General features: G+C 37.5%; 13 protein-coding genes across 18 annotated transcripts; 8 read left to right on the top strand and 5 right to left on the bottom strand.

Annotated features, from left to right (window-relative positions):
* Window positions 1–362: 362 nt before the first annotated feature.
* Window positions 363–6,011, top strand: LOC311284069 (uncharacterized protein; the record flags this gene model as incomplete). The annotated part of the gene is made up of 6 exons (XM_084398900.1): window positions 363–669; window positions 830–1,093; window positions 1,208–1,298; window positions 2,019–2,100; window positions 4,924–5,179; window positions 5,974–6,011. Exons 1-6 carry the CDS (start codon window positions 552–554, stop codon window positions 6,009–6,011), a joined length of 849 nt encoding a protein of 282 aa, XP_084255026.1. The 5' UTR covers window positions 363–551.
* Window positions 6,012–19,344: 13,333 nt separating this feature from the next.
* Window positions 19,345–25,025, top strand: LOC311284280 (B-cell receptor CD22-like). 2 transcript variants are annotated; one of them, XM_084399256.1, is made up of 8 exons: window positions 19,345–19,389; window positions 20,089–20,180; window positions 20,296–20,694; window positions 22,388–22,705; window positions 22,867–23,130; window positions 23,216–23,306; window positions 23,398–23,440; window positions 24,666–25,025. In XM_084399256.1, exons 2-8 carry the CDS (start codon window positions 20,093–20,095, stop codon window positions 24,888–24,890), a joined length of 1,428 nt encoding a protein of 475 aa, XP_084255382.1. In that variant the 5' UTR covers window positions 19,345–19,389; window positions 20,089–20,092; the 3' UTR covers window positions 24,891–25,025. The 2 variants fall into 2 exon arrangements, with proteins under 2 accessions (XP_084255382.1, XP_084255381.1); XM_084399255.1 differs by lacking the exon at window positions 19,345–19,389 and having other exon boundaries at window positions 20,045–20,180.
* A 5,236-nt stretch (window positions 25,026–30,261) lies between these two features.
* Window positions 30,262–41,660, bottom strand: pck2 (phosphoenolpyruvate carboxykinase 2 (mitochondrial)). The gene is made up of 11 exons (XM_084399151.1): window positions 41,417–41,660; window positions 40,858–41,019; window positions 37,053–37,268; window positions 36,296–36,480; window positions 35,405–35,611; window positions 34,743–34,930; window positions 34,398–34,560; window positions 33,885–34,100; window positions 31,677–31,814; window positions 31,472–31,567; window positions 30,262–31,327 (listed from the first exon to the last, which is right to left on the bottom strand). Exons 2-11 carry the CDS (start codon window positions 40,887–40,889, stop codon window positions 30,858–30,860), a joined length of 1,911 nt encoding a protein of 636 aa, XP_084255277.1. The 5' UTR covers window positions 40,890–41,019; window positions 41,417–41,660; the 3' UTR covers window positions 30,262–30,857.
* A 4,241-nt stretch (window positions 41,661–45,901) lies between these two features.
* psme1 (proteasome activator subunit 1) lies at window positions 45,902–56,133 on the top strand. The gene is made up of 11 exons (XM_084398849.1): window positions 45,902–46,238; window positions 46,414–46,446; window positions 47,614–47,676; window positions 47,756–47,857; window positions 48,284–48,338; window positions 48,961–49,058; window positions 49,297–49,365; window positions 55,390–55,457; window positions 55,569–55,623; window positions 55,710–55,796; window positions 55,890–56,133. The coding sequence occupies exons 1-11, from the start codon at window positions 46,200–46,202 to the stop codon at window positions 55,974–55,976; spliced, it is 756 nt and encodes a 251-aa protein (XP_084254975.1). The 5' UTR covers window positions 45,902–46,199; the 3' UTR covers window positions 55,977–56,133.
* Window positions 56,134–57,294: 1,161 nt separating this feature from the next.
* On the bottom strand, window positions 57,295–59,340 carry fitm1 (fat storage inducing transmembrane protein 1; the record flags this gene model as incomplete). Its single annotated transcript, XM_084398848.1, has 2 exons — window positions 57,295–57,973; window positions 59,075–59,340. The coding sequence occupies 2 exons, from the start codon at window positions 59,338–59,340 to the stop codon at window positions 57,313–57,315; spliced, it is 927 nt and encodes a 308-aa protein (XP_084254974.1). The 3' UTR covers window positions 57,295–57,312.
* Window positions 59,341–70,858: 11,518 nt separating this feature from the next.
* Window positions 70,859–82,164, bottom strand: dcaf11 (ddb1 and cul4 associated factor 11). The gene is made up of 15 exons (XM_084399441.1): window positions 81,931–82,164; window positions 80,663–80,849; window positions 80,389–80,516; window positions 79,683–79,801; window positions 79,369–79,433; window positions 78,972–79,072; window positions 78,034–78,180; window positions 77,886–77,940; window positions 74,688–74,756; window positions 74,359–74,416; window positions 73,715–73,900; window positions 72,772–72,925; window positions 72,498–72,650; window positions 72,301–72,407; window positions 70,859–71,754 (listed from the first exon to the last, which is right to left on the bottom strand). The coding sequence occupies exons 2-15, from the start codon at window positions 80,836–80,838 to the stop codon at window positions 71,647–71,649; spliced, it is 1,626 nt and encodes a 541-aa protein (XP_084255567.1). The 5' UTR covers window positions 80,839–80,849; window positions 81,931–82,164; the 3' UTR covers window positions 70,859–71,646.
* Window positions 82,165–83,286: 1,122 nt separating this feature from the next.
* eloca (elongin C paralog a) lies at window positions 83,287–85,131 on the top strand. 2 transcript variants are annotated; one of them, XM_084399253.1, is made up of 4 exons: window positions 83,287–83,414; window positions 84,159–84,186; window positions 84,400–84,546; window positions 84,684–85,131. In XM_084399253.1, the coding sequence occupies exons 2-4, from the start codon at window positions 84,183–84,185 to the stop codon at window positions 84,872–84,874; spliced, it is 342 nt and encodes a 113-aa protein (XP_084255379.1). In that variant the 5' UTR covers window positions 83,287–83,414; window positions 84,159–84,182; the 3' UTR covers window positions 84,875–85,131. The 2 variants fall into 2 exon arrangements, with proteins under 2 accessions (XP_084255379.1, XP_084255380.1); XM_084399254.1 differs by having other exon boundaries at window positions 83,328–83,414; window positions 84,403–84,546.
* Window positions 85,132–86,845: 1,714 nt separating this feature from the next.
* Window positions 86,846–103,230, top strand: ube2wb (ubiquitin conjugating enzyme E2 Wb). Of its 2 annotated transcripts, none has more exons than XM_084398273.1 (6): window positions 86,846–86,954; window positions 87,986–88,077; window positions 97,142–97,244; window positions 99,591–99,746; window positions 101,550–101,625; window positions 101,716–103,230. In XM_084398273.1, the coding sequence occupies exons 1-6, from the start codon at window positions 86,940–86,942 to the stop codon at window positions 101,727–101,729; spliced, it is 456 nt and encodes a 151-aa protein (XP_084254399.1). In that variant the 5' UTR covers window positions 86,846–86,939; the 3' UTR covers window positions 101,730–103,230. The 2 variants fall into 2 exon arrangements, with proteins under 2 accessions (XP_084254399.1, XP_084254400.1); XM_084398274.1 differs by having other exon boundaries at window positions 86,953–87,138.
* A 4,356-nt stretch (window positions 103,231–107,586) lies between these two features.
* Window positions 107,587–228,219, top strand: stau2 (staufen double-stranded RNA binding protein 2). 2 transcript variants are annotated; one of them, XM_084398630.1, is made up of 15 exons: window positions 107,587–107,854; window positions 114,490–114,697; window positions 116,766–116,896; window positions 119,721–119,880; window positions 120,806–120,941; window positions 148,595–148,754; window positions 158,063–158,170; window positions 165,781–165,993; window positions 167,412–167,549; window positions 171,430–171,561; window positions 173,359–173,416; window positions 182,136–182,431; window positions 193,394–193,507; window positions 222,164–222,270; window positions 227,898–228,219. In XM_084398630.1, exons 2-15 carry the CDS (start codon window positions 114,499–114,501, stop codon window positions 227,989–227,991), a joined length of 2,046 nt encoding a protein of 681 aa, XP_084254756.1. In that variant the 5' UTR covers window positions 107,587–107,854; window positions 114,490–114,498; the 3' UTR covers window positions 227,992–228,219. The 2 variants fall into 2 exon arrangements, with proteins under 2 accessions (XP_084254756.1, XP_084254757.1); XM_084398631.1 differs by having other exon boundaries at window positions 107,600–107,854; window positions 222,164–222,252.
* Window positions 228,220–234,356: 6,137 nt separating this feature from the next.
* rdh10a (retinol dehydrogenase 10a) lies at window positions 234,357–247,128 on the bottom strand. Its single transcript, XM_084399201.1, has 6 exons — window positions 246,377–247,128; window positions 245,025–245,260; window positions 237,574–237,672; window positions 236,243–236,388; window positions 235,786–235,917; window positions 234,357–235,692 (listed from the first exon to the last, which is right to left on the bottom strand). Exons 1-6 carry the CDS (start codon window positions 246,663–246,665, stop codon window positions 235,569–235,571), a joined length of 1,026 nt encoding a protein of 341 aa, XP_084255327.1. The 5' UTR covers window positions 246,666–247,128; the 3' UTR covers window positions 234,357–235,568.
* A 2,368-nt stretch (window positions 247,129–249,496) lies between these two features.
* cUnh8orf89 (chromosome Un C8orf89 homolog) lies at window positions 249,497–254,881 on the top strand. 2 transcript variants are annotated; one of them, XM_084399381.1, is made up of 7 exons: window positions 249,497–249,884; window positions 250,068–250,107; window positions 250,700–250,809; window positions 251,201–251,336; window positions 251,417–251,512; window positions 251,635–251,690; window positions 253,280–254,881. In XM_084399381.1, exons 1-7 carry the CDS (start codon window positions 249,839–249,841, stop codon window positions 253,408–253,410), a joined length of 615 nt encoding a protein of 204 aa, XP_084255507.1. In that variant the 5' UTR covers window positions 249,497–249,838; the 3' UTR covers window positions 253,411–254,881. The 2 variants fall into 2 exon arrangements, with proteins under 2 accessions (XP_084255507.1, XP_084255506.1); XM_084399380.1 differs by having other exon boundaries at window positions 249,559–249,884; window positions 253,306–254,881.
* A 7,870-nt stretch (window positions 254,882–262,751) lies between these two features.
* Window positions 262,752–274,385, top strand: sbspon (somatomedin B and thrombospondin type 1 domain containing). Its single transcript, XM_084399346.1, has 5 exons — window positions 262,752–263,370; window positions 268,004–268,198; window positions 270,945–271,020; window positions 271,379–271,555; window positions 273,130–274,385. The coding sequence occupies exons 1-5, from the start codon at window positions 263,055–263,057 to the stop codon at window positions 273,245–273,247; spliced, it is 882 nt and encodes a 293-aa protein (XP_084255472.1). The 5' UTR covers window positions 262,752–263,054; the 3' UTR covers window positions 273,248–274,385.
* Window positions 273,369–283,575, bottom strand: terf1 (telomeric repeat binding factor (NIMA-interacting) 1). Its single transcript, XM_084399347.1, has 10 exons — window positions 283,315–283,575; window positions 283,070–283,171; window positions 281,152–281,276; window positions 277,845–277,931; window positions 277,612–277,761; window positions 277,128–277,237; window positions 276,813–276,851; window positions 274,741–274,838; window positions 274,215–274,285; window positions 273,369–273,899 (listed from the first exon to the last, which is right to left on the bottom strand). The coding sequence occupies exons 1-10, from the start codon at window positions 283,490–283,492 to the stop codon at window positions 273,738–273,740; spliced, it is 1,122 nt and encodes a 373-aa protein (XP_084255473.1). The 5' UTR covers window positions 283,493–283,575; the 3' UTR covers window positions 273,369–273,737.
* Window positions 283,576–288,358: the final 4,783 nt, after the last annotated feature.

The raw sequence follows: 288,358 nt of genomic DNA, 5'->3' as shown, positions 1-288,358 counted from the left end.
AATGACTGGAAACCTCAGTGAGAGGAACTGCACAACTGTCTTCTATAACATCATGATGAATCATTCAGATCTTTACTACTTCAGACTGGAAATGGAGCCAAATGTGTTCAGAGTATAACGTTTAACCCTAATACAGATAATTCAGTAAAGACTGTGAGGATCACTGTCAAAGGTAAACGTCATCTCTATTGTCTTTAACATACAGGTTATTTCCTTCACTTGTAAGTCACTTGATAAATTTAATAAATGAATACATTCACCGGTAAATGTAAATATTATTTACATAATTAACAAACATCACTAAGAACAGCTTTTTAATGATGAGCTACAATTATTTATTTCTGTAGATTGATTCACCACAACCTCCTGAACTTAAACCCACTGATCTGAAAGAAGTGATGGAGAACACAACAGTCAGTCTGAGCTGCTCTGCTGAAGCCCCCTGCCCCAAACAACCTCCTACAATATCCTGGTCCAACATCCCTGAATCTGCCCACATTACAACACAGATACAGTAGAATCCTGATAAAACCCAGTCAGTGTTTTCACACATGACCTTCAAAGCTTCATACATGGATCACAGAAAGAACATCTCCTGCACTGTTACATATCCAAGAAAAACATCTAAAGACTCAACTGTGGAGACCACCGTGATGCTACAAGTCCAGTGTAAGAGATTAGACTGCTTATTTCCTTTAACATAGCCCTGTGTGTACTTAAACGCACAAAGTGCTGCTTAAACAGTATTTGGTGTTTAGCTTCCTAGAAATGTCTAATGCACAGGTGTTTTAATGCTTTTCCTATTTATGTGCTTGTGTTTCTGTCAAAGTTTCTCCAAAAGAAACTCGCATCACCGTCGATCCATCTGCTTCAGTCTCTGTTAACACTAATGTGACTTTGACCTGCAAAAGCAAAGCCAGTCCATCAAGAGAAATGAACTACACCTGGTACAAACATGGACAGGAGACTCCAATAGCTCAGGGAAAGCAGATTACCTTCACTGGATCTCAAAATAATGCAGGATGGTATTCCTGCACTGCACAGAATAAACTTGGAAAACAGTCATCATCAGAGATCCAGCTCACAGTTGAAGGTGAGTTAACACAGTCTACATGTAAAGAACAAGGTCATTTACAGATTTAAGGCAATGAAGATTATACTGAAATACAACATTCTGGTGGAATTACAAGTGTTTCACATCCTATAGGACAAGATGGACACTTTATGCCTCTGATTGCTGGTTGTGTGGGAGGAATCGTGGCAGTTCTCACGCTCTCTGCTCTTGGGTTTTGTGCAAGGTAAATTAAGTAACACTTTCAGTTACTTAATCATCGCTGATGTCATTTTGAAAGAGCCAGTTTTAAGATGTACTCAGCATTGTGCTTGTTAGTTTAAGCCTCATTCACTGTTATGAGAGTTGCTAGTGTTTGACTTCATACAGTGATCAGATCAGCTATTAAAGCACTTCTGTTTAAGCAGCACTTTGTGCATTTAAGTACACACAGGGCTATGTTAAAGGAAGTAAGCCGTCTAATCACTTACACAGGACTTGTAGCATCACGGTGGTCTCCACAGTTGAGTCTTTAGATGTTTTTCTTGGATATGTAGCAGTGCAGGAGATGTTCTTTCTGTGATCCATGTATGAAGCTTTGAAGGTCATGTGTGAAAACACTGACTGGGTTTTATCAGGTTTCTCCTGTAACTGTGTTGTAATGTGGGCAGATTCAGGGATGTTGGACAAGGATATTGTAGGAGGTTGTTTGGGGCAGGGGGCTTCAGCAGAGCAGCTCAGACTTACTGTTGTGTTCTCCATCACTTCTTTCAGATCAGTGGGTTTAAGGATGAGAGGTTGTGGTGAATCTACAGAAATAAATGATTGTAGCTCATCATTAAGAAGCTGTTCTTAGTGATGTTTGTTAATTATGTAAATAATATTTACATTTAAATGTATTCATTTATTAAATTTATCAAGTCACTTACACTTGATCAGTTTTCAGTTTATTAATTTCCTCTCACAGGACCAGGATAAAGACACACAAGGGAGACATTGTTGGAGACAAAGATTCCTTGCATCAGGTTTGTGAACTTCCTCAAACACCAGTCAGTTCACACCACAGCACAAACAACCACAAAACCATTTGTATCATTGTCATTGCTATAAAGCAGATGCTCTCAATTCTGGTCCTGCACATTCTGTATGCCTCTCTTAATAATATTTTTCTAATACACATAATAGAACTATATTCAATTTATTTTCAAATTAAATCGCATAGTTCAGTCATGAAACTCTAGATGGTGCAGGCTGATAGGTCCTTTACATGCAATTTCTAGAAAACACATAATTTACTACAGTAGCACAAACTGATTGGCCTTGAGCTTGATAGCTTGCTCAACATTTAAATTGTCTGGTATACACCTTATTTTGCAAGGCGGAAGTAAGCTATTTCCTGTGAATGTACAAGACTTCTAATTCATAAATAGCTAGAAGAATAACAAAGTGCAGTAAACAGTAACTTTTTTATTCATATATAGCATGTCTATGTATCTATTAGCAGTAGCAAGTCCATACTCTACAGCAGCAGCAGCGTGCTTAGCAGTTCTAGTCAGTTAAAACCAAATACATTAACATAGTCATATCCATTAACTATTCCTAGAGTTGTCATGTTTGAAATGCTGGTATATATACACCAAATGTTTTTGTTTTAATTTTTAGGCACAGGATGAAACTATTGACATCTCTGATGATTATAGTGTGTGTGAGTTCATGACTCAGACTGACCACAATAGCCTCCTCAGACCCGAGCTTTGGTTTGGCGTGCATTTTAGATTTCTTCTAGCTTTTTGGGGTTAGGAGGGGACCAATATATATAATAACCAGATATTATCTTTGAACATGAAGCACTTTTTGAAAAAAATGATGTCCACATATGTGGACACTGGGTCTGAATTCACAGAAAAAAAATCAATACACCATTGTGTAACAAAGTGCAAATCTCTTTTATTTACAGCCTGTGCCTGAACATTTTTCGTTGTTACTCTTGTATAACTTCTGAACATACATACATACATCCAGGGCCGGATTGGGACTCATTTTCAGCCCTGGAGTTTCATGCCTTAGACCGGCCCACTTTAGTTCCCGACTGACTATTAAAATAGTGTAATTAAACCCTCAGTGTATAAGGCCCAATCTTTCAAGGGCTATCTGGCACTTCCCCCAATATGGAAGCTTGTTTCCGCCACAAAATAAAAATAAATAAATGATAATTGCGACTTTTTATCTCACAATTGCGAGTTTACATCTCGCAATTCTGACTTTATTTCTCAGAATTGCGAGATACAAAGTCAGAATTGCGTGAAATAAAGTCACAATTGCGTGTTATAAAGTCAGAATTCTGACTTTTTTCTCGCAATTGCGACTTTATATCACGCAATTCTGACTTTATAACACGCAATTGCGAGTTTATATCTCGCAATTCTGACATATTTTCTCAGAATTGTGAGATATAAACTCACAATTGTGAGATATACAGTAAATTCCTATTCTAAGGGGGAAAAAAGACGGACTTTTTTTTTTTTCTCAGAATAGTTTATCTCACAATTCTGACTTTATAACACGCAATTGTGACTTTATTTCACGCAATTCTGAATTTATATCTCGCAATTCTGACTTTATAACACGCAATTGCGACTTTATTTCACGCAATTCTGACTTTGTATCTCGCAATTCTGAGAAATAAAGTCAGAATTGCGAGATGTAAACTCGCAATTGTGAGATAAAAAGTCGCAATTATCATTTTTTTATTTTGTGGCGGAAACAAGCTTCCATAAACATCTGACTGTGTTAAATAGGAATCCATGATTGTAATAAAGTTATTCTCATTATTATGCAATAGGCTATTGCTCTACCTGCTCTTCTCTCTCATCTCCATCTTCTCGTTCTTCTTCTCTCAGTCTCTTTATCTTTACCTGTAAATCTCCCCTTCCTGAAGATGAGCTTAGATTGATACAGTCTTTGTAAAGTGATTATTTATGTCGGTCGTTTAAAATTTCTATCGTAAAACAGCCGTTTAGTTTAGCCACGCACCTTATCTCGTGAAGCGTCGCGTTGGGATTCGCACGCGGCCGCGGCTCACGCTTCTGTGAACTTAAATCCCGCTTGCTTTGATCGGTCATCTCAAACATTTTGCCATTGCCGACGAGCGGTGTTTGAGTGCTGAAGCAGCTCAGATGATGAGGTCGGTTATCGTCGCGATATAGGCTATTATCCATGTTTTGTATCTCTTATTTTTTGTTCACACATCTCTAACAAAGTGACTTTATTTTTATTTTTTTTGTGGGGCTGCGATAAAATAATAATAAAATAAATAGTGGGGCTGCGCTATGACTGGAGCCATAAGGAAAGCATTCAACCCAGTGCCATGACAACACCGGCCCTCCTGGCCAATAAAACAGACCGGCCCACCGGGAATTTTCCCGGTGCTCCCGATTAGCCAATCCGGGCCTGCATACATCTTCCGCTTATCTGGGGCCAGGTCGCGGGGGCAGCAGTCTAAGCAGAGATGCCCAGACTTCCCTCTCTCTAGACACTTCGTCCGGCTCTTCCAGGGGGACACCGAGGCGTTCCCAGGCCAGCCGGGAGACATAGTCTCTCCAGCGTGTCCTAGGTCTTCCCCGGGGTCTCCTCCCGGTGGGACGTGCCCGGAACACCTTCCCGGGAAGGCGTCCAGGAGGCATCCGGAACAGATGCCCGAGCCACCTCAGCTGGCCCCTCTCGATGTGGAGGAGCAGCGGCTCTACTCTGAGCTCCTCCGGAGTGACCGAGCTTCTCACCCTATCTCTATGGGATCGCCCAGCCACCCTGCAGAGTAAGCTCATTTCGGCCACTTGTATCCGGGATCTTGTCTTTTCGGTCATGACCCACAGCTCAGCCCAGGTGAGTTGGAAAATTTATCCGGGGCCCCACCCTGGAGCCAGGCCCGGGGTGGGGCTCGTATGAGAGCGCCTGGTGGCCAGGCCTCCCCCATGGTGTCCGGCCGGGCTCAGCCCGAAGAAGCGACGTGGGGCTGCCCTCCCATGGGCTCACCACCCGTAGGTGGGACTGTAAGGGGCCGGTGCTTAGAGGATCGGGCGGCAGTCGAAGGCGGGGGCTTCGACGACCTGATCCCTGGACCCTGGAGGGGTGCTGGAAAGCGCTCTGACTGGGGACTCCATCGTTCTACTTGGGGACTTCAACGCCCACGTGGGCAGCGACAGTGACACCTGGAGGGGTGTGATTGGGAGGAACGGCCCCCCTGATCTGAACCCGAGCGGGCTAGTTACAGCTTGTCCATAACGAACACCATGTTCAAGCATAAGGGTGTCCATCAGTGCACGTGGCACCAGGACACCCTAGGCCGGAAGTCGATGATCGACTTTGTGACTTTGTGGACGTTTCATCTGGCCTCTGGGTGTATATCTTGGACACTCGGTGAAGAGAGGGGCGGAGCTGTCAACTGATCACCACTTCTGAACATTGATATGGAAAAACAAAATTTATATCCAAATAAAAAACATATCCAAAAAAAAAAAAAAAATTTGCTTTCTTTTTTGTAACACTCCAAAACTTCAATATCTCCAAACAAGGAATGTTATTTTTATTTGTGTGTGTGTGCACGCTCGATCGCAGTGAGCAAGAATGTGTGTGTGTGTGCGCGCACGCGATCGTGAATGGGCAAGAGAGAGTGTCTGTGTGTGCGTATGGCGCTCGAAATGTTCCGTTCGGCGACGAGACTGACTAGCACGACAGATAACACACGTGTATACGTGCGTGTACGTCTCCATTTGTTTTATATGGAGACGTACACGCAAATATCACGTCACGTAGACACGTCAATAACGTGTAGCTGTTGATCTTTACAGACGTGACGGCGGCGTCACGTTAGAATTTAACGTGTGGATTACGTCTGCACGTCTGCCCGTCTTAACGTCTGATAGTCTGCACGTCTGAACGTCTGCCCGTCTGCACGTCTTAACGTCTGTACGTCTGTACGTCTGCACGTCTTAACGTCTGCACGTCTGCCCGCCTTATTTTCCTTATTTTCTCATAGGCTACATTTAGGCTACTGTTATAGACATTATAGATAATCTTATTTTGGCAGTTTACTAAGGGCTACATTGGATTTATTTATTTATATAATGATGAATGTCTGTTAAGTATGCATTTTGTATCCCAATGATAGATAAAAGTATATTGTCATGTATACGATGAGAGACAAATAAAATGGGCTAGTAAAATTCAGAAAAAGTGGTTCATATATTTGTTTGTTTAAGATTTGTTAAAGCCCTGCAGCAGCTGGTCTGCATGCCTCAAGTTCATTCATAGATGCTGCATTTAGTAGGCTATTAATTAACCATCTGAAACCACTTTAAAACGTATTGGATTTTAAACTAAAATTAATTATCATAGTTCTGATTGCTGGTTACTGCTATACTTATTCTGAACAGGTCATTAATCATTCAATTTAAAATAGTTTAACATAAATATACTATTTAATAGAGCTACACTACAGTTTTTATAAAGCCTAGCACTCTATTAAATGTAACCTAGTCATACTGCAAATTTTTTTGCTACTATGTTAAGAGCATACAAATATATCACCCAACTCAGGCAAAACAATTGACAGCCCTGATAAATAAAGTAAAAGGCTTAATGCATCTTGTTTTCACCTGCAGGAAAAACAAACACTTAAAACAAAAATGACAGTAAATGACCACTAAAGTCAGTAGGTGGCAGCAGAGGGACACTTATCTGCTCATTAGCCATGTCCACTCCTTGATATACTTGTAAGAAGTTTCAGTAAGTCTTGGGTCATTTATTCCTGTACATTAAGGGCTCAATGCATTAACAATTTCTGAAAGGAGCAATGTTCGCTATAGTATACATTTGCTTTTGTAAAATATTTCCAGTGCTTTAAATGTCTTACAGATTTGTATGGGTTCTGCATGCATCTTTAGAAGTTATTCCACAAGATAAATATTAAGTAAAATGTATGACTGAATGATTTTTTTTAAATGGATTTTTATGTCAAAACGAAGAGTTTGTAATGTCATTTGTAGCATTTTTTAATAACAGAATAATAGACTTAAATAGTCAGAGTATGACTGCTTTATTCTATGGTATTGTCTGCATGCTGGTCCTATTCCTGTCATGAAATACCCATACCTTTACTCTGCTCTTAAGCACACACAATAATCATAAATGCTACACTAAATCTTTAAATCCTGGGAAATAAAGTTTGTTACATAAATAAGAATTACAGTAAAAAGCATTCACTTAACAATTTTGCAGTTAATGAAGTCCATGTTATACAATATGCTCAGTATTTTGTGTTCAGTATTTTCAGATTTAAACTATATGGTTTATATATATATATACGATTTATATTTATATTCTTTATATCACAATGACATACATATAAACACATCAGGGTTTCCGTTGTAATTCCGTTGAAATGTCCGACAAAATTAAATCTCTCCGGTCAAATTGTCCGATTAAAATTGCCTAATAGGCCTAATCCCGCCCCCCTAACACAATCTGAATTTGAGAATAAGCCTAAAATGTATAAAGCAAAAATACACCGACCTTTGGCTATGTTATAAAGGAACAGGCTCTGCCGTTTTAAAGTTATTAAACATTATTACATGGCTTGGTTGAACTCCAATGTGGAATGCGGTCTGTTATTTCTTGATATCAGACCGCTGAAGCACTAGCGGCGCCAGGACTTTGTTTAGGTGGGCCTCCAGAAAACTGGATGGGCCAGTTAAAATAAGCCAACAAATAAATAAGAACGGTTTCCCCTTCATCTCCGTTTCAGCGCTTTACTGGGCACTGAGGACAGCGACTCAGTAGCCAACCTGAATTGAATGCGTAATTACCATAGGTAAAAAAAATAACAAAAATAAAAAAACTTAAACAGGATTTTTTTGTTACTTTTTTAATACAATTACAATTTTATTTAATTTATTGTTTAATAAAATTATAGGCCTATTATTTTTAGTTTATTAACAGCAACAACAGCTGTTGACGATCCATCTCCATAGTGAACGCGCCTATAGAGAAATGCACATGATTACATAATCAGAGCGTAGCCTATTTCTTTTAGTTTTAAATTGTTAAAAAGACATTTCAAGCTTTCTTATTTCATGTCTGTGAGGCATATGCTGAGTTTCGTTAAATTAGGATGAGATGCGCTCCAGTTCACGAGCAATGCAAGTGACCGCGCGGGCGCCTCCATGATTAGGCCTATCATCTGCTTTATTTCCAGGCAATCGGTTGATAAAAATTTTTTATTAAAATTAAGATACAATTTATACAAAACGAAATTCACTTCAGAAAAGTCTTTCTACAAAACCAAACTTAATTAAGTGGTCAAAATCATGTCTGACCCGCTCCATGTCTCTCGATATTGTGCTGTTCACTTTTCATAATCAACATAAATAAAAAAATAACATTAAAATATTTTAACAAATATTAAACTAAATGAGCTTAATGGCTACAACACTTATAGTATACCTAGACTCTCTATTTGTACAAATTGCTGCACATTCATTTTATTCTGAATTTTGCACACATAAGTTGAAAGGCATTTGTTTGTGCATGCATATAGCAAAACATATCTGCAACATTGATCAAGTTTCGCTGATAATTATGCGTGCATTTATTAATTATTATCTTAATGAATAATGAAACAAGGACGAAGCATATAAACTGCGTTGTTTGTTTAGAATGGAATGGATCGCAAATAGATCCGAATGAAACGAACCATAGAAAATGATTTTTTTTTCGTCTACTTGAAAGTTAGGCTAATAAACATGTTGCATTCGGCCTGATTATGTAATTTTTTTAAGTTACATAGCCTGCCTCCAGTTTTCCTCAACTTTACTAATTAAGTATCTTTGACCAGCATATATCATCAAAATGTCCGGAAAACGAAACCTCTGCCGGTCACTTGTTTTCTAGCGGAAACTCTGGTACACACACACACTGTATATATATGTGTGTGTGTTTGTGTGTTACATTCTCTATAAAGTATATTTACTGTATTAGCCTACTGTATGTAAAATGCAAGTGGAGTACGTATTACAGTATTACAGTACTGAAAATAATGTCTGATTACACACCTGTTCTGTGTACAAACGTTTGAATGATTGAAGACACTGTTGTTCTCTCAACATTCGGCTTTACCTTTTGACCCTCAGTCATTGTAAGGTCATGATTGATAACATTGTCTGCAATAGTGTCCTTATTTCATTAGAAACATGTCCACAATCTTGACCTCTTCCACTGTTTTGCCTCCGTACCCTTCTTCCACCACACATCATTACTCCTCTTCTTCCAGACTGTTGACCCTGTTTGTTTCTGTGTTGTTCTTCCATTATCTAAATGTGTGACATGGAGTTGTGCTGTCTATATATGCTTGTCAAATGAAGCTTCATGCACCTCTGAGCTATTTCAGAGACCTGGTTGATTTAATGCTTTACATTCCCCTTCATTAGTGAAATGCAAAATTTATAGCCAAGACACTGTCATTAAAATGTTAAAATGTAGCATGTCATGGGAACCAACAACAGCACATACATTAGGCTATACCCATATTTCTATTTATAAACGCAGCCACTTTAAATTCACATAATGTTTCACATCTGAGTAACAGAAATATAATGAAATATAGCCTATATATATATAATGAAAATGAATTGCCAACATGCCAAGAATATCAAAAAATACCAAGTAAAACACAAATTTGTAAATATTTGTTTGAATGTTTCTGTAATGAGCAGTTTTTAGAAAACCAGAATGCCTGTAAATAAACAATATATTAATGACTGCATTTCACACAAAAGTCAATGAAAATACAGTTCCAAACAGCGCCACAGAAGAACAATTGTCTAAAAGGAGTAGTTGTGTGGGTGTTAAAATATATATTTGTATTTTTGAAAGAATAAGTTGAACATCAACCAGTAATCTCAATAGAACAGGGTCTTGGCGCCATCTACCGGCAATTTTATATTGATATTTAGTAGTTTAATATTTATTTAGCCTCCATTCATTTCCGCATTTACAACTAGGTTTAAATGAGCTTGCTAGAAGTTCATACAACGATTTTTTTATAACATAGAATTTAAGAATATAATTAAGTAATGCATCCACTATAGAGCTTTATTATTATTATTATTATTGTAGCCTATAGCCTATTTCATATTCCCTCGTTTTTTATGTATCCAAACCTAAATAGTATTTTCTTAATATTCTTCGAGGATGTTAAAAGCTAGGCCTATGTTAAATAGCTATTAATGTGATTTTCTCTGCTGAAAATGACTTCATCTAATTTAATAATAGCTTTAATAGCTAAATGATCAAGTCTTCTAGCCCACACTGTTCGAACAGTGTCTCAAATAAGACAAGTCTATTCAATTCAATTCAATTCAAATTTAGCTGTAGCCTAGGGCTTTTCACAATATTGTTTCAAAACAGTTTTACAGAAAATGCATTTCAGAAATGTACATCGAAAAATACAGTTAGTAAGTTAGTCATTTATTAATCCATCATACAAGTAACTTAGCTGCATAAAAGTACGTGCGCTATTTTTAAATTAGCCAAGGCACGTTTTGCGTTCAGACGTGCAGACGTTAAGACGGGCAGACGTGCAGACGGGCAGACGTGTAGACGTTAAGACGGGCAGACGTTCTCCACACGCACGTTAACACGTCTTTAAGCTTGGTTAGGAAAGAAATGACTCAAAGTGAGCGCCATATGTGCGATCGCGAGTGATCAAGAGAGAGTGTGTGTGTGCGCGCGCACGCGATCGTGAATGGGCAAGAGAGAGTAGGCTTGTTTGAGATGCGCCTTGCCTCGCCTGAAATGTAGCCGAGAGTAGGCGGCTGCAGTGAGAGGAGGAGTGAAAAAAGCGCAGGCAAGCCGGACAGTTCTCTCTTCTCGTAGTGGATCTGACACCTGCGAGATCAAAGATGGATATCGCGGGATTCACGCTCGTGCACAGTGTTGCTAATAAACTGGATGTAATTCAATTTATGTTGCTTTTATATGAAAATAAATAAAATGAACAAGACACCCAAAGTACTTGTTATTTAATTCCATTCCAAATACATGTTTATCAATATTTTTTTTTTTAATACAGACATATGTGTTTTTATGTATTTATTTTTTATAAAAATTAATTTGCATAACCCATAGAAATCGCACTGTTAGATACGTTGGGAATATTCACACATAACGTATACACATAAAACATGATATCAGAGTTTTAAAATCAAACATTTTAAAAGAGAACAATAGGCCTACATCACGGTTGTTTAAACCAATGAACATTAAGCTGTGTCGTCAGCAAGTCGTTTCCCATCATGCTTTTGATCAGCGCAGTCGGTGGAGAGCAACTGCGCTCGACTGCAGAATCCGACAGGTGTGCCTTGCGCTCGCGAGAGATTTTTGACATACGTCAGCATGACATCAGAGCAAGGCGGACCGCACTCGGACACATTTCTAACCAGCATGCATCTCGCGCTGATCACCGGTGATCGATTCTGCGCAGATTTTGCTCATCTCAAACAAGCCTAGTGTCTGTGTGTGCGATCGCGAGTGATCAAGAGAGTGTGTGTGTGTGTGTGTGTGTGCGCGCGCACGCGATCGTGAATGGGCAAGAGAGAGTAGGCTTGTTTGAGATGAGCAAAATCTGCGCAGAACCGATCACCGGTGATCAGCGCGAGATGCATGCCGGTTAGAAATGTGTCCGAGTGCGGTCCGCCTTGCTCTGATGTCATGCTGACGTATGTCAAAAATCTCTCGCGAGCGCTAGGCGGAGGTGTCGGATTCTGCAGTCGAGCGCAGTTGCTCTTCACCGACTGCGCTGATCAAAAGCATGATGGGAAACGACTTGCTGACGACACAGCTTAATGCTCATTGGTTTAAACAACTGTGATGTATTTGTTCTCTTTTAAAATGTTTGATTTTAAAACTCTAATATCATGTTTTATGTGTATATGTTATGTGTGAATATTCCCAAACTATCTGACAGTGCGATCTCTTTGGGTTATGCAATTTAATTTGTATAAAAAAATAAAATAAATAAAAACACATATGTCTGTATTAAAGAAAAAAATATTGATAAACATGTATTTGGAATGGAATTAAATAACAAGTACTTTGGGTGTCTTGTTCATTTTATTTATTTTCATATAAAAGCAACAGAACTCGAATTACATCCAGTTTATTAGCAACACTGTGCACGAGCGTGAATCCCGCGATATCCATCTTTGATCTCGCAGGTGTCAGATCCACTGCGAGAAGAGAGAAGTGTCCGGCTTGCCTGCGCTTTTTTCACTCCTCCCCTCACTGCAGCCGCCTACTCTCGGCTACATTTCAGGCGAGGCAAGGCGCATCTCAAACAAGCCTAATGACATGAGCGCCGCGAAGTCAGTGGTAAACACTATGGCAAGCGATCGCGTTCAAAAGTCTTTAAACGAAACGCGTGAATTTTGACGCGTCAACACGCATCGTTTGTCCGTGTTCAGACGTCATGTTTATTCATGAACGATGTCGTAATGGTAAACTGTATGCACGTGCAAACATCAGACGTTATATTTGTTCATGAGGGATAATGCATTGGTACGTTGTGAGTGATGTCAGTCTTATGTCATGATTTGTCATGCCTTTTAAGTTGTTCGTTTAACGTTCTTTCCCAAGGTAGAAAAGTCAACAGCTCTAAGAATGGGTCTTTTATTTTAGCAAACTGCCAAAAAACCTTTTCAGACTGTGTGCAGCTGAACCAAGAAAAACTTAAGATTGCATGGAGCTGATAAGCATGAATGGCAGAAGAAAAAGACTGCAATTAAAAAACAAATCAAGAGAAAATTATTTTAATGCAAGCAATAAAAAACTGCACACATCAGCTGTGGAATAAAAGAAAAGAAATGCATGATCAACTAGATTAAGGCAAACTCCTGTCTTAATGTAAACCCTGTCCACCACCCCCAAAGGTTTCACAAAGTTATTCTTGCCACTGTAACTTATGGCTTCCTAAAGCCAGGTTTATGGGTAAATAAATGAATAATAATAAAAAATATATACCAGGGCTCAACATTTAAGCCTTTTCATTTGTCCTTCAGTCGGTCATTCACTTGTCCGAGTAAAAACATTTGTTAGAACAGGAAAAAAATTAGATTTTTTTGTGTGTTGTAAATATAATTTATTCCGAATCAGTATTCTCATCAGTTCAGTCAGCTTTAACATATATAAATCGGCATATTTATGATATTGTAACCTTTATAAAGGGCATTTTTCCCTAATCGTTTGCTTCATCTTTGATTTAAAATTCTTAAATTTGATCAATAAATTACAATAGAATAATAAGATGCTAAAGGGCTGTTACCAATCAAATAAACTGCATTAAATAATGTAATGAGATTATTTAAAATATTTTTTGAATATACAAATAAGAAATATTATTTATGCATAGAAATAATTTAAAAATAAACCGCCAGTAGGAGGCGGCAGGAGACCATCTTAATGAGTGAGTCATTGATGCAATGTGCATAAAGTTAAAATACTGAAACTAATAAAACAAGTTTTAAAAAAGAATGTTTCATTTAATTCAATTTTAGATGATGGAATATGCAGAAAGAATATAATTAAGCAGAAAGGTATATTGCTTTATAGCGTATTCATTTCGTGCATCATGTTTTTGAAAAGTAACTAGTAAAGTAACTAGTAAAGTAACTAATTACTTTTGAAAATAAGTAATCAGTAAAGTAACTGGATTACTTTCTTGGAGAAGTAATCAGTAACTAATTACTTTTTCCAAGTAACTTGACCAACACTGTATACTATACACACACATTTTTTAATTCACGATTAATACAAGACAGCGTTATAAACAAACTAAGCTGCAGTCAAAATAAATAAAATTACACCAACCTGCTAGAAGAGCTGGAGTCTGCGGTGCTTACTGTCATTGAACCTTCTCAGTATGGAGTCTTTCCATTCATGCCGAAATTTTCGAGTCAAGTCCCTTTCAAATGCCAGTTGCACTAAATGTGCCTTTCGCTGATGTAGCATGCTCCTTCGATTGTCCGTGAACACATTTTTTAGAGTAGAAAACGAGTTTTCGCACATAGCTGTAGAAGCTCCAAATGTCAGTGCACATTTCATTGCAGCGAGTACAGTAGGCATAGCTTCAAGGGTGGCATGATGTCGCTGGAGTATTTGTTTAACTGTCATCTTCTCGCCACTTGAAATCGATCCAGACAGTTCTTTACGCAGGAATTGTCGGGCCACAGCACATTCTGAATGAACCACTTCCGAATTAGTTAAGTTCAGCATGCGTTGAACGAGTTGCGCATCCAAGAAAGTGCTGTCATTCTGTGGATCAAAAGCTGAAAGTGCTTCAACTAACTTGCTGTTTTTTTCTCCGAAACGCTCAGAGATTTCTGCAAGCACCGCGTCCAAAGTACTGTAGTACAAACGTCGAAGCTCTTCTTCATTTCCCAAATCACCTTGAGCCTGGCCAATGCTCTCCTCCAGCAGATATTCTTGAAGGCCTTTGTTAATGGTGCGTTTTCGTTTGGAAGGTTTTGGCATTTCATTGTCGTCGGCCTTCTCCCACAGCTCTAAGAAGTCAGATTCACAGCGCAATTTCGCAAGGCATTCTGAAGCGCATGTAACTAATTTGACTGCACTCAGCAGGTCCATGTCCTCTGACTGCATCAGTTTGTTTGGAGCATCAAGCAGCTGGAGAATCTTATAGACCATATGGGCAATGAATTTAAAGCTCGTCTCTGATACTTCCTTAATCAGGCCAACTGCCTCCATGCGCACCTCTGTCTCGTATCTGCGATTGCCATTGATCTGTGCCAACAACTCAGTAATATCTTGAAAAGAATTCAGAATTGTTTTGACTGTTTGAAGATGCCCTGTCCACCGCTGTTCAAGTAGTCTCTTAAGCTGCTGCCCGCCGTACAAGACAGCGACGGTTGGCTTTTTAATGAATTTATAAAGCAAATTACACACATTAAAGAAGTCTTCAACCACAGGCTCAGTGGATATTGCATGAACGACTACAAGGTGGAGCTGATGATTGAAGCAATGCACGTACGGAATCACTCTTCCTAATTTTTCCTGCAAGATTTTCTGTACTCCTCCGTTTTTCCCAGACATAACGGAGGCCCCATCATACACCTGGCTCAATATTTTGGAAGTACTGAGCCCAGTCTTTTCAAGCTCTGCAATTACTGTGTTGGTCAGGGTTTGGGCATCCCCCTTCTCAGCTGTTGTCATGGAAAGAAGTCGCTCTGTGACTTGATAATTGTCCTTGACAAAGCGAACGATAATGGAAATATTTTCCACTCCGGTTGGGTCACGTGTCCCGTCTACTTTGATCGTGTACCATGAGTCTGCAACTTCTCTAACAATTTCTTCAGTCACCAGACTGCTCATGTTTGCAATAACGTCATTTTGAATGTCGTGAGAAGTGTACGTTGCATTGCGTGGAATTGTCTGTACAACACTCCTAAGCTCTGGGTCTTTGCGGAGGGTATATTCAAATAATGAAAGGAAAAGTCCACTCCCACCCTCTGTTAGACAATCAAATGCATCTGTGCTTCCCCTGAGCGGCAAATGATTTACTACAAGAAATTCAACCATGTCCACTATAGAGGAGAGATAGTAGCGATTCCTAGCTAACTGGTTAACGTTACTGTTAACTAGAGTGGAAATCTCCAGTCCACTTTCAGTCCGTTTTTCTCTCTCTTTCCAGAGCGCCATACTTGTCATATTATGTTCTTTTGACGCTGCATGTTTGTTTAGGCCTTTTCCCGCCTCTACTGCGTGCTTCCAATCACCGAAGCCCCTTACAGTGAAAGCAGAGTCTGATGATGAAATTAAGTGTTTTCTGCACGAAAAACAAAATGCAGCATCTGCTTCCACGGAGTATTCCAACCACTCCCGTGACGTAAACCACGACGCAACAAATGACCGTTGCTGGTTACCGCAAAGGCGAAGAGGATAACGTCTTAACTTCACCTGATTCGGTTTATCCTCACCAAGGTCGAGAGGCATTCTTGGGGGTTCAGACGTGCTCATTCCGGGGAACGAGAGCACACGAACAGTCGGTATTGGTGTCGTGTTGGCACCTGGTAAGTCTGCTGAGTTTCTGTTGGATGGTTGCAGTTGTTGTTGCATGGTCGCATCTGGAAAACTACAGGACCGACTTGTCATAAATTTTCGGATATCCATTTTTATATTCTGTTATGGTAGTCTTAACAAAGAATATACGTCTTAATCGATCATTCGATCTAGCCGTCACTGATTCTCGAGGTCGGACATCCGGGACTTGTGCTCCCATAATGCACTGCGCACGCATAGCAACCACGGCGAAGGGTAAAACAAACAAGCGCCCGCCATTAAGCAACACACGAAGCGGAAGACAAACGAGCACCTAACTCTTTTCCTTTGGTTGCAAATCATGCCGAAAAACTGTTGTGTTGTTGGTTGCAACAACAACAATCTCAACTATCAGATCTGTCACTTTTATTACGAAATTCAGACAACAAATAGCGTTTTGGCGCTTGTAAATGTGACGCGACCATAGACAGTAGATAAGGACGCGACAGATCCCTAGCGGCACGTGAACCAATCTTCTCTACTAGCTGACAGTAAATAAACACGAATGAACAATGTTGAAAGATACCGTACAACTTACCGAAATGTATATTTCATCATATCGACCAATCAATCAAACAAAGGGGTCAATAAAACAGCTGGAGAATGTCACATTGCATTTACCTCAGGAAATCCATTTGATGACCATAATATGGCTATGGCACGTAGTTGGCTAGAAAAAAAGAGCTATAGGGAGTATTTTGCTAAATATGAACAATACTGCCAGCTGATGGGGCTCTCTGTATCATGTTTTCAGCATTAGGCGAGTTGTTTTTTTCTTGAGAAAAATTAATGCCTATCTTGCGTAGCCTACCTAATATTTATCCAAATGAGTCAATATTAAATCAAATCCCAATAATTGAATTGAAATAATAAAAAAGCGTAACGTTAGCTAAGCTTACCAGAAATTGTGCCATGTAAACATTGTAACATGTTGTCACTAAACCTAATAAAATTCAGATTAGTTACTAAAATGTTTTGACAATCAAAATACACTTAATGTGATGCAATATATATATTTTTTTACAGACGCTAGGAGACTGTTGATAAGACATTTTGTAATAGAAGAAGATCTGTATTCATATAGCGCCTTTCACAGGTAGTTAGTCACAAATCGCTTAATTACATGAGTGTTTTATTACATTCACTTCTCACCACCAATATACATTCGCATACAAAGATCATTCATCATTAATACAAAGTAGTCCGTTAGTATCCATAATTGACATAGTCCACAGCAAAACTTCCGTGAATAGATACCTTTTTGATTTGCCTCGGGCTTTGCCATCGGTTTGTTTTACCCTTCGCGGCTTGTTGCTACGCAGGTCACATGATTTGTGACGCAACGCCGACCAAGAGAATGAATCACGCAATTGCAAGAAGCACACTGATAGGCTGCTTGGCCAATACAAATCTCCGCCTAGCCTACCACTTGTCTGGTGACGATCAAATTTAAAATGAAAGAATAAATTAATGTTTCGTTTTTAGAATATATATTTTTTAGAATTAGCATATTAATTCTAATTATATTTATCATATTATATTTATTTAAACAGTTAATTAAGTTTTTACGTTCTTGCCTGGCTTTGCTGGGGAGGGGGGCTTGAGATCATCGCAGGGGGGGCTAAGCCCCCCCAAGCCCCCCCTTGACGCCGGGCCTGGCAAGAGAGAGTGTTTGTGTGTGCGATCGCGAGTGATCAAGAGAGAGAGTGTGTGTGTGTGTGTGTGTGTGTGTGTGTGTGTACGCGCGCCACGAAGCTCAATGCAAGTTGTGCAACTACAAATTTTCATTTTTTTTTGCTAAAATTCTTATACAGTTTCATCGAAGTTAAGTCCCAATGTCCACATATGTGGACATCAAGTTTAGCAGCCTAGTAAATCTTTCCTGTTACAAAAGTTTGTCAAATGTGCATGCCATTTTAATCATACAACACTATTATGCATAACTTAACAAGAATCAACGATGAAATGTTATTACATTTTTTACCTTGTGGGCATTTTGGTCTGATGTGGCTGCGTGACATTTCGCCTCTGTTCTCCGCCATCTTGAAATTATTTATGTTACTTTTTTTTTTCTCCTGACACCACCAGACGGCAGTATAAGTGTCCATGTTTGTGAAAAACATGTTCCAGTTACACAGAATTAAGCTGCACACAGCCAAAAATGTGGTGTCCACGTATGTGGACACCGGGTCTGAGGAGGATAGAGAAAAAGACCAAACCGAAGAAGACAACCATGAAAGAGGTTCAGATGTAGTATATGCTCAGGTCCACATGATATGCAAAAAAACAAAAGCCATCAGTGTTGTGCCAGAGGACATTTATGCTCAGGTGAAAAAATAACAATAAATAAATTTCATCTCACAGCAAAAAAAGACAGTTTTATTTCTTTATGCTTATATATGCTAAGCTATATGTCTTCTCATGTGAACAAATATATTCCTCTTTTAGCTTTATATTTTCTGATGAATAAAAGTATATAATTAAAAACAATGAGTGACTGCATTTCTCTCTATTTTCATGGGGTGGGGTGTTCTGTTGTTGCATTTCTTTAAAGAAATTATACTTCCTAGTAGAGATGTGCTATATAAGCCTATTTTAGAAAGGCTTTGTTTTTTTAACTGTTAACGTCCTATTAGTTAAATCAGTCAGTTAATAATAGTTAATTCATAGTCAAAGAAGATAAAAAAAAAAAATGCATAACGGCCTACTTGTACAATTGGTTAACATAGGCTACTTCTGTGGTTTAAGACTGCTAGCTAAAAATAAACGAAGAGGAAAATCCTCTTACTGGAGAAATCATACAGATGTAAGCTATGTGGTAAGTTAGAACAGAGAGTAAGTTTTCACTATACTTTAGACTTTAGTCATGATTAAAAATGTGTTATTCAGTATGTTTATGTGAGGCTGCCTGACCTGTAGATGTTGCTAGCTAGCTAACATCGTAAGCATGTAGCAGTGGCACGTCGTCACTCTAAAAGTGCATGAAAAGTGCATTTGACAAAAATCTTTTACAAAGGCTTAGCCCCCTATATTTCCCAGAAAAAAACTTCCTGTTTGATGACATTACACTGGGGTGTTTTGCAATGTCACGTCATGAAACATGTTAAAAGGCTGTTGCCACAAAGAGGACAGTTTTAGGCACTTCTGCTTCTTATAAGTGAAACTACTTTTCTGAGGTAAGAATTTTTACAGATTTTAATCTTTTACCTCTCTTTCGCACACAATACATTTTTATGTTTTATGTGGGCTATAACTTGATCACCAACATGTTAATTATTTCACAGTTTAGCTACACATTATCTGTAAATAACAGAAACAGTGAGATCTGAGTTGCTATAATGGTGAGAGTTTGCAGTAGCTGACTGTGAGTTCCTGTGAGTTTTACTGAATCAAGTAACTGTTACAGGAAATTATCTAAAAAAAAAATAGTTTGTGACAATTAGGAAATTATTTGGTATAATTTGTTTTTTTGTATTTATGAAGTTAAGTGAATAAAAATCATTTATGTTTGTCTGTAGCTCAAATGTATCACTTTTGCTCATGTAACCAAATGCAGTCAGGCTGATGAGTCAGATCAAATATATACTTAATAAATTGTAATTTTGATGTTACGACATAAAGCATTTTTTTTTTAGCTTATTCAACATGAATAGTTACAGTGGATGAATAAAAGAAGTTAACAATCAATACAACAGAAAACATGTGTGAGTCTAGCAGTGAAAATATAGTAACTCATTGTTCTATATCATCAATCTAACAAATATAGTAGAGCAGTGAAGTTGTTAAATGTTCATTATGTATTTTATGTTGTATGTTGTATGTGTGATGAAGTGTACTGTGATGGTGTTGTGGACTAATTTGTCATTATTGTTGAGTCCAATGTCATCCTCGCCACAAACCCTGATGGCAGGAATCCAGATCACTTCCTTCATTTTCATCAGCTCTGTATTGATACATACTTGCTCAGGTAGGTAGATCTTTGTTGTCATTATGAATGAGGATGAGTTTTATTATAATGTGCATTGATAGAAATTTAAACCCAAATTCTCAAATCTCTAGCTTGACTAATGTGTTTTTTTCAGCTGATGGTGATATCTACTCTGCAGTGATGCCTGAGACAGTAACAGCTCTGACAGGCTCCTGTGTGCAGATTCCTTGTACATTCACCATCTCCAATTTTGAGGACAAACGTAACGAGGCAAAATATATGAATGGGATCTGGTTAAAAAATACATCAAAGTTTGCATATAAAGACAGTTTAATAGCTTTTAATAGCAGCAAAAACATCATAAGAGGATTTAGTGACATACAGATGACTGGAAATCTCAGTGAGAGGAACTGCACAACTGTCTTCTATAACATCATGATGAATCATTCAGATCTTTACTACTTCAGACTGGAAATGGAGCCAAATGTGTTCAGTGCAACGTTTAACCCTGAGACAGATAATTCAAGAAAGACTGTGAGGATCACTGTCAAAGGTAAATGTCATCTCCACTGAACAGACAATCTACATACCAAAGTGGAATTGTTTAACCTTTGAGAAGAATCATTATTTCTGACATGAAAATATTAGTTAATTACATAATTGGTAGCTGGTATACAATGATAATACATTTTTACACTTTACGATATGCACAAAAAACTGTGACTGAAACTATATCTTCTGTGTCTCAGTCTTATGGATGTTGTATTTTATAAACTAGCCCACACATTAATATAGATGGAAGATACTCACTGCATACGAAATTGCATACTGTCTGACTAGGTACTACATTTGAATTTACTTCCTGACCGTTTAAAAAGTATATTCTATATATTATGAATCTGGCTAGTATGAATTAAATTCAGACATTGTAATCCCTGTATATCTGCCATGTTGTTACTGTCAAATGACATACCAGCGTCAGTTGTGTCGCTTCACTACCATTCATAAATCCTCTCCTGTGGTCTCACGGGATAGTAAAGTGCCCATCGAATGCACACTTCAGAATCTCTAAGGAAGTAGTAGGTCAGTCATGGACTTTTTGCCTACTGTTTTTCAAATACTATGTATTCAGACATATCTAATCTTTAGATATGTCTTTCTAATCTTTTTGGCGTACTGTTTTTAGCATACTACATAGTAGGGAAATATTCGATTTCTGACGCAGCAACTGTTTTAAAATTTGGCAGCAGAACAAATTTCTGATCATATTTAACTACTTATGTTTGTATCATGTACTGTAAGAATGGCTTTACGAACAGAAAAACAAAAATGCATTCTGCTCATATTTCATGAAAAGGGCCAAGTAACCCTCTGGGCCCTATCTTACACCCGACGCAATGCAGCATCAAGCGCGACGCAAGTGTTTTTTGTTAGTTTCAGCCCGACACAGTTATCATTTTCATGTCCTGCGCCTCGTTGTTTAAATAGCAAATACATTTGCTCCCATTTGTGCGCCCATGAGCGTGCTGATCTGAAAACGAGGTGTGTTCTGGCGCATTGTTGGCGGGTTGCTATTTTGAGGCAACTGAAATAGACTGTGCCATTGACCAACTAAAACCTGGTCTAAAGTCAATGGTGCAGTATTTTTTTGTTATTTAAAGTGCGCATTAGTAAAATGCGCCTATAGGCGGGTCCACAACGCATGTACACTCTGCTTATTACATACAAAGAGACGTGCAGCAGCACAGAAACATGCCAAATAAAAATAAATAAAAGGATTACAATGTAAAATATTATTATTGTGTACATAAAGATATGGTGGAATCTGGCTTGTCCTGTAGATGGTCTGCTCACACGCTTAACCTCGCAAATCTGCAATGGCGCGAGTGCAACTGGCTTTTAAAGCAAATGGGAAATTGCACTCTGATTGTTTTTTTGTATGTTACACCCAAACACACCCATTACTCATTAAGAGAATAGGGATAACCCTTTTAGACCATGCGCCGGGTGCGCCGACCATTTTTCCCGTCGTGAAACTAAAGTGAATTTGGACACGCCCTAAGTGCACTTGTGCCGTGTGGTTTAGAAAATGCGCTTAGGTCGTTAAAATAGGGCCCTTTAAATCACCATTAACAACAACACAACACAAATGTACTAAACCACACCACAAGTGTGAAAACCCCACTCTCTAACATGACTATGCATTGCATGTATTCCTTAATGATGTCTACAATCATTTACCCTAGATTTACCACAACCTCCTGAACTTAAACCCACTGATCTGAAAGCAGTGATGGAGAACACAACAGTCAGTCTGAGCTGCTCAGCTGAAGCCCCCTGCCCCAAACAACCTCCTAAAATATCCTGGTCCAACATCCCTGAATCTGCCCACATTACAACACAGTTACAGGAGAAACCTAATAAAACCCAGTCAGTGTTTTCAAACATAACCTTCAAAGCTTCATACATGGATCACAGAAAGAACATCTCCTGCACTGCTACATATCCAAGAAAAACATCTAAAGACTCAACTGTGGAGACCACCGTGATGCTACAAGTCCTGTGTAAGAGATTAGACTGCTTACTTCCTTTAACATAGCCCTGTGTGTACTTAAACACACAAAGTGCTGCTTAAACAGTATTTGGTGTTTAGCTTCCTATAAATGTCTAATGCACAGGTGTTTTACATGCTTTCCCTATTTATGTGCTTGTGTTTCTGTCAAAGTTTCTCCAAAAGAAACTCACATCACCGTCGATCCATCTGCTTCAGTCTCTGTTAACACTAATGTAACTTTGACCTGCAAAAGCAAAGGCAGTCCATCAAGAGAAATGACCTACACCTGGTACAAACGTGGACAGGAGATGCCACTAGCTCAGGGAAAGAAGATTAGTTTAATCGTAACTCATAATAATACAGGATCGTACCTCTGCAATGCACAAAATAAACATGGAAACCAGTCATCAGCAGAGATCCAGCTCACAGTTGAAGGTAAATGAAGCATTGGCTTCGGATGTACTGGATTTATGAATACTGTTTAAAACACAATCCTGATTAACTCTCTGTTGTATTTTAGAGAGTGGATTCTCTCAGCGTGTGATATATGGTTGTACAGGAGGACTTTTGGCTTTTTTTCTGTTGTCTGCAGTATTTTTTTACTATATGAGGTAAGTGTATAATAATAGAAATATATATGTATATTAATTAATTAATTAAATTATTTAATTACTTGATTATTTCATTTATTTTTTACAACAGAACAAAGACATCAAGTCAGGCCCATGTCATAGGAAGAGATCAGGTGGGTTTTTTCTAAGAGTCCTACTAAAAGACATGAAACACTTCAATAAACAAGACATTAGCATTAAGTAACTTCCATTTTAAACAAATATTGTAAGTTGTTTTGTCCACAACAAAAATGTTCCAAACGAATCAACACAGAATTAACCTTTGCAATTGCAATTCGCAATTATAATTTTTTTTGGAATAAGTAATTACTTCACAATCGCATAAAAAAAATGTGTTTAGTATGAATGTTGTGAAAATGTCATTATCATGTGGCCTACCAGCGGCAGTTGTGCCGCTTCACTACCATTCATAAATCCTCTCCCATGGCCTGGATAGTAAAGTGTCCATCGAATGCACACTTCAGTCATCCGGGTACTTTTTGCCTACTCTTTTATGAGTACTGAGAATTCGGACATACTGTACTTCTTTTGTCACATAGTCTGTTTTTCGCCTACTGTATAGTAGGGTAGTATGCGATTTCAGATGCAGTCAAGTTATGGCGGCATCCGAAAACTGATAAATGCTGCTGGCATCAATGCACGTTCATTGCAAATTCAATGTTAGCTTCACTTCCTGTCTCCTGAGATCCCTTCATCTGATCTATTTTTGAAAGCAGCGTAGATGTATCCTTTGCTGCCTCTGATATCCCACAATCCTGTGCGTTCCATTTGGTGACAGTTGAGCTAGAAAAAGAAAGATGGCATCTGAAAGTTGCTGGTCAGTTTGTGTGTGAATGTACATTTTTGACCAATTTTTTCCGCTTCTGATGTCATTTCTAATGAGAAATTACAACTGTAGTTATTAAATATTTGTTTAGTTCTCATCAACACTCGCTCTATTTTGCTGTAGATCATTAAACTGCTACGCTGCCTCAGACGTCTGTCCGAAATCAGTTTCAGAAGGTACCTTTGTGCGCAAACGCTGTCTGCGGAGTCATTGCCTATTAAGGCAGCGAGGCAACATGTCAGCTGCCTAAGTTTTCAGATGCAGCCTATATGAATGATTAAGTTGAGTGAATGAATCAATGATTCACTCATTAAGACAGTCCCTTGTCGCCACCTATTGTTGTACTAATGTAATCTGCAGAAAGAGTCACTGAATGTTGTTAAAAGTAAATTGTTTTCTTCTAATCTTCTAAAGATTCACTCATTATTAGATCTTTTCAAACAACACTTAATTTGCAGAAAAATGAAAGTGATTTCAAAAATAATCATTTTAAAATGACTTCTTTTCCTCAGGCTACGGATAAAAACAGTGACATGGTGGCTGTCTATGCTAACAGTTCCATTGCGACCAGAAAGAAAAGTGAAAAGAAAGAAACTGATGATCTCCACTATGGAGAGATTGACTTCTCCAAACTCCAGACGGGCGACATGACAAGAGAACACTCAAACAATGGCCCACAGACAGAGTATGCTGAGATTCAAGTGGCAAGGAGAAACAACAAGAATCAAAAGTGTTGAGCAAATGGACAAACAAATGTAACATTGCCTAAGTATTGAAATAATACACTAGACCCCAGCATTTAAAAGGAATATAATTATTGGCCACCTATGATAATATGTATGATGGTTACTTATTTTATATAAAATATAAATATATATAAAATATTAAAATAATTCAGCTTTTTTTATCTTGTTAAACTATAGGTCACTGTGATTTTTTGCCATGTTCCTGGATATTTTGTTGACCCTGGAACAACATTCCTGTCTTAAAATTGAGTCTTAACCCTATCCTTACCCTTAAAACTAACCCTACCCATAACTTATCCCTAAAATCAGAGGGAAATGATAGGTGAATAACACTGATGTACTAACCCTAGTTGTAAGCCTAAACATGACATAAACTCTGAACTTGTCCCTCAAATCTGATTGGTTGATTGAAATGTTGTATATACACACATTCATACATACATTCACACATACACACACACACATACATACATACACACATATATATTTTTTGATGTGTATATGCTGTGTACTTTTTGTGGCCATTGGAGTTAATAAATGGTTGAGAATGTTTGAGAAATTAAGTTTTATCAATCATATTTTGGAAGGCTACTCCCTTTTCAGATTACCCTACACATTCAGTGTCAATTTATTTAAATTGCATTCGAATCAGAACACAATAATAAATATCCTCCTGATGCAATGTTAAAAAATCTCATCCAAACAACTGTTTCATTGAGATGGTGGGTAGAGCTAGATCATATCTCAGCCTTTACAAAACTTTAAAAGTTGTTGCAGGATGAGGAAATATTTGGACACTTCTGCTTTAAGGTCAGTTAAAACTCTTCTCAGATTCTGAAGGAACTACATTTGACTTTTTTCTCTCACTCACTATTTTTCTATCATTATTCACTATATTCTTATATGTAATTACCAGCTCATTTGTTTAAAGTTCATACAAAATCTTTACTGTGAGGTTTGTGTGGATTTATGGTGTGAGGAGATTCTAGTTAAAACTGATTTGTCACCTCATTAAATCATACAGCAAGTTTAATTACAACACAATGTACAATAACAGACAACTGTTCTTGACACAAATTCATATAATTGTAGTCAATGTTTTAATTTTTAACTAAATAGTGCAAAAAATACCAGCAAATAGTTACTAATAAAGAATAAATAAATATGTTCCAGGCGATGTCCATTGATTTGCCCATGATCTCAGAAAATTAAGTGCTTCTGAGTGACCAAAGGTAACAAAACCATACCCATGAAACGTTTCAGGTTATAAATATATCTATGGTTCCTTGAGAAGGGGAACGAGTTACTGCGTCTGAATTAAGACACTGTGAGGAACTCCATCAGCGTGACCGTGTCCATGTGACTGTGAGTATAACAGGGTGCCATGTAGTACATGACGTGTCACTCGAGTCTGAAGCCATGCTGAAGTGGTCTCATTGTTTCAGTGGAACCGACTGGACACGCGCGTTCATGAGACGTGCTGTCATAGTGACCGAGTCCAACTCCATCCCGAGAAAAGAGATGCTCCGCACTGGGGAGAGCTTGCTCTTTTCCCAGTTGACCTGAAGCCCTAAGCAGCTGAGGTGTCTGAGCACCAGGTCCCTGTGTGCACACTTTAAATCTAAGGCCCTGTTTATGCCTGGTATAAAGATGTGTTTTGGTTGATCGGATCACATGTGGACGACGCTAAATACAGGTGTAAATGGGGTCTAACATTTTGAGCTTATCCCATTTCTACCACTTCCAGAGGTAGTCGAAAACGCATTCAACTGGATTGCTTTTGTTAATGCTCACGTGGTCGAATGCGTTCGAACAGCCAACCTTCCTACTCCCCACCTACTGAACTAATGCATAAACATTATGGGAAGCGCACTATAGCCAGACGGGATTTTAAACTCTGTCGGCTGAAGACCCAAGTTTTGTCTGAAGACGAAAAACGTATCAAGCACAATGTTTTCTTACCATTCCTGATTTGTAAAACGTGGTCTTGCGGCTGTCAGAGCAGAAAGTGCCAGTTCATGTGTAGATTGCACAAGCTTATTTCATCCATTAGATCGAACGATCTGAAAAAGCATATACATTTACCTGCCCAGACCCTCCCTTCAAAGAAATCAGGACAGAAGTGGTCGAAAGTGGACAAAAGAGACGGATTAAAACACCAGGTGTAAACGGGGATGTGTCTCCCTCGTCAACTTGATCCGATCAACCAAACCGCATCTTAAACAGAGCCTGAGTGAGCTAGACAGTCATCAAGATAATTGAGATTCGAATGGGGCAAGGGCCGCCTCTGTGACACTCGTGACGTCACAGCACCATCACTTGACATCCTGTGTGATGTGTTGCACTCTTTAACAGCAAAACAAAAGGTTTTTACTGTAGTTGTTTTTGTTGTCCTCCTTCACAGTATGTTTTGCTAGTATATAAAAAAAAGAGTAATTCCGGTATTTGATGCTTACAATAACAGTGTTTTGTATAGGCTACTATATGATGTTTTATTAACACATTTCAGGTGGAGCACATTCAGATAATTAACCTAATTAAAACCAGAGGAGCACATTCAGTATCAACTCAATTAACAAGATAAGATGTATACATACACAGAAGACTTACTTCTGTTCCTTGACAGTTTTCCAGCAACACTCCACCCTCAGCAGCATAAATATTTTTTTATTAGAATATTGTATTATTTGCATAAGTGTGTTACACTTTGTACAGTATAAAATCATCTGTAAAAAAGTCCCCATAAAACATAAAAACACAACATTGCTTGGTCTTGTTGAAATTAGAGGACTGTTTGATTAAGTTTGCATAAGTATGTTTGTCAAAAACTGTAGACAGATGTATTTCGGTCGGCAAAATTACCTAATAATTGAATGAAGTATGAGTGACCCCTGCTGGTTGTTATGTATTTCAAATAGGCGGCTAAGACATGTGTGGAAGCCCGCAGTTACCGAACTTTTATTACTTTAAAAAATTATGCTTTAGGGTTCATATGTCGCGTCTTTTCAGGATGTTACAGGAACATTCTGTTGCTGTTTACAGTCAAGGACTATATTATTTCTACGGGAAGGATGGCATTTAATTATTTATATTGTAAAAAGTAATATAGGCCTAATACATAGTATTGTGTATAGGGGGAGACCGGGGACGGTTGTAACACGGGGTTAGTTGTAACACTACCAATTCCACCAATCAGGGATAAGATATGAGTTATGTGACAGTTTCAGTTTCCTCAGGCTTCCTTTACGATCGCACACGGAGGTTTTCAAGTCTGCGTTGCAATCTCTCCTGAAGCTACAGCAGAAAATCAAATTCTTAGGTAAAAAAGTAAACAAAAGTAAAAAAAAAAATAAGGTAATATTTTGTTTAGTACTTCTACCATTGTAGATAATGTTGTATGAGTTATATCAGGTCAAACTGTAGTTTCTATAGTAAAGAATGGTGTATCAACATCCTACTAATTTCAAAGCACCATGCTAATACAGCTAGTTAAACAATAGTGACAGTGGCGGGGTAGGTTGTAACACGTGTTTTGAAAGTGACCTTAATTTGTATTGGACCTTTTATGCAAACTCAATTTAATTTGTGAATGATAAACAACATATTTAAAATCAGGTCAAAGTTAAATAAATACCAACACATACACTGCAAAAAACGTTTTTCTTACTTAGTATTTTTGTCTTGTTTCCAGTCCAAATATGAAAAAATTCTTAAATCAAGATGCAGTTTGCCTATCAACTCGCGGTGGAATTCAACAAACCTGGGATGAGAAGAACACACAAAATATGCACATACACTCCCCATATTCACACATATTTTATTGTTGCAGCCATTCATTTAAAATAAAAATGTTGTTAATAAAAACCCTTAGTGTTTGTGCATTTTGTCTACCTGTTACAACTTACCCCAGTATGTGTTACAACCTACCCCAGTAGTGGGGTAGGTTGTAACAAAGGACCACCTTGTATTCATGATCATCTCACAAAGTCTGTGATATATTTGAAGAAATTTAAATTGTTGCCATTTGTAGTAGACAAATATGGGTACTTTGCCTAAAAGTTTCAGACGTGTAGCTAAAAAAAAAAAGGTAGTTTTAGGTGCTGAAGAAAAAAGTGTTACAACCGTCCCCGGTCTCCCCTACTTTAATACTTTAATATTCCTAATACTTATACTAATACTTTAATATTCGTATTGTGTGGTAACCGTTTTATATAACCGTTTATATACCGTAGTATTTATTTATATTCAGAGCAGGGCAGGGTGGACCCATGATTGGCTGTGTTGGAGGAGTTTGTGCTTCTGCTTTAGTGTTAGGTAAATTTAGCCTTGCTTTAATTGTATGATAGTGTAGGTCTGGGGGTTTTCAGCACACTTGCTACAGTAAAGCACAGACTTCTCTCTTTGCTGAGTGCATGGGTGAGTGCTATTACATTTTGTAGAGTACACTCGTCGTTAATAGCAAAACATACATAATTAGTATGGTTTTCCATCATTTCTATGCTCACAGCTCATATATTTTTATCAATTTGATCAACATTTTTTGGTAACACTTTAGTTTAGGGTCCAATTCTCACTATGAACTAGTTTATTAGCTTATTAGCATGCATATTACTAGGATATTGGCTGTTTATTAGTACTTATAAAGCACATATTAATGCCTCATTCTGCAGGACCATATTCTACAAGTACATCCCTTAAATCTTACCTTACCCAATACCTAAACTTAACAACTACCTTGCTAAGTATTAATAAGCATCAGTTAGGAGTTTATTGAGGCAAAAGTCATAGTTTATAGTTTTAAAACCAATTAAAAGGCCTTTTGGTATAATTGTAAAAATGTCCCCTTCAAGTCGTGGAACACATGTTTCTTTCGCTGTGAAATCTTGAATGATTTTTATAAACTGGACTGAAGCTTATGTTTACTTGATCATCTATACATCATTTTTTAGAGAAATCAATCCTGAGTATCAAATGTGATATTAAAAACTAGATGAACACAAGAAAAACTACATATCTATGATCATAAATGTAAGCATTTCAATTCTTTCTCAGACATATTATTGGGAGATTATTTATGTATTTCTATGCATTTTAGTCTGTTGTAATCTTAAGTAGCCTGTTATACTGTTATAAAATCTCATTGATTTTTACACAACCAGCTATCAGAATTTCATTTTACTTTTTGGCCATATAAATAACACATACAGAACAGACACTCTACAAGTGAGATTTATGGCATATTGTGTGAAGTATAAAACACTTATACTTAACACACAATATCATTCCATCTTTGTTTATAGTTAATGAAAGACAGTTTATTGCAACTGTTATGATATAAGAAAACTGACTGACGCACATAAAGTTTGTTTTAGAGTTGTATTTATTCAGTCAGCTCAGGTAAAAACATACATTCAAAGACTGAGACTCGTTGGTACTCTTTGGTCCAGATCCTTCAACCCCAGCTCTCCTGAATCACATCAATCATATTACACGAATAAAAGTAAAATTCTTTGGAAATAAAAATTCGCTTTTCAAAGGTAACCAATGATGATATTGGTGCTTTCCTTGAAGACATGTCTGATATTTCTGCTTAAAATGACTAGATAATCGGTACTCATAAACTAAATTTTTAAGATGTTGTGGTTTAAATTCATCATGTCACCTTGTTTGAACGAAGATAATCTAAAATGGCATTTTGGTAGATAGCGTGTAAACAGTAAATAGAGTTTTTAGCTTCTACTGTAAGATAAAATAAGGCACTGATGCCATCTAGTGAACTTTTTGGCATCTAGTGAACTTTTTGGTTTTGTGTATCTCAGATGCAGTGTCCACTGCAGTGCAACAGTCAGTCACATAAAAACAGTTACCTCCACCTCAACCCATCCTATTCCTCACATCTCCTCAACATCAATTGGTAATTTACATCAGGCACAGGTAATTTAATCAGGTAGTGTCTGTTCAATCCCTCACTCTCTCTTCCAGCGCCTTCAGCTCTCCTTCCACTTGTGCCGGTAGATCAGCGCCAACCTGCTGGGTGAAGTAGGTCCGAAGCTCCTGAGTTTCCTTCTGCCAGAAGGGTTTGGGCAGGTCAAAGAGGGCACCCATATCAATATTCCCACCCAGGCCTTCTGTGTTTATGGCACCGTTTTGTGGAATCCATCCCACAATGCTCTTGGTGGCAGCCTCGTCTTCACTGGTACGGCTGCAACGTTTGAAGATCCACTCGAGGACACGGGCGTTCTCTCCAAACCCTGGCCACAGGAAAGAGCCGGTCTTCTGATCTTTCCGGAACCAGTTGACGTGGAAGATCTTAGGGAGCTGGGTCGGGCCCTTGCGCGTCTCCATACTCAACCAGTGGGTCAGATAGTCACCGAAGTTGTAGCCGAAGAAAGGACGCATTGCGAAGGGGTCATGCATGATTACTTTACCTGAGGAAAATTAGCCATATATATTGTCATTTATGAAAAATAACAGTATTAGGTTTTTGTTCAGTTTGTCACAAAGTGCTTAGACTGTAGTGTACACGTTTGTGTTACCAACTATTTATCATAAGGAGAAATGAAAGTTTGTACCTTTATGTTCAGCAGCAGCTGTGGATTCAGATCTCATGGCTGCACCCACAAACACACCATGACGCCAGTTAAAGGACTCGTACACCAAAGGCACACCTGGGAAAATAGATAGGTACATTTTGAGATATAATGTACATCATATATACGTAGTTGTATGTAGTATAACAATATCTTGGTATAAAAGTTTTGATTCAGTGACACCCACCTTCTGGTCTTCTGCCACCAAATACAATAGCATCAATAGGGACGCCCTCATCACTCTCCCAGCGTGGGTCTATGATAGGGCACTGGCCAGCAGGGGCACAAAACCTGGAGTTCGGGTGAGCACACAGTGTAGAATCACCTGAGAAACAGAGAAAGAGCTATAAAAATTAAAAGTTGTATTTATATAATAATCCAACACTATCTCACGACCAATTCGTACGAATTCGTACGAATGATACAAAGTTGGCTAATTCGTACGAATTCGTACGACCTCACTCGTACGAATTTGTACGATTTGTCTAAACCCACGTGATGGGTTTAGGGGCGGGGTCAGGGGTAGGTCATTCGTATGAATTCATACGAATTGGGCAATTCGTAAAATATGTACGATTTGGCAAAAATTCGTACGAGTGAGGTCGTATGAATTCGTACGAATTAGCCACCTCGTAGAATTTGTACATTTTCCCGTGAGATCAGGTTAAATAATAATATAACTTTTTTATTTATTTTTTATTAGGCAAGGCAAGTTTATTTATATAGCACATTTCATACACTATGGCAATTCAAAGTGCTTTACATAGAAAGGAATAAAAATATAACACTATGGCAATTCAAAGTGCTTTGCATAGAAAATAAGCACAAAATAAAAGCAAGGGAAATTAAAACAGTTATAAAAGGAATTAAAAGAGATAAATGATACAGTTATAAAATTAATTAGAGTAAAATTAATTAAAGTAGTAAAAAGATGATACATAGAATAAACTTCTCATCTGGAAAAACACCAGTGTATCTTATTTTGCATATAGTTTTACTCTTACACTGTGTCTGTGGTGTTTATTCGGCACGCCTAAGATCTCCAATGCACCCGATATTTTCCTAAAATCGGACAGGAGGAGCTCTAGGACTGACCTCGGGTTCACTGCCCCATCAGTCCGCAGCCCCCCAAAAAAAACATTTGTTCGGAAGCTCTAGGAATGGAGTCGATCCAGTCCGCACCCCACAGAACTTCGAGTTTAACTGACACATCAAACTCACTACTCCACCTCAGACCCAGGTCATCAGCATTGTTCCATCATTCAATTTCTCCAATTAAGTGGTTTGTGTTTCTCTCTTTCCCAATTCTCAGTGCCATTTGAGTTCATGTATGTAGTCGGAAACCAGATTGAAAATTGTCAAAGTATCCATTTGAGATTAAGAATTTGTTCAGCTGATTGAAGACAACTTTTTCAATGATCTTGCCTATGAAAGGAAGATTTGAGATGGGTCTGTAATTGCTAAATATGTTGCTATAGAGAAGTGAGGAATTTACCACTTCTAGGAGATCTGCTTCTAAGCAGTTTAACACACTTTTGAAAAAGGAAGTGGGGATTGTGTCAAGGGCGCAATTAATAATTTTATTTATAAATTAGATTTATATATTAATTAATGTTTCCCTTAACTGTCAGTGGGACGATTGGCGCTTTTTTTATTGCCTTTTTTCCCTATCATTCGTATCATTCGAAAGCTTACACCCTCATCCTGTGAAAACCATTTTGAAATCAGACATTGTATAATTTTTGGAAACAGTACTTACATTTATTTTAGCGGGCTCCTCCCCCCTAGTGGGCGCTGTCATGTTTCATATCACTATTTTATAATCAAAACCTTTTCTAATCTTGACAAAACTCATATCGCTTGAAAGGTCTAGGATTCAACGTTCCTTATTTGGTGATTGTTTTGTGATAGAAGTGATATTGTGACAGACATTTATTCATTTGTGACAGGAGAACGAATAAATAAATTAAATGTAGGTGACACACGGTGGTTATTTTTGGTACAGAGCCTAAACAAAATCTTTTTATGATATCAACTTCAAATTTGGAACACAACTTGGTTAGATACGTGGCTTTGATTTCATAGCATAAATTGTTTTGTAATATATATATTCTGTATGAAATACAAAAATGTTAGTACAGTACATTTGTTTTATATTAAATTTAAACTTCTATAACCTTTTTACTTTTTTCATTTTTTGAAATGCTATATAATCTGATGAGTCTTCTTAGAAAAGAGACCAACCTTAGGTCTATTCCAAAGCATTCATGAAATACAACAATTTAAGTTTGGATAGCGCATTTTCAAGTCTATGCTCAAAAAGGGGGGTGACAGTAAAGGGGTTAGGGATTTTTAAATATTTTGTCAAAATGACTTTACTAATCAATGATCTTACCATATTTCCAAGATTTTCCATGCCAGTCTGTGAGTTTGATTCCAGGTGCAGGCGGATCCAGACCCTCCCACCAAACCCCGCCATCGCTGGTCTCTCCTACGTTAGTGAACACTGTGTTACTGCAGATGGTTGACATGGCATGAGGGTTGGTCTTTAGGGATGTCCCGGGGGCAACTCCAAAGAAACCATTCTCTGGATTAATAGCTCTGAGTTTACCTGGTGAAGAGAGTCAAAATGCACCACCGTTTGTATTGAAAACATCTATTTATAATCATAAACAACAGTATTCTCCTCAACAGATTCCTCACGTCATACAGCAAACCTGTTCCTGAGCAACTGTTATTTATAAAGTGTTAGCTGTGCCATGCAATTATTTCTATTTTAATTAGTTCGCTCTTTGCTGCCCAATAAACATGCTAAAATAAGAGTTATGGTATCATTTACTGGCTGTCCATAAACCCACACTTGTGTCAATAGTTGCATATGCTGTCTAGGACAAGTCATATTTCTCACCCTGACTGTCAAATTTCATCCAGGCGATGTCATCGCCCACACACTCCACCTTCCAGCCTGGCAGTGATGGTTTCATCATGGCCAAGTTAGTTTTCCCACAAGCACTCGGGAACGCAGCTGCAATGTACCGTTTTACACCCTGAGGATTTGTGATACCCAGAATCTGGAGGGAAGAGAAACAGGGACGAGTATCAACATCATGTTTTATAAATGAATACTCCAGCTAACTCCAGCTTATAAATGAATACTCCAGCTTATCAATACTTTATAAAGAGTAGTACAACAGTAAGATGCATTGTTGTAAACTCGCAAGCAAGAGCCAGGATTTTGTCTGATGTCCCATACCAGCATGTGTTCAGCCAACCAGCCTTCATCTTTGGCGATGCGTGACGCGATACGAAGAGCAAAGCACTTCTTTCCAAGGAGCGAGTTTCCACCGTAACCACTGCCGAAGGATAGGATCTGCCTGGTGTCTGGGAGATGTGAGATCAACACCTTCTCTGGGTTACAAGGCCAGCTGTTTACTAAAGGAGCTGTGCGGGAAGAACAGAGAAAGAGATATAGATAAGAAAAATATATATACATTACCATTCAAAAGTTTGGGGGAAGTAAGCTTTTTTTTTACCCCCTGGTTTCACAGACAAGGCTTAAGCTAGTCCCAGACTAAAATGCACGTTTGAGCTGTTTTAACTGAAAGCAACTTGCACTGACATACCTTAAAATATGTCATTGTATTGTCTCAAGATGCACACCAGTAATGCTTTTTTCTAAAAAAAAACAATTATAAAAGCTACTTAAATGTCCTAATTGAACTAAGGCCTAATCCTGGCTTAATCTAAACCCTGTCTGTGAAACCAGGCCTAATACTTTTAATCCACAAGGATACATTAAATTGATAATAATACTGGTTTTGTTCAGAAAATGCAACAAAAAAAGACACAATGGGTCATTTAAAAAAAGGGGAACTTTAGAGTTTCATTTGATGGATTGAAAAGCAGTTAAGGTACCTTTGAGTGGTAAAGGTCGGCCCACAGAGTGCTGGCAGCGCACAAACTCCGCCCCCTCTGCGAGTTTCTCCAGCACAGGCGTCCCCATGCGTGTCATGATGCCCATGCTAGCCACCACATATGGAGAATCTGTCACCTGAACACCAAACTTAGCAAGAGAAGAGTTCACAGGGCCCATACTGAAGGGGATCACATACATAGTGCGTCCTACAGAGGGATAGAAAGTAAGAAATATTCAGACTTTTACAGTTTCCTCCCAGCCTATCCTACATGATCATGTGTATTATTTGGAATTTAAAGGAACATTCCAGGTTAAATACGAATGAAGCTCTACTGATGGGATTCTGTGTATGAAATTTTAATTGTATGAATTTAAACCGCAAACATGCCTCCTTTCTATACTAGTCAAGATTATTATATATAATATTTATTTTTGCTTGATGTAATTTACACTGCACTATTGCTGTCCATGCAACAAAAACACAATTTGATTTAAGAGAGCTCTGGTTTGTGTACATTTACCATTGATCATGGCAGCAGTAATTAATTATATGATGATCAAATAATGGAGAAGAGCATTATAACCGGGCATATATCCAGGCACACAATATAGACGAGTGCACTTTTAGTATTTTAAAGAGCTGATTCAGATGCCTGGATCACTGTGGTGTCATTATTATTGCATGTTTTCATTGATTCTTGTCTCTGTCATTTTCAATAACTTATCAATACATTTTATAATATGATTTATTAATAATTATATATTCAAAGTCAGTAAAATAATTCTGTTATTTTTTTAAGACATTTTCCACAACTTTTATTGTTTTCTGGTGGCTGGATGAACTATTTAACAGGTTTCAGCAATTGATCAGTGATTTGAGTAACACACACCTGCCATGCAGCCAGGAAAGCGGTCCTCTCTGGCCTTCTGGAAGTCTCCCTCACTCATCCAGCTGCCCAGTTGGGACTTTGCACCTCCGGTGGGGATGGGGATAGTGTCCCTTTGGACCTTCGTGACGATCACTGTCTTACTCTCCACGCGAGCCACATCTTTAGGGTCAGTACGTGCCAGCCAGCTGCACACAGAAATGATTATGAATTAGTGGAAATTTAAATCAGGATTATGTCAGATTATTCATATTATCATCAGTACTTCTTAAAGTGCCCCTATTATGCTATTATAAAGGTTCTTCGTTTTGTTTTGGAGGTCTCCAACAATAGGTTTACATGCATTCAAGGTAAAAAAAAACACTTTTTAATGTTCTCATAATATACATTGCATCATTACCTCTTTTCTCACAGTGCCTGAAATAGTTAAAGAAAGGATCAGGTCTCTCTAAACCTCTCCTTTCTGAGAGCCTACTCTCCTCTGATTGGTCCGACAGCCCAGTCTGTTGTGATTGGTCTACTGCTTACAGCGCTTGTCAGAAACAAAACGGCATTTTCTCTGATTGGATATCTATCCGATCGCAAAAAGACCAGGTGTAAATGCCGATTTACATCCGATCACTCAAACCACATCAGGAGGTGGTCTGAGACGAAACTGGACCGGTGTAAATGCATCTGGTTATTGAAACCACATGTGTGATATCTTGAAAAGTATAATAGGTGCACTTTAAAATATATGATCAGCAAAAAAACAACTTACCAGTTTTCATATTTGCTGAGTTTCTTTACAATGCCCTCTTTCTCCAGGTTGGCCAGGATGTCTGCTGTCTCATCTGGTGTGCCTGTGACCACGTGCACTTTAGCAGGTTTACACTCAGCCACTGCTCCAGACACAAACTCAGCCACAGACGAGGGCAGAGAGGGGATGGAGGCGAGAGACCGCGCTCCCACTGAAGCTGTACTGATGGCATTTCGCCTACATGGACACATGCAAACATTAGTACATCAAATTAAATATTAATGGCATAAGCATGGATCAACCTACAAAACACTTCATTCTTGGTTAGTTTTACACATTTAACAAGCACACACACACACACACTATACAAAACAGAACATTATTATGACCAGTTAAGTGTTGATATACAATCCAGAAGGATTGTCAGTTTGTGCATTAGTGGAGGGAATTATTGAGTCATCTGAATCATTCACTCAACTGTTTTGTTCAAAACATTGATGACAGTCTGTATCTGAAATTTTCCATTCACTATTCCCAACATTACTGCACTATATATTTTACAGCATATCAAATGTAATAACACTGCATAATCTTCACTGTAGCAATGAAATATAGATTAATACTTAAAGTTAAAAAGTCATTCAGTCAAGAGCAGTGATTGATTTATTTCTTTGTCTTTGGTTAATTGATTAACATAACAAACACAGACAGCAGCAGGAATATTAGACTGCTGTCACGTTGAGACGAATGCACAGATCCATTATACTGATACTGTACAATGCATTGTCTTTCTCGACTGTTTACATTCACTTAAGACATAACCAACTATGTTTACTAGAATACTCACCAAGATGGGCATTTTTATATCATTTTGTGTGAATTTGTCCGTTCAAACGCAAGAAGAGCCTTTTCAATAATAACGAATGCAGTAAACATGAAAACTATTTGTGTGACAAACCTGTGTGTTTATGATTACTATGCAATTTGAAGCAGCATAATGGACTGTTTGTACAGCAAAAATAACTGGAAGACTTGCATTTTCAAGTCAAAAAGGTGAGTGCTCTTATGCTAAAAATAAGGTGACTAATACTCCAGATTCAGGTGGAACATTTCTAAACCCAACTCAATAAGGTGCTCTAAGCGATGTTGGGTGACGTCACTTCTTGTTGACGTTCGAAGTATTGTCAAACGAAACGGTGGCTAGCTCGACCCCTCCTCCTCATCCCGTCCCCTCCCCCTCCCTTCCGTGCTTCCTGAAACTGTCATGAACTTTTTCAAATGTAAATTCAGGACTTCGCACGTTCCTTTTCCCTCTTCTTTGCTATTTGTTCATCGGAACGTCGTCTCTTTAGTCGTGTGTCGGCCATATCAAAATTCAAGAGAATATAATTCTAACGTTAATCGTTGTCTAGGACATCTCTCTAGCTAACTTCCCTCTTCATGCGTCTCTCTCCTCCACTCCCCACACCCCCCTTCATGTGCACACGCACTAACCCCCACCCCCCAAATCATTCTTGTCGGTTATTGGCTGCAACACTGTTTGTTATGTTTCGTGGTCCAGGCTGGGCCAGTTTGTTTTTGTTGCCGTTTGTGGAGCCTGTGGTGTCTACAGAGACCACGTTTTTTTACAGTGTGTTCAGGGGACAGGCAGCTATCGGATAGTGAGGAGATGTTTGCTGTACGTGACAAAAAAATGTTGGCCTAAAAAACGTGTGACATCGCTTAGAGCACCTTTAAAGACTGTAGATAATGTATAAAAAAGATGAATATGTGATCCATGACATTTTTTAATTAATGACTGAACAACATTCATTTGAGCTGACAGTATGTCAGCAATATGAATATTGCATCATAACTGCTGGATGTACTTTAACACAGATCTTTGACCGAAACTGAAAGATAAGTGATTTAGAAGCTGCAAGACTAATTAGTGGTGTCCTTTGGAATGAAATACACTACATGTGCACAACTAGTCAAAAGTTTGCAAGGCTCAACCATTTATTTATTTATTATTACTATTTTGCTGACCCAGTCCAGTTCAGATTTTAATTAGTCCTTTTGGGGAAAAATATGTTTTATCAGTATCTAAAATAAAATGTAAAAAAAATAATAATTTACAGCAAATAATTTACTATGCTTTTAATTTACATTATTAAGTTAATCTCTTTGGTTCCCAAGGAACACACAAACTGATAAAAAGCATACCTTGAATGTCAATGCATCTAACAAATGCATAAATGTAAATTGGATAAAATGAAAAGAAACAGAAAATGGGGCAGAAGAGGACCATATTCTCTTTCAGTCTTTCAATTGCGTGTTTATATTTCACAATTCAGACTTTATAACTTGCAATTCTGATTTTTTTGGACCCACTTTATATAAAGTGTCTTTAACTACTATGTACTACTAACATTTAAACTAACCATTTTATACAATGCACTTATTGTGTACTTACATACATACCTTGCATGTACTTAAGGCTATTTTTAAAAAAATGCCTGCATGTAATTACAGTCACAGTTTTGACCCCCTTGTTTCCTCACTTTCATCAAACCACTCAGCTTTACACCATTAATTATCATAGGCAGTTACACACACCCCCATGTGAACCGACCAATCAGACGGCCTCCTTGGAATTCACTCCCCTCCCCTCCCCTCAGAGTCTGGTTAAACAGGGTAAGGGCCCTATACAAGCACACCATGTTCATTCATGAACACATAACACACGTACTAATGTCAGACATGTGAGCAATAGTAAAATGGGCCAAAATGGTGCTTTCTTTCTAAACCATATGCATACATCACGGCTATACCTCAAAGGCGTTTCAATGCAAAATAACCTGTTAAACAAGTTAGGAGGAGGATTTTTCACTGAAAACACACACATGTACGTCATTAACAATCAGTTCCTGTATCATGCATCTGCAGGGTAAAGTTTGGCTATATAGACTTTCACACTGAGCATATTTACTTGAAGTCCTGTGCTGATGTAATCGCTCATTCTGTTGAGAGATTGGCAGAGTAGATACAGATGCAATAAAATGGGATTTAGAAAACTTTTGTTTAACATCATTTTGGCTTTAAAAGAGATTTGATAGATCTCTAAATATTCCATATTACAATGGTACATATGACTCACAAATACTTGCTGTGACTTTGGACAAAGGTGATGGTATGATTGCTTATTCATAACCTGTTTTTCAGACTGTATACACACTGAGTCTCTAAACTCAAACGAAAAAAGCTAGTTATACGTGCTTTAGGTTATGTTTCAGCATTCCTGTACGTGACACACTCAACAACTCTAGTTTGAGATGTGCATAGTACACTATTACATGGTGAGATGTAATATGTGTCAAATGTCAGTATTTGGCAATAACAGACTCCATGATTTTGGATTATTATAATTTACTCTGTATTTCTACATATCTCTATCAAAGATTGTTCTGCATTTTAACAGGCTGTTGCAGTTTAGTAGACTCAAACAAAACAGGGAATTGACACTGCAATTGTGCAGGGTGTTAACAAATGTTCAGGTTCAGTTCAGGTTTAAGTATCTCAAAAGAAACTATAAAACAAGGATGTTTACCCAGGAAAGAGAAGGGTGTGATACAGTATACTGAGTATTTTAAGACTGCAGAAAATCATTAAAGTATACCCATACCTTTCATTTTGTAGCTTTCTGATCAACTACTAGCCTATATAAACCAGGTAATAGGCAATATTACCCCTATATACTCTAATATTATTATATATAATTATAAATTATTATAACAATATTATTACCTTGTTTTAAAGAGATTATTAATGACTAAAAGAGACTCACCTCCTTAGTACTCCAAGGAACAGGCAGGACATATTTCGTGTAAGTGAAATTGGTGGGGTAAACAATAAAATCAAAATAAAACGATATGAGAGGGGTGGCTTGTTCCTCTTCAGTCCTGTGCACCTCTCATATCAGAATGGAGGAGATAGTGATAATCCAGCTCTTGAGGTAGAGGAGAGTAAAGTAAGACCCTTGCACTGTAACACGTGTAACTTATCATCAGCTGATCCCACCCTCAGCCCAGATCCTGATCTAATAATGACGCTCTTCTCCCTACGAACCAGCCTGGGATGTTTCAATAATAAATAAAGCTTTGTGCTGACAAACTTCCTAGTCGATTAAAATATTTTATAAGTTTAATTTGTTACTATAAAAAGCGTGCGCTTCCAATAAAACACGGCAAAGTGGAAAAACTAGCTGTTGCATTTCAGTTAAAAAGCTCTAGATTGATGCTTCTGAGTCATTGAAGAGGTTTAAGGTTTAAGTCATTCAAATACAGTGAATCCCGAGGCTGACGCAAGCGCACACTGGTTCCTGTAACGAGTCCGCGAAGACTCACTGTGTTCCGCCCGGCGTCCCTGCTCAATCCCGGCTGCAAAACACAAAGTTGTGTAGAAGTGAATCTTCAAATCTTTCAAAGCTTCTTTATCGAGTTATGAAGTCACGTGAGCGTCGTCGGTATTTGCTTCGTGTCACGTCAGCAGATGTTGATTATAGTTGAGTGTTGTTCACGTTCAGTGAACAATGTAAGGCGGAAGCTTATTGGCTCCTTGTGACGTCGCTTCATTCATCATCACATCTGTGTTTATGTGGGGCTCGAGACACTCGCTGTATCTCACTGTAATGATATTTTCCTAATTTTGTAACCTGTAATTGAATTCTCAACTGTATTTACCCCAGGCATCGTTTTTTATTTTATAAATTATTTTATTAATATAAAAAGAGACATTTAAATGCAAGATGTAAATGTAAATATGAGGGAAAGCGTTTGTTTTTAGTTAACAATACATAAAAAGCAACATTACATTTAAAGAAATCAAGGAAGCTATAAACATTTAATGCTTTTTATAATTTTATTTTTTATTCTATATTTTGATTTTACTTATTTATCTTTTCTGTTTATCCTAATGTACCCCCTTTTTGTAAATCTTTAAATACAATAACTAATGTGATTCCATTTAAAAAACACTTCAATGATCATGTAGAGTAATTAGCTGGTAATTACTTTAAATAATATGGATATAAAAATGTGTCTTATAGACTACCTGTCTGTCTGATTCTTTTTGCATTCTGTTTAACTGTCAAATCGATTCATTTAACATAAAAGTTTTTTGTTATAAAATAATTCTGTTTATGTATATTTGTGTGTGTGTGTGTGTGTGTGTGTGTGTGTGTGTGTGTGTGTGTGTGTGTGTGTGTCCTTGTTTATAATACATTGTGGGGACCAAATGTCCCCATAAGAATACTAAAACCTGAGATCACCTACATTGTGGGGACCAGCCAGTGGTCCCCACTTTTCAAAAGGCTTATAAATCACACAGGATGAGTTGTTTTTAGAAAGTAAAAATGCAGAATGTTTCCTGTGATGGGTAGGTTTAGGGGTAGGGTTAGTGTAAGGGGACAGAATATACAGTTTGTACGGTATAAAAACCATTACGTCTATGGAGAGTCCCCACAAAGATAGTGAACCAGACATGAGTGTGTGTGTGTGTGTGTGTGTGTGTGTGTGTGTGTGTGTGTGTGTGTGTGTGTGTGTGTGTGTGTGTGTGTGTGTGTGTGTGTGTGTGTGTGTCTGTGTGTAATGATTCAGGTAGTCAGGAATAGTATTTTGGCCTTTAGTTAAATACTATTGTTATTTTTATTTCTTATGCATGATATTTGTATTTCTTATGCATGTTGTGATTATTTTATGATTATTTTAATTCCCTTTCTATGTAAAGCACTTTTTTACAATTACCATTGTGTATGAAATGTTCTATAAATAAACTTGCCTTGCCTTGCCTTGCACATACACACACACACACACACACACACACACACACATATATATATATATATATATTATACATTATTATATAAACAAAAACTTTTATGTTAGATGTGATTAATCGTGATTAATCAATTTGACAGCACTATTAACTATTAAAGAAGATTTTAACTTTTAATTTGGTTATGGACTCATTTAGCTCATTTATAAATCATTTCAGTGTTCAATATTAATTTTATTTCAGTATTTCAATATAGAATATTCAATATTTCATTGTTTAATACTATTGTTGAAATGATAAAAAAACAATAATAATATAATAAAACAACAATCAAATATTTTTTATAATTTTAATTGTGTGTATTTAGAATACATAAAATGCTAGCTATGGTAATTATAATTAGTCTTGTGAGATAATCCAAATGTGGTTGTTTTTTTTGTTTTTTTTTTTACTGCTGACAGACACAATACGTTTTCTGAGATGTGGTGGACATGTTCATGACGTCTTGACTTTTTTTTAGTGCACAAATCAGATGAACACTAATGAGAATGTAATTGTAAAGGGACACAAGTTTGAAAACTTTACAGTTTACACACAAAAATGACCTTGAGACAGCGATAGCAAAAATATTTCAGAACAGTGAAGTTGTTCAGAGAAAAACATGCATCATTTGTTTACAGACTGCCTTTTGGTTTTATATTTCATTATGTATACAACAATAACATTTTGACATTTTCGACAAGTGTCCAAATAAGTTTTGAAGCCATGAAGTGTTGCCACTCAGTGCACACGTGACGCACGAAACACAGCTACTGTATGTACTGCATGGTTAATTGCTTGCCAAGTCTTCAGTTCAATGACTTTGATCATTGAGACAGAGTGAGAACATGAGAGGGGACAGGAACACTATGAACAGGCTAAAGATCACAGTGTTTGTGTGTGTGAGAGAGAGAGGTAGATTAGAGGATAGTGGATAAAGATAAGCTGAAAAGCCATTGTGGTTAGACTTTAATCTGTGTGAAGTAACAGATCCACTGAAGCCCAAAAGTTCTCATTAAACACATCCAGAGTGAAGATGAATTTATTAAAATCATTCTGTCATATGCATTCTGGCAACACATTTCTTGCAAAAGCGGCTCACATGTCCAGAGATCTTGTACAGTTTGGGTTCAGATGGTGGTGAATCATTGTAACACACTTTTATTAGACTAAATGGGTACAATATTACATTAAAAAAAAACATTATGATAATGAATTCATTAAATGTCTGTGCTTGTGATAGCAAGGACCATTCTTACACTCATTCACAAACCCACACACACACACACAGACACACACACACTTTATTTTATGAGAAAAGAGAACTTTGCCCTTTGGACTGTGCAAAAACAAAAACATGCATTGCATGGGTCATTTTAAGCAATAATGATCCTATGAACTACTATGCAACTTGCAAATTGTCTTAACCCTAACAAAAGTAACATTGAATATATATTACTCAATTCAGTTTGACTTGATTAAGATTAAGGAGATGTGTTCAGTCCTTTGATATGCAAACTACGTTCTATTTAATCAGTGGATATCTGTGATGGAAGAGAGTACTTTTCAGTAGATGAGCGGAAAGTCAATGAATAAACAGTGTTTTGATGATTAAATCTAGTGGCCTGCACATAACTGCAGTCTACTTTTGTTTGTTTTTATGAGAGTGTACTCTATCTCTTTCCTTACAGTGTTGTCTCTGTCCTTTGTTGATATGAAAAGCAACTTAATAAATTAGGGAGTCTCTTACATACAAGGTTCTTTGTTGGCCTGCACAAAACGTTACTTCGTGGAAAAAGATTATTAGCATTATTTCGCACTATAAAAACAATGGTTCTTTTGAAAACTGCTCAGTGAAAGGTTCTTTTGGGAACTCCAAATGGTTCTTCTAACTATGGCATTACTGCGAAAACACCTATTTGGAAACTGATTTTTAAAGAGTTTTAAAAAGTCTTGCACAGACTGTTTTTCTTTGTCAGTTACAAATGATGTCTCCTATACCTTTGCACGACTTTTCCTGATCAGAAATTGATATACATGTTAAGCTTTTGCAGTTGTGGCTTACGATCAGGAATAATAATGCTGTTGGGTTCCTATGGCATTTTTTATTTACTCATATAGTGTAAAGATAAAATATATTTTACAAGTTTTTTTTAAACTTTCATTTTTTAAATATATGACCAAATGTAATTCATTATTCACGTTAAAGTCATGGGTTCAATTCCCAAGGAACTCACAAACTTGGATGTACAGTAGGTTGATGTAGTGTCTGCCAAACGAATAAGTGAAATGTAAATAAGTTGAATAATATTTATAGATTTTCATTCAAACCCTATCAGCACAAATAACTGAAATATAGGCTATCCCAAATATTTTTTTCATTACATTTGTTGTCATTTATTTTACATATATGTTTGTAAAATACATATACAGTAAAAAAACAACAACATATTTTACATATATTTTACAATATATTACATACAGTATACATAATTTTACATTATACTTTTTCTCATTTATTTTAAATATATTAGCAATATTTTGAATATTTTTTTCTATACTTTGAATACATAAAAAGGGTACACAATGTTTTTTTTAATATATATGTATATATTTTTATTTAAAAAAAATGTTTTTTAATATATCAGGATAAATAAATAACTGAAATAAATAAATTGAAATATAAGCCAAATAGATTTATCTTTGTCCTTTACAGTTATGTATGTATGTATGTATGTATTTACATATATTTCGTTTTTTCCTCATTTATTTTAAATATCGTATCGGTATTTTATTCTGGACGTTTTATATATTTTTTAAAATACATAATATATATGAAAAAATGGCATACATTCAGATGAAGGCATCGTAAAAATAAATATAATTCTCTTGCATTCCTCGTTGATCAGTCCAGTGTTTAAATAATATAATTATTATAATTATATATAATTTATTAAATATAAATATTATAAGTGACAGAACAAAAGCTGCAAGGGTACAAAACAACAGGACTTTTATTCTATTTGTCAAAGCAAAGCCTGTTTCCGTAACTCGCTGAAAGTTTTTTGGATTGTTGTTGCCCCCTTTCGGTGACATCAGGAATTATTCATTTAATGCTTAATTCACTTTCATTTTCATTCTTTGTGCTGACTAACTGCGACTTCTCGTCGTTTCGTCGAGAACAAGTGCATTTGATCTTCTCTTTTCAAACTAAACCCCACGTTACCCAGTGGGATAAGAAATTAAACGCGTTTGTGTGCAAACAGGTTCAATAAAGTTTTGCAATAGGACAAATCGGAACGATTATCTGCAATAATGACTTCCTTAGACATGAGCCCCGCATCTAAGAAACAGGTAAGCCGCCTATTATAGGCCCGAAACATAATTAAAAGTAATTTATGACTGTTTATTGAGCGAACAAATGAGGGAATTTGAGTTTAACCTGCATATAATCATCAGAATGTATTAATGAACGCGTGTTAAGTGTTGAAGTGGTAAGTTTGACAAACACTTCCTATCTACTTTGCAGGTGGATGGATTCTCCCAAAAAATCACCAAGGAGGTAATTATAAATACATTTAGTCAATTTCTTTCATCGAATTTACAGTTGTGACAGTTGTAACACTTTTTGCCATTTTTAGCTATACATCAAAAAACATACTGGAATAACCAATTTGTTAGCCTATATTATAAACTTCAATCTGTCAACTGCTGAAACAATGTATTTAAGTGGTTTTATGAAATATGTACAGGTTGCAAAATTGATTTGAATACTGTCTCCCAGTGTACAGGGACGGTTGTAACACATGTCAGGGACGGTTGTAACATGTCTAAAATATACATAATGAATCAATCATATACTCAAAATGGAAAATATTATTTATCAGTCATGTTATTGTGACTATTCATTTCATGTTTTTAAGTAATGATTACCTTTTTTTCATACTTAAAATGAATTATGAATATTTGTTTTATATAAAAAAAAGATAATTACCTTAAAATGTGATTTTTTGACATTTTACATTTAATTTGCAATGCACAGTGCACATTTTACTTTTAATTTGCACATTAAAGGGAAACTATGAAGTTTTTTTAGCTTGATTAGGCTAGTTTTTAAAATATAAATGACACTTGGTTGGTGATACTGGGACAGTTGTAACGGGGCGTTACAACCATCCCAGTATCACCAACCATGTTTTCATCTCATGTGAGCTAGCTTGACTGCTAGTTTGACACTTGTTAGCCATTTCTATTTTTAGCTTACAAAACAGTGATTCTACTAATACTTGTTTGAATTCATAGACATTTGATCTTATAACAGCATCCAAAAAAGTACATCAGAAAGAAAAGTAATTTTTTACCTCAAAAACAACCTTTTGTAGATAACTCCGTCAGGAAATTTCAAATGTGGTTCCCTTTTTGGCAAGAATGGAAGGAAACTAACTGAGCATGAGCACAGTGAGTGCACTCTAGGTTGTTTCTGATTGTAGGAATTCAAGGTGTTACGACCGTCCCCTGTTACAACTGTCCCTGGTCTCCCCTACCACAGTCATTTTAGTTTATGCTAAAATACCAGTTATTATAGAAAATTGTATTATGAAAAGAAATTAATCAACATGATAGAATGAATTCATGAAGCAGTTTGAAGGAGAGCCAATATTAATATATTATGATTTTACACTAGTAATATAGTGAAAGTTTGTTACATGTCAATGTTTCTTTTAAACAGGCTGAACAGTTGATCTCAAACGTCTTCCCTGAGAAAATTGCAGCGATGGATAACATATTACAGGTATGAGGTCATCCACCAGGTGCATCTTAAAAAATCAGACTCATTGAGTCATTGAGAATATTTCTTTTAATTTTTTTAGGGTTCCTGTAGTCTGAAGGATCTGTCTGTTGTGAGGGCTCCTCTGGACATCCCAATCCCAGACCCGGCTAAAGAGGAGCTTAAGAAGAAGAAGAAAGAGGAGGTCATTAAAACACATTATTTCTTATTAACAAGCCTAATTATTCACATTATTTCAATATGAAAAAAAATATATACCAGGACAAATAAATAACAAATGCATCCCAGATACATTTGATTTTTACATACATTTTTGCCTTATTCAAATATATATTAGGTAATATTTTAGACATTTTCTATATTTACAGACTGTACATAATATACATGAAAAATATCATACATTTAGATGAAGGCATCGTAAAAATGAATGACATTCACTTTCTATAATTCATCCAGTGACACTATTGTTCAGTTCAGTTGTTCAAAAATGACACTGATTATCCACATTAATGACTTTTTAAATCAATTTAATCACTGTATTAAATCACTTCAAGCTAATTTGTGGTTTAGTTTAAGTGACCTAGACTTTTATGACATTTTATTCACACAGAAAGAGGCCAAAGAGGGAAAGAAGAGTGGAGAGAAAGGAGAAGAAGAGGATGAAGGTAAATGTATTGATAGAATTTCGAAAACGAAACTGAAACTGTTAGTTGTTGGGTTCCATTTTCCCTGGATCTGAATTCCCCCAAATGCAAAATGACAATGTGTAATTCACAGCATGAACACAGACTGGCACTGTTGGACTGTTAATGTCATAGAAATTTTGCAGAACCTAAAGATTTTGAGATATGCACACTCTCTTGAGTAAATACATATTTTGAATAAGTAATTACTTCACAGCCGCTTATGAATATAATCCAGACGGTCTCCATTCGCCATGTTGTCATTATCATGTGACCTACAACGTCAGTTGCGTCGCTTCACCGCCATTCATAAATCCGCTCGTGTGGCCCTGTGGGATAGTGAGATGTCTATCGTATCGTATGCACACTTCAAAATCTTGTCAGAAGTAGTAGGTCATCCGGATACTTTTCGCCTTTGTTTTATGAGTACTGTGAATTTGGACATACTCCTTTTGTCACATACTGTTTTTTCGCCTGCTACATAGTAGGGAAGTGTGCGATTTCGGATGCAGCCAAAGTCTTCCATCCATCTCTATCCTTACAAACTGAAGTGGTGATTTGGAGAGCACAACTTTAACTAATGATATTATTTGTGAACTGAAAGGTCCTCCCTGTGGTCCCATCGCCTGCAATGAGACAGTAGAGAAACTCTTCAAGCTCATCAAGCCTGAGATTCAGATTCTAAAGGAGTGTCTTAACACGGTGAGGAAGTGATATCATGTGGTAGCTGTGCAGATCTGAACAGTTACATTTGTCAAAAAGTTAAACCCATCCAAAAAAAACAACTTTTTTGACGTATGTAATTGCTCAACTGGTTCTATAATACTTTAATTTATAGTTCATTTTATATTGCTAGTAGACTCTGCTGGCATCGAGACATTTAATAAAGCATTTTGGTAAATTTTTGTACATTTTGTAACATTGTGACACCTTTGTGCAGGTGTCAATGTGGATACAGCTACAGGTCCCCAGAATTGAAGATGGGAACAATTTTGGAGTTTCTGTACAGGTCAGTTAACCCTATATTGTGACAAAATAAAACAACATTTGTAAGTTTTGAATGTCTGCATATGTATAAGAGCTGTACAATATTGAAGAAAAATATGATAACTCGTTAAATAATGCTATGCGATATGATAATGCTTTAAGTGTGTAAAATCTATTTAAATTATATTTAAATAGGATTACAAACTTACAGCAATGTTTTACTGTAGCATTACATAAAAAGTCAGTGTCATTTTAACGTCAATGCAAACAAACAAACAAAAATACAATTCAAATACCACCATCTCTTTTATAATAGATAGTAATGGCAACCTGAAAACTTAACATCAAGAACATCCAGGTAAACACCTCGAACTAGGGTGGACAATTATTTTTCTTATTATACTTGGTTAAGAATAAGAACAAAGATGTAAATTACAAACAATAGGATTAACACAATAAAACAAAGATACAAATGACATAAACAGTGCTTTAAATTTTTTAAGGTCGGACTACGAGGTTTATTTAACATTAACATTCAAGTAAGAAATAAATTGAGAAATTGAATAAACAAATGCTGCATGAATTAAATACACACTGATTGTTGAGCAGTGAGTGATTTTCTCTTTGTCGTTTGTTGTTTGATTATCATTAATATTATCACAGACACTAGCAGGTTTATTATGCTGATGTCACTTTAAGAGCTGCACGGATCCAATATACAGTTAAACAATTTTTTTTCCCTCAACTGTTTACGTTCACTTAAGCCATAACCGATTGTGTTTATCTGAATGTTAGCCAAGACGGGCATTTAGACACAATTTTGTGTATATTTGGTCATATAAGCGAAGCAAAAGTGAACTGTATTCAGGATTGCGTGCTGTCAGAGAGCCGGCTTTCTGTGCACGCAAGTACAGCGTTGAGTTCTTTTCATTCAAGAAGAAGTGTTCAAGACCGTATTGCTCTTAATAACTTATTTTAAAGGGTTAGTTCATCCAAAAATGAAAATTTTGTCATTAATTCCTCACCCTCATGTCGTTCCAAACCTGTAAGATTTTCATTCATCTTCGGAACACAAATGAATATCTTTTTGATGAAATCTGAGAACTTTTTGTCCCTTCATTGACAGTCTATGCAACTGACACTTTGGCGCTTCAAAAAGTTCGTATGGCTGGATTTCCTGAAACCTTCTTAGCGCTACGTCGTTCTTAAGTTATACCTTAAGTTGTACCTTATCGTTAATACGTGTTTCTCGAAACGTTCTTATTTAAGTATACCTTCTGTAAGTCATACGTTCAGAAGGCTGGTCTAGACCAGTCTTAGCTTTACCTTACCTTGTGCAGTAAAGGCTTAGGAGTCTATTTAAAGGGAATGATTGTGGTGGGGAGTTTGGTAAAACTATGGCAGCGATACAGCAAATTTTTGTGCTATATCAAAGACGGCGCCATCCGCGGAGAGCTGTGAAAGCATACTGTCAGTTAAGCCCTATTCGGATGGTAATTGTTTCTCATGGGGTCGTAAGGTATTTTCAACATTGACAGGGGTTAGTCTGTGATTTTATTGCCGTCCAAATCCAGAATGTCAATGATTTCCTCCCACCACCTGCGTAAAAATCCCCGGCTGAATTACCTACTGTTGACAAACACCAAGGTCGTGTGGTGATTTAATTGCCATCCCGAATCCACATCTCTAAGTTTACAAGAAGAGATCACTTTAAAATTCACTGTTTAAATCCTATTTGATCACTGCCGAGCACCGTACGTACGATGTTCACTTTTATTACTGAAATGCTGGAAAGGATTTACAAGAACAATATTTCATCACAGCTCCACCTCAGCAAACTAGAAGGAGAAAGAGAAGAAAGCACATAAACAATTTTAAAATATGTAGGATAGGTTATTATAGGCAATTATAGTTTGGATTATTTTTTCATAATATCTCATGAGCCCTAATAAATACAATTTAAACTATTTCTGAAGTGCTTCTTTTATAAAGAACACCGCTTTCTCGCATAACGCAGTGAAGCAGCCCCTGCACGAGAGAATAATTGATTCTCGAGCCATCGATATCAACGGATTCAGCACCACTGCCACGGCAACACCTTGTAACATCGCATGCAAGAAGGTGTATCTTAAGCAACCTTCTAAGGTATAGTTTGGGGAACACACCTAGAAATGGTATACCTTTAGTTAAGTTATACCTTTAGAGTCTTCATAGCGCTTCATAGTCTTCATGCTATAAATTCATAGTGTGAATTTGAATTTGAAGAGACAACGTTATCGGGAAATCCAGCCCATAAAACTACTCCATATGAGTTGAGCGATTTAGTCAAAATTTTCGGAAGACACGATCGCTTTATATGATGACCAGTATTAATTCAGGCTTTTATTGACATATAAACATTGATCAGAGAACATAATCAGACGCTCAACCAAACCTTATTGACGCGTGAGAAAAAACCTCTTGTGGAAGCTCAAACGTGCTGCGTAACACGAGAATGAACCCCATTGGTTACTGTGGAAGCTCAAACGTGCTGCGTAACACGAGAATGAACCCCATTGGTTACTGTCGAAGCTCAAACGTGCTGCTTAACACGAGAATGAACCCCATTGGTTACTGTCGAAGCTCAAACGTGCTGCGTAACACGAGAATGAACCCCATTGGTTACTGTGGAAGCTCAAACGTGCTGCGTAACACGAGAATGAACCCCATTGGTTACTGTGGAAGCTCAAACGTGCTGCGTAACACGAGAATGAACCCCATTGGTTACTGTGGAAGCTCAAACGTGCTGCGTAACACGAGAATGAACCCCATTGGTTACTGTGGAAGCTCAAACGTGCTGCGTAACACGAGAATGAACCCCATTGGTTACTGTCGAAGCTCAAACGTGCTGCGTAACACGAGAATGAACCCCATTGGTTACTGTGGAAGCTCAAACGTGCCGCGTAACACGAGAATGAACCCCATTGGTTACTGTCGAAGCTCAAACGTGCTGCGTAACACGAGAATGAACCCCATTGGTTACTGTGGAAGCTCAAACGTGCTGCGTAACACGAGAATGAACCCCATTGGTTACTGTGGAAGCTCAAACGTGCTGCGCAACACGAGAATGAACCCCATTGGTTACTGTGGAAGCTCAAACGTGCTGCGTAACACGAGAATGAACCCCATTGGTTACTGTGGAAGCTCAAACGTGCTGCGTAACACGAGAATGAACCCCATTGGTTACTGTCGAAGCTCAAACGTGCTGCTTAACACGAGAATGAACCCCATTGGTTACTGTCGAAGCTCAAACGTGCTGCGTAACACGAGAATGAACCCCATTGGTTACTGTGGAAGCTCAAACGTGCTGCGTAACACGAGAATGAACCCCATTGGTTACTGTGGAAGCTCAAACGTGCCGCGTAACACGAGAATGAACCCCATTGGTTACTGTCGAAGCTCAAACGTGCTGCGTAACACGAGAATGAACCCCATTGGTTACTGTGGAAGCTCAAACGTGCTGCGTAACACGAGAATGAACCCCATTGGTTACTGTGGAAGCTCAAACGTGCTGCGCAACACGAGAATGAACCCCATTGGTTACTGTGGAAGCTCAAACGTGCTGCGTAACACGAGAATGAACCCCATTGGTTACTGTGGAAGCTCAAACGTGCTGCGTAACACGAGAATGAACCCCATTGGTTACTGTCGAAGCTCAAACGTGCTGCTTAACACGAGAATGAACCCCATTGGTTACTGTCGAAGCTCAAACGTGCTGCGTAACACGAGAATGAACCCCATTGGTTACTGTGGAAGCTCAAACGTGCTGCGTAACACGAGAATAAACCCCATTGGTTACTGTCGAAGCTCAAACGTGCTGCGTAACACGAGAATGAACCCCATTGGTTACTGTCGAAGCTCAAACGTGCTGCGTAACACGAGAATGAACCCCATTGGTTACTGTCGAAGCTCAAACGTGCTGCGTAACACGAGAATGAACCCCATTGGTTACTGTGGAAGCTCAAACGTGCCGCGTAACACGAGAATGAACCCCATTGGTTACTGTCGAAGCTCAAACGTGCTGCGTAACACGAGAATGAACCCCATTGGTTACTGTGGAAGCTCAAACGTGCCGCGTAACACGAGAATGAACCCCATTGGTTACTGTCGAAGCTCAAACGTGCTGCGTAACACGAGAATGAACCACATTGGTTACAGTGGAAGCTCAAATGTCATGCGTAACACGAGAATGAACCCCATTGGTTACTGTCGAAGCTCAAACGTGCTGCGCAACACGAGAATGAACCCCATTGGTTACTGTGGAAGCTCAAACGTGCTGCGTAACACGAGAATGAACCCCATTGGTTACTGTGGAAGCTCAAACGTGCTGCGTAACACGAGAATGAACCCCATTGGTTACTGCCGAAGCTCAAACGTGCTGCTTAACACGAGAATGAACCCCATTGGTTACTGTCGAAGCTCAAACGTGCTGCGTAACACGAGAATGAACCCCATTGGTTACTGTGGAAGCTCAAACGTGCTGCGTAACATGAGAATGAACCCCATTGGTTACTGTCGAAGCTCAAACGTGCTGCGTAACACGAGAATGAACCCCATTGGTTACTGTCGAAGCTCAAACGTGCTGCGTAACACGAGAATGAACCCCATTGGTTACTGTCGAAGCTCAAACGTGCTGCGTAACACGAGAATGAACCCCATTGGTTACTGTGGAAGCTCAAACGTGCCGCGTAACACGAGAATGAACCCCATTGGTTACTGTCGAAGCTCAAACGTGCTGCGTAACACGAGAATGAACCCCATTGGTTACTGTGGAAGCTCAAACGTGCTGCGTAACACGAGAATGAACCCCATTGGTTACTGTCGAAGCTCAAACGTGCTGCGTAACACGAGAATGAACCCCATTGGTTACTGTGGAAGCTCAAACGTGCTGCGTAACACGAGAATGAACCCCATTGGTTACTGTGGAAGCTCAAACGTGCTGCGTAACACGAGAATGAACCCCATTGGTTACTGTCGAAGCTCAAACGTGCTGCGTAACACGAGAATGAACCCCATTGGTTACTGTCGAAGCTCAAACGTGCTGCGTAACACGAGAATGAACCCCATTGGTTACTGTGGAAGCTCAAACGTGCTGCGTAACACGAGAATGAACCCCATTGGTTACTGTGGAAGCTCAAACGTGCTGCGTAACACGAGAATGAACCCCATTGGTTACTGTCGAAGCTCAAACGTGCTGCGTAACACGAGAATGAACCCCATTGGTTACTGTGGAAGCTCAAACGTGCTGCGTAACACGAGAATGAACCCCATTGGTTACTGTCGAAGCTCAAACGTGCTGCGTAACACGAGAATGAAGCCCATTGGTTACTGTGGAAGCTCAAACGTGCTGCGTAACACGAGAATGAACCCCATTGGTTACTGTGGAAGCTCAAACGTGCTGCGTAACACGAGAATGAACCCCATTGGTTACTGTCGAAGCTCAAACGTGCTGTGTAACACGAGAATGAACCCCATTGGTTACTGTGGAAGCTCAAACGTGCTGCGTAACACGAGAATGAACCCCATTGGTTACTGTCGAAGCTCAAACGTGCTGCGTAACACGAGAATGAACCCCATTGGTTACTGTGGAAGCTCAAACGTGCTGCGTAACACGAGAATGAACCCCATTGGTTACTGTCGAAGCTCAAACGTGCTGTGTAACACGAGAATGAACCCCATTGGTTACTGTGGAAGCTCAAACGTGCTGCGTAACACGAGAATGAACCCCATTGGTTACTGTGGAAGCTCAAACGTGCTGCGTAACACAAGAATGAACCTCATTGGTTCACATGTCAAGTGAAGTACACTACAAAAGTACATAAGAATCATGTGACACTGAAGACTGGAGTAATGATGCTGAAAATTCAGCTTTGCATCACAGGAACCTAAACATATTGTACTTGAACGGTGTTGATGAGGCGGTGGTACATAAGATAGAAAGGTTGTACTCATTTAATAATAGCATGTTGTGTGTGAAAAGTGAAAAAATGCAAAAATGTTCCGACAGGAAAAAGTTTTTGAACTGCTTACCAACACCCGCACCAAGATCGAGGGATTCCAGACACAGATTTCCAAGTAAGAGACCAGACAGCATCACAACCACAGTCAAACACTAACCTCATGATGTCTCTATTATAAATGCATTTTTAATGTGTCATATTTCTCACTGTGTTTGTGTTTACTCAGGTACTTCAGCGAGAGGGGAGACGCTGTAGCCAAGGCTTCCAAACAGCCACATGTGGTCAGTTTATTTTGTGTTAGATTTAGACATGTTTTCAAAAATCTTTGAGCTCCTGATAATTTGATTGTTTTGTTGCTTGGAAACAGGGAGATTTCAGGCAGCTTGTCCATGAACTGGATCAGCACCAGTACTGTGAGTTACGCATCGTAGCACTGGAGATTCGCAACACTTACGTAAGTTCAGTCTCAGCTTGCCCTGAACAAAACATCTCAGTTTTAGTGTAAGTTGGTGCTTTCGTGTGACTGATCCATTCTGTTCAAATCTAGGCCATGATGTATGATGTCATCGTCAAGAACTTTGACAAGATTAAGAAGCCCAGAGGAGACTTATCTTCAAAAGCGCTTATCTACTGAGAACTGCAGCCAACACACAAACACACACACATTTGCTGAAAAGTAAAACATGTAGTCTTGAGTTTCACATCCACAGTCACAGTACATTGGCTTGAGCTTCAATTACATCAACAGAATCAACTGTAGTAGTTTTGACTCAATAAAGAGTTCTGCTAAATGTGGCATCACTCATTTTTTCATTCATAATGTCAAATAAAACATTATTTAGATGTATTATCTTTACAGTTTGACAAAACAGGAAAATAACTATAAATAATTGTTTTATTTAAGTTAAAGAAATTCATATTTTTATTCAGCAAGGTTGCAGTAAATTAATCAAAATTTACAGCAATGACATTTATAAAGTTTTTAAAGATTTCAAATAAATGCTGTTCTTTTTAACTTTCTATTCATCAAAGATCCTGAAGTGTATCACGGTTTACACAAAAATATTAAAGAGAACACATTAATAATAATAAATGTTTTTGATTTCTGAAGGATCATGTGACTTTGAAGACTGGAGTAATAATGCTGAAAATTCAGCTTTGCATCACAGGAATAAAGTACATTTTAAAATATATTCAAATAGAAAGTTTTTTTTTTTTTTTTATAATATTTCACAGTATTACTCTTTTTACTGTATTTTTGATTAAACATAAAAACTTTTACATTAAAAACTTTGGTAACAATTTACAATAAGGTATTATTAATTAACATTAGTTAATGCAATAACCAACATTAACTAACAATGAGCAATACATTTGTTACAGTATTAGTCGGTTGACATTAGTTAATCAGAATACAACTGTTCATGTTTGCTGGACCACTAAATTAAATTAACAGATACAACTTTTGATTTAAAAATGTATTAGTTAATTTTGAAATTAACACACACACAAACACACAGTCAAACCAAAAATTATTCAGACACCAGAAATAATTTTTATAATTTTGTATTAGTGGGTGCAGGACACTATAGTTCATTTGTGTAAGTGAGGATAGCAAAATAAAGTAAACTATGACAGATTATATCCAAAAATTCTTCATAGTGGACTACCAGTAAAATACATAAAAATTTGGGACCAAAACATATTCAAACACTTTGACCTGACCATGTTTTGCTTAAGTGTTTTTTCTTTAATTTCTAATGCGACCTTTTTACACCACAGACTGAACAAAATTAAGCATTGCTTGGTAATCGGTCAACTGATTTGATAACTCTTGAGTTCTTGTCATTATTACCATTTTTTAAACTATAGTGAAGAAACTGTGATAATGTGAGAAATGTTGAAGGTGTCTGAATAAATATATATATATATATTATTTCTTATTTCCTTTACTTGCATTTACTGCAGTTTTACTCTTGATGTCCGAATGAATGCAAAGCTCTTGGTCTTCCAAGACAGCACCAGCCAGGCTTTAAAACATACCAGCCCTTATAAAGTCCCTTCCATCCCAGATACCCAAAAGCTCCCCCGACCAGCTGGGAAGGGAACTGTGGGAAGTGCGCTAGCAAGCAGAGAATCAGGAAGATCCAGAGACTCATCAACAACACACACAGCATGAAGAGAATCCTCAGTGGCGCTCCCGGAGGCTTTCCTAGAGCCATGCAGGGCCCAAAAACGGCTATTTCCTCAACAAGAATCAAACAACATAAACTTAGAATCAGGATTTCATCAGAAACCTCACATCCCTGCCACTGTAGCCCGGCCTTAAGGCAAGCTGCTTTACCCTTTTCCTCTCTCAGTAGTAATAAGGGGCCTGTATCAGAGCCCAGGAGCTCCCCGGGGTTCCTGCAAACTTCTGTGGTGCTTTGTAGTGGCTCAAAACAGGTTCCTGAGGCGTCCAGTAGGAAGGAGAGAAGACGACGGAACAGTGTCCACAGCGTCCCGGTCACAGCGAGCCGAGAGAGGTGACGGACTGAGTGAACGAGAGAGTTACTGATGCAGAATGACAGAAGAAAGACGAAAGAGCCACATAATATGCAGGTCCAGCCCCAGCATGAACGCAGGAATACCCTATGAGATCACAACAACCAGAATCAATGAGACATCTCAGAATACAAACATTACAAAGGAAATAAAAAATGGTTCATAAACTATAAAATATTAATTAATTAATTAACAAATAGTAAACTTGTAATAATAGTCAAATTTGCACTATAATAAAAGGGTATGGAATGAATGAAAAGAGACTGATGAAATCAGTAATCATCTTCCCAAATTTCCCCGAAAATAATTAGCTTAATTAAATATGTTATCAATAATTTGTGTGTGTGTGTGTGTTTATAAAATACTGTAAATTTAAAAGACCACTACAAAATTTGCAGTTTCTCTGTACTATTTTGAGTAAAATAAGCATTATAAACTATAAACTACTGACAACTTTTCTTCCAAATTTCAAATAAAAATATATAGTTGAACATTTCCAGAGCAGAAGGAAGCAGGTTTTCTTCCAAGATAAGCTTTGTACATAGCTTGAGCCATGCATCCTTCACAAAGACTCAAAGGATTGGATTTTCCTGCAGGACAATGATCCATGCAACACAACCTTGTTCTGTCACACATTTTCTTAAATAAATGATTCTTAAATAAATTTCACAAATGAAATTTGTGATTTACTGATTGTGAAAGTATTAAGAAAATAAACGTTTGCATTGCGGCTTTGATTTTTTATCATTTAATATAATTAATAGCTTCATAATATTAAATTTAATACACATTATTTAAATAAAAAAATATTAAAGCTTTTTAATTTCTACATATTCATTAATTTCAAGTTGTATAAGTGAATATTATGTGATGTATTATGAATAAACAATGAACAACATTTATAAAATTAACATTAACCAAAATGAATGCTAAAAAAGTGTTCTTTACTGATGATGCATAATTAATGTTAATAAACAAATAAATTCCAATAGGGTCCTCGCACAATCATAATCTAATCTTATTGTTAAGTGCTACTAATAATATTTACAACAAAAATATATATTTATTTTATTATAGAAGAACTAATGCATTTTTTATAAGATGAGCTGATGTAAATTAAAAGATAAATTTCACAATCTGCAATAAGGTCTCATAATTAAGGAATTTCTCAGTTAACTGAGATCTTGCCTGTACAGGTAGTGGTTCTTGTTGCCAAATATGCTGTACTTGGACACCCAGAGACTCAGAACAGGTCCAAACAGCACCAGCACAGAGAGGAGGCAGTGAAAATGCTGTCTGAATAACACATGACCAAGTATTCCAGCTGTGAGATCAGTGAACAGCACCAGAGCTGAGTGCAGAAGCTTGTTGGCAGAGTTATGGATCTTAGAAAGTATCTCCTTTAGTCCACAATGATCCATCTTGGTTTGCTCAGGGCAGTACTTCCAGTGCATGTCCAACAAATCCCATAACAGCACAAATTGAGAGAAAGACAGAAATGAGATTGTTCTACCATCTGTCAGCAGTGTTATTAGCTTCCCTTTTGTTTTCACAGCTGAGTTCAACCTGCTGGTTTTTGTCACACTTCTCATCATTTACCCCCACTCACTGAGTCCCTAACAACATCCCTAACAGCTCCTAACATTCCCATCTTATCAGCTTGTTGTACCCTTCACACGTGTGTGTGATATAAAGCAGTACAGCAGCATTCCCTTTGTGCTTTCAACTGTATTTAGCATCTGTAAGTGGGCTTTTTATTATGCATAATACAATTACGTGTCTGTGATTCAATAACAGGTTTTCTTTAAAAATGAAAACCTAATTTCTTTAATCTATAGTAATCCCACCGATCTGTCACCTCAGTTTCAGCCGTGGTCGGACCTTACTTTTCTACGGGCAGGTGTTCCCCTAGAACAAGTGTCCAGGCATGTTGTTGTCTCAACTCACGAGCTGGGGCGCTGCATGTGACGGATGTACAGCTGCGGGCTCCTGGACTGGACCTTGCTTGCATTGGCATATCAATTGCCTCGAGTTGCTAGCAGTACACCTGTACACCTGCTGCAGGGCAACATCATGTACTGGTCCGCACGGACAACACATTGCATGTCGCGTACATCAGCTGTCACGGTGATCTACACTCCTGTTGAATGTCGCAACTCACTCGCCATCTCCTCCTATTGAGTCAGAAGCAACTCAGGTTGCTTCATGCCATTCACATCTCTGGCAAGCTCAATCGTGTAGCCAATTTGCTTATGACAGCTCTTATCCCAGGGAGAGTGGACACTCCACCCCAAGGTGGTCCAGCTGATCTCAGAATGTTTCTTGGTTGCACAAGTGGACCTGTTTGCATCTCCAGAGACATACCACTGCCAGCTATTTTATTCCCGGACCCTCCCGGGGTCTACGCAAGTATGCACTTCCCCCAGTAAGCCTGCTCGCACAGACACTGTGCAAGGTCAGGGAAGACGAGGAGCAGGTCTTGATGGTTGCGCTTTACTGGCTCATCCGGACCTGGATTTCGGACCAGACGCTGGAGGATTACCCTGAGGTAGGACCTGCTTTCTCAGGGATGGGGCACCATATGGCACCTCCGTACAGACCTCTGGAACCTCCACGTGTGGTCTCTGGATGGGACGCGGAGCACTTAAGTGGCCTACCCCCAGCGGTAGTAGACACCATCACTTAAGTTAAGAGCCCCCTGTATGAGGCACGCTTACTCTTGAATTGGATTCTCTTTGTAGATTGGTGCTCTTCCCGCAGGGAAGACCCCCATAAATGCCAGATCAATATCGCGCTTTCCTTCCTACAAGATGGGTTGGAGCGAAGACTGTCTCCCTCCACCTTAAAAGTGTATGTTGTTTAATGTTCCCACCACTTCTTTCAGGGACCAGTAAGTGAACTTGCAAGCGCTGCCCCCGGAGGAGCCAGACCCTGGCCTTGCTCTGCTGTGTCCCGTTCGCGCTCTACATATACAGTATATGTGGACTGCACGCAGAACTAGGAGCTATGGAGGTCAGCAGAAGGGAAAGGCTGTCTCCAAACAGCGGTTGGCCCACTGGATAGTGGATACCATAGTCTTCTTGTGTAACACAGGTTAAATAAAGTTAATTATTTAATTTACACAATTTAGTTATATGATTTTCCCTTAATAAAAGTCGATAAGAGATTATTAAGATTAAGAATATTAAGAAAAATATGTGAATATATTCTAAAATAAATTCTCAGCGATCATCCAATGAGAGCTCTCTTGTCATTAACATCATGAGTGTCGACGAGCATGCGCGATGACACTGACAGAAGAGACGAGCTTGATTGAGAGGAGCAGACACAATCCAATCGTCGTGATCCATTTTATATATCTGAGGTTAAAATCTTTGAAAAAAGTATTGAGAAGTTGAGATATAGTTAATTTGATGCATTTTGACTGAATAGAGGAATAAATTATTATTGGTGGTGAGTCAGTATCACATAATTAATGATAATAAAAGACTAATACTTCATAATAGGATAGAATTACTGCTATTAAACATTAAATTAGTTGCTGTGGACTGATTATTTTCTTTAAAAATTGTATTTTGATCCGAGTGGTAATGTCTAAAGTGAACCGCATGGTCATTGTACATTGCAGTTCACTGACGCCATTTAACGATCACGCACGAGGTGCGCTGAGTGAGAGCGCATGGCCAATGCACATTGCAGTTCATCGACGCCATTTTACGATCACACGCGAGGTGCGCCTGAGTGAGAGCAAAAGAAAAAAATCGATCATAAAGGTAAATTAGTTAAGCAGTTCTGTGAAGAAAAAAGATATTTGTATGTACTAATATGTAATTACTTCAGTTTGAGTGGTCATAGTGAACCGCATGGTTATTATTTGTTCATTTCAGAGTTCAGCGTCACCATTGTTGGCTACGTGTCTGTATGAAAGAGAACTAGTGATTTAGAGGTAAACAAATGTTATTATATTAGTTCATGAAGAAATTGTAATTGTGTATTAGATGTTATTCTGGATCTTAGATGTGGAACTTATTTTGAAATGTACTTGATGAATGTTCTGGTCTGTGATCAGGCCAGGTTTTTTCTCTCCTTTGTTTTTTCTTTTTCTTTTCTTTTTCCTTCTTGATTCATGAAGATCTGCACGACCTCCTGTAAAATCCTGTAGACTGCGAGTTTGATGGCGAGCCAATCCAGTTTGTAGAAAAGAAGACATCGCGTGGTGGAGAGGAGGCTCGATATCCTTTCCTTGAGTTTCCACTGAAACTCATTGAAGCACGACAAATTCGACTTAAAGAACTGTTTCTTTTTCTTTTCTTCTTGAGGGTGTATGGTCAACTACCACCTAGAATTGAGAGACATTTAACTTTTCATGAGAGACACTTGAAATCCTTTTGAGAGAGAGATTATACTCTTGTGATATTTTGTCTATTTTATTTATTTTTCCTGAATGTTGAACTGACTATGTGGGTACATATTTGAAAACACCAATAAGAGTGCACTCGAGGTGGTAATTTGCACAGTCAGTTTTATTGTTTGTGTTTCTGTAATTTCTTTTCTTTTATTGACTTTCTACTTTTCTTCCAAATCAAATTGAATCAATTATATTTCTAAATTAATCTTGTGTCTGTCTGTTACTTCTTATGCTAACCCGCCGTCTCCATAGCGATCCCTAGTTCTTCTGACAGAATTCAAATATTATTCGTATTATAATAATAAAGTAAAAAGCTACTTTATTACTGCTGATAATCCAAACGAGTGCTACACTTGGCTATGGTATAGTCATTCCCAAGGAAAGCTGTGCTCGCTTAGACTGAGAGCTCATTTGGAGCATTTCTTCCTCCTGTGCTTTGGCTCACTGGTGCCTCTCTAGCAGACATATGTAGAGCTGCAGGCTGGGCAACACCTAACACATTCACAAGATTCTACAATCTCTGAGTTGAGCCGATTTCTTCCCGTGTGTTGGGTACAAGCAGGTAATAGGTGGTAAGATGGGTTGGGGTCTCGCTTGCAGCGCCCTTCCCCTCTAAGAATGGTTTACGAGCGCCTATTCTGCTCCTCAGGTGAGTTCCCCATCTGGTGAACCCTGGTGGAGTTCCTCTGGCATCCTCGGCAGATGTGGCGGAGGCATCCCAGGTCTAGTATTTGTGTATATGCCTGGCTGGTCAGCCCCTATATTAGACTAGATGCCCATTTGTTGCGATTCCCCTCTGGTGATCCCATATGTGTATTCTTCCACAGTACGGTTTCCCTATCTGCACATGTCTTTCCCTCAGCAGAGCCCACTCTGCTATCTCTGTAAAACGGTATTGACTCCCCCATAATATATGGGATCTACCACAGAGAACGTAGTATTGTCCTGAAGCTCAGTCCATATGTGTAACTCCACAAAGCTCGTACAAATTACCAATTCATCACCTAACGTAATGTCTTCCATTAAAAGGTAAAAACAAAGATAAAAATAATTGTTATATTGTTGACCTAACAGTTAAATAAGCTATAAGCCTATATAAAGGCACCACCAGAATCCTTCCACCCAGCACTACTCCAGTAAAATGTTTTCTTACCAGTAATTTGGTCAGGACACTCTTGTTCACTTCAACCTGGAGGAAAGAGCTGATTCCATTAGAGCTGATTCCATTAAATCTGATTGCCATTCCTTTGCTCACATTGATGCATTCTGAGCGCAAGTACACAGTGTTCTCTGCCTCTATGACAAGATGATGAATTGCACTGTTAAAGGGATTTGGTATGTAGGATTATTCAAAGGTTCAAAACCTGTTTGCATACAGCGCAAGAAATTTTCAGATAACAGTGATAATAACCTATAATAACCTTTAAAAACACGAATAACAAACGTCATAATAATATGGCATACCTTATAGAAATAAATATTTATGAATAGATATTTAGAGATTAACAGTTTTTCTGTACATTGTACACATTTTGTACAAATCCAGTGAAACGCACTAAATAAATGCACCAAAGAAGCTGCCAAGTATAGGTGTTTTTGTTTTTTTGTTTGTATACATAAGGTCCACTGATAAAAGTAAAGTATAAAAAAAGTCTTTGGACTTAAATCTGTCATTAAAAAAATTCTTTATCTGATGAAATTTTGGATGCAGAGTATTGTTGCAAGAAAATGTATACTGAAATAGTGAATCAGTTGTATTATATACCCATATATTGTGGAAAATAGGAATTACATATGTTGTTATATTGCTTTCCTTTGGCTTAGTGCGTGAATTTAATCAGTCTAGTGACAACAGATGAAAATTATCTGTTTATATAACACCAGTGCTAATTAATGTGTTTTGTCATTGACAAATAAATAAATACAGTTTTTATATATATACAGTGGGTACGGAAAATATTCAGACCCCCTTCAATTTTTCACTCTTTGTTATATTGCAGCCATTTGCTAAAATCATTTAAGTTCATTTTTTTTCTCATTATTGCACACACAGCACCCCACATTGACAGAAAAACACATAATTGTTGACATTTTTGCACATTAATTAAAAAAGAAAAACTGAAATATCACATAGTCCTAAGTATTCAGACCCTTTGCTGTGACACTCATATATTTAACTCAGGTGCTGTCCATTTCTTCTGATCATCCTTGAGATGGTTCTACACCTTCATTTGAGTCCAGATGTGTTTGATTATACTGATTGGACTTGATTAGGAAAGCCACACACCTGTCTATATAATACCTTACAGCTCACAGTGCATGTCAGAGCAAATGAGAATCATGAGGTCAAAGGAACTGCCTGAAGAGCTCAGAGACAGGATTGTGGCAAGGCACAGATTTGGCCAAGGTTACAAAAAAAAAATCTGCACTTAAGGTTCCTAAGAGCACAGTGGCCTCCATAATCCTTAAATAGAAGACGTTTGGGACGACCAGAACCCTTCCTAGAGCCAGCTGTTCGGCCAAACTGAGCTATCGGGAGAGAAGAGCCTTGGTGAGAGAGGTAAAGAAGAACCCAAAGATCACTGGCTGAGCTCCAGAGATGCAGTGGGGAGATGGGAGAAAGTTGTAGTAAGTCAACCATCACTGCAGCCATCCACCAGTCGGGGCTTTATGGCAGAGTGGCCCGACGGAAACCTCTCCTCAGTGCAAGACACATGAAAGCACACCTGAAGGACTCCAATATGGTGATAAATAAGATTCTCTGGTCTGATGAGACCAAGATAGAACATTTTGGCCTTAATTCTAAGCGGTATGTGTGGAGAAAACCAGGCACTGCTCATCACCTGTCCAATACAGTCTCAACAGTGAAGCATGGTGGTGGCAGCATCATGCTGTGGGGGTGTTTTTCAGCTGCAGGGACAGGACGACTGGTTGCAATCGAGGGAAAGATGAATGCGGCCAAGTATAAGGATATCCTGGACGAAAACCTTCTCCAGAGTGCTCTGGACCTCAGACTGGGCCGAAGGTTCACCTTCCAACAAGACAATGACCCTAAGCACACAGCTAAAATAACTAACGAAGGAGTGGCTTCACAACAACTCCGTGACTGTTCTTGAATGGCCCAGACAGAGTCCTGACTTAAACCCAATTGAGCATCTCTGGAGAGACCTGAAAATGGCCGTCCACCAACGTTTACCATCCAACCTGACAGAACTGGAGAGGATCTGCAAGGAGGAATGGCAGAGGATACCCAAATCCAGGTGTGAAAAACTTGTTGCATCTTTCCCAAAAAGACTCATGGCTATATTAGATCAAAAGGGTGCTTATACTAAATACTGAGCAAAGGGTCTGAATACTTAGGACCATGTGATATTTCAGTTTTTCTTTTTTAATAAATGTGCAAAAATGTCAACAATTCTGTGTTTTTCTGGCAATATGGGGTGCTGTGTGTACAATAATGAGGAAAAAAATTAACTTAAATGATTTTAGCAAATGGCTGCAATATAACAGAGTGAAAAATTTAAGGGGGTCTGAATACTTTCCGTACCCACTGTATGTGTGTGTATGTGTATATATATATATATATATATATATATATATATATATATATATATAATTTTTTTTCTTTTTTTCTTTCTTTTTTTATACATGCATTCATAACACGTACAAACACAATATAAATATAAAATATTTGAAATTACACAAAATTTAGCGAATATGCTGCATAAATAGTCAATTTGCTTTAAGCTGCGTGGATCCGACTGTTGGTCTTTGACTTTGATTGACATACGCTGCTTATTTTGTGGAGGTGACTGGTCCACACCTGCATTGTCCTGTTGAAGAAACAGACATAATTATGTAATGCTAACCAGATTTAATAAGTGATTCTTAAAGAAAATCTAAAGCCAAACTGCTTCTACAATTTCAGACTCTCTTACTCCAACAGGGCATGGGTGCTCCCTGGGGAAACCCAGGAGGTTGCTGTGGGGAACACGGTGGAACAAGTGTTCTCTGTGGGGTATTGGCAGGCACAGACACTCCCTTTGGAATTTTCTTCTGCTGCTCCCACTTTTCCCTCTGATGCCTAGGAATCCTGAGGCTTGCAGGTGACACAAACACTGGTGCATTTTGCAAATACTGCCTCAGCAGCTCCTTTCTCAGCAGCTCAGGGTTTTTAAGATTTCTGCAGTCGGAGATCTTGTCAATAATAGGTGCTCCCTGTGTGGAACAGACAGGCACTATCTTCAGAGAAGGGGCTAGAGGCTTCTGCTGCAGTTGCTCCCGTCTCAACAGCAGAGATGTTTAGTTTTTGCCTCTGTGAGATCTTGTCAGGCATGCGTGTTCCCTGCAGAAAAGCTTGAGGCTTCTGTTGCAGCAGCTCCTGCCTCAGTGGCTCAGGGATCTTTAGTTTTCGCCTATCTGCGATCTTGTCTGGAATGGGTGCTCCATGTGGGGAGCATGCGAGCACCTTTGAGGCAGCCCTAGGTGTCCTCTGTAGAGACTTGACAAGCTTGGACATTTCAAAAAAGGCTTTTTGCAAATGTTTTGTCAGATACTCAGGGATCTTGAGTTTTCCTCTTTGTTTGGACCCGATGTGCACAGGTGGTTCCTGGGGGGACTCAGCAGGCACAGGTGATATCTGTGGCTTTTTCTGCCTCCACTTTCTCCTCTGGTCCGAGTACTTTAGTGTTGCATCTGAGAAACCTGAGAGCTGGGCTTTCTCAGATGCATCACTGTAGACCAGGGATGAGGGGTGGTCCCCTTTTTTAGAACTGGCAGAGTTCTGCTGGGACCTGATGAGCAAACATTCTCACTGTGTGGATCTGGAGGGCACAGGTGCACCCTGTTTGGACCTGGCTGGCACAGGTGCTCCCTGTGTGGATCTGGCAGAAAAAGATGCTCCCTGCGTCGTCTTCTGCCTCCACTGCTTTGTGGTCTTCAGTGTAACATCTGAGAAGCCTGATTGCTGGGACTGAGCCTTCTCAGATGAAGACCAGGGATGTGGGGCATGAAGTATATACTGCCTCCACTGTTCCCCAACACTGGCCTGAGATGAGGTCCCCATACCCAGGCTCCTCAAATATCGGGCCTAAACTTCCATGATTGCCCACCACCGCCCCGCAGCAAGAGCCGTACTGAGCTAATCTGAGTGTTCAGCAGATGAGGACTGCTCTGCACTCTCAAAAATGGTGGGCATGGTTCACATACTGATATTGATGTTAAATTTGATGATGAAAGATGATCTAGAAGTGAACAATACTTTTTGCAATCTATATCTGTTAAATAACTATGAAAAAAAGAGAAAAGGAAGAGATGAGTAAACATACAGTATAAGAACCTGAAAGCTAAACTTCCATGATTGCCCACCACCGCCCCGCAGCAAGAGCCGTACTGAACTAATCTGAGAGTTCAGCAGATGAGGACTGCTCTGCACTCTCAAAAATGGTGGGCATGGTTCACATACTGATATTGATGTTAAATTTGATGATGAAAGATGATCTAGAAGTGAACAATACTTTTTGCAATCTATATCTGTTAAATAACTATGAAAAAAAGAGAAAAGGAAGAGATGAGTAAACATACAGTATAAGAACCTGAAAGCTAAACTTCCATGATTGCCCACCACCGCCCCGCAGCAAGAGCCGTACTGAACTAATCTGAGAGTTCAGCAGATGAGGACTGCTCTGCACTCTCAAAAATGGTGGGCATGGTTCACATACTGATATTGATGTTAAATTTGATGATGAAAGATGATCTAGAAGTGAACAATACTTTTTGCAATCTATATCTGTGAAATAACTATGAAAAAAAGAGAAAAGGAAGAGATGAGTAAACATACAGTATAAGAACCTGAAAGCTTGTTTTCTTAAGCCCAATGTATACTAATGTCGTCCGCACACTGCAATTTTTGTTATCTGAGGGTCCATGGACACCTGTGTGCAGCCCAATTTTTGTGTTTGCATGTGACAGTGCATGTACAATAATGCATACGAAGAATGAAGAATGCTGACACAACTCAGCGCTGCTTGTAGAGTATAAATAAGCAATTGTGCTGTGCATGTGTCGAACTTGTCCATCCCTTAATTTCTGTGCAGACACGACTGGGTGCGAGATGAAGCGGAAAGCAGAAAATAAAGTATACCTGGGCCTTTAGTTTTCGGAAAAAAAAAATATGAAAAAATTTAGGCTATACAGTGTATGCCCATTGGCGGTCCATCAGATGAGCCAAAGGTGGCTAAGAGAGTCATTAAAATGTATTCAAAAATCAATGAAACTGAAAAAGGTAAAAAACTCAGATGCACATAATGTAGAATTATTTATTTAAAAGTTAGGTTGCTATACAATGCTAAGATATATGTACAATATATGTGTACAATAACAATTTTCGGAAATATAACATTACGATGTCAAGAAATCAATTTCAATAGTACATTGGGTTTAATTTGCCATTTAATGAGATCTACTAGTGTATATTGTTAGTGGCGAGAATTTTGAATAAATATTGTAGCTTGTGTATTTTCATGGTCTAGTGGCAGAACTTTTGCCAAGCGTGTCAGAGGTTCTGGGTTCTAGTCCGCACTGGCGCACTCGCATGTTTTTTTTCCTAATCAAAACCGAATATGTTTATCAGTGGTTGTATATCAAGCAGGGACACGTTTGTGTGCATTTTGTTATTTTTGCATTTTGCAACACTATATCCATGCAACTAATAGCAGTAGAAACGAGCTCAGCAGCTTGATTTAAAAAAACAACACATTTCAGCGCTAGAACGCCTCTTATTTGACAAACGAAAAAACTGAATGCCCTGCTAGTTAACTGGAGATGTTTTATTTATTTGTATTAGGTACATCCGTCCCACGAGTTGTTTCAAAAAGTGGTGGCGACAGTATCGACCCTGACAAAAACCCATATTGCTCCTTGACGTATCAACATGGCCAGGTGGTATTTATAGCATAAGGGGGCGGGACGCTTTACATTCGTGAGACATTACATGAGAAGCTGAAGTCCGCGGTGACGTCATAAAAATCAGTGATCCATTTTAGAGGAAGTGTGGGACTGTAAGTTTTGAATGCTTATATCTCCTAAATGCGAATTTTGTCATTGGTTTGGAACACACCAGCTAACATATTCATACTAAAAGCTAAAAAACTTAAATCTTGATTTCAGGGGGCCTTTAAAGCAGGGCTATGCAGTTTCGGGAATTTCTTCGCTGTATTCTCGCTTTTTGCTCGCAGGTTTCTCTATAGAGCTTCCCCTACAGCTTCGGAATAGATATTTGACAACACTGTCGAAAAACTCGTTGGCGACTCTGATACCAGAGGCTATAGATCAACGACATCAAAGCAGATGGGACATTCTTTAAAACGTCTTCTTCATTTGGGTTCGAACAGCGTGAGGGAGCGCAATAATGACAGAATTTTAGTAGATTTTTTTGCCGTAAAGCAATTCGTTACATCGCGAGACCTGATATCACGCGGTACTTCCTGACGCTGAGGCCCGCCGGCCCAAAGTTGCAAGGGTGGTTTTTCGGCTCACAGGCGATTGGGGGGTGCGAGACGACCACCATTCAACCCCAAAAAAGTCATATATCTATTCCAATGACTCCAAAGCTGCTCGGTTAAGGTAAAAAAGTTACTTAGTTCCCCTTTAAGGGGCGGCTCCTTTAAGGCTTGCCAGTAAATGGCCACTGTTTGATTGGCTAACGTTATTGCATAATAAACGTCAACTCAAATCGGTATTGCACGCTAGTAAGTGTTTTGAAAACATTATCCATATAAAACTTGAAGCTGCTGTCAGATCCAATAATACAGCTGACTGCCTATAATCTTTCAACAAGAGTTTCTTTGCGAAATCTCAATTACACTGTGCCTCGTTTACAAAACAAAATGTTTCGAACAAACATATCCTCTGACGCGATGAGGGACGGCATTAAAATAAGCCATTCACTTGTTTCCAATGCTGGGATCCTTCTGATGTCTGTACCTAAATTTACAACTACATTACTAACTATTAAAACGCAGTATTTAGGAGTTTATTGAGGCAAAAGTTGTAGTTAATAGTTAGAATTGGACCCCAATCTAAAGTGTAACCCACCTCTTTTATGTCAAAAGACCAAGGCAATGGTCATGACCCCTTTAGTGTTTTTAAAAGAAGTCTCTTATGCTCACCAATGCTGCATTTATTTGAAACAGTAATACTGTGAAATTAATATATTTTTATATTAATATATTTTAAAATGTAAATGTATTTTCTGTAACTTTTGATGAATTTTACGGACTCCAAATGTTTGAACGGGATTGTATATGTTCACAGATCAAGTTTAGAAAAGAGCATGTTCTCTTAGCTTTACCTACTATCATTACAATATAGCAAACTCTTGTACAGACTATGTGAGACACTGTGGCAATGTGCGTACATAAAATCTGACCTTCCTATAAATTGTTTGAAAAATTATTTTGATTGCATGTAGGACATAAGAAATTGGCTTGAAATGCAACCCGACTGTATTGCTTGCAGCTGGCTGAAAATATTTGAGATATGATTTATAGTCCAAACAAACAAAGTTGTGCGCATAAGTTTAATTATTCTTGTAAAACAATTCTGAGTGTTTTAATGAATTCTAAATGCACTTGAATCATACACAAATCAAACCATTCTGTCAACAGAAACATATTTGCACACACGCTCCCACGCATAAAGAAACACACTCCCGCACCCATAAACCCACGACTACATTTCCACACACACACACACTTTTAACACACATCAGTTTTGACAAAGATTTTTTTTTTTACATTGTACTACAAAATCAAATCCTGGACATTAATAGCAATAAAATATCTTACAATATTTAGAATTATTCCCAGAATTCTTTGCACTTTTAGAAACATGTCCATTATGTCTAAATTATTTTGCTATATTACCGTACAGTAATTTTTCAAGCAAAGCAGTTGTTTTGTGCCTGTCTGAAATCATGCGTCCTTTATATCGGTGAAATTCACACAAAGTCTTTCACTAAAGCTTAAACCTGCAGTTAAAAGGTCACCTCCGAGCTGAAAAAGAGGTGTAACAGTAGGCGTAAAAGAGAAATCACAAAACGCCCTGTCCATTAATTAAATGTCAATGATTCTTTTAGCTTAAACACATTTGTATCATCTTTTTGTGCCGGTAGGGGGAGCAATGTGGAATCAAACAAACAACACTTGAAGATCCTGCCTGACACTATATCAATGTGATTTTACAAAATTCTCTGCACAAAATTAGTTGTCTTTTGTGATTTATTTCCCCCGTTTCTCTTTATTCCTCCATCATCGCATTCCCGCAGTGACGGCACCATCTACCTCTGATGTCATCAATATCCTTTTGTTTTCATCTCCACCACATCCACGTTCATCCTCTCTCTGTCTTTGTCCAGAGGGTGGTTCTGCGTGTGTTCCCACAAACGTATGGCGCCATCCCACTGAGCGAACATGAAAGAAAAGAGCGCCAATGAGTACAGTGTTCATGCACTTACATTTTTTTTGTATTTAGGGCTGTAACTAATGGTTATTCTGTGGATTAATCTAATGATTATTTTTGCGATTAATCTATTGATGATTTCTGATAGTCAATTAATCCTAAAATATCACTGTATCAATGATGGTGATGTCCATAACACCAGGAGGATTATTTATTAAATAAATGAGTCTTAAAGCGTTACTTCATCCGTCAGATATTTTAAACAACCAACAACAACTTTAAACGCTTTGTAACCGAGTGCAGAGAGTACGTCTGAGCCACACGCCTCGTGGCAGCTCCGGTGAATCTTCGGATCATTTCTTGGTCTCCTTGAGTAATTTACCCCTCATGATTATACAGTTCAGTGTGTCTCTTACATTACATGAACGTGGCACACAACTATTTGACGAGGCACACAACTTTTTGCATTCCAAGCAAATTGACATATTATTGCAATTGTCCACATGTCGTAACAGCCCTAATAGTATTAAACAGGGGTTTTACTTACAGAGCTGCTGACCATGTTGTTTTGATACGGGTGCCAGCTGACGTCCCTCACACATGCGTCATGATTGGACAATTTGCACTCGACGGATCCCGTCAACACATTGTAGACTAGAAAAAAGATGAAAGGAAGTGAAATTAAGCAGATTTGAATAATAATACGACTATTTCGCACTTTATGCATTTTTTTGATCAACTTACTGACGATTTTGCCTGTTGAACAGCCTGTGTAAATAAACTTCTGTCCAGTGCTGAATTCAGGGGAAAAGCGGCACCGAATAAGCGTGTGCAAAACCCCGTGACCCCTGTAGGTCATCACAGAGGTGTCACCGCTCAGTTTATGCCTCTTTAGTGCTGCAGGGCAACAAAATAACGAGTGTAAACAGGAGCTTTGTGTTTATGTGTACAATTAAGGTTGAAAATAAACCAGTTTGTCTAGCAGGTCTATTAAAGTTCCTCAAGCATGCTAACACACCTCTCTGAGGAACCTGCTGCCAGCGGTAGTCCCAGTTCTGTTGTGTGACAGCGAGTCGTGAGGCTGCAAGTCCTTCTTTGGGTGAAAACTTCCTCACATCCCACAGCTTAATGCTCTGATCTTTGGAGTTGCTGATCAAGTATCGAGCGTCGCCCTTCAGGACAACATATAAACGCTGCTTAAAAAGTGCTTGAAGGGAAGCAACTAATGTATTGCAATTATATTTAGAGGGCAATAGGGGATATTCTGCAACTGTATAAAAGGATTTGAAGCTTTTTGATAACAGTTCTGCTCTTTAACTGTTTAATAACAGTACCTTCATCTTGTTCACTGTGACATATATTATATGGCCAAAAGTATCTGGACACCCACTGTTTGTTTTTAAGCACCTGAGTGCAGCTGAAATAGTCAAAGCCATTAATTAGAAGTGTCCGCATATTATTGGCATGTAGTTTAAATAAATACTTCATATTAGGTAGCTACACAAAAGGCTTCTCTGATATTTTGAGTGTACGTTTATGGAGGACCAGGACCACTTAATAATACAAAACAGAAATCAATCAATCAGTGCATTCATTCAAAAAAAGAAAATGTAAATAATCACTTTTCTAAGTGACAAATACTGTTATATTATTAATAATTACATTAGTAATAATATTCATGTTTTAAAATTTAGTTAAAATGTATTAATAAATTAGTTGTTTTTTAAATACTATTTAAAAGTTGTTTAAATTAGTTTCATTATTATTCATTTTAAACATGAATGTCAATGTGAAAAGTGGTTTGTTTACTGTAGAACTGTAGAGCATATTGCACTGTGGTGATTTATTACAATACTTTAGCTATAATTCACACCAGTAAAAGAATTGTGTAGTGTGTTGATGTAATAACTGTATTGTAAATCACAGCGTCTTGACAATGACAGTATGGATTGCTATTATACTTTGCTGTGTATGAAGGTGATTCCATCTCTGTGTCCAGCCAGTTGACCCACAGGCTGTGGTCTGTCTTCTCTGAGTGTACGTCTGTCCCACACTTTACAAAGAGCATCATCACTGCCTGAGAACAGCAGCTGCGATGAACTGTCTGCAAATGCTACAGCATTCACATCATCCTCATGAGCGTCAATCTGAAAGACGAAGAGATAAAAAAAAATAAAGAAATACACGAGTCATTCTACAGAGGGCAATGTCTGGATAATGTTCTCAGTTAATCTATCATGCTTATCAATGATCACATTCAGTTTAGAGCGAAAGACCTTTGCTTTGATGCACTGAGACCGGGAAGCTGTAAAGATTATGCAAGGAATAAGATCACAGGATGGCTGAGATTTATAACAGATTGACAGTAGAGCTAACTTATTTTGATAAAGAAATAATGATCCATTAGAAGGTAAAAATCTTGCACATTAATCCAAGGAAATAAAGCTGTAATTCAGATGCCAATGGAAGAGAAAAAGTGACAAGTGCAGCAGGTGAAAACCTTTTTGATTTTTCATTACTGGTCACTTTTTAATAATTTAAATAATAATTTTATCTGTGGTGCAGGTTTTTTTCCTTCTACGACTTCACAACTTGTGAACCATACCTTTAGAGTTCTCTTGTTTTGTTCGCGATCAAACACATACAGGCAGCCATCGTTTGCACTGTTTGATAGAGATAAAGGTATTTCAGGAAGAGTAGAAGAGTATTTTAAACATACACTTTATTTTTTCCAGGTAAGGTAGGTAGTTATTATGCCTGTTTATAGATAGATAGATAGCTAGATAGATAAGACTTTGAATCTATATTGTTAAAAGCGCTATATAAATGAAGGTGACTTGAAGTCTCTACATGCATGAAAAAAGTATCCAGATATAAATAATAACGTTGAGTTATTAAAGGACAAGTATGAAGGCCATAGTATAAGATACTGACCCGCCTAAAATCTCTTTTCCATCTGTGGACGCTGTCAGTGAGAAAACACAGAACCTCCTTTCATCAGGACTGAAAGAAGAAAAGACTCCTGTCAGCATCAGCAACATTGAACATGAACAACTACAGTAATTTCTATGGCAGTTAAATATACCTGATAGGCTACAGTGGGGAGAACAAGTATTTGATACACTGCCGATTTTGCAGGTTTTCCTACTTACAAAGCATGTAGAGGTCTGTAATTTTTATCATAGGTACTAGGGCTGGGTGTTGACACAAATTTCACAATTCGATTCGATTTTGATTCACAAGCTTGCAATTCGATTCGATTCGATTTCGGTTCCGATTCGATTCGATTCAATATTGATTATTTTGGATATCAGGTACAATACATGGCAAATTTCAAATCTTTTTATTTATTTTTATAATAATAAAGTTATATGAAATGTAAACATTTAAATGGTGGCTGTCATAAAAACTTGCTAGATTCATTCAAACATGCATTAAATATTGAAGAACATTACAAATTATAATGAATATGTAATATGGTGCATATATTTAGCAAAATGCTCCTCTCTAGAGTTAATTTTTCTAGCTGACTGACGAGTTTATGGTCACTGGATATGGTTTTTCTGAGGTAAATGTGACATTACATGACATTGTTTACAAGCCGGTTTAATGACATCTTTCCACGGTTGAAACACTGATTGAGCGATTCCATGTGACATGATACAGATTTCGATAAGTTGTACTCTATCTTTTAATACACTTTCAGATGCTCATTCATGTTTATTTTGCGCTGTAACTGGTATTATTAAGGCGGAAGAGGAGATCATGTTGCTTCTCTTGAGCTGAGCTACGCCAGAGCGATCTCACGCCACAGCGCCAAAACGGTATTTATGTTTTGGAATTTCATAAGAAAATGGACGTAATTTGAAATCTGAGACTTTGTTTCATATCAATAGTAACAAAGCACAAAGATTATTGCGATTTACTGGATGGGATGTGCGCTACAATGTTCCATTCATTCATCAACTGAAAACAGGATGACTAATCGATTCTTGGGATTTAAGAATCGATATCGGTTCGTAAAAATGAGAATCGATTAAAATCGAGAAATTTTAACCAGCCCTAATAGGTACACTTCAACTGTGAGAGACGGAATCTAAAACAAAAATCCAGAAAATCACATTGTATGATTTTTAAATAATTTGTATTATTTGGAGTATTTCCAAATTTGAAGTGTTTGATCACCTACCAACCAGTAAGAATTCCGGCTCTCACAGACCTGTTAGTTTTTCTTTAAGAAGCCCTCCTGTTCTCCACTCATTACCTGTATTAACTGCACCTGTTTGAACTCGTTACCTGTATAAAAGACACCTGTCCACACACTCAATCAAACAGACTCCAACCTCTCCACAATGGCCAAGACCAGAGAGCTGTGTATGGACATCAGAGATAAAATTGTAGACCTGCACAAGGCTGGGATGGGCTACAGGACAATAGGCAAGCAGCTTGGTGAGAAGGCAACAACTGTTGGCGCAATTATTAGAAAATGGAAGAAGTTCAAGATGACGGTCAATCTCCCTCGATCACCTCGTGGGGCATCAATGATCATGAGGAAGGTGAGGGATCAGCCCAGAACTACACGGCAGGACCTGGTCAATGACCTGAAGAGAGCTGGGACCACAGTCTCAAAGAAAACCATTAGTAACACTATGCCGTCATGGATTAAAATCCTGCAGCGCACGCAAGGTCCCCCTGCTCAAGCCAGCGCATGTCCTGGCCCGTCTGAAGTTTGCCAATGACCATCTGGATGATCCAGAGGAGGAATGGGAGAAGGTCATGTGGTCTGATGAGACAAAAATAGAGCTTTTTGGTCTAAACTCCACTAAACGTGTTTGGAAGAAGAAGAAGGATGAGTACAACCCCAAGAACACCATCCAAACCGTGAAGCATGGAGGAGGAAACATCATTCTTTGGGGATGCTTTTCTGCAAAGCGGACAGGACGACTGCACCGTATTGAGGGGAGGATGGATGGGGCCATGTATCGCGAGATCTTGGCCAACAACCTCCTTCCCTCAGTAAGAGCATTGAAGATGGGTCGTGGCTGGGTCTTCCAGCATGACAACGACCCGAAACACACAGCCAGGGCAACTAAGGAGTGGCTCCGTAAGAAGCATCTCAAGGTCCTGGAGTGGCCTAGCCAGTCTCCAGACCTGAACCCAATAGAAAATCTTTGGAGGGAGCTGAAAGTCCGTATTGCCCAGCGACAGCCCCGAAACCTGAAGGATCTGGAGAAGGTCTGTATGGAGGAGTGGGCCAAAATCCCTGCTGCAGTGTGTGCAAACCTGGTCAAGAACTACAGGAAACGTATGATCTCTGTAATTGCAAACAAAGGTTTCTGTACCAAATATTAAGTTCTGCTTTTCTGATCAAATACTTAAGTCATGCAATAAAATGCAAATTAATTACTTAAAAATCATACAATGTGATTTTCTGGATTTTAGATTCCGTCACTCACAGTTGAAGAGTACCTATGATAAAAATGACAGACTGCTACATGCTTTGTAAGTGGGAAAACCTGCAAAATCGGCAGTGTATCAAAGACTTGTTCTTCCCACTGTATATTGAAACAAATACAAATATAAATCTCTGAACATAAGAACGTATTTCCATTCACACAGCTCTACCTTACTTGGGGATGAACAGAGCAAGACCAAACCTCTAAAAGCATAATATTACAATTATGACAGCATTATCACAGCATAGTCACTAAATGTCATGCAATGCAGAGAAGACGTCAAAATGGTTATGTGAATTTAATGGGAGAGGCAAAAAGACACGCTGGAAAAGTCATCCATTGGCATTATTAGCATATCTGAGTGGTGTTATGACACTTTAATTACAATTTAAATAAAGGAGGGTTGCTGTTCTTACATATCAAGAATCCATCGAGAATACCAGTTCTTAGTGCTATATTTTTATTATCCTGAAGTGTGTTATTTCTACAACACTTCCTTCAGATTTCACTTTGCCAGCGTGTTCAGTTTTGGTTAGCTCACATCACAGTCATGTGATGGTTGTTGTGATGAACGGTTATGGAAATCTGTTCTACTGTCTGTCACTCACATGAAGAGGAAGCGTACCGGTGATTACCTGAATTTTAATGCTATAATGTACTATGAGGAAACACTAACTTGAGGTCCAGAGCGGTGTGTGTTTCATTGTCTCCATCTACACTGCACACATGAACTAAAGAAAGAGAGAGCACAGACGCATGTGCATTAGAACAGTCAATGACAGCAGTGGCAACAAAACAGCTTAAGTGACCTGTCCCTGTCTTACTGTAGTCAGACCAACTGGAGTAAAGCACACAACGTGCATCAGGTGTAAAACACACATCCAGAATGCTCCAGCCCACGTCTCTGGCCTTCACTGTCTTCTTTAGAGCAAAACGACCCCTACTAGTATCATATAACCTGATATTCTGGTCTATAAAAACAGAGACAGAAAAAAGAGGTTATAAGACATGCACTATCATTCAAAAGTTTGGAGTCAGTAAGACTGTTTTTGAAAGAGGTCTCTTAGCCTGGGCCATCGTTTCAAAGTAGAAAACTAAACTAAAGAGACCGAACAACAACAACAAAATATCAGAGTCTGCAACATCAAAAGACATTGAAAAGGGATTATGAGATAGCCGCAATTTTAGTTTAAAAGAATACAAAGACATTTTATCAGTCGTTAGTTCTGGAGAAAAATAGCACAAAGACAAAGATTAAACTTTCTAGAGTGCATGTGTCGATCGCCTGCGTTCACAGCAATATTGGGAAATATTATTACTATTTAAAATAACTGTTTTCAATTTTAATATATTGTAAAATGTCATTTATTCCTGCAAAGCTAAATTTCAGCATCATCACTATTTCTTATTATTATCTAAGTTGAAAACAGTTGTGTTTCTTAAATATTTTGGAGGATTGTTCAGGATTATTTGATAAGTTTATATGAAATAGAAATCTTTTGTAACATTATAAATGTCTTTATTGTCATCAATTAATAACAATTTATGTTAATATCAATTTATTGCATCCTTTTTGAATACTGACCCCAAACTTTTGAATGGTAGTGTAAATAAACTCAAATTAAAGACATTTAAAAACATTTACACTACAGGACTTTAGTAGAGCTCTGTTATGCACTTGAACATGTCTGAGATGTGCATTTGGAAAATACTAAGCATAGAAAATAAACACTAATAACAAAGTCTTGAATTGCAGTTTCACCTTGGCATGCAGACAGGAACATGTTTCCCTCATCACTGTAGACTCCACAAAAAACTTTCTGCTGATACGTGTCCTTGTATACCACATGATTGGGCAAGAAACTATGAAGAAATAAATATGGATTACTACACGTTATGCAAAGACTGATGAGTTTTAGAAGCAGAAAGAATTTGAGAAATGTAAAACCATCTGTGCCAGTGTATCTCTGAGTATCTATGCCTGATTGCATAAAGCACCTTAAGTGTAATTTCCCCTTAAGATCGCCCTTAGGTTTCCCATACACTTAAGGGTGTTGCACTTAATAATCAACAATATTATTGACTCCGCTGACACTATTGAATAATATTTAAAATATGCACCACTATTGTTGAAGCATAGCGTTCATATTACCACTTACTGTGAGCGGATACGGCTGCACTCTCCATGAGAAAAACTTGACCCACGACAACGTCCCTGTTCCCGCTTTAGAAAGAAATACACAGGTAGATTATAGGAAATTGTACACTTCTGAACTCAACTATGCATATTTTTTGATAATTTGTGAAAATGTGAAAATATACATTTTCTGAATTCGTTATCAGAAAAATCACAAATCTGTAATAAGAAATAAAATAGCTGATAACTATAATAACTCAGACTCATTGTATTGTTAGTAGAAATATCCTGTAAATGAAAGATACACAAGTATAAACATCTATCTTAGTATCTTACCTCTGCCAGCATATTTGTGAAACTGTATTTGCCCTTTAAGCCTGAGGAAGCAGTGGCAAGCATGATCTGAGTGTGGATCTCACTGCGGTCCACTTCCTGTGTGTCTGGTTGGGCATCCACTGAGAGAGAATAAATAAGGCATAGTAAATTACCACAGAAGTGTGTATTCAATGGTATTCATGGCACCATTTCTCACTTTTATAGACTGAAAATTAGGCCAAAGAGGCTGTTGATTCTTTTAGATTCTTTTTTTTCTTATTCTTGATTATTTTAGATTCTTTATATTAATGGTTGAATATATCCTTGCAAACGATTCTCACTTTTCTAAATAACAACGAAGGCTGGAATGGAGTCTGTGCACACCGAGATTGACTGCTCAACATTTAAATAGTCCGGTTCGTTGCTTGCTGTTATATTGCTGTAAGTTCCTACAGAGTGCTATCAGAGTTCCTCTGAAACCCTCCACCTCCCCTAGCTCCACCTGCCTAGATCTGCCTAGCCATATTCAATAACATGCTTAAACTATTCCTATTCCTAATACCTTTAGCGTAAGCATGGGTTATATTAATATCGCTTTGTCCTGCTGTGGGACACTTCCTCAAGATTTAATTTTGTGCTTAATTTTCTCACAGTTTCCATACACTGAGCTAGTAGCAACTAATGGCTAATTGTAGAGGCAATTGTACATAGAGTGAATTATCCTCACCTGGAGGGTCATAGCGATGTCCTAACCGCCCATCCCAGGCCCCATCGCTGTCCTCATCAGAGTCTGAATATGACTGCACAAGCTGCAGGCCTGTCGCTCCACTTCCATGGACCAGGCGCACCTGGCCCCTATAGTAGAGAAAAAAAAAGGAACACTTTGAAATATCAATTTGAATAAAAAAAGAGGAACTGGTAGTGTTGCAAAACATGTACAAAACACAGCCGAGGCAAAGGTATCTCCAAATAAATGTCATGTGGGTTATGTATATATTTACCTCCGCAGTAGGTACGCCAGAACTTGCGCTAAGTCAACGTCCTCTTCTGATTCTGACTGTCTCTCTGCCTGTGTGCGACCCGTCTGGTTAGAATTCTGGTTGGGTTCGGGTTCTGACTGGTCTGGGTTGTTACCAGAGCCCCGACCGGACATCCCAGAACTGGACTGAGAGCCCATAGACTGCTTGTCTGGAAAAATGATTTATTCAGCCATAAGCAATACAGAAAGTCAAATTCATTACAAAGGCTAGAATTTCCTTAAAGACATTGAACACCAGTAATACAGTGAATAATATGACATACGCTCAAACAATAAAACATTTTCAGCATCATTACTTTTTAGTGTCACATGATTCTTCAGAAATCATTTTAATATGCTGATTTGCTGCTTAAGAAACATTTCTTATTATTATCAATGTTGAAAATGGCTGTGTTGCTTAATATTTTCGTGGAAACTGTGATACATTTTTCAGGACTCTTTGATGAATAGAAAGGTCAATAGAACAGCATTTGTTTTGAAGCAAAAAATCTTTTGCAACATTATAAATGTCATTACTGTCACTTTTGATCAATTTAATGCATCCTTGCTGAATAAACGTATTAATATATTTCTAAACAAAATTCTTACTGGACGATAGTGTACTTAAATGAGTGCCAAAAAAGATAGAAAGATGTACACTACATGACTTTAGAAAGTCTGAGATGTGGATTTGAAAAATACAAAGCATAGAAAAATATAATAAATAAATAAAAAACAAGATATATTATAAATAATGCTAGGATTTCCTTAAAGATATTGAACATCATATTTTAGTAATACTGCAAATAAGAGGACATACACCCAATATATACCTGTCTGTCCAAAAAGTTGTGATTAACATGTCACAATGCATAAATATATATCACGACAAAATGAACACTGATGTAGTGCATTTATTGTGGGGTGTGTCAGTATTTTTGTCTTGGGAAATGTTAACACTAAATAGGCGATTTAAATAAGGTAAACAAATGCTGGCATGCAGCTGACAAAAGTCCGTGATATAACTGACAGCCGACTATGCTAAAATGACAGGCTAGAATTAAAAACAGCAATTGTCATTGGGCGAACACTTCATATAGTGGTTGCATATTTACAAACTAAGAGCTTAAAAAAGCAAAATACATAAAAGCATCCTTATTACACTAAATATCCATCCAAAACAGCCTTTTGTTTATAAGTTAGCGCTCACGCTAGCATACTGTGAGCGACCTACAAAAGAGAGACACCTACCAATTTATTTGATAACAGCGCTTTGACAGCTCTTTTACTCCTTTGTTTTCTTCCTGCAAAACCTCGGTATATAACCACAAAATAGTGTTGTCAAAAATGAAGCTTGTAAACGTGGGAGTTCAGTATCCTGAGCGCTTCTATTTCCCTGAGTTGTTTTCAAGATTCTCCTGGTTCGTAACGCGCCATGTTGTTTACGGTCTCGAGACTCCTCTGGTCACATGACACACTCAGAGCAAACACAAAAATAATAGAAACAGTACATTGACATAAGTGAATGTTGGTCATTGACAGTGAAGCTGTGTATTTTGAAAATATTTATTTTCCAGCCACTAACCTTTAGCACTATACTACAAATAGGAAGAAATAGCAAATGTTTAGCTTTGTCATAATAAGTTCCCACAAAATCCAAATGTGCTATTCAGTGTCCTACTCAAAAATGTCAACTGCTACACTAAGCTATACTTGACAAAAAATTGCTAACTTTCTTAAACCACCATATTTGTAGCTTTAATATATAGGCCTACAAAACATCCTTCTGTATGTTCTATAGAATAATAATTAAAACAGATAAATTGTCAATTATTTAGGAAAAACAACATAGAACAGAAAGAAGTTTTAGCTGCCATAACTTAAACAGCCTAATTACCAAATAAGCATATCGAATCGGAATAGTTTTCCGACTACTATAAGCAGTCCAGAAACATGGATTGGCATCTGCATTTTTTGCCCTAGCATGGATAATGGGGACAGAAAAATAAATAAATAAAAATTGTTTTTGTGTGGGACATTTACGCCTATTTACTTATTGTCCAAAATATTCACTGAAATCCATACGGAAAAAACAACACCAAAAATACTATAAGCACAGTCATGAAAATGCGGTTTTAAATTATAACCAATACTGCTAAGTATGGAAGGAGAAATCATATCTAAATTTCTTATTTATATAGATTTTATATTAGGCTTATTTTTTTAAATGTATGTTAGTTGCTAAATCTGTTTCTAGTATAGGTACAATTTGCACCCTCTGCTGGCCCTTTTTTTTTTTTTTTTTTTAGATGTAGTAAGTTTCATTGACCTATAGTGTAATATATCTGTTTTTATTTGGATGGTATTATTTTTATGTAAAGGTTTAGGAATATTCAATACCGGTTTGTGTTGTTGACCTTTGTTCCTCAAGGTACCTACCTACCTAGCTAACTAACTAAATCTGCAGTGTGTGTGTTTGGACTTTTCTGAGCTTACCTTTGTTAGAACTACTTGTATCAATATATTAACAATACATCATTATTTCAAGTTATTTTAGTTCATTTCTAATGTTTCTGAAGATTATGCTAAATGAAATCTCAATTTTGAATTTCACACACCAAGGTTTAATTACACATAGGGGGACTTTTATTTATGAGGCACATTTTTGAACCGGAAGTGTTCAGTTGTTCTCAGCGCCTGTGTTTCTCAACTTGTTTTACTGTTTTACGTTCGTGGTAAGTGTGACAGTTGTACATTTATTACTCACAATATATATTTGTATTAATTGATCCACTCAGAGAAGAAACGATATGATATTACGATTTATCGTTTTAAAATTATTCGTTTAAAAAAAACCCTGCTATTTACTGTTGTGACCGTGACAATGTTCTCTTATGAGACTGTTTATAAAGAATAAGAACACATATGAAATGACCAAGTACAGCAAAAGAGAATAATTACATAAACTAGCCAATATTTTGGGAAGACTTTGAGGGTTTCTGGTTACGTTACTGTGCACACGTTAATAAGTAAAAAACAATAAGGTTTCATTTGTTAACATTAGTTAATGTATTAACTATTACGAACTAAGTATGCGCAATACATTTGTTTCTGTATCTGTTAGTGAAAAAAATAGTGCTGTTGTTCATCGTTTGTTTATGTTACTTCATATGTTTAACTTTTGATTTGAATAATATATTAGTAAATGTTGAAATTAACAAGGATTAATAAAGTGCAGTTCATTATTAGTTCATGTTAAGTAATGTAGTTAATTAATATGAACTAATGAAATCTTATTGTAAAGTGTTACCAAAAAAACGAATAAGGATTCAGCCTCGTCATCATATAATATCTCATCATTTTGTTTGAAATTCACAACTTTCTAGTTCTCTCTCCTTCTCATATGCTGACTAATAATAATTGATCCCTTAACCTATGCAATAATCCATAATCCTAATGTTTTGTTCTGTTGTTTGCAGGAATAACACAGTGCCTGTGAAACAATGGGTTTGTATTGGACTTTTATTTATTTGCAAATAGGAAACAGTAATATCTCGATCAGCTTGTGTGCTGTTTGCAGATGCTTTTAATGGTTGGATCCTCATCAATTCATTATTCATCCATTCATTCTTGTCAAAATGATCTGGTCTAAATTTGCTCATGTGCATGAGTCGGTCTAGCTTCCATTTCCCCCTAAAGTGTTCAAATAACATTTTCCAGCAGATATTGAAGAAAGGACTTTTGGTGGTTGTGAGGGCCCAGATGCCATGTATGTAAAGCTGATCTCTTCAGACGGGCAAGAGTTTATTGTGAAGCGAGAGCACGCGTTAACCTCTGGCACAATCAAGGCTATGCTGAGTGGACCTGGTGAGTATGGTTCAAAATCCTGCTGTGACGAAACAGCATTTGTTTATTGTGGATTTCTTCCATCACTCGATTTTTGTTGTTGTTGTGATATTTGATTAGGAGGAGGAAGTTCTAACATTTTGCATGTTTACTTCAAGGTCAGTTTGCTGAAAATGAAACCAATGAGGTGAACTTCCGGGAGATCCCGTCTCATGTTCTCTCCAAAGTTTGCATGTATTTTACCTATAAAGTGCGTTACACCAACAGCTCAACAGAAATCCCAGAATTCCCCATTGCTCCTGAGATTGCCTTGGAACTGCTCATGGCTGCAAACTTCCTGGACTGTTAGATAGGAATAGGAGTATGCGTTATGCTGTGACCGACATTCATGCTGTTTGGTTTCCATATATGTTCCGATGTTTTTTGAGTGTGTATTTATAAGTGTTTCGCTTTATTGATCAATTTAGTTTTTTGTTGTTGTTATGTTGTACTTTGAAATGACTAGATAGTTTGTTTTGTATGCAGAGTTTTTAAATGTCTTACATTCATTTTGTATTTGCAAGTCGTTTGCAGTCTCGCACAAGGAATAAACGTGGATGAACCAAATGTATCACTGTCACACCTATGTTTGTTTTGGCTGTGTCTTTCAGTTTTACAGCAGAAAAATTACAAAATGGCGTGCATAAGTGAACACAGGGTAAAGGAAATATCTTATAAATCTAAAGGTCTAAATAAATCTAATAAATTATATTTATGGGTCAATGACGTGACGGGTCATTTTTTTTGTCCAAAGGCCTTAATAATAGTAAAAAAAAACTAATATACAACATCCAAAGTATGTAAGGTAGTACAACTTATGTTTTAGGTTTTAATTATATTTTACTACATATAAAGGTATTTTAAAGATTTTGAAGTGTCAAAAGGTCATTCGGTAAAACCGATAGTAAATATTTAAATGGAATAATATTGTTTTTAATAACTAAAGGAACTACAATAATACAAATATAAAGCAGATAAGGCTCTTTTTTTTTACTTTTCTCCTTTCCCTGTGCAATGTTTTACTTGAATATGTTGGAGTGTTTAGAGTAGTCCAATAAATGATTACATTTATGAGATCAGTGATAATTTTATGTAATATTTCTTCTGTGGTACACACTATATACTATCTCAACATCAATGTCAAATCAGTTTTTAACTTTCAAAGCAGTGGTTAAACCGAACGATTTTTTTGGTGACAAATTTTTTCCATCTTGTAAAAAATGACAAAAAACAGTGTTAATTGATTGTACAAACCACAAAATCTTATTGTTAACACCTAGGTAAACTAAAAAATGGTTTCAAGTATAGTTATATCTCCATTCTATTTTTTTACACTTTTAAAAACCTTATTCGTCAATGACCCTTATATATACTTCAAATTATGGCATGATTGTAACATTAAAAGGATGTTGATAAAATAAAAAAAAGTCACCCAAAAATAAAAGAATGTTGAAAGTCGCTCCAAAGCCAGGTTACTGACTTTCTTCATTCACAGAATAATTAATTAGTAGACTTAATATGTATTAATAGATAATAATAATATTAATTAATATTTAATAAACAATTAAAAAGATACTTCACCAGAAATAACACAATCTATATCTTAAAAGTTGTTCCAAACCGATGGCTTTCTTCTGTAGCTAATGCATTAATAGACACTAATATTCATTAAAATGGAATATATATTTATTAATTATAACTATTCATAATAAATAAATAAATATTAATAATTAAAAGAATACTTTTTAAATCTGTATTTTGAAAATTGTTCCAAAATGTGGCCTCCTTTGCTCTGACATAATGTATATTTATATTTATCAAAAAATAATAGATGTGTATTAATTATAACTATTCATATCAATAAACAATTATGAATTAATTAATAATTAAAAATAGTTAAAAAAATGTTTATTGAAAGCAAGTAGTTCCAAACCTCTATGTTCCAAACCCATGTGACTTTCTTCTGTGACAGAATAATAAATTTATATTTATTAAAAATAACATATATTTATTAATTAAAACTATTCATAAGGAATAAATAAATGATTAATTAACTGATTAAAAAGAATACTAAAACCGAAAAAAAAAAAAAAAACTGTAGCCTATCTTGAAAGTCTGTCGAAAACCAGGTCGAAACCCATGTGACTTATAATGAATAACAGAATAATGAAACAATAGGTATTTATTATTTATTATCGCTATGATTATTTAACATGTAACTAGTATTAATTTATTAGAATAAAGAGACAATAAGGGGTAGATTTTGGACTATCATACAATCAGAGCGTGTTCTCAGAACAGAAGCTCTCGTGTGTCACGTGACGGTGACGTCAGGCCCTGCGTTACTGTGCGCCACTGATGCAGGGGGATCCATCATGGCGTCGATGCAGGTAAGATCACAGCTGACATCTAACCCTGTTTAATCTATCAATCACTTCTTGATCAGTTGTCGAGTGTGTCGTCTATGATAGTGTAAATGGTGTTTTTTTGGATACGCCTAATAAGGGGATCGAATATTGCTGTGTTGTTTCTGAAATCATAACTTGTCCTCCTCGCTGTTCCTGAGCTGCCAGGGTGAGAATTATCGGTGCTTTCAAAGCAACAGCTGGCGAGCAGGACTCACATAAACTCCTGATTTACCACAAACACAGTAGCAGCTAAATGTAATGAGTAGAATCAACGCGTTCTTTCTAGAACTTTCATGTGTCTGCTATTTTAATTGCTTGAAATCATGATATCAATATCTACTTATTTGTATCCAGCCTTGCAAGGTTATTTGTGACTGTGCAGGACATATTAAGTTATATTTTCATTCAACTTGACTTAATATTATTCAGTATCACTGTTTTATGTTGAATAGAATATTGGCAATTACAAAGAATAGGCAATGTTTGTTGCCACAGTTTTCAGTGGTTATTAGTGCTGTCAAATCGATGAATCGAATCTAACTTAAAAGTTTATATATATATATATATATATATATATATATATATATATATATATATACTCAAACACACATAATATATTTATAAACTTGTTTGATGAATTATAATAGTTTAAAAAATATATACTGTGTTGTTGCAATGCTCGAAATTCGAATTAGTGCTGTTAAATCGATTAATCGCATCTAATATAGATTTTGTTTACGTAATATTTGTGTGTATACGTGTATATATACACATATATTATATTTCAAAAACCTTTATGTTAGATGTGATTAATCGTATATGTCTATATGTAATAATATGTTCTTATGACTTAAATTGATTAATGTTTAATTTGAAGAGCTATTTTGGATTGATATATTCCTGGCATATTCTTTAGATTAAGGGGTTTTATTTAATTAAGAACCTCTGCTTTAGATTCTTTTTTTTCTTTCCTTTGTTTGTTCAATACTTTCTTTCTCTGTATTTCTCAACAGAAAAGGTTACAGAAAGAACTGCTAGCCTTGCAGAATGATCCACCCCCTGGAATGACCCTAAATGAGAAGAGCGTACAGAACACCATCACACAGTAAGGCCATCGCTTCCCGACTCTTTGTTTAATCTTATACCCATGTGTGTGATCACAATGCACTTATTAACAGGCTAGATTTCTCAAGCCGCCCTGTATCAGGGATCGTCATATTTAAAAGTGCAATATGACTCTTTGCATTACGCTATTGTTGTCTTGTCAGGCCTGGAAAACTCTCACCCATTGTGGGCATATTTTCTAAATTTTAAACAAAACATTTCCCATGTGGTGTCATTTGTAAGGCTGCTCTGCCCGATGTATAGTGATGTCTGCTCTGGCTAATCAAAAATTAAAGCTCGAGAGGGTAGTATTGCTGTAACAAACCTTATTGACCTCTTTTTGGCTTGTGCATGGTCGTATCCGTGTCTAGGAATATATAGCAGTCTTTTGAGAAAAACTGTCACGAGACAAAAAAGGTACATCACATAGTTCCAGAAATGATTACTTATCTGAATCTCAATATAACCAGTCTTGTGCACAGTGGTGCATCTATTTGGAAACGAGCTGACTTCACATACAGTATGTGTTTATATCTTTCTGTGCTGCAGTAGTGAGAATAAATGATTGACATAATTACTCGGTTTCAGAAAGCTAAACTTTGACAGCCAAGGGTTATAAATGTAATGTTTTCTTTTATGGAACTCTGGTCGGTATTACGGGAACATAGTGTGGGTTAGCCTAGCATTGTTATTCAGCCGTGTAGCCATGTCTTGGTTCGTGTCAAAGAAATGTCAGGTATGAGCTATAAGTTTAGCAGCTTGCCAAACGTGTTTGTCCTGACTAATTGGTGTAATTATTATGTTCATTGTTGTCCTTTTAAGTTTTTTGGAGGATGTTCTCTGTGATGTCGATTTGATTTTAGGGCAGTTGTGGTGGGTGATCGATCGGCTACAGATCGGTGTCGGCCGATAATCACGTTCTATGGGTGTATGCATCTCAATCAGCTCCCTAGTTCAGTAGTCAGGGCACTAATTAGGGCGTCGGCCATTAAAGGGCTGTCTCAATCGCAAAATCCTTCCAGTGCACTGGAACATTTCCTAAAAAAATCCCACAATGCATCTCAAAAACCAGGGAGCATTAATGCTCACTATGCTCCCTTAACGGAAATTACGTCACATTTCTGAAGCGTCAAATCTAAAACACACGAGCCAACTCAATAAATATAATGAAACGCAAAGTGTCCATGGTTAACCGATTAACCGATCAACCGTTAAAAATTGCGTAACCGAGTGAAACATTTTGCTCGGTTAAAGGGATACTCCACTTTTTTCGGAAATATGCTAATTTTACAACTCCCCCAGAGTTAAACAGATGAGTTTTACCGTTTTAGAATCCATTCAGCCGAACTCCGGGTCTGACGGTACCACTTTTAGCATAGCTTAGCATAGATCATTGATTCAGACGAGTCCAGTAGCATTTCTTTCAAAATGACCAAAGAGTTTCAATATTTTTCCTATTTAAAACTTGACTCTTCTGTAGTTAAACCGTGTACTAAGATCGACGGAAAATGAAAAGTTGCGATTTTCTAAGCCTATATGGCTAGGAACTACTCTCATTCCGGCGTAATAATCAAGGAACTGTGCGGCCGTAGCAGGCGTAGTGATATGACGCAGCGCCTAAAAATAGTCCCCAGCTCGGTAACTTCTTCCAACGTGACCGGGACTAAGTTTGTCTAACCTATTAGACCTATTTTCAGGCGCTGCGTCATATCACTACGCCTGCTGCACTCATGGTACGGCCGCACAGTTCCTTGATTATTACGCTGGAATGAGAGTAGTTCCTAGCCATATAGGCTTAGAAAATCGCAACTTTTCATTTTCCGTCGATCTTAGTACACGGTTTAACTACAGAAGAGTCAAGTTTTAAATAGGAAAAATATTGAAACTCTTTGGTCATTTTGAAAGAAATGCTACTGGACTCGTCTGAATCAATGATCTATGCTAAGCTATGCTAAAAGTGGTACCGTCAGACCCGGAGTTCGGCTGAATGGATTAGAAAACGGTAAAACTCATCTGTTTAACTCTGGGGGAGTTGTAAAATGAGCATATTTCCGAAAAAAGTGGAGTATCCCTTTAAGTGGCGTCAAGGCGTGCATTGAATTTAGTTGTAATACATTTTTGCACCACCAGAGACCGCTAGACCAGTTTTCTAATATGAAGCGGGCAAAGAAAGCGCGCGTCCGAGAGTGAAGGCTGTGCGCGAGCCAGAAACAAACATAGTATCCGCGCCACTGATCGCAGCACAATAATATCTGTCTGCAGAGCCACAGCTTTACCCCAGCAGTTTTACCCCGCGCATGCGCAGTTTCATCACAACAGTTTTACCCGCAGAGTCCGTTTACCGTTACATTAACCCATACAATTTGTATTATGCATTTCCTAAACATGTACTTGCTAATCAAACACTTTATATGAACAAACTACTAATCTATAAAACACAATCGGTCTTCAGACCTTTTACTATTGTGTTGATATGCGCGAGGGAGAGAGAGCAATGCAGCGCTCGTGTTGTTTGAAGGCGGTGAGAGTGCGCGCGCGCGCGGCCGGGGCTCTCTCACTGTTTGTTCTATGCGCCCTGTCCACTGATCTAAATAATTAGTTGTTACGACGACTTATTTGTTCCCTCGTTTTAATAAATCGTGGACACGTTGAACTAATTCCCTCCCTCATTTTGATTTAACGAATTACAACGTGGCCAAAAACAGTTTGATACTATTAATTAGTGAATGCTAAAGACCTATTTTTTGTGAATTGGTGAATATTCAGGTGAATTATTTCGTGGCCACGAATTAATAATAATTATTAAACTGTTTTTCTTACCTGTGAAGATTGCTCTTCAGTGAAGGCCGACTATTCTCGTACAGCTTTTTATTCCTTTTTTTTTGTGTGAATTGGTGAATATTCAGGTGAATTGTTTCGTGGCCACGAATTAATAATACCTCAGCACGATTTACAAGACCCTTCTCGATCGCAGTGGCAACGAGCACTTTGATCACTTGATTTAAAAAACAAAACATTTCAGCGCTAGATCGCCTAAAAAAAAAAAAAAAAAAAAAAAAAACGAACTAAATGAATGCTCTGCTAGTTAACTGGAGATGTTTTGTTTATTTGTATTGGTATTCGTGCCGCGAGATGTTTCAAAGTGGTGGGGACAATATCGACCTTAGAAAATAGTGGTGGGGTGGGGACATGTCCCACCCGCAAATTACGCCTATCTCGGGGTTGCGGCGCGCACACTATGGTTAACCGAGTATTAACCGCTAAGGGCCTCGGTTAACGGTTAATGAAAAACTTGAAACCGTGCAGCCCTAAACGCAATAGAAGATTTGTCGAAAAGAACAGGAATTATGGTGGACTCCAGGTTTATTCTTGCCTATTTCTTGGGGAAATCTTTTAATTCTGACATTTAAGACATTTAATTCTGAATAAAATGTAGCGTCACATTCTTTGACAAGCAAACATTTACTGCACTATCTAGATTTGAGTTTTGGTCAAATACATGCTATTTTCGCTGTGAATAAACATAAAATGTGCTTCAAATGGTTATTCATATTTGCATTACTTTAACGACACGACAAGGCGATGGAGCCGTTGTGGAAAAAACTAATAAATAATACCAGTCACGGCAGCAATCGTTCTCCCCTCTGCTATGTTTAAAGGTGCAGTATGTAATATTGACAGCTAGTGGTTGAAATGGGTACTGCATTACAAATTTAAATATTGGAGGGAAAATTGGAGTTTTTTCCCCGCCCCCTCCTCCTTAGACTCGATGCGGGTTGCCAGATTGAGGACACACAACAGGAGTGAGTACAATTGACAATGAAAGGTGAGGAGACTATCCACGTTTTATAATGTTTCCGTTCATAGATTTATTTTTTGAGCCAGTTCGTTTGCTGGCTTCCATAACTGCAATACGCTGTGTTTTTTCGCCTACTGGCAACCCGGGGGTGTCGAGATACTATTGGATAAATTGCCATTCTGACACAGAATGCACATTTCAAAGTAAAATAACTGGCTGTAGCTTTGTTTTTCAAGTCAAGTCATCTTCATTTATATAGCGCTTTTAACAATGTAGATTGTTTCAAAGCAGCTTTACAGAGATAAACGTATAATTTAAGGTAACAGAGATTGTTTTGGCTTTATAGCGGTTCTTTACTAAAGTTATTTTCCAGCTAAAGTTAGTTTTGATTGATTCGCTTACGTCGCAACAATCATTTGTTATTAAATTAGGGGCCGCTAAGACGACACCATTCTCTCTACACAGACTTTAAACGCGAACCTGTGATAAACGCTGATGGCGTTCACATGCGCATTAAGAATTGGTTCTATAGTTATGTGCGTTTGAATAAATGTGCGCAGGTTTGTAATTCCCTACAAACCAAGCCTAAACAAAGTACTGGTCTTTCCTTATAAATTTTGATACAGAATTTTATTTTGTCACTTCGGGGTAGGTACACGAAACGAATTTTCCCGACAACGCTTTATCTGTAGAGTGGTAAAGGGATCCTCCATAGGGAGAGACTAGTTGGCACTGCGTTGTCATCGGGTCCAGGCGAAGGTCCTTCGTTAGATCTGGATACGGCCTGGATCCGGCAGGTTGCGGGAAAACCTCGGGATAAACAAAGACACTAATATTAGCGTAGATGCCATTCTTCTTATGATGTAACGAGTACATCAGGATTTATGGGAAGTGTTCCCGGTTCCGGCTGACCTAATCTATGCAGCCTAACATTAAATTATAGAAGTCTATAATGTATTATGTGATTGCTAGGTCAAAGAGATGTGTCTTTAATCTAGCTTTGAACTGACAGAGTGTGTCTGCTTCCCGGACAATGTTAGGAAGACTGTTCCAAAGTTTTGGTGCTAAATAGGAAAAGGATCTACCGGCAGCAGTCGATTTTGATATTCTAGGTATTATTAACTGGCCGGAATTTTGAGATCACAATAGACATGGACTATAATGCGTTAAGAGCTCGCTCAAGTACTGCAGAGCTAAACCATTTAGTGCTTTGTAAGTAATCAGCAATATTTAAAAATGTATGCGATGTTTAATAGGCAGCCAATTTTTCAGAGAAACGAGTTTGTGAACTTAGCATGTCAAAAAATTACATACAGCACCTTTAAATAACAATAATAAACCTTATTTTATATAGCACCTTTTAAATGTTTTTTTTAATCAAAGCGCTTTACACAGAAAAGAGGTCAAAAGTAAATGCATAAATTACGAGAAATAGAAACATCAAAACAATAAACTAAACATACTGCAAACATACAATATACAAAATATACAATAACAAAATCACATATAAGCAAGTCTAAAAAAGTGAGTTTTAAGCAAGGATTCATGCAAGCATGTTTATTCTCATATGGAATAGAGTTCCAGAGTTTTCAAGCCCGGTCACCCATAGAGCGCAAGCGAGTTGAGGGAACAACTAGTCCTGGTCCCTGTCAAGATTCTAGCAGCTGATTTTTGGACATATTGCAATTTATTTAGGGTGTTTTTCAAGGCCCGTGCAAGCAAAGCATTTCAATAATCAATAGGGGAGAAAACAAATGTATTGATACATTTTTCTGCCACAGTAAATGATTACATGGGGCGCAATCTTGCAATATTTCTGAGATGAAAAAATTACGTTTTAACAGTGATCGAACATGAGGGACACATGTTAAGTGAGCGTCAAAAATCACCCTTATAAAGGGGTTTTTTTTTTTTTTTTTTTTTTTTTTTTACTCCGAGACAGAGCCATCAACATTAAGCATTAAAGATCTGGCTTTACGTAACTGGTGGGTTGAACCAATGATCATAACCTCTGTTTTATCTCTGTCAAGGCAAAGAAAATTGATTCATCCAAATTTTTTATCTCAGAAATGCAGTGTTCCAGAAAAATAACAGCCACATGATCACCCAGTTTTGAGTGAATGTAAATCTGGGTGTCCTCTGCATACAAGTGAATCTTAAGTCCAAGATATCTAAGGTGCTGACCAACAGGAAAAATATACATGTTAAAAAGTAATGGACTCAGAGTCGACCCCTGGGGAACACCAAATTTGACTGAGCTAATTTTGGACTTGTGTCCACCCATGACAACAAACTGCCTACTGTCTGAAAGATAAGACTAAAACCAGTTTAATGCAGTCTCAGAGATGCCAAACACAGATTCCATACGAGTGAGTAATCTGGAATGATCGACAGTGTCAAAAGCCGCACTGATGTCAAGAAGAATCAGAATTATCAGATAGCCCAAGTCCGCAGCAATTAACATCACTTATGCTGTTTTAGTGCTATGATATTTGCAAAACCCAGATTGAAGGGGCTCAAACTAATTATTTAGTGTAAGATGAGTATACAATTGGGATGGCACAGTTCACTCGAATTTTGGCTGAGAAGTGGAGATTAGAAATGGGACGATAATTATTGAAATTGTCCAAATCAACATCGTCTTTTTTGGTACAGGTGTAACGGCAGTCATTTTAAAAGCTGCTGGCACCACACCAGAGCGTAGAGAGTCGTTTAAAATACTCAAAACAACAGAGCTTACAGAGGCAAAACATGCTTTAAACGAGCAAGTTAGTACAGGATCAACTATTGAGGTGGCAGCCTTCATTTGTGAAACTACTTTGCCCAGAGAGATCAAATCAAGTGTGGAGAAGTTCTGAGAGCAGAATCAGCAGGGACAGAAGTAAATATTCATACAACTTTGAGCCTTATCAATCTTAGAGCTGAGAAAATCATCACCGAGATTAGCAACGGGTTTTTTGGAAGACCTGTTACCTTTAAGATGTCTGTTAATGAATAAGTCTGGGATTACTTTGATTATTAACAATTATCAGCTAAACATATTGGAACCTAACGGGTCCTTCCAAGCTTGGTGATGTACATTATGGCACTGCCAACTCTGGTATAAAAATGATTTCAGAGTTTCCCATTATTAAATACAACTTGAGAGGGGGGTTCATGTCCAATTTCCGACAGGCATTAAAACCCCTTAATCTAAAGAATATGCTAAAATATATCAGTCAGAAATAGCTTTTTAAATTAAAATTAAAAAGCCATATGAGATATATTATTAGGCTACTTTTCGAGCAATGGAATATCTCATTACAATATTTAAAAATGTGAACAATTTGTGTCCTTCATTATTTTTCAGATGTGGTCGCAGTATCAAAGTACATCGATATAAACGATTTTGTCCAATCCTAGGGGAAAACTTTGAAATTACGTTCCACACACAGAGAAGTTCGCTACACATTTGTACAGAATGGAAAGACCTGCACCAATCATTTTCGGGTACAATTACACCCCTCTATCTATAATAGCATCTTCTTTCATGTGAAGTAATGTTTCATGCAACTAAGGCAGAAATGTGAGCTCCTGTGCCGACGCAGCACTGATGGTCCAGGAATATTTTCACTTTGCCTCTGGAATGTTCTCACTCTTCTGAAAACAAACTGCTGTTGCTGATATGATAATGCCGTGGCAGGAAAATGGCATTGTGGATGTCACTTTATCTTTAAATGTATGCTTGTACTAGAGGGGTGTGCTTCTACTAAATTAACTTGTGATTCATTAATTAAATATGGTTAAATATGTTAATAATATATTTTTAAATGCATTTATATATTTATTTGTCAACATGAGAAATGATCTCATTATATAATGTAGTGCCTTTCTGTTCCCAGAAACTGAAGTTCATTCTTTTAACCAAATGTATATCGCCCTCTGTGCCAGATGTTTCCTCCAGTGATATCAGGCCTTGTATGCTAGTAATCTCAGTGTGAAATGCTTTAGAGTGAAGGACACACATGTGAGCTGTGAGCACATAGTGATATTATATCCCAGCGAGTCCCATGTGTCGAGTCAGGAAAATCACCTCCCTCTTTAGTTCTGTCTATTTTCACTCTCACTTAAATACCTTTGTTTCTAGGAAAGGACGGCTTGTTAAATTGCTCTCTATAAGTTTATGATAGCCAAAATGACTGAAAATTGACCTGAATATCCCAGAGTGACTTGGGTAAAGGGTTTTCTGCCAGAAAGAGCCATCATCTGTTTGACCTCTGACATAGTGGCGCTTCCCTTATTGTTTAGTTCTGGATATTTAATGGTTGTCTTGTCTTTCATTGCTCATTATTTTACAACTTCCTGTCTCTCTCTTTTTATGGCTGAAGTTATGGCTGGCAGTAGAGTAGTCTTTTCTTTTTTTTCTCTCTCTCTCAATAGTTTCTACTTTGTTTGCAATTTCCGATACGGATAACCAAATATAATGAATTCATTTTGCAATTTAAAAGTGATTTATCAAAGTGAGTGAGGTTTTCAATTTGTGAACATAGAGCAGGGTAGAGTACAAGGGAGAGGAAACAGTCAATGGTTGATCAGAGATGCATCATAAGAAGGGAGACAGATGGTATCAAATACAGCATTTTACATTACAGAATGTATGCCATGTGATACTGTAAACAGATTACCATGGTAGAGACTTGCACATTACTGTAACTCACCCTTATACAGGTCAACTGCAGTATAGATTCAGTCATGTGGCACAGTGAGAACATTAACTGTATTGCCAGCAAACTCTGTTCTAGCACAAAACCTCGTGACAGTTTCATAAATTCATCACACCTTTTGATAACACACTGAAAAGATACTATTACAAACATTATGGATGTTATGTTACGTAAGTTGGGTAATGGTATTTTCTAATGCGGCATATGTAGCCCGTATTACTGTAATTATTTCAGCAAAAAGTGTGATATGTATTTTGCTTTGTTTGCTATTAAATTAACTGATTGTTAAAAGTACTAAATTGAAAGAAGATCAGACTGTTGTGTTTTGGTGATTAAACCAAATGTTCTCATTACATATTGCTGTAATCTTGTGTTTGACACAATAGTTATGTGGACTGAAATGTGTGTAACTGTTATGAAAGCATGGGATCAGGTTTTGAAAGAATGACCAGCTGTGTTACAAGTGTAATCAGTTTGGATTTTTGTAGTAAGAGTTTTGAAAATGTACACCTAAAGTACCAAAGCGAATAAAAAAATAAATGTCTTTCTGTTTCTCTTTACAGATGGATTGTGGATATGGAAGGAGCATCTGGTACTCTTTATGAAGGGGAGAAATTTCAGCTTCTATTTAAATTTAGTGGTCGTTATCCCTTTGACTCGCCTCAGGTAATTCAAAATATTTTTTATTAACTTTATTTAAGTCTAAATAAAGTGTATTTAATATGGTCAAAATATATATTTTTAGAATATATTTTTAATTGCAAAATTAATAGGAATGAATTATTTTAGTGATTTTAGTGTTATTTATTTTAGTGTTATTTATATACTATTATAGTTTTTATTAACATTTTGAATTAGCTTTTTATTTTTATATTTTCAGTTTTCATGTATCATTTTTTTTTTTGTTTAAAATATTTGTAAATGGTTTATTTAAATCTTAGTTTTAGTGGTTGTTTTAATATTTTAACCTAAACTTATTTCATTTAAAAATTTATTTAGGTTGTTTATCATCTAATATTTATATTTTATTTCATTTAAGCTTTCAGTTAACAAAATACTTTGAATAATTTTAGCCGACAGTAACACTGGTTTTCCATCTACCTTTTTATTATATTTCTGTATGTAGGCAGAGACAAATCATATACACAAGTGCGATCGCTCATGGTAACATTAACTTCTCCTCCATTTGCTTACACTCAACTACAATCACTTACAGTAGGCGGATCACATGTACCTGCTCTTTGCATAAAATCAAGTTTTGTGCATTGCTATACTCACTTTAATATTCATTTGTAGTAGCTAAGTGTACATTATAGGGTCAACTAAAGTCTATTTTGCACCTACAACAGTAAAATAATAGGATCAGTCTACACAAGATTGAGCTTGTAGACTGCGGATTTAAAGGCCAACTTTGAGGGTATTAGCACTGATCTTATTTTACATATCAGTCCCACTATAAATAACAGACCGGTGTAGACCAAATTAGATAAACAAGCTCACACGCCACTTTAGAGTTAAGAACTGCATGACTCTATGGAGGCAGGGACTGTTATAGTCGAAAAAATGCATTAGAACAAGTGACAGAAATGCTGTTGATGGTTTAGAGCTGATACAAAGTCTAAATGGAGCAAAGGTAAGTGTATGCCTTCTTAGTCAAATGACTTTTACATGTGATAAAGAAAGGAAGCACTTAAGATTAAAAGTGACTCAACCTTTTTGTTGCTGAAGTAGCCCTAGCAGAGTTTGTGTGCATTTAATCGGAAGTGAGACACTGGCTGTATTATGATCGCGAGCGCTCTATGCTTTTCCGTATGTAAGTCCGGATCTGGCGCCGGCTTCTCATTCAGCCGACTGTCTCTTGTCTCCACGTCCTAATCTAGCGGCCTCATGCCAATTGTGAGGACTAAGCACTGGCTTATGATTTAAAGGGATAGTTCACCCCAAAATTAACATTCTGTCATCATTTGCTCGTGTGTTGTTCCAAATCCAAATGACTTTCTTTGTTATGTGGAACACAAAGGGAGAAGTTTTGAAGAATGTCCATGCTGCTCTTTTCCATAAAGTGAATGTGGACTGAAGCTCTCAAGCTCTGAAAAGGACAAAAATCACCATAAAAGCATCATAAAATTATAGTCTAAACTAAACGCACTAAATTTCAAGTCCTGAATTTATATAATAGCTTTGTGGGAGGAAAGGTCAAAATTTAAGTTGTTATTCATGGGAAATATTGCTTGACCACCATAGTCGAGTCAAGTCACCTTTATTTATATAGCGCTTTATACAATACAGATTGTTTCAAAGCAGCTTCTCAGTGATGAACAGAAAAATAACAATCTGTTAAGCTTCACCAGTGCGTCGGCCCACTGAAGCGTTTTTTTTTTTTTTTTAGTTCAAAGTTACTATCAGATTTAATGTTATACCTTGACAAACTATACATCATTAAAAAGATATGACTCAAGTTTCAGTATTTGACCACTATTGTATTCTGAGAAACTTATAGTGACAGTTATGTCTTAATTTGTGTCAGGAGTTATGAAATGAAAAAATGAGTCGATACCTTTAATAAATGATGCAAACTTCATCAAATACGAGACATTTTAAAGCAGCTGTACAGAAGACCATAGTGTCATTATTCAGCTGAAGTCTGAATTTCAGTGTTAGTAAAGTTCATTATGAAATTAGTTTAATTCACCTGTAAGCAGAAGACTAGTGTTGTTATTCACTTTGAGTCAGTTCAATATTAATTCAATTTAGTTCAGTAACTTGTTGATGTTGCAAAATTTGTCAGTTGTGAAAAAGAGTTTAATCTGGTTACGGGTACAAGGCAGCTCCGCAGAAAACTGTGGTGTCATCATCGTTCAAGTTTTCTTCAAGTGTCTATCAGATGGTCACCATTTATTTTCATTGTATTGAAAAGAGCAGCTTGGAGCAAGGCAAGCACACATGGTCATATGGTGTACCATATTGAAAATTCTTTTTTTTTTAAATTGTGTTTATGTTGTGTTTTGACAGGTAATGTTCACAGGAGACAATATACCTGTCCATCCCCATGTTTATAGCAATGGCCACATCTGCCTGTCCATCTTAACGGAGGATTGGTCACCAGCTCTTTCGGTGCAGTCTGTTTGTCTTAGCATTATTAGCATGCTGTCTAGCTGCAAAGAGAAGGTAAGTGTCTCGCGTCACAATGCAATAGATTTCTTGATGTGTACTAGAGCTGGATAAATTGAGACTCACAGTTTAAAATAGAGATCACGGTTCTCCCACTATTCTGGCAAAATGTTAATTGCTACAGTTAAAAAAGTATGTTCTATGGTATGAATGCATGTTGTATAAATGAAATTCGGACATACTACACCCGCCATGTTGTCACTGTCATGTGACTTACGGCTACAGTTGTGATGCTTCACCTTTTTTCACAAGTCCTCTCCCGTGGCCTCATGGGATAGTAAAGTGTCCATTGAATGTACTCTTCAGAACCTGCCGGAAGTAGTAGGTCTTCCAGGGACTTTTCACCTAGTGTTTTTTTTATTAATACTACGAATTCGGACATACTTCTACTACTCGGTTCACACACACTCGGTTGTTTTTGAACAAATCTCTTGAATGAATGTTCACTTGTCGCCATCTACAGGTGTAATATAATTGATACAATCTTTATTTGAATCATCAAATTACTTTCATAAGGTGGTTTCCTCTATTTTGATCACTAACGTAGATATCAGTGTTTATATCTGAACTATAAACCTTTATCCCAGTACTTCTGTGATCATTTAAACTATTATTACAGAAATAATGATACTGTCTGGTTGAAAAGCCCGTTTGTGTCGCTGTTTCATACCTACACAAATGCTGTCTCTGGATCAGCGGAAGTGCCAACAGAGATTTGAATGTTCGCTGTGATCGTACTCGTCAAATGTTTAATAGACATAGCCGAATCGTTGTCATTTAGGAATAAGATCATGTGGGTGTTTAGATCAAGATTGCGATCTTTTAGATTTTGGTTATTGTATCTCTTTGGATTCTAAAGTTACAGTGCAGATGAATGTGTAAAGGTGGCACAAGATTCTAATATGGGACATATTAGACAGATATGTTTGTTCATTAGTTACAATAGTAAGACATTAACCGCATCACACAGCTGTATTTGGTGCCTTTCTGAATCAATGGCTTACTTATTATAGTACTTGCTTAAACGTGTCTTAACGCTGACTTTTTGACAGGTTGACCTTAGTGACAGTATTGGAAAACGCATTTATAATCTGTTCAATTTACACCCACTTATTCAAACATTAATGACATTTTCTTGACAAAATGTAAAAGAAACTCCAAAAAGCTTAAAAGCTTCATACATTTGCATTGATTTTTGCAAACATTGTCTCTGTAAACTAGTTTAATATATGTAGTATATACACTACCGTTCAAAAGGAGTTTTATTTTATTAAATTTTTTAAGAAATGAATACATTTATAATGCAAGGATGCATTAAATTAATTAAAAGTGACAGTAAAGACATTTATAAAGTTTGAAATAAATGCTGTTGTTTTGAACTTTTTTTTTTATTCATTAAAGAATCATGAGAAAAATGTATTTCCACAAAATTATTAAGCAGCACAACTGTTTTCAAACATTGATAATAATCAGAAATGTTTCTTGAACACCAAATCAACATATTAGAATGATTTCTGAAGGATCACGGGACACTAAAGACTGAAGTAATAATGCTGAAATTTCAGCTATTGGGAGTAAATCACATTTTAAAATAAATTTAAAATATAAAAAGTTATTTTTAAAAAACATATCACAATATTACTGTTTTGATCAAATAAATGCAGCTTTAGTGAGCATAAGAGACTACTTTTAAAAACATTAAAAAAGCATGCTGTCCCCAAACTTGAACGGTAGTTTATATAAAAATATATTTATTATAATTAGCATTATTTGTATTTATTTATGCTTTTTTCTTTACAGAGGCGGCCACCTGATAACTCCTTTTATGTACGGACATGTAATAAAAATCCAAAGAAGACAAAATGGTGGTATCACGGTAAGTACTAATGTTTTATTTGAAAATTGATAAAACATTTCTAGTGGAAATGCATTTTAAATGTATTTAAAATATGCCTTTTTTTTACAGATGATACCTGTTAATATGAACTTTCTAGAACTTCCGGAGGGAAGAAGTCCTACTGACCTATAAAAGCACTTTTTTAAAATCATATGGTCTCTGAACTTTAACCTTGGACTCAAACTCAAGCATGGACTCAGACCACAAACATGGGAGATGATGTCAGCTGTGTTACCGGTAACCAGTTGGATGCATGTTTAGGGGGAAAAAAAACGATGGAAGAATGGAAATGAATTTGAGAGAGGATGGAAACGGACCCATCGTTTGTTTGGTGTGGAGAAATTTAAATTTATCCAGGAAGAATGCATTTTTTTTTTTCAATATTGAGATTATTGTTGTCTTGGATCACACATGTTCCTGTTCTGTTTTGTCATTAGTATATTTTAAGGTCCATGTGTCACGTGCAATAACAAGAATGGGTGCATATCAGGGCCAATAATGAGAAATCCAAATCATATTGTAGAAATCCAAAACAAATCTGGAAAAGATTGTAATGTCCCTTTGATTTTTCTCTTTCCTTTTATTCCTACTGAAATTATATGCACTGTGAAACAATCTAAGAAAAGAACAGTTTATTGTTATGCAGACATGCAGTTCTAATGATGGCGAGCCACTCCAGCAGGGAGAATTTGGATGCTCCACTGTAAATAGTTTAATTTAAGAACGGTACAGTTTTATCTCATTCCTCTCCAGTTCTGACATCACTGCAAATGGCGGTTTCATTGTCACTTGTGCTTGTTGGGACTATATTTGGTCTGTATGAGCATTAGAACCAACCTTGACCATCCATGAACTCATATTTACCTCTACCAAGTCATATGGGATGGAACCAGTGTTCTGTGTAGTTTTGGCATTAAAGCTAAGCTAGGTAACCCAATATATTGAATGTTGGCAAGAATGTTCTGTATTCTTATTTGTATAAAATGTTTTGTATTGAGATGTAAGCTCAAATCTCTTTAAACTATTCCATCTTAAAAGTTTTCTTACTTGTTTTCTTCCACATGCTTTTACTTTTTTGTGCAAGTAATGAAAAAAAAAAAAAAAAAAAGAAAGAGTAGAAGAATGGCAGTATGTTCGGGAGTGTATGTCTTATTTAATTCTGGGTACTTTATTCTCTGTAACCTCAGATGGTTTGGAAGTTATTGTGGTTTGTATATTCTCAAGATGTTGATTATCCTGGTCATACTTGTCTGGCTCAGGTAATTTTTTTCAAGAAAAAAAAAAAAAAAAATCACAAATATTCCTAAATATTTTCAATTCGATTATATTTTCCCTTAAAGGACTGTTACATAGTTTAATAAAAATGTATGCATAATATTACTCTTAAAAGTGATATTAACTAAACTGGCAGCATGGTCTACATGTAGATAGACAAATGAAATAAATCCAGAGCACATATTTGATAATGTTTGGATCCTGCACTTTTTCCACAAATTATTTATCCAAAAATTAGTGTTACTAGGGTCAAAGATGATCGGTAGTTTGGCATTTGTCATCTGGAATAATAATAATAATAAAGAAAATCTTCTGTCCCCAACAGTTATATATGTCTGGTGTACAATATCTGATGTTCATGTTTTATTTCACACTTGATTAACTTCATACACTCCAAAGATGTATTTTTTAGCCATTTATTCAGAAATACTTGAATATTCCAAACCTGGTTGGCTTGTCTTCTTTTCCATTGTCTGTGATACTTCCAAGTGAATGTGTTGGAGTAGAAAAAAAAATGGAGATGGCCATGATTCTTCCCTCTGCACACAATATCAGGATACTTTATTTTGTGTTACACATGTAGTTGTCCTTACTACTGAAAGAAAATGTGTGACAACAGGGCTAAACTTGAATGTGTGATTGGTGGTTGAGAATTATATTGGTATTATATTGGACACCTGTCATCATTTGAAAGGAAGCCAATAAGTGTACACGGTTAAGTAGACTTGGGTATCTAAACTTTTTTTTTTTTTTAACAAAGGGTTCTAATACAATTTTGGGTTGCAAGTTATAAGATGTAATATGAGTTATTGTTTTTCTTCTTTTTTGGTATGTACAAATTATGTAAGTTGTGCCTGTTAATTTAAAAATAAAAATACAGGTTTTGAGTGAGTCTTTATCATTTACTCTCTGCATAACCACAGTTGTTCACTTTTATATATACAGTGTATATATATATATATATATATATATATATATATATATATATATATATATACAAAATATAACGGTACTTGACTGACTGTATTGTGCCAAGTGTAAAGTTTGGTGGAGGGGGGGGTTATGGTGTGGGGTTGTTTTCCAGGGGTTGGGCTTGGCTCCTTAGTTACAGTGAAAGGAACTCTTAATGCTTCAGCATACCAAGACATTTTGGACAATTTCATGCTCCCAACTTTGTCGGAACAGTTTGGGGATGGCCCCTTCCTGTTCCAACATGACTGCGCACCAGTGCACAAAGCAAGGTCCATAAATTGATGAGCGAGTTTGGTGTGGAGGAATTGACTGGCCTGCACGATAGAACACCTAATGGGATGAATTAGAGCGGAGACTGCGAGCCAGGCCCTCTCGTCCAACATCAGTGCCTGACCTCACAAATCACAAATGCGCTTCTAGAAAAAAAATTCCCATAAACACACACTCCAAAACCTTGTGGAAAGCCTTCCCAGAATAATTGAAGCTGTTATAGCTGCAAAGGGTGGGCCAACTCCATATTAAACCATATATATATATATATAATGCATGTTTGTATATATATATATATATATATATATATATATATAATGCATGTATAATGCATGTTTGTGTATATATACAGACCCTTTCCAAAAAATTAGAATATCATGGAAAAGTTTATTTATTTCCATAATTCCATTCAAAATGTTAAACTTCCATAGATTATAGATTCAGGGCCCACAACTTAAACGATTTCAAGTATTTAGTTGTTTATTTGTACATAATTTGGGCTTCCAGCTCATAAAACCCACGAAAACAGGATTTAATTTTTTTTGAATATTACATGAAATCACACAGTAATTACACAGTGATACCATGGTCATTGAACCAGGTTGTGGTTATTTTGGCAGTGTGGGCAGGTGCAAATCCTGCTGGAAAATGAAGGAAGCATGAAGTGCTCTGAAAATGTCCTGGTAGACGGCTGCGTTGACTCTGGATTTAATAAAGCACAGTGGACCAAAGTCCTCTTTTCTGATGAGAGCAAATTTTGCATCTCATTTGGAAACCAAGGTCCCAGAGTCTGGAGGAAGAATGGAGAGGCACACAATCCAAGATGCTTGAAGTCCAGTGTGAAGTTTCCACAGTCTGTGTTGGTCATCGGCTGGTGTTGGTCCACTGTGCTGTCCACTCAACGCAGCCGTCTACCAGGACATTTTCAGAGCACTTCATGCTTCCTTCAGCAGACAAGCTTTATGGAGATGCTGACTTCATTTTCCAGCAGGATTTGCACCTGCCCACACTGCCAAAATAACCAAAACCTGGTTCAATGACCATGGTATTACTGTGTAATTACTGTGTGATTTCATGTAATATTCAAATTTTTTTGAAATCCTGTTTTCGTGAGTTTTATGAGCTGGAAGCCCAAATTATGTACAAATAAACAACTAAATACTTGAAATCGTTTAAGTTGTGGGCCCTGAATCTATAATCTATGGAAGTTTAACGTTTTGAATGGAATTATGGAAATAAATAAACTTTTCCATGATATTCAAATTTTTTGGAAAGGGTCTGTATATATATATATATATATACTGTATATGTACTTGTATGTATGTATATATACAGTATACTGTATGTATCCAGTCCAGCACTTAATCACAACTTCTGCTGGGTTCGTCAACCATAACTCCATCTAGGACAGTCAGGAACCTTGGAGTTGTGATTGATGATCAGTTAAACTTCACAGACCACATTGCTAGAACTGCCCCATCCTGCAGATTTGCCTTATACAACATATATTAAGGAGGATCAGGCAGGCCCTTCCTATCGGACCATGCTACACAACTCCTTGTCCAAGCTCTTGTTCTATCCAGACTGGACTATTGTAAATGCTGTCTTAGCAGTCCTTCCAGCATCAACTGTCAGACCACTGAAACTGATCCAGAATGCTGCTGCAAGAGTGGTCTTTAACACACATCACACCTCTGCACATAAAATTGTACCGCAGTGTAAATTAGACTAATGTAAATGAACTCAAATAATATAAGTGTGATTGACCTAGTGAAATGAAGTTGATAAAATGAGATCATTTAAGTTGAGAAAACGTAATTTTTTTAGGTTGATCCAACTGTTCACTTTTTACAGTGTGCTTGCAATTGCCGTTCACATCAAATTCAAGGTAATGATGTTTGCAGAACAGAACAACCACTGGCTCTGCACCCCTATACAGTGTTCGAACTATACCGTGTCTTTTGGGGGAGCCCACTTTTGTTGATTTTTTTTTTTTGCCAAAAATGCGAATTATGAATTCGCGCAGAATTATGCGCGAGCCAAACGAGGATGGGAAGTTTGAATCATTTTACTGACACTCTTGTTCGATCTCATTCATCAAAATGAAAGAATCTTTTTTCAAGCCATTTCGTTCATCTAAGGGGCTTTAAATGTTATACTTTTAACAGGCAAATTCCCCGAACACATCCACCTACGCAATCTTGATTATATTCTGAATTAAGAAACATTATAATGCAGTCAAAAATAATTTACAAGGAACATAAATAATTACTTTACCTTCAGAGTCTTTCGTTCAACTGTCACGTGACAGACGCAATGAATGGATCGTTCATGAACGAAAGATATATAACAGCTACAAGTCACAAGTGTATGCACTACTTGCTTTATGCAAGCACTATATAGGATAAATCACTATACAGGATTTACCCTATTATTCGTTATCGACCCGAATTGATGGGTCAAACAGCAAACATCCACCAACAAATAGTCTATAAATAGGCTGTCTTTGAGTTCACATGAACAACGGTTAAATTATTCGTCGGGCTACAGAAGAATACCATAATTCCTCTGTTCAATTAGGCCTAAGACATCGAGAGTCACGCAGACCTATAACAACCCAGCCACAACACATTTTGGGAGTAACATGCCTTACCTTAACACAGAATGGATTTCAAGGACTTTGCGCGCAGCTCAATGGCCTCGTTTATATTTTTTCAGACGAATCTGTGAGTTAACATGAGTGGAATTTGCACCGCAGCGCCACCACACCTTGATGCTCATGACAAGAATAGCATGCATAGTTATCTTTATTGAAGTGAATTACCGGTAGGTTTAAATCGCCGTCCTGCATGAATGAATGATATTTTTGCTATTTTACACATAATAATCCACGATGATCACATTACACAAAACTGAAATTGCACGTCAAAATAACACATTGTCAATATTTTTTGAGACCCCCCAAAATTTCACAAATCACCTTTTCAGGGGAGCCCATGTCTTATTAAGGGGAGCCGAGCTCCCCCTAGCTCCCCCGTAGTTCGCACCCTGCCCCTATATCTAAACTCATTACTTCAGACCAACGTGCCATCCAGAAGCTTGCGTTCATCCCAATGAGGCACAACATCTCTTTCACAGACCTTTACCTGGACTGTTCCAAGCTGGTGGAATGACCTGCCTAACTCAACCCGAGCTGCTGAGTCTTTAGCCATCCTCAAGATTAGACGCATTTATTTTGCCAACATTTGCCAATATATTGAATGGTGTTTAAGAAATCTTAAATCATTTATTAAATGTTAATACATGTTTTCACTGTCACTTTGGATCAATTGAAAATACACACACCGTATTAAACAAGTTTTAAAAAGTCATGTAGTGTGGTATTTAAATGTACAGAGCCTGAATTCATCCCTAGTCGGTATCAGGAAGCCGGGCTGTACCATCTGTGCGACAGGGGAGGGGTGCACTCTTTTCGCTGTCCTCAAAGAATTATATACAAAATTGACCGAAACTGTGCTAATTATAAGCTTAAACACATACAATTCACAAAGTAGTGCTGTGCCGTCGTCATATTTGTCTCATTTCTGGCAAAAAACGTGTTGTTATTATGTTGGTTCGGTCTTGGTACCATCAGTTCTCTTTAGTGTTTGCCAATGTTGGAGGTGTAACTGGGGTCTGGCCCTGGACGAAGGTAAACTATTATTATTGAATGCGTTATGGTTTGAAGAAGCGATGAATTCAGAATTCCACTTGAAACTACGCTCTGTCGTTTGGTTGTTTAGCGGCAGCTCAGGCAGTGTGCATCGATGAGATGTGAGGGGTATTTAGTCGTTCAGCCATGATGTCTGCACATTCCCAGCTGAGTTCAGACCGGTGGCCTGTGTGCTGGAAAGGAAGGTTGTGTTTCAAAACCCAGATTAGGGTTTGAGACAGCCCTAGCCTAGTTTATGTTACTGTTTAAGAAAATATAACACATCCTAGCATCGTGTCTTGTTAATTATAGCAGACCTTAGAAAATGACAACCTCAGTGAGTGCATAGTCAGAGACAACTGGGAAGAGAGTGACCTCACTTTTGAGAGTCAGGTTTACAAAGAAAGCTGTCTTCTGATTCTTTGCTCTAATAATGTCCTGGATCAGGATGGATCCTAGTGGTCAAATGTCACTCCACTGTCTTGATGCTGACTTGCTTCCAGTCCGTCATTTGTCACACTGGGTTTGTTTGTTTAAGGATGGATGTCATGCAGTGAATGCATTTGATGTTATTGTAGTGTGAAGATGTATGGTACATTATGGAAATATACGGGGCTTTTTAAAGGGTGATTTCCGAAGCCCATAGAAGTTATACAAATAGTAAAGATTATTGTGAAAGTCACTGATATTTATTTAGTAAATACATGTTTTCCTAGCACACCTAGGTTTTTCTTTTTCATTTTCATTATTAGCATTTTCATTCATAATTGTTTCTGGAGCCGATAATATATCCACCATATTTCTCTTAAATACAGAAGTGTTACTTTAGTATTATTTTGCTATTAGCATTTATTCATCTTTTTTTAATTAGCCTTTATTTAGGCTATATATTTTAAGTTAGCATTTTAATGTCAGTTTAAAGGGTTAGGTCACCCAAAAATGAAAATTCTGTCATCATTTACTCTAAGTTTTTCCAAACATGTATGAATTTCTTTCTTCTGCTGAACACAAATGAAGATCTTTTTGATGAAATCTGAGAGCTTTCTGTCCCTCTATTTACAGCTACACAACTGTCAAAAAGTTCATAAACAGATTGTTAAACTGATATGAATTGAGCTGTTTAGTTAAAATTTTCTGAAGAGACTCGATTGCTTTACATGATGAACAGATTTTAATTTAGGTTACATTTTTTATTCACATATATAAACATTGATCAGCGAACAAAAGCAGAAGCTCAACTGAACCTGTTTGATGCACGAGAACAAACCTCTTGCAGAAGTACAAACGTGCTGCGTAACACGAGAATGAACCTCATTGGTTCTTGCGGAAGCTCAAACGTGTTGCGTAACACGAGAATGAACCTCATTGGTTCTTGCGGAAGCTCAAACGTGTTGCGTAACACGAGAATGAACCTCATTGGTTCTTGCGGAAGCTCAAACGTGCTGTGTAACACGAGAATGAACCTCATTGGTTCTTGCGGAAGCTCAAACGTGCTGCGTAACACGAGACTGAGCCTCATTGGTTCTTGCAGAAGCTCAAACGTGCTGCGTAACACACGAGAATGAACCTCATTGGTTCTTGCTGAAGCTCAAACGTGCTGCGTAACACGAGAATGAACCTCATTGGTTCTTGCGGAAGCTCAAACGTGCTGCGTAACACGAGAATGAACCTCATTGGTTCTTGAGGAAGCTCAAACGTGCTGCGTAACACGAGAATGAACCTCATTGGTTCTTGTGGAAGCTCAAACGTGCTGCGTAACACGAGAATGAACCTCATTGGTTCTTGCTGAAGCTCAAACGTGCTGCGTAACACGAGAATGAACCTCATTGGTTCTTGCGGAAGCTCAAACGTGCTGCGTAACACGAGAATGAACCTCATTGGTTCTTGCGGAAGCTCAAACGTGCTGCGTAACACACGAGAATGAACCTCATTGGTTCTTGCGGAAGCTCAAACGTGCTGCGTAACACGAGAATGAACCTCATTGGTTCTTGCGGAAGCTCAAACGTGCTGCGTAACACGAGAATGAACCTCATTGGTTCTTGCGGAAGCTCAAACGTGCTGCGTAACACGAGAATGAACCTCATTGGTTCTTGCGGAAGCTCAAACGTGCTGCGTAACACGAGAATGAACCTCATTGGTTCTTGCGGAAGCTCAAACGTGCTGCGTAACACACGAGAATGAACCTCATTGGTTCTTGAGGAAGCTCAAACGTGCTGCGTAACACGAGAATGAACCTCATTGGTTCTTGAGGAAGCTCAAACGTGCTGCGTAACACGAGAATGAACCTCATTGGTTCTTGTGGAAGCTCAAACGTGCTGCGTAACACGAGAATGAACCTCATTGGTTCTTGTGGAAGCTCAAACGTGCTGCGTAACACACGAGAATGAACCTCATTGGTTCTTGCTGAAGCTCAAACGTGCTGCGTAACACGAGAATGAACCTCATTGGTTCTTGAGGAAGCTCAAACGTGCTGCGTAACACGAGAATGAACCTCATTGGTTCTTGTGGAAGCTCAAACGTGCTGCGTAACACGAGAATGAACCTCATTGGTTCTTGCTGAAGCTCAAACGTGCTGCGTAACACGAGAATGAACCTCATTGGTTCTTGCGGAAGCTCAAACGTGCTGCGTAACACGAGAATGAACCTCATTGGTTCTTGCGGAAGCTCAAACGTGCTGCGTAACACGAGAATGAACCTCATTGGTTCTTGCGGAAGCTCAAACGTGCTGCGTAACACACGAGAATGAACCTCATTGGTTCTTGCGGAAGCTCAAACGTGCTGCGTAACACACGAGAATGAACCTCATTGGTTCTTGTGGAAGCTCAAACGTGCTGCGTAACACGAGAATGAACCTCATTGGTTCTTGTGGAAGCTCAAACGTGCTGCGTAACACGAGAATGAACCTCATTGGTTCTTGCTGAAGCTCAAACGTGCTGCGTAACACACGAGAATGAACCTCATTGGTTCTTGCTGAAGCTCAAACGTGCTGCGTAACACGAGAATGAACCTCATTGGTTCTTGCGGAAGCTCAAACGTGCTGCGTAACACGAGAATGAACCTCATTGGTTCTTGCGGAAGCTCAAACGTGCTGCGTAACACACGAGAATGAACCTCATTGGTTCTTGCGGAAGCTCAAACGTGCTGCGTAACACACGAGAATGAACCTCATTGGTTCTTGAGGAAGCTCAAACGTGCTGCGTAACACGAGAATGAACCTCATTGGTTCTTGCTGAAGCTCAAACGTGCTGCGTAACACGAGAATGAACCTCATTGGTTCTTGCGGAAGCTCAAACGTGCTGCGTAACACGAGAATGAACCTCATTGGTTCTTGAGGAAGCTCAAACGTGCTGCGTAACACGAGAATGAACCTCATTGGTTCTTGCGGAAGCTCAAACGTGCTGCGTAACACGAGAATGAACCTCATTGGTTCTTGCTGAAGCTCAAACGTGCTGCGTAACACGAGAATGAACCTCATTGGTTCTTGAGGAAGCTCAAACGTGCTGCGTAACACGAGAATGAACCTCATTGGTTCTTGTGGAAGCTCAAACGTGCTGCGTAACACGAGAATGAACCTCATTGGTTCTTGCTGAAGCTCAAACGTGCTGCGTAACACGAGAATGAACCTCATTGGTTCTTGCGGAAGCTCAAACGTGCTGCGTAACACGAGAATGAACCTCATTGGTTCTTGCGGAAGCTCAAACGTGCTGTGTAACACACGAGAATGAACCTCATTGGTTCTTGCGGAAGCTCAAACGTGCTGCGTAACACACGAGAATGAACCTCATTGGTTCTTGCGGAAGCTCAAACGTGCTGCGTAACACGAGAATGAACCTCATTGGTTCTTGTGGAAGCTCAAACGTGCTGCGTAACACGAGAATGAACCTCATTGGTTCTTGCGGAAGCTCAAACGTGCTGCGTAACACGAGAATGAACCTCATTGGTTCTTGCGGAAGCTCAAACGTGCTGCGTAACACACGAGAATGAACCTCATTGGTTCTTGCGGAAGCTCAAACGTGCTGCGTAACACGAGAATGAACCTCATTGGTTCTTGCGGAAGCTCAAACGTGCTGCGTAACACACGAGAATGAACCTCATTGGTTCTTGAGGAAGCTCAAACGTGCTGCGTAACACGAGAATGAACCTCATTGGTTCTTGCTGAAGCTCAAACGTGCTGTGTAACACGAGAATGAACCTCATTGGTTCTTGCGGAAGCTCAAACGTGCTGCGTAACACGAGAATGAACCTCATTGGTTCTTGAGGAAGCTCAAACGTGCTGCGTAACACGAGAATGAACCTCATTGGTTCTTGAGGAAGCTCAAACGTGCTGCGTAACACGAGAATGAACCTCATTGGTTCTTGCTTAAGCTCAAACGTGCTGCGTAACACGAGAATGAACCTCATTGGTTCTCACCAGTGGTGTGAAGTAACGAATTACAAATACTCATGTCACTGTAATTATTGTCAAATTGTAGTTTTTTTCAGAAATTTTACTTTTTTGAGTAGTTTAAAATGTTTGTACTTTGTAAAATGTTAAAATACTTTTACTTGAGTACATTTTAAGTGATTTATCGGTACTTTTACTCCGGTACTTTCCTTCTGTTTGTGGTCGTTACTCGTTACATCTCTCCCTCGCACTCGACATGCAGTGAGTCACTTGGAGAAGTCGGCAGCTTGTTGCGCGTAGCGCGCGGCGCGTGGCTCCGCGCTGTGAAGGTGTGTTGGGGACACTCTAAAACTGTAGAAAAACACCTTCTGTATAATCACAGACTCAGTATACAGTGCACCTTATGAAACATGGCGTTAACTCGAACTGCATTTCTGTCAGTGCGTGACTACAGCTCGTTAATAAACAACGTTTTTTGATTGATCCATTTCATACAATCCGCCTTCATTTAGCATGTGTACAACAAAAATTTTCAAGTTCAACATTTGCTGTTGTTGTTGTGGATGCTAGTGATAAAACAGCTTCGCGGAGACTACAAAGAGATATGCATTTGTTTGTGTGCGTTTCTTTTGTAAAAGTTTCCCCTGATATACTTCCCGATTTAATGCAAAATTGTCCTTACAAATTATATTATCAGCATTACAATTTGAGTAAATGTAGCTGTGTAAAATGTAAGGGATGATGCCACACTTCTAGAACAATGTGCATTTACGTTTAAATTGTAACATATTTAATCGCATGGAATTACAGTGTAATAGCCTTTTTCAGTGAATCAGGTGAGGTGAACTGATAATATTAGTGATTCTCATTTCTTTATCAAAACACAAAAACTGGTACCGTTTTGGAGAGAAATTGGGTCGTTTTTTATCTCTCTATTTAACTCATCTCATGATGTGTGATGCTGATCTTTTTTTTTTTCAAACAATATGATTTAAATGGTGATGAGTGTACTGTTTTGATGCATTTTAAAAAGATGGTTGATATATTCTCCAATCTTTCTGACAAAGAACAAAAGATAATGTGAATTACGGTATGTACAATGTTTTTTTTTTACTTTATTAATTGTAGTGCATAGTGTTTATTATAAGGGGGTAGAATCCGCAGCTCAGTACTCACTACTCACTACTCATGAGTACTTTTAAATAAGCTACTTTTTTACTCTTACTCAAGTAGTTTTTTGGACAACTACTTTTTACTCCACTCACACTAAATTTTTGGGAATGTAATGGTACTTTTACTTGAGTATGTTTTTTCAGTACTCTTTCCACCACTGGTTCTCACACGGCAAGTGAACCTGCTTGAGCTTCCGTTTACCACAACTGATGAGTGAGCTGACAAATGTTTATATGTGAATAAAAGCCTAAATTCAGTGATCATGTCTCTTTATAAAATTTTGGACTAAACCGCTCGATTTATATGGATTAGTTTTCCGTTCTCTTTATTAACTTTTTGAAGTGTCAAAGTGTCAGTTATCTACTGTATGGAGGGACAGAAAGCTCTCAGATTTCATCAAAAAGATCTTCATTTGTGTTCCGAAGATAAACGACAGTCTTACGGGTTTGGAACGACATGAGGGTGAGTATTTACTGACAGAATTTACATTTTTGGATGAACTAACCCTATAAGGCTTAGTAATTTTATGTAACTTTAATCATTTTTCTGTTTAGCTTTAATTTATTGTTTTTCATGTTATATTTATATTTAATTTCTGCTTTGTCAATGACAAAGATGCTTTTTAATAGGTGTAGTCTTAGTTTTAGTTAACAATAACACTGAAATAGTCACATTTTACAATGATCGTATCCATTTTAGTAGTTGTTCAGGTTGAATACACCCCTATGAATTGAAAGTCATGTTGATAGTTTCTGAGCCACTTTTCTTCACCAAAGCAGTGATTGTCAATGCAGTCCCTTTGTTTGACGTCTACTTAGACATAATACTGATCTGACAGCCTGCCAATACATGAGTTATTGTCTGACGGAGTTAACTTTGAGTTAAAGAAGATACAGCCTTGTTTGTTTTAAAAAAATAGTGTGCTTGGCTTATCCAGTTTGAAATGATTTCATGGCCTTGACCACGTTTGTCCTATAATGGACTGGAAAGGGCTTTTGACTTGCAATCTACAATACTACAGTGGACATAGTTGATGTTGAGAAAGATTGTTTCATGTTAAATCATGTTGTTTTAACAGCGATAGAGCATGGCTCAAGTGAAAGTGCAGACCTCAGCCCCCTTGTCTGGACCTGGCCTGACCGCCGTGGTGCCCGCTGTGGCCATGCCCAGCCCAGGAGCTCTGGGTCTGCAGCCCACCATCAATGGCACAGTGCCAGCCACAACGCCCACCTGCCCCAGCCCTGCCTCTGGCTTTGTGGACTCCACTGTACCATCCAGCCCAACAGGTACCAGGATGCTGAGTGCAAACAAATGTGATGCGTTTTACCTGTTTAGTCAAAGTACCTTTAAAGGCCCCGATGTACTCACGGCAAAGTTCTTTTCCATTCTTAGCTTAGGGGTACAACGAAATATGAAATACGTGGGCAGCGATATTCTGTAAGCGAATATCCCGACGCCGCCCACACTGCTGAGAACGACTTTTAGATTAATATGTAAATATGAGATGCCTCTGTGCTTTCCTCTCGATAACAAAATAAACACACAAAATTAGAAGCAAGCACTTTAAAAAAAAGAAAGCATAGGAAAAGCATCTGATCAAATGTTTGCATGTGCTCTGCAATTCGGCACTCCAGTAAAGTCACGTCACGTTTATTTATATAGCACTTTTTACAATAGATTGCTTAAAAGCACGAAGCTTTACTGTAGTAAACATGAAAAACAGTGTCAGTGTCTCATTTAATCAGAAGTAAAACTTAATTTTCTACTATAAATAGACTCTCTGTTTGTAGTTGTACCCGTGGACGTTTGATCTCTATGGACTCAACAGAACAAATAAACCAGAGAAGATCTCCATGTGAAAGAAGGCAGAGCCTCAGAACACCTACCTATTACGTAATTGCCATGGACCAATGGGAGTTCGAAGGTGTTTACCAGCCAGAGTGAACTTTTCCGGAAAGTTAGCTTTGGCAAGCCGTTTCGAACTTTGTTTTGGCCTGATTTTGTTCGAAATCACGTCATATCAGTTCGTTCTTTGATTCTGCTTGAAGAATATCGGGGCCTTTAAAGGGTTAGTTCACTTCATAATAATTCCTTATAATTTACTCACCCCCATGTCATCCAAGATGTTCATGTGTTTCTTTCTTCAGTCGAAAATAAATTAAGGTTTTTAAGGAAAACATTCCTGGATTTTTCTCCATATAGTGGACTTCAACGGTTATCAACAGGTTGAAGGTCCAAAGTGCAGTTTCAGTGCAGCTTCAAAGGGCTCTACACGATCCCAGCTGAGGAATAAGGGTCTTATCTAGCGAAACAATCAGTCATTTTCAATTTTTTTGTAAAATATATATACTTTTTAACCACAAATGCTCTTCTTGCACGTCCACGACTTCACGCATTACATAATGACGTTGGAAAGGTCAGGCGGTAACCTGACGTAGGCGGAATATGTACGGTAGGGTGAAAAACTCCATCTCATTTTCTCCTCCAACTTCAAAATCGTCCGACATCATTGTTTTACCCTTTTTTTTTTTTTTTTTAGTAGAGGTCGTTTGACTTAGTCTTTTCACGTTCGCTTTGTAAACACTAGGTTCCGCCTACGTCACGCGTGACCTTTCAATGTGTTGTGGCGCATCACAGCTAGTGCAAGACATATTTTATATATACAAAAAGTATATAAATATATATATTTTTGAAAATGACAGATCGTTTCGCTAGATAAGACCTCGGTTGGGATTGTGTAGAGCCTTTTGAAGCTGCATTGAAACTACAATTTGGACCATCAACCCATTGGTTCCCATTGAAGTCCACTATATGGAGAAACATCCTGGAATGTTTTCCTCAAAAACCTTAATTTCTTTTCGACTGAAGAAAGAAAGACATGAATATCTTGGATGATGTGGGGGTGAGTAAATTATCAGGACACTTTAATTCTGAAGTGAACTAATCCTTTAAGGCAAGTCATTTCACTCGGCGGCCATCTTTGAAACGCCCCTCGGGCAGCTATTTCTGTCATGCAAGTATAACTCCTATCTCTTTGAATGGGGAAATATCTGATTTTCAAAAGCTGTTTGTTCACCAAGCTTATGATCAAATTTTATATTTGAAATCACCTATGAAATCTGACAGATCTCTCATAAAGTTTCTAAACGCTCATTTTTATTTGTAACATTATAAATCCCTGTCACTTTACATCAGGCATCCTTGCAGAATAAAAGTATTAATTTCTACAATCTTACTGACTCCAAACTTTTGAACCATAGTGTACCTTTGGGTCCGCTGTATGTAGCTGTTTTGGAACAATATGTAAAATACTGTGGACAAACTTGACATGCATTTGTTCATTCTTTCTGACAGGCCCTCCTCAAGAAAACATGGCAAACCCTAAAGAGAAAACTCCCATGTGTTTGGTGAATGAGTTAGCCCGTTTCAACAGGATTCAACCTCAATACAAGCTGCTGAATGAGAAAGGGCCTGCACATGCTAAGGTAATGTTAAAGGGTCAATGAAACCCTAAAGCACATTTTTTGTACAGGATGCACATCACTGAAAACATCAGTAGCACTCATTATGTTTTTATTGAGGGAAAAGTGGCTATTTCGTTTATCCAGTTAAAAAGCAAAGTTGAACCAATGCCATGAAAAGTGAGTTATATGCATTCATTCGAAGTGGTGATTGGCTGCCGTGGCTAGAGAGTACGCGTCTACATCATCAGCATTTCTCTGCATTATTCATAAGAATTAACTCTTTTAATCCAGTCACTGCCCTGTATTAAGCATGAGATTGCCTTACAGCAGAGAAATCAAATGTCACAAAAGACAGTTTCAGCGCTGTTCGTTCTCCTGCCTGTATATATTTGCATTTGGACACATGTTGTAAGTATACAAAGTAGAGTATACTGTATGTATGGAGACTGTAAGTATACAGTAGAACAAAAGTGTTGTTTGCATTTTCCTCATGTGGTCAGAGCTGCAGTTTGACTGCCAACATATGGAAAATATGACTAACAATATTTAATATTTAACACGCACATGAGAGCGGTTTCTGCACGGAATGTCACGGTGTGTTTAATATAACTCGCAACATGGATATCAAAGTATGTATTCGGACCGTTTTTAATGGACGTATTTCTTATACTCTAGGGCTCAAAACATGAATCACATATTTCATCATGTCTTCTTCAAATGAAATATATATGTGCAAATAAGGACACTGATCATTTCAGTATGCGCGGATATGTCTGCAAATTTATAATCCTGATTTGTTGATATTTCGAAGAATAATTTATTATAATGTATTTGATTTGTTACTAATAGTTGTTAGTAGTCTGTTACAAGATTTTTGTGAGTTTGTTGTCATAGAGTTACAGTATGTTTCTAAAATACATCAATGGCCCCAACTCTGTTTTTTTTTTCTCTGCTCATATTTTAATATTCATTTGTCTGGATAATGAGTTTGTAGTAGGTCTGTGTTTGTTGTTGACTCCCCTCTTCCCACCCTCTACACTCCCATTTTTTTCCCACAGCTTTACACGGCTGTTTCTTGAGTCTTTTTCAAATCTGAGGTGTGACGACATACATTTTTATGATTAAATATGTATGGACTTAAACTAATGAAACATGAGTTGACTTGAACTACTGAAAATATGTTCTATTAAAGGGATAGTTCACTTTGAAATACAATTTTGGTATGTTTTAGCTTACCTCAAGGGCATCCAAGATGTAGGTGTCTTTTTTTCCGCAGTAGTTTCAATTTTGATATTTTTAGGTCAAACCGTTCTTGTCTGTCAGTCATATAATGCAGGTCTATGGTCACTGTCTCAAAGAGCATGCACAGAGTCCAAATTAAAACAATTCCCCGTCGTCCAAATTAAACAATTCCCCATCGTAAGTACACATTGATGGCCTAAGACACGAAACGAGCGGTTTGTGTGAGAAAACGAACAGTATTTATATCGTTTTTACCTCTTATTCACAGCCACGTCCAAGTGATCTGATCTGACGTGTACGCAGACTGGTGCATAGATATATACACTAGATGTCGCCTTGTCTACGGCAGTTCATTGGAACGAATGTCTTTAAGGCGACATCTAGTGTATATATATATATATATATGCACCAGTCTGCGTACACGTCACACACCAGGATGCGCGCGCGATCACTTGGACGTGGCTTGGACGATCACTTGGACTGTGTCATTTCAGTAATCATTATGGACAATGTCAGTTAAGATTACGGTGACTTTTACCTTTTGTAAAAAGATCTGGAAAAATTACCTCAGGTAATGCCAATCCAGTCCGAATGCGAATGTGTTGAATGTGATTGCTGATGTTGTATTATCCTAACACTTCCCCCTTGTGTGTTTTTTTACTTACCTGAGCTACCGTTTGGACACCAGTCTTCAGCATGCTTTCATTTAATTTCAATATGAATGGTATCCGATGAAAAAATACAATTATAAAATTAGCCAAATCGAAAAAAAAATAAAAAAAATAAAGTTTTAATATCAGTATCAAGTAAGAGTAAGATGCTTGTTCTGCACATGACCTTCTGTATCGCCCACGTCTAGAAAACACACACTCACACCTCTGTAAAAAACACGGAGATGTAAGTCCCGTCCGAATTGGTACATGAAATCACAGACGTTGAGTGATAATAAATTGTCGTTTTGAAAACTAGTCCCGTCCGAATAGGGCTTAACTCTGCATAACATGAAACACGCTGATGACGTAGAAATAATCTTGAACAAATCACCTACCCTGCCTTTAACAAATGAAACCTTATTGTAAAGTGTTACCAATAAATTTAAGACATATTAATTGAATTAGTACATTCATTTTATTTATTAAACTTAATACAAATATTTAACCTAAACATACAGTATTTATAGTGTTGTCTTGCAAGAACTCAAATCATGTCACTCAAGACAGTCCCTCAGGTGATCCTTTTAGATCATCTTGCAAAAGTTAGGTGTATTGCTGCCAAGAGCCCAAATCTGTAAAAAAAAAAAAATGCTTAGGAAGTATTGGATAATGTGCAGTCATTAATGCAAAATAAAACCTGACATGGCAATCAGGATCTTTCATAATCTTGAAAGCTTTTGTTTTGCGAAAATGACTTGCTGACGGTACATTATCCTACTTATTACATGGCTACTTAGCTAAATAAATAAATGCCCGGATGTGAAATATTGATTCGAGTTATTTTGTTACTTGTAGACAATGTGTAGATTAGATCAAATCTTTCACTTATAAAATAGTCCACTATAACACAAAACAATCAGCCTAGCTCTCCTGCTGGATTGTGTGTGCAGATCTTCACGGTGCAGCTGTGCTTGGGGAACCAGGTTTGGGAGTCAGAAGGCAGCAGCATCAAAAAGGCCCAGCACTCCACAGCTACCATGGCCCTGACAGAGAGCAGTCTCCCCCGACCTCCTCCCCGCTCCCCTAAAGCCGACAGCAACAGCAACCCAGGTACACACATCTCTCTGGGACATTATAACTGGGCATCATATGCTGTAGCAGAGCAGCGTTCTTCACAGGGGTCCGGGGTGGGATTGTAGGTAAACCATTTTAGCATCTTATCCGAAGGACGGTGCTTTTTGACAGTATGGTGTCCTCATCACTATACTGGGGCGTTAGGACCCACACAGACCACATGGTGAGCACCCCCCTCACTAACACCTCTTCCAACAGCAACCTTTTTTGCCTCAGGAGGTCTCCCATCCAGGTACTGACCAGGCTCAACCCTGCTTAGCTTCACTGGGCAACCAGTTTTGGGCTACAGGGTGAAATGGCTGCTGGCGCTAAGTAATAGGCTGTAAAGTAGAGCAGTGTTCTTTAGTGGGGGTGAAATAGTTTGAAGCAAAATAATGAAATAGGCATCATCTCAGCTTTGCAGGCAACTTTACTGAACAAGGGTTTGATGATAAACAAATCACGTTGAAAGCATAACAAAACAGCTGTAGAGCTGATGATACAGACTGACGCTCTGGCTCCACCCCCTTCCTGCTCACACGCGCCACTGCTCATGGGTAATGTAGTTTGTTTGAATATATTGTAAAGGTTAACAACAAAACAATCATAAACATTAAATCAATTATAATCATTTAACCTTAGTTATAATTATTCAACGTCAATCAACTGCAAATTATAAATTGCAACAGGGGGTCCAGGGTGGGCTTTCAGGTCAACATGCAGAAGGGGACATATTTAAGTATTTCTTCACCATGAATTCTGCTGTTAAACACTATTATTATAAAAAATAAGTTGAAATTATTATTAATTCAATAATTTATTTATTTGAATTATAATTTATTATATTTTTCAGTTTTTTCTGTAAATTTTTCAGTACATTATGGAACAGGGGGTCACTGATCCATCTTTTTCCTATTTGCAGGCAGCATCACTCCTACAGTGGAGTTGAATGGCTTGGCCATGAAGCGAGGGGAGCCAGCTATCTACAGACCCCTGGACCCCAAACCCATTCCCAACTACAGAGCCAATTACAACTTTAGAGGAATGTTCAACCAGAGGTATGTGCTTCAGCCTGAGGATTTTTTTATTAGGACGTCAATGTCTCTGAAGCAGAACTGTTATTATCATGAACGCTAGATTCTAGGAGTTTCAGTTTCTGGTAGATGTATTATTTGTCCGTACTGCCATCCAGTGGTGTCATACTTGTGTTAGGTCAAACATAAAGTGCACAGTGAACTCAGATTGGCTGTCCAAATAGGGTTAACTAGGGTCTGATTTTAGAGATTGACCACTGTATTCAACATTTTAAACATTAAGATGCATGGTGTGATTTTGTACTAAAGCTTTCACTGTTGGTCAAGAGAACAACTTTTGGGAATGTGATAGAAATTTTGCTCATTACCATTAGGTGGCAGTATTGCTCTTTTTTTCTTGTGTAAGAGGACTTTGACTGCACCCATATTTTGCATAAGACATCAAGAGGAAACCCAACACACTAACAGAAATATAAAAGTAATCAAAACAGTATTTATACATGTATTAATATTGCCATATGTTTGGATGATGATGTGTTGGAAAAATCTTTTTTGAATGTTTGGTTTCTAAATATCTTTTGAATCATGATGGCTTCATGCTCTTGACAGACAATAATTTACAACACACACACACACACACATACACACACTCACATTGTGGTTGGCATGAATTGCAAGTGAACTCTTTTATTCTTATTTAATGTAGTCTGGGTCATAGTTTCTTGTACCTTTCCTTTCGTTCATTGTTTTTGAGGATGTGGCTTGTCTCACAACCTGCCCATGTCGACATCTGCCCTATTTGATTTGTGCTGCAAAATATCGAATTAGATATCATTTAAGTATTTAATTCTATTTCTAGCGATATTTTTGAAGATTCGCTATACTTTTGTATATGCTTAGAGCTTGAGTGAACGTTTAGCTCCGCAACTAAAAAATGTGATGTTTTTGCAAACTTTGAGTCGTTGTTGGTGAGGTTTATTCCAGCTGAACTGGCAAGAATGAAAAGAAACACGCCGACACTGACGTATTCATCCGCTAAAAGGCATGACCAGCGAGAAGCAATGTTGACGCTAATCTGAAAACTACACATTACAAGGAGCACATTACACCTTAATCCTGTTGTCATTTGAAGCTTTTATTTAGACATTTGCTTTCGATTGAAGCTCTGTGGACACTGTGAGAACAAAGACGAGGTGAGAAACCTGAGTCTTGTAATGCTAAGATCCCAACCTGGTATCAAAAAGCATTAAAGGGCCTGCGTGTAGTGATTTAATGGAAAAAAATGCATATACGGTTCTTCGCTGCACATCTAGAATTTCTGTGATGTAGTCTTTGAAATAGTAATACAACAAGGAGCCAAAGTAAATCGGATCCTCCGTGTGCTTACATCATTTTGGTGCGGAGCCTGGCCGGAGACCACCGTGAGGGACTGTTATAGATATTAATGGTGTTGCAAATTTATTCTACGCTTGAGTTTTCTGCCCTCTCCTCAGTCAACACAGATTCTCTCAGAGGTGTTACAAGCCTTGTATAATTTAAGCACAGATTCACTTATTCACAGCTCTCTAATTGAAAGGCTTTATTAGAATATTGATGTTGTGACTGTACTGTTCATTATGGAGAAGAGTAATTGCATGGCTGTAGTGAGGTGAGGGATTATGAGACTGAGAGTATATGTATATATATATATATATATATATATATATATATATATATATATATATATATATATATATATATATATATATATATATATATGTATGTATGTGTGTGAATATCAGGAAGGATATTGATTAGCAAAAATGTATTTTGATTTATGAATTGGTTAAAGGGGTCATATCATGAGGAATCTTTTGAGATATATAATAACATAGTCTGACTTCTGTAAATCAGAGTAAGCTTGTTTTGTGCTTCTGAAACTTTGTTAGAGAGCTGAATCAATTTGAGTGCGGTGAGTTAATAAGGAAGAAGTGGGATGTTATTTTCGGAAAATCTTAGTTTAGTGTAGCACCTACAGCTCTGTATATCCTTCTGAAAGTTACCAGTGTTAGAAACAAGTGACTGATTTTTCTTGGCTTAATTTAAATAAAACACATTTTACTAACATTATGAATGGACCCTTGACCCCAGCTTTTTCCACTTCAGTACGTGCATTTACATGCACTTTAATAGTTTGATTTTAGAAATAATTTGTCTTTTTAAAATGTCATGGAAACAACTGAAATTGTACTGATCTGATTTTTGCATACTAACAGACCTCGATAATACTATTGTATCTTTGCTTCGTCTGGCATGTATACGTTGATCATGCGTTGATCAAGTTTGTGGTCTGTACGATTTTTTTTAAAACTGTTTTTGAAAGAAGTCTCTTATGGTTACCAAGGCTGAATTTATTTAATTAAAAATGCATTCATAATTGTGAAATATTTCTATTTTAGTATATTTTTCAAATGTAATTTTATTTCTGTGATTGCAAAGCTGAATTTTCAGCAGCCATTACTTCGTCACATGATCCTTCAGAAATCATTCTGATATGCTGGTTTGGTTCTTATGAAACAAATGTTTCTTATTATCAATGTTGCAAACAGTCGCTTAATATTTTTGTGGAAACCATGATATTTTTTTTAGGGTTCTTTGATGAATTGAAAGTTCACAATAAAAGCATTTATGTTAAATAGAAATATTGTGTAACTACCATTTTTGGAATGGTAGTATATACTTGGAAAGAAAGATTTAGCTTGGTTATACCTTTGCTCGTATTTACTGATATCCACTTATTACAGACCTGGCTAACTGAGTCTGAGCTGTATTAACTCACTCGTCATATCCTCTCTCAGTCCATAGAGACTGCAGTGGTGCAGATTAACAAAAGCATCTTTTCTGAGAAACAAATCATGTACCCAAGAGTTTAAAGTGGAGCTGTAAATTCCTCATTATCCCAGCTTAGTTAGACTCAGACCAAATCTACACTGTCATCCTGGCTCAGCTTATGTGTGGATCTGAGTAAGAATTAAGCTGCAGTCTGGTAGCATCACACAGTTACCTCAGTTATACAGGCCTTTGCTCTGACTAACATCAGCCTTTGTGTTCCTTACAACATTTTGTATGCATCTGCCTTGGGGAGCGCCTGCATTCTTTCAGAGTCGAAATTTGGATGGGTTTTTTCCGGGACGACCTCACCTTCTCTTATTTGGGCATGACAGTAACGTTGTGTCTGTGCTTAACTGTTACAATAATGAGGATAATTACTGTTGAGCCTCTCCAGTGATATTTCCTGGTCTGATATTGAGCTGTGGCAGCAAAGACTGGAAGCTCAGTGGAAGAGAGCTTGTTAGCCGAGCCGGCGTAGTGGAGGTGGAAATGCGTCACTGTCTAGGCCAAATCAGCACCTTGGTTTGTTTTGATTGCAATAAAGATAAAATGGCTCTGAGGTAGGGTTGGCTCAATACCAGATTTTGGTACCCCAGCATCCATACCTTCCTCCATGCAAAAAGATGGTAGGTATAGGCCACTAAATATGGGTGATAGATTTGCATGTCATTTAAGTGGAATGTTTACTCATAGGCTAATTGAAATATGCCGTATTTTAATCAGGTAAAGTCAAAGGATGAACAACTATCCATTAATAGTGTATAATATTTATCTAGAAAAATATTATCACAAGGTGTGCATCTTAGCATATTTTCACATTGAATTTCCAAATTGGTATTTTCTACTTATATTCCAGAATACAAAAATTGATCAAGAAATTTTTGACCATTACCTTACTTGATGAAATGGAAACACTTAAATATGAATGACACCATTACTGTGCGTGCTCGACAGGGAGTTCCTCAAGGTTCAGTGTTGGGCCCAACTCTGTTTAGCATATATGGTTCCACTTGGGCATATTAATAGGAAGTATGGCCTTGGGTATCACTGCTGTGCTTATGATACTCAAATTTGCATCACCACTAGCCCTGATGTCAGCTGCACGTTAGCTGTTTTGAAGGAGATACTCAAAATCAGAATTTGAATGCACCATAATTTCCTGAGACTGAATTGCTCCAAAACTGGGCTTATGCTGATTGGTACGATGGCGGCTTCTTGGAATGTTGATTATATTAGTTTGGTTGTCGATTCCAATATAGTTCCCACTTGGAATTTGGGTGTCATGTTTTTTTAATCCTCACCTAACATTTAATGAGCATACAAACCATATTTCAAAAATATTGGCCGTTTTTTTACTTTTCTCTGATGCGGAAAGGCACATACATGTCTTTATTACGTCCAGATTTGACTATTGCTCTCAGTTGCACTGGCTTTCCATTCTCGCTAGAATTAATTTTAAAGTTCTCGTTTTAACATTAAAAAAACATTACATGGGGATGGTGTATCTTTGTGATCTCATTAATCCATATACTCCACCATGGTCTCTCTGTTCTGCTAACACTTTCTTTTCATCAGCCTTCATGTGAATTTCATTGTGAAAAGATCATGGGGGAAAGATCCTTTTCCTACAAAGGCTTTCTTACAAAGTTATGGAATGTTCTTCACTTCACTATCAGGAATGCTCCTCTGGAACATTTAAAATAGTTAAATCACATTTATCATTTATTAAAGGTTGTTTTTAACTAACTTACTGTTTTCTTTTATCCTTTTTGCTCATTATTTTCCTTTTGTCTGTTTTTACTGTAGCGCTTTGAAAAGCGCATTATAAACAAAATGTATTATTATTGGTTAATTATTGGTAATTAGTGATGCACCAAAATTTAGGCAAATATTTTCGTCTGCCTAAATTAGTGTCACTAATTACTAAGCAATGCTGTACGCAGTCGATGTGTGAGCAAAAACTTCTCTAAACATTTGTGGCACACCTGTACCGGTACCATCCAATAATCACAATAAGCTCTGTGCATGTTTCTTTTACATTCTGTCAATTTTATCATGAAATTTAAAGAATATATGTGGTTTTGACACTCTTTAATTTGGCATACTGGCATATCACATTTTTGACAGGGTTTGATATTTGAACTTTAAAATGTTCTGTTTTTCCAACTGTGTACCCCACAAACCTACACTGAAGAGCAGTGATTTAGAGATAAGTATAGAAACCTGTTTATTGCTCTTGATGTGACTTTCAGAATGAAATTTGTCCTTCATGACCGACAGTTGTTTCGGTTGGATGATTTATGTTTGTGGCATTGCTGTTAGCAAGATAAGATAGTAAAAGGACGGTGCTTTACACTCAACAACTACTCCCTCAACCCTGAGCAAAACACACCGGCTTACTAAGAAATGCAATGTTTAGTCAATACACTATCATTCCTGATTTCAGTATTTCAGTGTTTCTCATCCATATTCATTTTGGTGAAGGGGAAATCTTTGTTCAGTGGAAGTGATTTATCTTTCCCGTTACATCTGAGTCATGTTTTTTAATCATGTTGGTCACCGTCAAACATTCCAAAGATAAAGCTGGTGAACATGACTGGCGTTAAGATAGTCATGCATAAATTGACTCTTGGTCAAAACAGAGGAACTAAAACTGAAACTAAAAACTTTTTTTTTTTAAAAGCTACTTGAATTAAAATAAACATATTTTATTGCAACTATTTGCCAATGCAACATTTCTCATTTTCATTTAGTTTAACTTGATGTATTACAATTTCTAAACCTAAAGCTTATACTGTGTATATATATGTATGTGTGTGTATATATATATGTGTATGTGTATATATATATATATATATATATATATATATGTGTATGTGTGTATATATATATATATATATATATATATATATATATATGTGTGTGTGTATATATATATATATATATATATATATATATATATATATATATATATATATATATATATATATATATGTGTGTGTGTGTGTATATATATATATATACACACACACACATATTTAACAAAACTATCAAAACTGACAAAAACACACAACAGTAGTTGTGTTTACTAAAAATTTAACTAATATGAAAATGAATATGGAAAATATAAAAATAAAAACCGATTCAAAATATCAATAAAAAAATATTAGTATCTCAGTTACTAAAATAACACTGGCTGGTTACAGGAAAGGGATGAAATGTTATTTGCATAATGAAAATTGCAGAAGAAATCTTCTGACCTCACAGGAATTCATTTAGGTATCATTTCAAACACTCTTTACTAGAGTACTGTGTTTTACAGAATTACTGTCTGCATCCATTTAACACTTTTTTATTTTTTTTAGTTTGGCACTTTAGCTGCCAAGCCAGACACATGCCGTTAACCCTCTATTTTTTCACTTATTCGCTGTTCAGAAAAAATGGCAACAAATTGCATTGCTGAATTTAAAAGGAAAAATAATTTAATAATTATTAATAACATTCTGTTTTTAAGTCACAAGACATTTGTTGTTCTCTCAGGGAATTCTGAAAAGGATTCCCTTAACTGTAGTTTTCATGAGTTCCAAATGTATTAATCTATAAAAGAAGCATTAATTAGAGTACAAATCGATAACTTAAAAGAAATTCAAAAATGTATCACTACCTTTTAAAAGTTTGGGGTCAGTAAGATTTTTTTTTTTTAAGAAATGAATGTTTATTTAGCAAGGGTGGATTAAATTGACAGTAAAGACATTTATAATGTTGCAAAAAATTTCAATTTCAAATGAATGTTCTCTTTTTGAACTTTCTATTCATTAAATAGTCCCAAAAAAATAAATCATTCTAATCAAACATCTACTTGATAATACTCCCTGAGAAGAAACATTATCTTTGCCTAGAGTGCAACAACCCAGCCATTGAATTTACAAGGGACTCAGAGCTGAAAACTAGGCCAGCAACAGCAGTAAACTTCCAATTAAATTCTGTATGATGTCTCACTAATAATCAAGTCATTTCATATTCATTAACCAGTGGCCAGGACTGTAATCTTATGAAGGCCCACCAAACAGCACTTTGGAGAATCCATTAAGCATTCCAACAATATGATGTCTGTGTCCAGACGTACATCCAGGAGGCTGCCAGAATCCACAGTTCATAAACGATTGAATAAAAGTGCTGTTATTAGGGTTCTGTGCTTCTCGCATAAGCAGCTGCCAGAATAATCACTTATTTACCCAATATCAGTATCAAATGCAGAAATGACCCCAGCCCTGCTTCTGTTTGAGGGCTTCAGGCAGAAAATTTTGTCATCAGGGCAAATTGCCAGAAACTCATAAAGCAAAGGTTTATGTGCAGCTCTTGGGTTACGGTGGAATAGTGCACGATTCTGGAACATACATTTTTTTTTTTAATTAAAAGTTTTAAATGACCTTGTGGATCATTATTCTATTTTTTTTTTTTTTTTAAGTTGATTTGAACTTATGAAGAAAATCTGAATTCCCCCACTGAAATGCTTGGGTGTTGCTGTGGTTGATAAGATCATTGGAGTGTATTTTTTGTTGGTTTTTTGTTTTTGCATTGCCATGTGGTTGCTATGGTGTTACGGGTGGTTGCTAGGGTATTCTGAGTGCTCAAACGAGCCTTTATGATATTTTGGTCTCCAGGTATGATATTAAATGCAAATCTTTGAATATTTGCCCATTTTATCATCTGCAGGTAAGCGTACTAGTGGTGTGCAAAAGTCTTGGGCACTTTAGTATTTTTACCCCCCTAAAAAATGGTTTAAGCGGTACCCATATATTGTGCATATTGTGCTTTTGAATCTCATTTTCTTGGCATGTTTGCAGTCAACTACAACCCAGCTGCAGAGCTGCTCCACGTAATGGATCTCCCAGGTCAAATGAGGTCTTTTTGTGTGAGCTGGAGCAGTGTGAGGCTAGCTCATTGTTCTGGAGGTCTCATGCTCAGCCCAGCTGTTGTGGTCCAGCCTCATACTTGTGGTTTGTTAGCATGAATCACTCCAAAACTCACATTTATATTTAAAGGCCGGACCAGCAACTCCTTCGTAGATTCAGTGGTTCCTTTTCCGCTCTTATCTTGTTCCTTTCCGGGGGGCGTCAGAACACATGACTTCCTGTAAATGATGAGGTGAGGGGTGTTTGTTGGAAATGTGTGTTTTGGAGTACTCAGCGGAGACCCTCCCTGTTGTTGCACAAGTCATGTGCCTCCCTTCACACAGAGGTGGAGTTGCTATGAAAATGCTTTTTTTGATGGTGGCATTGTTTTGTTTGGGCGAGTCATTAATGCGCTTGTGGCTTGCAGTTGGAGGACAGCTGCTTGTCTTTAAGTCATACAGTGTGTTTCTCTTCTGTGTTTGGCTCCAGGTGCTCGCTGCTTACAGAGCCACACAGGTGTGTCTCACAAGGGGTCTGTTTTGGTGTCTGTCCTTCTTTATGGTTTGATCTCTCATGGCAACCATCCAACATGTACAGTAAAGCAAATACGGGATGTCCCGAGCTGATCTCAGGGATCGGTATCGGGCCGATTAAGTATTTTTTAACTGATCGCTGATTCGCTGTCCGCTATCCTACTAAGCCCGATCCTTTATTTTACACCAGCTGTCATGCGGGTGTTGTGCAGTAGGTGGCGGTAAGCACCTTTTAAGTGGGTTTGTCAACCGCCATTAAAAGGAAAAGAAAAAGCTTGAATGTGTGTGAGACACATAGACAGTAAAAGAAATGGACACAGCGACCCCATTGGATTCAACGGAGACAAAGTGAAGCCAATTAGAAACTCTTACTTCCTGGGGGTCCAGCGTACTGCGCAGACTCAAACTGAGCTCGACGACGTAGATGTGACGTGAGCAAACCGTCTGTCTTCTAGTAGCTGTGCCAAGATCAATCTGAATCATTACCTTCCGAAACTCGCAGAGACGGAGAGCGTGAGTATGAGCTGTCCATGATCTTGGAGCAGGAGAAACTTTTTGTAGGTGTTCTGATTAATTACTTTGTCATTTTGCCTCGACGTCCTCCCGATTGCCCGCGAGCTTCTACTCCTGTCCATACGGTCATTTCCTACTGTGCGACAGAGAGTCGCGTGGCTGTGACGCAATCGTTAGCCTACTTTTACAAAAACTGCTTCTACGGGGCCATAACGTAAGCTACAAGGTAATGAAGCCTTTTATACATTTTCGTGTTTCTTTAGAAATAAATAATGGACAAATGGAGTCTTTAAACGCCTCAGATGTGAAGTTATTCGCTGTCAAAGTGACGCCAAAATGAATGGGAGTCAATGGGATGCTAACAGCAGGTGGGGTTCCGCTAGCCAATGGCGGCGCCCGGGGGTACCTTCAAAATAATACAAATCCCTGCCCCCCTGGTGAGACACGCGAGATCCAATGAGGTCTGTTCTAGCGCATAACACACGTTCAAGATTCCGTGTTTAGCATATTTGATGCACACTTTTGTAACGAAACACTTAACTTAATTTATTGACTGTTTATTTTAATCTGTCGTCAGACTACCTGTGATGTCGTTGCCATAACACGTTGCTGTGGGTTGTGTCTTGCTTCGAACTTGACTGACAGATTGGCATTGACACCATTAGCTTAATGCTTTCTAACCTTAAATCCACTTATTTTCTTATTGTTGCAACTATTCTGCTTGCATATAAAATCAAGAAGTTTAAGATATCCTTTTTTTCTTTCTTTCTTTTTTACATTTGAGCGCCTGAGAAACTTTCTGCTCATTTCTGTATATACATTGGATTTAATTTATTAAAGGCACACTATGCAGTTTCCGTTTTTCTCAAACAGCGACCCCTAGAGTCGCTGTGGAGTACTTGTATTTAACGTTACTGTCGTAAATACCACTCACGCAGAGCCGTCTCTGCACTCTTCCGACCGCGTTTTCTTCGTCGACTCTGCCATGATTCATGTCTGAAATGCGTGCTAGTGTCTTCCATAGAGGCTGCTTCATATGTTGTTGACGTATGTGACGGCGTGCCATAAAGCAAGTCGTGATTCTCGCGAGATTTGTCAGGGCGCCACCTCTCAAACTTGCAAACGTCCGCCCCCATGCTTTGCTATCGGGATGATTCGCCCTACTACGAGTTCGTTTACCATCGAAATTATTTCGAAGCTGTTATATTAAGGTACAAATCTTGCATAGTGTGCTTTTAACTTTAATGTACTTGAAGTGTGCACAAAATACTAGGAAAATACAAGTATCTGATTGCAACCCTGTATCGGCAGATACTCAATGTTCAATGACTCAGATCGGTTCGAGGGCACAAAAAACTTGATCGGGACATCCCTAATGGTAACACCACTTTTAAAGGGTTAGTTCACCCAAAAATGAAAATTCTGTCAGTAATTACTCACCCTCATGTTGTTCCAACCATGTAAGTCTTTCGTTCATCTTCGGATCACAAATTAAGATATTTTTGATGAAATCTGACAGCTGTCTCACTCCTTCATAGGCTTTCAGAGGGACCGAAACTCGCCGGCCCAGAATAGTTATTAAAAGCATCGTTAAAATAGTCCAAGTGACTACAGTGGCTATACATTAAGTTTATCATGCGACGACAATACTTTTTGTGCGGGAAAAACAACAAAAATAACGACTTTATCCAACTATTAGTGTTCTTCAATGTGGGCCTCTGACGAGAGTTCACGGGAGCGCCAGGACGCACGCGCGAGAACTGAGATTACGGCGTTCTTCTTCTACTACTACTTGTTACTGGCTGCTCACTCCTTGGGAGTATTACCGCCATCTACTGTACAAGATGACGTCCCGACATTGCCGGAAGCGCAAAACGGTCTGTTTATAAGCAGAGGAAGACGCGCGCTGTATGTAAGCTATTGAATTCGACACTTATTGTGATTTAGGTCTCGATGATGTCGGGACGTCATCTTGTACAGTAATCTCTATATTGGCCAGAGGCTGGAGACTACAGCCAGTGGTAGGAGCTAATTCCGCATGTTTTCAACCCGCCCATAGGGGGTGGGATCTCACGATAAAACTGTGTCTTTTCAGTTTCGAGTCAACCAGTAGCCTAGTTGTATCATTTCTTCCGATACTGCCCTCTGTAACTGGTAGGCGTGGCTTGGGAGTGGTCTCGTAGGGCAGCAAAGCCAGTGCATTCTGGGAGTTTCTGTCTTTCATCCACATGAGCCAAAAATACATTTTCTGTCTTTTCTCAGTCTAGAAGGCACCAACTTCTAAAATAATTTCACATTTCTACTACATAAATGACCCAATTTAAATACACATTCATCTTTCCAGCGGTGAACTATCCCTTTAATATTTGAACACTCATTTCAGCAGTTTCACTCACACATTTTCAGCGCTTTTTACCCAAATCAGCCATTTATATCAATGGGAATGAGAGATGACACAGCCATTGTATCACTACATGTAGGACTTGACATTAAAAGCCGCCAACTTCTGATTCAGATCGCCAGCTGTTTCATGAATCTTGTATATCAGGGTTTTGTGAAACTTTTTGACTGACTCATTAAAATGAAACCGTTCATAAGAGTAATTTGTTTTAAGGCCTTGTCCCAAATGGAACCCTAAGCCCTTGCGATCTTCCTCCAATTCCATATTTTCGTGACGTAGGCTAACGCCACTTTGACTGTCGGGTAAAAGTCTGCTACAGAGCTCACTTCAGTGCGGGCTTGGAAAAAGTGTGCGTCGATGGCTCATATCAACCACAAAGGGAGTGCTTGCGAGCACCTTTCTGAAAACTAAAATGACAAACGGGACATCATACGGTCTTGTTGACACGCGGCACAGAGGCTATTGTCCGAAAGACCACAGGTGCACATGAAGTGTGCCATTTGGGACATGGCCTAACATCAGAATATTGTGAATCTTTTTGGATAATTCAGTAAAAAGAACTGGTTCATAAGAGTCATTTGTGCACCAATCGGGATATTTAGGGTTTTAATTGACTCATTAAAAAGAACCGGTTGATTAGTTATTTGTTTGTGAATCAGGATTTTTTGTGATTGACTCATTGAACAGAGCTGGTTCATTAGAATCATTTGATTATTTATTTGCAGTAGAATGACATGTTTGTTGATATTATGTAAATTATACTAGTAGGGTAGTTAACAAATAGCGTGTAAAAAAAAAATGAAAAAAAGCTATGATCATTGCACTACAATCGCAGATAAACCTTTTCTAAAAAATTCCATCTGAAAGTTGTGAATGTTGTGATCACAGCAGTTGCTATACTGTCTTAATTAAAACAATCAGCTACTAGCATTTAAACTAATGCTGTAAATGAGGACAGAAGCAGCTGTGCCGGGCATCAGTCCAGCTTAAAACCATAGTGCCAAAGTTTTTTCATTAGCAGTAAATGGACTGACACTAAGTGCTCCTGGTACAATTTGAAGAGTTTGATGTATGAGTTATATCAGCCACCGTCTCTTCCTGCAGATGAGAATGACCTGAAGTCCAATTCAAACTCAAGATGTGCAAATACAATCTTAATAAGCCAGTGTCATTTTAAATCAACCATAACGAACCGAGGAGGGTCGGAATTTGACTCGCTGCTGCATTTCTGAAGTGATAAAACAGGGGAAACCTACTGATTAAACAGCAGAAAGCTTTGTAATCTCATGTTTGCAAGAGGAACCATAACACACACTGCAGAGGAATTTGGGTTTAGCTGACCTTTAATTAACATTATAAACACTGAAGTTCTGTACTATGTCATCCGAAAGGCAGATCAGGGGCTTTTTAATGGGGTATGTGGCTTATTTTGCCATTCTGGCTGTACTCTCTATTGTTAAGGACCATCAACCTCTGCTACAGCCCAATTAATGCTGGACCATGAATACTTAGCCGTGATTTTATACAGTTTTCGAGTCCAATGTGGATTGGATTCAACACCACCTGCTGATTTATTACAACGCTTTTGAAAGTGGCATGCTACCAAAATAAGTCTTTTGTACTACTTTAATACCAGCCAAGTATTTCCTGTATTATGTTGGTTCATACAATAATTCTGGTGAAAAAGCCCCATGGTGCCCCTGCCTGTGCTGTTGTATGTCAGTGGATGGTGTTTTTGAAGGCATCACACATCTTCCTTTCTTCATGGGGGGTTTGGTTTGCTCCATGTCTGTTGCCTTTCCATATCCCCTCCTGTGACAAGTCACATGTAGGAGGTCTTCACCCCCTGATGACAAACCTTTTGTGCTCAAGTGGGACTCTTTGTGGTATCATTTTGTCATTTTCCTTTACTCACATTTGTGGAAAAAGCTCCAGCAATGTGAAAGAAATCGACACATTGAGGGGATAACAGGAAGAAGTATCCATGTTTACCTTCTTTCTCAGGGGTACGTTGTCATTTCTTCTGCAGAGGTTTTGAAGTAAATCTGTGCCATGGGGACATGACCATGATTCAGGGACTGGTCAATAAAGTGCTATTGTCCTGTTGACCCATTTGATTGTGATTTTCCCCCCTTGTAGTAGAGGGTGTTTTTCACTTTCTGAAGGCCTGAGCTATATGACTATGGTTGTTTGGCTTCCCAGACATTGATTGTGTCACAGTTTGTCAGTACCAAATTAGTTATTGGCCAAAATATTAGACATACTATAATAGTATATAATTAATGTTAAAATGACTGATATGGTGATGGCTCAATTCACTTGTAGCATTTAAAATGATTGATTTAGAGTTTGTGTCATTTCTTATTTATTTATACAAAATAATATAGAATTTTAAGAATCTGTGCGTCAAACATCTATTTTATACAGGCAAGCACCACTTGCTTTTTCTTTTTCAGGAAAATGTCAAAATTAAATTGTATATGTTTCAGTTTCAGCACTTACATATTCCATAGCACTTTTAAGGTACAGTTAAATTAGAAATTTCATGATGAAATGATGATGAAATGTCATGGGCAAAAAAAGGTCCATTGTCAATAATGTAGTGATGCATGAAGCAAAGTTCACAAAGAAGTCACTTTCAATCCAAGCAGCTTCCTGTTGGTCAACGAATTGCATAATTAACACAAGTGAAATCTGCGTGGGGAAATGCACATTTTCACCCGCTTTCAACCTCACGCCAAATGCACAGATTCATGCACTGGACTTTGCATATGAAAATTCTCAGAGCAAAGGTAAATGTTACTGCACCTTTAGACAGAGGCTTGCAATTTACTTTCCAGTAGTTTTATTTAGGCATCTGACTGGAGAGACCCATCTGTGGGTTAAGGTCCTTGCACACAGAGTCCGAAATTCTCATTAAAAATTTTCACACGTTAAAAAATAAATATGACCTCACGTTGTGTCAATCATGTTTACACATGCCTCCGAAACTTTCGTCCGTCATAAAAAAAATCGTATTCATTTTTCTGCGTTTTTCGCATTTGTAGCAAGCATTTTGAGAGGTGTTTTGACAATTCTGAGCCACCGTACAAGTGAATGCCAAAATCCAGGACTGTTCAGGATCAATTGGTTCACGGAAATTGGTGGTCTTCTTTTTAATATGTGGCTCCAGTATCGCTAGCAAAGCATCAAACTGAGCCACTGACATCCTGAAGTGAACTTTGAATTGCTCGGGATAATCCTGCAACTCCTTGATAAGGAGGTGGAATTCTCCTTCCTCTCTATGCAATCTCAGGATTGTTGGATGGACCCAATATTTCTTCTTTTTTTTCTTTTTTTAAGAAGAGAGAGCAACAAAATCAACCTCACTGCTTGAAGACTCCACTTTGTATTGTTTTAGATTTCTTCGCAACGGGTTCATTAATATACATCGGACTCAGTGTGCAGGGTTTCTGTGCGTGACAATTTTTTAGGATGAGGAATACAAACAAGTAATAAAAACTCAGTGAGTGTTTTAGCGCAATTTTCTCACGTCATGGGATCACAACACTAAGAGATAGTAAATGAAAGAGAAAATAAGTTGCTCGAGAATATAACTTTCTCTTGAAATTCAAATGAACTTTCTGAAATCAAATCAGCAATGGATAATAAAAAAGGCACAATCACTTGACTAGTTGAACATCATTTTTTTTATTAGCTCATTATTTTTTACATCTTGTGTTCACTCAATATCCTCGATTTTCTCTGTATCAGCTTCCTTTTCTGCTTTGTCCTCTTCAGATTCTTCCTTCTTTTCTGCTTGACTATTGGCTTGTGACTTTGTAAACTCTTCTTCTGCTTTCGAGATATTTGCCAAAACATCCTCTGAAAGCCACGAGTCATCGTAGAAATCAGATACGCCTGATGAGGAAGCCATTGGTGTGGATGTCGCCATCTTTTGTCGCTTTGCTGAACGTTCTTCCATTTATTTTGCAACAACCTCTTGTCGTTTTCTCATATATTCTTGCTCCTTCTCCAAATCTTGATCGATACCTTCATTGATTTCTTGCCGTAATTCAGTGGAATTAATTGTGCTCATGACTCTTGTGAATACCTTCCTTACGTATTTCTGTGGAACAATAGTTTTATAGGTGAAAAGGCAATATTTTTCTTATTTCCCTTCATATAAAGTTTTAATTAATTTTTGAAGCATAAAGGAAATATTTTTGATCAATTCTTTTTTTCTAATATTATTGTAAATTTTAGAAGCTATCGATTGCAATTTAACTCGATAGCTATTATGGTTGCCGAGAAATTTGCAAAAAACGGAATTTTTTCTGGAATTTCCAGGAAATCCAAAATCTTTTCCTGGATTTTTTTTGTGTGTTCCCGAGATTAGACCTTCCTTAACATAATGCCGAAAACCCGAAATCTCTAGGTGGTCTGGTTGAGGAGTAGATAGAAGTGCAAGATTGGTGCGCAGAACAGAAATCATGAGTTGTTAATCGCAATTTTGTCCGGTGGAAAATTGCGCTAAAAACGCATTCAAAAATTTCAGACTCAGTGTGCGGGATCTTTACTCAGACTGTTTTATCATGCAGCTGGAGAATCTATAACACCTGTTAGCATGGTTAAACTCTTTTTCTTTAATCCTCACAGGAATTTCAGTCCTCTACACTGAAAATTCACAAGTGATGTTTATATATGTCTATGTAAAGGAGAACAAAACTGCGGTCTGGGCCTCCTGTTAGCAGTTAAAATGGCAAGAGATAGATTGAAGTCATCAGAGGCCCAGCATGTGCTGCTAGCTCTTACGTTATGTTAGTAACACGGATGATCAATCAATGATGAGAAAGAGAAATATTCTGGTGTATTGCCTGGCTGTTAAAAAGCCTGTCCAGGTGACTGATCAGTAGTCAAGACCCAGTCTATCCATCGCTTGTGTGTTTACCCAAAGTCACTGTACCGCAAGCCAGTTCAATTGGCGGCCATCTTGAAAACAGCTTCAGACACTTACTTCACTAAGCCCAAAGTATACTTAGCATAAGTTTTGATATGAATGTTAAAGGTGCAGTAGGACATCTGGGAAAATGCTAACTTTAGCCTGATTGCACTAAAAGCGTAAATTCCACCCTCCCTGCAAATCGCCGTCCAAAGCATAGCTCAGAAGACCGGAGACAACATTACTGCAATTCATCATGCGTCATTCACCGGTGAGAGAACTTTATAGTACAGTTAGTAACAGTACTACAACTACAATACGAAACGAAAACAAATTCTTAAAAATGGAATTAGATGCAGCAAGTTTTGGGTAAAAGCATAATTAGAATGGAAACGCCACTTTTAAGATTGCCCGTATTTTCGTTTTCGGTCAAAATGCCTTTTGAATGGGAGTGCTAGGGGAACTACAATGATAGCATCAAAATTGCTATCGACTACTTTTGACTGACAAAATTCCAGCCACCGTAAACACTTAACTGATAAAGTGAGTCGTACAAAACCTTTCTTTTTAGTAAACTTTGTTTATATACATTAATTATTGTATATTGTAACAGTAACATTAATAAAATACGATATGAATATCCCACATTTTGGTAACAGGGAGTTGAACCAATCAGCAGACGTTGCTGCTACGCTTAGGATTGTGGGTAGTGTAGTTTTTTTTCATACGATCGCGGATAAAACATGTTTTTCTTAAAACAGGGTTGATTTCATACGAACTTATAGCTTCTACAGGAGCAAAAACATTCGTTTCACAACCTCATAGCTCGTGGTCAGTCTACCTCGGATGGTTTAGACATTATGGCTGATAATCTAAATCCTTATGGAGAAATACTGTTGACCGGAAGTTCTGAATCCCTACTCCGCGTTCCGGAAGCAGGAAGTGTGACATAGGCCTATTCAACATGATGTGGAGAGCGCAGTTCATGGTTGCATAGCAACGACAGACGCCACGGGAACGCAAACGCTTTGGAAACAAGGAGACAGCGGCACAGCCGCGCTTTCCACGCGTTTTTAGACACGATATGTGTACGGCGATGCGCACGTATTTTAATGAAAATATCAAGCGCTATATCGAACATTTTTTATAGCGTTACCGACAATGGTGTACCGTTAGCCTGGTTAAAACCAGACCATTCTCAGTAGTAACTCATTAATAACTAATTTCCAAAGGGGCGTCACCAACGGACGTCGCTCAAATGCCTCTGGGCGCAATTGGATAGACCTAAAACCAATCAGAGTTATCGTCATCGTGTAAAGCCATATGCTGCGTCCCAATTCGCCTAAGTTACACTACGCCATAAAAGTATGTACTCTCTTTGTGAAGAAAAGGTATTTACTTTTGAATGTGTAGCAAAAAAGTAGGCAAGCTTTGGGACATACTACTTCGTCATCTTTATCGGACGGATCTGTCGCGTGCATCCTGTCACGTAAACTGCCCTGTCAATCATCTTGTCACAGTTAAAATCCTCTATTAAATCTAATTTAATTTCCTACCGTTTCGGAGAGAAATGTAGTAGCACGTTCATCTGCCAGTGGGTCTTTCATGGAGACTGTCCTCATGTGTTTGCAATTTGAATATAATAATGCATTTAAAAGTTGGTGCGCTTCACCAACGGATGTCGCTCAAATGCCTCTGGGCGCAATTGGATAGACCTAAAACTAGACTTGTAGTCAAGACCGCCTACACTGAGACCAAGACACTACCAAGACCAGAGGGTATCGAGACCAAGACAAGACCAAGACCAAGACAGACCAAGTCAAGACCAAGACCAAGACAGACCAAGTCGAGACCAAGACCAAGTCGAGACCAAGACCGAGACCAAGTCGAGACCGAAAAAAAACAAACAAAAAAACAGACTAGTGTTGAAGCTAAGCAATAACTATTAATTCAAGAACATAAGCATACTAGGGTTCAGCCGCAGTTTACATTCAATACATATTAGACGGTATTACTTCAACTACACAGGCAGAACAATACAGAGACAGACCATGTCATGTGTGTGACTGTGAGCTCACTGTAAATGTTTTTGCAGACTGGGTGAGATCAACTGTGTAGCAATTGCATGACGGCTGTTACTGCACTATTAGAGGATTGAGACTCCCTTAACTTTTGTGTAGGCTACTGTTGAGGACTGACATGACTGGTACTGACTGGTTCATCTGACAAAACATCAAACACCTCCAACACCATCTTGCTCCTCCAACAACTGTCTAAAGAATAAGAAATATGTAACCAATTGAAATTATACTTAATGTGTAGATGAAATTGTAACATCAAATTAAAGATACACAATTATAAACTTGGATTAGGCCTAATGTTTAGTCAACACAACGGAGATATGCAGATGATATTTAAAAGACCATTTATTTAGTCTAACACCACCATCCTAAATACAATACTGTAATCAAACAACACACACACACACAGAGATATCAAAGACACAAATTCATCTAAGCAAATGCCTGCCTATCTCTGCCGATTTCGGAGTCTCCAAATGAATCCATTCTGCAACTTTTAAATACATAATAAAATGTTTAAAAATGAAATTATAGGCTTAAGTGCAGGATCTGAAAGTTGGTCGTTTTGTCGCTATGGTTACACACACACACACACACACACACCGTTTGCGGTGCGCTCAAAGTCATCTGTCAGTTGTGCAGTTACCCAAAATCTCCTGAATGAAGTTAAAACCCATCATGTCACTGATATGTGTTTTTTAAATCAAGTGATCAAAGTGCTCGTAGCCGCTGCGATCAGTGGCGCGGATACAGTGTTTTCTCGTGTGGCTCGCGCACACACCGCACCGTCTTCACTCGGACGTGCGCTTCAATCTGTTCCGTTGCGGATAATAATATTGCATTATCGAACGTTGTGTCGTCGTGGATATTGTAGTATTGTATTGCTAAATCCCCCGACCACTATGTCCGATGTCGGTCTGAGACAGCGAGACCTAGACAAGACCGAGAGGTCCGAGACCAAGACAAGAGCAAGACCAAAGACCGTCAAGGCCGTGACAAGACCGAGACCACGTAAAAGTGGTCTTGGTCTCGAGACCGGTCTCGAGACATACATCACTACCTAAAACCAATCAGAGCGATCGTCATTGTGTAAAGCCCGCCCCAACGTTTCTGATTGGTGCCGCGATTTCGACGGATTAGAAATGGGCTTGAATGAGCTCTTTGCCAGACTACTTGCAAAGCAAATCTGAATTTGCCGGAAGTTGTCTGGGTTTTCCCAGGCTAGTGTACCGTCGATAAATACCGAGACCGTTTTATCGCCCAGCTCTATCATAGAGACATTTGTGTTCTTTTCTGAATTCAAGCGCTTCTCGCTGGATCTCACAGCGCTGTTTAGTGGTCACATGATCGAGATCGATCAGCGAATAAACGCATCTGCTCAAGAAAGCTCGCTCTGCGCTGCTGTTTGAGCCGAGCGGAAAATGGTCCATGTTGCGCGGTTCAAGTATGTAGCGCTATTCTGTTCTGCTTTTGAACTGTTGTTATCGGTTTATCAAGGAAAATCATATCGCAATAATTATCGTTATTGTATTATCGCCCAGCCCTACATGCAATCCCTAAATGCTTTATTCATCAAAACCATACCAAATGACAATTTTCACAACTTCTAAAACTCTAGAGAAGATCGCCAGTACATCCTGGCCAATGCTGAAATGCAATCCTACATCTGGGTTAAGGAACTCCGCTCGAGATTTGGGCGTGAGCCTCCTCCCGGGGGAGTTGAGGTGGTTTTAGGCTTGAATAACTACAGGAAGGGAGTCTTGCCTTGTTTTTGAAAGGATACATGAGCTTTTGTTAAAAAAATAGTGTGTTTGTGATGATCCATGTGCGAATGAAACTTCAGGATCGCTAGTCACAAATCATGTCATTTTTTGACAGTTCCAAATTAGAAAGAGTTTTTACATACTAGCATCTATCAATTTGTAATGTGTAAATGCTTTCTTCCATAAAAATGTGGCAGACCGTTGATTGGTTTTGATGACCTCACACGAATGTGTAGCTCTTTCCTTTGAATTGAACTACAATGCAGCACTTTGGAATGGAAATCTAAATGATGGCTCTCCCATCTGATGTTTTCTTTGAAATCTAGGATCAATTAAGATGTCTTGCTGAGAAGTGTATTCTGGAATCACAAATCCAGTCTATTAAAAACTTTGAAATGTCAACTAAATGCTGAGCTAGTATCGGGTTGCTGTATCTTGATATATGTCGTGTTCTTTGAAAAGTAATACTTTAATGACTCATTAAGTCTTAAAGGGATAGTTGACCCAAAAATAAAAAACATTGTCATCATTTACTCGACCTCATGCCGTGCCAAACCCGAAGAAGATATGTCTCAGTGTTTTGGTCCCCACTGTCACTCATTGTACGGACATTGTATGTATTTTTCCTAATACAATTTTATTGCTTTTTTTTTTTAAACACGTTTTCTGTGCTTCTTTGCTGGAATGCACAATTTGTACAAAAATGTTTCATCAGTATGACTCATGGAATCATTACTATGATAATTATAATAATTAATATAATAATAATAATAATTATTATTATTATTATTGTTGTTGTTGTTGTTAATAATAATATTACTAATATACAACTGTAAAATTACAATACTACAATTTCTTCATTTCTTATTTTTTTGGTGTTCCACAAAAAGGTTTGGAACAGCATGAGGGTGAGTAAATAATGACAGAATTTACATTTTTTGGGTGAACCATCCCTTTTAAATGTCACAACAGTGTCTTTCTGATATTGGCTCAATAGGTTTCAGTCATCGCTCGCTGACTCGTTTCGCAGATTAGCTGTTCCTGAAACCACATCTTCAAAGTCTTTTTCATAGTCATTTGTTGTGAGTTATCATTTTATTGAGTCATTCCCCATCTCTTTTCATCATTCCTTCTTGCTCTGTTCTCTCATCCTGTCTTCAGGCGGCCACATTCACACGCATAAATAAAAGACAACACTAATGATTGCCTTCCAGTGGGTTTCTCTCCCTGTCCTCTCACTAGGTGTTCCCGCTTTGGCTTGTGTTCCTTTCTAATGCAGACCAGACAGGCCTGGCTGGTGTGTGTGCTGATAGATTATTGGGTCTAATGTGGCTCAGAGTGTGTCAGCAACGACTTTCCCACGTTGCACAAAGGGGCCTCCTACGAGCCGGGGCCGCAGCCACTCTCCCTGCACCTGTAACCAGAAAATCGACCGCCCCAACATCCTGGCCGGGTCCCATGTTGCACTTGGCATTTCCTCCAAGCGTCTGGGACCACGCTTGACATGCAAGGGCAGGCTCCGCCTCCCTCAGAGGGGCTGTGGTCAGCCGAGCGCAGAACCCCTTGGAATTCTGGGAGAGAAATGCTGAATCACTGTTGGAGCAGACAGGGTACATGCAGGATGCTGGCGCAGAGATGTGGCTCCGAACGCACATGTGCTGGAATGATTGTACACCCATTAAAAAAAAAACATAGACAAAACCTCCCACTCAGTTTGAGGAATCAAGGAAGGAATTACCATAAAATACCGGTAGACACAAACGCATGCTAAATGATCATAATTTATTAAATTAAAAAAATGTAAATGATTTAAAAAAAACTTGAATGAAAAAATTGACTTGGCAACTAATTGAAATAAAATAAGTTTAAGTTAAAGTACGAAAACTGTATAAAAATACATTTAAGCTAAACAGAAATAATTAAAAAACAAAAACAAATTCACAAAAATGTAAACTAAAATTAATAATACTAAATATAACTAAAGTAATACCAATGCTAAAATAATATTTGTAAAATCAACCTCTTGGTTATCTAATGCTTTTTTTTATTACCATACAAGTTATAAAAAGCCTGGTAGACACATTTATGATGCAGAACTGAAACAACAGCAACACAAGCACATGCTAAATTATCATTTAACCTATTTTAGCTGGTTAACTGTGTGTGTTCTGGTAGTGGGACACTTTACGTACTTTTTTAGTCTTTATAGTCTATTTCCCCCATCACATATGTTTGTTATCATCATAAATGATAAAAAATAGTTTTTTGTGATATAAACTCTAAATTTAGACAAATGGCTTTGATTTTCTAGCAATTTTAGAATCAGAATTTTGCAAAATACATATTTAGTGTAAAAAATGTTTAGTACTGTACTTTTGTATTACAGTAAACTTAAACTTCTATAATTTTGTTTTGCTATTTAATTTTAACTTTTTTTTCAAAGCATTCCTGAATTGCAACCATTTAAGTCAGATCTATGCTCAAAAAAGGGAGTGACAGTTAACAGGTTAAAATATAATTTAAGTTTAAAATTATAGTTAAAATCTTTTCATATAAAATTATTTATTATTATAATAAATTATACAATTATTATTGAATTATTTTATGTTCAACATATGCTTTTATTTACTGGATTTTTACAGAACATATTTAAAATATAAGGTTTGTGCTGAGCTTATTATTTCCAGAATTAAATACAGATATATTTAATGTCTTAGAGACCCACATTCATGATTTATGGAGTTGTACTAGTTACTCAGCCATTGTGGAATTATTATGGTATAATTTTATTGGGCAGGGAAATAGTTCTGCGTTTCATTATCATGCATGTAACACTATCTTTTCTTCTTTCCTGGTGGCTTTGGCATGCCCTTTGATTTCAACATCTCCCAGATGGCTTCAATTGGTATCAAATCTAATATCACAAGACCTACAATGAAATTCAAGTTCTCTATTAGCTGAAACTAAATAACCGGAACATTTACGGAAAAGTATATGTAGATCAAATGACCCTTAGTTTAGTATGATTCAGAACACTTCACATGTCTGTTTCAGTTTTAGACTTTTTTTCCCCTCTCTTCAAGTTTAAACAAGTTAAAACCTTTAACCATGGGACTCTTAACAGTGGCCAATGATGCTGTTTTCTGCCTGTATGGTTTCACCTCGAATTAACTATTTCACATTATAAACCTTTATGTTAAAGTCAGCTGTTCAAAACCCATTTTACATTGTTATTCAGAAGTACAGTACTGCTCAAAAGTTTGTGGTCAGTAAGTGGACAGTTTGAAGGATTTTATATATATATATATATATATATATATATATATATATATATTCAGAAAATATGAATTTAATTGATCAAAAGTGATGCCCTTACTATTTCAAATAAATTCTATTCATCAAAGAATCCTGAAAAAAATGTATCCCGGTATAAAAATATTAAGCAGCACAACAGTTTTCAACATTGATAAAACCAAATCCAAATCAGTATATTAGAATGATTTCTGAAGGATCATGTGACACTGAAGACTGGAGTAATGATGCTGAAAATTAAGCTTTGCAATCACAGGAATAAGTTACATTTTAAAATATATAAAAATAGGAAACAGTGGTTTTAAGTTGTAATATTACACTCACTTTTACTTTGTTAGATACACCTTGCTAGTACCGGGTTGAACCTTTTGCCTTCAGGGCTGCCTTAATTCTTTGTAGCATAGATTAAACTGTGCTGGAAACATTCCTGAGATTTTGGTCTATATTGACACGATTGCATCACGCAGTTGCTACAGATTTGTCGGCTACACATCCATGATGCAAATCTCCAGTTCCACCACATCCCAGAGGTGCTCTATTGGATTGAGATCTTGTGACTGTGGAGGCCATTTGAGTATAGTGAACTCATTGTTATGTTCAAGAAACCAGTTTGAGATGATTTGAGCTTGACATGGCACGTCATCCTGCTGGAAATAGCCATCATTCAGAAGATGGGTAAACTGAGGTCATAAAGGGATGGACATTGTCGGCAACAAAACTCAGGCTGTGGCATTTAAATGATGTTCAATTGGAATTAAGGGACCCAAAGTCTGCCATGAAAATATGCCCCATACCATTACACCACCAGCACCAGCCTGATCCATTGATACAAGGCAGGATGGATCCATACTTTCATGTTGTTTACTATCAATTTTGACCCTACCATCTTTCGGTCACAGCAGAAATCGAGACCAGGCAACATTTTTCCAATATTCTACTGTCCAATTTTTTTGCAAAAGAGGTTGAGAACAGTTGACTTTAGCAAGATGTACCATTTACTTCCATGATCTGATGTATTTCATCACATGTTGACCTTGTTCATGACTGTTGTTGATGCATTTTTAATTCCCCAAATGCTGATAAGAGCTAAAACCGTGAGAGCGTGATGATTTTGGAAAGCAGCAGCTACTTTTTAGCACAATTTGGTCCCCAGACGCTACAGAGGAGTGTGAATGGGTTCTCCCCATCGAGGGAAGGGGGAGAGCTGACGCTAGGTCAGTCGGTACCGTTCCTCATAAAGGCCTTAAAGTGCAAACAGACCCTTAAATCTGCCCACTGAACAGCGGCCTGACAGCCCTGCATGGGTGAGCCAAAGTTAAGATAAAGAAAGCTGGATATATGTGAAGCTGCTTTTGTTCCGTGCTCCTTCGCTTGGAGCCAATGGGAGTCATTATTTCACCAACTCATTGTTATGTCATTGACCCCATGGAAGAAGGGCCCTTTAATTTGACCATTTATTACTCTACCAATATTGTTCGGGTTCCACCTCAGAAATAAATCTGCCTTTTCTCTAGTTGTTTTAAAGCTTTGTACACCACTCCCATCAGCCTTTGTGTCTTTAGACACTTACTTCATTGGAGCTCCGTGACAGCGGAATGAAGCGGGTACATAATAATGTACGATATGACTGCATCCATAGCAAGAATGGGTCACGATGCTCAACTAGACCTCAGTTATACACAGTACACATTCAGAAGGATGTCCTCGACTGTTGCTTCATGCTGTTTTTTTTTTTTTTTTTATACTGGAAATGTATCGGCCGATTTTGTTTATTTAATTGTGAATGCTTCCCCTATTTTTACATTTATATTACCTTTGCCGTCATCTGCGCTCACCTAAAATAAACTAATAATTTAATAACATGGCAAAATGTAATCTTTAGCAAATCACTAAATAAATGTCAATTTCTCATACTGAATATCCACTTTTACATATTGCATGATTAATCGTTAAAGTCCACCTGTGGTGAAAATCAAGCTTTTAATGTTGTTTATATCTGTCTGGTGTTTTTAATATGCTTAATAAGACAAACCATGTGCAAATTCATAAGTCAACACCATTGCTGAGTATTTTCAGTGAATTAAAGTCTCAAAATCGCGGTTTGAAATCGCTGGTGTTTCTGACGTCACAAACTACCTTGTAACCAATCACGTCAACATGTGTGAGTTGGTGTGAGTGAGTGGAGGCGGGGCTAATTTGCATATTCATAGAACCGTGTATACTAAATGAGGCAAGGGTGTAGAGTTACATTCAAGCTATTTTAGGGCATGAAGAAATTTTTTTTAAAGAAAAAAACTTTTAAATATGCAATTTTGGTGATCAAAGATGAGTTTCAAGGGATACAATTATTGACTACAGGGAGACTTTAAGAGATCGATATCTCAATTCAAACATCCACATGATCTTATTTCTAAATGACAACTATTCGTCTGTCTATTAAGCCTTTGACAAGTACGATTACAGTGGAATATTCATATGTGCGTTGGCACTGTCGCTGATTCAGAGAGAGCAGTTTTTTTGTATATGTATGAACCCGCTTCAAAAATAGTATTTTCAACCCCACAGTATCATTATGTCTGTGTTACAATAGTTCAAATGATCACAGAAGTACTGGGACAAATGCCTATAGTTAGGATATAAGCACTGATGTTTACGGTGGTGATCAAAATAGAGTAAGAGTGCTTTCACACTGGCAGTTCAGTTCAAAACAGGGCACGGTTCGCATGAAAAATTCCTCAACCTGTCTCCTCAAAAGAATTAGTTTGCAAGAATTAGTTTGAATTATTCATGCGACGCTCACAAGATCACGCGAGTGTCTTTGCGTCATTCTCCTTTGCATAATGGCACCAGATTAAAAAAAAAAAAAAACACATATAAACACAGACCCGCGTTTTGTTTTCTATCATGCGCAGCGCTGTGCACGTTTGTAATGACTTAAGATGAATGTAAATGCACCAGGGTAGGGGATAGGATTAAGTGAGTGTTGAAACATGACCAATGCTGCGGGGGACACCGGGAACAATCGCACTCTGATTCGGACAGCAGTAAGCAGTGTGAAAGCCCCCTAAATCACCTTTTGAAAGTAACTTGACGCTTCAAATTAAGATTGTATTACATCGTTATACCAGTAGGTGGCGACAAGTTAAACAATGCATTTGCCGTTGAATCATTCATCGTTGAGATTCGTTCAAAAACGCTGATTCATTGAATCACATTTTGAGTGAGTCATCGAATCATTCATTCAAACTGTCACTTTTCTTTTTGCAAAAAATGTACAACATTTATATAATGAGCGAGTACATCATGAATCCATCTCCCAAACCATGCTTTTTTTCTTATCCTGAATCATTACGGTACGCCCATAATAAGTGTTTATATTCGGAGTTTAGACTGAGTGGGACAACGAGTAGCCCAGTTTCTGTGTGACTCGTCATTTACATAAACAGAGAGAAGTAGATCCGGCTACAATGTTCTTCCACATGCAGTTTTGTTTATTAACTGCTGGAGTGCCAAAAGTTACATAGTGTACCTTTAAAATAATTCAACTACATATTTTTAAAATAGTCTGCAGCAATTAACATTTTGTCAGAACAGTAAATTAGGCTACATGTTATTTTGTTTAGTTGTCTTTTCAGAATCGCGGGAGAATCGTGATTTCTATTTTAAGCAAAACTAAACATGATTCTCAATTTATCCAGAATCGTGCAGCTCTACTGCAAACTAGTTCGTTATCTAATTTAACTAATTGTTTTTGGTATGTTTATCCATATACAGTGCGAGAATTAGGATTTTGAATCATTTAAAACGAAGAAATATTCTGTTTATGAATAACATTAAAAAAAATCTCTTTCTATTACAAATTTCCAATTTGTAACAGATTTTTATTTAAAAGTTTTCTTTTATTATTATTTTAAATTTAAACTCAAATTAGAATCATTTTTACAAGTGTTATGTCGTCATGCCTTTAATTTATTTAGACAAAATCGTATGGAATTTTAATGATAGATTTTATATATGCCATTATTTATTGATCAATGGCCATTATCTGCTGATCTCATCGGCTGGAATTTTAATAGTGCTGCACCCTTGATATATACCTTGATAGCATGGCCAGGAAATGAAATCCTTATATATTTATTTAGCTTCTTCCTTTCCGTCACAAGTCGTGTTTTTCCCGTCATTCCTCCCAATTAGCAACTGGCATGTTTAATTTAATTCCTGGTTGCTTTCTATCATTTCCATTCTAGAGCTTGCACAGTAATAAAACTGCCAAGTTTCGATAAGATAATCCTCTTATAAATCAAAGGGCTTTTTTCCCCTTTTACCTGCCTTTTTCTCTTTCACTCAACCTTTCCTTCTCTGTCTCTTGGCCCTCTCCCAAACCTAGGTACCATTACCCAGTGCCTAAGGTATTTTATGTGCAGCTGACAGTGGGGAGCAACGAGTTTATCGGAGAGGGGCGGACTCGCCAAGCTGCCCGACACAATGCGGCCATGAAAGCCCTTCAGGCCCTGAAGAACGAACCCATTCCAGAAAGACCAACTCAGGTAACCTGTCCCACCAAACAGACCGCACACGACACAGCCTTGCAAACCTCTTTTTAATTTCAAATAGCATCTTAAAGAAATCTTACATATCAGTTAAACCGTTTTTAAAGGTAATTGATTTGTTTTTTAAAGAAAGTAATGCTTTAATTTAGAAATAATGCATTCAATTTGATCAAAAGTGACAGTAAAAAAAACATTTTTAATGTTAAAATAAATAAATGCAATTCTTTTGAACTTTATATTTACCAGAATCCTGAAATAAAATGTATAACGTTTTCCACAAAAATTAAGCAGCACATCTGTTTTCAACATTGATAGTAATAACACATATTTTATGAGATTTCTGAAGGTTCATGTGACTGAAGAAAATTTAAATCACTGATTTTAAATTGTCATAACATTTCAAATTTTTTTTTTATTAAATAAAGGCAGCCTTGGTGAGATAGTAAATGTTGAAAATTCATTTTTAAAAGTGTACAATTTGATGTATTTTAACTAATGGTCTCAGACATTTTATGTGGTTTCCAGTTTCCTGTGTTTCAGTCTGTGCACTTGAAAGCCTATCATGCTCTGAATAATCATAACCTCTTGTTAGGTAAAAGTGATATTCAGGCTGATGAAATTTAAGATGACACGACTGTCCTGTTTCCTCATCATCTGTCAATGTTCACAACATCTCCTCTGAACTTTAGTTTAGCTTCGGGCTATCCTTCAAAATACTAATTTCTCCCACCGGAAATCATATTACATTGTGCCCCAAATGCCTGGCATCGACCAAGGTTATTTAAACCGTAGTGGCGCCTCTCTTGTTTGGTCTTGTCCCCCTTCTGTCTCCATAATGAGGGCTTTGTCAGACACCTTTTCCGTGTATTGCTTTACAAATTGATACACACCATACCTCAGGGCAAAACTGTGTTCGTCTGCATGTCTCCTCACTCCTGTACCAGATCTCAAACCTCGAGGATGAGTATCATGCTCACGCAAACAAACACACACACAATTCACACGTATTTGTGCGCACATCTTTACTATCTATACTTTTTAACCCTTAAACAGGCAAGAGTAGAAAATGATAAGCAACAAATAATTTCATGTCATTTTTTATATCATCTGGACTTAAGTAAATCATATCCAAAAGAATTTTTGAAAAATGTTATGTATTTTGGATTTTATGAGTTGTGACTCCCAGATCACATTGCCTGTTTAGGGTATAAAAAAAGGACCAAATCTATAACTGTAACTGCAATTGCATGTTTAAAACAATTATATCCTATACTTCAACTCATATAATGTTGACATATTATATATCATTGGAAAGCTTACAAACTCAATATTCAGCCTGTGAAACCCGTTTTGAAATCGGACCTTGCGTTACCATAAAAATGGTAACATTTTTTGGTAAAATGGTAAAAAATGTTGGATTTAGGTCAGGCTGACTAATTGATCACAGATAACTTGAAGCAAATCATGTGACCAGCATACTCAAGACAGACAGGCTGTATCAGTTTAACCTTATAATTTGTAAAAAAATAAATAAAATACCTCAGAATATAAAGATTGTTACAAAAATGAATACAAAGTTAATCCCTTTTTTATACCCAAAAGTGGCAATGTGACTCAGGTGTAACATATATTTCAAAACGTGCTAAATAACAACATGAACAACATTTTTATACATTTTCTTTTTCAGCACCTTAAGACAATGTTCATAATTAATGTTAGCAGTGTTAGTATTATTTTTTCAAAAGAAAAGTAAGTTTAATATATATTTACTTATCTCAAAATCTGAATGTCCTGCACCACTGGCAGCCATGTTGGATTTAGGTCAGGCTGACTAATTAATCACAAACATTTTTAAACAAATCATGTGACCAGCATACTCAAGACAGACCAGGCTGTGATAAATGATAAAAGGATTTGATGAAAAAATCATTCTTACGCCCCAAAAAAGACGACAAAAACTATGTTACACCCAGATCACATTGCCAGTTTTAGGGTTAATGTACATGCTCCATTTAATCCAAAAATCCAGATTTATTGACATTAGAACGAGAATAAGAGCAAATTTATGTGTGTACGCAATTGTTGCCAATCTTTTCTGCTCATAAATAAGGACACTTACACAGTTATTGGTCAATGAGAATCAGTGTAATATAGTTTTATCAACAGACTCATATATAGATCACACAGCTTCTCAATAAGTAATATTTTTTATATTTCTACATCTGTGGTCCTGACTAATTATTTATTGTAAACTGATATTATGATGATTATTATTATTATTAATATAAAAATAATATTTTTGTATTTATTTACTGACACACTGACACTATGCAGTAATATTTTTTGTCCACGTTTTTGAAAACGATACCATTATACTAGTCTCCTTGTAAACTACAAAAATGCACGTTTGTGAAAACATTGACGTCATGCGTAGAGTTGGGTATAGTTCGAATCGTTTGACTTTAACTGCTTATTGATTCCAATTCTTATCAATTCCTAATTTCGATTCCAATAAGATAACTTGGATATCATTCACATTCACAGGCTAAAAAACACTTACACAAGCAACTTTTTCCAATGGTTTAAAAATACCATATAAAAAACAACGAATATAAATACATTTCAAGCATTATTAAAGACAAGTAAACACTCATCAACAAGAAAAGAACAAATAGACAAATTAGCAATCGCACAAATAAATGCAACTGAAAAAATATTAAATTGAAATAACCAGTGCTATAGGATTTTCAGGTATTTAGGTACAGAAACTGTAATCAAATGTAAAATAACGCTGCACTTTATATAAAATAAAATATACATTACAAATATAGTTAAAGTTATTGAGTCAAGATCAGTGAGTGAATTTTCTCTTTGTCTTCTGTTGTTTGATTTGGTTGGTTGGTTTATGTTATTATAGAGACGGCAGCAGGAATATTAGGCTGCTGTCACTTCAACAGCTGCACGGACCCAATATGTAAGGGATAATCCACGGCTAGCCATGCATTAAAGGATTTTAATGCACGACGTAGAGGCGAAGAACCACCCGACGCGAAGCGGAGGGTGGTTGCCTCTACGAAGTGCATTAAAATTCTTTAATGCATGGCTAGCCGTGGATTATCCCGCTTATACCTTGGTTATTTGCCAAGTTAAAAATATGTTAAAGCTGTAACTGATGTTTACAGTGTAATTTTTTAACAGACGTGTAAAAATGACGGTTATTTCTTAAGTTAAGGCTCGTCAGTTCTTGCACTCCGTCCGCTTTAAATAAAGTAGAGCCATCGGATTGCTTTTATTTGAATGAATTCACATTTATTTAAATTCATTATTAAAAGAGAGAGACAGAGAACTGAAGGAGAAGGAACAGAGAGAGAGAGAGAGATGCGCGCGCGAGTTACCTAGCTGTGTGCGTCGATCTCTTCTTTAAAGTCTAGCAGCTACAGTCCCCTCGTTGCTTAAGCATATAGCTAACTTAATGATTCTTTAATGGATTTATTACAATTATTTATGAATGACAGGCAACACTGATACAAATTAAACGATATTCAAAAATCATCCATTTAGCCTACCTAAACGTTTCCATATGCGTCTCTCACTCTGCTTGCAAGTGTATCTGTGTTACTATGGTTACCAATGTAGCGGATTAATTTCGAACTGTAATCAAACTGACTGGAACTACCTGTGCATTAAACGGTTTTACTGCACACCTTCCAGCCAATCAGAATCGAGTATTTAAACAGCCCATGGTATAAACTGCTCTAATGCGTTTTCTTTGTCAACTGTTTACGTTTACGAGAATATTTTGACATATTTTTGCGTTTATTTGTGGAAGAAAACTCAGTTCAGTATCGCACACTATACAGTAGAAGAGGCGGCTTTCTATGTGTGCGCAGCACAGAAAACAGCGCTTAAGTCGTCTTGTGCTTGATTGGTTTAAAATCACATTAAAATATTTATAAATATAAATATAATATGCGTTATACATGCAAAAATGGTTTAAAGTCATAATAAAATGCACACAAAGGAATCGATAAGACAAATTGAAATTTTTATTTATAACAAGTATCCAATTCCTGATCTTAAGTATCTGATTCCATAATTGGAATTGATTTTCGATTCCCAACCCTAGTCATGTGCATGCGTATAACATGTTCAGTCTATAGACGTGTAGTGTTGCTTTACAAAGTGACATCGCCAACTGCTGGCCTGGCATGAAATCCAGCGTTTTTAGTCATTCTTGCAGATTCGGATCGTTTTGACAACATTGTTGTCTGTACAAACTTTTCAGTTTTAGTACATTGTTGCTGTCTAAACGTACCCTTAAAGTCCGCGTGAACCGGAAGTTGCAAACGACTTTTCTCCAGTGCTGTGACGTATTTCCCAGTGAAAAGGAATATTGAACACAGGGCAGGGTTTTACTCTAGCGCTCCTCCTCTCCATCTCTCGCTCATTACAGACTAACGATTCGAGGGGAGTGGTTAAGTGTTTCCCAAACCAAGCCGTCAAACCTACGTCATCAGAGAAGGTCCTCCAAGGCAGAGGGGAGGGGCATTTTCAGATTTTGATTAAAGATTACGAAGCCAAAACATTTTTTTCTGTGTTTTAACTTGCATGGATTAATTGTTCACCACAAGACTAGTAATATGCGCTAACAAAGTAAATAGGGTCCATTTTGATTTCATGCCGACTTTAAAGGGGTGGTTGAATATGATTTCACTTTTCTAACTTTAGTTAGTGTGTAATGTTGCTGTTTGGGCATAAACAACATCTGCAAAGTTTCGAAGCTCAAAGTTCAAAGCAAAGGGAGATATTTGCTTTTAAAGAAAATGTTTTTTAAGTACTACAACAAACGGCTGGTAGGGACTACACGACATTCCTCCCAGGTTAGTGACATCACCAACCCTAAAATTTACATAAACCCCTCCCCCAGGAACGCAATTTATAGATTATCATGACAGAATATGCTAATCAATAACTACACATAAGCTACCTACATTCATCAACTAAACCATTCAGAAATGTCCTGTTACATTCTACATGTTGTCACTTCTTCTTGAGTCTCTCCATTATTGTCTGACTCCGGTTTGAACATAAACATTGACATTTTCAGTGCATGTCTGTGTGAGGTAAAAGGACACAAGCTCTTTGAAGCTCCGCCCCCTGTGCTGAGAGCAGCAGCTCATTTGCCTTTAAAGGGACAGACACAAAAACGGTGCGTTTTTGCTCACCCTCAAAAAGTGACAATTTTAACATGCTATATAAAAATATCTGTGGGGTATTTTGAGCTAAAACTTCACATACAGACTCTGGGGACATCAAAGACTTATTTTACATCTTGTGAAAATTTGAGTCAGTGTTATTTGTGGCTCAGCTGATTTTTATTGTCTAGTACACCATGTTTTCCTTCCTCTCAACACGCTCATGAACTCGCAAAGCCAATTGTTTACCATGTGCTAACAGGCAACTGAGCTCATGCCAGAGTTGTCGAGGGAATAAACACCACGGTATGTACAGTCAGCACAACTCTAAGTAGTTAGTAAACAGACATTGGGAAGCTCCTCAGTTTCGTTCAAGTCTGAGTGAAGGTTTTCGTCCAATGGTTATCATGGGAACAGTGACCGCACACTGTAAGCAGGAAATCTCTCAGATGAAGAGATGCTGACAGAAATGTGGATTTAAAGGGTTTTCAAAGAGAAGCGGATGATTAATCCATCAGAGATGTTGATTTTCAATTTGCCCTATTTAGCAGAAGAGCCTAAATGATGTTTGGAAGACATTTGTTTTATATCAAACATTAGTGGTTTGTTATTTTAGAAAAAAAGAAATGAGGCTCAGCTTTATTGGTTCAAATGTTTTTGAAACATACGACATGTGTGCATCCAAAATAAACAAATCTGTGTGTTAAATAAAAAATATCAGAATAATTTGCGCACCTAAATGGTTCGTTTTGGGGCTACTTTTTTCTTGCTTTTTTTTTTGCTAGTCTATGCCGTAAAATAGCTCCATCAACTGACATTTATAAGCTGTGATAGGTTCTCAAAAAGTAATCTTTATTTTTATTTGTATATGTCTGCATCTGTGATCCTAATGTATTACAGTATATATTATAAACTGATATTAAAGGGATAGTTCGGCCAAAAATGATATTTAACCCATGATTTACTCACCCTCAAGCCGTTCGAGATCAATCTTTTTTCAGACGAACACATTTTCAGTTATTTTAGAAAATGTCTTAGATCTTTCAGTGGTTATAATGTGAAGCAATGGGGTCCACCTCCTTCAAGTCCGAAAATGAGCATGCATCCTTCACAAAAGTAATCCATCCGGCTCCAGGGGGATAAACGAAGGCCTTCTGAGGGTAATCCGTGCGGTTTTGTCGTAAAAATATACATATTTAAAACTTTATAAACGAAAATAACTGGCTTCTGGTAGCGGTCGACGCGCGTTCACGGAGATGGATGCTGGCGTATGACGTAGGACGTAGCGTAGGAAGCTTCGTGACGTAGAACGAACGTGACAGCGCAGCCAGAGAGCAGAGCAAAACAAAACTCTACGTTCGTTCTACGTCACGACGCTTCCTACGCTACGTCCTACGTCCTACGCCAGCATCCATCTCCGTGAACGCGCGTCGACCGCTACCGCTACGCGTCGATGCACATTTTGGGACTTGAAGGAGGTGGACCCCATAGCTTCACATTATAACCACTGAAAGATCTAAGACATTTTCTAAAATAACTGAAAATGTGTTCGTCTGAAAAAAGATTGACATATACATCTCGAACGGCTTGAGGGTGAGTAAATCATGGGTTAAATATCATTTTTGGCCGAACTATCCCTTTAATTATAATACTAATGTAAAATATTTATTTATTTATTTATTTATTTATTTTACTTGTAGTGTTTGCTTGACAATTATGCAACTTTTTGTAGTAGGTTCTCAAAAAGTAATATTTGTTAATATTTCTACATCTATGGTCCTAATTTAATATCCATTATTAGCTGATAATAATAATAATAATAGATTTTTTTTTTTTTACTGGGTTCTTCCCACGATCCTGGAGAATGTCGAAAGGCCAATAAAATCGTAATGTTTGGTAGAATTTATGGAAATTGTTATACTCAACATTTTTCTACTTCTGGATGCTTTGCAGTTTGATGAAGAGCAGTATGCTCTCAAAAAAGATTTGTTGTGCAAATCTTTTACTACTTTTGTGTTTGATACATACAAAACGTTAAATATGTAACTCCAAATCTTATGAAAAGTACCATGACTTTGAGTTTGTAAAGTGATATTTTAGCAAATCTCTCTGCTGTTGGACCATTATAACACACAGCGCATTGATATAACACATCAAATTTAGCTTGTGGCCTGTCAGATCAGTTGAAGGGCACACAAACGTTTCACAGTCTGTAATACAAAGTCTCACACTCTCCAGACCACCTGATGTCTCTTCATCCCAGACATCATTAACAGGCGTTTGAAGGAAACGAACAATGACATCATGCCGTGTGATCGCTATAAGGACGACAGTGAGAACACAGTATTAAATGTCTACGAAAAAGCACAACTTGATCGAGCGCTCTTAGATCACACACTCCTGTTCATGTATTGCATGAGAACACACTGAAAAGAAATGTCAGTACTGTAATGGAGGTGACCAAGATAATATGCTGCAGGGATCATATTAAAAGTCACTCTTTGGAACTTTTGTGAGCGTACTATTGCAGCTCCTTTTATAGTTGATAAGATATAAATCGGAACTAAGGGGAACTGCTTTTGGATCAGTTTGAAAGCTTTTTCTTCTCACAAAACCAAGCCACTTTCTCCAGAATCTCAACTGTTTAACAAAACCTGAAGCATCTATTTTCAGCAGAGTTACATGAGAAACTGCAGCCATGCGTTGAAGCAGACTCACCATCAGGTCTGAGATCATAAAGCCTGTTCTTAAGATTCCTGGCAGGTCTTCATTCTGTTAGAGGGTGCAATGTAGGTTTGAGGCTGAATTGAGGTCAGTGACAGAAATCTGTGTACCGTAATAAAGGGATTGTTTAGAAAAGGTAATCAAATCAAGGCGATGTAATGCACTGAGATTTGTGAGTTCTCTCAAAATTTAATAATAATAATTGTTCAATGTTGTAATGCTGCTTTAAGCTGTTTTGTATTCACTAATGCAAAATGTGGTTACACTAGACTTAGAGCATTCTCTGTAGTGTCTTTTAAAAAAAACATAAATTTAACCTATAACAAATAATTAAAAATCCAGAATGCAAGAATGTACAATCTACTCCACTTTCCTGCAGCGCTGCAAACTTTCAGCTTTAAAGTTTGTGTTCTTTTAATTCAGCCAAGATGTCACGCTGTGACATATCGATCTTCTATTGGTCACATATTCATGAATCCACTGGTCAGAGTTCACCAAACTTAAACTTTGTAATGCAGCAAAATGTAAACCTTCTTCGCATGAACTTGAGTTTCCGGTCTCCAGCATTCAAACGCATATGAATGGAAGTGAATAAATCAAAAAGTGTGTTGTTAGCTGTGCCTTTTAGCTAAATTATTGTGAAGGCAGATTTCTACTACAGACTAGTACAGATTTCTTGTTCAACAAATTTCATAAATATGCATATACATTTTCATTTAAGTTTTACATACAAATATTATATTATGTACTTACTTTTTAATCAAACATTAGGTAAAAAGATTTTCAAACAAACTTGTGATTAAATAAAGCCAGCCAACAGAAAAACGGTAAACCTAAATTCATAATTGAATTGTGCTAACAAATCCGCAACATTGTTGAATAAGAATAGTTCAGACACCTCTGTTACTACAACAAAAGGGGGAATTGTGTTGGTCTAACATGTGGTGTCTGTCAAATCAAAGTAATATACTATTATCCGTGACCCAAAAAGTCATATCCAACTTTCTAACTCGGAAATAAGCTGTTTTCTGTGAATGTGTGTGAGACTTATTTAGTCTCAGATGTATTAGTCTCTATTGGTACATTACTAGAAGAATAATGGTGTGCTGTAAACTGTAAAACTATTTGCATTACAAATCAATGCGTTAATGATTACAATAATTTATCAATAAAAATAAATTACGCTACAATTATGATGATAACAAATACCAGGTAGCAATATCAAGCAGCATAATTAACTGTTTTTGTTCTGCTAAAATATCTGGAAGCGGATGATTCAAGTTACAAATGACTGCAACTGCTTTTATGTTAAAATGAATGTGGATGTACTGGATAAAATGTAACTGCATTCATGTAGTTGGTCTGTTTTGTGTTTTACCCTTTCAGTGTTCAGAGGAGAAGAAAGAAACGGAGGAAAACAGCGATGCAAGTAAATCCGAGATCAGCCTGGTCTATGAGATCGCCCTGAAGAGGAACCTGCCTGTTAGTTTTGAGGTAAACTAAGCAAATTTGATAAAGCATATAAAGAAATGTAACACTCATCAGGAAATTTCAACAATAATTTTCATAGCAAGGTTATTCCTAGCTCTAATGACCCTATTCAGCCCATTAACCTTTTTCTTAGTCTTTGCACTCTAAAACAGTTGTATGCTTTTGACACTTAACCTATTTCTCAGCTGAATATAACCTCAGTGTCATATGTTATTGCTAGTTCTTTGGAATCAAAGCCAATTAAGCTGAAAATAATTCCAAATGATAGTAAGCTGACCTCTAAGAAAGCATCCTTATTGCAATTTAACCTGATTTGAAACACTCTTCATATGCAGAAAGGTAGTGAAGACATTGTTAAAATAGTCCATGTGACTACAGTCTTCAGGGCCCTTTATGCCCAGTAGCATGTAGGGCAGCAACAAAGGTTTGCCACTTCTGTCTGTTTTGGGCCAGCTTCTGGATGGTACCCCAGGTGTGGTTCGGGGCCTTCAGTTCTGCTTCCACTGTTTGACGCCAGGTGTTCTTGGGTCTTTCTCTCTTTCGTTTACCCTCTGGTGTCCAGAAGAGGGCAATCCAGGCGATTGTTCCCTCCGGATGACGTGTCCAATCCATCTCCTTCGCCTTCTCATGATGATGGTGTCCATATTTTTTAGCTTGCACTGGGCAAATAGTTGTTGGTTAGAGATGGTTTTGGGACAAAAGATTTGCAGAATTCTCCGGAAGTTCTTCGTGTTGGAAGGCTGACAATTTAGTAAGTTGTTCTTTGTCATTCTCTAACTTTCCTAGCCGCAAAGTAGGTTGGATAGGATGCAGCTCTGGTACAGTATATTGTGTGGACCTCTACACATTGTTTAGCATACTAAAGGTGTTTCTGGCTTTGCTGAGACGGTTCTTGATGTCACTGTCTGCTCCGTCGTGTCGAATGGTGGTGCCCAGGTAAATATACTCTTAAAGTTATGATTCTACTTGGACTGGTGAGGGCTTGGGGGTGTTCATTGTCATCACCTCTGTTTTCTTCTTGCTGATCTTCAAGTCTACTTGCTGTGCATAAGTGGTAAGACGAGATGCTTTCTCCTGCATGTGCTGGTTGGGTATGTGAAAGCAGCGCCAAGTCAAGATCTTCCAGTGTTGAGAAGAGAGTCCATCTGATGCCTCTTGGTTGGTCTTTGGTTGTCTGTTGCATCACCCAGCCAATGGTCATGTTGAAGAGCATTGCTGACTTTACTTCGAAACTGTGATTGCTGCTTCCTAGTTTGCATGTGTAGTTAGTTTGGAAACACTTGATAAGAAGAATGATCTGTTGTGGAATCCTGTATCCATGGAGCATACGCCATAGACTGTCCCTGTGGATGCTGTCAAAAGCCTTCTCAAAGTTGATATAATGTCTCTGCCACTCTGTGCACTGTTCAGTGATGTTGCGCAGAAAGCTCTCAGATTTCATCAAAAAATGATTTGCTTCATTTGTGTTCCGAAGATGTATGAAGGTCTTACGGGTTTGGAACGACATGAAGGTGAGTAATTAATGACAGAAATTTCATTTTTGGGTGAACTAACCCTTTAAGCACACAGGAGTCTCAATTCACAATGAATTCTAGTAGATTCTAGTTAACATATTTCTAAGCTAACTGCTATACTCTTACAAGCATACAATTACACTGTACACACAAATATTGGCTAAAAGTATTTTAATAAATAGAAATTTGTTTCTTTACATTTTAATACAAAATCTAATATTTCTCTGGTTCTTTATCATTTTGGATTAAATTTTTCCCCACTGAACTCAATATTTTGGGATTGCTCACTGTATGATGGATGCAATTCTGCCTTAGACATCTTAAAAGAAGTTACCTTAAAACTTTTGGAGCAGGCTTTGTGTTGGGAGAATGCTTAAAATACTGTCTAGAAAGTCATCTCATTGGGTTTTGGACTCTTAACTGGAACTTGCCCTTCAAATGTTCATACCAATTTAATCAAATTCATTCATCAGAATATACTTGGATATCCGTTCAATCGATAAATTGAAAATTACTAGCTTCAAGTAAAGAGGATAAAGTGGGAAAGTGATTATATTAAATGGCTATTCTTGGTCAAGCTCTGTCAGCATCAGTTAAATCCAGTAATTGTAATTGCTTTAACACTTAAAAGCATTTATTGTGGGAAGGAGGTCGATTTGGACAACATTCAAAATCACCATTTCATTAAAGAGCTGAATCAATGACACTTCAAATCAACACACACCTCTACGTTCAACACTGGAAGAAGTCTGAGGAGCTCTATAGCCTCAATACTACTGCATCCATGTTTCTCTTAAATGATTTTCCATGGCTGTCTCCAACTTCATAATCTGCAATCATCTGCTTGGCTTTGGTTAACTAGAATCTTCCTGACGTACATTCTCCAAGAATCCAAACTTGCATGCAATTTGTTTTTCGTCTGGGGACCCCAATCTAACTGCATTTGGACACAATGTAGCTTTTTCTTTTTCTTTCTTTCTTCAAAGTTTTGACTTAAGTCATCTGTGAGAGCCTGGACTGGTTTCAACCTTCTTAGATCTTTTCAGGAATTTTCTCCCTTGCTATTTGTAGGAATGGAAATGTTTTTGGTCCTGATTCAATTAGCATACAAACACGGAATATTGCAGTGTTACTGTGCGAGAAAGAAATCATGAAGACAATCATTTGTTGTTCAAAGATGTGAGACACATCAACATGAAAGCTTTTAAATAACCCCCCCAAAGAAATTTGTTCATCGTTTTCTCACCCTAATGTTGATCTAAAACTGTGTGACTTTCTTTCTGAGGAACGTCATAGAAGATATTTTTGTCTAAACAGTGAATTTCAGTGGGGACAAATGTTGTCTTCCTTCCTTCCTTCCTTCCTTCCTTCCTTCCAGTACAAAGAAAGTCATACAGGTTTGGAATTGGCTTAGGTCAACCAGAACAGTGCCTCATCAGTCCCCTTATGAAGTTAAGGACCACTCGGTAATCTACACACCTTCACCTTCTTGTCGGTGTCAAGCGATATCAAACAGATGCCAACTTCAAAAGGCAAATGCATTAATCACAGTTTCTGTCATGGATGACGCCTTACAGAGGTACAAGAGTGGAAACCTATGCCAAGAACCACCCATCGAGTACATAAGTATTTTCCCTCAGGGAATACACATCAACAATCCATACAAAAGAGCTTTTCTTCATTATATCAGTCCTTGTCATTGTCCCACCCTGGCCTGGTATCCTGCCTTTTCACCAGGCTGAGGACACGGCGGTCTCACTAATACCATATCTCCCCTGGCATCCATGGAGGGGATGAAGAATGAGCAACCTCATGTTACAGCGATTCCTTCCTACAACTTGATCTCCGTTGCCAGCCATGCGAGACTGGAGCGCAGACAGAGGAACTGGCCACCATCAGACACAAGAATCAAACACTTGCTGAAACCCCATCGCTGCCCGAGGATGCCATATCATCTGTTGTAGACAACACAACATCGTCTGCCGCCATGAAGAGTCGGGATCACTCCAGTGCCAAGACCTCCTCACAGTCCTCGTTCACCCGATGAGGCTTATTCACTGGATGGAACTGCCGCCCACCTACCTTAGTGTTTTATAGCTGCTTTGGAAACTGTGTCAGGAGGCCAACTTGAGTTACAAGGCCTGTTTTGACTTCTTGTTGGTGTAGTTAGTTACCTCCGCTTGTGCTCACTAACAACTGATTTTTGTTAAAGCCTAAATCTAATAAAATGAGTGCAAAATAAGATATAAAAGGATTATATAGATATAAAGGACAAAAGATATACAATTTTTTAATTGTTGTCATTTACTCACTCATTCCAAACCTGCATGACTTTCTCTCTGTGGAAACAAGATATTTTGAAGAATGTTTCAACTGTTTTTGTACATATAATAGAAGTCAATGGGGTCCCCATTGGCTTTCATTGTACAAACAAAAAAGCTTTGAGACATATTTCAAAATATCTTCTTTTGTGTCAGAAAGAAAGGTTTGGAAAGATATGAGAGTGAGTAGATGATGACAGAAATGGCGGCGGCTTCGGCATCGCGGCTTGTCCTCTCTAGGCCCCCGACAGCTGACGGGAATAGCGGCCCGGCATCCTAGCCCGTCAGCAGCGGCATGCCTGTATTTACATCCTGTTTTCGGTCGAAGTCCACAGTAGTCGATTGTCGAGTTCACGCGCATAGGTTTAGTACCTATGATCACACGCGTGAACTCGACAATCGAACTCGACAATCGACAGGATGTAAATACAGGTATGTGCGCTGGCTGAATAAACATCATTTTTTATATATTTCTTTCACATCTACTGCAGTCAGATTCACCCGCGTTCACTCCGAAGGAATCACTCACATGACCTGTGCACTTGTAATGACACATCAAGGATGTTAAGAGGCTAAAAGCAGGTTTAAAACTTGCCCCATTGAAGTCAACAGGGTGCAAATTTTAAAAAGAGGATAACTCGGTGTAGGCAACACCGATTTTTGTTGTTGTTCTCTGTACTGACAGCACTCCAAATGTACAAAAAAATGAGCTCAATTTTAAAATTAACCGGAGTTCTCCTTTAAGGGAAGGGGTGGCGCTAATTACAAGGGAGAGGCAGCCATTCCGTCACAATAGCTTTATGCCTTATTTTGCGACTCAAGCCGAAATCTACATTTAAGTTATTTGAGTTATTTCAGAAATTTCTCTAGGAGAATCTCAGAGAAGTTCACATCTCGTTGGAGTCTTGGTCTCTTTTTCTCAGTTTCACATTTTTTGTCCATTTTCTAGCTGAATTGAGTTAGTTGTATAATCAGAGACTGTGAGTATAGTTTTGATCTACGTAACTCAGTGCCGTCCTAGATAAATCGCCACTCTCAACCCATGGACTAGACCATGTGGGAGTTCCCTCAATGACGAACTTGCAGCTTTAAGCCCTTTTCCTTCCTCCCCACACCTCATCCTCGCAAGAGAGCTTAAAATGATATGATGATATTTCCAAGAGGGAAGTATAGCAGAATTTCGTCATAGAGTGATGCTCACCCGGAGGAATTCTCAATACTTATGTAACATCTAAGTGTGATGATCAAATGCATTCCACATCAAGGCCTAGTAAATATTGGGTTATGCCGCTCTGTCAAGTGTGCGGGAAATGCACAGTGCTCTCTTGTGTTTCTCAGTTCCTGGCCGTCTTCAGATGAAAGCCCAGATTGTTGAGGACTAGAAGTGTACAGATGAAGATTAATGATGTTTGTCTATGCTTCCAATCATTCATGAGCTTTAAAGATAGAGTTCTCCCAGAAATTACATTTCTTTCATCATTTACTCACCCTCATGTTGTTTGAAACCCGGATGATTTTCTTTCCTCTGTGGAACACTACAGATGACAGTGAATGGGAACTGGGGCGGTAGAGATCAAAAAGTACCATCAACACAGCCCATATTTATAGTTTTCTTCATTCACTTATAGTTTCTCCATTTTATTCCATTGTACTATGAATATGCAACATTACATAACACACACAATTATGCCAAAATGCCTGTTTTGTTGAGTATTCTCATAAGAGCAGTCTTAAAGGAATTACATATATTAGTGCTGTCACAATCACGATTAAAAACATTACTCTCCAAATTAATGTTAATAATTTATGTATTAAAATAAATAAATAAATATAAACAAAAATAAAATACACAGATATAAAATAAACATATATATATATATTAGTGCTGTCACAATCACGATTAAAAACATTACTCTCCACATTAATGTAAAAAAAAAAATTGTTTATTTTATATTTGTGTATTTTATTTTTGTTTATATTTATTTATTATCATTTATTATTCATTTATTTTGGCTAATTTTTTTTAAAAAATGACTTACATTTTGATTATTTTGATTGATTTGTTTTGAATTTCCAGTAAAATTTCATCAATATTCAAATATCATCATTTTGCTTCAGAAGATTAGTTTATGAATGATATGGACCTATACTTTGTGGTACTTTTTTCACCCATTTTCAAGCTGCGGAACATTCATAAAATTTCTCCTTTTGTTTTGCATGGAAAAAAATAACAGTGCACAAAATTGATGGGGATTAATAATGACAATTTTCATGGATGAACAAATTTTTCGATGAACTATCCCTTTAAGGCATTGTGCGTGGTTTGAAATAACATGGGCATCCAAGCTTCATTTGTGTAAGTCATGAAGCTTATTGAAGTTTGCCACTGTATTTGAATCGGCTCTCAGCTGAGCCTGTTTCACTGCAGTGTCACATGTTTGTATGAATGCCAGAATGGTCATGTGTGTGAAGAGAGGATGTGAGGAGGGAGTCTCTGGAGACGGATAACTTTCAGTTCTGACTGAGCACATAGAGGCCCACCCTCAGCTGTGTGAAACTCAATCCCCCCAGTGTTGCTCTTAAAGAGCTCAGAGCAGCTCACCTGTTTTGTTGACCATCTTGATGATGTCACAGGAAGTAAATACGATTACATGTGCATTACATTAAATTTAGGTTTCTCACGACATGCATTCGTGAGAAATGAATAGTAGTAGCAGAACAGAGTTTGAACAGTCAGCACAAAATTGTGACGCAGAAATGCAGTTTGATTGGTTGTGAATAAAATTAACTCTGATCAGCCATAAAACAATAATAATTTTTTTTTTTTTTGTATTGTTTATATACTGTTATAGTTATACACTGTTCATTTTAAAATGGTCATTTTTTAATTGTTGTTTAAATTTGAGTAATTTTGTTATGTGGTTTTGCCATTTTTATTAGTTTTTGTTTTATAATATTTCTATATTTTTGATTAATTTGTTTTTATTTCAGGTTTAGTAATTTTTGTCCTAATTATTTTATTTCAGTTTCAATTTTCAATTTTAGTTTTTCTTCTAATATTGAAATTTAATTTAATTTAATCTGTATTTCATTGAATGAAAATAATAATAATAATAGTTGTAGTTTAATAGTTTTAGTTAACAATAACAGCACTGATATTTTTTATAAAGTTTTAATATTAAACATATATTCTTTGTGTATATATATATATAGATAGATAGATAGATAGATAGATAGATAGATAGATAGATAGATAGAGATATAGATAGATAGATAGTATATAGAGTATATATACACAGAGAATATACAAAAGAGTTATATATAGATAACAAAACATAAACAACATAAAATAGAATGTTTTTGTCTTGCAAAAAAGGAAATCTACTAGATTCTTTTTAACAACCCTAAAATATCCTTAAGTCTGCATTAATGTATGTGCTTCTGATTTATATTCTTCCATATGCATATTCATGTACGTATATATTTATATTCATATATTCATACTTAGTGTGTGTCTGTTTAAGAACCAGGTGCAGTCTCTTAAGTTCCAGTGGTCTCTTTCCCCATATGAGTTATTAATATGTGTGTTAAAGCGGACAGCTCGAATGTAGTAAGTCTAATTAGCAGTATTCCCATTTGCTGAGAAAGAGGAAGAGAGCGTGCAGCAGACATGGCCTAAGGAGCAGAGAGAAAGAGAGCATGACTGAAATAACCGCTGTTCCCACTTCTGCATGCATGTGTGTTCTCTTGTGTAACGTGTTCTTTACGTGGCCCTCAGGTGCTGAAGGAGAGTGGACCCCCACACATGAAGAGCTTCCTCACACGTGTGACGGTGGGGGAGTTCTCGACCGAGGGTGAGGGGAATAGTAAGAAACTCTCCAAAAAGAGAGCAGCCCTCTCCATATTACAGGAACTGAAGACACTGCCAGTCCTTCCTGTGGTAGAGAAACCCAAAGTGCATTACAAGAAGCGGCCCAAGACCATATTAAAGGTGGGTAGATTTAGGAGCAGAACTAATTCCTGAGTGGTCGATGTAACTGGAATATTACATTGACTTTTTAATTCACTCGACTTGTATGCATTTATTATGGGATGTGTTTTGGAGGATGTGAAGTTGAGGCGTGTAATTTCTGCACTGCTAGCGGCATCAAAAGGAATTGCCAAATTAAAGGCTTCGTACTTTTGTACTTCGTGCAAATGAATCACCTACTGTACCAACAACCCTATCAATGAATAAAGCACAAACTCTGTTATCAATATTAAATTGTTTTTATGGAGATTTGTGTTAAAAAAATTCAGTAAAAAAAAAAAACTGTAATATTGTGAAACATTATTACAATTTAAAATAACTGTTTCATTTATTCCTGTGATGACCAAGTTGGATTTTCAGCAGCCATTACTCCAATCTTCAGTGTCACGTGATCCTTCAGAAATCATTTTAATATGATGATTTGGTGCTCAATAGACATTTCTAATGTGTTGAAAACAGTTGTTTTTTTCTAAATTATTTGATGAATATAAAGTTCTAAACAGCAGCATTTATTTGAAATAGAAATCTTTTGTAACATTATAAATGTCTTTACTGTCACTTTTGATAAATTTTATGCATTCTTGCTGAATAAAAGTATTAATTTCTTAATCGTACTGACACCAAACTTTGGAACGGTAGTGTACATTTAAACAAAAAAACTGCTGCTCAAGTATAGAATTTGATCCTTGGTTCAAGTCAGGCCTGATGATCAAACAACACTCAGAACCTGAAGGAATAATAGTTCACTCAAATATGATAAACAATGCTTGCTCTTAAATATATAATGAAAATAAATGAGCATTGAGTCAACTAAAAAGTCATAAAAATGCTCCACCTGACAATACTATATTCTGAAACTTCTGAAACCATTTGATAATTTTTTTTGTGACAAACAGAGTGAAATTAACATCATATTCATTGAAAATCTTTGTCATTTTGGAGTTTGACAGTCCTAATTCAAATTTATTTTCATAAATCATTTTAATATGATTTATGTGGCATTTAAATGGAAATGGAAGTTGTTCAGAAATTCGCTTTTGTGTTGCACAGAAAACCTGTTTTGGAACAACATGAGGGAGAGTAAATCATGACAGAATAATCCTTTTTGGGTGAACCATTCTTTTAGTTCATTCAGGCTGTTCTCTTTTGAAATTTTTGAAATTTTTGGAGCCTTTTACATCATACAGATGTTTATTGCCGCACTCATTCGCTCACTCAGTCAGTCACTCATTCACACACGCTCATTCACTCTTTTGTCATTCCCCTGACAGGGTTACTGACGTGAACATTAACCAGCCGTCCATCTGTCCCTTTGCTGCTTTATCTGTGTCTCTCATCCTCATTCTCATTTTCTTTTTCATTCTCAATTTCTCTCTCAGACAGGACCAGAATACGGACAGGGCATGAACCCTATTAGCAGACTGGCTCAGATTCAACAGGCCAAAAAGGAGAAGGAGCCCGAATATATGCTGCTTTCAGAGAGAGGAATGCCCCGCCGTAGAGAATTCATCATGCAGGTACATTTAATAAGAGAGGGATTCAGGAGGTATAAAGTAAAAGAAAAACTTGGCCGAGGGGGGGAGTGAAGGACAGAGGAGTCCTGCACAAACACTGATAACCTCCCACTGTGCAATCTGTCTTAATCAGAAAGACTGTCACCTCCTCTGGCTCTGATTACCACTGACCTTCAGCTCTGTCAAAGTCAGGCAGAGACTCTTTTTACACACACACACACACGCACGCACACACACACACACACACAGTTGCTCATTTACTCTTGGAAATATTATCTCACTGCAGTCGTTAATGGATAATTAGTCTTAATTTAGATAATTTAGGTGATGGCAATAACTAGCCCTTGTGTACTGTAGGTCCAAGCACGTTTCAAAGCTTAAAGGAATTGTTCACTTCAAAATGAAGATTCTGTCATCATTTACTCAAGTTGTTTCAAACCGGTATGAATTTCTTTCTTCTGCTGAAGACAGAAGAAGATATTTTGAAGAATGTCGGTAACCAGACAGTTGATGTACCCCATTGATTTCCATAGTAGGAAAAAAAATTATTCTGTAATCTGTGTTCAGCAGAAGAAAGAAATTCATACAGGTTTGAAACAACTTGAGGGTGAGTAAATGATGACAGAATTTTCATTTTGAAGTGCTTTGTGCAAAAGCTTCTGTCCAGCTCAACAAATATGTGCATTTATGCCTTTGACCTCTTGCATGAAGGTATATGCAAATCCCAGGCAGGCATGATAATTGACTGCTGGCTTGTATTTAATCTTTTTCTGATTGCTCACTGCATCACACATGCACTTAGCCGCTGGTTTATTACAGGCCATTAAAACAACAATAACTGTACTGCTCGCTGCCCAGTGAAAAAAATTGCTTTACCTCATACAGTAAAAATGAAGCCCCCTGTAGCCATAACAGCAGTGTTTAGTCCCTGTGAACAAAGACGCACTAATACTAGCAGAACTGGCTCAAAATCACTTCAGATTTCCACATATGTTTTGAAATGCCTCCAACTTGGATCTGGTTTTGGACTCTTAAATCATGAAAGATTCTTAACCATGGACTCAAGATGACCAATCAGAACTTGAACAGCTTAGCTAATTTGCACTGAGATATCTGCACTTGTTCATTGAGCATTTTGTAGTATAGTGTATGGAGCACAGTAGATTAGAGCAGAATAGAGTGGAGTGGTAGAGTGCAGTAGATTAGAGTTGAATAGAACATTATACATTGGATTCAAGTAGAGTAATATTGATTAGTGTTAAAAGAGAAGATTTGTATACAGTTGTATGGAGTAGAATAGGATAAAATAGGGTAACATAGTACAGTAGTGTAGAGTATTATAATGGTATTGTAAAAGTATTATAAAGTTAAAATGGTTGTGAACATTGTATTTAGTAGTGTTGAGTAAATAGGCAGAATAGTATATAATGGTGTGGAGCTGAAACGATAGAGTAGATTTGTGTAAAGTAGGGATGTACCGATCCAATATTTAGTATCGGCTTTGATACTGCGACTTTTGACAGATTCTGTCCTGTCAGTCATCCGATACTGTGCATACTCACGGTTGTTATTGTTAAGCTCCACAAAAGGCAAAAAACACTTTATAAAGCACCATAAAAGATTTTGTGCACTAAATATTTATGCCAGTACATTAAATAAAGATCACGTAAACTCTTCCTCCGCTGCGCTGATCAAGAAAAAAGCAGCTTTATGGGTAGGGCAGAGTTGTATTGAGTAGGGCAGAGTTGTATGGAGTAGGGTAGCGTTTTATGGGGTAGGGTAGAGTTGTATGGAGTAGGGTAGCGTTTTATGGGGTAGGGTAGAGTTGTATGGAGTAAGGTAGAGTTGTATGGAGTAGGGTAGCGTTTTATGGGGTAGGGTAGAGTTGTATGGAGTAAGGTAGAGTTGTATGGAGTAGGGTAGCGTTTTATGGGGTAGGGTAGAGTTGTATGGAGTAGGGTAGCGTTTTATGGGGTAGGGTAGAGTTGTATGGAGTAAGGTAGAGTTGTATGGAGTAGGGTAGCGTTTTATGGGGTAGGGTAGAGTTGTATGGAGTAAGGTAGAGTTGTATGGAGTAGGGTAGCGTTTTATGGGGTAGGGTAGAGTTGTATGGAGTAGGGTAGCGTTGTATGGAGTAGGGTTTTATGGGGTAGGGTAGAGTTGTATGGAGTAGGGCAGAGTTGTATGGAGTAGGGCAGAGTTGTATGAAGTAGGGTAGCGTTGTATGAAGTAGGGTAGCATTGTATGGAGTGGGGCAGAATTGTATGAAGTAGGGTAGTGTGTATGGAGTAGGGCAGAGTTGTGTGGAGTAGGGTAGAGTTGTGTGGAGTAGGGCAGAGTTGTATGGAGTAGGGCAGAGTTGTATGGAGTAGGGTTGTATGGGGTAGGGTAGAGTTGTTGAATGGAGTTGTATGGAGTAGAGTAGTGTAGAGTTGCATAGATTAGGGAAGAGTTGTTAAATGGAGTAGTGTAGACTAGATAGGATAGAGTAGATTTGTATAGAGCATTGTAAAAGTTGTATGGAGTCAATTTGGGTAGAGTTGTATAAAATAGGGTTGAGTTGTATAGAGTTTTACAGAATAGGGTAGAATTTTACAGCGTGTGGTAGATAGGGTAGAGTAGAATAGATAGGGTAGATGGGAGCAGGTCAGAGTTAAATAGTATGGATAGTATGAATAGTATGGCGTAAGGTATTACGTTGTTGAATGGAAATGACGACAGGATAGGATGGATTGCAGTAGAGTAGGAAATATAGAGTGATATTGTATAGAATAGTGTAGAGTTGAAGGGTATAGTAGTTAGGGTGGAGCAGATAGGCTAGGGTAAAATAGGCTCAGCGTTAAATAGAATACTATGGCATAGAGTACACAACTCTGTTCCATTTCAACTCCGTATTAGACTAGATAGGATAGATTGAAGTAGAGCAGAAAGGATATTGCCGGGCTGAGTAAATTAGCATATAATGGACTAAAGTATTGCAGAATAAATTACATAGATCAGTGTGGTGGAGTGAAATAGAGTGAAGTAGAGTTGAGTACAGAAAAAAACGACTTTCCCGCCGGGAGGGAAGCTGCAGTATTTCAGAAGCAGAAGTGGTACAATGAACACTACAGTTAATGAAACAACATCATGTTGACTGTCATTCTGAATGATCTGTCAGTCTCATCCAGCACTACCACACGTAAACAAGTATCAAGCAGCATCCAAGTTGGAGAAGTTTCTCTTCCCAGTCTCCTGTCTGATAATCCCTCGCTTTAAAGCACTCCGTGCATCTCTGAGCGTGTGGTAACGCAGCCTCTAACTGATTCTCCATGCTCCTTTCACTGTCGCATTAGACTCTGCTTGTGTGTGTTTCTTTTGTGTTGCCCAGTCGCTTCTAAAATTTCCACATTGTTCCCCCTCTGGTCTGTGGGCATCAATACGTGTCTGTTTTCAGGTTTTCAGGGCCACACCATCTCTCCCCCCCTGCTGCTTTGCTCCTTATAAATATGAAAAGATGGTTGTCTGGGTTTAGAGACAGATTGACAACAAAATGGATTTATCTTTTATAACTATTAGAGAATATAGTACTATACCGATTGGTTGTTAGATGTGTTTTCCATCAGATTCTGGTCTGCTTATAATTTGCTCGCCTCTTTTTTCATTACTAATATAGGCAATATAGCCTTTTTTCAACTTTTCAGACCACATTTGATGTATTGTTGTTGTTTTTTATCAATCCTGATTTTGTATCTGTATGAAGAGCAAAAAGCTCAATGTAATGTAGCCTAATCCAACTGCCATTTAGTCATCAGCACTACTCATTTTTAATGACTTAGTTACAATTTTACAGTAATGGCGGACATCCAGACAGCACTAAACATCTACCACTGTTTGTTGGCAGGTGAAAGTAGGTACCGAGGTCACCACAGGAACTGGACCCAATAAGAAAGTCGCCAAGCGTAATGCAGCGGAGGCCATGCTTCTTCAACTGGGCTACAAGGCTTCTACACCATTACAGAACACACCGGAAAAGGTCAGTTTCAATCAGTGCTTGGGAAGATACTTTGAAACTTTTACAGCTAGTAGTAGGGGTGTAACGATTCGTTTTAACAACGATTCGATTCGTATCGCGATTCGTGGTTGTCGATACGATTCAAGGACGATATTGGTTCATTTAGAACGATACGATCCAAAACGATTCAGTGACTTGAAATCGATTCAGTGACTTTTTAACCAAAATTTCTTGAAAGGGAATCAGGTATCAATTAATTATGCGCGTGCAATTAAAGAGTGCACGCTACGAGCACAGTATAACGATGACAGGACATGAGATTTCGTTTTTCTGAGGTGAGAGACTTTATTTCGTTACAAGTTATGAAAATAGTGATAGAATAATGACACTGACATATAGCCTGACAACATCATCTGACCGCAGATACTGAATCTGGACAACACGTTTTTTTCTAATTTGTAACGACGTTGCATGCTTGTAGTTTATTTTGTGCTTTATATAGGCTAGTGAAACGATATAAGCCTGCAGCGCGCGCCGCCGCATTTGCGCGTGCAATTGAAGAGTGCGCGCTACTGCAGTATAGCGGCTGAGAGGACAGGAAAGTCTTTCTGAGGTGAGAGACTTTACGCTGCTTGTTGTCTTTGCGCTGCTGCTGGCGCGCCATGCATGGCGATGGCGATCACTTCTAACGTTTAACGCCTTTATCATTAAAAGTGCTAAGAAAAAAACATCCTTATAAAGTCTGACGTGCTTAAATCCAATGCGTTATTTCATAGTATCGATACAATCGATTCATTACCTTTTAAAACGATGTTAGATCGATATATGTCTAGATCGATATAACTTGCCGAGCACAGATCGATGTAGTTGGATCATTAAGAATATGAATCGATATATCGATGTAGTTGATGAATCGTTACACCCCTAGCTAGTAGCTATTAACCTACAATCTACTATTAGGCTATTTTTCACATACTTTCAAAGAACAGTATTTATCCCAAAACCATGATATTAATTAGTGTTCATAATTTGGAAAGGCATTTCAGACTAAAATCAAATAATAATAAAAAAACATTTTAAATGTAAATAAATTATATAATAAATAAAAATCATCATTATTCAAATATTTATATTTAATTACTTATTTCACTACTAAAAAGTGAATATTGTTGTAATGACGCTGATGACAGCAATTCATTTTTTGTTTTTTAACTGAATCTTTTAAATGAACCATCCCAAAAAAAAAATTTCAGACTCTCCTGTTTTTACGGTGTCATTAATAATTGCAGCACATCAACTTTTAATTCAGTTTTTTGTTTTGTTTTTACATTTTAGTAACAATTCTGTTAGATGTCTCTCATTTAACAAGCCAGTTGTCCCAAATGAAGGGAAACTTTTTGCTAAAATGTTCAGACTTTAAGTAATTTAAGTCAGCTTTTAAGTAATTGTTTTACATTTAGATAACAATTCCATTAGATGTCTCTCTCATTTAGTTCATTATCCCATTTGGTTGCCACATTCAGTATGAACAGCATGGCGGAGACATCAGTGGGAGAGGATGTATACGTTTGTATCATCACGTTGCTTCTTGTTTCAGTGCGCACAACCCTAATCTTTAAATCTCCCATCTACTTAGTCTTTGCAAGTTAGTGACACTTATGCCGTGATATCTCAATTTGGTAGGGATTCTCCCTTTCTAATGGAAACAAGGGAAAGCGACTTGTCTGACATGCATGAAAAAGGGTTTGCTAAACCGGCCCTCTCTCTCTCTCTTTCCAATATCTTTCCGCTCCTCTATTATCTTAACATTGGCTACAGATGGACAACAAAGGCTGGAATGGACAAAGGGCTGCTTTTCCTGAAACAACAACCAACAGTAAGTGTTTTTTTCTCCGTCTGTGTTCCTCAGTGTAGGTGATGCCAGGCCGTTTAATCTATCTGACTGATTAATAAGGAACCCAGTCGGCTCAATCACAAACTCGCTTCTATGGAGAGCCTGTGAATTCTTCCTTTTCACGTAGACTTATGTGCTTTCCCAGGGGGTCTGTGAGACCACTGTATTAAACGCTCACACACACACACACACACACACACACACACACACACACACATTAACCACCCAAACAGTTTTTCAGGGTACAACTGTGGTCTTCCAGATGGGTTTACACACACACACACACACACACACATCCATTTTCCAACAAAATGGTGCTGGTTTTTGAGCTGTGCTCGGCTGGGAGCCCACATTTCCACTGACTTTGAGAGACGAGTAATGACGTAACTGACTATGTTACTATAACCTGCCAACAAACAAACGTAGCACATCACGGTCTTTGTTTATGAGCATTAAGAATATATTTTATCATCCAAAGTAATTCCAATCACTGTCTTATGTAATCACAAGCTGCTTTTGATGCGGTTAGAAGTGTAATGAGTAAAAATCATAGCAGTCATTTCACACGTATGATATTTATAAATAAAGTCATTTTTGACAGATGGAGAAACAAACAGAATTAGGATATACACACAGAGTGTCTGTCAATTGAACATCTCTGTAAACAGTTTCATGATTATAATGGCAGGGATCTAGTTTTGTTTTGTTGTTTTGAACTTGCTGACATTATTGCACCCCTGGCCTCTGCCGTTATTGTTTCCTGGTTCAATATTTCCTGGCCAGAACCGTCTTTTTTTTTTTTTTCTACTGTGTGGGTCTGGGACTAGATAACACTTGAGTTGAAAATGAAATGAAATTGCATGATGACAAACGATTTTCTTTAGTAAAAATCATTGTCAAATTTTAAAACCGCCTTAACAGCAGGCCTCGGAGAAATGCAGGTTGCAGGAACGTTATTGCAGAGAATATGAACAACATCTTTGTATATACAACCCTCCCTCAGTGAATCGGAAATGAGTGCATTGTGTAATTAAACCCGCAGTTTTGTTGCTTACTTGATTTGAAGCAGTGTTTGACAACTGTTTTGGATGAATCTATGAAAACAACAGCTTCTCTAAATCAGGTCACTCGTGGTCTAATGTTGGAGAGTATTTGACCCAACTATGTAGTGGCATTCCTGGAACTTGCACACATGCTGACGAAAGCTCTTGGCTGATGGGAAAACCTTCATCATAGTGCTTCCGGCAAGCATTTCGTTTTCTTCCCCGCAATTTTCTCCAGTTAATTCAGCTTGAACTGCTTAACATGCTGCATTCAAACTTGTTTTAAAGATAATTTCAGCCTTAGGTGTGCTGCCTATTTTTCATCTTTATTATCCTTACATTTTTTTAAAGAAATGTTAGGTTAAATTAAGAAAGAAAATCTCCGCTTGGCTTTCATCGTTTGAATACTAAATTGTAATTAAAGGGATAGTTCACCCAAAAATTAAATTTTTGATAGCCATTGACTTCCATGGTATGGAGAAAAAAAAATACTCTGAAAGTCAGTGGCTATTATCAACTGTCTGGTTACCGACATTCTTTAAAATATCTTCTTTTGTGTTCAGCAGAAGAAAGAAACTCATACAGGTTTGGAACAACTTGAGGCTGAGTAAATGATGACAACATTTTTGGGTGAACTATCCCTTTAATTAAATATACCAGTTTCAGTTCAAGTTAAACTCAATCAGCTACTTCTTTTTTTTTTTAAAACAGTAAAAATCTGGGTTACAGTGAGGCACTTATAATGAAAGTGAATGGGGCTAATTTGTAAGTGTTACAATGCTCACTGTTTCAATAGTATAGCCAAAAGATGCATCCTTACTAACTTTTTCTCATTTTTATCTAATTTAACCATTAAACAACTGTAAAAAAAACAGCTGTACAGGCCAAATAATTCACCCGTATGTCGCCCTAATATTTCGCTTTTAACATGAGAATTTGTGTGCGTTATGTAAAATTACAAGCTTTTCATTTTTGCTTTTGAATCCCCCAAAAATTGTCCTTCTTCACGTCCATTGTAAGCGCCTCATCATAATCTTGATTTTTGCTTTTTGTAAAGAAAACGAGGGAAAGGTTGAAATAATTGTTTGTGCTAATCAGCATTATGCCACAAATGTTGATTGTGCGTCACTTGTTTTGAACCCGGAATATTCTTGTAAGCTTCTATTTTTGTTGACTTCTGGTTCAGTACTAAATTGGTCTTTAAAGATTATACAAGTTCTGCATCTGAAGCTGCATGTATCCCCAAAAAAATGTGCATTATCCATCTCTTTCTTCATCTCGCTTTTTATCTTTTGGCCTTTGCTCTGTTTTGGAGAGGATCCATTCTCCAGCTTGACTTTGTCACACTGATGTTGTTAGACTCCATCTATCTCCTAATTGACTTCACAGACTTTCTCAACCGTAGAGTCTTTAATGTCAGAATAATGCTAGTTAATTTACGGTTCCTGAGATCTGCCAGTGAGAGAATCAATGTCTCTAAGGGGCGTAAACTCAATTCAGAGCAGATGTACGTGTCAGTGACCTGCGAACTAAGTTTTTCCTTTCCACCCTTGTGAACACATAACCAGGTTCTCTAAAGCAGATTTATGGTTCCTTGTCCATCGCTGCTAAATGTGCAGATTTATCTGCATTTTGATTATGCAAGAGCAATGATTTTGATCCTTAGCTCTGCATTCTTGGGTGTTTCTTCAACTATGCACATTTTTTGGCCCTGTGGACTCTCTGAAAACAGTTTTCACACTCTCACTAGTTGTCCAACATTGTATCACGGGATAATTCTGTCAATTCTATCATTTTTTTCTTCTAAAAATTTTGGATCATTTCCTCTACAGTGTCATTTCCACCACATCAAATTATGGGTTTAATGGCATTCTGTAGTGGAAATTATATAGATGTAGACTTAAATAAGATGAATCGCTCATTTCTTAGCTAGCATTTTATGTATCCTAAATGCAATTAAATAATAATAATATTAAATAATAGTTTCACGCTTTTTTTCATTATTTGACAAAGTTACAGCACGGAAATGATGCACAATAGTAATATTCTCCTTACTAGTTTTCCTTGATTTTTCATTCTTTTCTTCATTTTCCAAGCTCTTTACTAACATTGTCTCTTTTATAAACAGGTACACTGTTTGATAACTGACTTAGAATCAAACTTGTTGGAAATTACGCAACATAAAAATTGATGATAATTTTCACATGATACCTATTAACATGGTTTATTTAACTCTGTTTATAATACCATTTTTTATCTAATGGTTATTTTTACAATTGATTTTCATATTGTTTAAATCATTCTGGCACAAGGCTAAAAGTTTCCAGACTGTATTAATTTGTCACTTTCACACAAAAAAAAAAACAACAACTTGAAAATGTGCTTTAATAAATGTCAATGGGGTCCAAACCAATGTCACCCAAATGTCTTTACTAGTTATGTTTCCACCCAAATTAGTGAATTTAACTTCTGCACAAAATTGGAATATCGCATAAAACATTTGCGAATAAAGCCGCGATTCAATCTAGTGAGTCGAAGAGAACAAAATTCGTCAGAAAAGTAGGAGAAGCCACTGTATATAACATATATAATAAATGACTTGCGTCTCACAGCGCGCAGACGAAACACAATAAACGTGTTATCTTGCTTTCGGAAGCGTATGCCTGCTGTTTGGGAACGCAGTCGTGTAAGACTGTTCTGGAAGGTAATTATACCAAACCACTTTGATGACAGACTTTGCTCTGGCATTTCAGAACAACCAAAACTGCATTTCAGATGCTGTGCAAAAAGATCGGTCTGCTGGTTAGTCTAGTTATGTCGTCCTATCGCGCAAAGTCATGGAAACATAGCTAATGTGACAAATGCCCAAATGCCCACCATTGGATCTCTCTCTTATGTGTATAATGGTACAAGATGAGGGAGACTATGAAACAAAAAGAGAATTTTGTCAAAATTGCACATTGAGTCATGGCTGCCACAGCCATATGGTCTTAGGGCTTGTGGAACATGGTGTATTTAAAACATAAGACAGTGTGTCAGACATAATTAATACATTTCCTGCACTGGTATCCTGCACTTGAAGGTTTGAGCTTTAATCCCGTGATGCATTCTTTTGAATGTACAAACCCACAGAAATACATGGCAAATGTGTTATATTTTTGTGTGTGGCGTAATGAACGGATTAAGGAAATGGGGCGGGAGGGACGGATTAAGGGAGGCATGGGAGGTCTTAGTGTTGCGTTGTGTCCCAAAAAGGCAACACATCTTCTTAATTGAGTTTTTTTTACAATCAACCTATACAATCATCCACAGCTATGAGAAGGCAAAAAAATATGAGAACCCCATTCTAGATAAGCTTTTCAGCAGCTTTTGGTCTGCAAAGTGGCCATAATTTATTTCCTGGTGCATGTTTCTGGTTGCTGGAGTGTGCGTGTGAGAAAGAGTCTGTTTGTGTGTATAAAGGGAAAAAAGTAGAGCAGGATTCCACGAAAACTGAATGTATGAGTAAGACAGCACTACACTATGCTTGTGTGTGTGTGTGTGTGTGTGTGTGTGTGAATATGTCAGTGTGTTAGTGTTTAGTGTCTTGGAGCATTGCTTCATTGTGTTGATTTACAGTTGGGCCTTGTGTGTTATCTGTTTTAAATCACAGCTTGGGCCATGAGCTGGCCAATCTCCAGCCCACCATTCTCAAATTCAGCCCATTATACTGGGTGGAACATGTTGGAACGAGGAAAGAGAGAGAGAATGAAAAAATAAAGAGAAATGATGGTGCCGATGGGGTGGTGGTATTGTTTTTTCTTAGCGTTTATGTGCTTTTTGTCGCAATTCCCAATTGATGTCATTCTGGCTCACAGCTCTCGTTTTATACCATTTTAAGTATGCATTTTTCTCATGCGGGCTTGGGATGCTGATTTGTGTAATATGAAATGCATGTTGTTGTGTGACATTTTAAGGATTCAATGTCAGTTGCCTCCTTGCCAATCAGCCTTGTTGAAATGGCCGACGGGAACTCCAAACTGCTGGTTTTCATTTACATTCTCACTCCATGAATTAAAGGGATGCGTCAACGGCACACTGCAGCGTTTGGAGAAACTGCCTATTTACATTTCTCACAATTTTCTGAGATAATATTTACCAGTTTTATGGTCCGAACACTAAGTTAAATCAGTTGTTGCTTGTTCCGAGTTGTCAGAAATTGTGGAGACCAGCCGGCTGCTTTTAGAGACTTCGTTCGGGACGGAAAACACAAACAGGAAGCAGAATCTGTGCACAGATGAGAACATTTGCTGCAGCTGCTCTGTTTGTCTCATCTTTTTTTCCTTTTCACTCTGTATTGGCTTCTGTAAGAACCCCAAAATTAGAGTTTTGTGGCTTTTAGTCCTTGTCTGTCAGATTTGAGGTTATTTATATGCTGTTTAGTGTTCTCATAAAAGATGACAAAACTAAATTTTTAACAGATGGACATGTTTAAAATTGACCCTTTTGGGGAAAGAAGCTCCTGTTATCACCCATCAAGTGAAAATCATTAGTCAGATCAAAAGTAATAGTACAGCACACCTGAAAAAGCCTTTATTATTTGAGATATCCTTCATGCCTGAAACACATAAATGTTGTTAAGGACACACACAAAAAAATATTTAAACATATACAGTATATATATATATATATATATATATATATATATTAGTGCTGTCAATCGATTAAAAACTTTAACTAGATTAATCACACATTTTTTCTGTGATTAATCGCAATTAATCGCAATAAAAAAAGAAATGTTTTTGTACGTTTTTAATATATTTTATAATGTAATAATTTCACAGTTAATCAAATTAATGTAGAAACAACATAAAGACAGTATATTTTAAATATTTTTTTAATGGCATCTTTTTATGAATGAAGGCCAGTATTACTGATATTAATACAGCTACTGATTTTTTTTTTTTTTCACATTTATTAGGCTTCAAAAATATAACACTTTTTAATTTAAGTGAACTTAAAACAATGCTAACATAAACCCATAATAAATGTCATATTTATTCGTGCCCTTCCTGTCTTAACAGTTAGGAAATATACTGTAATAAAGTTATCAAAGTTATATGCAGTCTGCACTGCATAAACTATAAATTAAATAGTTAATCCTTATTAAAGCTACAAAAGTTATTTAGTCAACAGCAGTGAGTCATTTTCTCTGTTCCCTTTGTTCTTTAACTTTACTGACAGGAAGCTTTATTGGCTGCTGTCCCTTTAAGAGCAGACAGACACGCGTGACGCGGATCTCACCGTTTATATACCGTACTGTCTATGGATCTCACACGCGCGCCTCATTCTCTCGCAACTCTTCGTTCATTTTAGACTTTATATAAATCATTTAAGACTGCTCTTATGAGGATAATCGACAAAACTGACATTTTGGGATTGTTATTGTTAGTTCAAGCGCGAAAGAGAACTGGATTCTGGCGCCCTGTCTATGCATTGTGTGTGTGTGTGTGTGTGTGTGTCACATAAAGACATTCACAGACAGCGCTTTCTCTTTTGTCTTGCCGCGCTTGAAATGTTTAAAAGCATTTAAATGAATAAGAGCGTGATCATATAATGTAAAGCTAGCCAACGGATGGCAGAAAAGACGGATGCTGCGTTAATTGCGTTAAATATTTTAACACGTTAAACCAGACAAAAATTAATCGCATGCGTTAACGCGTTAACGTTGACAGCACTAATATATATATATATATATACTGTATATACAGTGGGGAGAACAAGTATTTGATACACTGCCGATTTTGCAGGTTTTCCTACTTACATGTAGAGGTCTGTAATTTGTATCATCGGTACACTTCAACTGTGAGAGATGGAATCTAAAACAAAAATCCAGAAAATCACATTGTATGATTTTTAAATAATGAATTGGCATTTTATTGCATGACATAAGTATTTGATCACCTACCAACCAGTAAGAATTCCGGCTCTCACAGACCTGTTAGTTTTTCTTTAAGAAGCCCTCCTGTTCTTCACTCATTACCTGTATTAACTGCACCTGTTTGAACTCGTTACCTGTATAAAAGACACCTGTCCACACACTCAATCAAACAGACTCCAACCTCTCCACAATGGCCAAGACCAGAGAGCTGTGTAAGGACATCAGGGATAAAATTGTAGACCTGCACAAGGCTGGGATGGGCTACAGGACAATAGGCAAGCAGCTTGGTGAGAAGGCAACAACTATTGGCGCAATTATTATGGCGCATAAAATGGAAGAAGTTCAAGATGACGGTCAATCTCCCTCGGTCTGGGGCACCATGCAAGATCTCACCTCGTGGGGCATCAGTGATCATGAGAAAGGTGAGGGATCAGCCCAGAACTACACGGCAGGACCTGGTCATTGACCTGAAGAGAGCTGGGACCACAGTCTCAAAGAAAAGCATTAGTAACACACTACGCCGTCATGGATTAAAATCCTGCAGCGCACCCAAGGTCCCCCTGCTCAAGCCAGCGCATGTCCTGGCCCGTCTGAAGTTTGCCAATGACCATCTGGATGATCCAGAGGAGAAATGGGAGAAGGTCATGTGGTCTGATGAGAAAAAAATAGAGCTTTTTGGCCTAAACTCCACTCGCCGTGTTTGGAGGAAGAAGAAGGATGAGTACAACCCCAAGAACACCATCCCAACCGTGAAGCATGGAAGTGGAAACATCATTCTTTCAGGACGACTGCACCACATTGAGGGGAGGATGGATGGGGCCATGTATCGCGAGATCTTGGCCAACAACCTCCTTCCCTCAGTAAGAGCATTGAAGATGGGTCGTGGCTGGGTCTTCCAGCATGACAACGACCCGAAACACACAGCCAGGGCAACTAAGGAGTGGCTCCGTAAGAAGCATCTCAAGGTCCTGGAGTGGCCTAGCCAGTCTCCAGACCTGAACCCAATAGAAAATCTTTGGAGGGAGCTGAAAGTCCGTATTGCCCAGAGACAGCCCTGAAACCTGAAGGATCTGGATCTCCAAGGTCTGTATGGAGGAGTGGGCCAAAATCCCTGCTGCAGTGTGTGCAAACCTGGTCAAGAACTACAGGAAACGTTTGACCTCTGTAATTGCAAACAAAGGCTACTGTACCAAATATTAAGTTCTGTTTTTCTGATGTATCAAAGACTTATGTCATGCAATAAAATGCAAATGAATTACTTAAAAATCATACAATGTGATTTTCTGGATTTTTGTTTTAGATTCCGTCACTCACAGTTGAAGATTATCTATGATAAAAATTACAGACCTCTATGCTTTGTAAGTGGGAAAACCTGCAAAATCGGCAGTGTATCAAATACTTGTTCTCCCCACTGTATGTATGTAGTGTATATATGTGTGTGTGTGTGTTTATACAGTGTATATCAATCATTGTAATATGCGGATTTGCTGCTCTGTATGTTGTGCTGTTTAATATTTTGGTGGAAACCGGGCTAAAAAAAATTCTGGACTCTTTGATGATTGTAAAGATCAAAAGAACAGTGTTTGTTCAAAAAGTCTTTACTGTCAATTTAATATTTCCTTGCTGAATAAAAGTATTAGTTTCTTTAAAAATATTATTAGTATTATGAAAATGTGTATATATATGTATTTATGACCTTTTTAACTTTCAGAATGTGTCTTATTCCATCCCTATATAGCACAAAAAGGAATTCTTCACCTCTCCCCGGATGTGTATCAAGAAATGGAAGCAAGCAGGAATAAGGGAGTCCCTGGAAACTATCTGACACCCAAAGACATTGGCCAAGGTTCCGCGGGGCCATTCTACACCCCATCGGTGGGAAACACCGCAGCCATTGCGAGAGAGCTGCTGCTGAGTGGGACGTCACCCACCGCTGAGGCCCTGGTCCTGAAGGGGAAAGCACCTGCTTTGGCCTGTGGCTCCATCCAGCCTTCCCAGCAGCTGGAGTATTTAGCCCATATTCAAGGCTTCCAGGTATGGAATAAATGAAGTGATTTTGCAGATTTGTTTATCTCTCTTTCTCGCTCTCCACTGCTAGCTCTACCCAGAGAACCAGACTTCAAATTTCATAACATCTCTTGCGGAGCCTAAACTTGATCTGCTTGGCTTGCACTGTTCATCCATCTGGATGAAACTGTGGAAATGTGGAAGTGCCTGCTTCTGTCATTGATGTTCCTACAGGCCAGGGAAGTCATTTCTCACAGTTACATTTCCAAAGGATAACAATCTGTCTTTAGCTGATTCGTCTTCCACTGCTCTGTTTGTCCTAGGGCTGCATAATTATGACACTTTATTGTTGTTGAATATTTCTTTTAAAATATCATGGTTATCAATCTATATGAATCGAGTTCACATTAAAATGCTTATTTTGTGTGGAGCAGCTGCACTTTATATTCGAAATGCAGGCTACACAGGGCTCAACAAAAAGGATGGGCCACACCATATCTTTTTTTAATCTTTTTTTATCATGTACATGAATTATTTTTTATGATCCTTTGGAAACTTTGTTATACGTGCTACTGTTCAAAAGTTTGTGGTCAGTACAATTTTTTGACGTTTTTGAAAGAAATCGCCAAGGCTGCATTTATTTGATCAAAATACAATAAAAACAGTAATAATTGTGAAATATTATTACAATTTATGATAACTGTTTTCTACTTTAATATATTTGTAATACATTAATATAAAATGTAATTTATTCCTGTGATGGGAAAGCTAAATTATGGTAGCAGCCATTATTCCAGTCTTCAGTGTCACATTATCCTCTAGAAACTTGCTTAAGAAACATGTATATAACATATATATTAGATTTATAGTTTATGCATGTACAATTTATAGTTTATGTGAAAATTGAAGGTCACTTAAATTAAAAAGGTTTTATTTTTGTAAAGCCTATTGAATGTTAAAAATTTCAATTGTACTGTAATGTTGAATGGCTATATTTAATGGCTAAAATACTACATTATTTTGGGGATTCAATGTGACATTATTACAATATAAAACTATTATATTAATATGCGATTAATCAGGATTAATTACATAAATGTGTGATTAGTTAATAAAATAAAATATACTTTATCTGTTCTCTTATAGCATGAAAAACTAAAATATTATTTATAATGTGGCAATAATCGAATAATCCTAAATTTAGACAATTTTGTGTGACTCTTTTTAATTACTGTTGAAATATGTTGTAAAGAGAAACAGAAGTAGACCTAAATGGAATGCTTTAATCAGCACTTTTAATATTTGTAATCTCGATTTATCCGATTAATTGTACCCTTCTCGGTCCCCCATGTGTGCAGTATGTCCTCAATCTCTTCCACAGCTTTTTGTGACTGTAAAGTGGCCTCCAGTACCTGAGCCGGCCCTCTTAATTTAGCTGCAGGTGCTTTTCATATTGGACAGTAAAAACATTTTATCTTAACCTGCTGAGGTTGCCTTTGAAAAAGCCTTTGTTTTTGCTCAGAGCTTTCCTGTAGTCTGAAACCCGATGAAGAAGAGCGAGGCAGCCAAACGTAAACACGGGGGGAAAACAGCAGGTTTCATTTAAAGGGCCAGCTGCGAGGGATGAGCCGACCTGCCTGTGTGAATCACTCCATGTTTAAACCCTTTTCCCCCTCGAATACCCAGATAAGAATCCCGGACGCTTTATCCCCCCATTCCTTGGTGTCTTCTATCAGGAGGGGTTTGAGGATGTAATGGAGGAAAGCAGGAAATATGCGTTTCATTGAGACGATACACCAAGCGATGTGGGTTGGGAATGAAAACCTGAACGTACCAAAAGCAAAACAAAACCGCCGAGCTGCAACTTTAGTGCTGAAAGGCAGATTCCAGACTTTTATATGTTTGTTGGCAGATGCTCTTGTGCAAAATAGTATGCGCTTATTGGCAAACACCTAACTGTTTCTAATCAGAGCTGCAGACATGCTATCCACACTGCCAACTGCCAAAGGACATGTTTAAATCAGACCAGGTCTGTCTGCTCAGTGATTCAATTTGGTCTTGACAGAGATGTTATGAAAGCCCCTATGAGGCCCTTTTTGTTGGCGTTGGAGCAACAGAAACACCTGCAACAGTTTGGAAAAGCCACAACGAGAGCCGATGTTCAATCAGTTTCCTAAACTCATTGACGTGCGGTTATTCGTGCGTCTGTTTCCTCTATAGCCAGATTCTGATCTGGAAAACTCTTAACGGAGAAGTTAATTGACAAATACGATCGTGCCTTGTAAAAGTAAGGACCTAGCACAGGCTGTCTTTGGCGTTCTTGGAATTTACTTGCAGTTGATATTGGTTCATTCAGGTCTTTCGCTCTTGTTAGACACATGGGGCCTCAGAGACTAAAGATATTTGATTGATGGAATTTAGCCAGAGGTTGAAAATTAGATGGGGGCATCCGCATATTGGCTTTTTGGAAGCAATGCTGGTGCAGAAAGAGTTGGAGAAAACTACCCTGTTGTCTCAGGCCACTTGTGATGGAAGTAGGGCAGAAATAATGTTCGTTTGAGTAATGCACAACATGTGCTCTCTGTTTCTTTTTCGTTCTCTTTATCTCTGTTGTATAAGTGAAATGTTATTGTTCTGTTGATGAGCTTTACATCTCAGTTTTTGCCCACGCTCTAGCTAACCTTCACATAGGGATCTTACCAAATCTTTATTGGCAAAAAGTCTGGTCAAGAATCACTCATTTAGACAGGAAGAGGCCATTTAACCAACATGTAAAGGGCTTATTACAGTACATTTAACCCAGTACAAATATTTGTACCCAAACTTCCAATTGTTGCATAAAAACTGCCAGTCATGGCTTGTATGAGGAACAGAACTACCACTTTTGTGAACTGGATCAGTTGATTCATTGAAAAGATCCTCAAAAGAACAAATTCATTCATTCGACGATTCAATGATTCGGATACAAATCACCATTTGGTCCCAAACTAACTTGTCCCTACTAAATGAGAACTTAATTTAGGCAACCATTACAACCCTATTACCCATTTTGACTTCTGGATCATTGAGATCCAGATCAGTCTGATTGAGAACAAAGCATTCTTACCACTTTTGTGAACTGGATCAATTAATTGAAAACATCCAATTTGAAAGAATGATTTGTTCACATCCATTTGAAGCTTGAAACATCAGTCACCTTTCATTGTAGTTGAATTCTCCTTTTATGTTCCACATATGAAAGAAAAGCATATGTGTTTGTAATGATATGAGGGTACGTATGACAGAATTTTTCTTTTTTAGAGTGCACAGCTAAAGCTGCATTAAAACACAAAAACATATTTTTTCTGTATCAAGTCCCCCTGACTGATCTGACATGCTTCAGATTATTTAGTAAGCTTCAGTGGTCCGGTTAAACTCTGGAGCCTCTTTTGGTCAACTGGGTGACTTATTTGGTGCAAGTAGCACCAGCTTTAGACGAACCCAGAGATGGATCTTTCCCCAAATCTCCCTTTGGTCGAGCAACCGGAGCCCTGCCAGCTAACGCTCATTCCCCAGACTGGGGACACAGAGATTCGGAGAGGACGAAAGCGAGAGGAGAGGTGGAGCAGTGAAGCCAATCTCTGTGGGAACGCTGCTCTTCGCCGCATGTCAGGTGCACATCATAAAGGGCCTTTTGTGCTGAGCCTGTGAGCTGCAAAGCAGTCTGGGAGAGCAGAGAGCTGGAGGTAGAGCTCATGTTAGGGATGAGTCCCAACGCCTTTTCATTTTATGAACCCCATTCATCTTATCACGCCATATGAGGCTGCGTGGAACATACTGTAGTACCACAGTCCTGCACTCTACAGTATAGTTTGGCACTTTTCATGAATACGGTATATTTTGGTGTCTCACATCTTTTTGTTGTGAGACCTATTAGAGATGTTTGATAAACGAGCACAAAATTAACCCAGCATCAAAAGCATCTTCAGATGTTATGACCTTTTCGTAGTAAATAATCTCTTCTCTTTTTGTCCCTCAATTTTTACAGATATTGCTGTTTACTTCATTACCAAAAGATACGTTTTTCAGTATCTTCAAAGCAACATTTGTTACCAAACTAAATGAGAGAGAACTTAATTTAGGTCACATTTACATCCATGTTTCCCATTCTAGTCTAGTATTTTACATTTTTAATTAAAAAAGAAAAATTAAAACCTAATTAAACCAGTAGGATCCCACTTTTTAAGAACGCAGTTGCATTAAATGTTAATGTGTTATTTTTAGAACTGTCAATCGATTAAAAAAATAACGCATTTTCTGTTATTAATAATTTAATTGATCTCAAACAATCTTCAAACAACCCCAGTATAATAAATGTCACATTTACCTCTGCCCTTCAATAAATCAGGGCTATTTTTATAGAGTCAGACTGGTTAATATTTTTACTTGCCCTGTCAAAATGCACAAAAAGTTATTGTTTTCGTTGTTTTTGACCCATGTAAACAGTGCTTTAAGATTTTCAGGTAGGTCTAACAAGTAGGATATATACAGAAATTATAAATTAAATATAGATTAATCCTTATTAAAGCTAAAAATGTTATTCAGTCAAGAGCAGTGAGTGAGTGATTTTCTCTTTTTCTTTGATTATCCTTAATGACAGCAGGTTTTATTAGGCTTCTGTCACTTTAAGATCACGCGCACATGACGCGGATCTAACACGCGTCCCATTTGATCACTCTTTACATTTATTTAAGACTTCATTTAAGACTGTGCTTGCGAGGATACTCAAATTGGGCATTTTGGTCCTGTCTGAAGCGGCTTTCTGTGCGCACGAGTCTTGTGTGTGTCACAGACGAGATTCAGACAGTGTGCGCCATTACTGCACTGCGTTCTCTGTTGCGTCTTATCGCACTTGAATGGTTTAAAAGCATTTGCATGAATTAGAGTGTCATCATATAATGTAACGCTTGCCAAAGGATGACGGGGGAAAAATATTGCGTTAAATATTTTTAACACGTTAAGCTGAAAAAATGAATCGCATGCGTTAATGCATTAATTTTGACTGCACTATTTATTTTCTATTTCTATTTTTTATGAGCTATATATAATGAATAGAAAATATCACTCATCGTGTAACGTAGTTGACGATTAAACTTTTCTAGAAGTAAAGCATCTCTTTTCACAGATCATTTGTTCGAACCAAGCAAAAAGAAAACTATTTTGTACTTTAAAACAAAAATGTAAGTTTCAGACTGAATCTCACCTTATCGCTCTCCCCCCCCTGCTCATTTCAGCTTTCCCTCTCCCTTTTTTAATCTCGCTCTTTCTGTTCCCTCCCTCCTTGCTCACTACCCGTCTGTTTCTCTTTCTATTTGTCTGTTTCTCACAAAGTTTCTAACCTTGGCTAGAAATACCAGCATACCTAGATTGAGAGCAAAGGCTCTCAGTTATTTTTTCCAAATAGCGCCCATTGATGTTTTCTGACCTTCTAGTGAATCGCGGCTTCATTTTGAGATGAATGGAGACGAGCTGATAGAAGAACCCGTGCTTATATTTCTCATCCTGCCAGCTCTGGGCACACATGCATCTCTGTGAGGTGCTGGCGGCTTTGATCGCGGGCGTCAGCGTTCAGCATCTATATGCCAACTGCTGTGTAGTCATGCCATTAATCACTTCATATATCGCTTCATATACAGCTGATGGAAGCGTCTGTGATGCATCCGTTTGATCTTTTATATCAGTGCGGGACCTCCTCCAATGATAACCTTGCTTTCAACTGAAAGTCTGCATGGGGATTATGATAAAGCTCTAGTGACTTGACCAGAATATTAAAATAATAATAATAATAATAATAAATATAAATATGAATATCTGCCAATTCAATATATATTGTCAGATATTGAATATTTAATTGTGCATGCTAATTTCCCCATTTGTACATTTCTATTTTTAATTTATTTAAACAAAATAGTACAGTCATTTTATTATCGGCATATCAGTTACCTGCCATAACATGGTGACGTTAACAGACAGAATTTTATTATCAGTGCATCCCTAATACTTATTCATTAATTACAAAGCTAAGCCCAAACATGAAAACCGGCCTTCAAGTCAATGTTATGACCGACCATTCATAAGTTTTAATCACGCTTTAATTTCCGTGCTGACCACCTGCAGAATTTATAACCTGTAACCCACCGTCCTGCCCTTAATGGCAAAGCACTGACTGATGATATGAAAGTGATTTAATTTGATCCGAGAACATCTGGAGTTGTATAACTCAGCAGTAGCTTCAGGTTCATAATTTCAATTATAGAAGTGGATTGATGTGGGCTTTTGAAGGTGACTCGCTCCATTTATGGCGAAGGATATGATTCACAAGATTTTTTTGGCACTGGTATGCCTCGTATTTGATCCAATAATATGTGAATAATTGTTTTTTGGATGAATTATGAGGCGATTAAAGATATATTTATGTTATAACTGTGAAATCCGGCATGTATCAAATTTGTTGATGTGCAGTGTTTGCTTAAGTGGTAAAAGGAGCCATATTTGGTAAGGAAAAGTGAAGCTTTATTTAACCCACTTCAGATGATATGCGCTATAAAAAATTATAATAATAAAATAAAACAAAGATTATTGGACTAAGTTTCACAAGAAAATACTATCAGTCTTCTACTTCAATATATATATATATATATACACTCACCTAAAGGATTATTAGGAACACCATACTAATACTGTGTTTGACCCCCTTTCGCCTTCAGAACTGCCTTAATTCTACGTGGCATTGATTCAACAAGGTGCTGAAAGCATTCTTTAGAAATGTTGGCCCATATTGATAGGATAGCATCTTGCAAGTTGATGGAGATTTGTGGGATGCACATCCAGGGCACGAAGCTCCCGTTCCACCACATCCCAAAGATGCTCTATTGGGTTGAGATCTGGTGACTGTGGGGGCCATTTTAGTACAGTGAACTCATTGTCATGTTCAAGAAACCAATTTGAAATGATTCAAGCTTTGTGACATGGTGCATTCTCCTGCTGGAAGTAGCCATCAGAGGATGGGTACATGGTGGTCATAAAGGGATGGACATGGTCAGAAACAATGCTCAGGTAGGCCATGGCATTTAAACGATGCCCAATTGGCACTAAGGGGCCTAAAGTGTGCCAAGAAAACATCCCCCACACCATTACACCACCACCACCAGCCTGCACAGTGGTAACAAGGCATGATGGATCCATGTTCTCATTCTGTTTACGCCAAATTCTGACTCTACCATCTGAATGTCTCAACAGAAATCGAGACTCATCAGACCAGGCAACATTTTGGTGAGCTCGTGCAAATTGTAGCCTCTTTTTCCTATTTGTAGTGGAGATGAGTGGTACCCGGTGGGGGGTTCTGCTGTTGTAGTCCATCCGCCTCAAGGTTGTGCGTGTTGTGGCTTCACAAATGCTTTGCTGCATACCTCGGTTGTAACGAGTGGTTATTTCAGTCAAAGTTGCTCTTCTACCAGCTTGAATCAGTCGGCCCATTCTCCTCTGACCTCTAGCATCAACAAGGCATTTTCGCCCACAGGACTGCCACATACTGAATGTTTTTCCCTTTTCACACCATTCTTTGTAAACCCTAGAAATGGTTGTGCGTGAAAATCCCAGTAACTGAGCAGATTGTGAAATACTCAGACCGGCCCGTCTGGCACCAACAACCATGCCACGCTCAAAATTGCTTAAATCACCTTTCTTTCCCATTCTGACATTCAGTTTGGAGTTCAGGAGATTGTCTTTACCAGGACCACACCCCTAAATGCATTGAAGCAACTGCCATGTGATTGGTTGATTAGATAATTGCATTAATGAGAAATTGAACAGGTGTTCCTAATAATCCTTTAGGTGAGTGTATATTTTGGGTAATTATTTTCAGTCAGATTAAATTCGATCACATTGGTTAATGGACATTTTTTTCCAGCATTTATTAATTTAGATTAATTCCATATGCATATTTAATATGACAATTTTTGTTTAATTGCTCATTCATGTTTGTTCATATCTAATATAAATTTATTGTGTTTACTTCCTGAATTATATATATATATATATATATATATATATATATATATTAATATTAATATTATTATTATTATTATAAAAAATTTTTTTATTATTTTTTATTTTATTATATATATATATATATATATATATATATATATATATATATATATATATATATAATCCTAAATTAATAAATGCTGTAAAAATATTGTTCATTGTTAGTAAATAATTTGCCCACTTAATTATTTTTAGACTTTTCCCTCCTTTTCGATATAGAAATGTTCACCCCAGTTGTCCAAGAGAGCATTAAATACACATGCTGAAGCTAGACGTATCATAAACAGAGTCTTGTTATGACTTGAACTGCTGGTTTAGCGTATGTTTAACTGCAATATGATGTTATCAGACGTACTCATGTGTTAAATCCACCAGCAATATCATACTGATAAAGATCACTGGTCCATGCGCTTAAGTCAAAGGCAAGATGTTGCTCCATTTTGTTTTAATTTTCTCTTCCTCGCTATGTAGCAAATCCCACTTTAATGAAAATAAAAACTATGGGATGATGTATGTTTTGAACATCTGCGCCAAAAGATCCGCCTTGTGACGCGGTTTATTCTTTTTTGTTTTTCTTACCCCCCATACTCTGCTCTGTTGTGTGTGTGAAAACACTTCAAATAGCACTGGCAGCGTCCTACGCTTGGCTTGGCTCCTTTTCCACTGCACATCTCCGTCTTATACACAGTCGACATCAAACGCATCTCCTGTCCAAGCATCAAAGTGCGGGACGGTTTGTTTCTGTCCCTCTTGCCCTTTCCCTGTTCCTGGAGCTGGTGTTTATGCTGGGATTTTCATTAGCAAACACATGCTAGACGTGCTAATCCCTTATGGTCTTATTTTTGCTTCGTTCTGATGGGGCCCATCTGCATGACTGTGGCGTATTTGAGCGAGGAGCGATCTTTTGAAAACAAAGTTTGTCAGGGAGATGAATCTTGAGGCTGACAGGAAGCTGGCACTGATCTTGGTGTCTTGAGCTTGATGGTGGCCCGCAGTTATTTGCTCAAAGTGACGGTACTCTACCAAAATTAAGTGCATTTGGAAAAGTTTTAAATCAAACCCAGCACCACTAACGGATACACAGTCAGCGTATGTTTGCGCTATAGCTCAAACATATTAGATTAAGTTGAAATAAATTTCATTTGGTCCAGGTGTTGTGTTGTGCTCTATAATGGTGATATAAACTATGTAAAGAAATATATAATATAATATAATATAATGTGCATATATAATATAATATAAAATATAAAGTAGTTAAATTATATATATATATATATATATATATATATATATATATATATATTTAAAGATCTATATTCTTATATTAAACAATTTATAGTGTTACTATATTGTATTATATTAATATGGTTATAATTAGGATTATATTTTTATAAAATAGTGTTGTTTACACATTTTAATCAAATCAGTTACTAATTATGTGATGGTTAATTAATCAACCAAATTACAATGTTGTGCATTTAACATTATTTTCTGGAAATCTTAATGATAAATTGCTGTTTTAAAATGACAGCCCTAATAAGATGAAGAGAACGATCTGTTCGTGTAGAATACAACAGAAATATTAACCAACTCAGTGTGGCCAATCGTTTCTTCTCTTCAGCAGACACGAGATGTTTGTATATGTCAGGAGTTCCTGTTTCCTGGAGCTGTGAACGCCAATCACACATTGTGCTTCTTGCAAACCGTGTTGTTAACATTGTCTTTAAAACACACTTCACAGCGGAATGCCCCGTGGATCTGGCCCATCAAACCACTTGAAGACTAAACATAAACACACGTTCATGGAGTGAGAGATTCCTTCAGTCTGCAATTGCAGCCATTGATCTGTTTTTCTTCTCCTGAGGATTCTCAGTTTTATGCATTGACCTTGTATTCAGTAGTATATAGTGGGCGCTTTTTTAATATATGGCTACATGACAGCAACTCTCCCCTACTTGTATCTCTGTTCTATGTTAAAAACCAACTAGCCTGATCATCTTTTGGGCTTTGCAACTGTCAACTGTGTTTGTTTTTGTCTGTATCTATGCATCAGAGGAGATTTGCATGTGTATAATTTAAAATTAGATCACTTTAAACAGGACAGGATAGGACAGAGGAGCATCTTTCTGGGATTTTCTTTTGTCGATAAATGTATGAGCATTAGATATTTCTCGTGCTAAGGAGCTCTCCAGAAGCAGTCAGTAACACATTGTATCCAGTCATCCAGACAGCCATATGCATTTTTCCCATAGAACGACTGAAAATTTTCCAAAATCTGTACAATAAGACCATATAAGAGTGCTTTTAAGAAATAGTTCACCCAAAAACAAAATTGAGGCATCTACCGAATCCATTCTAAAAGTAATAACATGAAAAAGCTATTTCTTTTTTTAGTTCAGTGTGTTCTGCATGTAAAAAAGTCTTTAAAATGGCCTGGATATGTATATAGGTCAGGCATAACATGATCAAAGTGGCCCAGTATAGTGTCCAAAATCCTTACACACACACACACACACACACACACACACACACACACACACACACACACACACACACACACACACACACAATCCTTTGGGTGTTGCTGAGTGGAGTTTGACATGCAGAGGTGTTCTCAGAAACCCCAAACGGGGCCAGAGCTCAGCTCTAAATCACTATATTGCTTGCCATCAGCGCACTTGAGAAAGCTAGATTGTGAACCATTCACAAGGATGAAGATTAAAATCTAAAACCACTGCGGTTATTGAGTAAAACTGAGCACAAACCACCAGCCAAGTCTGAGGATCCAGTTCATACTTTTCCCACAAAAGGTTTTCCAAGGTCAGAACCGCAGTGCAGAACATGCTGTAAATTGCATCATGTAATATTTAATACTCCCTTGCCTTCTCTTGTGTCATGCAGGTGCAATACTCAGATCGGCAAACTGACAAAGAGTTCATGACCTACCTGACCCTCTCACCTGTGCAGATGACTTTCCACGGCATTGGGAGCTCCATTCCAGCTAGCCATGACCAGGTAATATAACTGCAATGTCTGTCGTTTAATTGTTTGTTCTAAAAATGGTCACACTTTAGATTAAGGTCCAATTCTCTCTATTGACTAACTATTACTATGACTTTTGTCTCAAACCCCTAATTACTGCTTATTATAGCTAGTAAGGTAGTTGTTAAGTTTAGATATTGGGTAGGATTTAGGGATGTAGAATATGTTCATGCAGAATAAGGCATTAATATGTGCTTTATAAGTACTAATAAACAGCAAAAAATATTGTAATATGCATGCTAATAAGCAACTGGTTAATAGTGAGAATTGGAGCATACACTAAAGTGTTAATGGAAAAAGCAACAAATGCCCAAAGCTGGGTTTCTTTTCATTAGTTGGTACAGTACAGCCTCCTTTAGTGTATTAAGCAGTAAACAGAACGCACTTTTGCATAGGTCGTATTTTTTGCAGGGCTGATAAAAAAACAAAAGGTATCAGCTACAAAACTGAAAAGCATCTTGTGTTATAAAAGTACAAAATAAATAGAATAATGAAAAATAAAACTTGTGCGTTAGTAGTGTTACAATTTGCTCCACTTAAACTATATTTAAGCTTAAACCCAACCCTCCTATACTTAATTTTCCACATTCCACTCAGTTTCATGCACACCCTTTCAAAGTATACTCCTTTGTCCATCCAGCATTCGGCGTCCAGTGGACTTTGTTTTCAAGCGCTCAAGTTATTCGCATATTCGCTGCTCTTTTTCCTTTTTGTTTGGCGGTTGGCAAATGGCGTTGTATTGCCGTTGGATTGGAGTGTGGATCTCCTCTGACTGACTATATTCGTCGACCGACTGACTTCGTCTTGACTGACTGACACAGACCACTAAAAAAAGTTTACGCTAAGTCTCCGTGAACCAGAAGTGGCAACCGACTTTACTTCAGTGTTGTTAAACAGAATTTTGAATAGAGGGCAGGGTTTTATTTTAGCTCACCTCCTCTCTATCCCTCGCTCATAGCAGACTGGCGGTTGGAGGGGAGTGGTTTAGGATACTCTACACACGCCATCAAACTGACATCATTAGAGAAGGAACGCCATTCCAGAGCAGAAGCAAAGTTTCAGTTTTTGATTAAAGGTTCACCACAAGACTAGTAATGTGCGCTAACTAATTAAATAGGGTCAATTTAGATTTCATTTAACACCATTTTGAGGAAAGTCATAAAACAAATTGCGAAAACATGTTCTGAAAAACTTCAGCAGCATTTTGTTTGCAGATGCCTCTGATATTTTAGGTCTGACACAGTGACATTTAGACATGGTCCGTGTGACCTAAATGAATGTTAAATGAGTTTCAGATACAGAGGATTTTAGAGAAATGATTTATTGTACAGGCTGGTATTTTCCCACAGTTTTTCTAGCCAGTTGACCGTATTCCATGCCGATTCATTGATTGCGTTGGAATAAAATGAATTAAATTAAAACTGATATTGGGAAATTGGCAAACCGATTGTTTCATCACGGAGTGTGCTGTCAATAGGAGGTGTTCATTATGAAGATTCATTGGGGAGAACATGTTGTGCACAGATATTTCATTGCATTGTTTGTTTGCAGAGTTTCCTTGGATATATCCTACTATACGCAGGCAGTTACTTACCAGCGCAATCTCACTCGTCAAGATTTTATCAACGCCAACATTCAGGCAATCAGAACACGCACAGCCATTATTCCCATTGTTAATGATAATTGTGATTTAGTGACAGACCAGACCGCATTTGATTAGGTTTTCTTATTTCATTTTTCTTGCTGTAATTATGAAACAAAAAGAGCCCTAGGATCTGGACTGGCTAGTATTCATGAGGTGGCTTATTGTGTAGTGTCATCCATGCAGAAAAGCAGTTGCTTACATTATCTAATCTAAACATAGGACACTCTTTTGTTCTGCCCTTCAAAGCTCCACTCTCTAATAAAGCCTGTTCTATAACCAGTAATAGGGATTTCTGTTGTGGGGACACAGCCGCCAGAGCAAAATGAAGGCAATATAGGCCATGGACTTGTTGTTGCCAAAAGCACTGGTGCATGACCGACTGTTAGGGAGTCTTTCTTTTCCAGATTCCTTAGTACAGTGGCGTCCAGCCACAAAAGGAGTCAGAACAATGAACCCAGGGTGGTTCTGGATTGTGACACTTTTTGGCCCAAGTTGCTCCACTGCCCCACAGTTTGCAGTCATTGCTTCTAATGATAATCCACTTCAGATAAAATAAGAACAGGGCTCTTTCATTGTCACTGTGTAGTATGTGGTAGAGTGGGACTAGTTTTAGCACTTTTTACTGCATTGAATATTTCTCAGGGTTATTTTTTTGAAAGATTTCTGTATAGGAAACAAATGGTGACTTTTTGTGACAACATGCCCCAATGGCGGGAGGTGTTGTCACACTTAATGGGGGAATTTGTAATGTTCAAAGTACTAAACCGGCAAAACATAGTAATTTTGTCTAAATGGACTTCCAACCGAAATTACAAAGGACTTACACAATGATCTTTGTTTGTAACAGACGAGTTGGTCTCAACTATGCTGAGATTTTGAAAAGTGTATCAAATCAATCAAAAAACAGTTTAAGGACTTTGAAGTCTTCTTTTTCATTTAATTTACTGTTGGAATAGTTATGCTTTTCTTCCAAAGTTCAGCATTGGTTCGCCGAACTTTGCCCTACAAATAATATAAATGTATACAAATGTATAAAATATAATTTGTGTACTTATGGAAAATGTATATCTATACTACTACTATCTATACTACTACTACTACTAATAATAATCATCATGTATAATATATTTTATACACACACTCGTGTATGTGTATACATACACATACACACACACACACACACACACACACACACACACACACACTTTTAGTTAGATGCGCTTAATCGCGATTATTGATTTAACAGCACTAATTATAATATTATATAATAATAATAAATGTATAGAATTATAATATATAATTTAAATATATATATATATATATATATATAGCCAATTGTAGAAAATGTATATACTGCTACTAAATAATAATAATAATAATAATAATAATAATAGTAATAATGTATTTTATTGCTATTTTTATTTATTATTATTATTATTATTATTATTATTATGTTTTTTATTACATTTTGTTTGGATGACAGTTCACAACAAAAGTTGCTCTGATTTTAGATGGTTTTAAACTAGATATTTCTAACCAATATGCTAAATCACTGCTTGAGAAAATACATTTGTGTAATTTTGACTTTTAAACCTTATAGCTACTGAGATGTGACAACTAGCCCCGGTTAACCTTAAAATGTTTCAGGGAAAGTACAGTCCTGTCAATTTTAACTTTAATATTAACAACTCAGAGTAGGTGGACATGCGTGATCAAGGTTGAGGAATCAACCTCACATGTATACGGATGGGGTTTGTGATGCATGTGGGCTGAGGCACGTGTGCTGGGAGTTGTTCAGATGGACTCTCTTATCTCACTAACTAGCCTACTCTATGTAGCCAGTGGGAATGTCATGGGGTCCATTGATAACTCTTTCCTGGAGATTACAGTATAAGATTATCAGTGCACAAGAGAAGAGTCTGTCCGTGTGTAACATTTTGTTAATCCATCATAATTGATTTGTCTTCTTGATTTAGCTTCTTAAACCAGCCACACTTAATTTTGTATCATATCACAGACAGCATTAGGATGTTGAACATTGAGTGGCTGTAATCTGCGTGATGTTTCCCCATAGTCACTTTTTGACACTAACTCATTGGTAGAATTGACAGAGTCCTGCGGAGAAGCGTGTAGAGTTGCTCCTGCACTTTCCTGGCTCCTGCAGAGCCTGTCAGTTCACAGGGCCCAGGGCCCTGCTCTTTCTCAATGCCAAAGGAGGCCTCAAGCCCCTATAGCCTGACACCCCTCCTGCCCTGATCCTTGGCCATCCATGTGCATTCCTGGAGGGCCTGGGCGTCTTAGATATACAGCTGAGCGCCCCCGCCGACCCTGTGCCAGCCACGTAATGCCATCTGCCCAACATATGTTTGCATTCACTCGTCTGCCTTGAGCTCCGAACTCACTGGAGGCCAAAATACATACTAAGCTACACATCTCTCTTGGCTCTTAATGTCTTTTTCGAATGCTGTATATGTAGGTTTGGATTTTCTGAATCGATTTTAATGTTGTCATTAGTGCGCTTGTGAAAATAGTACTTGAAAAGTTGCTCGAACTGGTCCAGCATGTTGATCCCAGAGTGTTTGATTCCCGGAACACCGTGTCCATTTTTGGCTTGTTAAGGCCTTTAAATTGTCCATGTTCTACAGAGCTGAAGTAACATAAGTGTCAGCCCACAGCGGCAACAAACATGTCAAAGCGGGGAGCTCACAGAGCCCCTGCACGAGGTGTTGCTTATACAACATGGAGGCCCTGAAATCGAATGTGACAGGGCGAATTTGGCTGCTGCTGCGTGTGCACGCTGTGCTCAGCTGGCTGCTCTTTTCCCAAGAGCCTTTGCATCCAGCCTTCAAGCTGAGTCCTGGGAATAGTGCAACCTCATACATCAGGGGAGATCTGAAGTTGGCAGATTCTGAAGCTCTAAAATGAAGACTAAGGGGCTGACTGTCAGAAACCAGAAGTTCTTGAGTATCTATCTATCTATACATCTATACATCTATACATCTATACATCTATACTATCTATCTATCTATCTAAACAAAATATCAAACAAACAAAGTGACCATTTATTTCAAAGAAATTTAGACAAAACGCACTCTGACAAAGGGTTATAAAACTAAAAATTGCCTGAACACCCTAACATTTAGAGCAAGAGCACTAGAGTTGGTTTAGATAAAAGGGTTAGTTCTCCCAAAATGAAATTTTTGTCATAATTTACAATCTCTTTTTTGCCCATACAATGAAAGTCAATGGTGTCCAAAACATTAATTGGACCTCATTCATTTTTATTGTATAGACAAATAAAAAATTTCTAAATATCTTCTTTTGTTTTGAGAAAAACAGAATTTTTCAAGTTTTCCTTTTTGAGTGAACTATCCATTTAAAGCTTCAGCCAGATTGTTTGAGTTCAGTCTGCGGGGAAGCATAAAAACCATGAAAAGTTCTTAAAGGCTAGTTGTTGTTGCTTTTTCCCCCCACATAACTGGAAAGACTTTGAGACCATTTCTCCTGGCATCTTCACTTCCTAACAGAACTGAGACATTGTTCTCGAGCAATTAATTGTAGCCCTTGGATCTTGTATCTTTCATTATGTGCTTGTTTGTTTGCAACAGAAAACTCGTTCATGGTGAGAACGCTTTCCTCTTGTTGGAAAACGGCTCTTTCATTATGTCAGGCGAGGAGAAAGTGATTGTGCGACAATTCGGACACCTGTTGAGAGGATGGGCAGCTATTGACAGGCCTGATTCATGGGCGAGAGGCTGCTGTGTACATCTTCAGAAGATCTCCCGCCGGGTGCTGGGCCGTTTGAAGTCTTCTCCGGCCCAGGGCTGGAGACGTTAGTACAGCAGGCCGCCTCTGTCAGGGGTCTCGGCATGTTACTCAACTCGGCAGCTGTTCTCGTCTTCTCCCTTTGACACGGACTAAGCCTTGCATAATGTCTGTGTCTCCTACAACGGCACCTGTAGGAAATCCGTTTACGTAAAAACACAACCAAAAGGGCCTTGCCTAATCTTCATTGTTTGGAGGAGGATTATTTTTTCCACCAAGCAAAAACCTGTTAAATGAATGGCATGATGAGAGAAGTTCATTATAGGTTTGAAAAATTATTTACAAAATATAGTAGTAAAATAGTATGATCTTTGGGTATGTTAAAAATGGGATCAACCCGTTCAATATTATAAAGGCTGTGGGCAAATTAAGCAAAATTCGATTCTAAATTATTACAGACATGGTTTTGGAAGGGTTATCCCATTCTAATATGGAAGTATTGTGGAATTTTGACTCAGCTATTGCGATACACTACAACAAATTAATAATATTTTTATCTTTAAGATTTCTATCAACTGAAGCTTGGGCTTCTAAAATTATACACTACCATTCAAATGTTTGTGGTCAGAAGGATGTTTTATTGTTTTAAGGGTGCATTTATTTGATCAGAAATACGGTAAAACAGTAATATTGTACAATATTATTAATATTTTAAAAAACTGCTTTCTATTTTCAGATATAGTTTAAAATTTAATTTATTCCTGCAATGGCAAAATCGTCATTACTCCAGTCTTCTGTGTCACGTGATCCTTCAGAAATCATTCTAATATAATAATTTTGTGCTTAAGAAATATTTGGTGCTTATGAAACCAGGTGTGCTGCTTAATATTTTGTGGAAACCATGATACATTTATGTTTTCAGGGTTCTTTGATGAATCAAAAGTTCAAAAGAACAGCTTTTTTTAAATCTTTTGTAGCATTATAAATGTCTGTATCTTTTTATCAATTTAATGCATCCATGCTGAATAAAATAATTAATTAAAAAAATCTAACCTTTGAATGGTAGTTTAAACACTAAAAAGAGCTAACTATCCCATAAATGTTAATGATATTCACAGTGCATACATATAATACAATATATGTTAATACATGCTATAAAAGTGCATACATGTCTAATAATAAGAGCTGTTCTGCCTATTTATGCAGACATTTTTAAATGGGCATCTACATATGTACACGCACACAAAAAAAGTTCTTAAAGTTGGTATTGTGTTGGAGCCTTTGTCATGTGGTTTCCCCCAGAACGTTTCCTGCAGTTTCTTGCCTAATAGAAGCAGCTGGATTTTCACTGACCTTAGACTGGTCACACTGAAAGACTTGTGTGTGGAATCACATGAGGTTGTTATATTGGGACGGGTGCATTTTTGAGATAAATGACTCAATTATTATAGGTTAATCCACTGAGTAGTGAATCAAATAGGACCTCAATGGGTTTCTCCACTTTTATTATAGTCAATCCCTCCTTTTAATGAAGATTCAGTCTCCCTTTGGCTTGTTTAAGATTTTTAGGGTCATTAAACGTTGCTCATTCATCTCTTCTGCTTTTGGACATTCGTCATAAGTCGTCCGGGTCGAATGTCAGCTCTTATCATCACTGCTTGCAACGTGTCGGGGTGAAAACGAATAATGATAACGTGAGGTCGCGGTTTAGTGATACCAGTCCCTTTTCTCTCCACATCCCCCAAAGCCCACCATCCTAGAGGCGACTTTTCCCCTTTTTTGCAGCCCCTGCTTTCAGCAGGAGGTAGCGGGTTGATCAGCACCCATTTGTCAAGCGGTCCCACACTGCGGCGAGACCCCATTAGCCTGTCTTTGAACGTCGCTGTCTCAAACCGTCCCACCGAGACCCCCCTGACGGCCCGTCGCACCAGCAGCCGCGGGCTTTGGTGAGAAAACAAAGCCCTTCCATTGCACCATCACTCACCCTTGCGTGTCTGTCATCTGTTTTTCTTAGGAAACGACTTTCAAAGTTGGGCGTATTAGAATGCGGGGGACCTCAAACGAAGCGTCAAGAGATGATAGGGCGAAGGGGAGGGAAACGTCTTTTCTTTTCCCCTCACTGACCCCCCCCCTCAAATGCCCATCCCTCAACAAGCTTTGAATCGGCCTGCCAGAGGATACGATTGTCGGGCCACTAATCTAAACATGAACTTGCACATTAAGGGCAACTTGTTGATACCTAAAGAGGCCTCTCCAAACACAAAGGGTTTGATAATAGGGCATTAAGCACCTTGACGGACTCTTAAGTGCCAGACTCATTGGAGTTAACTACGGTGCCAGAGTCGTGCTTCCCACTCGATTTTTCAAAGCCACAATATTTTAATCACTCTGAGATTTCTTTCGCACACAAGTTTGCTCTGGTGTTGAGTTGTGCAATGAGTATAATTAAGTTGGTTTGGCTCTGATTCACCAAGACGAAATGACCATATTTGTGTCATGTTTTTCAACTATTACCATTTAAATAGGGCTCATTTTAAACATTTATGCAGCCTTGATTCCAAGCGATCTCACGCACCAAATACTGATGAAGGGCTCCTTTAGATTTTTTTTTTTAACGTTTTTATTGAATTAACCCATTTGATCTAATCTGTTTGTTGAGTTAGCCTATAAAAAAATCTGTTCGTCATACCCATAGACCAAAGTTGTGAGGAATGTTTGTTGACTTGAGCTCTGTGGATTTTGTCAGCTCACGTCAAAACTGGTTTTCATTTTCCGTTTGTTAATCTTTGTTAAAAAGCTTTTGTTTATTCTTCAAGGAGCAAAACAAAACAAAGGCTTAGTTGCAGAGTGAGAACATATGCTTGCCTTATCTGCAAGTTCATTGCATTTGTGGGTGTTAGTGGTAAAATGATTATTTCAGACCACAACACCTCTATTGAGTTCTTCTGACACGAAGCTGCTGTTTTTTCGCACCCTGGCTAAGTGCTACATTCATTAGCACCTTGGTGCCAACAGAGCACAGTGTTTTGCCATTGGCCATTGATTAGTGTTATTTGGGGAGGTGTGTGTGAATTTTTTGTTTGCCAAAACTGCAGAGTAGGCTGTGATTATCAGTTAATCGATTCATTCTGTTTGGTCCCTTTGAAATGAATAGACGAGTGAATCTCATGAAACCTATTAAGAACATGCCCATGTGAGATTTTACCTCAAAATTAAAAGGAAAAAATAAGAGATGATATATTTGCACGAAAATGAAGTGTACATTATTGAATATGTTTGCAATAATATCCAATATATAAATATATGTTTGTATTAATATACAGTTGCGTTTGAAAGATTGGGGTATTTTTTTTATGTTTTTGAAAGTCTCTTATGCTCTCCAATGCTACATTTATATGGTCAAAATAACAGTAATGTTTTGAAATATTACAATATTTCTTTTTAAATAAGCAATTTATTCTTGTGATGGCAAATCTGAATTTTCAGCATCATTACTCTTCAGTGTCACGTGATCCTTCAAAAATCATTCTTATATGCTGATTTGGTGATCAAGAAATATAAAAAAAATATTTTAAATTTAAAAAATATTTAGTTTTGAAACCAGTTGTGCCGCTTAATATTTTTGTGGAATCCTAAACATTTGTTTTAGGATTCTTTGATAAATAGAACATCTTATACAGTATTTGATGCAGAACTCTTTCGTAACTTTTTTAATGTCTTGACTGTCAGTTTTGATCAATTTAATGCATCCTTGCAGAATAAAAGTATTCATTTATTTAAATTAAAAATCTAAATTTAAACAAACAAAAAAAATCCTTATTACTAGTGTAAAGAAAATGTTAATTGTGAAGTGTTTATACATACAGTATAATAGTATTTTTCTGTACAGCCTTTGACACGTTTATTTGAAAAAAAATATATTTTATGAGCGAAAAAGAATATTGAGAATAGTGGTATTAACAGTGCTCAGTAGTGAATGTATGGATTAAGTGTGCTTAATTGCCACTAATATACTGTTACAAAACTTCAACCAGGACATGTTTTGTGACTTACACCCACACGTCTTTTGCACATATTTTTCCTTTATGAATCCTTTTCTCAGGGTTCCTTGTATAACCGCAGTAGTCATCGCTCTTCTCTATTCTCAAGGTGAGAGGAAGGAGAGCTTTATTAAACCACATTTACAAGCGCATGGGAACGACTGGGTTTCACGCACAACCCGATCTACAGACCTGAAATAGTCTCTCGATTCCCGTTTTCTCGATCGCTGTCACAGCGGCACTGAAAGACTCAGTCGGGAGCAAACTAACACTGACATTTAGAGATTCCTTCCCTGAAACAAACCCTATCCTTTGTCTGCTTTCTTAGTTATGCTTTAGTGCAAAAACCAGGGATTGAGATCCTCCCTTAACTTGATATGTGACACGCGTCTTGCGGTTAAGAGCTGTTCTGCATTAATCATCGCTGAGCGCTTCTCCTGAGAACAAACTTTCAGAGGGGAATTGTAAGGATATACTAGACAATGAAACTCATTGTTGCGTAATTAACCGCGAGTAGTAGGAAACACTATCCCGAGATGTGTTGATTTATTCATTTAAAAATATATTTTTTGACAACCTGTAATTAAGAGATGTCCTAGCCCAAATTATGGACTATTACTTTCGCTCAGTGTCTTAAGTGACAGTCTTGTTTAAAGCCTCAGCACAAGAGGATACGTTTGCTTTTAGCGAGCCACTGACGGACAAGTGAGCGAACATGTCCTGCAGACCTCACAATGAGGATTGTTGCCCAATCAATTATAAGCACCTTAATCAGACTTATCTAATGGAAATGAGAGGAGCAATTTGAGAATGTTTTTCTGTCTGTCTGGAACCCCCTCTCATCTTTCAGACATCATGAAATTCCCGTGAACAACGAGTGCACCAGGGGTTAATGCGGATTACGACCGAGGTGTCACACACTCCTGCTGCTAAAGCAAACAACAGGCTTTTTGTGTGTGTGTGTGTGTGTGTGTGTGTGTCTGGTATGTCTTAGGACAAGGAGCTTGATGAGTTGCCCCAATGTTGTCAGGATCCATATATCCATATAGTTAATAAGACAACGCTTTCTTTTTATTTCAGTATTTCTTTTTTTTAGAAAGATTATTATTACAGATGTGGGCTGCCTTTTGTCGCTGGTATTTCGGAGATGTACGTGCCGGAGGAAGTGTTCAGAAATGCATGACAGGTTCTATATGTCAGATTAATATACCCTTTGCATTTTCTGATTGGAAAAGGAAACTCTGCCTGCGTGGTCCTATCACATCTTCCTCTACTCTCATGTGCATAGATTAGACAGGAGGAACACGCGGACAAGTCATATAGCAAAATTGATGATGGGACTGTCAGTGTCATAATATGACATTTGTTTTTCAGTTTTAGAAACTGAAAGTGAAGGTCGATGTGCAGTTGTGTGATAAACACAGATTGCTGGTAGATATTGAAATTTGATCTGTTAGTGTATTAAAAATTGTAATGCGCTACCGTTCAAAAGTTTGGGGTACGTGTTTTTTATTTAAAGAAAGAAAGAAAGAAATTGATACCTTCATTCAGGGAGGTGTTGCTTTAAATTGATCAAAAGTGACAGGAACACTTTATAAACAAAACATTTTGGTCACTTTTTAGGGTCCAATTCTCACTATTAACTATGACTTTTGCTTCAATAAACTCTTAATTACTGCTTATTATAGTTAGTAAGGTAGTTGTTAAGTTTAGGTATTGGATAAGATTAAGGGATGTAGAATATGGTTATGCAGAATAAGGCATTAGTATGTGCTTTGTAAGTACTAATAAACAGCCAATATCCTAGTAATATGCATGCCAATAAGCAACTAGTTAATAATTACTAGTGAGAATTGGACCCTTGCCAAAAAAATTATTTTGACATTTCTAGTCATTCAAGAATGATGATTCACAAATGACAAATAAAGCAACAACAAAAACTATACAACTTGTACTATATTATAAGAGCCACATTTGGCACTTGTAATTGCCACAATTACAAGATTGTAATTATATTTTACATTTTAATTTTATTTACATTACGTTTTAATTAAATTTGTGACTGATCAGCACACAAAGCTGTGGAAATGGCTTTAGAGGTCTTGGAATATCGTGCATAAATTGTATGGACCAACAGCCCTAGTGGGTTGAGGGTTGAACAGAATAAAAATATGGTGATCTGATTATTTAGAAATGCATAAAGTCGTATTCATTTAACTAAATCATGTGTCATTGCAATTTTTTAACTGCGTCTGATAATGCTGCAGCATTATCCAGACAATCTCCATAACAACAAGTACTTGATACCTGGAACCAGGATGCCAACCTTGAATGAAACAGCTCTGCTTAACATCAAGGTTTCCTATTCAAAGTAGGCGCATTGTAAATATATTATTCTCAAGGATCTTGAGATTCCCTTTTTTTCATGCAGTCCCCATAACTTAGGAGTCTAGACGTGTAGCCTTGCGAGGATAACGGGATGTGACTTTGAAATGAGATTTGCAGGATGAAAAGACAAGTGCATTGATTTATAAGAAGCCAGTGGGCAAGAAAATGTTTTCAGAGGCTGCAGAAGGCCACAAGGTCCTCCATTAATCCCCTGACCTCTGATAGGAGCAAAGAAGAAAGAACAACAGGCGAAAGAGGATAGGGAGAGGAGACCTCGTCTGCTCTGTTGCATGATGGGCTCAGCTGCAGGAATCTTCGGCTCTTTTGTTTGAGGCGCTTTGTTCGTCTTGCGCTCCACTCTTTTACGACTCCCCTATTAGTTTTACTGTCTACGATCTAATTAGCTCCGTCCTAATCATGTGTTAAATTGCATTACCTGGTGTTTACTGTCTGTTTGCTAGGTTGTAAAAACGTGTGAGGGTGCCTGTAAACTCAGATCGCAATGAATTTGATGACTTTCCCCTCCTTTTAAAGAGCTTCTGGTACGGGAGTCGCGGGGCTTCAGGAAGATATGTAACCTGAGAGCGTGGTATTTAAAGAATCATGTCCTGCACAGAGAATTCTGGGATTTTATTATCTGCTACAAAAAATAGTTTTTACTGTCTGTGCATCGTATTGATTTTATTGGACTGTAGCCAGAAAGATAATCTTTTAATTACCCAAAAACAAAAATATGATTACCAAAATTTCACCCAGTCTTGTTTCAACATGATTTTTCCCATGTTAGAAGAAATGTAACATTTGATTCATTTATTAAATAATCTTATTCCATTCTCTTTAAATGTTTCACAAGTTTTAGTGTCTGTATTTGCTAAGAGTTGCTAAGGCTGAATTTGCAAGATCAACCTTGTTACTTTATAATAAAAAAATCAAACAATTAAATTATAGGAAATATGTGTTTGTAGAATACTAACTTCTTACTGTATAAACTGTTTTTGACATGCAACCCAGTTACAAAAGTTTGGTAACCGGGTTGAAAAAAAATGAAAGGAATGAAAGATTGGGATCTGTAATATTTTTTTCGAGTTAACACTTTATAATAAGGTTCATTAGATAATCTTTGTTAATGTTAGTTAATAAAAATACAGTTGTTCATTGTTTTTATGTTACGTTCACAGTGCATGAATTAATGTTAACAAATACAACTTTTGATTTTAACAATGTATTAGTAAATGTTGAAATTAATATGAACTTAGATTAATAAATGCTGTAGAAGTATTGTTCCTTAATTCATGTTAACTAATGTGAACTAATGAACCTTATTGTTAAGTGTTACCGTTTTTTGATTAAAAAGTATAAAGCAGCAATATAACTATAGTCTTTAGGGTCACATGATTTTGATGCTCAAAATATAATTTTTTATTTATTATTATCATTGTTGAAAACAGTTGTGCTGCTTTACATTTTTTGTGAAAACTGCCATTTTTTCCAGGATTCTTTGATGAATAAAAAGTTTATTTATTAACGAACAGCATTTATTTTTAATGGAAATCCTTTGTAACATTATAAATGACTTTACTGTCACTTTCGATCAACTTAATGCATCCTTACTGAATAAGAACATTAATTTAAAAAAAATCTTGCTAACCCCAAACATTTGAACGGAAGTGTTTCGTTCAACCTTCTGAGGTAATTGATAAAAAGGTTTTGAATTTTTTTTTTTACTTCAAAATGAGTCCAGATATTGGCCTGTCTCTCACAGACATACTTTCTCTTTGTTTCCCAAGGAAACACACTGACATTTCTGTAATTAACTCAGCATGACGCATTTAACATTCTTGGATTTCCTATGAAACGCCATTATTTGCACACCTCCTCTTATGTAATCAGAGCCTCTGACATCACCATTACGAAAATACGACTCGGTTTCCTCGAACAACATGCGAATGCTCTGAAATACATACGCGTCACTTAAACTAATAGTCCAATCAGGCACATGTTATACATTCATCAAGTCCCAGGCACATGGGTCCAAAAGTGTCAGGATTCCAACTATACGTCAGATCCCTCGAGTGGCCAGCCTCTTTGATACAAGCAATCCACAATGAATTGTTTTTGTGTAAACACATCTCAATGATGAAACGTCCACTGATTGTGCCGCACGTTCTCCTGGCAACAAGGTCAAGTTTTTCCCCTACAAATTGGCCAGTGTTTTGGGGGTGGAGAGGGAGGTTTTTGTAATCAGCATCGAGTGGCATGTTTGGTGGGAAACGCAGATGGAGAGGGGCGTCCGAACTCAGCGTGTTTGAGTAATGGGGAATCTTGCACGCCATCAGGGATGGGCCCTGCTCATTACACCGTGCATTCGAGCGTTTTATTGGTGCGTCCCGTTTGGATATGCAGTGGTTAGTCCTTCCTCTGAGGCCGCTATGGGGGGTGTGGAATTGCGGATCGGGACTGAGGGGTGTAAAACGCTGTCTGACTGCAGACACTCTCTAGTTACAGGTTTTGGTTACAATCATACACACACATATGCACACCTTTGATCCTGTCCAGACTGTCTGTCAATGTGAGAAAAAGAAAGGTTATTAAGAAAATTATTAATTTATGGCTTATACAAGATCAGGCACAAACATTTAGGGGTGTAACAATATATTGTGTGTATGTATCGTGGATAGTGAAAAAAATTCCAGTTTACAGAGTTTTAGTGTCAGTACTACATTAAACTATATAATGTTGAATATAATGTATAATAATGCAATGGGGGAATATTTGTGGGTCCTGATAATGACCCATAAACTCTTATGTTACCAGTAAAAAGTGTCCTACATTATTTTAAATATATCTATTCAGTGAAAGAGTGTAAGCATATTCGTCTAAAATTATTTGATTCTGGTGTTATCATTGTCTTGTGCGTACCAAATTTAGCATTTTAATCAACAGTATACTTTCTTGTTAACCTTTTAATCATATGTCATGGAGTGTGGCAATAATATTGTATTGTGAGTTCAGTATTGTGATATGTATCGAATCGTGACATGAGGGTATTGTTACACCCCTACAAATATACCGTATTGTTCTATACTTTTACATGTCAATAATACTCCTGCAACAATAGGGAGTGCCAAATACGTGTAAAACGTGGGTATGTTTGCACAAGCTCTGCAATTCAGTCACGTTTATTTATATAGCTCTTTATACAATAGATTGCTTAAAATCAAGCAGCTTTGCCGTATTAAACACGTGAACACGTTTTCACGTAAAAGAAGGCGAAGCCTCCGCACACAAACCTATTATGTAATCTCCACGGACCAATGGTAGTACAAAGGTGTTAACCAGAAAATTCCACCGATAATCGAATTGAAACAAGGAAATCATGCCAAAATGGCTCCCTTCGCTCTCAAATTTTTATATTTCTCCATTGTTTTTAATTTGATTTGTTATTCGCAATGCTTCTTTAGGTTGTAGTTTTTTCCCCTCAAGCCGTTAAGTAAACGTCTTTGTTGTTTTTCCACTTTTTAGCTTCAAATAAAAGTTTGTAATGTTGCGATGTATCTCATAGCTGGTTGTTTTGAATCATGCTTTTTAACACCTAAACAAAGACTTTTATTTTATTTAATTTTTTTAATCCCTATGGGAAAAATACGTCCGTAACCAAGGCTGCTGACAAAAGTGGGCGGGCACTGTTGCGCTCTGAGTATTACGTTGTTATCTTTGTAACATGCTTATATCTAGCTCCAAAGAGTTATTTTCTTTGGCAATGACAGTGTTGTTAAGTTGTTAGAATAGTGAAACGCTAATGTCAAATTCTAATGGAAGCCTAGTCTCTTGTATGCCTCACGCGAGGAGCGCTGTTTGTGTGGCAGGGGAGTTGGCACCTTTACAGATTTTTTTTTTGAGTAGTCAAATTAGCCTTATTAATGTAGATGTCGATGTAGGCAGCAAAGCAGCTCACTTGGTTTTGATGCTAATATACCTCAAGCAAACAATGAATGGCCTACAGTGGACATGGGGGCTGCAATCTCAGTGGTCAGTTTATTATTTATGCAAATGACAGGAAGTGATTACACGCCCACACCAAACCACGGTTTCCTCACTGTTGAGCTTATGAAATAAAGGTCTTTTCCACTAGGTATGCAGTGACATGACAGCTGCCTGCTGATAAGCAAACCTCCATTTGCATTTGTTATGTTTTTTTTCCGGTCTGCATATATGTGCTATGATGAAATCTATAAATGGGAAGGAAAAGAAATGGTTGTGGAGGGAAGCCCACCATATACAGGTGTCTGATAGGCCGGGTCCTCGTGTCCACCCACAGTTTTCCATTTTGCTTTAGGCAACCTCTGCGGACCGGATTATAATATGAGGGAGAGAGGTGATAAAAGATGCTCCGGGCAGAGAGGAAGGGAATCCTATTTCCATGGTGGCATCCCTGTATCATAGAAAGTTTAACTGTATGATGTCAGTGGAAGACTAGTTTCATGATTCATTTGTTAAAACTGCTAAATTTCCCACTGTGAATCATTTGATGATCAGGGTTTACTGTTCTCAAGATGACTGACAAAGTGGTCAATTTAGATGTGGGCACAACATTGATTTAATTCTTCATTGATTTAATTAAATTCTATATATATATATATATATATCATATCGTTTTTTTTTTTATTTGTTTTTTTTTTATCTTTGACGTTTAAGTTTGAAGTTGCTTTGGTACCTTGCTTATCTGATTCTTGGATCTCTTGTTCATTTTCTTTCTTTTTGTTTTTAGCATGAAAAATGTAAAGTAAAATTTCAAACAAAAAGTAAATCCTGTTATCATTTAATTTTGGGAAAATTTGATCTGTTATTTGAAAATCCGGTTCCACGTATATAAAAGATTAATTTTGCAAAGTTTGATTTCCTTTCTGCCAAACATCATTGGTTTTCATGCGTGTTTCTTTATAGTTTGCAATATGCAAAAACTACAGCAGAGAGCAAGATTTTCAAAATTTGATGTTTTTTTCCCAGAAGCAAGAAACAAACTTGTTTTACTGAAACATTTTCACTAAGTCACTAAGCTTAACTTATTTATATGATGCCATATCGAAGACATACAGTAGATAGATGATTTTTTTTTTTCATTTCATATTTTATTACTCTCTGATTTATGGCGGAGCAGGTTAGTGTAAGCATTCTCTCTGATTAATAGTATGAATGTATGTATTAAATAGAGGGAGTGACTGTTTCAAGATGTTGAGGTATGCGGTACCCTGCACCTCTCCCATGTGGTTTGTGTTTTGACATGGGAGGTGCCATCCACGGTGTCCGAATGACGAACAGATAAAGCAGCCCTCTCCGGCCCTAATGACGCATGACATGCTGCTGCTTTTTGGGTCCTAATTTATGGCTTCCTATGTCAGCAGAGCCCTTCTCTCCAGGGAGGTTCAGGCAATTATTGACCCTGCATTCTGGACACGTTCCATGAGAAGGCAGAATCTGGAATTTTGATTACGGTTCTCCGGGCCTGTGTGAATGCAGATGTCTTAAACACAGTTCACTTACGTCCAATGACGGGCAGGTGTTTAAAAGCATATTATTTCTTTTTCTAAGAAGAAATGCATTATAATCTCCAATCTGGAAACGGTTCATTTTGATGTTGTGTAATTTGTAGCATTGGCCTGTATGTTGTGAAACATAATTTAGATAGATTTTATCAATAATGAATGACTTTTAGGGATGTTTACACATGCTACAAAATAATTAATGCACTTTAACTTTAATGGAGTAGCTTGGACCACTTCCATTTTGGACATTGATTTTAGAGCTCTACATGAATCTCACTTCAGATATTATTTTCCAAATGATCAGCCAACATTATTTTATTTTATTTATTTTTATTTAGTTATTTTATTCCAAATTACTATGACAGATGACAGGTTTTTTTTTTTACTTAATTTTATTTTATTTTTATTTTTAATTGTTGTTTTGTGCTGTTTGTTCAGCATATGTAATCCACATTTGCATTGTTTAATGTCCACTTGCTCATGCAAATGAATGTGATATTCTAGATTCGTAGGTGTACTATCATTTTACATACTATTTATTCTCAAAAAAGTAGGTATCTGTATAAGTTAGTTTTTATTATAATTCTATTTTTAGTTCATTATTTCAATGTAATTTAGTTAAGTTTCACCTCATTTTAGTCCAAAATTAATGTTGTTTTAGTTCATGAAACCGCATTTTGGTTTCATTTTCCATTTTTTTTTAAATTAATTTTATATTACGTTTTTTAGTTTTTGTTAACAGTAACACTTGTTCCTAACGGTTCTTCACGCCTAACCCTCGTGTTCTTTTCTCACCTGTCTGATTAGATAATCCTCAATCAACAATTGGTGTTGAGAGCATGTGTTCATGTGAAAGACAATGTGAAACGCTTAGGGGGCAGGGTGGCTTTTTATTTTGACCTTGTTCGCATAACAGGGAGCAGGTTTTTATCTCTTCAAGCACTGAAAAAATGTAACGCTTCCACCCTGTGCTGAGTGCAACTGATGTTTTTACAATCAGCTAGGAGCCCAGCAGACGCGAGTTTAGAACGTGTTGATGAGCGGCAATAAATTACGTGCGAATGTGCGGAGCATTTATCACTCGCCATTTTCACCATTATCGCTTCAACAACAGACAGAAAAGAGGGTCTCTTTGTTCTTGTCTGAAGAGGAGTTGTGTACTCATCTCTCTGATGCTCCTACAGAAGTGTCGAAATAGTCTGGAAGCTGGATTTGATAAGCGGCTGAAATTCCACATCTCCCTCCTATTGGTTTCTTCTTTATGTGTGATTTCACAGCCCATTGAGCCGAGGGCTCTGGTATGTCCTGCTTCCAGAGTGGCTCATTCGGAATGGTGCTCATCTGCTCCTCGTCTGATATCTGGCCTGTTCCAGACTTTATGGATGTGAAATATAGGTGGTGTAGGACGGGGAGCCTCTCCTCTCCGGGCGCTTTGGGCGCAGGACGGCAAGTTTCCAAACGAGAGGCAGGAATGTTACTGTGAGTTGTCTCCAGAGCTTTGATGTCTGGAGAACGGTGGGCTTTCTGTGGGATCTTCTTTCCATCGGCCTCTCACATTACTGCCGCGCTCCGGAGGGTCGCTGGCAGAACGGATTTATATGCCCCTATTAAAAATGGGAACAACTGTTTTTCCCCACTGTACAATAACCTGCACATGCAGCTGATCATTCATAAAGTGATTTAGCAAAAGTGATAGTACACACAAAAAAGATGATTCTGTCATCATGTACTCACCTTCAGGTTTTTACAAACCATAAAACTTTTTTCCTTTTTTTTTTTGGTTCAGAAAAGCAACATAAAAGTGGTCCATGAAACAGTCCAAATGAAAGTAGTAGCAAATTAAATCAATCAGAATCAAATGATTCATTTAACTCTAAAGAATGATTCATATATGAATTCAACATTGCTACATCTCAGAAGAAGAGCTAAGGTAGATTTTCAGTCAATAGCGCAATAAAGTTTCATAATTAAAACGTAATATAGACTACCTTTATGGCACGTTTTTGGTGCTTTTGGATCCATTTTGAATCTTCATTGTAATTGCATGGAAAAGAGCGACCAGCACATTCTTAAATTTCTTATTTGTTTTCCACAAAAGAAAGAAAGTAACACAGATTTTATTCATTGAGATTTTAAAAGTCATGCAGATTTATTGTGTAGTATCCAGTGAGTAAAGACCTGTTCACACCAAAGACGACTATAATGAAAACTATAAAGTTGTAATAATCACTCTTCTGTGAGAATAGTTAAGTCCACACTACAGCAATTTTGGATAATGAGGAACAATACTGTTGAATAACTTCCAGAGCGAATTTTTTTTTTTTTTTTTTTTTTTTTTATAGCTGATGAACGATAAAAACACTGACAACCAATAAGACTCTGTCCAACTTTTAAAAAGCTTGATCATTTCAAGTGGAAGTGCACAGAAAGTTTTCATGTGTTGGTGTGGACACCAATGTAGTTATCGTTATAGTTATCTTTAAAGCAAAATTTCTTGGTGTTTAATCATGACAGAAGTTTCATATTTTGGTGAACAGTCCATTTAAACCACAATAAAGAGATTTTCTTTCGTCTCCCCTCCTTAGCGGCTGTAATAATTGTTTAGTCTAGGATGAGATATGTCACAACTTCACCGCTGTGAGTCATCCATAAATTGTAATTCTTCCATTTAGCTCTGATCCTGTGGCATTAGCGATTTGACGAGAAAGCAGCTCTGACTCTTTTGATGTCAACAGCCTGTAAAGTTGTGTAATAAATAAAACAAAGAGCAGGATTTGTGTTTCCATTCACTCACGCGAGCTTTGGACGGCTCAGAAACCCATCTGTTGGACAGTGGAGAAAAAGCCACTTGTGAGGGTGAGCCCGAGCAAAAGAGATTGTGTCTGTGTGTACACCTGCAGAGTGTTTGATTGCGTTTCAGATTGTGGGCCTGTTTATAGTGCTGCCAAAGACGCAGCGAGCGGTTCCTCGTCGTCAGTGGTTAATGGAGGACTAAATGGGCTGTGTCTTCAGCAGCATGTCTCATAGAGATGAGGTGGCAGAGAAAACAAATGATGAAATGCCGATCAAAGGCCAGCAGGGGACCAGGACTGATGCTCTTGGAGTGGACCGTGGATGAGCTTTGGTGGGAAGCTGTGCCGGACCATGGGAAAAACCCACCGGTCCACCAGATGAGAGCTAAAGCCTGGGCTTCATCTCTCCCCAGTAAAAACAGGAGATGATCAGGTCTAATAACATACACTACTACGCCCATCTTGCAAATGTTTCCTCTAGTCTATACAAAGAAGTTGGACTGAATGTTCTCAGAATCATAGACACTTATTGGAGCCATAGTGCAGTGGTTCCCACACTTTTTCTTCCAGCACCCCCCTCCACTCTCAGCCATGACCTTGCTTGCAAAATCCTATAGGATTTATTTGAATTTGTAATTAATACAGTACTAAAACTTTTTTACACAACACACTGTGGTCTCTCTTCATTACCTACCGTTGTACTGGTGAATTCGAGGGAGAGATATGCCTCATTTTTTATTTTTATTTTAAAAGTCTTGAGGGTGTCCACGCTGGACGCGACCAAGCGGACATTGCAAATCCAATTGTTCTTTGTGTAAGAAGTTGCGTGAGCGCTTGACGTACGTCAGAAATAGAATGGGAATCAGTTTACTGTCGGGAAAATGTTGTGTAGCACCGCATCCGATGTAGACAGCATCACTGATCATAATGGGTTCTATTTGCTTTTGTCGCATCACAACGTGCCACTCACGTCTAGTGAAGACAGGATGTGTTGGTAGTTGTGATGTTTGAAGTAGATTCATCGTCTGCTTTACATTTGCCTGGCACTCGCAGTCCATTCACAAACTTGTCCATATACTTAGTGTAGAATCTTGCATCATTCATTTATATTGTTGCACAGCTCCCTGCAATACTCAATCCTGATTCTTCAATCGTGTCATCTAGTGGTCTGTTATTCCACGACAACAACCACTGCAACAGATTGCTCAAGCGGGTACTGCGAGTTAGCCTGACTACGTCAGACTTCGTACTTCCGCTCAATTTCAGTTCGCTTCTGTACTCAGTCTGAGATAGCGACCGTTTTCCCCGTTTTCCTCCGGCCTCAAAACAGCCGGCCAATCAACGAACAGAGGGCGGGCTGAGAGCCGTGACGTAGACACTGATTGTACCGTGGATGCGTAGATTTACTTCACATAATCTGCAAAAGTCGTTCACAGCCATGTTCACTCCGGTATTTCGCTCGATGCTTTTGTTTTCGCATCATACATGTGTTTACAGTGGAAGTTAGATGCGGCTGAGCATGCGCATAACACACGCCATAACCAAACGTCATGTGATTGGCTTACGGGTAACCAATGATTTTAAACTTCAGACAAGCGAGAAAGAAAACGCTTTTCAATTATGCCATGCCAGACTCTGTCTACGAAGCAAAGCGAAGTAGCAGAGTTTGGTATTACCAGGCTAACTGCGAGTTATGTTGAGGTAAAATGTCAAATTAATATTTTGTTCAATTATTGACTTACGTGGCAGGTAGCTGCATAATACGTGGGGTTTTATGAAGAGGTTTCTTTTGCATTACAATCTGCTGACTGTACACTACCCCCCCCCCCCCCCCCCCCCCCCCAGTTTGGGAACCACTGGCCTTGGGGTAAGCAAAGATAGATTGAGCCTCTGTGTTTATGTGGGAAATGCTATCCTGTCCTGAATCCTGTCCTCTTCTAGCAATAAAAAAAGACAAAAAGGCTCTCTGGGGCTAATTCACCAGTGAGTTGTACCAATATTGTGCAATATTTCATGCTTAGAACTTAACATGCAGTCCAACTTGACCAGACATTCATACAGTGGGCTCCACAAATATCAGCACTCTTGGTAAATATGAGCAAAACTGACTGTAAAAATCTCTCCTCTTAGTCTTTCATTCAAAATATTCACAAAAATCTAACCTTTAATTAATGTCAAATAGTTGAAAGACAAAAATTCTTATCATAAAACAAATATTATTTTTCTGAAATGTATTCCACAATTATTGGCACACCTACAAATTCCAAAGTTCACCTTAGTGATCAGGAACACTTAAGTGATAAGTCATGACTTCCTGTTTCACTGGGAAATATGATGTGACATACAGGCCAAATTCCTATAGTCATCCATCAAGACCTGAACATACAGTAATGATGTGTGACAAAAGGTTGTTGAGCTGTACAAATCATAAAATGGCTAATTGTTGGAATACTCTTCTTCCACTATTTAGGCAATAATTAAGAAGTTTAAATCAACTGGAGATGGTAACAATCTTTCTGGAATAGGACATGTCTATATTGGCCTCACACACCCTGAGGAGGATGGTTCGAGTCACCAAACTGTAAGGATCAAAGTTGGAGAATTGCTGCTAGTTGGGTCTTGGGGTCAGAAAATTTCCAGTCAGACCACACCCATATAACCACATCTTGTTTGGGAAGCCTTTGGTGACATCTAACAGCAATCTCATGCACCTAGAGGCGTTACTGGATAGTGGGACTGGGTTTATGGTCACAAAATAAGGGTTTTTAGAAAAACACCAGTGGTGGGTTTGGCATAAACAGAAACATAGCCATGTAGAAAATGACCTCATTCCCATTGTGAAGTGTGCTGGTGGATCTTTAATGCTGTGGGGCTAATTTTCTTCCAAAGACCCTGAACAACTTGTTAGGAAACACGGATCATAAATCAACACATGACTGACCCTGCCAGGAGGCTTAAACTGGGCTGTGGTTTGGATCTTCCAACACGACAACAATCTAAAGCTCATCTCAAAATAAACAACAGAATAGTTCACTGACCACAGAATGAATGTTTTGCCATGGACATAGCAGTCCCCTGACCCAAACCTCATAAAAAAACCTGTGGAATGAGCTGAAGAAAAGAGTCCACATGCATGGACCTCTGAATCTGAAGGATCGGGAGAGATTCTGTATGGAGGAATGGTCTCAGATCTCTTGCCATATGTTCATCAACCTTATTATCCAAAAATATATTTATTTATTTTCTAAAAATTTCATGTTAAAATTTGAATATCAAATATGATGCATCAGGCTTTTGAGGAACTTTTATTTGTACATCTTTCAATCATGATTGTATTGCATTGCTTTGGAGGTTTTGTATGTTTATCTGAATTTCATCTTAAATATAAATATCAGCAACTGCACTAAATTGCATGTTTTCTTGCTCGAATATGAGCTGCATATTCTCACTATATCATATGACTCATAAAAGCCTGATGTATCAAATATAGTATGATACTCAAAAAAAAGCCTTTTTTATCTAAAGGCCTTTTTTACCTGTTTTTTCTAAAGATTCGTTGAACTGTTCTGTTTTCAAAAAAGTTCATTTTTATTTTATTTTATTTGTCAGGCTTTACAGAGATAAGATGACATTTTATTAAAAATACACTTATATTTAGTCATTTATCAGATGCACAAATAATGAACATCAGCATTTTATTATAAAACAACTGGTAACACTTTACAATAAGGTTCATTAGTTAATATATTAACAACGAGCAATAGATTTGTTACAGTATTTATTAATCTTTGTTAATATTAGGGAATACAAATATAGCTGTTCATTGTTTGTTCATATTAGTTCGCAGTGCATTAACTAATGTTAACAAATACAACCTTTGATTTGAATAATGTATTAGTAAATGTTGAAATTAATATTAACAAAGATTGATAAATGCTGAAGAAGTATTGTTCATTCTTAGTTCATGTTAACTAAGGTAGTTAACTAATGAACCTTATTGTAAAGTGTTACCAAACAACTGATAATAATGAACTCTTTAGTGAATCAACTAAGAATCCTTAAGTGAATCGGGTGCTAAAACAACAGTGCATGCAAATAAATAACGGTATACGTTTTTTGTGAATCCCCCCCGCAATGTCTTTACTACAGGGACCAACTGAATGTAGTTAATGCTTGCTTTCTACGCTCCATGTCCTTGAGTGATAGGCTGTCAGATTCTCTCCACTTCAGCTTGAAGGCTTCCATGTTATCCTTGTTGGATGCCCCCCCTGTGAGAGCCAGGTCGATAGAGGTGCTTGGCCCTGTCGATCCATCACCTCCCTCCCTGTCCGTAAACTGGCCTCAAAGGCATAGAGCTCATCTCTTGGGGAAAGCGCCACTGTTTAGCCAAGGCAGTGAAGGAAATGAAAATCTAATCAGTGAAACCATTAAAGCGGCTTAGAAAAATGACTCCTCACTGTCCTTTGACAAAGTCCTCCGTTCGTCTTCCTCCACCCGCCTTTTAGTCCGCACCGAGATATTTAGCTTTGACACATTCCACATTCCGCCTTTTTTCCGTTCGTTTGAATCCAACGGTGAGCTGATGAATGCGTCCCGCAAAGTAGCGCACGTCAAGATTTATCGATTGAGCTCACTAATGCCTTCGCTGAGTGGTGGTGTGTTATCTAAAGCAGGGGGAGAGATGTGGGGGTGTCACCTGGGGTCCCAGGACAGCGCTACTTCTGATCTGATGTTCTCAACGACAGAGATTGACCACTTCCAGGTTTGGAGGGCTAGACTAAACATATTTCAGTCCATCAGTGATTCGGCGGGCTCACTCTATCTCATTAGAAAAATAATGATGTAATTGACTGTTGTTACAATAGATAGTCGGATATTTATCTTTGAGCCCGCTGTTTGGTGATGGGCTGCCGGGCCTTTATCACAAGCCTGTCTTCTCCCGCTTGATTCATGGTCTTTGTCTGGCAGTGCAAAAGCAGATGCTGCTTATTTACTCAGAGACTGTAATGGCACACACACACACACACACAACACCGGTAATTACCCTTTTGATTGCAATTTATTGGCCACAGGAGAGGATGAGTTATACGCTTTGTACCGTAGAGGAATCTGCATCCGAATCCATCAAAAGGCTAAGCTTACACTCGCGTCTCAAGCCTAATTTTTAGCCAGCATGCATGGCTTAGGACGCAAGGCTGTTTAAACATACCTTAGATGTCAGAGTCAAAAGAGGTTTTGATTGAATTTAGAAACTTTTTATTATTATTTATCAGGCACATTGAACTCATGTCTTGGAATGGTGTTGTTTTCATTCCCTCTCCATGTTTCCATATCGTGCATATGCTCCCTGAAGTAAATTAAATGCATATTGAAGTCAAACAGCAGAGTATGAAGTTGGCCTACAGATGATTTATACAGCATTCAGGAAGTCATTTTGGTGCTCTCTCTCTTTCATAGCAGTCCTGAGAACTGTTCGTTTACCGGGAAAGCTCAGAATGCCTTTAAATTATCGTCTGGAATATTGAACAATTTCCTGGCTGAATAATGTCCTCCTTATTGAGCCTTTTACACACTTGTCATCAATCACAAGAACAAATTTCATTTAAACCTGATTTATTACTGGTCCAAACGCCGCTGGGAATTTACATGCATGCACTAGGTAACAGACTGCAGCCGTACAGTATGTTCCATTATAGATAAGGGCTCGTTTTCCAAAGATTTCTCAACTTGATAAGACATTCCACACATAAAAACACCCAAAAGGGCTCCTTAAATGGATAAATATATGTGCTGTGATAGAATGACTTTTCAGCGTTCACAGTGATTTGACTGTCGTCCCTGCAGATGTGATGGCATAAACTCACTAATGTGGCTCATTGTCATGGACTGCACTCATTTCCTGTGCTTTGGCCAGCTCAACTGAAATTTTCACATTAGCACATGATGAACCATTCTTTGAGATGTTAAGTCAGAGTCTGGGCTTTTGTCAAGGTTCTGTAAGTAGGATTGGATTTGTTTCAGGCCTGTCCTATTTATTGACTATGAGGCTTTCCGACTGTTAGAACTGGCCCTGAAAAGCAACCATTTAAGCCACACTTAAAAATATATGAACATATATATATACACACAGTATACACACTACTGTTCAAAAGTTTGATGTCAGTAAGATTTATGTTAAATAAAAACTTTTATTGAGTAAAGATGCATTAAACTGGTCAGAAGTGACAAAAGATATTTATAATGTTTTTAATGTTTGATTTTTTTGAAAGAAATGACATTCTTTTAAACTTTATATTCATAAAAAAAATCCTGAAAAAAAATTAGGGTTTTCAACATTGACAATAATGAGAAATGTTTCTTGATCAGCAAATCATCATATTAGAATGATTTCTGAAGGATCATGTGACGCTGAAGACTGGAGTAATGTTGAAAAGTCATCGTTGTCATCTCAGGAATAAATTCTACATTCAAATATATTGAATTAATAATATAAAACCGTTATTTTAAGTATCTTTGATCAAATAATTGGCCTTGGTGAGCACAAGAGACATTTATAAACTATTATATAAAATATTATAGACTCCAAACTATTGAACAGGTTTGTATAATTTTTATTTATATTTATGTGTTTTAAAAGACAAAAAATTGGACACTTAGTGGTAACCAAACGTTAGTGGGTTGTTTGCAGATGCCATTCGGTCTGATGTTTTGCATCAAAAATATCCTTCATAGTATAAATATGATTGATCTAAGATCATGTGATATTAGATACATTATACTCATCAAAGTCTGTTCCATCTGATATGGACACACACATATAGATGCAACAGGGTGCCTGACACAATTAGCTGCCGTTATTTGATCCGGCCAAATCCTGATTAATCAGGGTGAGGAATGCGCACACATCTGTGCGTGTGTGGTGTCCACGCCTCATGAGTGGGTTGGGGTGCTGGGGGGGTTTGGGTTCAGAGGGAATAGGCTGTCAGCTGTGAGAAATATGTCATGGTTGTTGCGTCCCAAGCTGCACATCTGGTGCTCATTGGCAGGATGCTGGAGAGAGCATCAGCCCCGACATCCAGGTGGATCTGCCAATTCTCAACCCGCTTCTGTCACTGCGAGGGTCTCCCCTCAGCAACTGCACGCTTTTCTCGCACTCTGTCCCTCTTGAGCCATGATTCTCAGTCACACTCATTTTCTTTTGACCTGCTGAACGAGGCTTCAGGGATTGTGACAGATATGCCGACTATCATGTTCTGTACGATTTCTGAACGTCCACTTGAGAAGAGAAGCATCTGCCTGTAATCTCTGATGGCCAACTCGCATTCAGTCCTGCAGGGATACACTTCCTTTTTAGAAATGATGCATTTAAGGCGATTATGTGCATTTGATAGGGCTTGGTAAAACCAAACATTCATTTTGGAACTTGGATTCAGTTGTCCACCTCGTACAGATACATGTTGAATGGAAGTGACAGGAAGAGGAATTTGTTGAATTGCAATACAAACACTATCTCACAATTTCATTAGTCTTACACAAGTTTTAGGACATTGGGAAATTACATTAATAATATTAACTAAAATTTCACAGATTGGTGCTTTTTGTGGTTCCCTTTTAACTTATTAGATTTCCAGTTTTCATTAATTGAAATAAAGCTGAATTAAAAGAAATATTAGATGAAAAACTTAAACTTAGAATGTCTGCCTTGGCAACTAACTGAAATAAATTAATTGAAGTACTTCAATTACAAAAAGTTAAATATAAATAAAGGCAAAATATAATTTTTTTTTAAATAAATAAAACTGAGTGCACAATTTCAATCACATTATAATTAACGTTTTAATATTATACGTAAAAAAATAATAATAATTGATGTGAGATTTCAGTCTGATCATAAAAAATATTTTTAGAGTTCTGGAAAATGTATTGTTCTTCATATAGGAAATACAAATGTCTGTAAAGGGCCATTCTAAACATTTAAACTAACAACAAATATATTTCAGTACATTTTTATTCTACTTCAGTTAAGTCTTTTTATGTTACTTTACCAGTTTTAAACTTAATGTATTTTTTGAAGTCTCTCATTGGCTTTGGACTCAATGACTTTTTGGAGCAAAACAGGATATTAGTTACACCTGTCTTATCAGACGTTATTATTTCAGCACACTTTGTCTCCACACTTGATTTATTGCTAATTTTTTGCATATCGGCCCACAGCGTGGCTGATCGGCAACGTAAATCCCACTCATTGGCTGGAGGACATGCAAGCCAGAAAACGTTGACCTAATAACATTAGATAAACGTTAGATAAACAGAGATCTGGAAAGAGCCAAACAAAACAGAGGGAGCAGAAAGCGTCCTGTCAGTCTCAGGTTTCTGATAGTAAGTGTTATTTAAAAAGCAGCTGATGTGTGTTATGTTGTCTTACTCAAAGCCATCTGTTTCCTTACCTCACACAGGCTGCTCTTAGTGCCTTGAAACAGCTGTCAGAACAAGGACTGGACCCAGTGGATGGACCAATCGAGGTGGAAAATGGATCATGTGACATGTATGTACACACAGAGCCGTAAGTACGCCACTTCACCCGCACCTCCACCAACACCTCCATTTCAGCAAGGATCACATATGTAAATGACTCCCAACCAGAAGAAATCTGTCATGGTCTCGATGACGTTATATAAATGACAAAAGTGCTCAGAGGCAGTCTGGGTAGCCATTGCCTTTTATGTAAACTGTTAGGAGATTCTCGAGATGATTTAACGAAACGGACATGATTTATACCTTTTTCCATTTAAATATTTACAGATCATCATGTTAGCAGCCTTGAAATGCTTCCCATGTGTTGTTCCAAGCAGAGTTAGCTTAATTTAAGCCAATATATTGGCCTGATTCTGGCATAAACCAGAATTAAATCAGTGTTTTGAATGCTGTTCCGAAATTCATGATGTAAGAACAGTTCATTTCATAAGTAAATATAAGTTTATTTATTTTCACAACTGTCACTGTAAGTATACAGCACTGTTTGAATGATTAATTATAAGTTGTGTAATAAGGGTGGGGACACAAAATAAAATGCATCATCTTTGCTCATGAATATTGATTTTGCGATTTGACAGTCCTAATTGATTTGCGTAATGGAATATCTTATGCGTCTGTTTCATTAATTAGTTGTTTTATGTAACCGGCTGCAGTGTTTTTTTCTCTGTACTGCGGTCAACCAAAACAAAATTCTCAAAATATGATTTCCCACCCCAAAAAGTGGAGGAGAATTTATACAGATATGGCGCTCCGGTCATAATGGTTGCTTTTCACCTGAATATGCAAAATAATGAAAGCTTTTTAACAAAATGAACTTGGATAAAATGTACTGCATTTCACTGCCAGAAAAACAAACCAAAAATATTGATGACTCATCTTGCACGAGAGGTCTATCCAGATTTTTGGCCAATCATATTCTCTCTAGAATGAAAGCATCCCTCCACCTAATTTGATTAGCAAAGAAAAAGTAGCAAATAAGGGTGGGCGGTATACCGACAGATACGATTAACCGGTAGAAATTTGTCAACCGGTAGAGATTTTGGACTATCGTCTCTATCGTGACGTTGCTGTGCAGCGCTGTTACGAAAGCTTTTCATTTGCATGTGTTTTTAAGCATTGCGGTTTAAAATCACTTGTTGAAGCGCAATAAGCAGAGAAAGAGAACTCATTCCGGTATATGCGTGCCCTGTCTGAGAGACGAACGCACATGAAGCCATTGCTCATAAAGCACGTGAGAACAGAACTTCCATTTTTGCAAGTATCCTCGTAAACACAGTCATTTATGTCTTAAGTGAATTTAAAGGTTTGAGAGGGAAAAACCGCAGTTGAATAAGTATATTGGATCCGTGCATTCAGTCTTAAAGTGACAGCAGCCTAATATACCTGCTGCCGTTTGTGTCATTAATGATAATCAAACAACAACAAAAAACTCTCAGTGCTCTTTACTGAATCACTTTTGTATAACTTTAATAAGAACTAGTGCAAAGTGCCCGTGCAAAAACAGTTTTTGTGTGTGTTTTTAGTAATTGTTGGTTCGGTGTGTTTGAGTGCTCATTGTTACAATTACACAGCAAAAGTTCAGTCACATTTTTATTTGTGCTTGGTAGAAAGCAAGTACTGATACTAATGACATACAATAAATATGGAAAATTGAACTACAAGATTGAGGGAGCAGGCTACACCGTGAACTCCGAGAAAACGCTACGCTTGAGCAAACAGTTTGTGAATAGGCTACTACAAATGATGGCCGTGAAAGAGACTGTGAACGCATTGAATAGGATATGTTTAGTTGGTGAATAGCATAGGCTACTATTACACAGTAGCGATAACGTAAAGCGCACTAGAATAAAATATAATATTCAGAAATAAACAGTGTAGCTGACTTACAGATTCAGTTAACATCCACAAATGAATAAGCGCGACGATTCAGGGAGCAGGCTACACAGTGAAATCTGAGAAAACGCTACTTAAGCTCCGCTGCTTTCTTCGACCCTCTCTGTCTCTGGTCCTGCGCTGTGCTCACTCAGTGTGAGAGGGGGAGTGGCCTCTGGTCCTGCGCTGTGCTCACTCAGTGTGCAGTGTGGGAGGGGGAGTGGCCTGCACTGTGCTCACTCAGTGTCAGTGTGAGAGAAGGAGTGGCCTCTGGTCTTGCGCTGTGCTCACTCAGTGTCAGTGTGAGAGGGGGAGTGGCCTGTGCTGTGCTCACTCAGTGTCAGTGTGAGAGGGGGAGTGGCCTGTGCTGTGCTCACTCAGTGTCAGTGTGAGAGGGGGAGTGGCCTCTGGTCCTGCGCTGTGCTCACTCAAGGCTTGTTCGACTTCATGCAGCTCTGTGCAGACCGATCGGCGGCTGACTTGAAGCAGTGCATGCCGGTTAGAAATTTTGTCAAATTGTCCTCTCAAGAGCAGCTGCACGAGGTCTGATGACAACACAGCTGTTCCACGATTGGCCGGATTCACCGCATGACAATGATCACATGTGTTTCGTGTTTATTCGAACACCTTTAGTTCCTCTAAAATTCACAAATCAGTTTTTTCTAACAGTAAACACTCTTTTCATGTAGTTGCGATGTTATATTGTGCCATGTTTATCAAATTAAAACTGATTAAAAAAACGTAGACGCTGTATGAAGCAGTACATAAAGTATTGAATGAAAATGTCTCTGAAACATCTGTGTATTATTTGGCAAATATTGCATTTATTTCACTTCAGCTGTGGTAAAATATGCAAATACCACGTGAGCGGTCACCACGGGAACCAGAAAGTGTCCGACTGCACGTCTCCGTTTGCAGCTCCTCCCCGCCTGCACACGGCTACTCTCGCCGATCGGTTACATCTAGCCACAGCCGATGTCGATCACACCTTCAGTGTGCAGTGTGAGAGGGGGAGTGGCCAGCAGTTAGAGCGGCAAAAGCCAATGTGTGCTTCTTTTACCAATATATTTAACGATATCTTTTGCATTTCTAATACAAACAACGTCAAACTTGGCACTGCTCTTACTCGTGCCTGTAGCAAGACACTTGTCAAGTTTGAAATCCATCGGACTAACGGTTCGAGAGATATGCGAATAATAGACACACACACACACACACACACACACACACACACACAGACAGACAGACAGACAGAAATACGTTCCTGTAATTTATAGATAGATATAATATTCTGAAGTAAACAGTGTAGCTGACTTGCATCCACAAATGAACAAGCGGGACGATTCAGGGAGCAGGCTACACAGTGAACTCCGAAAAAACGCTACGGTTGAGCAAACAGTTTGTGAATAGGCTACTACAAATGATGGCCGTGAATAAAATATAGTATTCAGAAGTAAACAGTGTAGCTGACTTAATGTTTAGCTGACAGAGTGTTTATGTCAGAATGTTTATTTTTAAACCACAACCTTCTAAGTGCTTCTTTTACCGATATATTTAATGATATCTTTTGCATTTGTAATACAAACAACGTCAAACTTGGCACTGCACTCGTACCCGTAGCGAGACACCTGTCAAGTTTGAAATCCATCGGATTAACGGTTCGAGAGATATGTGAATAACAGACAGACACACACACACACGCACACACACAACTCACACACACACACACACACACACACACACACACACACACACAGACAGACAGACAGACATTTCTGTAATTTATAGATAGATAGATGTAGACCTATATTTAATTTACACAGTGAATACTATGCAGTGACTTTTATGTTTGATTACTTCATACAATTTATGAAGTATTATTATTTCTAGCACTTGTTTTTTAGGTAGGTTTATTTCATTTGTTGTTCTATTGTAGTTTGTTTTTCTATTGGCTTGTAATTAGTTTCTTTGTTCTTATTTTATCACTGTTTATTTGTCTTTAATAAGCTTTAGAGTTTTTTTTGTAGGTTTTTTTTACTTAGGCTAGTATTCGTTTTTTGTGATATTGAAATTGGTGACAAGAATTCTGAAATTTCAATGGTATCAAAAATCATAAAAATCTTTTTTTTAAAGCAAAAATAACTATATCATGATAAATATCATTATCGTGAAATAAAATTACTCATATTGTGATGGCTATTGGAACTACAGGCTATTGGAAGGAGCCCTTAAACTTCCTGTTTCAGTAGGAAACATGTCAGCGCAGGAAAGAAAACTACTCGTCAACCCATTTTATGTGGTATTTAGTTAGTACACACTCGCACACACACACACACACACAGTATAGTAAATATCAGTGGCAGGTGGAGCTCCTTTCTGATTTTGAGCTGCAGAGACGGACATGATTTGTCCTTTAAATGTCAACGTCTGAAACCTGGCAGCTCATTTCACTTAATCACTAAAAGGATTACAGACACACACACACACACACACGCTATATATACTGGCTGAGCTTATCAAATTCACAGAGTGCTTGATGGACACGCACACAATATGCATTTTCCTTCAGTGGTGTTGCCCACTTCCCCAATCTGTCCAGCCGCAGTGGAAACCCTCACACCACTGAACTTCATGTCTTTGCATGATCTTTATCCTCCTGTAATCAGAGGGATTGCTGTGGGAAAAATGAATCTCTGTCATATCCGTGATGAACAGGGCGCTGGAGAATGAAATATGAGAATGGAAATGATAGACACACCAGAACGGAAATCACTCCAACCCGTTCAAGAATATTTTCATAGTAGGTGTGCCTAGGAAAAGGTTAGAGAAATGTTTATTTACAGTGGCTTCAGCTTCTCAGTGCAGCCGTGAGCTAGAACAGAACAAAGAGGAGAAATTACCCAGTTCAGCAGCCCATATAGGTCACAATGAAGGGGGCTGATGGGAGGGAAACACTTCAGTAAGAATCAAGATCCATTCTACTGCTCCTCACTACCGTTCAAAAAGTTGTTACGATTTTTGACAATTTATTTGATCAAAAATACAGTAAAAACTGGTATTATGTGAAATATTATTACAATACAAAATAATGGTTTTCTATTTTAATGTATGTAAAATGTAATTTATTCCTGTGGTGACAGCTGAATTTTCAGCATCATTACTCCAGTCTTAGTGTCACAAGTAAGTGATTTGGTGCGGTGTAATGTTTTTGTGGAAAGTGTGATACATTCTAAGTTCTAAAGAACACCATTTGTTTAAAATAGAAATCTTTTTCAACATGAAAAAAAGCCTTTACAGTCACTTTTGATCAATTTAATGTGTGCTTGATGAATTAAAATTTGACCATACTTTTGAACGGTAGTGATCATTATGAAATATGAATTCATAATGTTTATTATTTATTTTATTATACTTAATTTTGTAATCGTTTGCCTTTATATTTAGTACGGATTTGATATACAATTCTGTATTTTGTATATTTTATATTAATTGTATTATTTATTACTTGCTGTTTTTAGGTATTGTATTATTATATTATATATGTATATTATTGTATTGTATTATTATTAGTCCTGTCAAATCAATTAATCATGATTAATCGCATCTAACATAAAAGTTTGTAAATATTTGTGTGTATGTATGTATGTATGTATATATATATATACATACACACATAATATATATTTACAAACTTTTATGTTAAATGCAATTAATTGATTTGACAGCATTATTGTTATCATCTAACAGCATTGGTGGTTAATCTTAATTAATCTTCATTTGCAGACAAGCGAAACGTCTGGCCGAGAGGACAGACAACAAACCGACTAACTCAGGCACCACTGCTCAGGACTGCAAGGATTCAAAGGCCGTCGTCTAGGAGCTGATCCCACCCTTCTGCCCCGAAAGCCCCCACGACCGCCGCTGCATCCTTCTACACGTGTCAACATGCAATATGGTGGATGTGTCTCATGAATACGAAATGACAAAAAAAATGCATTCTTTGAGTCTATGTGAAGACAACACTATCTTAACACAACATTTATTTACTCTAGAGTTAACTAAAAAGAGCAAGCAAGTGAACTTAAAAAAAAAAAAATTATAAAAATGTAATGCATGGTAATGTTTAAAAATCAAGGGAAATTTCCCCATTTGATAGATGTTTGAATATTATTTTCACCTTGCCTCGAAGTGATATGGATTTAAACAGGCTTATGTCATGCCATTAGTATAAACAAAACATTATTGGGGAAAACAAAGTTGTGTATCTTAGTTGGGGGGGTTATATTATTTTCCTTTTCTCTTTAATCTATGAATAATAATGCTTGAGTATTTAAGTATTAACCAATGCCAGTGCTGTGAAGTCGTAGTTGTTGTCTTCATATATAGTCACCCAGCTTACCGTGTATGCTGACATAAAGCATTCATCTATCTATATGGATGTATATGACTTGTAGAAAATCATACGCAGAGGAAAAGAAAAAAATATACTACGAGTGTAAACCAATGGATAAAGCTGACGCTAGAGGTGAGCAGCACAGGATCACGGCGAAACAGCTGATACACGGTATCCAGTTGAACAAACTTGCCTCTTGCCTTCTATAAAGTTCCTTGAAATTAGAATTTCATTCAAGATTCTTGACAGAAACACAAGAGGCCCTGCATAGTGATCCGTGCCTCTTTAGCAAAGTCCTGTTTGACGATTGTTCTCTTCTTCCTTCGGTTTTGTCCAGCACATCTACACCTATGTTGTGTGTTGTATTGACTCGATACATCAACTGAGTGCTTTTAAGGACTGCATTCTGGAGAAAAGAGAGGCTATAGACAGGCTGTCTTTTCGAAACGAAAGAGTCATAGAATTATCTGAAACTGGTAACTCACTGGAAGAGTGTTTTTCTCTCCCTGAAGATATACAGTTTTATAACAGACTTGTCAGTTACTTAAAATGCAGTAAAATCACGTCAGTTCATGTTGAAGCCATTGTTGTCTGTTGTCTTCTTTTCCAATCGATTTGACATTTTATGCCATGATGTTTCTAATAGTTTCTATATATTTCCAGGTTTAAATGGAAAAAGAAAATCCCACATTTTATCCCATATTTTATGTCCAAAAGACTGAGATTTATGGACCCCAATGTACATAAATCCAGAAAAATTGGTATCTAACACATCTTGATAAGTTCCGAATTATCATGGTCTTTGTAGCTACACAACCGGATTCATTTTTTCCAGCCAACACATGGGTGTGAATTAAAAACCACAGGCGATTTGCTCAAGCATATGGTGTAGTGCTGTGTCATACCTAAAGGGACTTTAAGGCTCAGTAACACGTGAACGGTCATCCATGAGTGTTTCAGGCATTGCGACAGCGGGCTAAAAATAAATCCATACTATAAGTCCATTCAGTATCACCAAGGAAACAGTCATTCATTCATAGCTGGAGGAAGATTCCTTCTCTATATAATTGCCGTATAGGTCCAAGCTCATATTCTTCAGCAGATGGAATAACAAATCTATTAGCAAATGTGTGGTCATATTATTGAAATTTCAGTGCCATTTTGCAGGCAACAAATGCTCTATTGTTTATAGTGTAGTGATGTATGAAGTACCACTCACACAGAAATCATTTTCAAACCAAATGTGGCAAATCCGTGACCAGCTTGAACCCATTGCGAAATCTGAATGGGGAAATCTTTCGCCCTCGCATGAAATTTCTGATTGCGTGGTTTCCCAATGAAATGACTGGATTTCGCCCACAAAAGTTCACCAAACAGTAAATGTAACCGCACCTTTATGCAATAAATTTGAGCAAATGTATAGCAGCTAAAAACAAACAAACACCTTAGAAAGTATGTAGCTACGTGCTAAACATCACTCGTAACTCAGCAAATTGTGTAGCTAGTACAGGCTAAAAACATTCTGAGCACCTTTATACATGTATAGCAACATTCCTCTCAGATTCTTAGCAAATGTTTAGCAATGCATTAAAAACACTCAGAACATCTTAGCAAATTTATAGCAAGTTGTTAAAAACACCCTGAACACCTTAGCACTTATCAAATATAGCAACATGCTAAAAACACTCAGAACACCTTAGTACTTATCAAATATATAGCAACATGCTAAAAACACCCAGAACACCATAGCACTTATCAAATATAGCAACATGCTAAAAACACTCAGAACACCTTAGCACTTATCACATATATAGCAACATGCTAAAAACACTCAGAACTCCTTAGCACTTATCACATATATAGCAACATGCTAAAAACACTCAGAATACCTTAGCACTTGTCAAAATATAGCAACATGCTAAAAACACCCAGAACACCTTAGCACTTATCACATATATAGCAACATGCTAAAAACACCCAGAACACCTTAGCCCTTATCAAATAAATAGCAACATGCTAAAAACACCCAGAACACCATAGCACTTATCAAATATAGCAACATGCTAAAAACACTCAGAACACCTTAGCACTTATCAAATATAGCAACATGCTAAAAACACTCAGAACACCTTAGCCCTTATCAAATATAGCAATACGCTAAAAACACCCTGAGCAACCTAGCAAATGTTTAGCAACCCCCTAAAACCCCTCAGAACACCTTAGCAAATGCATAGCAAAATGCTAAACTAGCAACACTATAGCAATGTGTTAAAAAATACTAAAAACACCATAGCAAAACAATAATGATGTGCTAAAAACCACTCAGAACACCTCAGCAAATGTATTGCAATGCCTTGGTAACACCCACAACACTAGCATTGTGGAAGAAAAAAACTTTGTTTTCATTACATTGGCTGGTTCCTGTGGAGGAGAGACTGTATGTGTCCTCTGGGCAATGAAGAAACGGATCAATCTCTCTGTGTCGTACATAAATGATTGGGTCTTCATCAATTACAGTAGCTCCAATAATGTGGAAGCTAATCTTTAACAACCCCATTCAGTTTGGGAAGAAGAAACTCAATACGAAGGCTGATGGATTGACTAGTTTCCTTTAAATTACCTCTTTTTCTTTTATGTTATCTCTTAACATACTGATATGGATTTAGCATGTTGCTTGTAGTTTGCTTGTTCATTTACCATGTTGCTTGTAGTTTTATGTACCAATATCCCCGATATGCCTCAAATGCAGCAAGATCATTTTTTATCTTTAATGAATAACTGTCGATGAAATTAAATATGTCGTCATTCTCAATTGTTATGCCGTGGAGAATTGATCTGTCCAGTTTGACCCATATAAAGCTGTTAACTCTGGCCTTTTGCTATGGGGAAACAAAGTTTATTGATTTTTCCACCAGAATTAAGTGTTATCGACCTTTTTAAAGCTTAATTAGTGCTTATGTTACTCTACTGAGTGAAAGGAAAAAGAAATCCCTCAGTATGTGCTAGGGAAGCATTTCTTTTTGAATTTCTGGCACGGTAAAGCCTAATTATTTTCTTAGTGGGGAGCTGCATCAGTAGACTGATCCTATCTGACAATTACTGCAGCTGTGGGATTTTGATGTGACAATATTTCTCTGTCTTTGTATTAACAGTAATCTCTTAGTACGGACCATCAGTCAGGCCAATTACCCGACTCAAACGCCTCCGCTGCAGGCTACTGACGTCTTTGCCTTAAGATCAGTGCTTTTCAACACTTGAAGACCATTGGCTGCCCAAAGAAAGGGATGTCTGCAAGGCCCGTTGTGACCCATTATAAGGTGACCAGATTTCTTGCAGATTTACTTACTAGACTTACTCTTAAATGGAAACATTTCCTAGGTCAGTATGTAATTGAAATCTCACTTGGTGTTATCTTTGAATACAAATTGGGGATAATGCATTACTATAAGTAACTTGGCAACTACAAGTCAACTTATTCTCCTAACCCGAACCCTAACCTAATAGTCTACTACAGCCTACTAATACTCTAATGAGAGTTAGTTGACATGTAGTTGAAAAGTTACTAATAGTTAGTAGAATGTCTAAAGTGGACTATCGAAAATAAAGTGTAACCCAAAAGGATAAAATTAAATAAATTAAATGAGAACATATAAATAAAACTATTTAACAAATATTTTACCATTTTACAGGGGTGTAACAATATATCGTGTCACAATATATCTCAACATAAAAATGCAACAATATGTATATAAAAAAAATCAAGTTTTAGTGTCAGTAAACTACTATGTATTATGTTGAACATAATGTATAATAATGCAATGGGGGAATTTTTGTGTAAAAAATGGCCTACATTATTTTAAATGTATCTAGTCAGTGACAGAGTGCAAGCATATTCGTGCAAGCATAACAGCTTCAGAATCATGAATATTTTTTATTCTGGTGTCACTATTGTCCTGTGCATTGGGTTTCCAGCAGCATGTCCAAGCCTATTCATTGACACCCACAATGTAACACACAATGTATCAAATGTAGCATTTTAATCAACAGTACATTTTCTTGTTAACCTTTTATCATGTCTTGGAGTGTCGCAATAATATCGTATCATGAGTTCAGTATCGTGATATGTATCGAATCGTGACATGAGGGTCTCGTTACACCCCTACAATTTTCTGAATATACTTTACACAGTAATAACTCAATTTTTCCAGTGGTATTTAGTTTGGATGTTTCCAGAGACGATACACCAAAAAAAACAGAAAAAGGGGACGTCTGGTTACCCTCACCCATTAGCTTGAAAAAAATGTCTGATATGGAAGCATGCTAATGATAATCACACAAGGAACTAGAATCTTTAACTGCATCATTTGATTTATTTAGTAGTAATTTAGAGTATAGGTATTACCAGTCAAAAATAATTCAAATTTTTGTGTTTTTGAAAGAAGTATCTTATGCTCACCAAGGCTGAATTTATTTGATAAAAAATACAGTAAAAACTGTGGAATATGATTACGTTAATGCATTTTTTTAAATGCTTTATTCCTGTGATGGCAAAGCTGAATTTCCAGTCTTCATTGTCACATGATCCTTCAGAAATCATTCTAATATGCTGGTGCTCAGTTATCAATTATTATTGATGTTCAAATATTAATTTGTCTTAACTTTACTGCGTTTTAAAAATCAGGTTTACGCACAAAATTCCAATAAACGCATTGTTTTAATAGACCCAATGAATAGTACAAAACTTCGTAGACCTGGAGCTTCATTTATAAAATGTTGCGTAAAAACCATCCTACATTTGATCTAACGATTATTTTTCAAATGTGCGTATGTGATTCAGAGAACGAACGTACGCATGTTCCTCACTTACAGATGTGAAATCTACCCCCCGATTACACAGACAAGATTTAAACTATAGTCCCAGACTAAAATTGATGTGTGTACTGTCTTATCTGAAAGCAACTTGCACTGACATATCTTAAAATATGTCAGGTCCATTGTTTTGTCTCAAGATGCACACGAGTAATGTGTATTCTAAGGCACTTTTATAAAAGCTACTTAAATGTCCTAATTAAACTAAGGCCTAATCCTGGCTTAATCTAAACCCTGTCTGTGAAACCAGGCCTATAAATCGCAAATCATCTTGAAATTGTGCGCAGATGAATGGGCTTGTAAACCACGTAATTAATGTCATCAAAATATGAAATAACATCAGTCAATGTCCAAATCCTTAACTGGCATTTACTACGACTTGTTTTCTGATTCACCACGCCCACTCAACATGCAATAGGTCTGTCATGTTTTAAAATAACTCCCTGTATATGCAATTCACCGTTTTTGTGACACTGATTCATCACTAATGAAACACTCGAGCAGTAGTAAAAGTGTAAATATGAAGCATGGTCAATCACAAGCTTAGCAAAAGAGGAAAGACCTCCTTACTTCCTGTGATGCATTTTCTCTCGCGGTTAAATGCATTTCGTAATCCCTTTCACAACTAAGGATAACAGGCATTTTGGCTTGAATGGAACATCTGAGTCAAACAATTTAACCCCAAAGTCCCACCCATATGCTGTATGATGGACAATATTGCTGCTGCCTAAAAGTGAAGTTTCCTTCTGTTCTGTGAGCTTTTAGTTGCAGTATGTCATGTTTCTTGCGCCTGTAGAAGTTATTATAGGGATGCACTCAGGAATTTACTTGCTAGAAAAGTTGGCAAACACTAAAACCTTCGCTTTCTGTGCCAAGTTCCTTAGGAATTTCTGGCATTTGCTGATATTTTGCGGTTGCTGAGAGTCAGGCTTATGAAAAGACACGGCGGTTTTGACTAATACACAAAAACCAACAACAAATAATCTAAATCATTTTATTAATTTAAGTTAGGTAGAGACACTAAACATTGGAACCATGTTGTGTGCTCCTATATAGAGCACTCTTTAGGAAAGTTACAAAGAGTATTTATGTCATACTGTTAACAAATGGCAAACATGAAGAGGTAGAGATTTTAGGCTCATCACATGCCTATTGGAATGTAGTTTAAACTCATGTGTTTTGTCATTTTTTTGCCTAAACATACAAAATATCTGTGGAAACTCAATGGTTCAGGTTTGCATAAACAAAAAGGAAAAGCATTAAATTAACAAATGTGAAAATGCATCATATTCAGATGATGACAACATCCTCATGTTATTCAATCCCATTTCAAATTCATTTCAGAAATGCATAATGAATCAATTATAAAAAAAATAAAAAAATTATGTAACCAAAACAGTATTTTTCAGTTGATGCACAAGTTCAAAATGGGCAATGACAATGACAAGAAAATCAGGCCATCCCTTTAGATTGACATTAACATATACAAAATACCATATGCCTCTGTAGATTAAAGAGTAAAAAAAAAAAAAATTAAATACACTTCCGTCCCACCAGCAGCTGGAAACAGACCAGCGTTTTACCCACTTCTCATGATGTCAACAAAAAGAAATGAGGGTGGGGAGGGGAGAATGCAAAATATTTTATCTATAACATCACATGGTTCATAACTGGGCCCTTTCGGACACATGATCTCCTGCTGCTGCCTTTAATGTATCGAATTGGGGAACAGAGTGGCGTGGTGCCACATTGAACGGTGTAGATAATGTTGGCAGTGTAGAGGAAAGTAAATACAGTGCATGTCTACACACAAACGAAACAAAAAAGTGACAAGAATTTACTGTTCGTACAGTAACATACTGTATAGTTTCACAAAGACGCTAGATAATGCTGGTGACTACATTACGTAAATAGTTAATTACTGAATAGCTCATGTATGATTTCAAAACTATTGACACAGTATATAGATGGAACAAACTTTAATAAATGACAACACATAAAAATCAACAAATAAATCCTTAGTGTAGTACACAGCTTTCTTTGTTCCAGAGGAACAATATGGTAAACCTTTGCATCTGCCAAATGCAAGTGCACCAGTCTAAACGCAGTCTTTTCACTTCCTTCTGCCCTCTCAGTGGTCTTATCCTCATGCGGGTTAGAAATGTACCCTTGTGGGTTGGAAACGGCGCCCTCTAGATCCCATTCTTTGCCTCGTTGTTGTTCATCGCCTCTTTCCTCTGAGCAAGGAAGGGGTACATGCACTTATCTGCACCCAGGAACCGGTACATACACACGATTGCTTCGAAGGGCAAAATGCTATAAAACAAAAACAAATGGGAATGTGTTAAAACTGATTGTTCCGAAAATCTGGAAGCATTTCAAACTCCAGTTGAGACCACCCATACCCACCTTTTCATAAAGTTGACCATGTATACAATGCGAGGCGTGCAGATCATGGGCTGGTCTGTCAGGATGGCCCTCATGGACTGTGTCACACAGAACTCCGGTCTCAATGGAGGGAGAAACGGCTCGATCTCTTTCCTGACCAACCCAGGCGGAAAAAAAAAAGAAAGCAAACATGATGATTAAGAGTCGTCTTTGTTTAATAAAGTCAGCCCAAAGTGCTTAGCCAGTCAGAGCAAGTCATTATTGAGTGGAAACAGATCCAGCATGCACCTTATTCAAGTGGAAGCCCCTATTGTGTGCATGAAAACCCAAGCTGACAGTGACATGAGAGGCCACAAGCAAAGCTACCCTGACTGTTGTTAAGCAATGTCTACTCGAACTAGATACGCATTGTGTCGTTCGCTCCTTTAGTGTCCATCTGAAACCCAATCTTAACATTTGGACGGCTCCTTTCTTTTACCTTATTCTGCATCCTCTGAACATGCCCGTGTCCACCAGGTAAGGACACACCAGCGTCATCTTGATACCGTCCTTCTCCGAAGCCTTGATTTCGTGGCTCAGGGACTCGTGGAAGCCGATGGCACCAAACTTGCTAGCGCAGTAATCCTGAAACCAAGAGGAAACAGAGTTTGGTGAACATTATCAAGCTTCCCGAGGCAGTTTTCCCTGTAATAGCATGGGAGCACTGGGATCTACGGTTTCATTAGCATTCTTTTGTTGTGTATGGAGTATAGGTAGAGCCGCATGGGAGGGTTTTGATGTGGTTTGCGGTGAACGGGATCTTCAGAACAGAGTGGGCAAACACAGATGCGTGTAGATAAACACTCTGGAATAAAGGGGCTCACAGCAGCTTGAGTCACTCCAATAATGCGAACCATAAAAAGTCACATTCAAGGAAACATAATAGGTCAGACAGTGTGATTGGGCTTCTGGGACCCTTTGAAGTGAGAGTAAAGATGAGGGCTTGTAAAATAGAAGTACACGTACAGCTAACAAAAAAAAAAAAAAAAAAAAAAAAAAAAGTTTCCCCAAAAGGCTGCTGGGAAAAATGACACCAGTTTGGACAGCAGTGAAAGAAGAGGATTGTACATGTGCTGGACTCCAAACTCTAAGAGATCCCTCATATACACAGGCTGGTTTAACAGATTAAAAGTGACTTTAATGCTACACCAGCACCAATGAGAGATATCATTTTGGAAAAGTGTTTAGCAATTCTGTCTAGCAACATGTAAAGAGCTCACACTGAACCGATAGATGGCGACCAACGGCACTTGTGTTTTGTTGGATCAGTGCATTACCACAGTTGCCTTCGGTCTATGCTTGTTTTCGCCAATTGAACACGTTCGGTCGATGTTTGTTGGGTCTTGGAATGTCTAAGAAGTGACGGTGCAGTGCGAGTTAAATATATACACGCACATATTAAATATTTTAACTGACATCTGTAATTCAAGAGCTGATATATCAATTGACTATTACTTCAAAAACACATTTTAAAAAGTACAGACATCTCTGTACCCATTGGAGTTAATGGAGTAAGTGCACAGTATTCACAGTATGTGTGAACCCCCAATGGATCATGGGAATTTTGTCTATGCAGCAGGTAGGCCCAGAGAAACCTCTGAGCATCTCTCAGTGTTAGCATGCTCCTTAATTGGCGTTGAGTGCTAGGCGTGCTGTGCGCCGCGTCGAATTTCCATGCCACGCCGAGCCAACGTGCTGAGACTCTCCAAACACGCTCTCTTTTTATTTCAGTCTGCCAATAGATTTATGTGATGGATGCAATGTACTAACCTCCACACCAGCTGTGCTGAAAAGGCCCAGTGAACTGGCAACTGTCACAATGTGGCCATGGTTCATCTCTAGCATCTTGGGAAGAAATGCCTTGGTGGTCTGGAAGAGGAAGAGAGAGAGAAGGGAGGGGGGGGGGGGGGGGGGGGGGGGGGGGGGGGGGGGACAAAGACAGTTATTTTGCTGTTGCTGTTCGTCTCTGCCAAAGCCCTTTGATCCGTTTTTTTTTCCTCCTCCCTGACTAATAATTCACTGAGACTAAACACTCATCTCCCTCATCCTGCTGGGGGAGTTTAGAAACACAATTCCATTACAGTCTTAAAGGCCATTTACAGGGAGCTTGCTTTCCACATGCACTTAAGAGATTAATTTATGTACAGCTCAATTTGTTTTGGTAGTACTAGTTTTTGAGAAAGTTTTCATTTCCGACATGGAGGTTTAACTTGGATGGGAAGCAAACTACTTTAATGGATGAAGTATTGCACCAGACTTTGGTCTGGTTTCGTATTGGTCTGAAATGGCTTATTAAAAAGGTGAAAAGACCACTTGCAAGTTCACAACAAGTGGTTTGTCTGTGGTTTCCTTTTCTCACAACGAGTTGGTCCCAAGAGTGGCATCTCAGTATCAAGAGCACAAAGCCAGAGCGGCGTACTCACTCACCACTGTCACCACAATACGGCTAAAGACCACAACACCACCGCTGTAGGTCAACAAAGATGGGAAACAAACACCACCTTTTAGCATGGATTACACATTAGCATTGGAACGATTAAAGGAAGTCCACCCGATAAATATGTCAAAATAAACTAAAGTTTGTTAACCACTGTGACAATCAAAGAGTTGAACTAATCTTTTAGGTTTTGTTAACCATACTGAAAAGATCCTACTCAAAACAACAAACAATCCATAAAAAGTCACATTAGTTTGTAATGACGGGTGCAAATAAATGCTTTGTTTAAGCTTGGTTTAAAATGTAGAAGATTAATACAAGTTAGCTTGTACTAACTGAACACTTCTGGACTAGATTTGTTAACGTTACTCAGCTGCTCTGACATCTTGCCTGGCTGTTATTGACAGTTTCTTTCATGCAATGAATCAAAGTCATCTTCCACTTTCGCCGATCCCGGCTGGACAAAAGACAGAGTGAATAAAAATAAATAAAAAAAACACACCACACACACAATCGTGCCTCATCTTCCATTCTCTTCAGACCCAGAGGAAGTGAGGGGGTGGACACAATAATGATGAAAAACATGACCGGCGTCATCCATTTACTGCTCTCTTAGAAAGGATTTGCCGTACAAGCCCCACAGAACCGCCTGTGGCTTTATAGTCAAACCTCAATGGAACACGAAGCATGCTATGAAAAAGAAAAACGTGTGAGTGCCAAGAACAACAGAGCCCCTTCCAGAGGCCTTCAATGATATCACCATTTATAAACATGCCCAGTTGAAAAGGACCTTGGCCACGCTTGAGAATGGTACTATCTTGCACGGCTCTGTGTGCATTTCACACCTCTGCCAGCCGTCTCGACACGTCATCTTGACATGTTGAAATATGGAACTGGAATCTCTCAAATTTACTTCCACTGACTTCACTCTCATGAGGCAATCCACTCGTGCAGTTGAGCGCTGCGGTCCACATGCTAGGCATTTAATCCCTGACGTTAAGAGTAAACTGTGTATTTTTCCAGTGCATTAAGTGTAAAATTGCTCTTAATATTCATCTCATTGTGTTGGGGGTTCCTTCAAGGGAGCAGACTTGGACCGGTTTGAATCTGTACTTGTGCCTTGCATGCAAAACTGATGATAAGTATGCGTGCAAATGAAGCATTAGGATAAATTGGGCCTGTAGTGCACAAATGCCAACATCTTCCAAATGCTGCAATCTACAGTATTAAAATGTGATTTGGAGAGTTTAGACTATGTTCTGCTGCCAATAAGACAGATTAGACTAGCATGATACGAGACAGAAAGTCAAGATTCAGGCAATCGAAAGTCTCTCTTGCATCTAATGGGAAATTCGTTAAATTACCCTTGCTAAGGAACTTGAAGCCATTCAACTTGCACACTGGAATAAGAGCTATGAATGAAAAAAGAGACAAACATTCATTAACATGGGAAAGCATTTCATGGAGTCGTTGGATAAGGACACCATGTAAGTTCATTCAATCTACATTTATTTTGTGATTTTTGTCTCAAACACTTTAGCAAAAACGTACTGTTCATGGACCACCTTGGATCCTAACAATTAGGCAGTTCAAGGGTGGAATCTACCAAACCAGCAACATTACAACCTCAACTCCTTGATCGATCAAACTCAATGTCACAGGGCTGGTAATGTTGGGTTTGATTTTGGTCAAGAAAATAGGCTGGTAAATCAACTCAACATGACCAGTCAAACTCAGCATTAGTCAAGTAACTGGACTGGCAAAGTAACTGTGCTGGTAATTTTGAGTTTGATTTGGTCAAACAACTGGGTTGGTATTGTAATCAACCCAATGATTTGATCAAGTAGCTAGGCCTGGCCAAATCAAACCCAACATTACCAGCTCACCCCCTTGACCATTAGTCCATCACCCCATAATCTCTGAACTTGCACAAATGAGCAGAAATGGCTGAGTCTTTGTAAAAACCCAATCCGCTATGGAATGAGGGGGCCGGCACTGATGTGGGCATGGCCTTGTTGACCTCTCAGACACAAAATGTGTGAAACCGAACAGAAGTTCATGTCTTAATTCATAGCTTCCGTAATTGCTTCTCAGCGCCTGAGTTTACGCTAAATTAACTTCCAACAGCAGAGAGCTTCCTTGGCCCTTGCAGTGGTTCTATGCCTGTTGTGCTCTCTAATTGATACAAGCGCAAGTGCTTTGCTCATCACAAAGCTCTTCACAGCTGCCGTGTCAGCCTGGATTAGTGCTAATGTTTGACCAATAGGAATATGCACAAATATTGTCACACATAATAGCCCAGATGGCCGTTAATTAGAAGAAAGTGGACCGACCAGAGAAATGTAGCAAAGCATTGGCCAGATTGATGTACAGCCCTCAGAAAATGAAGTGGGGGCTAACTCATACGCTGATACTGTATTGCTGATGTCTCATTAAAATGGGGGGCTGGATCTATGGAATCAGTTTGAAAACCACAATATGGAGCAGTTTAACCTTATTTAAATAAGCCAAATAAAGCCACTGGTGAATCTTGTTGGCTGGGAGCTCTTCAAATATAAGCAGCCCCAAATCAAATAACGGGTACAGGTGCATTGATCTTGAGCAAGACCATCTAAAACTACTCAAGTAAGACCCTTCTGCCTGGCTGCACCCTTTCTCCTGGTCTAGCAGGAATGCAGGCTGGAGAACTTGGCTCCTGTCAGTTGGCATCTTGTCAAGCTGATCCCTAGACAAGAAAGCAATTGTCATATAAGTGGGTCAGGCAGCAGCTCCCCATTACCAGCAAGCTTGTGTACAAGACTCTCTATCCCTTGATGCTTTTCTCTAGGGACAGCCCTGAATCTTTTGCTTCAACCACGCTCACTTAGCAACTAGGAGGCTTTCACGGACACCATTGCGCCCAGGTGTGGAATGCACTGCTCACATATCGCCTATTATGGGGTCAACGTCAGAGAGGAAAAAGAGAAGCTTACTTCGATCGGCTCTCCAAATCTGACTAGACACTAAATCTGGTCATTTGCATCACTTCAAGTTTTACTTCGCCAAGTACCAGTCAGTCCGCCACAGTGCCACTCCTACCGGCTATTCTCAAGTCGGTCTGAAGAGAACTCACTGGTCCTGGGACTCAAACACAGCTGGAAGTACGGAAAGAGTGAAGGGCCTCAGCTGAGCACAGACAGCCTGGAAGAGATAATGGCCTCACTTCCTGTTGGCTCCTCCAGTTGTTACATTCCCACCATGCTATCCAACAAAATAAAGATGATGTCCATCTGGAGTTTGCCCTTCCCGCCTGAAGAGTTTCGAAACACAGCAGACCGTTGAAATGAAGGCGCTGAACCGGCTGCCAGGTCATGTTTAAGACTCTTTAAGAGGATGACATGGACCTGTTGCGAAGACAGGCTTAACTTCACTATGACGAGAAGAAAGGATTTATATAAAAGTAAAAAGATTTGGAAGGCAGTGGCTACAACTCTGAAAAATACTCAATGGATGAAACAAATATCTGAAATCCATTAAGGCAAAAAAACAACAGCGTTTGCAATTTATTCTCGGTCCAGTATGGACAAAGAAATGGACACACCTGGAAGCCATATTAGCACATTATGGACAGCTTAAAGACCCCATGAAATGGCTTGACCAGAGTTTTCTTGTTTTCTATGAAAATTAAAGTTAGTTAGTTATTTTCCATCATTGACTTTTTTTAGCAGTGATGGAAAAATCTGAATGCCGTCTGTCATTTTGACAGATTACACACTTATAACTAATTCCCACCCATGTCTAGTTGGTGGCGAGCGTGCATACAATTGCAAAAATGTCACGGCAGCAGAGTGTGAAAAGTTTCTTCACACGCCCAAATAGTTTTGATGTCATTAATAAAGGAGTTGAAAAAAAAAAAAGAGGGACTGATGCAGAGGAGGATGAAGGACAAACAGACAACGTTTGTAATTTCAGGCGACCACAAATGGATAGTTCACCCAAAAATGGAAATTCTTTCATCTCACCCTCAAGTTGTTCCAAATTTGTATGAATTTATTTCGTCCGCTGAACACAAAAGATGATATTTTGAAGAATATGGGTAGTCAAACAGCTGACGGTAGCCATTGACTTCCATAGTATGGAAAAGAAATACTATAGAAGTCAATGTGGCCCATCAACGGTTTGGTTACTGACATTCTTCAAAATATCTTCTTTTGTGTTAAATTGAAGAAAGAAACTCATACAGGTTTGGAACAACTTGAGGGTGAGTATCTAAGTAAATGACAATTTTCATTTTTGGGTGAACTATCCACTCAAGTCCATGCAGACCAGGAGGAAGGTTTAAGTTCAGGCAGATACAGAAAGTTGATTGAGATTAGTTCAGTTCATTTGTAACATGTTTTGTTCATATGTTAATAATTGTATTTTGTAATATTACATTGTTCATATTTGCTTGTTTAGGCACAAAGGTGGTGTTTTAGTGGCCTCCACTGTCACTGTGGAAAAAACTATTTGACCCGGTCCATCAAAGTTACGGACAATGTGAAAGTCTAATGCAAATACTGAAATGTAAAAACGGTTTATCCCAGACCAATTGATTTAAGTGTTAGCGCTAGGCATCACATTAAGCATGCATATTTAAAACATCCTTTCTGTACAAAACATGCCAACACAAAATGAGTTGTAAATAGGGAGACGAAAGACAAAAAAGAAAAGTGGTGTTGCAATGTTATAAACCACATGCATGCAGCAACCAATTAAGAGAACATGTTTGTGTGAAAGAGAAAGAGGAAAAGCAGTGTTGGTGCATTTCTATTCAGCTGGCTTGTGGCTTTAATGACCACATCCTCCGCTTGGTATTCCCTGCCTGTCCTTAATGATTAAGCTCTGCTTTCATCATAATCCCCCACAAGAAACCATGCATTGCATAAAGCTTAAGCAAACAACCAAAAACCTTAATGAGAATCCCAACTTTACCACTAACAAGTGCATCTGCTACAGCACCACTGCGGCTTACACTGAACAACTTCCAAGTTTAAAAAAAACAAAACAAGTGAAAAGAATAAAAATAAAAAAAAGATGGCAAACAACATGCTGTTACACTTAAGCTCAGTTTGTGTCCAGGCATTTTCATGCTTCATTAAAAGGACTTCCAGTGTTTAGGATGTGCTCATTCACATTTGCCAATTGAATAAAAGTCTTCCCTTATAAAACGAAGCGTGATATCGTAATGTGAGATCTTAACACTCCCAAGGCCATCAAAAAACATTTAGTCAGTGTAAAAGGCCCATCAATATTTATTAATATATTTGTTTTCCAGGGGGTCTGGGGTGATGTAAGCCCTCACTTCTCTACAAATTCATAATCACCTTGAAGTTCTTCCAAACCTGTATGCATTTCCTTATTCGACTGAAAACAAAAGCAGCTATTTTGAAGAATATGGGTAACCATAACCAAAAACAACAGTTTTCCCATACTATGGAAGTCAATGGGGTCCATCAACTGTTTGGTTACCCATATTCTTCAAAATATCTTTTATGTTCAGCTTGAGGGTGAGTAAATTATGATTTTTAGTTTTAGTTTTAACTATCCCTTTAACCGTCCTGCCGTGCTAATCATTAAAATATTAATATCCCCAACAGTCACATGCAAAATCAAACATAATAATAATAATAATAATTATTATTATTATTATAATAATTTCACAATTCTCCACAACGTGACTTTAGCAGCATGATTTAAAACAAACTGCCCTACTACAGCTCGCCCCACAAGGTGGTCTCAAAACAATGCAAACTACAGACAGGCCTTTTACGCATTTACTGGAAAGAGGTTAATTAGCGAGGCCAAGTGAGAATGGACTCGTCCAAATGGTACTTCCCCAGGCAGGATGTGCTCTTCAATGGGCTTTAAATTAACAAACCAAGGGAGAGCAGATTGTTCCTGGTGATCTTACTAAACCCCCCTGCTGGAGTTGTCTTGCTCAGAGCTTGTTTATATCCACAGATCAGGGAGCTTTGGAGAGGACAATGTTGAAACGACAGGGGGCACGTTAATAAAACCTCTCCGAGTGGAAGTATGGTTTTAAGATCAGTTCTGATGTTACAACTCACAGGGACTGAAATTGATGAAGTCAGGGAGGGTAATCTGATCCTAGATCAGCTCCCATACTGATATTCTTCCTGAACGCGTGCCAGATCCTCATAATCTCACAGCCTGTGGATGTCTACTTTTGCAGTACATCCAGACTGAGCCGTAAATATTAATATTGGCTGCCACAAACAAAGGAACGAATGGAAACAAATGGATGACAGACTAAAAGAGAAAGGGCCAGACAGGACAGGGGTGATTACATGAGGAATATGCTAAACTTATTGGAGTGTTTTAAGGGGGGGGGTGGCCCATCTCAGATGACAGACATTTGTTTGCACTCAACACCAGATGGATTAAACGACTGAGCTTCTAAGTGGTTGATGTAACTGATTTTGAAAGAATAAACAGTGCTTTTTTAGCATACAAGTCAAAATTTAAAACTTATTATGAACATGCATGGAGCAAAAGATGTTTGCTTTCCAACTTGGCTCAAGCACAAATACCAGAGCAGAGAAATGAGTACGTGCTGAACAGATGGGTGCATGAACAGTGGCATCATGTGATATAGCACAATCACTAAAAGAGGACATTCCTCTGTGTTTTCCCCACTTAAAAAGAGCTATACGGTTGATGCACATTGACTTTTAAATGTCTGGTTACACTATTGGATATTGCAGTATACAGTTGAGCGGTGGCAAAGTAAAACTAGACTCACCCAGAAGTGTGCATGGCAGTTCACCACCATGGTCCTCTCGATCAGCTCATCGGGGCATTCCAGCAGGTGGTGGCCGGACACAACACCAGCGTTGTTGATCAACAAGTCCACTTCACCGACCTCCCTGCGCACTTTCTCTGCTATGGAGTACACGCTCTCCCTCTTGCCCACATCAACCACGTACGTATACACCTGCGGCTGAAACGGAGGGACCTCTTCCACACCATCGACAGCTCCTTAGGAGAAACACATTAGATCGTCATCATCCGAGATGCAGAAAACCACAACTTTCCTGTGCAACTTCCTCAAGCTTCATTTGATTTCAACAAATGAATTGATTCAGAGTCTGATAGCATTTGGGGAAAAATCTCCACCAAGTAGCCAATGATATTTTGAATGATTTAACCAGGATAATTGCAACGATAGGTAAGACTACAGCCTAATATTTAGAGATGGACCGATAACTGCTTGTTTAATATCAGGTCTACCGATAGATGGCACCAACTGGTGGGTCTCTAATGAATATCACACAAAAACACCATTGCACCACTGCGTTCAACAGAAAACAATGGTGTTCATAGGTAAACAAACTTATTTGATTATATTGTTTGCATAATTACAGAACATTTAGAGCCATTCATTTATGTAGATTTTAAGATTAACAATAAAATAAAAAAAATGATAATAATTGACAACCCAGAGCGCAACAACGTAAAGGGATAGTTCACCCAAAAATGAAAATTCTGTCATCATTTACTCACCCTCCAGTTGTTCTAAACCTGTTTCTTTCTTCTGTTGAACACAAAATAAGATATTTTAAAGAATGTTGGTAACCAAACAGTTGATGGTAGCCACTGACCGCCATAGCAGGAACAAAAAATTACTACAGAAGTCAATGACTGTCTGGTTACCAACATTCATCAAAATATCTTTTGTGTTCAGCAGATGTTAAGAACAACTTGAGGGTGAGTGTGACAGAGTTAAAATTGTGTGAACTATCCCTTTAATGTCAGTAATAAAAATAAATTAAAACATTTTTATACTTTAATAATAAATAATAAATATAATTTATATTAGAATACTCAACATTGAAAGTTCTTACATATTATGTTAGTAGTAGTCATATGATGATTATTTAGCTATTATGCCAATAAGGGGGTTAAAGTAAAAAAAAAAAAAAATTGTTCTGCTTATTGGAGATTTTGTCTTTAATTTATACAAAGGCAAACATTCAGGACTACACACACACACAGAAAAAGCTTAAATACCTACAAAGACATAAACCTACCTATAAGTTGCTTGTGATAAATCTACTAAATAGATAAACATAAATGTTAAATCCTCCTATTTACCCTCTTTGGACATCGGGTTGTCTTCCTCTCTGTAGATCTGTCGCACCATCTCCGCAGTCTCCTCATTGCTGTGGCTGTTGATGTCCCACAGCACCAGTGTAGCCCGGCGCCGGGCGAACTCCTTCGCGAAGAGCCGCCCAAGTTCGCCGCCCGCCCCGGTGATCAAGCACACCTGTCCCGCTACGCTCTTCTCCTTCGGCCGTATGAGCCACTTGAGTCCGGCCATCACGATGGCCCAGAGAACTTTCAGAATGACCACGAAAAACTCCACGGCAATGTTCATCATCATGTCTAATGCCGTTGCGACTTTGTTTTAAATAAAGATGAACGTAGTTACACCTAAAAGACTAAACAACCTGAGTTTTGCTGGTGTGCTGCTACCATTAGCACTTAATGTATTCTTTAACCATCCGCCTATTTAAAAAGGCAATGGGGTGAACATCCAATTTAACCCCAACTGTCAAACAACTACTAAAATACATATATAAAATCGTATAAGATAACGCATTAAACCTTCAGAATATAAGCATCACACATAAAAGCACTATTTTAACGCTTCAAGTGTGGATAAATACAGCCGAGTCTCCCACCAGCGAATGCCCGTATGAAAGCTATCGTATCCCGGCACGGATGCGCGCGCGACGGCTGCCAGTGAGAGAAATTGAGACAGACTCCAGCCTGATCTCTTCAGAACCGCTGATGCTCCTCGCGCTCTATTTAAACCAGCCCCTCTCCACAGGACCCAACAGAGTGATTGGCCCAGATGCCTGATTAAAATTTACATATATTTAGCTGTGCATCAGCAAATTTACATCAGCTGTGGACGTTTGGGAAACAGAATGGATGTGTTATAACAGTGTCTGACTGTGGTTGTTTCAATTAATATATTTAATGCATATCAATGAATATTGAGCGATTTTCGGTGTTTTTTACTTAGAGCAAGTACAAGCAAAATATGTCAAATATGCAAAAATACAGCAACAGGTGTACATTTGTGACAATGAAATGTGTTATGAGCCCACCTTCGTTGAAAAGATAGTTCTTAAAAGAGTAGCTACAACTTTACAATAAGTTTCCATTATATAAATGCATTAGCTAACATTAAAGGGATAGTTACCCATAAATGAAAGTTCTGTCATCATGTACTCGCCCTTAAGGTTTTCCAAACCTGTATGAGCTCAACACAAAAGAAGATATTTTAAAGAATGTTGGTACTTCTTATTACTAGGAAATGGCTACCATCACTGTCTGGTTACCAACATTCTTTAAAATATTTTATTTTAGTTCAGCAGAAGAAAGAAACTCATGAAGGTTTGGAACAACATAAGGGTATGACGACAACATTTTTGGGTGAACTATCCTTTTAGCTAACAATGAGTGATACATTTGTTTCAGTGTTTATTTAAACAGTCAGTCACTGGATGGCTTTAATCTGGACTTTCTAAGACATCTATCTCAGATGCTGGGTAGCTCATGTCTTCACTGCCCTCTACAGTTCTTTGCGTTCAGAATGAGCAGTTTCTGTAGCAGCCAGTAGGAAGGAACACTATCAATGGCGCATCTGTAAGTTTGTGTAAGTCAGAGTAAGGCCAAACTAACCCAGCAAGCAACAGCCGTCATTTCACCGTCTATAGACCCAATATAGTATGGCTATGAGTAACCCTTCTAGCCAAAATAATCTTGAGTTTGGTTACATGTCGTTTTTGCCAAAGTAACTTGCGAGATGTATGATATTCCATCATGTAAGCAACGTAAACAGTGATTACAAGGTGTTTGGTTTCATTTCTTCACTCATTTCATTTCTTTGTTATCTAATTGATGACTAGTCTATTCTTGGGCCATGGTTTAGACGTCTATTAGCCTACCTACATTTTCACTGAGGCTACCTACATTTTCACTAGGCTTGTTTTAGCCTAGACCTCTTGGCTGTGTTTGGACGGCTATTATGTCTTTTAAATGCAAAATTGCTTGCTGGGAAGGCTTTATAGTTGGATGTGTTTTGTTTGATGCTTCTTAGTTTGATGTGCTCTCTAAACCACGGTGCATAGTGGTGATATACCGAAACATCCAGAAACTTACAACTGCTAAAACTCTCAACAGCAGTTCAATTGATGTGAATGGATGTGTGCTCACTGTGGTCCCTCGTTCACTATCTTCTTCTTGGTCTTGCTAAAGTTCTGGGAGAAGTTATTTTCTTGGCACATAACTGCTAGTGCTTCAACCTCACTTGAATCATTCAATTTTTTCCCCCTCAAAACTACCAGAAAGAGAACAAACGCAAGTGTTGCTGGGGGAGGACACTCATCAGTCTGATAGGGGAACGAACAGTAGCCTATTATTAGTATGTAAAGGCTTCTCTGTGACTTTTTATATAATCATTGCATCTGTGACAAATGAATTATGCACCCAAACAGCCAGCTGACACAGGTTTTAACCCATGAACAATAAAAACCAGTGGATAAATCAATGAAGCATTTGCACTTCAGTGTCTCAAAATTAGTCTTATTTGCAAGTTATTGGAAGCCTCTGTACTTTTTAGGTGCAAATGGATGTGTCATCCATTATTAAACTCTATATTTCCAGATTCAGTTATGAACAGCTATCTTTAAATGATTACACATATAAACAGATATTACTTGCCATATATATTAGTGTGCTATTAGCTAATGCCTTTAATATCTAAGTTTTCAGCCATGTGATATGAATAACTAATGAATGAACCGAAGCAGATCTGTGTTCCTTCTTCCAAGACATTTGAAGGAAACTGCCTTTACAAAGCCGCCACCTGTTGGACTGGCACTGTAATTACACATGTATTTTGGGGAGGGGTTTCGATATAGAAGTGCTGGTTAAGCATTCATAACATTAGTTTTATTTCAATACAGTAAAAAAATATAAGTAGGCTACATAAAATTAAATAAAATGCTGTATTCAGCATTTTTACATTCATACATAAATCCAAGCTATTTTTCTATTGTTCACACACATGCAAACTAATTAAAACCAACAAACCGCGTGTGGTTTATTTATATAAGTTACACGTGTGCGATTATTTGTAAAAAATCAAATAACATTTTGAGTTTACCTTGTCACTAAATTCTAGTGTCACGTGGTTTTGGTAGTAGTAACTGTGGTAACGTCGACGCAATGGACTCCGCTTCCTTCTTTTTTTTTTTTTTTTTTACATTTATTGACCGATAAAGGCCTATATTTTTTAAATAATGCCCTTAATTATTAGTGTAAGCCTACTTAAACGTACTAAAATGACGTTATAGTCTGTCTGACATCCAAAAGTGGAGATGAAGCCTAATAGCGTCGTTAGACCCAAACTGATCTCACTGCCAACTGAAAATCGTCTGATAATGAAGGACATTACAGACGCGCGACCCAGTTGTTCTTCCAACTACATCTCCAGTCCTCCAGTTTCTGGATGCTAACAGTTACACGTCTGCGGAATCCAGGATGAATGTTTTTTCAGCGAGGGAGAAATATCCATGCCGCCCGAGCTGTGAGTCATTTACAGGCTACTGAATGCAGGGCAGCTTAATAGTTAATGTCTCTTCAACAATATACAATAATATTCTCTTGATGTATTTATAACGTTTAATTAAACGTTCAGCATGCTGAAGAGTCTGCAGATAATGAACTGTATCTGGTGTTTTATTAACATGTACATTTAATGACATTGTAGATTCCAGGGATCTAGAGCCTCACAACTCTATTACTGATGGGTGAGTAACGTTAGGCCTATACTAACAAAACCATATGATTTTTTAGGATATGCTGATAATGTTGTTGTTTTTGTGTACGTTCTTTGAAGTATCATCGTAAATTAAAGGGAAAATTCACCCAAAAATGAACATTTTGTCATCATTTACCCAAGTTGTTCCGAACCGGTATGAGTTTCTTCTGTTGAACACAAAAGAAGATATTTTGAAAAATGTCGGTAACCAAACAGTTGGTGGGCCCTGCTGACTTCCATAGTATTTATTTTTTCTACAATGTGGAAGTCAATGGCTAAGTTGCCGTCAACTGTTTGGTTACCAGCATTCTTCAAAATATATTATTTTGTGTTCATCAGAAGAAAGAAACTCTTAGCTGCTACCGGTTTGGAACAACTTGAGGGTGACTAAATGATGACAGAATTTTCATATTGGGTGAACTATCTCTTTAAAATGGCAATCATTCTGTGCATTTTTTTGTCAGTTTTTACCTCATATCAAACTTCTAGAGAAACCTATGCAAATATTGAGATGGTTTTGGGTCAAACCAAACACTTAAAAATGGCAGAATGAATTAAACCAAATTCTACATTCTTTTCAGGTCTCTGCCTCCATTGTTAGCCAAAGACCGTGAAATAAATATTTCTGGACGTCATTTATTATTTGATAAACGATGGAGAAATGGAACATGCGTCACTAATGAAATAAGAGGTAGGCTATTTCCCTCTTTCCATTCATAATATATGAATCATGCTGGAGACACTTATTGTATCATTATTGTTAGTATAGCCTACAAATGGGAAAAATGTCAAGAGAAAGTGTCTTAGTACTATGTGTGTATTCAGATTGATGATAATGTCACATCATTATTTGATGAGATGGAACAAATGTGTAATTGGTAGTTTCAGTGGGGTAACCAGTAGATGGCGCTCACAACATTCACAGTAATATTTTGTTTGCAGCAGTTAAATGTATAGTCTATTGGCATAGTAAATTTGGTCAGGGAATGCTTTTGCAATTATTTTAGATAAAAGTGGTTGAAATGGCCACTTTCTCAGGAAATTTTAAAGGTTTGTAACATCAAAATGTTTCTTTTTCCAAGCACACGGTGTTCTGATTAACCACAACCCCACAAGTCCACTTTCTCAGGAGTTCCATGTTTATCATTCTCACAACTTAACCAAATTTGCCCACCGCAAAGAACTTTCCCCGCGCGACCCAAGACCACATATTTACGGGTGAGTTCTTCAAGATTGCTAATGTACTGTGCGATATTATGATTTTCTTAATTTACTAATATTCTTTGCATCAATTCCAGGTCTGATTATTTGACCTCATTTCCATCAGTTCTGTTACCGGCCACCACTCCATCTGTCAGTGGAAGACTCTGTTTATCTCAAAACTATAAAAACAGGTAATACCATTTAATAACATAAGGTAAATAACATTTATTTTTTGTATTTGGCTATGCATATGTGTACTGTTTACTGTATATTTCACTCTCTCTTGTCTTATTCCTTGCATTTTTTTTTTCAGGCCAAGGGTAACAAACAGAGTCCGCAATCTCTTCCCTGTTGGTGCTAACAACAAAAGTGAGCATTTCATCTTTAACAAGTTAGCAGTGATTAACTGATTTATTGTCATTTACCATGTTGATAACTATGGAATAATACACAATTGAATAAAAACATGAATAAAACATAAAAAAAGGTAATTGCAATCTCTCACAATTCTGACTTTATAACTCGCAATTGAGAAAAAAAGTTCGGATTGTGAGATATAGGCCCCTATCTTGCACCCAGCGCAATTGACTTTGTACACCGACGCATGTATCATTCCTATTTTGCACCCGCGCACAGCGGACTTTTCCCTCCACAGACGCACGTCGGTAAACTAGGAAATGCATTTGTGCTCCCGGGGGCGGTTCAGCGCAAAGAGGAGGCGTGTTCCGGCGCAAACGTTCCCTGGTGCTATTTTGCAGATTTAGAAAACAATTGCGCCACTGACCAGGAAAAACCTAGTCTAAAGTCAGTGGCGCGTTGTGCATGTTATTCATATGCTATTTTAAGGGCGCATGCTTGGCCATAATCAATGTAGCGTGTGCACAACGTGCATGCACTTTGCTTATCTCATCTACACACAGACGCAGCAGTTCTCATTTTTAGAAAACCATACATTATTACAAGGAAAAATCTTAACACACGAGGGAAATCATTGTGGTGTCCATGAAAATGTGAAAAAATAGGCATAAATCTAGCTTACACATTTACCCAATTTTTTATACGCCTGTTTAACCGAAGCTAATTTGGGTGTGTTTCTCCCATCCCCATACAATGTCACTTCTCTGTCTTTTACGGCCCTGACGAGAACGTCGGTCTCCTCGGATGTGAACCGCTCCTGGCGCGCGCCTGGCAAATCCGCCGTTATAGCAATCCGCCATGGAACAAGCACGCCTGCTCTTAAAGGGAATGTGAGATGTCGCTCTGATTGGTTTATTTCACGTTACGCCCAAACCACACCTATGAATAATGAAGCTACTTCAGACCAACCCATTTTAGATTTGTGTCGGGCGCAAGAGTCATTTATCCCGCCAGTATAATAGCAACAGTTACTTGCGTTTCGCGCTTGATACTTGCGTTTCAGATCGTTAAAATAGGGCCCATAAACTCACAGTTGCAAGCTATAAATTCCGAATTCTGAAAAAAATCAAATAAAGTCAGAATTGTAAGATATAAATTTGCGGTCCAAACTGCAACTCACAATTCTGAGTGAGAAAAAAAAAGTCAGAATTGTGAGATAACAAGTTTTTACTTTTATTCTGTGGCTTAAGCAAGTTTCCATAGATAACACTTCTAAGTAGACTGTTGTTTTAAGTTTATTTATGTCAGTTGGTGCTAATAAACTTAGCACATCGTATGTGTTATTTAGATGTTTTCTCAGTGTTTAACAGGTGAGATCTCTCGCTTCACTCCTGTTACAGATTCACAACACAGACATTGATGAATGTGCACATGTGTTTTCATGAGCTCACAAACATTACTTAACACTTAAGTACACACATACCTCTCGTCCTCCCTGCCAGACACTAGGCCTTTATTGAAATCCCCAGTCTTTTGTATGAGGCGAGGAGAGTGTTACCTGTGTAAACCTGAATAAGCAAACTGTGCTCTTGTCTAACCAGCCCGTGGGCCGGTAATTGTTTTTCAGGCCAGTCGTACCCTGATCCACACTTGGGTGCCTCAGCATCTTTTGTTCAGAGGCTCACTGAGATTTCTAGTCTGGAAGCAGAAACAGTCCGGCAGGAGAAAATGAAGAGGCTTAGAAAGATCAATAGGCAGGACTCTTAATAGGAGTTCATTAGCCAAAGAGGAAACACATGACGCCTGCAATCACAACTGTGCCAAAGACGGAGCAAATAAAGTCAAGGGGAAAAACCTGAGAGGTACCGAGTGCAGACACTTTATTATGATCACAATACTTTATTATAGCGACAATGAATGTTAAAAGTCTTCACACCCCTGTTAAAACAGCTGTTTTTTGTGATGTAAAAAATAAAACAAAGATAAATCATACCAGAACTTTTGCACCTTTAACGTAAAAATACCACTGAAAACCAAAAGTGACACATTTCAGAGAAAAATTATTAATATGAAAATTGCATAAGTGTGCACACCTTTTTAAAACTGGGCATGTGGCTGTGTAAAAAATTGACAAATCCTCTCCCGTGGCCTCATTGGATAGTGAAGTGACTATCGAATGCACTTCGGAAGTAGTAGGTCATCCAAAGACTTTTCGCCTACTGTTTTTTCGGACGTACTACCCGGCTCACATACTGTTTTTTGCACACTGTATAGGCATACTGCATACTGTACATACTACTCCACACACAGAGGAGGAAGCGAACGAGGAGAATATGGACGTGGTTATGCCAAGAGAAAAGAGGCCATCTTGGCATGGCCATTTTTGGTCACATAACCGTGACAACGGCCGTCTTTGATCCTCTATACCGGTACGACGTAGGACCACCGTTTAGGAGCCACAACCACAGAATTTGACACGATTGGGCATCTTTCATCTGGAACAGCACAAAATTATACAATGTATGCCATGCATTAAAGGAATGGCTTACAAAAACATTTCCAAGGCATTAGATATACCTTAGAACACGGTGAAGACAGAAATTATGGCACAACAGTGACATTATCAAGAACAGCGTGTCCCTCCAAAACTGATGAGAGGACAAAGAGAAAACTTGTCTGAGAGGCTGTCAAGAGACAACATTAAGAGAGTTGCAGCTCTTTCTGGTTAGTCCCTACAGTGACAGCTGTAATCTCCATCTGCCTGGGCTATGATTTATCTGTTTCAATTTTTACATCACAGCTGTTTAATAGTGGTGCAGACTTTTTATATCCACTGTAATTATAAAATAAAAATGGTGTTTGTAGAGACCCATTACATTTCTGGTGTAAAACTATCAGGGATTGTTGAATTTGATATCAAATTCACTTGAAAGTGTATTTTGTATTCGCCAAGAATAACTGCCTTAACATTGCCTTAAACTACAGCACTTATATGTTGTCTGTCATGTTGCACATATGGAAAAAATGTGTTTTGTGTATTGCCTTGAGTAATCACTTGAACTTTTTAAGAAAGTACTTTATGTAATTATGATCATATGCAACAAACATTTATTTGTCAAAGAAGCAAGTTGCTTCATCATTATCAAAACGTTGTTTTATTATAGTGGCTGTTGTAACTGCACTATTAAACAATATGAAACTGTAAGCATATGATATTTTTTATTCATATTTTCGATAGACTTATATACCAGCCATTAGCAATCACAAACATTGGCTGCTGTATGTTTCAGCCGATGACAGTGTTCATTACAGATGCAGTAGTTGAATGCAGCTGGCAGGCTGTGTCTTAGAGAGCGTGAGAGAGCTTCATTCTACACCAAAGTGTCTTTTGTCAGAAGGAAAAGGGCCAGGTTGATTCGGTTCAAGACTAGGTTGGCACATTCTGGGCAGAGAGAAGAGAGATAATGTCTTTTGGCTTCAAGACTTTATTACAGGAGCCACCTGCAATGAGAAGCAGATCATTATTATTATTATTATTATTATTAATCAATAAATAAATGTAATTGTATACATTTTTAATGGTAATGATTTCCAGAGGGCTGATTATTATTATTATGAATGAATAAATAAATAAATAAATATTTTGTTTAAATTGTAATGATTTTTAGAGGGTTGGTTATTATTATTATTATTATTATTATTATTATCATTTCAGTAAATTAATTACAATATTTATTTGTTTAAAATGGAAATTATTTGTAGAGGGTTGTTTATTATTAATTAATTAATTAATTGATTCAATTATTAGTGTAAAATGGTAATGATTTATAGAGGGTTGTTTCATTATTATTTATTTTATTATTATTATTCAATAAATAAATGTAATTTTTGTAAAAAAAAAAATGGTAATGATTTATAGAGAGTTGTTTATTGTTATTATTAATCAACAAATTAATGACATCATTTATTTGTTTAAAATGGTAATGATTTATAGAGGGTTGTTTCATTATTATTATTATTATTTATATATTTTTAAATTGTAATGATAGAGTTGTTTATTATTATTATTAATCAATAAATGATTACATTATTTGTTTGTTTAAAATGATAAAGATCTATAGAGGGTTGTTTATTTTTATTATTATTAAGCAATACATACATTTATTTATTATTTGCTTTATGTATTATATATTGTACAATATTATTGTAATATTGAGGGTTTTTATTACTATTAATATTATGAATCATTAAATTGATTAAATTATTTATTAATTAATTTAAAATGGTAATTATTTCTAGAGGGTTGTTTATTATTATTATTATTACTAACAATTAAATGATTTATTTACTTAGCTACATGTCTGTCTGAAGACTTTGCTGTAGTACCTCAAGCACTCTCAATGGCTTGTTTTGTTTTTTGTTTTTTTCAGCGAGTCCTGGCTTTAGTCAACTTTAGTCAATCAAAATGACCCGGAACAAACAGTCAACAAAGAGTCCTTTAATAAAAGGCTGCCGTAGACCTGCCCACAAGCGCATTATCATTTCAGTTCAGCTCCTTTTAACTCACTCCAAATCAGCCTGACTTACAGTTCAGAGCTATTATATAGCTCTGTTTCTCCTCTTCGAAGTAGTTTCAAACTTAATGCCGATATTTTGAAATACTTGATAAAGTGATAATCGTTGTAAAAATTTGAATTAGAATGAGGACCTGTGAAGTGATGAAAAGTATTCATGTGCCTCTTTAGTGTAGATATTTGGCTTTTGTGATCCATAAAATGACCACTGGAAAGAAATGCGACCCAGTCAGGTTAATGGTAATGATATACTTCAGTAAGTTCACTCACTGAGAGTAGACAGTGTCCTCCTCTATCTTCATGAATCTGAGAATGGAGACGGTGCCCAAGCCAAACCTAAAGTCAAAGCCAAATCCACAAATCAAAAGGCCCAGATTTGGCAAGAGTTTTGAGGGTTTGCTCAATAGAACGGTTCAAAAGTCCAGTTCAAAGAATGACTTTGATATCAGGTGACATCAATATGTCCACTCTAAAACATAAGAAACCTTTTACAGTTGCTTTAGTGTCTTTTTCTCAGGTAGGTGGGTGTGACTTTTCTTTCTTTCTTTCTTTCTTTCTTTCTTTCTTTCTTTCTTTCTTTCTTTCTTTCTTTCTTTCTTTCATAATTGATCTATTTACTTTATTAAGACACATTATTGGTCGTATTGTGAGGGATTCGTTTTATTCCAAAAGAAAAAAGGATGTCTTCTTTCATCAAAATGTAATAACTTGCTCTGCTTCTGAAACGACTTTCATCGTTATTTTTTAATCGTTGCCCCACTTTTTTTTTTTTTTACTCAGAAATACCTGATATTTCATCAGTAAAAAGTTGTGAATGACACAGTTTGTTTTGGTTCAGAGATTACCAGTTAAAAAAGAGTTGCAGGCATCTTGATATATTGGTAAATCATAATTATGAAATAAAAAGTCATATTTATGTCTTAACTAGTGTCAAAATTGACATAAGTCTAAATTATAACAAAAGTCAAAATATAAACATTTCAACATTTCAAACTTTTACATCATAATTATGACTATCAAAATTTTGACTTTTTATCTCAAATATGAAGTAGTATCTCTTCTAATTTAAACGTTTTGTCAACTCTTTATGTCATATCTGACTTAGTATAGTTAATAATAATATATAATTTTGACTTTTTTATGATTTGATTATGATTTACTGAAGCGTTTACTTTTTTATGTTGCAGAAATGGGCACCTTAAACCCAAATAAAAATGAATTAAAGGTCATTCAAAATCTGAATCTGTCTTAATTTTCACTTTACATGTCATAATTCTGACTTTTTGTCTAATAATTTCAACTTTTTATGTAAATTATTAAATGCCATTTTAATCTGAGTATGAGCATGTGTTCTAAATCATAGACTTGCACCTTGCACTCATCAAGATTATGTATTTAAACGAGATTTGACTAATCACGTTTATCTTTTTCATCAGATGACAGTTTCAGATTTTGGACATATTGACCTTGACCCACTTATTTTGGTCAGGGTCAGAGAACATCCGGTATACAAGCTTCCCTCATGTGATGATGAGTAACAACATCACACGAGTAATGATGAAGAACTCTGGATTCTGAAGAAAAAGTCCACTGTCAATTATGTTTTCACTGTCCACTATTACAAGAGAGCAGGGGTTACTGGTCCACTGATATGTCTTTATAAATGGCTGAACAAATATTGTTCTGAAATCTTCATGGCAAACATACAGTTTAGCCTTCTATATCTGCACTCTGCTTCAAATGTCCATGACAAACAGACTCTCTGTTCTGTCCACTGTCAACAATGAGGGCACACCTGCACCTTAGACAAACAGAAACGGGAGTCTGGTTCACTACATTATCAAGAGCTGAGTCAACAAGCCATCAGACTGTAACAGAAGGAAACTGAGTGAAGAGAAAATAACCCGTCCTGATATAATGCAGAGGTTTTCAACCGGGGCTTCGGAGTTAGGGGGTCTGTGGAAAACTTGACAGAGAGGAAAAGAACTGTTCAACTGTATATATAGTTTTTTATATGGTATGAGTTAAGTTTGTTTTGTACGCTAATGTTCAAAAGTTTAGGGTCAATAAATTTTTTCTAATCTTCTATTCAGCAAGGATGCATTAAATTGATCAAAAGTGACAGTAAAGACATTTATAATGTTACAAAAGATTTCTATTTCAAATAAATTCTGTTCTTTTGAACTTTCTAGTAAACAAATCATCCTGAAAAAAGTATCTAATTATCTAAAAAATGTTGCTTGAGCACCAAATCTGAAGTCTGGAATCACAGGAATAAATTATATTTTACAATATATTAAAATATAAAACAGTCATTTTAAATTGTAATAATATTACAAATTACAAAATATTACTGTTTCTATATTTTTAATCAAATAAATGCAGTGTTGGTGAGCATAAACCTCTTTCAAAAAAATCTTACCACAATCTTTTGAACATGAACATAAACAGCTTTATATTAGCATTGGTGAAATCTTTGCAAAGATGTCGTCATATTTAGGGTTCCTCTGGCACCACTGCTTTGGGACAGGTTTGATTTAGTGTTTACTTGCATTGGCAGTTTGTTTCCAGGACGGTTTTGTCAGGAGGCTGTGGTATGCATAACACTGACATGACCCCACACAACACTCTTTCACTTGTTCACAATAAACACTAACCACTCTTACACACACAATGCATCTTAATGCAATTAAACATGCTTAATGCAAAAAGTCCATTCAAACGAATGACATGAATGAACTCTATAGAGTCTGCAAAACTAAAGACAGGGACTCTTGTTCAAAAAAAATTCAAGAGACAGCAGGGAATCCAAGCACATAAATACAGTGTTCTGGTAAATAATAATGGACTTTTGCTGTATCTATAAGGAAACCTGCGCAGGAATGTATTCCCAATGTTTTCTCAAGCACGCAATTTCCAAAATAAAATAGATGGCTGATGCTAGATGAGCTTGATAGAAATGTATTTTTATGTGTTTACTATCAGAAACGGTTCACAGTGATTCTTACATTTGAATCAGCATTCGCCTGCTGAGTATAGTGAGGTCATTTCCTGTTTTTGTTCCCAGCTAACGGAACCGCTTTGGCAAGGCTCTCTCAAAATCACCAACAAACACTCTTTGAGTAATGTTAACAGAATGTTTGTTCAAAGTTATTTGTTTTTTAATAATGTTCTTAAAACTTTAGCACAAAAACATTATTTATACATTGTTCATGGAAAAAAAAAATCATTGGTCATTCTTTAAATGGTAGTTTCAGAATGTTTAGAGAACATTCAGAAGTCACATTCCCGTATTGTTTGAAAAATGAACTTACTGCTCGCGTGTCGGTCAAAAATGAGCGACGATTGTTTTTTTATTATCATTTTAGGGGATTTTATGGTACTAAATTATTGTTATGCAGTAGTTAAAATCAATGTATTCACTTTTTGAGCATGGACCTGAAATTCATAAATCTTGAATGCATTTGAGTACAGACTTAAATTTGATCTCTTTTTAAGGATGACACTTGGCAGGTTATTGCTGAAATGAAAAACAGTAAAAAAATATATATAACTTGTAAAAAGTTATACAATTTTACATTTATTGTAATGAAAAATGCACAAAATTACAATTTTCATATGAAATATATATTTCCCAAAACACGTTTTACTCTGAAACAGTGAGAAAATCAAACCCATGAATCTAAACAAGCTGAGTTCCAAATTTGAGGTTGAAATCTAAAAAAATTTGCTTTTAGTAAGAATTTGTTTGTGTGCAGTACCAAACGTTTTCAATAGATGAAATTCGTCTCCCGTTCATTTCCACCACGAACAATACAAGTGTGACTTTTTTTTTTTTTTTTTTTTTTTTCAGGAACATTTGACCTTTTCAAATTATGTCCATGATTTTCTTTTTTGTCCACACAGCAAGTGGCAAAACATAAATAAATGTAAAAAAAAACCTGTAAAACAATGACCAAATTGCACCAGAGGGTTAGCAAAACATTCTTAGAACATATTTTTGCTAACTGGGATGGTGATATTGATGATGATGTTAAAAAGTGTTACTCTTGCTTGAACTGGCTCCTTTGTTACACTGAACAATCAAAGCAGTCGAGACTGCCGAGTCTCAACAGATCGAGGATAATTCTCACTAATATCCCGTCTTTCCCTTGATCCTGCTCTCTGTGCATGAGCAGACCCTCATTCCTCTCATGATTAGTGAGAGTTCCCCGTGGAGGACACAACAGTCTGAACCAAAAAAGTTCAGGTCAAAACATCAACATTTTCATGCCTTCTGTGATGTTTCCTAGCTAACAGGAAACTTTCCAAGAACTTTGGCTAATCTTCTGGCAAGGTTCTCTTCTTTTGTATTGCCATTGTATTTGTATTTGTATTGTTATTGCAATAGTAGATAGAGGACAGGTTCGGTTTCAGTAGCGATGTGTCATACACAACGATATGTGCTCTAATCTCACCTCAAAATATGAAACTTGTTTTGATATTCTGCAACTGGATGGAATTATAGTCTGAAGCTAATAATCTGAGTTTGTGCCCATCATACACTACGCAATTTTCTGTGAAATATGTCAACTCTGACTGCCCAAATTCTGTAGACTGGTTCAGACTTTCGGCAACTATTGTCGACTCATTTAGACTGAAAATGGGGGCAAAAATCTGAGCAAAAGTTGTGTATTCCAGCCTTATACTATGGGGCAGTTAAATGCTTAAATCTGATTGGTTGACGAACTTCCTAAGGTGTGCAATAGAGTTCAACAGTTCCCACCCCCCTTTTTCAGCAGCGCTGGTTATATACAAAAAATATATAAACAACAGGATAAAAATGACAAATTATTTCCATGTTTTTGCCATGAAATTACATTTTATTATGTACGGAAAGCACATACTATCTTTCTCCCACTCTCTCTCCAAGAAAAACGCACACACGTACAGCACAGACACACACTCGCACAGAAACCTGTTGTCAGTAAAATAGTTTAACAACTTAAAAGCTACACAACATTTCTCACTAACAAGGTAATAACAGCGCGGTTCTTGAAGCAGATAAACTTACAGTTTCGCTATTAGTAGAGACGCTCTTCCTGGCAGAAGCCTCCATTACTAGCTCTAAAATGAAGTTTTGGAATTAGCAACGGATGCTTGGGATGAGACATTTAAAGGGGTCATATAATGCCATTTTTGGACAAGTTAATATGATTCTTTGGGGTCTAAATGAAAAGTTTGTAATATACTTTAATTAAAAATTCTCATTAGTATTGTAAGAAAACACTCATTTTACCTGGTCAAAAACAGCTCTGTTTTCAGCACGCCGTTTAAGTGCATGTGTCTTTAAATGATAATGAGCTTTGCTCACCCCACCCCTCTGTTCTGTGGGGTGTTTTGACACAATACAGGTGGAGTGTTGCCTTGACAACAGTTGAGGGTATATTTTGAAGAATGGCAGCGGGAGTCTCTGAGGACACATTTGTGCAACCAACCGTATCAATTTGAACCGGAGATGGACCCGGAACAAGATGACGGCCCCGAAGTTCGACAATATAAGGCTCGAACAGGACGTTTCTGAATGGTTGGTTAACGTAATGTCACTTTGATCTATCTTTGTATGTACTGGCAGGGTAGAGTAGTGAGATACGAACGCTATGTGTTTACTGATGTATATGTTAGTTCATTGACAGATTGATGTTACAGCTAATGGTCATGAAGAACTTTTTTTCGGTAAATGTAGGCTTGTCAGTGATGCGTAACGTTATCTATGCAGTGTTAGGTACAACTGTCAGGGCTGAAGCACTAACATTTTACTGATCTGTTTAAAAAATAACCAGTCTGTGAGACTATGACAGTCATTATTAGGCACATAAACAACACATACTCGGACAGGAGCTAATACCTTTTTCAATGTTCTCGTTTATAAAGCAGTCTGGTGTGTGAAATGATTCGGGCAAACATGAAAGCATTGACGTTGATCGAGGGAATATTATACTTGTAAAAGTGCATGTACCATTATATGACCCCTTTAATAAATTAGTCCTACACACAAGAGCGTTTTAAGGACAAAAACTCTCACGAGAATCCTGACTCTGATTCAGTTACGGCACTGCAATCCAATGTACTGATTAGACAAGAACTAATTCAATAACTCAATTCTCTCACCTAATAACATTTCCATCACTCCAAAGAGGAAACGTTGCAGACATACCTCAGTTAATTACCAAACATAACACTGAGGGTCTCTTTGGGAGTTTGCATAGCAGAGGTGTATGCGCTCATGTACTGTCTGCTTGTGGGCTGGAAAAGAAGCATGGTGATGTGACAGCAACAGGGCCGTGTGCTGCCCCAGGCTCTGTAGACTGGAGCCAGGCCAAATCTTCACATTCCTCCCTCTGTTTCCCTGCTGTACAAGCTTCGGCTGCCCGGTGGAAATGACCTGGGCACTGATCTGAGATCAGTTTGATGTGGTATGCCGGCGCACAGCGGCCAAAAGAGCAGTACACAGAGAGAGAGAGAGAGAGAGAGAGAGAGAGAGAAAGCTCTCACACACCCTCCACTCAAACAACATTTCTATCGTGTAACATCTATCGTCCACTTTTGTGTGCTGAAACGAGGGCAGAGACAAATTTTACAGACAAATCAGGGGAGGACATTTAGTTCCACAGAATAGCTCTTTTCTTTTAGCCCGAGCTCTCTGGAAACGTGTTTTTATCTGGGCAAACAGAAGAGCTGTGTGGCCACAGGAATTCCAGGTCACAAGGATTCCTTCGGCAAGGATGACTTCACCTGTGACAGATTCATTTCCTCGCCAGGAATGAGACCTGTTGCATTGGCTTTGAGAGGAACTGAAGACGGTAACAGGAACTTTTGCCTTTTTATACCATTGAGTTCTTTTCTGGACATTATGGGGTTGTTGTCAATGGATCAGAGTTCCCTACTGGTGGTGGCCGCTCTTTTTGGGATGCACCACTTTGCTGAAGGGGGATGCTCAGGAAGGTGCTGTCAAGGCACAGATTTCACCTGTTTCACTACAGACTGGAGGATGGACCGTGTCTATGGGATGTGCTATTGTGATGAGAGGTGTGTAAAGACTAAAGACTGTTGCTTTGACTACCCAACTGAGTGCCCAGGTAAGTGGTATACAGTCATATTTGGGCAGTTGACGAACTGATTTCTGAACACAGTAAAGAATATATTTTAAATATAGATTTAAAACATAAAATGAGTAAAAATAATAAAATGGTGAACCTGATTTCATCAAGTACAACATGTTCCTGCATCAACATTCCAATCATCCAATCAGATTTGAGGGACAAGTTCACAGTTTATGTAAATTTAAGGCTTACAACCTACCAAGCTTCTACATCAGTGTTATTCACATATAATTTCCCTCTGATTTTAGGGATAATTTTTTATGGATAATTTATGGGTAGGGTTAGGTTTAGGGGTAGAGATAGGGTTAGGACAACATTTTCGGACAGGAATGTTGTTCCAGGAATATGTTTTACTTGACAAAATCACAGTGACCATAATAAAAATACCCAGACAGCAACATAGTGTCGGCCCATATCCGGCCCACATCTGGGATTCCACACGTACCGGATCTGGGCCGACACTATGTTGCTGTCTGGGGCTACGTCTACATTAATCTGGATACAATTGAAAACGGCGTTTTCGCTTAAAAACGCTCTCCGTCCACACTAGTGTTTTCAGGCGTCTTCCGACGTTTCAGTGTGGATGAGAAACTTTAGAAAAACGCCTGAAAACGCTGAATTCACCTTACTGCGCATGCGTAAAACCTCACAAAAGATCACTGAGATGATACAGATGGAAAAGTTATCGCGCAATTCTTCTGACAGGATAATTTTATTTAGCAAAATATCTCACCCTTCACTGATGCGGTCCAGGTCGCAGTCACCATATGTTTAGTCTAAAACGAAACTGCTCTCATGTATTGCCGCAGGACAGCAAATGTGAGCAAATTCTGTTAACTTTGCAGGACTGTGATATGAACAGTGTGCAATGTAGAATATTTTTAGCAACAGTGTTAAAGTGAATAGCACATAACAGGCACAATACTGGTATTAACATGAATATCTATTGGTACAATATGCGTCACATGACTAAATTTACATCATCGTTTTTAAATACCACCGGTTTCACACTCCACACTACAACGTGAAAACGACGTTTTAAAATGTATCCACTTTGGAGTGCATTTTCAAAAAGCTTCGTTTTCATTAATAAAAACGCCGTCTCAGTGTGGGCGGAAGGCCAAAACGGAGAGAAAAAGATGCGTTTAGAAAACGTAGGCTATTAGGCTATGTTTACACGTGGCCGGCTATTTTCACAAATGGACACCCTCTCCGTTTTCAACAATAACACGTGCACACCTGTCAGTTTTCAAAAAAGTATTCATTTACACGAACCCGTGTAGGTATGCCGTCAAGAGCATGCCAAACCTGTAGGTGGCAGTGTAATGTGAAGCTCAAGCCCACGTTAGCCAATCAGAATCCCAAAAATAGCAACAACAACAACGAATCACTTTCTCTTTCTAGTCGCACTTCTGACACAGGTGCAAGTTCTGTCGCATACTGTGACGTCGGCTGCCTAACTCAGTTTTTCTCAGTTTACATGCAAACGTGCAAAGTTTTCCAAAACGAGTTTTTAGAAAGAATCGTTTTCAGAGGCAAATTCTCTATTTGTGTGTAAACGGAGGGCACAAACGAAGGGAAATGTCTCAGTTTTTCAAAATAACCATGTAGTGTAAACGGGGCCTTAGTGTGGACATGGCCTGGATACTGATGAATAAATCTTATATTTTAGGATAATTACCTGCTGACTGTTGAAACAGTTTTCAGGCAGGGTAGTTGAGTCCAGGATCTAATTGCAGCTTTTATTAGAATAAACCCAGATTAATTATATCTAAAAATGTAGGAGATAACACACTCCAAAGAATGGCCAACTGTGACAGCTTAAAGTCAACATGAAATCAAAATTGATAATTCTTATTTCTTATTATGGAATATTGCAGTACTATCCGTGAACATCATTAAAAAACAATGTTCATATGTTCATGTTCAATGTTCATAATCTGTAATCAAAATAGCGTCCCCTCTCTCTTGAAACAACATCTCTTCTCTGATTGGCGTGAGGGCGGAAATCACAGAAATAGCAGATCTAAACGATCCAATCAATTCCTGATGGACAAAATCAAGTTCCGGTCTACATTTTTTCTTTTTTGAGAAGGTGTTTCAATCCAATTCACATCACAATAAGGACGAAAATACAATCACAACTTTAATTCTGACTTTAACATGGGTAAATAAAGGCAATAACTAACCATGTTAGACTAACAAAGAGGGCAATGGCTGCATCCGGAATCACATACTTCTCTACTATATAGCAGGCGAAAAACTATGTATGTAACAAATGAAGTATGTCCGAATTCACAGTATTCATTTTAAGAGTAGGCAAAACGTACCCGGATTACCTACTACTTTCAGCGAGATTCTGAAGTGTACAAACAATAGACATTTTACTATCCCATGAGACCACGGGAGAGGATTTGTGAATGGAAGTGAAGTGACGCAATTGAAGCTGGTAGGTCACATGATATTGATACCATTGCGAATGTAGTAGTCTGGATTACATTCAATATAGAACATACTTTTCTTAGCGGTCACAAAGTTATTACTTATTCAAAATAAGCAAGAGAGTATGCGATTTTGGATGCACCCTCCATATAAAAATGGATAAATAAGGAACTAAACAAGACAAAGGTAATACTAATCAGTTAAAGGAAAAGAAATGTTACCAAAATAAGATTCTCTGAATTGAAATAAAACACAACATCTGTGCATTATCTCAATTATTACATGGCTACTCATCAAATAAATATGTGGCCAGTATAATGTTGACATTACTTTGTTAAAACAGTTTATAATAAATGACACCAGAGAATAATGTGCAATGTGTAAAGGGATAAATTATTCACACAAAACTTCCAGATTTTGCAGGGCAGGAGCAATTTATATTTTAGTAGAGTATTTTTTCCTTTTATACAAGAGCATTTAGCATCAAAGCATTTATTGCAATGCATGAGCTGTCACTAAAACACTAAGAAATAGGAGAAAAACAGAAGAATTCAGCTCTGTCTTGTATCCTATCTGTCAGGGCAGTGTCTGTTTTCATACTGAACTGATGAATCTACACCGACTCATTGTCAAAAACTGCATGTTGGCCTGAGCCATTTTCTTTTGTTGCCCTGTCACAGCATGACATACAGACCCTTTCCAAAAAATTTGAATATCATGGAAAAGTTTATTTATTTCCATAATTCCATTCAAAACGTTAAAAAAACAGGATTTCCAAAAATTAGAATATTACATGAAATCACACAGTAATTACACAGTGATACCATGGTCATTGAACCAGGTTTTGGTTATTTTGGCAGTGTGGGCAGGTGCAAATCCTGCTGGAAAATGAAGTCAGCATCTCCATAAAGCTTGTCTGCTGAAGGAAGCATGAAGTGCTCTGAAAATGTCCTGGTAGACGGCTGCGTTGAGTGGACAGCACAGTGGACCAACACCAGCCGATGACCAACACAGACTGTGGAAACTTCACACTGGACTTCAAGCATCTTGGATTGTGTGCCTCTCCATTCTTCCTCCAGACTCTGGGACCTTGGTTTCCAAATGAGATGCAAAATTTGCTCTCATCAGAAAAGAGGACTTTGGTCCACTGTGCTTTATTAAATCCAGAGTCAACGCAGCCGTCTACCGGGACATTTTCAGTGCACTTCATGCTTCCTTCATTTTCCAGCAGGATTTGCACCTGCCCACACTGCCAAAATAACCAAAACCTGGTTCAATGACCATGGTATCACTGTGTAATTACTGTGTGATTTCATGTAATATTCAGATTTTTCGAAATCCTGTTTTCATGGGTTTTATGAGCTGGAAGCCCAAATTATGTACAAATAAACAACTAAATACTTGAAATCATTTAAGTTGTGGGCCCTGAATCTATAATCTATGGAAGTTTAACGTTTTGAATGGAATTATGGAAATAAATAAACTTTTCCATGATATTCAAATTTTTTGGAAAGGGTCTGTATGCATGTGATTACATTAATATTTATATACCAACAGCCCCCATTGTCCATAACAATATTCAAAGGTTCCAAGACTTTTCTAGTTGTTTGTTATTTACTGAATATGGATTTTTTTTCTTTTTACAATTTCTACCCAAGAAAGTATTTTAGATCTTGGAAAAACTAGAAAAAAATGTATAAAACTGAGTTATGAGACTGTATTTGTTTACATTACTTTTCCAAGTCTAGGAATCACACATTTAAAATGAGGCTATATATTCAGATTTTTCAAGACCATGATAATGAAGAGAAAAAAAGAAGTTCTTCAACAGTTCTTGAGAGAATCAATTAAAATAAAAAAAAGATCTTGATTTGTGGATAGGTTCTTTATTGGTATTGATGGTTCCATGAAGAACCTTTAACATTCATGGTACATATAGGTTCTCGAGATTATTAAAATGTTCTTCACACTATAAGAAAACTATGGTTCTTGAGAGGTTCTTTGGGGAATCCAAAATGGTTCCTCTATGCAATCGCAAAACTCCCTTTTCGCAGACTTTTACTTTTAAGATTGTAGGGCCCCCTAGTTGGCCCCAGCCACCTGGTTGAGAACCACTGATATATCCTGTAGATTTGTGCAACTTCTCACCCATGGGTTGTGTTTTAAGCCCAGCCATGTGTAGTGAGTGAGTGGAGTCACTGGAGCGGGTGCGCACAGCCCTGCCAGCCCTCATTCCGGGTCCGGAGACGCAGCATTTTGAGATGGCCCCAAAACAGCGGACAGGCCTGTCCAAGGCTGGATGAGCAGGCCGGATGCATGGAGTATCAGGATCGCCAGGGCCAGTTTTGCTTTCAGACGCAAGGTATAAATCTGAGTCAACATGGCTTATACATCTTTTTGATCAAAATGCAACAGTGACTTCCATAGTGTAATCATTATAAAGTTGAGTTTTCCATGGACAACACATTTAGATTTTTTTTTTAAAGAGCTCTTGCGAAACTGCCAACCCTCATAAAAAAACAAGTACAATTCAGCATACTTTTAAAAAGAGAAATTATTACAGAAATAATACACTTTAAAGGAATATACTTAAGTGTTTTCAGACACTTAATTTGCATGTTGTTTACAATTAAATGAAAATATATAGGCCTATTAGTTAAAATTTATATTAAATGCAATTAGTTGGAATTAAGAGTGCTTTTCTTAAGTAATTACATAACTACTTCCATTGTCTTTATGGTTAAAGTGATGCACCGAAAAGCATTTTTGATAAACTATGGCCTGGTTTCACAGGCAGGGCTTAGATTAAGCCAGGAGGACTTAAATTAGGACATTTAAGTAGCTTTTTTAAAAGTGCCTTAGAGAAAAACCTTGATGTGGATCGAGACATTTTAAGATGTGTCAGTGCAAATTGCTTACAGTTAAGACAGCTCAAACATGCATTTTAGTCTGGGACTATCTTAAGAAAGGCCTGATCCCATAAGAAAAGGCCTAGTCTGTGAAACAATTTGAAACTTGCATGTCATGTATATAAATACTTGTAATTACACATAAACATTTGTAATGATGATGTTGCAATTTAGTCCTTTACTTAATCCCCATATATACACTCACCTAAAGGATTATTAGGAACACCTGTTCAATTTCTCATTAATGCAATTATCTAATCAACCAATCACATGGCAGTTGCTTCAATGCATTTAGGGGTGTGGTCCTGGTCAAGACAATCTCCTGAACTCCAAACTGAATGTCAGAATGGGAAAGAAAGGTGATTTAAGCAATTTTGAGCGTGGCATGGTTGTTGGTGCCAGACGGGCCGGTCTGAGTATTTCACAATCTGCTCAGTTACTGGGATTTTCACGCACAACCATTTCTAGGGTTTACAAAGAATGGTGTGAAAAGGGAAAAACATCCAGTATGCGGCAGTCCTGTGGGCGAAAATGCCTTGTTGATGCTAGAGGTCAGAGGAGAATGGGCTGACTGATTCAAGCTGATAGAAGAGCAACTTTGACTGAAATAACCACTCGTTACAACCGAGGTATGCAGCAAAGCATTTGTGAAGCCACAACACGCACAACCTTGAGGCGGATGGGCTACAACAGCAGAAGACCCCACCGGGTACCACTCATCTCCACTACAAATAGGAAAAAGAGGCTACAATTTGCACGAGCTCACCAAAATTGGACAGTTGAAGACTGGAAAAATGTTGCCTGGTCTGATGAGTCTCGATTTCTGTTGAGACATTCAGATGGTAGAGTCACAATTTGGCGTAAACAGAATGAGAACATGGATCCATCATGCCTTGTTACCACTGTGCAGGCTGGTGGTGGTGGTGTAATGGTGTGGGGGATGTTTTCTTGGCACACTTTAGGCCTCTTAGTGCCAATTGGGCATCGTTTAAATGCCACGGCCTACCTGAGCATTGTTTCTGACCATGTCCATCCCTTTATGACCACCATGTACCCATCCTCTGATGGCTACTTCCAGCAGGAGAATGCACCATGTCACAAAGCTCGAATCATTTCAAATTGGTTTCTTGAACATGACAATGAGTTCACTGTACTAAAATGGCCCCCACAGTCACCAGATCTCAACCCAATAGAGCATCTTTGGGATGTGGTGGAACGGGAGCTTCGTGCCCTGGATGTGCATCCCACAAACCCCATCAACTGCAAGATGCTATCCTATCAATATGGGCCAACATTTCTAAAGAATGCTTTCAGCACCTTGTTGAATCAATGCCACGTAGAATTAAGGCAGTTCTGAAGGCGAAAGGGGGTCAAACACAGTATTAGTATGGTGTTCCTAATAATCCTTTAGGTGAGTGTAAGTCTATCATAGACTTAAGCTAGTCCCACACTAAAATGCTTGTTTGAGCTGTTTTAACTGAAAGCAACTTGCACTGACACATCTTTAAATATATCAGTGCCATTGTTTTGTCTCAAGATGCACATCAGTAATGTTTTTTTCTAGTGCACTTTTATAAAAGCTACTTAAATGCCCTAATTGAATTTAGGCCTAATCTTTTCTTAATCTGAGCTCTGTCTGTGAAACCGGGCCAAAATGTAATATCAAATAACATTGTACAGTTACAAATGATCAAGAATATGCCCACTTGCGTGTTAGTCACCAGATCATAATAAGTGTAAACTTCTAACAATCCTGACGAAAGATTATTAAAACATAATGATTTAACATGTACTTTAAAGTAGCATTTTTATTTTGACATCATCCCAAAGTGCACTATTTTTAAAGTATAAAAAAAAAAGTATGTTAGGAATATTAAGAAGTTAGTAATGAAAGGTGTTCTCTTTAAATACACTTAAAGTGGCCTATGTAATTGATATATTATCTGCAATTACAGTTTTTAGTAGTATACTTTTTCAAGATTTGAAGTACTCTACAAGTGTACATTCAAAACAATTCAGCACACTTCTTTTTCACAAGGGAGCATTGCTTTTAAAATGCCTTCTTGCTTATATCGGTAGAGCTTTGTTGTTAAAGAACCCAGTGAACTTCAGTCAGAAATCAAGGGACTTTTCAGCTTGATGGTCCAAAGTTGATCACTTAGCTGAAACTAAACACTGGCTGTGTTGGATTAATTCCAGGAGCAGCATTTATAACCACAATGGAGTACAGCAAAGGCAGAACACATGATTTGTATGGGGCCCAAATGGATGCTGGGTATGTATCACCGTCGATTAAACAAACACAAAGAGACTGTTGATGATGAGAATTTGTGAGGAGAAGCCTGTTTACTCACTTCAACAAATAGTTCATTACTTAAAGTCACAAAAACAGACAAGTAAAAACTAATAACATTAGCAATACACAGTATTAACAACGAATGCCTTAATTAGTTCTTCATTTAGCTGTTAGCATTTAGCTTTCATTGAAAGCGACTTTGTCTTGAAACGCCGTGTAAAACTTTGCATGTGAACTGAAACAATGTTAAATCTCACAATGTGACTGTTTCTTATAACTTTCTTACAATAAACACAATGAAAGATTTGAAGTCATGTAATGATGATGTGCTCCACAGTTTCTGTATGGAGTTCAAGATGGAGTCTCTGACGCCGCATTGCACGGTGGAGAACAGACCCAATACACGCTGGATGCAGTATTTGAGGGAGGGCTACACTGTTTGCGTGGCTTGCCAACCTCCAGCTATGAGTAACCACAGTCGGGGCTGTCAAGGAGACGGTAACCTAGCCGAGAGGTAGTGTACCCATAGTGCCACAGTGTTGTTAAACTAGAGGACCTGTTTCTGATGCAGCAACAACAGCACATTCTGTTACAAGTTCATTGTGAGGTCAGAGTATGTCTTCATGCTGAAACAGCATCACAATTCATGAGATATTTAGGTTTCACAAAAGGCTCTTACAGACTTTTGAAAAATAAGTTTCTTGGGGTGATAATAGATCATAAAACAAGCTGGAAATCTCACATAAAACATGTACACAAACTTTCAAGAATCATTTCAGTACTGAATAAAGCAAAGGATGTTCTGGACCACATATCACTCCACATTTTTTATTGCGCACTGATGTTAACATATTTAAATTACTGTGCGGAGGTTTGGGGCAATACTTATAAATGCATCACTATCTATTTTGCAAAAAAGAGCCATAAGAATAATTTATAATACTGGTTATAGAGATCACACAAATTCATTTCTTTAAATAAATAAATAAATCAAAGATATTTTCAAACAGCACAAATAATGTATAAAGCACAAAAACACCCTACTCCCTGGCAATATTCAAAAAATAGTTTTTTAATAGAGAAGGGAAATATAATTGTAGGGGGTCGTGCAACTTAAAACATATTTGTGTCCGTAAAACATTAAAATGTTTTTGTATTTCTATATGTGGAGTGAAGCTGTTAAACGAATCAAGTTCAGTGCTCAAGCAATGTCCAAGCATGACCCAGTTCAAAAAGCGGTACAAAAATATGGGTTTCACAAGGTACAGGGAGGGAAACAGGGCTTTGATCAAGTGTTCTCACAGATTTTTTTTTTTTACATTATTTATTATACATGATGGATTTATACATGTAAATATGCATGTTTTCTTTGTATTTTTTTTATTTTGGTGTGTGAAGATAATTATATATATATATATGTAGTAAATGTATTGTATTAAGATAGGATTAAAATGATTTGACCATGAAGCCACTCTGATGATTATTAACGAGTAGTGAAGAGGTAGAATTAAATAAGCTTATGCTTCTTCCTACTCCATTTACATGTATAAGTTTATATTGTTTTGCTTTGGTCTATTAGCTTTTATTGTATTACTTTTAAATGTTCGAAAACTAGAGCCATTTATTAATTTATACCTCCTAGACTAGAGGACTAAGAACTATACAGGTTCATAATTAGTGAGAGTAAAGCACACAGCATAATTGCTTCTAAAGATCATGCTGTAACCCACTTGTAATTAAGTGTTACTACAGCCTTCTAAAGGAATGACTGGTCTTTGGATCAGTTTTCTAAAGTAAAGATCATGGTAACTCACTAGTAATGACTAAAGTATTACCAAATCCATCCGAAGCAATTACTACACAAAACTTTACAATGACTAAAAGTTATCATGCTTTTCACTTTAGGATGCTGTTCCAAATAATTAGTAATTCTGAAGGATTACTTGAGTCATTATTAGTGGGTTACCATGATCTTCACTTTAGAATTCATTATATATTAATGTTGTATTACTCATTCACTCCTGTGTAGTTACTCATTCATGACGGAACAGCATTGTAAAGTGTTACCGACTCTTCTTATCTTGGCAGGGATGAGCTTCTACAATGGCAGGCGGTGGGAAGTCCTCGCTGCAGAGGAACATGGAGGAAAGTACAGAAACTACAGCACTGCTCCTGCCCTCAAGTGCACAGCTTCATTTTCATCTAACAGTCTAGAAATAAGAATGCTTCTTCAAAAGTCCTTGTTAAAATCCACAAATAAGCAATATATTCTATTATACATATTAACAACAACAGCAAAAAAACAAAAAAAACATGACACATTTACAAACATTAAAAGCTCTTTAGTTTTTTTTTTTGTACAGTATTGTTTCAAACTATTTTTTTTTCTTTTCTGTAAAAATAAATCCAGGAACAATTAAAGGCAACACAAAGCTTTCATTTGTCTCACTTGCAACCTCTACTGGACAAATGTTGGCCTTACAGTATAAGCAAACAGCAACAGAACACTTTGAACGTTATTATACTATTCATCACCTACACTGTTCTGCCAAACAGCATTTTTGAACTTTTAATTAACCCGAAAAAAAAAAGGAACTGCTGAATTTGAAATCAGCACAGCTTAAATAATAAACACTTTAAGTAAAAAAATTCTTTACATTTAAAAAAAAAATTAAATAAAAAAAAGCGGCGGCAGCTCAGAAGTCCTCTCCCTTACTCTTCAGGGTTCTCCATCTGTCCTTAAGATTAACACCGGTGCGGTTGTCAAACTCAAAGTCATTCAGGATCATTCTCCAGTTGCCTTCCCCGTGTTTCTTCACACCTGCTTTCAGCTTCCGATCTTCTATCACAGTCCACTTCTGAAACAAACAAACATTGATGCTGTTTATATGTTCAAATGCTTGTGCTGTACACACACACACGTTTGTAAGACTATATCTTTGTTAGGCCATTCATGGTATAATGCAATCTCTAGCCCCTTACCATCACAAGTACCTAACCTTAACCTTAACTCTTTCCCCGCCAGGCTTTTATTTTTTAAGCTGCCAGCCAGCTCCAGCATTTCTTTTTTATCATTTTCAATGCCCACAGAATAATTTGTTGTATGCATATCTGCAACATGCAATATATTATATAAGATAACTGTACACACACACATATTTAGAGTAACTCACCCTCCTGATTTTGCTTGTCACACTAACATCGCTTTGTAACTCCGAAGGGCTACTACTTCTCCTAGAAACCTCTGTGTGCATAAAATAAGAATGTATTAATGTTAGAGATTTATAAATGGAATGAGTTGTTCCAAACCGGCATGATGTTATTATTTCTACGGAACACAAAAAGAGAAGTTTGAAGAAATGCGCATTTGTACATAATCATGATGTTTTATGACACTAAAACCAATGATTTTTGATGTTATTAAGACCAGAACATACAATCATCTGTGAAAATGGTGAATATGAACTTCCGCATTGAAAAGATCTACAGTATGTTAAGTTCTATGTATTTTCTCATTGAAAAAGAACAGGTTTGGAACAACATGAGAGCGATCAAATTTTCTCAATACTCCTTTAAAGGATTAGTTCACTCAAATTAAATCTCTGTAAGAAATTTCATTTTGGGGTGAACTTGAACTAACCCTTTAACAACATACAATATACATCAAACCACAAAAAAATCCATTGGTTGAGAACTTACTGCAAATGGAGGTTCTCTTGCCTGTGGTTCGCGCTTTCTTAGCAGTTTCTGGTTTCCACGGGTCATGAGTTTGTTTGGAAAAAAGTTTCCTTTTGAGTCTGTGAACGCAAACAGAATTGTCAATTTTGTGTTTTTAATTTGTTTTCAATTATTAAAGCAATTAGTAAATAAAAGCAAGTACAAGTTGGTATGAGTGATAAAAAATAAGGTGACATCATATGCCAGCTCCACTTATTGATGATTTGTCATACAAATTATTTTGATTAAATTTATTTTTTCTGTTGTCACTTACAGTGTAAGCCTTTTTTTTACTTTGAATCATACATAATAATAAAACAATTCATAATAAAAATAGGCCTATATAATTTACTTAAATGCTGTGTTATGTCACTTATTTGGATGACAAAACCTGACATTTTTTAATTGACAACCATTGTGGTTCTCAAATAAAAGTGATTAGATTGATCAGTCGATTAATCAATTGCAACAGTGTTAGTCAGGTGACTCTTAAGGCCCATTCACACCAAGAACAATAACTATAAATATAACCGTAACAATTACTATATTAGCGTCCACACGAGCAGATGATAACGGTTTATTTTAAGCGGTTTTGTCGTCTGCCGCTTTAAATGCTCCAGCTCTTTAAAGCAGAAAGCATTCTGATTGGCTGTCAATGTTTTTATGGTTCATCAGCTGGAAGGCATTGTTCTGAAAGTGATTCCAACGATATCGTTTCTCTGTTCTGGTTTCGTTATAGTTGTGGTGTGGACTCTGCAATTCTTTTATATTTAGAAAAATGTATCTCTGTGTTTATCATTATTACTATCATTCTTTGTGTGAACGGGCCTTTAAAGGTCCCGTTCTACGTGATCCCATGTTTCAAACTTTAGTTAGTGTGTAATGTTGTTGTTAGAGTATAAATAATATCTGTAAAATTATAAAGCTCAAAGTTCAATGTCAAGCGAGATATTTTATTTAACAGAAGTTGACAACAAAAAACGGCTCGATTGGACTACATCCCTCTACTTCCGTCATTAGTGACATCACCAGAATCGTGTTTAGACTAACCTCCGCCCACAGGAACACAGGCGTATTGATGGCGAAATGTCAACAGATGGTTGATGTTTATCTATAATCGGATACCGCAAAAGTTTAATTCGAAGTTAGTTTGCTCTGTCCATTTCACCACGGACTGTTTTTCTAACCTGGGATAATATCAAGCAGGCTTCTCTCAGCGTTTCATACTGACGAAGGGGACAATTTCAACTATATTCCAGCAAGCGGTAAGTACAATTGGTGATTTAATATGGAAGTAGCGATCAACTTCACATCGTTTCTCTTAGTAGGATGAAAATAATCTTACTTAAACTGTGATTAATATACAGAAAGCGATCAAAGAACAATCCCTTTCCAATCGTCCAAGCTGTCAATCACACAGCGCGAGTTTATATGGACACTTGCCAACACTCGTTATGAAATCAATGACGCTGTTACACTGCACAACGAAGCTCTTACTGTATTTATATGCCTCATGTTTGCATTGGTGAAATCATTAGTGATAGTGCAGAAACTGCGTTGCAATGATAAGATCTTTTTTCACGCGATCAACAGGCTGTCATCTGCTCAATGCTCGTCACTGCAATTTTTTATGTGATTGAAAGAGATCTAAATACTTAAAAACCTTCTCACGATTCGTTAATCCCGATAGCTGTAATAGTAAAAATGTATAATAGCTGTAATAGTAAAAGTTTTCCAGATAGTTCCTCATGTAATGCCAGATATTTCATATGCAAGCATTTCAGCCAATCACAGCAGAGGGCGTTTATACTGAAGTCTCACAGCAGACACGCCCCTTCAAACAGAGTGTTCAAACCAGGGAATGAAATCAGGCTAGGAAATATGCCTTTTATTTCTAAATTATAACAATTTTTGATCTAAAAAACATACTAACATTATAAGGGCACCCCTGGAAACATGATAAAATAATAAAAATAATCCATGGAATGGGACCTTTAAAATTCAAATATTGTAACAACGAATGCCGCTGTTGAAATAACTTTCAAGGCCCTCACCTCATATTTAGCACCAGTTGATCCACCTGTGCCTCATTTCTGTATGGAAACACAAGCACCAAATAAATAAAGCAATTACTAAATATACATTTTCAGTTGAAATGCACATTAAATAAAAAATAAAAACCTACAAAAGTCCCTACAATTAAAGATTTTACTTTAGAATATATATATATATATATATATAAATGACCAAAATGAAATGTTATTTTAGAAAATTTTATTTCATATTTACACAATAAATAAAATGTTATTTTATTCTAATCATAGACATTTGCAGTTTAAAAATGTTGTAGATGAGAAAGATGATTTTACTCTTCTGTTTGAATTGACTCTGGGCTGGATGGTATCCTCTCGCTTCTGTCCTGTTCAGATAAGGTTTTCTCTGATCTCTCATGACGTGCTTCAACCACTTTTGATGCTGCCTAAAACAGGCACACACACACATGTGATGAAAATTCACATTTCTTGTAATAAGCAGCAAAATACATGGTCAATAAATCACAGTCAAAGTAACCCATTAGCGGCAACATGACTGCATATTCAATGTGTTGCCTTTACTTTTCTTAGGTGGCTATTGAGGGTGAAGCTAACAGCAATATTTCAGTGCCCCCATAAAAACACCACAATTCTAAGAGATCATTAGGCAAATTCACAGTACGGTAACCACATTGAAACCACAGTCAATGAAGCCCATTAGCACAGGGATTCTCTTTCCCACAGGAGGTGGCACACAAATCAGTCAGTTTGTCGAAAAGTGGATAGTTTTTTTGTACGTAAAACAAAAAAGGCCTCATACTTCGAGCAAGAAAACGGAGGAACTTTCCAGGTTGACCGCGTCAAGGAACATGTCAATGTTCTCCAACAGCTGGTTGAAAGTGAAGTTCATCAGAAGCGGATCAAATGCATCTTTCTTACTCACAATGGCGGTAAGCTTTCCTTGTAGTTTCTAACACACACACACACACAAAATGATGTTAATTTACTGAATTGTAAGAAAAGCATGTTAAACTGTAACAGGTAAATGCACACCTCAGGTATTTCAGTCTCTTTTTCCAGCCACTGCAGGGTTTCCTTTGCCAACTTTGAATTCCCTTTCTTCACACACACAGCGACAGACTTGGACACAATGAAAATACGGTTACATTTTTATTACTTCAAGGCACTATGAACATGTTTTTCGTATTCGTCATTCAGTGGCTCTGAATTGACAAAACACCATTCAAAATGCTTGCTAAGGATGCGAAAAATGCAGAAAATCGAACCCGACCGAATTTTTTTATGACGGACGAAAGTTTCGGAGGCAGTGTGTAAGTGTGATTAGAATAATGTGAGGTAGTATTTATTTTTTAACATGCGAAAATTTCGGATGAGAATTTCGGACTCAGTGTGCAAGGACCTTAAGAGATCACTATGAAAAAATACAATGAAATTAAATGCATTTACAAAGCAGGAATAAACTGCTACAGCAGCAAAAGTCTGAGAAGGCAGCTCAAAGAAAATATCTGAATATCAATGCAAGCGAATCAAACAAATGTGCCTTAGAATTTATATAGTTTGAAGGCAGTTTCAGTTGCTTGCTACCCAGGTAAGTTTGAGCAAACACAAGTGAGGTGTGTGTGTGTATATAATATACACACACACATAAACAAATCAGATATTTTTTCCTATTGTCACTGTAATACATATTTTGTTATTTTGATCAATAATCAAGTGTTCTAAAAATATATATATACATACAATATACATATGTGTCAATTTTCAATGCTATGGCCTTTGCGTAGATATTTATCTCGTAGTTTGGATTTATATGAAATGCTATCACTTTTCAATAAGAGCTAATTTTTAACTAACTATGGTTCACGAGTTCACATCTACATATAATTAGTACAATAAGTTTATGCGTATTTGGCGTGCTGTCCGGGGAGAGGGCTCCGAGCTCGGAGTTAGGCCCGAACCCAGAGTACTCCCCCCCCAGTTGGTAAGTGTAGATGGAACTGGAAGTGAGGAGATGGGGTGGAGGAGGGATGCTGGCAAACTTTCAATGAACAGAGATAGGTCTGCAGTGAATTTATACTCTGTCATTGAGTTGACTACTGATTAATCTCCAGCTGTGCATAATTTGGTTAATTATCTGAACCTGCTCCTCCCGAACTTTGTTAATAAAACATCATTTAATAAAAAGTATTTTTCATCGTTAATTTCAACATTTACTAATACATTTTTACATTTTAAAGTTTTATCTCTTAGCAATCACAATCGCACACTTAGTTGATAGGTGCATGAGAGAATAGACCAAATAAGTCAGGTCTAATATAAAAAAAAGAAAAAAAAAGAAAAGGAAATCCCACACACTATAGTTTTAGTTCTTAACATTAATTAATGCACTATGAACTAACGTTAATGATCAAGGTTTAAAATGTACAGTACATTTTCATGCTTCAATAAGTTTTTTTTAAATTTCATAATAAAGTTCAGCACTATTTTATGTGTTGTTTGTTTTTATTCAGCATCCATTTGAAAAACTATTGGTTGATTAATCGGTTATCGCCCAGTATGGTGGACCCTAGTTATCGTTAGTAGTAAAATCCACTATCGGTCGACCTATATTATTAATTATAAAGGATTTATCCATGAACATAATTTTTAACATATAAATTCAATCAATTCCTGATGGACAAAATCAAGTCCCGCCCTACATTATTCTTGTTCAATAAGTCGTCCCACTCTTTTATATATATGTCCCAATAGGGAAGAAAAGACAATCAAAACTTCTGTTTCATGCTGACTTTAAACGTATTAAAACCAGTGGTGGAGGAAGTACTGAATCTCAGTACTTAAGTAAAAGTACAAATAACCAGAGACATATTTACTTTAGTAAAAGTAAAAGTACCACAATGAAAACCCTACTTAAGTAAAAAGTAAAAAGTACCTGATTTTAAATGTACTTTAAGTATTAAAAGTAAAAGTACTTTCATAACAATTTATTCTCTTAATGTCTATATTCTAATAATTAGGGCTGCAACAATACGCAATATGAAACCGTTGTGTCGCGGTGTGAGTGTGAGAAGGCAGAATCGCGACACACCCCTTATTTGAAGTTAACATTATACAATACGTAGACCTGGATAAATTCTTTAAAATTGGGCAATCCCAGCGTTATGGTCGTGACAATTGCAGTAAAAACTTGAAATGTAAATTCTCAAATACCAATTGAAACTGTTTATATATCCATACTCCCTTAATAAAGAAGTCCAGACATTAGAAAAATACTAGTCTACAGACACATGCGTTTTATATTTTAATATGAGGGAAATATAAATCCGTAACGGACGTGATACAAAAAAAATCTTTAACTTTTAGGTGGCAAAATATTTTTTAGTAATTCTGTGAATTTCACTGTGCAAACCAAAAGTAATACCCACCGGATGAAGAACATATCACAGAACATATCATATTCATTTTATTTTTTGTGTTCACATTTATGAGGAAAAAACAATGTTACGGACGTGTCAGTTCTCCGTTTCGCACGTGAGCGCTCTGAAAGCGGCACCAAAATACTGCTTTAAAACATTCACAGAGACCTCAAAAGCCCTTCTTTAAAGTGAATTTCGTTTTGTATTAATTGTATCTTAATTTTAATCAATATTTCATTCATGTTTCATGGATTTAATAAATAAGTAGGCTAAATATAGCAGAAAATAGATCAGGACACGGAGGCGCGGGCGCGTGAACTGGTTAAACTCATGAACCGAAACTCAGGTCTGTACTTGCCTCACAGACCTGAGATGTAGCCTATATATATATATAGAAAACTTGAAATGTGTACTTTTAAACAGAACAATTCAAAACGAAAGAAAACAGACTGTTTTCTGCATGTAATCCGTATGAAATGTGCATTTCTCTCTGGCGCGTTCACTGCAAAGATCGCGCATCAGCATTAATTAAAATGTCTCCTTGTTATATTTTACATATTCATAATCATTACTTTTGCCGGTTCTTTGTGACAGATTTATTGGTAGCGCCACAGTTGCATGTTACATGATCGCGTCAGCACCGAAAACATGGAGATTTTTTTCAATCCCTGTTTGGCAAGGGGAAAACTGATCAGAAAATGTAACGAAACGTTGTAGAAATGTAGTGGAGTAGAAAGTATAATAATTGCTGCAAAAAGTAACGAAGTAAAAGTCAAAAGTATGCACTATTGATTCTACTTAAGTAAAGTACAGATACGTGAAAAATGTACTTAAGTAAAGTAACGAAGTATTTTTACTTCGTTACATTCCACCACTGATTAAAACCCAACAGTGTTAAACAACTCTCTCTTAAGCATACGTACCTGAACAATCAGTAGCGTTTTGATCTTAGCGTGTAAATCTGTATCGGACGCTTCCTTTAATGACTCCCAAATTGGCAGCGCTGACATCAAGGGAGTGATTTGAGTAACGCGATCATAATGGACATCTTAAAAACACAGCACAACACATGATGGGTAAGTGTGAAAGTTTCAGACCAGCGCACTTGAATCTTTCATGTACTATACTTTCATATATATATTAGGGATGGGCATTTTTCTAAAATATTGCATTCGAATATTCGGGCTCATAAAATTCGAATATTCGAATATTCGTTTATTTAAATGACGTTTAACGAAAAATACGTTATTTTTTAAGGTAATTTTTTTTTAACGTTTTGTCACCATTTCTGAAGAAGCTTATGATTAGGCAATATACACAACAAGCTTACAACATGTGTTAAAGTTTTCTTTTAATTGAAAACATTAAACAGTAGGCCTATGTGTAAACAAAAAAATATAAGAACAAAAGGATATATGCTCAAGCAGCGCGAACGGAAAAAAACGCCTAATAAAGCAGAGTAGCAGATTGCGCCAGTTATCGTACAGAACGTACACATACACTCGAGTCAGCATATGATTATCGTGTTTATATTGTTTCACGTTTATGTTGAGAAAAACAATAATATCCACATGGAGGGACGCCGCGAGCAATTTATGCTCGAGTGAGAAAACGCGCTGCGCTGACAGACGTTTCAGAGAAACAAAGATAACGGTGTTCTAGTTCTAAGTTTCTAACAGCACCTTGCGTTTTCTGTTCTTAAACCTCTCTCTCAAAGAAAACTTAAAGGAAGAATATACCTCAATATCATTTTACTATTAGATAAGTTATCATCTCGGATCACTCGCACTACAGCTGCGCTTACCTGCAGTCGTGATGCAGTGATAGACAGCTGTCTTTCCTCAGTCGACTGCTGCTGTTTGGATTTCATGTGATTTCTCATTGATTGTGGTGATGATATTATAACTCCAGATTAATAAATTAATTTGATCAAAAGTAATTCCATTTTGTAAAATCATTTAGTAACCTCATTTTCGACTAGTAATTCCAAACTTCGCGAGGCAGACGACGACATTATGATAAAATACAAACAACTTGTTAAACATGCGCCACAGTGCCACCCAGTGCATTTAATTATAACTGCGAGTTAGTGCTTGGGATTTATCAGGGCTTCACTGCATTTACGACCCGCAAAGTATTTACGGCTTCATAAATTCGATAAAATTCGAATAGTATTTTATTTTTCGAATAATAATTACAGATCGAATATTCGAAAATTCGAATATTCGTGCACATCCCTAATATATATATATATATATATATATATATATAATGTGTGTGTGTGTGTGTGTGTGTATATATATATATATAATGTGTGTGTGTGTGTGTGTGTGTGTATATATATATATACACACACACACACACACACACACACACATACATATATATATATATATATATATATGTGTGTGTGTGTGTGTACATATATACATGTATATATGTTTTTTTGTGTGGTTTTTTTACAGTATAAATTGGGCCTTTATACATATATATATAGCAGCCTTTAAAAAAAAAATGTAGAATGGGGGTTGAACTTATTTGAGGATCCGTGACAACTAAATGATTGAAATATCCTGTTCTAGACAAAAAGGATTATAATAAAATCACTCAAATTACCATGATTTTCCAGGACTGCATTTTGGAGTTACATTACAGCTGTATAATTTCGTGGTATTATTGCAAATGACTGTGAAGCCCAGTATATTTCTTGTATAGAATTTATGATTATATTATAATCAAATATTCTATAAAAGAAATATACTGGGCTTCACAGTCATTTGCAATAATACAACGAAATTATATGATTGCTAATTATTAGTTAGTTAGTTGCATTAACGTTACCCAGTTGTTCCCCATCTATCACTCTGGCAAGGAGGCAGCAGATCGTTCTCTGAGAGTGATGACCTAACCTTTGGGAACATGACTCGAGCTCATCCACCAAAGCTGAGGAAAACACAATACAACATATGAGAATGCAATATTAGTGACATTTATAATTCAAGTAAGTTAACCTTAAGCAATGAACGCACCTACTGTAGCATTAACTATCGGAATTCCTTAGGGGAATCAAAAAAACATTGTCTTACCTTCAAATATTTTTAAAGCTTTATGAAACTCCGGTCCAGATCTTGCCTTGAAGTGCCGACATAGTGTCGCGAAATAATAGTCGACCATCCATGACTGAACAACACTTTCGACTTCAACTACATTCGTTTTTTCAGTTGAGCTCGAGATCTCAGGATGAGACGCGCACTCCGTATCCATGTTTATGCAGAAAAATAACAAACGTTCCCGCCAACTGTTGTGCAGGCGGAGTTTATCAGATGCTCCGGCCACAGCGCCCCCAACCGGCGGGGAAGAAACAACAATAGCGACTTTTTGATTTGGGTATTGAAAAACAGGGGTCTTTTCTCACAATATCACAACTAAATGAACACTTTCGTGAATTTTATAGCACTTTGCTTTTGGTCTGACTTTTCCGTGTCCCCAGGTAGGCATAATATGCACCAACTTCCACCATGAAACAAATCATCATCATTTTGTTAGGAAACTAGCAATAACACCAGTAAGTAGTCTAGCAATGTAACGTTATATGATGAATTCTGTGACTGTGATGTGTTGTGGTTGCTGGTTTGTTCGAATCTAAAATATTATATCATGTTTGATAAAATTACAGAAACTTGTATGATCAACTTTTTATAAGAATTGACCATCATGCAAGTTGACAGTAAATTCCTCACTGATTGGCCAGGTTTGGCTACTTATCTTTCTTAAGTATATAATGGTGTTAATTATATAAATAGGCTACATAATAAATACAATAATGTCTATTATGTTAATTGTCTTATCCTTGTGTAAATATTTCCTTAAATGACAACATAATAATTTACATTGCTAGAACTCAAAGTGTACTACATATATGTACCTGGATACACTCTATGAATTTATACTGTACACACAAATATATAAACTAAATCAAAATAAGAAGGGATTGTTCACCCAAAAATGAATATTCTGTAATCATTTAATCCCCCTCAAGTTGTTCTTAACATGTATGAGTTTCTTTCTTCTGTTGAGCACAAAAGAAGATATTTTTAAGAATGTTGGTAACTAGACAGTTGATGGTAGCCATTGACTGCCATAGTTGAAAAAATAATAATAAAATAAACTATGGCAGTCAATGGCTACTGTCAACTGTCTGGTTTTGAACTACATATGGGTGAGTAAATGATGGCAGAATTTTCATTTTTGGGTCAACTATCCATTTAATGCCTAATCAATTTTTAAAATCCTTTAATTAATAGAGTGACAGTGCTGTTGGAAGAAAACATTAACATTAAATGTGCAGTTAAAATGATCTACTAGCCTAAGTCATTCCCTTCACTCCGAAGTATTTATAAATAATATATTTCACCTTTAATCTCTGAAAGAAAAATCTGTGTAGCAAATAAATCAACACTAGGTGTCAGACTAGTTCAATCCCATGAACACGTTGCTTGCTATCTTGAACCCTGGCATTAGATGACTAAAGCAGTTCAGCTGTGTGTGGAATTCACTTCTATAACCTCTGTATGCCAGATTTCGTTACATTTTAATAAAAGCCTTAGAATACATTTGCACAAAAGCAAATTGTAATATTGCTTCAAAACTTCTTTAAGGCCGAAATTATGTTTTGGAACATGTAAATTGTAATAATTTTCTATTTAATAAATAATTATAGTATATATATATATATATATATATATATATATATATACAGGAAAAGCACCCTTGGTGGAATATAGGCCGTATTTGATCTTAATATGGCAAGTTTGTCATTCATGATATCACCTATTTTCTATTAATTTTGGATTGACAAAGTTATTAAACAAGAAAAACGTACCTGCTTTTGTCTCAGGCTGTGAAACCTCACAAGATATTACGTTCGATTACATGTCAGTCATGTAAACATGTTTATTGTCTTTTGTTTTTCCTACATCCTACAGAAAATACACCCAAGAGCAAGGAATGAGTGGGCATCTGAAGAGCCGCAGGCACAGTTCTGTTCAAACGTTTGCAGTCGGTAAGATGTTTTTTTTTATCGTATAATTAATACAGTATTTTTAAATTAAGTTTCTAATGCTCACCAAAAATACAGTAATAATTTAATAATATGAATTATTATTAACTGTTTTCTATTTGAATATATTCTAAAATGTCATTTATTCCTGTGATGATGGCAAATCTGAATTTTCAGCATCATTACTCCAGTCTTCAGTGTCACATAATCCTTCAGAAATCATTCTAATATGCTGATTTGGTGCTCAAGAAACATTTCTCATTATTATCAATGGTGAAAACAGTTGTGCTGCTTAATATTTTTGTGGAAACTGATAAAAAAATTCCATGCATACCACAACGATTTAAAAGTCTTTCTGTTTTACATGTTATGTAATTTTTGCAATTGTATGCGTACATTTGCAGTTTTTCTGTACTATGAAGAGGAAAAGGCTTGAATAAAGACAGGAGATGGAAGGTGCAGAACACAAGTGAGTTATTTACACATTTATTTGATATCCTGCATATGCTAGTAGACTTAACATAGACAATGCGGTTTATTTTACAGAAATGTTGACATACATGTACCATGACAAAGTGTTCTGTGATCACATAATTGTACAGACTACTACATGCATTCAAAGATGCTGATATGTGCAGAAACAGTCTGCAGTGTAAAGGTGTCTACGGACATTGAGATACAAGATAACACTTAAACAAACGAAAACAGAAAAGAGGCAGTGAGAGGAAGAAATACAATGTAGCAGTTATGCATGGGAGAACAGGCTATGACACATGGATGACACATTCATATTTAACCTCGCTTTCAAACAAACAAAAAATAAAATAAAACACACGCTTGCCAAGACAATATATCACACATGATCATGTAATGAGAAACATGCTTGTTCACAGTCCATCAGCTGTTAGAGTTCATTTGACCCTTTACACATGAGCAAAGTCACACAGACACAAATCCCTTTGCATCTACTGCTCCCATAAAGGCTCATGGGAGATGCTTCTATAGTCATATGATGACATGCTACAGGTAAAAAAGCAGGTGATTGCCTGGTGTTTGAGTTATGAAGAAAACAAAAGTTTAACAGTACCGACTTTGAGCCCCACTCATTTGCCTTGATTCAACAGGTGCTAAATGGTGTGAAACTTTTATTTGTGCAATATTTGAATCTGAACTGTAATCATGAAATGCTGCAATACACATGAGAGTCTGCCGTTGACAGATAAAAACAGTATATTGGGATACCAATTAACAAGATATGATATGTTCAAATGATCAAGGCTCTGAAATTGAATTTCTGAGCATATGCAAGCACTTATATGATATGGGACAGCATTTAATCTCGCTTGTGTTTATGGTATCCGATATCTTTAAAGGGATAGTTCATCCAAAAAAGAAAAGAAAAAGGAAAGTGTCATCATTTACTCACCCTCATGTTTTCTCTCTCTCTGTGGAACACAAAAGAAGATATTTTGAAGAATGTTTCAGCTGTTTTTGTAATGAAAGTCATTGGGGTCCAAAACAACACCGAACCCAATTGACTTTCATTGTAAGGGCAAAATATCTTCTAAGTTCGCAGAAGAAATGAAGTAATACTCGTTTGGAAAGACATGGGGGTGAATAAATGACCGAATTTTCTTTTTTGTTGTGGAACTATTCCTTTTAAACAGTTGGTGATGTGTATATACGGTACTGAGGAAATTGTAGAAGATTTAACATGCTGAAAAAATATCTTGCTCTGAAAACCATTTCCATTCATTTATCATAACAGAGGTGCCTACAGGCAGTGCTAGCCAGGCACAAAACTGGTAACAAAACTTCATTCATCGTACCCTCGATAATTATCTCCACATAATATTTGGACACTTGTGTGAATGTCATTGCGTTTGATACAAAATATCACACCAAGTAGCATTTGCATGATGTTCTTCTCAACTTCTCTTGATTTTTCAAAGTGATTGAGTCATTTTTTAGTACATTTTCCTTCTAGTATATACTGTACGTCAACATTTGACAACCAGAAAGTGTCCCAATTTTGAAACCTAACACGTCTTTTTGTAAAACGTTTTGCTTTAAAAGTGTGCTTGTGCTATATATCTTTGAAATAAATGCCACTTCATTTTCACCATACATTTTGTCCAAATCTTTTTGGGGGCCATTGTATATGAGGCATATAAAGCACAGCAGGGAAGCTGACCGTCCTGTGGGAATGCATGAGATGGGCCATTATTCAACAGTCTGTCAAAACCAAAACAGGTGTGAATGTGATGACATTCTTTTTAAAAAACAACGACAACAAAAGAAACAAGACGATGCTTTCTTTAAATGAGGAAAACGTAGACATCCACCATATTAGAAGATTAGTGTCGTAGAAAACCTGAGAACTTAATATTACGCATATCTATTACTTAAAGACCTGATTTTTTTTCCCCCTATAAAAAGTATAATTTTCTGTACAGTGCTATATGAACAAAGCCAACTTATTTGCAGCCTTCTCATAAATGTTTATGAACAGGCACGTGTCATTTAAACCACCATATGGCAGGAAATTGTGGTCGTGCAGAGTTTTGGTTTAGAAAAAATAGAACCACTGTCAGCATTAATTAATAAAACATAAAATACTTTTCATGAGCCCATTAAATAATTTCACAAGTTTGTTTTTCATATTTCAAATGAACCTGTTTGTAGACATTTATAAAAGACCCTCCTGGTCGATTTTGTCAAGAGAATCTTGTTTGAAGAGTATAACCGGAGTGATTCTGACAGCCACGCAGTGTTTTTGTAAAACGTCAAATCTTTTTTGAGTGGTAACACTGATATTTTAAATATTAAAGATATATCATCTGAAAAATACAATTGAAGTCTCTGCCTGTACACTTACAAATCCATTAGACTGTAAATAAAGTGCCACAATTCTTGGCCTGCATAGATTGCAGTATGCTGTATTGCACTTTCCACTATAGGGTAACCGCGAGAGCCAGCTGAAGTCTTGAGTTCCTCCTCCTTGTCTTCTCACAATCTTCATTCGGCCCATTCAGATTTCTCCAAACACAATGTACATTTTGAACAATCAG

The sequence above is a fragment of the Rutilus rutilus genome, assembly GCF_951802725.1.
Source record: "Rutilus rutilus genome assembly, chromosome: 24".
Classification (NCBI taxonomy): Eukaryota; Metazoa; Chordata; class Actinopteri; order Cypriniformes; family Leuciscidae; genus Rutilus; species Rutilus rutilus.
This window is presented reverse-complemented; position numbering and strand designations above follow the sequence as displayed.

Bases quoted from the DNA above. Each gene is read 5' to 3' on its own strand.
- LOC311284280 (XM_084399255.1), top strand. From the start codon at position 20,054: ATGGTGTTGTGGACTAATTTGTCATTATTGTTGAGTCCAATGTCATCC. The intron at 23,131-23,215 runs GTAAATGAAGCA...GTTGTATTTTAG, and splicing joins GATCCAGCTCACAGTTGAAG to AGAGTGGATTCTCTCAGCGT. The intron at 23,441-24,665 runs GTGGGTTTTTTC...TCTTTTCCTCAG, and splicing joins ATGTCATAGGAAGAGATCAG to GCTACGGATAAAAACAGTGA.
- pck2 (XM_084399151.1), bottom strand. From the start codon at position 40,889: ATGTCCTGCCTGTTCCTTGGAGTACTAAGGAG. The intron at 35,612-36,295 runs GTGTGTGTTACT...ATCCCTCTGTAG, and splicing joins CTTTCCTGGCTGCATGGCAG to GACGCACTATGTATGTGATC. The intron at 31,328-31,471 runs GTACAAACTTTC...AATTTTCCTCAG, and splicing joins AGCTGCTGCTGAACATAAAG to GTAAAGTAATCATGCATGAC.
- psme1 (XM_084398849.1), top strand. From the start codon at position 46,200: ATGACTTCCTTAGACATGAGCCCCGCATCTAAGAAACAG. The intron at 46,447-47,613 runs GTAATTATAAAT...TCTTTTAAACAG, and splicing joins CCCAAAAAATCACCAAGGAG to GCTGAACAGTTGATCTCAAA. The intron at 55,797-55,889 runs GTAAGTTCAGTC...GTTCAAATCTAG, and splicing joins TGGAGATTCGCAACACTTAC to GCCATGATGTATGATGTCAT.
- dcaf11 (XM_084399441.1), bottom strand. From the start codon at position 80,838: ATGGGCTCTCAGTCCAGTTCTGGGATGTCCGGTCGGGGCTCTGGTAAC. The intron at 74,417-74,687 runs GTCAGTATCTTA...TCTATCAAACAG, and splicing joins GGAAAAGAGATTTTAGGCGG to TGCAAACGATGGCTGCCTGT. The intron at 71,755-72,300 runs GTAAGTAAAACC...ATGTTCGCTCAG, and splicing joins ACAACATGGTCAGCAGCTCT to TGGGATGGCGCCATACGTTT.
- eloca (XM_084399253.1), top strand. The intron at 84,547-84,683 runs GTGAGTATGGTT...GTTTACTTCAAG, and splicing joins GGCTATGCTGAGTGGACCTG to GTCAGTTTGCTGAAAATGAA.
- ube2wb (XM_084398273.1), top strand. The intron at 97,245-99,590 runs GTAATTCAAAAT...GTGTTTTGACAG, and splicing joins ATCCCTTTGACTCGCCTCAG to GTAATGTTCACAGGAGACAA. The intron at 99,747-101,549 runs GTAAGTGTCTCG...TTTTCTTTACAG, and splicing joins TGTCTAGCTGCAAAGAGAAG to AGGCGGCCACCTGATAACTC.
- stau2 (XM_084398630.1), top strand. From the start codon at position 114,499: ATGGCTCAAGTGAAAGTGCAGACCTCAGCCCCCTTGTCTGGACCTGGC. The intron at 116,897-119,720 runs GTAATGTTAAAG...TTGTGTGTGCAG, and splicing joins AAGGGCCTGCACATGCTAAG to ATCTTCACGGTGCAGCTGTG. The intron at 173,417-182,135 runs GTAAGTGTTTTT...ATCCCTATATAG, and splicing joins TCCTGAAACAACAACCAACA to CACAAAAAGGAATTCTTCAC.
- rdh10a (XM_084399201.1), bottom strand. From the start codon at position 246,665: ATGATGATGAACATTGCCGTGGAGTTTTTCGTGGTCATTCTGAAAGTT. The intron at 237,673-245,024 runs GTGAGTCTAGTT...TTCCTCTTCCAG, and splicing joins ACTGCCATGCACACTTCTGG to ACCACCAAGGCATTTCTTCC. The intron at 235,693-235,785 runs GTGGGTATGGGT...TTTGTTTTATAG, and splicing joins ATGGTCAACTTTATGAAAAG to CATTTTGCCCTTCGAAGCAA.
- cUnh8orf89 (XM_084399380.1), top strand. From the start codon at position 249,839: ATGAATGTTTTTTCAGCGAGGGAGAAATATCCATGCCGCCCGAGCT. The intron at 249,885-250,067 runs GTGAGTCATTTA...ATGACATTGTAG, and splicing joins ATATCCATGCCGCCCGAGCT to ATTCCAGGGATCTAGAGCCT. The intron at 251,337-251,416 runs GTGAGTTCTTCA...CATCAATTCCAG, and splicing joins CCAAGACCACATATTTACGG to GTCTGATTATTTGACCTCAT.
- sbspon (XM_084399346.1), top strand. From the start codon at position 263,055: ATGAGACCTGTTGCATTGGCTTTGAGAGGAACTGAAGACGGTAACAGG. The intron at 268,199-270,944 runs GTATAAATCTGA...GATTAATTCCAG, and splicing joins GTTTTGCTTTCAGACGCAAG to GAGCAGCATTTATAACCACA. The intron at 271,021-271,378 runs GTATGTATCACC...TGTGCTCCACAG, and splicing joins GGGGCCCAAATGGATGCTGG to TTTCTGTATGGAGTTCAAGA.
- terf1 (XM_084399347.1), bottom strand. From the start codon at position 283,492: ATGGATACGGAGTGCGCGTCTCATCCTGAGATCTCGAGCTCAACTGAA. The intron at 277,238-277,611 runs GTATGAGGCCTT...TGCCTGTTTTAG, and splicing joins CCTCCGTTTTCTTGCTCGAA to GCAGCATCAAAAGTGGTTGA. The intron at 274,839-276,812 runs GTGAGGGCCTTG...TTGCGTTCACAG, and splicing joins CAACTGGTGCTAAATATGAG to ACTCAAAAGGAAACTTTTTT.